The following is a 228,375-nucleotide window of genomic DNA, read 5'->3' on the forward strand; positions in this document are numbered from 1 at the left end:
AAAGAAGAAAAGACATTCCTGCAGCTGTGTTATGTATTTGTCTGCATATCGTCCACCTTCCTTGCTCAGCAATTCTCAACTGGGTCTCATAGGTTTTTGGCCAAGACTACTAGTTTATCCACCATTGCAGGCTTGAGACAAGAACGTTGGCACGTAACAATGTTCCCACCTGTACTAAAAAGCCTCTGATGGGAAGCTCGTAGCAGGAATGCATAGATACCTGCGTTTTAAATGGTCCCACATGTTCGACGGATTACTTCTTGTTGAGGCAACCACGGCGAGGCACTGTCGACAGGGCTGTTTTTTGTTCCTTATATTCTTGTCGATAGCCAAAATACTTCCAAAACTCCTTTTGGAGACAGTCTTCTAGAGCTGTCCCGACTAGTCGACATTGTCGACGTCATCGATGACGTAAATCCGTCGACGAGCGCAACATCCCGTCGACGGTTAATAAAGGGTTAAAAAAATATATGCGTGGAAAGTTCAGAATGTCGGACGCGCTCTGTATGCAAGCGGGGAAAGCGGCACAAAGCGAAAAAAAGCGCACCAGAGTGTCCAAAACATTGACTTATGTCAAAGAAACAAAGGAAGGTACAGTACACTCTTTCTGTCGTCTCTTCAATGCCAAGCTTGGCTGCACGTCGGCCGTGAATTAACACCTCAAGCGCCGTCGCCCAGTTTGTAAGTCCATCTAACTAACTAACGACATGTTTTATTGAAGATGCTAAGCCTGTCGCGATATGCAATGAGTCCATTTATCGCAAGGCAAATAAAAATGAGGGCGGTAATTTTCACGGCTGCTTTTTATCGCTGCGCGCGTGCGTGCGTGCATACATTGGTGTGTGCGTGCTGGTGGCATGTGAGACTCCTTTCTCTTATCAACACGCTGTAGAATTAAAGTTCAGACATATAAAATAAGAAAACACATCTATATTAAACACTGTAACGTTAGCATTGCTACACTGAGGTGAATGGGGGGAAAAAGGCAACCTACCGGTACTTTAGCCTGCTATGAAAAATTGGCAGTCGTCTCGTGAAAGCAAACTTGCGGTTAAAAGGTGACATTTCAAACATGAAAAATCGCTGGTTAACAGCATTTGCAAATGAAAAAAATGGCAAAAAAAATCTATTATTGACACATGCAATGACAAAAAGTGCTTTTTTTGCGGAGTGTAAAGCTGAAGTTAGCGGTTTAGCGAACGTACTTCCGGTGAACATTTCAAAATAAAAGCATCTCATGTTCGTCATATAAATAACGATTTCAGGAGTTAATCCCGCATACTTCAGAATTTAGATTCTACACTAAGAATACCTTTAAAATGACACCTTTATGAAAAACCTGATTGGCAATGAATAATTATTATAATTATTATAAAACTATTATATATAGTACTATATTATAATATTAAGGCTAAGTGTTTTTTTAAGAATTGTTTTGAATCATGTTGGAAAGGCGAAGTCAGTGTTCTGAATCTGTTTACATTCCATTGTTTAGCACTAGTTAATTCTACCAGCATTTGAACTCATTGTTTATTTGTGATTTATTATTGTTATTTACGTGTTTATTTGTACTTTAATAAATAATTTAAGTGTTCCAATATGTTTTTGTGAATTGATAAGCGTCCCCAAAAAATTTAATTGCTAAACTAGTAAAAAAAAAAAAAAAAACAATTTTTTTTTAATTTATTTTTTAAAAATAGATTAGTCGACTAATCGTAAAAATAGTCGGCTGACTAATCGGGAGAAAATTAGTCGTTTGGGACAGCCCTACAGTCTTCCCTAGCTTGCTTCAACGTGTTGCTTGCTTGCTTTCACTTTGAAAACGGCCCCTCCTCCCTCCGCTCTGCTGTTCGGCCCCTCCTCCCTCCACTCCGCTGTAGAAGGAGAGGGGGAGGAGCCGATGACTGCGAGCTGGAGGGAATGAGAGGCTGTGCGCTCTCCTTCCCGCTCCTTCCTCAAAACAAACGTTAGTGGATTAAAAAAAGTGAAATGAAAAAACTATCGCACCTCCTTGCGATGGGACTATTGCGCATGCGCACATCGCGATGGCGATGTTTAAACGATATATCGTTCAGCCCTAGTGTAAATGGTGTTATACTTATATAGCGCTTTTCCACCTTTTAAGCCGCTCAAAGCGCTTTACACTATTTCGCCAATCTTTGTTACTTGCAGGAATCAGAAAAAGTTCAACTCACCACGGTCAAGGTCCTCCGTCTGTCGAAACTCCCAAAACAAGTGTTGCATTCTTTCGACCTTGAATGAGAAGTGAATGATTTTTCAAAATATGTGCTGAACGCTTTTGAAGGGTTTTGGCCATTGGCCATTACAAGTCGCACCTGAGTAGAAGTCGCACCAGCCATAAAATGCCCAACGAAGAGAAAAAAAAAACATATACAAGTCGCACCGGAGTATAACCATAAGCGGAGTTTGCAGGGGGGCCGAGGGGGCCAGGCCCCCCTGGTGGCCGAAAAGTGTCAATGCATGTAATTGACATTCCAATATATGATTTTAGAATTTGAGTTTAAGTAAAAATTGTATATAAAAGTTGTAAAGCAATAAAAACAACAAAAATGAATTAAATGAACAAAAAAAGAATAATTAGTCAAAATTTGTATAAGCCATATACAGTGATACCTCAGCTCACGAACGCTTAAGCTCACGAACTTTTCGCCTCAAGAACATTAAAATCGTGAGCATATAGTCTCTGCTGACGAACTAGTTTTCGGCGGACGAACCAAACCACGCGGTCAAACAGCGCCACGAGAAGCTGACGCACGCTCACGGCGTCCCAGTTCGTCCCCTCCATTTCGTTGAGTGCGGACGTGGTTTGTGTTTGATAGACATTTTGGACCACATTGAGTGTACTTTTGCTATTATGGGACCGAAAAAGACCCCACCACAGGCTAGTGTTAAGCCCAAGAAGACATTAATTAAAGAAAATTACGATCGAGCAGAAGAAGATCATTGAAAAACACGAACGAGGTGTGCGTTCATGTGACTTAGCGTCCCAGTACCAGTACGCTAAGTCTACCATTGCTACCATCCACTACCATCACAAAGGTAAATAAAACGACTTTATTATACAGTACAGTTTATTTCTTTACTTACAATAGCACATTTATTATACATAAAATAAGGTATATTTTTGTGTAGTTTTAAGGCTTATTTAGTAGAAAATTATGTTTTATGGGGACCTGGGAACGGATTATTCTCATTTTAATGGTTTCTTATGGGAAATAAATGTTCAGAAGACGAACTTTTCGCCTTACACACACTTTCTGGGAACCAATTATGTTCGTGAGCTGAGGTATCACTGTACCTGATTTGTGTTGTTATTGTAATTTCACTCCTTGCCACAAGAGGCTGCCAAACGTTTCTTTCCACTGACCTGGGGTCAGCCCCGGTACAGTTAAAATGACAGCTAATGGGAAATGGTAAACAGTGTTATACTTGTATAGCGCTTTTCCACCTTTCATGACACAAGGTTTGGCAGTTAGGACGGCAAAACAGTTTTTGACCGTGGCTTAGTGCATTGTGCTCGAAAGCAGTGTACTCATTTTGTTTGTTCCGTTGTGATTACATTTTTGAGTCTTTTGGTTCGTTTTTATTCGGATAAAGAGCATTTGAGTTAAGTTACAAGACGCCGCCAAAATAAACTATTGGATAAGAGAAATGGACTCGCTGTGTATGCATCGCTTCTTCAGCTGCACTGGGCGCACATTTCACGAAATTATTTTTCGAACTGATAATGTAACTAGCACCTTAGACCAGAGGTTGCGCTAGACATTTTCGTTGTCTGTCATTTTGACTGACAGGGTCATAGAAATCCGGTCATAATCTATTTTTACCCGTCACTTAAATTTTTAAAATGATAATGATGACATATTCAATAGTATTTAGTTTTCATTCATTTTTAATTAATATTGTAACGCTTGCTTGGCGGCGAAAAATTAGACACGGAAGTCCCTCTTTTTACTCTGCTTACTGCCAACAACACCAACAAAACAAAAACTCCGCTCCCAAAGAAAAAGAGGCAACTATATAGACCCCAATCACCAACGTCACACAATGATCTTAATTGTGGTTGTCAGCCCAAAATCTTCTAAATATATATTAAATGCATCTTACCAGATATAAAATGACTACTACATAGTCTGTGGTGATCGTTTGGTGCCCAGATTTCTTGTCGAATTACAGCAGTCCATCTCGCTCTCATCTTCGTGTCTCTCAGAATACGGTAGAACTTCAAGTCTCTCCGTCTATCTTCTCTGTTACTGCAACCAACCGCCACACACGCCTTCACCATTTTGATTATTAATGTTAACGAGCAGAAAAACACGCTGTAATAGGAGGCATGTACGTAGCGGTAATGTGTAAACATGACTAGCTGACACACAATATGGCGGCTCCAGTCAGGGGGGCGGAGTTGTGACGTCATGTGATTGGGGTCTATACACAGGCGGCAATCTTGTCCACCAATTGGATGACGCGCTGGCACACCGGGTGCACCAATAAGAACCTCGCGTTGATGTGTCAATCACGGTGCCGCCGCCAGACCCCGGTGATGCTACAATATTCTGACAGAATAGCCAACGACGTCATGCATTAAGAGAGACAATAGCTAATTAATATGCTCACTCGTCACCCTGTGGTCTGGGGTGTGAATTGCAACCTGTCAAAATGATGGACGGACTTCAGTTTTTTCCGTCACCGTTTTAAAAAACCGGTTAACGACGGAAATTATCCGGTTAACGCGACTCCTGCCTTAGACGGTCATTTGCTTTGCCTAGCAAAAACCACACGAGGACCGAAGAGGCAACACGTTTTTTTTTTTTTTCAAACCTAAGCTTTCAAAAGCGACAACAACTATTGAGCAAGAACCAAGGATTGAAAATGTGGACCACAAACCGCCAGAGAGCACCGCCAAAACGGTGAGCGGAGTTTCAATTTGCCCCACTAAAGATTTTAATTGTACAACAGAGCAACCACCAGTTTCTTGGCACACACACACACACATTAGTTATGAGTTATGTCCACTTATAATTCAAGCCAGAAAAGAACCACAGTTATTGATTTTGGACATTGAAGTTTATTAAACTGGAGAAACTCCATACAGGACTTGAATTACAGTAGTAAAAGTTACAGTTCATCCTACGAGTAAAACAGTAAAACCTTGCCTTTTCTTTTTTACCTTTAGTGCTTATGTTATGTTATACAACAGAAGAAATTTTTTTTTTTTCTTTGATGGCTGGGCCATGTTTTAAAACCTTGTAGATACAGTTGTGGTCAAAAGTTTACATACACTGGTGAAGAACATAATGTCATGGCTCTCTTGAGTTTCCAGTTATTTCTACAACAGATTTTTCTCTGATAGAGTGATTGGACAGATACTTCTTTGACACAAAAAACATTCATGAAGTTTGGTTCTTTTATGACTTTATTATGGGTTAACAGAAAAAGTTCTTCCAATTTTCTAAAATGGCGACAATCAATTAAAAAAAAAGTTGACTGCAATGGCCGACGCTTCAAGGATAGGTGAATATTGGACTATTTCTTCAATAAAACACGCAACAACTGTGTCTAACTTATTTGGAAAGAGACAGTCGCTGTTTTCAAAGAGTTCGATGTGACGCGATAATGATATTACCGAACAAGACACGCTGACATGTACGACATTACAGGGAAGATACGCAGCGAGAAATTTAAGCAACTTAAAGCTAATTTAATTTCACAGCAGCAGTATTTCGCAAGAGCCTGAGTGTCGAAAGAGAACGCCACAAAGACAAGACTGTTGAAATTAAGAATTAAAAAACAATAATAAAGCTAATGTGACACATAGAAGGGCTTGCTAAAATTTGTTTAAATATTGTGCTACGTAAATCAGCCACGGTAGCTGTTGAGATAATTATCGGGGTTTGATTTATTAAATGTTTGCCTGATTGGTTGATTGAATATTTGCTTATGTTCATATATACCATAAATAGTACATACTGCCATATTCTTACTTCTAATTACTTTATCTAATTACTAATTACTGTAAATAATATATTGCCATATTCTTCTTACTTCTGATTACTTTATCTAATTACTAATTACTGTAAATAATATATTGCCATATTTTTCATATTATTCATATATAACCAGTAAATGATTATTGCTTGCTATACCAGATTGTAGTACAAAGTGTAGAGGGTCGGAGTGGCTTCATGGCCGCGCCGTTGCATAACTAGACCTTCCAGGCATCCTAGCACCTGGGGTTTTGGACTTTCGCCTAGCCCCTCGAGGACGACTTTTCCATCCGAGGACATCTTCCAGGGCCACAGCGGTGCGCAACTGGAAGTGTTTGGACTATTCTGCTGATTGTTTAACGTTGCATAACTAAAAGTGTCTGCATTATTTTGACTGCTTATATATTATTTTGACTGTTTATATGATTGTTTTGATTGTTTGCATAAGCTCTTGCTCCACACACGTGTATCACTTAAGTTCCACCTACATGCACACACATAGCCAATAAAAAACCACATGGGTGTCGCTAGCTTGCTCTCCCCTCCCTCAGGGCGGCGCCCCTTTGTTCAGGGAAAACCCCTAAATAAAATACCAAGGAGGGTTTTTTTCCTTTAGATCAATCTTGGTGACGTACGAGTCACATGTTTGACCTCCTTGGCCAAGAAAACTGAGTGTCTTCTCTCCTTATTTTTGGGTAATTTTACAATGTCTACCTAAGGATCTAATTTTGAACTTGACATTTTTTGGTCAATCGAGCCGGATTGCGACATACCTGACGTTTCCTGGAGCGGAGAGGATATCCATTCAAAGCGTGCACGTACTCGGTTTGCGAGGGGACTGGGCTCAACTCCGCTTCTGGAGGCGAAGGGTTGAAGCAAAACCGAAAGGATTGAAGACATCTCACGGTAGGATCAGCCAAATTGGATGATTGTATGGGTGTAACAATTTTTGCGGCTGGTAAATTTTAAGGGCGACGGTGTCCTGTACGTACTTAAACTCCGTGAAAAGTAGACGCACCTAGAAAGGAGGCGATACAATATTTCGCGTCCTTTTTGGGTGCACGTTCCGTGTCTGCTTTGAGTGGACGCACCCAGAAGAGGTGCGATACGAGATTTCGCATCTTTTCTGGGTGCACGTTCCGTGTCCACGTTGATAGACGCACCTAGGAAGGAAGTAATTTCATTATTTTGCATTGAACTTTGAAGCTAAATCTGGTGCTTGAGGCTTTTCCGTGTGAGGGAAGGGTCTCGTATCGCGTAGTCGTGATATACTGTGTAACGCAGCGTGCTATTGGTTGAAGGGTTAAATGTTTCATTCGCGTCTTTTTTGAATGCACGTTCCGTGTCTATTGTAGTAAAAGTAGACGCATTCAAAAAGGAGGTGACACGATATCTTACGTCTTTCCTGGGTGCACGTTCCGTGTCTATCTTGGTAAAATCTTGAGAATACTAGTCCCCCTCAAGTCAGGCAGGTGTCTGTAAATCGGTAACAGGACAACGGGTCCTACGCGCGTCTATTAGGGCAACGGGTCCTAATAATAGTGATATGAATAATAATAATGATATTAATGATACAGATAATATAGAGAAGTAAATAATATTGCGATCAAACTTGGTTATTTGTTGCAAATAAGACGAATAATTCAGGAAAACGCTGAAATCTAAATACGTTCATAATTAGTGTGAAACGCTACTAAAAGGGATTTTTGGAGGTTTAACAACTTCTAGGAGACGAATAGAACACTCTAGCTTGAGTAATAAAAATATCTGAATTTTGAAGTGCATGTGACACAAAAAATTGGAACTTGAGAAAACGCGAAAAAACAATCTAAATGTTTACTAGAAACCCGTGCACAGCAAATAAGATTCAATAAAGCACGGAAAAGAGTAAAATTTAGTGGGAAACTCAATTCTTGGGGAGGAAAAATTAAAATACCATCAAAAAACTGCTGAGAAAATAATTTTTTAGCGAAGTTTAGATCGTATTAAGGAGGATCTTGTGGGAATTTAAGGCGAAAAACAACGTTTTGAATTTTGAAGGGACCCTCGGTCTGAAAGATTTTTTATTATCAGAAAAAACTCAAAGGTGTCTACTAAGCCTGTGCACGGCAGTTAAACGAACGGATAAGAATAACACATAGGATAAAGCCAGTACTGGTGTGTGAATGAGGTTTGTGTGAATGTGTGCTTTTTACTAACATAATACAAGTGGGGACTGCAAGTGGCAACTCACTTTGGATGGATAGCAAGAGTGGTCCGCCTATCAGTAATACTGAGAGATAGAAGCCTGACCACTACCACTGTGAGAAATTAATTGTCACCCCACTTTCAACTGACAATCGGCCCATAGGAACACCAGGTTCAGGGCCTGATCCAAATTTACATCCAAATGGGGAAAACTAACAGCAAACTCGATGTGGGGAAAGATCCTAAATTAGATCTCGCGTGTAAAGACTGGAAATTCATCGAGAGTCGATGTCCAACTAAAATAAGATTTTTAAATCTTTGGATCACCAAGTACGGATTTAATGGCCAACTTGATACCCAAAAAATCGTACACCTGCAGGACCAAATTAAAGTGAAACGGGAAAAACAATGCGGAAAAAATGGCTAAAGACGGATATGAAGATACCAAATTTTGGATGGTAATGGCTCAATGTCGTCGGAGAGACGCGGGAAAGATTAAACAGAAGATAAAGAGTGGAAAAGAACCAGAAGTCTTATTCCATAGGAAGGAAGACGATGAGACAGGTCCGGTAGGGACAATAAAAGAGATAAAAGAGGAAGTGAAAGAATCATCTAAAGAATTAACTTCTACTATGCCAACCATAGTGATAATTGTTGAATTGCGCTGCTGAAAGTTTGAGTAAGTTGTAATGAGGGCAGAGGTAACCATAAGCCTAGGTAAATGGGTTGCGAATGTGTTCGGTTGTTTGGTGGACGTCTGAAGTGGGAAAAAAGGGAGCTGAGAAAGTTCTGGGAGTGGGAGAGGAGCGTTGATAAGCGAGGGAATTGTTTGTAAATAGCTGACCGTCTATTGCGTAAATAGCCGACCGTTTAATGAGCAAAATCAGGAAAAAGGAGGAGTTCTTCAACATGAGGAGTGCGGCCCTTCGGTGGCCCCTATTTGCAACATGGGGTCCTCGACGGCATCCGCTGGGTTTTTGCCCAAACTAATTATGAGGGAAGGTTGTGATTCCAGCTGGGAATATTCCAGCCTTTCCCTTGTACTATTTAGGATATGAATTTTTGAAATGGAATCTCATTAGAGATAAAAATAGACTATTGAGCTCAATTGGAACTTATAGAATACTCTTAAAAGAAAATAAGAGAATGGCTAAAAGAGAAAGAAAATAGTTAATGTTTTGAAAAAGGGAAAGATCAACTGTTGATAAATAGCTATTTGAGACGTAAATTTAACAGATTCATTTTAAGCAATTTTATTTAAGCAAAGAGCTAGTATGTTTGATAAAAGAAAATTAGTTTGTTAGAAATGTTCTTTATTCATGAATAGATATTGTTCATAATATTATTTGAAAGTAAATTATTCTGAATTCAGGTGAAAAATGACCAACTTTTAGATGTATCGGGCTAATAAGAACAAATAGTATTTACTCCAAGTAAGTAGAGTAATCTGACGTATTAATCGTCATTAATGGCCTTTAATCTTTGAATTAGTCTTTGACATTCAAATTAAGGTTGAGAAAATTATTCGGCTAGATTCCAGAGAGATGATGTTAGTGAGACGTTATAAAATTTACAATGAAGAAGGTGACTTAGAAATAGAAAAACGTACTCATTACTGGCAGATTTAAAGAGAAAAGGAATCACACATAATGACATAGTAAATAGATTGACTAAATTAGATTTTGAAGTACATGGCAAAATATACTCTTATAAAGGAGAGGTCCAAATGCTGATTAGCGAACTCCTGTTGAGGAGCAGTTTGGTATATGTCACAAGATAAATAACTACTAACAGCTGGTGGAAAAACCAGTTTTAGCAGACTTTAGAGCAATTTTAAACTTGCCACTTTCTGTGTGTGAATCTGTTCGTGAATAAATTATCAAATAAATGATTGTGCTGACAAATTATTTTAAAGGGGACAGTGAAAGTGATTAATCTTAGATACATTTTTGAGTGTATGGAAGTGGCGAATTAATAATATAGAATCACTGTCATGAGTTACTCTTAACATCATGAAAATTTGATTTAGATTTTTGGGGAATTGATAATGCTAAATATTGCTCAAGATAACTGGCTCACATGCTGATGGAATTTGGCTATCTTTGTTCAGCTGTGACCCAAATAGTTAAGACATTTTCATCAAATTCGGATTCTGGGATGAAAAGATAATTCTGAATTTTGTTGCTACGAAATTATAGTGGGAATAAGTGGCCGATTTTGTAGTGATAGGCCAAGGCAAAATTAGTTGATAAATTCCAAAAGACGGAACTGAAGAAGTTGGGGAGCGGAAGCATATATTGGCTTTTTGCCAAGTGGAGATAATTATGCTGGGAGAATTGTAATTTTAAAACCTTGGGTTAATTGCAAAGCATAACACTCTTTGATGCAATAATAATAATATGGGGTTTTGGGCATGGGTTGTTTACTTTTCATAACGCTCATTACAATTTTAATTTACAATGTATGATTACAATCCTCCCAATATAAGTCTAATTCTTTGTTTTGATTTGGAACTTTGAATGCATTACTTTTATGTTTGATATTTTTATTTTTAGCACTTTAATTGACCTGACCTTTGGTTTCTTTTGTGGTTATAATCGGGTAGGAGTTCATGTAAGTTTATTTAATTTAATTTGCTTCTATATATATATATTGTTTTGGGGAAAAGGGTGATGGTTCAGGCTGTTACATCGGATAATCTTATTTTAATTATGCAGCTTGAGATAAATTTAAAGACTAGGAACTCTGATTATAAACATACATTTGATGCATATGTTTTATAAATTTAATTAAAAGTTAAAACTGTGGGCGGAGAAAGTAAAATTCTTGGGGCATGATTTGAGCAAGGGTGGCAGGACGATCCTAAAAGACAGGGATACTGCCGTGTTGCAAGCCCCAAAACCGCTTACTAAGCGACAGATGATGTCCTTTATGGGCCTCACAAATTACTGTAGACCATGGATTCCTAATTACGCTGAAATTACAAACCCCCTTGCTAAAATCATGTATGACCCAGCATTAAAAATGTCTTCACCTTTGACATGGACAACAGAGGCAGAAAATGCTTTCTCTCAATTTAAACAAACTTTGTTATCTAGTACCGCTTTGGCTCTGCCTGATTATTCTAAACCTTTGGTCCAAATATTTGATTGCAAGGGTGAATACATGACCTTATGTCCGTTCGCGAATAAACTGCCAAAGGACACTTTCCTTATTGATATGTGACTGTAATGTCCAGTACAGGAACACACTTTATGGGTCAATCATGGAGCGACATTGCGCGGTGGGTCTATGTGTGCACGGAGGGGGGGGTCTCATGTCTTACCAGTGGGAATGGTTAGATTAGAAATGTGGTTTTCAAATGCATGGTCTGTGCTCAACCTAGTCCTCACGGCAATGTTCGCCCTAAACGGCACACACATTTAAATGGATTTTTCTTTCGTTTTAAATCGTTTTTTCTTGGAAAATGGGCACGCTGATATTTGGGATACTGTTATTTTTTGTTAATCAAATGGTAATTGGGCAGAAATATTTTAAAGTAAACAACGCATAACAATGTCGAGTATGTATTAATGGTAGCAAAAGGCATTGTGTAAAGACATCCCTAAGTGTGGCATACCTGAAACCATTTATAGCGATAATGGAACGCATTTTGTAAACAGAGTAATCGATAAGATTGGGAAATTGTTTTGCATTTCCTTAAAAAAAATCACTGTGAATGGCATCCTCAAAGCGCGGGTTTGGTTGAAAGAATGAACGGTACTATTAAAAATAGATTAAAGAAATGCATTGAGGAAACGAAAAGACCATGGACACAGTGTTTGGGTCTTGTAAAGTTACATATTAATATTAGTACGTCGGGATTAACACTTTTTGGGAGACTATATCGTTTACCGATTTTCTCCATTAAGTGGGAAATAGATGAAGAAGCTAATTTAGCCGATTATATGCGAAAGACATTGGAAGTGAGACAGGATTTGTGTTTGCCACAAGTTGTTTCTGACTCTTCCCAGCAGAATGACCTGGTGTTTACTGGAGAATGGCTCTTGATCCACAGCATCAAAAGGAAACACTGGCATTCGCCCAAGTGGGAAGGCCCATACCAGGTGCTCCTCACGACTCCTACAGCCGTGGAGGTCGCGGAGGGGAACCTGGATTCACCTTGCCCACTGCAAAAAGGTAATCTCAACCGAGTCCCAAGGTCGAGCAGCTATTTAACTGAAAGTCTGACTGAACGGTGGGGGTGGGCTTATAGTGCTCATAAATACTGCAGGTCAGTGAAGCCCAGGGCGCTCTTCCTGTTTAGGGGAACTCGGTCGACATGACACTGCCGAGGTGGTCAAGAAATCTCTTGATCACCTATGTAGTCATCTTTTCACGCTCGCGATGCACAAAGTTATGGTCAGAAATCTACTTGGTACATAACGGCTAGAAGGGGGGGCCTGGAGGGCGCTGGTGGCGGAGGACGGTCACAAATGGGCTGATTGGACCTCCGACACCTGTGCCACTTCCATTCGCCCTCAAATCAATTTAACTCGTTTAGAGCCGGAAATTCAAATACAAATTAGGTCCGGAAAATGGAATTGTGGTAATAAACCTTGTCTTTATTTTTTCCTCTCCCCATACGAAGGATGGACTGACCCAAGAGGAGATCCTTTTCATCTCCTAATCGTCTGTGTATCCTCCTTATTGGGAGACCCAGTGGAGGCCAGGCCCGTGAGTAAAAATGTAGAGACTAAGCCGTCTGGGTTGATAGTAAAGGCAACGAATAAAGTTACTGTCGATGATAGAATGGTAGCGGTTACTGGGGTTACACAACAAGCTAATAACTGGCTTTTGTTAGCGGAAGCTGCTGGAAGAATGGTTAATTCTAGCTGTGTTGTATGTATGGGTCCCAGACCCCTGTTGCGCGTAGTGCCAGCTCTCCTTCCGCCACATTGCCTTCTGGAAGTTATGACTAGAACCATATTGAGTAAGGCTTGCAAGAAATGGGATGGGGTGTATCCACTAACCAAAGCTGTGAAGGAAAAACCTATATTCCGACGAAGTTGCACTGGCTAACTTTTCCTGTATGGTGGTGGTGCGGTGGCAGCAGGCTCTACGACACCCTAAGGAACTCAGTGGGGGTATGTGCACTTGTGTCATTACTCTTACCGGTGTCTATTTATCCTGTTTCGGCTACAGATATCCTGGACGCAACATCAAAGTTTGACCCCTCTAAGTTGCATGTTAATAAACGTAGTGCCCAGTGGGCAGTTGAACCAACTTACATAGATGCGATCGGAGTTCCCCGTGGTGTGCCGAGTGAGTATAGGTTGGCTAACCCAATTGCCTCGGGTTTCGAATCTGTACTCCCTTGGATCACTGTTAATAAGAATGTTGAGAGGATCAACTACATCCATTTTAATCTCCAGAGACTTAATAACAATTCAGAGATTGCCTTTACAGCTTTAAAACACCAGCTGGATGCCACCTCTCTCATGGCGTTCCAAACCAGGGTGGCCGTGGACATGTTGCTAGCCGAAAAAGGCGGCGTTTGTGGTCACATCGGTGACGCTACCTCCTCTAATGAGGAGAACTTCCACAAGGCCCTCAGAGCAGTCAGCTCCCCTGGTAGAACGATGTAGGGTCACTCTGGGGAGTGGACCCCCGATGTGTCCAGTTGGTGGGAAGCAACGTTCGGTAAGTATAGGTCAAAGCTGTATACTATTCTAGTCTCTGTGACAGTGTTCCTGATGGCTCTGGGATTATGTGGTTGTTGTTGCATTCCCTGCATTCGTGTTGTACTTCACCGGTTTGTTTCCGCGGCTATAGATCCTCGTTTACAGGAATTATACCACCTTTTGGCCCTGGGAGAGGAGTATGACACAGGTGCCCATACGGAGTTTGTAGTTTGCGAAGTGGCTCTCAATGGTGACGATCTCCCTGACGACGGCGATGGCAATGATGGTTTCCCCATTCCGGAAACTTTCTTTCAGACCCCGCCACCGCCTCCAACTCCGGCTGGCGACAATATGCGTCGACATGTCTAATGATTCGATTGAATAAAGCCTTTTTTAGGAGGTTCTTTTTGATGATGTTTTTGTCGCAAATATTGAATAAACAGGCAGGAAATGTTGAGATAATTATCGGGGTTTGATTTATTAAATGTTTGCCTGATTGGTTGATTGAATATTTGCTTATGTTCATATATACCATAAATAGTACATACTGCCATATTCTTACTTCTAATTACTTTATCTAATTACTAATTACTGTAAATAATATATTGCCATATTCTTCTTACTTCTGATTACTTTATCTAATTACTAATTACTGTAAATAATATATTGCCATATTTTTCATATTATTCATATATAACCAGTAAATGATTATCTCTTGCTATACCAGATTGTAGTACAAAGTGTAGAGGGTCGGAGTGGCTTCATGGCCGCGCCGTTGCATAACTAGACCTTCCAGGCATCCTAGCACCTGGGGTTTTGGACTTTCGCCTAGCCCCTCGAGGACGACTTTTCCATCCGAGGACATCTTCCAGGGCCACAGCGGTGCGCAACTGGAAGTGTTTGGACTATTCTGCTGATTGTTTAACGTTGCATAACTAAAAGTGTCTGCATTATTTTGACTGCTTATATATTATTTTGACTGTTTATATGATTGTTTTGATTGTTTGCATAAGCTCTTGCTCCACACACGTGTATCACTTAAGTTCCACCTACACGCACACACATAGCCAATAAAAAACCACATGGGTGTCGCTAGCTTGCTCTCCCCTCCCTCAGGGCGGCGCCCCTTTGTTCAGGGAAAACCCCTAAATAAAATACCAAGGAGGGTTTTTTTCCTTTAGATCAATCTTGGTGACGTACGAGTCACATGTTTGACCTCCTTGGCCAAGAAAACTGAGTGTCTTCTCTCCTTATTTTTGGGTAATTTTACAATGTCTACCTAAGGATCTAATTTTGAACTTGACAGTAGCCCCCCGCATTTTTACCACACCAAATCTGGCCCCCTTTGCAAAAAGTTTGGACACCCCTGTTTGACTGATGATCCGTAGATGAGGCTAGCTTCTTTCACTTGGTACCAGCTAAATATTATTCAAAATGTAATGATGGTGGGACAAATAAGCATCTTGAATTTGAAACTGTATGTTGTCGGCGATTAGCCTCGCAATGATCTTAATTGTGGTTGTCAGCCCAAAACCCTCTAAATATATACCCCTGTGGCATGCAGGTACATATTATGTACATTTTCATGTGTTTTGTATTTTCAATCAAAGAGAAAGCATTGAAAAGTAAACACTTGGAAGCTCAAATTTCCCCCAGGTTGTGAAAACATGTGAATCTTCGAAATGGCATTGTGCGGTGATTTATATGTTATTGCATTTGGGAGCCACCCACGTACTTGACACAAAGCATGCAATGTACATTATTTGGACGCATAGTCATCCATTATAATTCATAATCTTTTATATATCATAAACCTGGTGTATTTCAATGCATTTGCCGGGATTTTGGTATCTGTCTCTTCAGTGCCGTGCAGTCTATTGTATGTGAAGTAAAAATTTTTGTTGAGTGCTTAGACCACTACAACAGCAGGTGGCACCAAAGCCCAAATAATAATTTTGCCTGTCAACGTGCACCGTACACTGGATGCGCATGCACGCGCGCGTAGACGCGCATGCACGTGTGCTACAATTGTTTTGCATTGCTTTGCAGAAACTTCTGCAATGAAAAACAATTGTCGCGCACGTACCTTGCTGTTGCAAAATCGAGTGTCGTGAACTTGCTTGTGTGCCTCTTGGCAAGGCCAAAGCACTTGTGGGCGTGTTCACCCGGGCGCTGCTTCAAAGGTAACGAACTGAATGAACGCCGTGGGAAAAGTAGGTGACTGACCACTGTCGGAAAGGCGGATAATTCAAATAAAAACTTGTTCGACTCTCAACTATTATTGGTCGGCTGTTTGAATTGTAAAATCCGATTGGATCTGATCGTGACCTCTTAGGCTAAATGAATATAAAGGGCCAACTACCCAGCAACCATTTCCTACCAACCCTGACCTGTGCACGATGGAAAGGAAATTCTCAGCCGATGAAGCACGGCGTTTAGTTATGGAGGAAATATCCGAACCGGAGGATTTTTTTTCCTCCGACACCTCGGAGTATTCCGATGACGATTTTGTCCCTGATTGCTCGGCAGAAGTGGGACAAACAGAAGAGGATTCTGACGACGATGAACCGGGTGACGATGTAGAGGAACAGGAAATGGAGGTGGAAGTGGGTGACGAGAATGTGGAATACGTGGGTGGACAAAACATCTGGCGATCTAAAAATAAAAAAATCACGTGGTCTAGATCACATGAAGTGGGCGGCCACTTTGTGCCTCCGGCACTACCCAACATCGGGCCAACTTCATAGCCATTGCCCGTATCAGTAGCCCCGTCGCCGCATTAAATTTATTTCTGACCGACGAAATTATTGACCACATAGTCGCAATGACTAATTTACAAGGGCAGAGAACAATTATGTGCTGGAATACGATCACCGCACAGCAACTGCGTGCATACTTAGGGCTTCTAATTTTAGCTGGAATGTTCAAATCCAAAGAAGAGTCTACAAAGAGCCTGTGGGACAAGGAACTGGGTCGTCCGATGTTCGCTGCAACGATGTCCGCCTTCAAGTTTGGCCTCATCAATAGAGCCCTGCGCTTTGATGACAAGTTGCACCGGCCACAACGTCATCATCGGAGCAAGCTCGCACCGATCGAGGATGTGTGGAGCAAGTGAAAAGCCGTTTGCCGATTATGTTTTACCCCGGCAGGGACATATGCGTGGATGAGCAGCTGGTCTTGTTCCGGGGCCGCTGCTCGTTCAAACAATACATCCCGAGCAAGCCTGCCAAGTACGGGCTGAAAGTGTGGGCAGCGTGTGATGTCGCTCCGACGCGCTGAACTTGGAGGTTTTTGAATTTGGGGTAAATAAATTAAAATCTACATATGTATGGATAGACCTGTTGCCACTGGACATTTTGAGTCACTGAAAGTAAAAAAAAATATTCATAAATGAATGAGTTATCACATTTCAAGTTCATGTCCAAATAATGTACACTTAACATGAATTATGTGAGGTTTTTGGGGAAAATGCTACCGTCAAAAAAATTGGCATGTATTTAAAAAAAAATTGTTACCACTTTTTGACTAATTCAAAGCTCTAATTAGGCCATATGAAATATTCACCTAGAAATTTTATGTATATGTATATACAGTTCAGTTAGTTTTCTTTATAGTCACTTTTAGGAACTGTACTGTCCTAAATGCCATGCGGAATAAATAAATAAATTTAAAACTATATATGTATGGATAGATCTAATGCCACCGAACATTTTGAATGCTTGGAAGTCAAAAAATATTAATAAATGGCTGAGTTATTACACTTCAAGTTCACGTCTAAATAATGTACACTGACATGAAATGTGCGAGGTTTTTGGGGAAACTGCTATTGTCAAAAAAAATGGCATGTATTAAAAAAAAAAATTGTAACCACTTTTTGACTAATTCAAAGCTCTGATTAGGCCATATGAAATATTCACCTAGAAATTCTATGTATATGTATATTCAGTTCGGTTAGTTTTCTTTATAGTCACTTTTAGGACTTCTACTGTCCTAAGGGGTGGGGAAAATAAATAAATTAATTAAAAACTATATATGTACGGATGGGTTGAATGCCACTGAACATTTTGAATGATTGGAAGTCAAAAAATATTCATAAATGGCTGAGTTATTACACTTCAAGTTCACGTCCAAATAATGTACATTGACATGAATTGTGCGAGGTTTTTGGGGAAACTGCTATTGTCAAAAAAATTGGCATGTATTGAAAAAAAAATTGTCATCACTTTTTGACTAATTCAAAGCTCTAATTAGGCCATATGAAATATTCACCTAGAAATTTTATGTATATGTATATACAGTTCAGTTAGTTTTCTTTATAGTCACTTTTAGGACTTGTACAGTCCTAATGGGTGGGAGGAATAAATAAATAAATTAAAAACTATATATGTATGGATAGGTCTAATGCCACTGAACATTTTGAATGCTTGGAAGTCAAAAAATATTCATAAATGGCTGAGTTATCACACTTTAAGTTCATGTCCAAATAATGTACACTGACATGCATTGTGTCACTTAAAAAAACGCATGCCACGAGGTTAATTAAATGCATCTTTCCAGATATAAAATGACTACTACATAATCTGTGGTAATCGTTTGGAGCCCAATTTTCTCGTCGAATTGCAGCAGTCCATCACACTCTCCTCTCCGGGTCTCTTGGAATACGGTAGAACTTCAAGTCTCTCCGTCTATCTTCCCTGTTATTGCAACCAACCGCCACACACGCCTTCACTATTTTGATGATTAATGTTAACGAGCAGAAAAACACGCCATAATAGGAGGAATTTACGTAGTGGTTATGCGTCAACACGACGAGCTGACGGACAATATGGCGCGGAGGCGTGATTGTGATGTCATGTGAGTAGGGTCTATAAAGACCTTCTAACTTCGACTCCACCGCCATTGACTTCAATGGTAAACAGGTGGAAACGGAAGTGGTAGGAAGACATAAGGAAGTAAACTGGAAGTGCCTCGGAAACTTGTCTATAAGTCGCATTTTTGGGGGAAATTTACCTGATAAAATCCAACACATAGAACAGACATGTCATCTTGAAAGGCAATTTAATATAAAAATATACAATAGAGAACAACATGCTGAATAAGTGTACTGTATGATGTTACATGATACATGAACAACGAAATAGGAATATACTGTCCTCACCAGGACGCTACGGCTCGGTCCTGGCTATTCAGCGGGCTAAACTCCCAAATGACGATGCTGGACGTCCGTATAATTTGCTGGATCAATTTCGTCCTCGATACCAAACAGGTTCGTATAGATGTAAATAAATGATAATTAGGTGCTTTTACAGCAATGACATGACAAAACGGTTAGCATGCGTTCGCTAGCATTAGCGCATCGTTCAAACAACCACACAACTGGCTCTAAGTGCCCGATCGCTGGTGGAAAACACACAACAACAACAGAAAAGATGCTCATACAGCCATTGCCTCTGTAGCGTTATTTTACAAGGATAAAAAATTACGTAGGTTCGCAGTCAAAGTACTTTTATTTTGAAATGACACATCAGAATTTTATCAGAGTACTTTAGTTCGAGTCTTGGGGTCGTCTAGTATACCTCAGAAGTGGAACCGTCCCGGGATATTTACTAGATTTTTTAAAATTAATATTTGAAATTAGGGTAATAGACAGAAATAACTAGAAATTTTCTAAGTAGTATTACTCTGAAATCCTAAATTATTTTCATATCATAATCAGGGTTTCCCCTAGGATTTTTTTAAGCTGCGGGGGTGGGCTGCATCGGAGTCGGACCGCCTCATTATGTCGTGCCACGGCAAAATTGCGTCATATCCAGAGGTTGCGCTAGACTTTTTCGTTGTCTGTCATTTTGACTGACAGGGTCATAAAAATCCGGTCATAATCTATTTTTACCTGTCACTTAAATTTTTAAAATGATAATAATGACATATTCACTAGTATTTAGTTTTCATTCATTTTTGAATAATATTCTGTCCGAACAAGCTTAACAGAGAATCCACACCGTGCCATCACACATCAAGCAGATGAATATGTAACTTTTTCTCCGCAGTGACAAAAACAGCTGACTGTGGCCCCAGTAGGTAGGCTAGGAGCCGACCTAAGCATAGCTTTAGCTTTTTTATCGACGCGACTGACAATGACATTCTCCTGTTTCAACAAGCTATCCTTTACCACCAGCCCTGTCTTTCTTATATATCCTCTGGTTGTGCTCTTACCGTTCTTCGGGGTAATTTAGTTAGCTTTGTGTAGCGATCGCAAATGCTACTCAGTGACAGCCAACGAACACTTGTAATTTTTTCATTGATAACATATATTAATCCTATAATTTTTTTACAATTCCCCCTTACTAAAGTTGTTTATATATATATTATATACATATATATATATATAACAGAAACGGTAACAGTGGCAGTCAAATACCATTGTAATCATTTTCAGAAGCAGTACGGCAAAACGTTACGCTAAAAAAATAAAGTAAAAATATAAAAATGGCTTACCTCTTTGTCCTCTGAAAGACCATGCCAACCCAACATAATGTTTACTGCATATGAAACGTGAATGGATTCGCCGAGCTGGTGTTAAAGTCCGCGCAAGTTGATTCGGTCTTCACATTTTTTCCTCCTTAGTTTTTGGTTCCAGAAACGTATGAAGAAAACATCCTTCATGTGTCGTAATGTCTAGAGTCGTTTCTACAAGTTCCAAAAAAGCAATGCGTGATCGGCATGTTCGTTTTTGAAAGATTACCGGAGAAAAGTAGCAATTTTTACGTTGGGTCTATGCGAGGGCGGGTCTATAATGTCCCACTCCGGCTTTACTTCCGCTTTACGATGCGATGTCACGGTCTAAAAATAGCCTGCGTGCGGTACGCCATTGCGTGCCTGCTTGTGCATAATTAAATGTCTCAAGTGGGATTGCTGCAGAGGCTGTCCTTCATCCTCCACTGCATCAGTCCCTCTTTTTTCACCTCTTTTATCAACACCATCGTCGTTTTGGGGCTTTTTGAAGAAACTTCGGACACTCGGTTGCCTTGACATTTTTCCGAGTAAGGACAACGACGTCATGCATCAAGAGAGACAATAGCTAATCAATATGCTCACTCGCCGCCCTGTGGTCTGGGGTGTGAATTGCAACCTGTCAAAATGACGGATGGACATCAGTTTTTTCCGTCACAGTTTTAAAAAACCGGTCAATGACGGAAAATATTCGGTTAACGCGACCCCTGGTCATATCATAACTTTTTTTTTTTTTCCTACATTTTGTTACCCAAGCAGAGCCATACCAAAGATCTATTTGAAATATTGCATTAGCCAGGCTAATGTCGTAGCTCACAGCTAGGGTACTTGTACGTAAAATGCGTAGCTGATTACAGCTACATTACCCTATGTTGTAATGACTTTTTTTTTATTATTCTCGTAGCAATACTACTACTTACATCTCGTTTAACACAACAATACTAGTTCTGTTAATGGACCAATGGCGGAAGTTTGCATTGGGGACGTTAGGAACATAACACTAGGAACTTTTCAGGATGCTCAAATTGTCCACACCAACTTAATGCAACCTTATTTGCATTATATAGTGAATTCACTTCTTTAAAGTGGTAATGTTTAAAACATTTGAAATCATTTTCCCCCTTGATTTTGGTGAAAAATGACCAACCTTTAGATGTATGGGCTTAATAAGAACAAATGGTAATATTTACCTAAAGTAAATTTAATAATCTGAACCATTAATCTGTTAAATAGTCCTTAACACAAGATGGAAAAAAATATTTGAATACATTTAAGAAAAATCCTCAGATTGAAACGTTCTAAATTTGCAGTGTGAAAGTTAGTACAAGTCAATACAGATTTATTTTTGCATTGATCATTTAGCCTATCAATTAATTTGGTTCATATTGGTGAGAAATTAAGCCCTGACCCCAGTTCACCTAATCAGTTTGGTTTTATTAATGTCGTGTTCCCAGTAAAAAGTGTACATGCAGGTTATGCTGTTATAGCGTCCCCACCTATATTGAGACCAAACCTACGTCCATGTAATAGAGCCATTTCAAGGTGTAGGGGGAAATTCTAACTGCCGTGTAAAGAGTTTTACTAGTTTCGGTGAGAAGTTTTTGTTGTTGTTGTTCGTGAACTACTTTTCCACACAAACGCACATCGAGGTACCATTTAGCTTAGCAAGAAGAGGTATGAGAGACATTTTTCGAGTGTCCCGGAGCTCGTGAAACGGGGGGAAAAAAGCTCATTTATCAATGTTTCGTCAGCCGTGATCGCATATATCCGTCCGCTGTAACAGCCATGCATTTTCTGCTATTGAATGCGTTGTTGACACATTAGCGCGGCGGCACTCTGACCTACCGCTCGGCGCAAATTCATTCAAACTTGCCTTTCCGTCCAAGACGGCCGTCGACCGCTCACTTTCGCCGAAAAGTCGGATCCAAAATACAGTCATGCCCAGGATGGGGGAAAGAAGGACAGGAGTCTGTATTAGCTTAGCCACTTTATTGTGGCAACAATAATAAAGGAAAAGAATAACAAAATAACGGCGTGCTTCCACAACATGCGACAGCTATCTCCTTCTCGCTTCCCTCTACGTCACAGCTTCCCGTCCAATCGTCACTTTTTAAGGTGGCTCCGTATAGTTACGGCCATTACAATACACAATGAATAGGTTGCCGCTGAACCCTTCACATTAGGCTGCCGTTAGTTTGAAACTGCCTTAAAAAAAATAAAAAAATAAAACAATTTTTTTTGCACGGCGTGGCGGCTTTTATTTTGTTGTGGCGGTGCGCCACAATACTTAATATGTAGGGGAAACCCTGATAATACTTTAGTTTGGGTCTAGGGGTGCTTGAGTGCCTCTCTCAAGTGGACCTGTTCTTGGACGGCTTCCCGTTTTTTATTTATTCATATTATTTTTTTCAATAAAGGGACTTGCGCTGTGAAGCCATCGCGTTCCATTATGAATCCAGCAAGTTGCACCATTAGGAAGCCAGCGCGTTGCGTTACCATAATGCACACAATGCAAACTATGATCCAAATGAGGGGCGGCAAGCTTGACTTCGTTTTAATGAGTGGAGGGTGGCTTGACCGCAGTACCAATACAATGTTGAGACCAAACCTACACCTTTGGTATCACGTAATCCAAATTTACATCCAAGTTAGTATAAACCCTACTCACATGACGTCACAACAACGCCTCTGCGCCATGTTGTCCGTCTACTTGTCGTGTATACGCATTACCGCTACGTGAATTCCTCCTATTATGGCGTGTTTTTCTGCTCGTTAACATTAATAATCATAATGGTGAAGGCGTGTGTGGCGGTTGGTTGCAGTAACAGAGAAGATAGACGGAGAGACTTGAAGTTTTACCGTATTCCGAGAGACCAGGAGAGGAGAGTGAGATGGACTGCTGCAATTCGACGAGAAAACTGGGCTCCAAACGATCACCACGGATTATGTAGTGGTCATGTTATATCTGGTAAGATGCATTTAATATATATTTAGAGGGTTTTGGGCTGACAACCACAATTAAGATCATTGCGAGGCTAATCGCTGACAACATAGTTTCAAATTCAAGATGCTTATTTCTTCCACCATCATTACATTTTGAATAATATTTAGCTGGTACCAAGTGAAAGAAGTCGTCGTCGTCTACGGATCATCAGTTAAACAGGGGTGTCCAAACCTTTTGCAAAGGGGGCCAGATTTGGTGTGGTAAAAATGAGGGGGGCTACCTTGGCTGACTTACATAGAACAATACATTTAAACAAATTTTAGCAAGCCCCTCTGTGTGTCACATTTACTTTATTTTTTTTTTCATTAATTCATCATTTCAACAATCTCGCCTTTGTGGCGTTCTCTTTCGACACTTGGGCTCTTGCGAAATACTGCTGCTGTGAAATTAAACTAGCTTCTAGTTGCTATAATTTCTCACTGCGTATCTTCCCTGTAATGTTGTACATGTCAGTGTGTCTTGTTCGGTAATATTATCGCGTCACATCAAACTCTTTGAAAATAGCGACTGTCTCTTTGCAAATGAGGCAGACACAGTTGTTGCATGTTTTATTGAAGAAATAGTCCAATATCCACCTATCCTTGAAGCGTCGGCCATCGCAGTCAACTTTTTTTTGTTATTGATTGTCGCCATTTTAGAAAATTGGAAGTAAAGAGTCACACGAGGTAATGTTGCTTAGAGTGCTGCTCTTAAAGTTTTTCAAACTTTTGTGAGACTAGGCTGATTTTGTGTGGACAACATAGTTGTAGATATCAGGGTAGCAGATGTCAGGCAGAGACGGCTAAGAGAGCGGGTCGAAAAGCAAGGAATTAGTCTTTTTTTTTTTTTATTCTAGTTACATCTGAGATGCAATTGTTGGCTTTTTTCAACAATATACATCAAAAATAAAGACATTGAATGACTGAAAATGATGAAATGTCTTGTTTTCTCATGTACAGGACTGTCTCAGATCATTAGAATATTGTGATAAAGTTCTTTACTTTCTGTAATGCAATTAAAAAAACAAAAATGTCATACATTCTGGATTCATGACACATCAACTGAACTATTTCAAGCCTTTTATTATTTTAATATTGCTGAATTTGGCTTACAGCTTAAGAAACCTCAAAAATCCTATATCAAAAAATTAGAATACTTCCTCAGACCAAGTAAAAAAATAATTTTATAACAGCAAAACTAAATCAAACATTTGAAAATGTCCATTGATGCACTCAGTACTTGGTTGGGAATCCTTTTGCACGGATTACTGCATCAATCCGGCGTGGCATGGAGGCAATCAGCCTGTGGCATTGCTGAGGTGTTATTGATGCCCAGGATGCTTCGATAGCGGCCTTCAGCTCATTTGCATTTGTAGGTCTGGTGTCTTTCATCTTCTTCTTAACTATACCCCACAAATTCTCGATGGAGTTCAGGTCAGGGGAATTAGCAGGCCAATCAAGGACAGTGATGCCATGGTCAGTGCACCAGTTACTGGTGGTTTTGGCACTGTGGGCAGGTGCCAGATCATGCTGGAAAATGAAATCCTCATCTCCATAGAGCTTTTCAGCAGATGGAAGCATGTAGTGCTCTAAAATCTCTTGGTACACAGTTGCATTTACTCTGGACTTGATGAAACACAGTGGACCAACACCAGCAGCTGACATGGCTCCCCAAACCATTGCTGACTGTGGGAACTTCACACTGGATTTCAAGCAACTTGGATTTTGCTCCTCTCCAGCCTTTCTCCAGACTCTGGCGCCTTGACTTCCAAATGAAATGCAAAACTTGCTTTCGTCTGAAAAGAGGACTTTGGACCACTCTGCAACTGTCCAGTGCTTCTTCTCCATAGCCCAAGTCAGACGCTTCTTCCGTTGTCTTGAGTTCAGAAGTGGCTTGACCATGGGAATACGGCTACAGGTATGGAGATGAGGATTTCATTTTCCAGCATGATCTGGCACCTGCCCACAGTGCCAAAACCACCAGTAACTGGTGCACTGACCATGGCATCACTGTCCTTGATTGGCCTGCTAATTCCCCTGACCTGAACCCCATCGAGAATTTGTGGGGTATAGTTAAGAAGAAGATGAAAGACACCAGACCTACAAATGCAAATGAGCTGAAGGCCGCTATCGAAGCATCCTGGGCATCAATAACACCTCAGCAATGCCACAGGCTGATTGCCTCCATGCCACGCCGGATTGATGCAGTAATCCGTGCAAAAGGATTCCCAACCAAGTACTGAGTGCATCAATGGACATTTTCAAATGTTTGATTTAGTTTTGCTGTTATAAAATTATTTTTTTACTTGGTCTGAGGAAGTATTCTAATTTTTTGATATAGGATTTTTGAGGTTTCTTAAGCTGTAAGCCAAATTCAGCAATATTAAAATAATAAAAGGCTTGAAATAGTTCAGTTGATGTGTAATGAATCCAGAATGTATGACATTTTTGTTTTTTTAATTGCATTACAGAAAGTAAAGAACTTTATCACAATATTCTAATTATCTGAGACAGTCCTGTATATTTATAATTGCTCTTCACCTAAAAATATATTTGTTTTATCCGATTACTCGATAGAATTTTCAGTCGAGTACTCGATTACCAAAATATTCGATAGCTGCAGCCCTATTTATGTATATATATATATATATATATATATATATGTATGTAGTGAGAGTGCTATCGCTAAACCATATAAACATTAAAAGCCCTAGCTCCATTGACCAATGACATGAAATACATTAGACTTGACAGTGGATGTTAGCAAGAACAAAAGATTTTGAATTGAATATTTCGTAACTCACCTTCCCGAGCACAATATAGATTCCTGCCGAATTTTCGTGGACGAGGACCTGTTTCACCCAACCAGCAACAAAGTATTTATAAGCCTCCAAGCTCTTAAAGGTTTTCAAACTTTCGTGTTACTTAGGCTGATTTTGTGTGGACAAGATAGTTGTAAATATCAGGGTAGCAGATGTCAGGCGGAGACGGCGAAGACAGCAGGTCGAAAAATATCGATTTAGGCATCAAATATGGATCTGGCGAATGGCTAGACTGAAGCTTTTCCACATAACGCCTTTTATGCAACACATCCAATGAGTTTACAGCGTCTGAAAGCACTGGGGCTTCCATGAATTGCTCTATAAACTGAACGACTAATTGAAACCATTGAGAATAGGGCTAAACAGAGACGGACAATATGGCAGCCGGATACAGCGACACGTCATTCTGTGATGTCGGTGAGTAAGGTCTATAAGTCAATACAGATTCATTGTGCTTTGATCATTTCGCCTATCAATTAATTAGGTTCAAAAACTGCACATGCTGGTTATGTTGATATATCGTCCCAACCAATGCCGAGACCAAACCTACGCCCTTGGTGTTGGTAAAAGGTGTTATACTTCTATAGCGCTTTTCCACTTTTCAAGGCGCTCAAAGCGCTTTACACTATCACGCCATCCACCTACTGGTGACACAGCACCAGGAGCAACATGAGGTTCAGTATCTTGCTCAAGGACACTTAGGCAAGTTCATCAGGGCGGAGAATTGAACCCACAACCTCTGGGTTGGAGGACAACTACTCTACCACTGAGCCACGCCACCCTTGATAGATATGGACGTAAAACAGTCTCGAGTCTTGGTTAAAAGAAAAAAAAAACGTGCAGGTTAGCTTTTATTCACGTAAATATGTCGAATGCGCGGCTCGTCTTTTAAGTTTACTGTGACACCGCCTTACCACAACAAAGAGCTTTTTACGTCAAAATTCTCGTGAATAAATGCTTAAATCCCTGAATTCTTTATAGATATGGATGTAAAACAGTCTCGATTCTTAGTTAAAAGCATAAAAACGTGCAGGTAGCATTTATTTTACGTCAATATTGCCCACCATGATGCCAATGCCTTAGCGGCTGATTTCTCCATTTTTTCCCACAATGTTTGAAAGTGCATGCATTGTACGGAAAAACAATAATTACCTTAAATCCTCGAACTAATGACACCTGAGACAATCCTTCCTGTTTTCATGTGGAACAGAAATTCGCCGTTAGTTCACTGCGGTCAAGCCAGCCTCCACTCGTAGTAGTTCGTTCGCTGCGTGCGTGTTTGTATCAGAGACAGTCGGACATCCGGAATAAATGACGTCACCAGCCACACAAAGGCTCCCCGTATTGAAATGGGGCAGCAAGAAATGTACAAATAAACATATAAGGGAATCATTCTATAGTAAAAGGAGAATTGTACCTCGTGGGAAATTCTTTTGAAATGCATAGTTTGATAATATAAAATGGAGGGAGGCGTGGCTTGTTCCTTTTAAATTGTTTGTTTCCAACAAAGTACGGGAATTGCACTTGAAAATTTTACATAATATATTGCACTTGAAAATTTTACATAATATATACCCGACTAACGTGTACTTGTCTCGTTTTAAGGATATGACAACAAATGTACATTTTGTATGACTGAACCTGAAAGCGTGACTCATTTGTTTTATGGTTGCCCCATTAGTAGAGTTTTGGACGGATCTTCAGAAATATATTTTATGTCATACTAAACAAAACATTGACTTGACAGGAAAAGCGATCATTACTGTATTTGAATCCAAAGATAAAAAAATATTTACTATATTAAATCTTTATATATTGCTAGGGGAATTTCATATTCATAAATCTAAATTTCAAAAAGTAAATCCGAAATTTAAGATTTTTTTGGGTTGAATTTGAATCATATTTCACATCACTTAATATGATACAATATAATAAATGCAAGTCTACTATAGAAGCTCATGCAAAATGGTTTAGTACTTAATTTCCTCTTGAGTTATTATTTTTAATTATTTACTCTTTTTTTTTGTATGTTTTATGATGTAAATATATTGAGATGGTTATATTCTATGTGAACTAGTTGTTTTGTATTATTTGTTATTTGTATGTTTTGTAGTGTTCAATAAAATAAAAAAATAAATAAAAATATTGAAATGGGGCATAAGACGAGTCACAAGCAGCTGCTCTGTCGTGCATTGTAATACAAACGCGTTGAACTTTCGTCTTATTTGCGGTCTTTTTTCCGTCAGAATGACAAATAGTTGCTGTGTTGCGGGTTGTCAAACAAGGACGAGTTCGGAGCCGCATTTGAAGTTCTCCATTCTTCCTCGTGAGAAGAAAAGGAGAAACAAATGGCTGAAAGCAATTAATCGAGGAACAGGAAAAGAAGACGGTTCCGTGGACTATGCTCGCCTGTGGGAACCAAAATCCAAGCACATTTACGTTTGCAGCCGACATTTTATTACTGGTGAGTAAACTTTAATCGAATTTTTTTTTTAATTTCCCCAATTAGCTGCTAGGATTCAATAGACTAGGCAGTGGCTATTATTACAGAGCTGCCAACTTTTAGAAAAACCTTGGAGTGAGATTTTGTTGCGGGTGACCAAAATTTTGCCCCGTGAGAAATTGGATGTGTGTGCGTGAGAAAACAGGCAATTGCGTGTGTCTCACGCTCATTTTGATAAAATGCTAATGATGGACTACGTTAGCCTATTTGGTTGACCAACGTTACTAACCGTTATGCACCTGACAAATTGGTGACTAATCTTACAACTTTCTATATAGCGTGCAATATGAAACAAAAATAAAACTCAATTTTTCAAATAATATGAATTTATTTATAATATTCTAACTAGGGTTGTTCCGATCATGTAATTTTTTGCTCCCGATCCGATCCCGATCGTTTTAGTTTGAGTATCTGCCGATCCTGATATTTCCCGATCCGATTGCTTTTTTTTTTGGTCCCGATTCAATTCCAATCATTCCCAATAATTTTTCCCGATCATATACATGTTGGCAATCCATTAAGAAAAAAAAATGAATAAAACTCAATTCAATTGCTCCAAGTATCTTTTTTTATTGTCCAACATGGCAATGCTGACAATGTTCCAAGTTTTTTTCGGTGCCACACTTTGTGAGTGCGACAATAAATGGCAGGGGAGGATGTTTGTTGTTATTATGAACCAATCTTTAAACCAAAACTAAAGACTCTGGATGAGTGTAAGACATTTTGTCTGTAACATTAAATACAATTAGAAAACGATTTGATTAAAAAAATATTTGGGGGGTCAAACGATTAAAACTTTTAATCGAGTTTATTACAACTTGAAAATTAATTAATCGTAATTAATCCCAATTCAAAACACCTATAAATATGCCATATTTTTCAGTAAATATCGATTTAGGCATCAAATATGGATCTGGCGAATGGATAGACTGAAGCTTTTCCACATAACGCCTTTTATGCAACGCATCCAATGAGTTTACAGCGTCTGAAAGCACCGGGGCTTCCATGAATTGCACTATAAATTGCACGACAAATTGAAACCATTGAGAATACGGATAAACAATGACGGACAATATGGGGCACTTACAGCGACACTTCATTCTGTGAAGTTGGTGAGTAGGGTCTATAGGCTTCAGCGCCCATTAGCATTGTGTAAGTAATTATTGACATCAACATCAACAATGGCGGGCTACTAGTTTATTTTTTGATTGGAAATTTTACAAATTTTATTAAAACGAAAACATTAAGAGGGGTTTTAATATAAAATTTCTATAACTTGTACTGACGTTTATCTTTTAAGAACTACAAGTCTTTCTATCCAGGGATCGCTTTAACAGAATGTTAATAATGTTAATGCCATCTTGTTGATTTATTGTTATAATAAACAAATACAGTACTTATGTACCGTATGTTGAATGTGTATATCCATCTTGTGTCTTATCTTTCCAACTGGATTAAAAATTTTAATCGTTTGACACCCCTAATATATATCCTACTGTGAAGTAAACTGCAAGACTGGTTACAATCTGCGTGGAGTCTGCCGGACCGAAAGTACTGTATATTGCCAACATGGCGGTGTATCCAAACAATGACGTAGTACGTTCCATTCCCTATACCAGTATTTTTCAACCTTTTCTGAGTCACAGCACTGTTTTACTTTGGAAAAAATCTCACGGCACATCACATACAAAAAAACATTCCAAAATTACCTTCTGTACAGTATATTTAATTGTAAAATAATTTCTTAATAGTTATACTTACTCAGTGTGAAACCCGAGCCTGTTTAGATGAACACAAAGCCGATATCCTGGCAGGAATCCTCGTCAACAGCGCTCAATTCTCTTTTTATTTTCATATAGCAGTTAGGCTTGAGAAGCTCAAAATTATCAGACAGGAGGACTTTAGCAATGTCTTTTACCTCATCATGGTCGAGCATCTTGCTGACAATGGGTTTGCGGGCAGCATAGGCGGGGTTTGACTTTTGGGGCAGGGGGGCACAACATCTTGATGAACCCGAAACGCAGTTTCAGCAATAAAATTAACTTCCAAGAATAAGTATAATAATAAGTTGAAAATAAGCGTTTTTTTGTTTTCCATCATTTTTGAGTGGAATTCTTAATCAGGCTACTTAGGACAGCTATGCTTTTTGCCAAGATCGCCATCCATTGAATATGGTACGCCCGCCGGTGTTAACAGGTGTTCTGTCAAATATCGCACACCATCAGAAATTGCAACTTTATGTTAAAAATGGACGCGAGTACAGCGGTTGCAAAGTAAACACTACAAAACTTCTTTAAACAAAAAACAAATATTTAGGTTTGATCATGGACGGACATGTAGAAAAGTTCTCCTCAGACACATATTGCCATGTTAGCTGCACACAACAACTGCACGCCGTTCTCTCACTGTTTACGTCTTCGCCGTGTCGTTAAGCATGAATTTACGCCATATTCGTGTGGAATATGTATGTTTTACGATGTTACTTGTTTATTTAACACCTGTGGATAACATTGAGAATCCAGTTGAATGTAAAAGAGGGCTTATTCACCGCCACAACAGCTTTGGGAACAAGATATTGTCAGGGTGCAAAATTTGTTGTACAATTAGCGTCTTTAGTGGTGCAAATTTTAAACTCCGCTCACCATTTAGGCAGTTCTCTCTGGCTTTTCATGGTCCACATTTTAAATCCTTGGTTCTTGCTCAGTAGTTGTTGTCGCTTTTGAAAGCCTAGGTTTGAAAAAATTACGAATAGCTATCCATCTTGCCTTTTCGTTCCTCAGGTGGTTTTGGCCAAGCAAAGTAAATGTCCGTCTAAGGTGCTAGTTGTGTTTCTTTGCATTTGTGGGTTTCTTCAATAAGACAACTTACTGAAAGGTTGATGTTTTTTACTGACAGATCTTTAGTTACAGAACAGAAGAGAGGCATCATCAACATTAACTGTCCACTGGCGGGCTTTTTATCAGCTGTCTTGAGCTCGCTGTGTATCTTTAACTTCCGTGTGCTGTGACGATCAGACATTACTAATCGAACATGCAGATATGATTTGCTCATATAATTACAATAGTCGCATGATCTGTTCGAAAAATCATTTTGACCCATTATAAAAAAAAAAAAAGTTAATTGTATTAATTTTTTTTGTTTGTTTTATTGCTATACAACTTTTATAGACAATATTTTACCAGAAAATTCTTTATTTTAAAATCATATACAGTGGTACCTCTACATACGATCACTTCGACACACGATCTTTTCGACATCCGACGTAAACTTTGAGCCGCCATTTGTTTCTACATCCGACGAGTTGCTCGAAATACGACGACATGACAGCACTGCAAACGAACGCACGGTGGATTTTCTTGTGTGAGAAATCAACACAGTTTTCAAAAAAAGTTGATACAGTTGGAGAAACAAGGAAAAAAGTGATGCTTACCTTTGAAATGAAGATGCAAGTTATAGAAAAATATGAGCTTGGGGTGCGCGTCCCTGAACTGGCTCAACAATACAGCTCCATGGTCCTCTTCCGACCACCGTTCGCCACTATTTATAAGTTAAGGTGACAATTATTATTGTGGTAACATTGCCAAGGAAATCGCCAGCTTCGTCACGTTTTTATCATTTATTTAAGAACTTATCCAACACAAAACGCCCATTGTCTTAAGCAGTTGACTGCTCTCAAGAAAACGAAAGTATTATCTCTACCGCACCGACCTATCTCACTGAGACGTCAGCTTCGCGGTGCGTTCAGGGACAGTAAAAAGTGTCCGCCATATTAGAATCCGATTCGTTACATTATTTTCAGGAATAATTATTAATTCTTCTTCTTCTTCTTATATTATTCTGAATTATTTATTTATAACTTATTTGTTTTTCTATGTTTAATTGCCATTTGTAACAGTGCCAGCAGTATTTATTAAGAATTTAGTGTATGTTTTTAGGCTTTGGAACGAATTAATGGAATTATAATGTATTCCTATGGGAAAATCCTGCTCGACATACGACCATTTCGACTTACAAACAAGGTCCTGGAACGAATTAAATTCGTATGTAGAGGTACCACTGTATAGGAAAGTCAATTACATGCAATGACTCTTTTCGCCCCCCCTTAAAATCCGCTTATGGCGGGCAGTTAGTATTAAGGTCTCTGCCACAGTGTGGGACTTTTTGGGTTTAGCAACAAGTTCAGTAACTGGTAACTTTGAGGGCTTTCTCATTTACCTTTCTAGTTTTTCTCTAAAAAGTTCCCCATTTCTCTCTGTTTACGCAAAGGCGAACAAAATAGTCCATTGAAACTTGTTTTGTTTTGAAGCGACGGGTGTTTCGTTCGGAGATAACGTTTAGCATAGCTGCTCGTCACGCGTTCAAGAACTGCTACGATTTCTAACTATCAGCCACCTTGCTGTCCTTGACAATGTGTTGGAATAAAACACGGGGGGATTGACGGTCATCATAAGGGGCACTGCCAGGGATTTTGGGCCCCATGAAAAGATATCACTTTGGGCCCCACCAAAAGTGCCGGGACACACACACACACATTTAGAGTATCAACTCCGTAATTTCCTGCATTCTGGTGAATCTTTACACACTAATCTGTGCATTTTCTGCATTAATTTAAGATGAAAATATATTTACCGTATTATTCGGACTATTAGTCGCAGTTTTTTTTCATAGTTTGGCTGGGGGTGCGACTTACAGTTGTGGTCAAAAGTTTACATACACTTGTGAAGAACATAATGTCATGGCTCTCTTGAGTTTCCAGTTATTTCTACAGCTCAGATTTTTCTCTGATAAAGTGATTGGAACAGATACTTCTTTGTCACAAAAAACATTCATGAAGTTTGGTTATTTTATGACTTTATTGTGGGTGAACAGAAAAAGTGATTAAATCTGCTGGGTCAAAAATATACATACAACAGCGCTAATATTTGGTAACATGTCCCTTGGCCATTTTCACTTCAATTAAGCGCTTTTGGTAGCCATCCACAAGCTTCTGGCAAGCTTCTGGTTGAATCTTTGACCACTCCTCTTGACAGAATTGGTGCAGTTCAGTTCAATTTGATGGCTTTCTGACATGAACTTGTCTCTTCAGCATTGTCCACAAGGGTTTGAGTCAGGAATTTGGGAGGGCCATTCAAAAACCTTAATTCTAGCCTGATTTAGCCATTCCACTACCACTTTGGATGTGTGTTTGGGGTCATTGTCCTGTTGGAACACCCAACTGCGCCCAAGACCCAATCTTCGGGCTGATGACGTTAGGTTATCTTGAAGAATTTGAAGGTAATCCTCCTTCTTCATTATCCCATTTACTCTCTGTAAAGCACCAGTTCCATTGGTAGCAAAACAGCCCCACAGCATAATACTACCACCACTGTGCTTGAAGTTAGGCATGGTGTACTTGGGGTTAAAGGCCTCACCTTTTCTCCTCCAAACATATTGCTGGGCATTGTGGCCAAACAGCTCGATTTTTGTTTCGTCTGACCACAGAACTTTCCTCCAGAAGGTCTTATCTTTGTCCATGTGATCAGCAGTAAACTTCAGTCGAGCCTTAAGGTGCCGCTTTTGGAGCAAGGGCTTCCTTCTTGCACGGCAGCCTCTCAGTCCATGGAGATGCAAAACACGCTTGACTTTGGACACTGACACCTGTGTTCCAGCAGCTTCTAATTCTTGGCAGATCTGCTTTTTGGTGATTCTCGGTTGAATCTTCACCCTCCTGACCAATTTTCTCTCAGCAGCAGGTGATAGCTTGCGTTTTCTTCCTGATCGTGGCAGTGGCAAAACAGTGCCATGCACTTTATACTTACAAACAATTGTTTGCACTGTTGCTCTTGGGACCTGCAGCTGCTTTGAAATGGCTCCAAGTGACTTTCCTGACTTTTTCAAGTCAATGATAGTTCAAGTCAATAATCACTCACAAGAAATTGCTAATTCGTGTTGCTGTATGTATATTTTTGACCCAGCAGATTTGATCACTTTTTCTGTTAACCCATAATAAAATCATAAAAGAACCAAACTTCATGAATGTTTTTTGTGACAAAGTATCTGTTCCAGTCACTATCGGAGAAAAATCAGAGTTGTAGAAATAACTGGAAACTCAAGAGAGCCATGACATTATGTTCTTCACAAGTGTATGTAAACTTTTGACCACAACTGTATACTCAGGAGCGACTTATTTGTGAAATTATTAACACCTTATGATATCATCTCGCCCTGCGATTGGATGGCAACCAGTTCAGGGTGTCCCCTGCCTACTGCCCGTAGTTAGCTGGGATGGGCTCCAGCACCTCCGCGACCCTCGTGAGGAAAAGCGGCATGGAAAATGAATGAATGAATGATATCATTTCACATGTTATTTTGGTGTTTTGGAGTGACATTGATGGTTTGGTAAACTTGTTAGCATGTTCTTTATGCTATAGTTATCGGAATAACTCTTAATAGCTATGGCCATGTTCGCGTTCTGTCTTTGGCAGTGTGTGTTCAATTGTATTTTTGACGTTTTTATATTGAAATGCATGCTTTGAGTTTGTGGCGCTTTCACGCCCACGTGGGGCGCACTCGCACGTGTTTACATGAAGAAGAGCGCTCACACGCCAGAAGAAGACTGACAGCTACGTAGCTCTGACTGAGTGAGTGGGCGAGTTAGCGAGAGAGAAAAACGGCTGCGAACCTACGTTCATTGTTTATGCTTTAAAATATCTCTACAGAGGCAACGCCTGTGTGTATCATCTTTTCAGTTGTTGTGTGTTTTCCACCCGCGATCAGACACTTAGAGCCAGTTGTGTGGTTGTTTGAACGATGTGCTAATGCTAGCGAACGCATGCTAACCGTATGTGTCATTGTTGTAAAAGCACCTAATTATCATTTATTTACATTGACGCGAACCTGTTTGGTATCGAGGACGGAATTGATTCAGCAAATTATACGGACGTCCAGCATCGTCATTTGGGAGTTTAGCCCGCTGAATTGCCAGAATCGAGCAGTAGCCGGACAGTATATTCGCATTTCGTTGTTCATGCACTGTACACTTATTCAGCATGTTGTTCTCTATTGTATTTTTATATTAAATTGCCTTTCAAGATGACATGTCTGTTCTATGTGTTGGATTTTATCAAGTAAATTTCCCTCAAAAATGCAACTTATACTCCGATGCGACTTATATGTTTTTTTTCTCTTCGTTGGGCATTTTATGGCTGGTGAGACTTATACTCAGGAGCGACTTGTAGTCCGAAAAATACGGTATGTAAACATACAGCGTATAGAGCAATAATGAATAGAGTGATATCAGAGTGATATAAGAAATGTACTGAAGGCCATCTTTTACAATCTAAATATATTTTTATTCGAAATATTCTCAAAGCAAATACCATAATGAATGACTTAGAATAAATGTTTTGTTTGAACTTAACTACTACAGTCAAGGGCGTAGGTTTGCTTAGGGATGGTTGGGACAAAACACTACCAACTTTTCAGGATGCTTAAATTGTCCCCACCAACTTTCAAGCAACCTTATTTGCATTATGTAATGACTTGAGCTATATAGGTTATTTATATTGTCTTCCCATATGTTTTAATTGTTGTAACTGACCCCACCATTATTAAGTGAATTATTTTTATTATGTTTGGATGTACACGTACATCTTTTCACTTGCTGAATGTGCCGGTCCATTTTTCCCCTCCTAAACGCACATTTGGTTGGCTGATGATTTAACCCTCACACACACCCACAATAGATATTAGAGCTATGAGAAGTTTTTTTTTTTCAGCCAGCAGCAGCCACTGTTAGAAATTAAAAAAAGACATCATTGTTTTGGAAGTGGGGAACACACCATTAATTTTGCTACTGTAGGTCCAACCTGCATCAGTGTCAGCATAACATTAAACTGTGTGAACTTGCTAACCTGCAAAACTCAAGTAGGAAGCTGCTTTGAGAGAAGGGTCCTGAACTGGGAAAAAACACTTGTACCTTTTTTATGACCTTTCTTGTGATCTTGTGACCTTTTTGTTTGTGACCCGAATTGATCCATATACACATATAAACATAACTGTTTTTAACTGCGTCACAACTGTCTTTGAGAAGAGTAACTAACTGTGTGCTCTAGGTGCACACATTCTTTTGGACTGATAATGCAACTTCTTATCAGGTTATGCTCGCCACTCTGACTCGAGTTTTAGCTCATTGCTATAGTAACCAAGATATATGATGCTGCTCAAAAGTGCAACGAGTGGACCAATCATATTTGGAGACGAGACTCATCTCCTTAAGAGGTTGAGCAAAACATGTTAAATTTACCATGTTTGGGCAGGCAATATGTCTCCTGAGGGCAGGGGTCAGCCCCCTCTGTTCTCACGTGGCATATGCCTATAAAGAGCGGACTTTTTCCGGGCCAAACCTAGGGTCGGTCAGAGGATTTTACGCGTCAGTCGCTCGGCCGGAGTTCCTTGATTGCTCAAACCAGGAACGTTGTGTGGCCCTCCGTTCATTGTCGACAGGTAAGAGCTTGATTCATTGTCATCAGGGAACTCATTGCACTTTGGTGTGGGGATATTTTAGCTTCGACAACTAATTATCTAGCGCCATTGTTATGTGTGTTTGTGTGTTTTTAACTGCATCGTGGGGTTTTTTGACAATTCAGACCTAGCGTTGTAGTTATTCTGAGTTATGTTTGTTATTCTGAGTTATGCTTGATTTTTGCTTGCTTTTGTGGGATTGTAATCAATTAAACTTCATTTATTCATTTATTTGCAATTTCTAATCAATAAACATTGTCTATTAAGCAAAAGTGTGCCTGTTGCTTACTCACTGCGAACCTTGAAAATTTCGTAAAACAGGTCCTTCTCTTTGTGTTTTCTACTGTTAACATTAAATAAACTGAGAAATGTAGTAACCTCTGCTAGTAACTATGGAACTAGAAAAACGTTAGCAAAAAGCTGCTTAGAGAGAGAGAGGGGTGCTGCATAACCTCGTACGTAGCTCACACAACATCCACACAACAATCATAATTGATTATGTACATTAAAAAAAAAAGGATTTTGGGGGGGGTGCCACGAGCTACCCACACTAGCTTTGTGACTGACTGGTCGATCGTGATCAACGTCATGAGCACCCCTGATTTAGTATATCAATTGATGAGGTTGATATTGTTGAGAAATATAGCCCTGACCTCCGTTCACCCAATCTGTTTGGTATTACTAATGTCCCATCCTGAGCAAAAAGTGTACATGCAGGTTATGCTGAAATATCATCCCTACCAATGTTGAGACCAAACCTACGCCCTTGACTACAGTATACATTACAGTATACAACTGTTTTAATATGAAGAAATTGCTAAGGATTTTCTCCAGTTAAATGTGGAGAAGACAGAGGTGATCATTTTTGGGCCAAAAAAGGAAAGGTCAAAGATAAGCAGCCAACTTAGTACAATGTCACTTACAGCTACAAATCAAGTCAGAAACCTTGGTGTAATTATTGACTCAGACCTAAAATTTGATAGCCATCTAAAGTCTGACACTAAATCCGCTTATTACCACCTAAAAAATATAACCAGAATTAAGGGGCTTCTGACTCAACAAGACATGGAAAAACTTATGCATGCATTCATTTTCAGCAGATTGGACTATTGCAATGGTATATTTACAGGTCTTGATAAAAAATCAGTCAGGAAGCTGCAGTTAGTACAGAATGCTGCAGCCAGAGTCCTCACAAATACAAGGAAGCTGGACCACATCACACCTGTTTTGAAATCGCTACACTGGCTTCCAGTGAGTCAAAGGATAGACTATGAAATACTACTGCTCGTCTACAAAACACTTAATGGCCTTGGACCAAAATACATGCTTGACTTGTTAGATTCCTATGAGACATCTAGACCCCTAAGGTCGTCTGGAACCGGTCTTCTGCATGTTCCAAGAACAAGAACCAAGCAGGGTGAGGCAGCATTTAGTTATTATGCTCCTCACCTCTGGAACAAGTTACCCGAACGTCTGAAGTATGCTCAAACTGTTAGCTCTTTTAAATCAGGGCTAAAAACGCTTTTGTTTAGCACTGCATATCCATAACTGTCTATAAATTTCAATCTACTTGCTTTCTATTCCTCTTGTGCTAATCTCCATTGCTGATTTCAATTATTATTATTAATAGTAGTTTTTGTTTTATTTTTATTTTTGTTTTATATTTATTTATTTATTTTTATTCTGTGATTAAATGCGATCTTTTGTCTTGGTTTTTACGTTGTGTTGATTTAAATGGGATTTTTATGATCTTCATGTGATGTAAATCACTTTGAATTGCCTTGTGTTGAATTGTGCTATATAAACAGGGGTGCACATAATTTTTTTGCCCAGGTTCTCAGAGGAGGACCTGGAGATGTGACTTGGTCCTCATTGAGCTTGAGAGCCGACCCGCCTGATGTGATAAATTTATGACAAGCTTTACTTAGAGCCAATTAACTTTAATTAATTATATTAACAATTAATGCTTGATTAACATCAACTGGCACAACAAAATTGCCATTACTTTGAAGTGAAATGTAAAGAAATAAACATAAAAGCACCAATTCAAAATAAAGGGCATTAAGCGGCTCCCACATTAACTCCAAGCCTTTTTAAAAGTGGGATGTCCTCCTCATAAGACCTCATTGAACGTGCATGTTTAGCTTTGTAAAATGCGAGCAAAAACACGTTTGTCAGTGCATGTCGCTGTTCATTACCTTTATTCCGTCACATGTCCATAGGGCGAGTGGGGTCCTGTTTGACATCGATAATTTGCTTAATTGCCACATGCTCTGTTTTTTTTCGTGCTTTTCAAAGTTTGGATGGCTGAAATTCTTTGACCCTACATAAAATGCGCTGCTCTTATCGGCGACATTGGGATTCTCACGGCACATTTTGTACCGCATTTCCGTGCGAGCATCATTTGCTTCTAGCCATGGTACCTCTGGAAGCCACTTTTCAGCAAAAGTCCTTTTTTTCGGTAGCTCCGGTGACGTCTCTGTCGTCTGTCTGTCTTTTGACGGGGGTGGGGGAACACGGAAGTAATTACTCAGTGTGGCCTGCCTCTTCGACATTTTTAGAAGTTATTTTCCCGTGTCCGCCGCAAATACAGTGGTCAGCCATCGGTACGCAAAAGCATATGGAAGCCGTTGAGGGCCAGCGCGTTTGTCTACGTCCAGTATGCATGCGGACCACTTATGTGCACCCCTGTATATAAATAAATTTGCCTTGCCTTGCCTTGCTGTACTGATTAAAAGTAAGCTCAAAGTGGAGCAAACACTAGCTTGCAAACAATTACAGTATTTCATTATGGAGTAGACTTAGCCTCATCTGGAAACTCGCGATCTCCACTATAGAGTACACACCAATTTTCAACATCTGTAGGATACCAAAAAATGTCGTCATGATTTGGAATTCATGTTTTTGAATAGGTGCATTGGCCCGGGAAAATCCCGTATTACTTACGGAGTGAGCTGGCACCTCACTTCGGAGCTAAGATAACAGGTTAATTTTCAGCACTACACTGACACAAGACACCAACCTTCCTTTGTGAAGTACTTTGTCACATCCTGTTGGCCTTTTCCACCCATCTCCTGTTTTGCTTTCTTTCCTCTTTTGAAAACACGATTTTTGTTTTGAAAACATTTCTGCACTAACGCGCTCTGCGCGCTTCGAGTCATTGACTGGTGTAAGTGCGCAGCGCACCGCTGCTCGCGTTCTAATTGAAGGAAGGGCGGACGAAACAATTTAATGAAAATACAGGGGTGGCTGGCAATACATATGCTCTCTGGGTGTTTACTTTTTGCCAAAAACAAAACAAGAAAACAAAACCCTTCGTTTATTACTATTAAAATTATAATGATGAATATTTAAATTTGCAAACGATTAACCAGTGTTCTAATTTTCTTTTTGGGCCCCCATCAGGGCATGGGCTCTTAGAATCGTCTCACTTTTCCCCCCTATACGGTGCCCTTGATCATCATATATGGATAAAATGGAAAGGACACTTTCGTGTATATTGACACTTGACGAGTGTGATCAAATGATATACAGTAGACGTGCTGGGGTCCACATTGTCGCGGACAGCAAGGTGGCTGACGGCTACAAATCCGAGCAGTTCTTGAAAGCGACGTGCAATACCACTACCTACTCCTTCTTTCCTACAGAAACTCCACCCGACAAAGTAAAAACAAAACCAAAAAAATGCGATCTTGGATATTTTCTCACGGCACACTAGTGTACCTCGGCACCAGAGGTTGCGCTAGACTTTTTCGTTGTCTGTCATTTTGACTGACAGTGTCATAAAAATCCGGTCATAATCTATTTTTACCCGTCACTTACATTTTTAAAATGATAATAATGACATATTCAATAGTATTTACTTTTCATTCATTTTTAATTGTGCACCAATCAGCGACAGGCAGAAGTGCCGTTAGCAAAGCGACGAGGGCAGGACGAGGGACTTGCGCGCAGAAGTAAACATACGAGGAGAACGGAGTTTATTCAACATGGCTAGCGCGAGACAGACTGTTGTCAATGCCTCGTGTCGATGTGTTTTAGCTCATTTAAAACTGAATTTACCGCGGATTGGAACATATTCTCGGCTCTCCCGCCATCCGTGTTGTTGTAGAGACGACTTTCGGCGCGCAAGAGTGACGTTGCCCGGGAAGAACACGTCACGCAAATAAACAAATCTGATTTGTCGATTGATTTTGAACCTACTCGAGAGGCTGTGTCCCAGACTTTTCTCTCAGTGTTTGAAAAATACAGGGAGAACAGTCTGGCCGTGCCAGGCAAACACTCAGTTGCCTTGACATTTTTCCGAGTAAGGCCAACGACGTCATGCATCAAGAGAGACAATAGCTAATTAATATGCTCACTCGCCACCCTGTGGTCTGGGGTGTGAATTGCAACCTGTCAAAATGACGGATGGACTTCAGTTTTTTCCGTCACCGTTTTAAAAAACCGGTCAACGACGGAAAATATTCGGTTGACGCGACCCCTACTCGGCACACCGGTTGAAAAACACTGCCCTATACGAACGTGGCAAACAAGTAGGAATTTGTTTATTAAAATATAATGTAGGGTTATTTGTGGTTTTCTTTTTAGAATGTTGCAAATGTGTAAGCCCATTTTTGTTTGTAAAATTGTATAAATGTGTTAATAAAAATAATAAAAAAATATATATATTCGTAGTCGTCCAAAAGAGAGTTGTATTTACATACCCACAAAAAAATCTGACGTCAGAATTTTGTGTTTACAGATACAAAGGCCTAATTATGAACACGAATCCGTAAATATGAATACGAATGTTTAAATAAGAACACAAATATTTTATACACGAACACGAATATGTAAATACGACAACAAATCTTTTTGTCCCATATCTCCCTCCATCATCTCATATCCCAGAGTTCCGCACAGCGTACGCTGCGCACACGATAAAGAAGACGACTGGCCCAGTGCTGCTGACTAGCTAGCCACACCACGGTTGCTCATCATGTCTGCCTCCAAGCCAATCGACCCGCAATCAGGCACCGGCGTCCCCCGTTGGCAGCTCGCTCTGCTGTTCGGCGCGCCCATAGTGCTCGGGGTGAGAGCCGTGTATCTATGGAACAGCATGGTAGGACTAAATGCTACACGTTTTGGCTGATTTTGAATGCCTTTGATGTTGCCTTTATATTTCAAAGAAAGAATTGTTCGCATTGGCCTGGTTTGGTTCCTTTTTTCAGGACACCTTGAACTTCATGTCCAAACTGTTGTTTTCTTCACTGACCAATTATAAATCAACATTTTGGGACCAAAAAGACGACAACAAAAAAAAATCCTAAATTTTTTTGTCAAAATTTGTAATATGATGTCCTATTGACAACCAAACATGGTCAACGAACTGTTTTGAACCTTTTTATTCAAATCAGATCTGCCAACTCTCACGCTTTGAGCGTGAGACACGCAATGGCGTACCGCAGGCAACACGTCACTTCCGCTCATTAATATTCATGGCATTAGCTACGGTTGCTAAGCTGGGACAAAGCTAGGACAAGCCACCGTTTGTCCCTAATAGGAAATGAATGGAAATCGTGTACGAAGGAGATGTTTACAGCGCTAAACCTACCAATTCTCTCTGAAAATGATGTGCCTGGTGCCAAATTGACTGGCATAGATGTGGAAGAACATAAAAATGTTCAGTTAACGAGATGGCTTTAGTGTCGAAGGCTGAATAAGACGAAAAAAAACGAGCCGACCTAAGCATAGCTTTACCTTTTTTATCGACGCGACTGACAATGACATTCTCCTGTTTCAACAAGCTATCCTTTACCATCAGCCCTGTCTTTCTTATATATCCTCTGGTTGTCCTACGTCTCTTACCATTCTTGGGGGTAATTTAGTTAGCTTTGTGTAGCGGTCGCAAATGCTACTCAGTGACAGCCAACGAACACTTTTAATTTTTTCATTGATAACACATCTTAATCCTATAATTTATTTACACTTCCCCCTTTCTAAAGTTGTTTTTTTTATATATATATACATATATATATAACAGAAACGGTAACAGTGGCAGTCAGATACCATTGTAATTCTTTTGAGGTCATTCATTGTCAGACAGAAGCAGTACGGCACAACGTTACTCTAAAAAAAGAAGTTAAAAATATAAAAATGGCTTACCTCTTTGTCCTCTGAAAGACCATGTCAACCCAACATAATGTTTACTGCATATGAAACGTGAATGGATTCGCTGAGCTGGTGTTAAAGTCCGCGCAAGTTGATTCGGTCTTCACATTTTTTCCTCCTGAGTTTTTGGTTTCCGGGAACGTATGAAGAAAACATTCTTCATGGTCGTAATGTCTAGAGTCGTTTCTACAAGTTCCCAAAAAGCAATGCGTGATCGGCATGTTTGTTTTTGAAAGATTACCGGAGAAAAGTAGCACTTTTTACGTTGAGTCTATACGAGGGCGGGTCTATAATGTCCCACTTCGGCTTTACCTCCGCTGTACGATGCGGCCGCACGGTCTAAAAATAGCCTTCGTGCGGTATGCCATTGCCTGTTTTGTCAAGCACACACGCCACACATCCAATTTCTCACCCAAAAAAACCAAAACAATCTGATTTTGTGCCGAGACTTGTTCGTTTCTTTTTCATACTCTCTGACAGTAGATGGCACTACTCGCCACTAGGGGTGTAACGGTACATAAAAATCTCGGTTCGGTACGTACCTCGGTTTTCACGTCACGGTTCGGTTCATTTTCTGTACACTAAGAAAACAAAATGCAAAATATAAATGTGCTAGTTGTTTATGACTTTTGTGCTTTCAACAATAGGAACATTAGCTTATACAAAGCGAGAATTCTGCTCAAAAATAGAAAATACAATATTCTGAAATGTTGATATTTTGAAAAACGAAATAAAAATAAATAACTTTAGCTAAGACTTTTTCTTTCAAAAAATATCTGATGTGCAAAATCGAACAGTTGCAACACTGAACAGTTTCAAGTTTCTCATATTAACTTTATGACCACAGCCTTGAAAAGTAAGGGTTATTTAGGGCTGTCAAACGATTACAATTTTTAATTGAGTTAATCACAGCTTAAAGATTAATTAATCGTAACTGATCGCAATTCAAACCATTTCTAAAATATGCCATATTTTTCTGTAAATTATTTTTGGAATGGAAAGAGACACAAGACGGCTATGTACATACTGTACATAAGTACTGTATTTGTTGATTATAACAATAAATCCACAAGATGGCATTAACATTAACATTCTTTCTGTTGAAGACATTTTTTTTTCTCTGCAAAAACAAACACACTACAGAGCCTTAGAACAGTTACTGAGACAGTATTTTTTATAATGTGTGCAAAGTGTGTGTAGTGTACACATAAATGTGGCCCTCTTTCCTACTCATCCTCTAGCCAATCGCTGAGGCAGACAAACTTATTTACATTTTCTGAGAGTTGTTCCATCTATATTCTTTTTTCATTTGAATTCCCCACCCAGAGGGCCAACCTGCTTCCATGTTTACATTTAACCGTTACCCACGCTGCTCACTGCACTTCTGAGTGGTGCGACGGCCCTGGCCGTTTAATTGTTATCTTTTTTGAGACTGTCAGTCATCTGATCGCCGCGTCCGCCAACTGGCTGCCTCCCCTCCCAAGGTGGCGTGCTCTGATTGACGCCGGACGGGCAGACGTCACAGCCGCTGATGGGCCACCCGAACTAGCCGCTGTCTGACAAGTATCCATTATGCAGCGCTTTGTTTACATTTACGGCAATAACGACACTTGATTTACAGCAGCTAATCCGAAACGCGGTTTTACTATTGGGCTGTTGTTTGTGCTTGCATACCCGCGTGTGTGTTGTATCGTGCCTGAGTCTTGTTAACCAAATAAAGGCAGCGTTAACAAAAGTCATTTGACCGCTCGTCATTTTAGAGTCAACATCCTGAGAGTTCGCAACTTCGCATTTGACAGCGTCCCTCGTTTTTCACGGTTAAAGGGGATGTTGCGGCAAAGGGGGTGTGAGACATCAATAGAACCGTTATGTGCAAAGATAACAAATATTGATAAAGTTAACAAAAAAATCAATCACATTAATGAGCAATTATCGAAAATAGATCGAAAATGACGAACATTACCGAAAGTGGTCCGGAAACAGCCGAATGGGGCGGCGACGTCACGACAAGTGATTGACAGTCGAGGCGGAGCCAGGTGCCATTGTTTTTTAACGACGAGAGAGTAGCGTTGGGGTTTGTTTGACGAAAACATCTCAAAAATGGTTAAAAACTGCTGTGCTATGTGGTGTACAAATAGTTATTTATCGGAATATAGTATCCATGAGTTCCCGAACGCGAAAAAAAAAAGCTGGACTACGCAGACGATGGGTAAAGTTCGTCCTGCAAAGAGGGCTAATTTTCTAGACACAGCCTCCGGCACGCTTTTCTGTGGTGCGCATTTTCCACCTGAAAGCTTCTCGAACTATGGACAAGTGAAATCGGATTTTGCTAAAAGATTGCTGCTCAAAGGAGATGCTGTGCCGACCATACACGCGCAGCGACCTAAATGTCCCGAGATATCAAGAAAAAGGATGATGACTAGCAAAGGAGGCTAAGGCTAAGGAAAGGAGGGGAGCAGCCAAGCTCGAAATGGCCAGAGTGAGTACTCTTTTATAATTAAAAAAATGTCACGCATTGAATACAGGACTGGACACATGTACACATTATCGTTCGTAAAATATATAGAACAAATCCTCTGATCCCATTCATATTCGTGTCTTTTGGCAGAGCGAAAAGCTATGATAGCGCAATAAATGATGATTATTCTATGCATTCCTTTATTTTGCAGTCACGGTGTATCAGCTTCACAAAAAGAAATGCAATAAAAATCATTGGTGTTTCCCACACGATCTGCTGCCGATGTTTCATCAGTGTCATTGCTCCCCTGAATGACCGTTTCATTAGCTGCATTGGCGTTGGTTTGGGCTCAAATTGGTCACCTAAAACATCGATTAAAGCTTCGTAACTCTCCTCGTCACTATTAGATGAACATTCGTTAAGTCCTTCTACGTCGGATTCGTCGCTGAAACTAGAAACGAAATTGTCTGCCATCATCGCCGCCATTCAGTATTAAAGCACTGAGCCTTTTTCTTGTTGAAGAAACAATTCTGAATTCTCTTTTATTGACAACGTGGGGTGTTTCTTCATGAGGGAACCTGGAATATGTGCAGGACGAACACAATGCATAAGCATAAACAGCTCAAAACACCCCTAATTCTCCCCTCACTAGAAGGAATTCTATTGATGCAGACAGGCGCTGCCCCCCTAGTGGTCGTGGGACTCTCTTCACTTGTCGTGACGTCACGCACACAATCTGCCAGATCTCGGGCGCCGGTCGTTTTAGCTTGACAATCGAGCTCATTTTCTTGTGTGTAATTACACGAAGTGGCATGATATGAATACAAAAGGCATGCGTTTATGGATAAATGATGGAATATTAAAATTTTCCCAGGGCACTACATCCCCTTTAATGGGGACCAGAACCCGCAGCGTTAAGTGAAAAACCACAAAGTTGCGCACCCCGCGCCCCAAATTTTATTTTTTTTGTGTGTGTGCTCAATGTATTTATTCAGATTTAGCATTGGAAAGAGATACATATAAGACATGTTTTTTTCTCACTTTTTACCCAAAGTATGATTTTAAAAAATGTGTATATACAGTGGGGAGAACAAGTATTTGATACACAGTCAATGGGAAAACCCATTGGCAGTGTATCAAATACTTGTTCTCCCCACTGTATATATATATATATATATATATATATATATATACATATATATACACATACGTATATATGTATATATATAATATATCAATGGATATAAATGGTTTTAAGCACTTCAGATATAATAATTATGATCAATTTTAAACATAACTGTCCAACCAAATCATTTTTGAACAAGAATAAAGTACTGTAGTAGAAAAATGCTTTGCTTTATTAAAGGGCAACTGAAGACCTTTCCGGATTTTGGTGTAATTTTATGAATATAAACTTTGGACGGGTTTGTCAAAACAACCATGACATTATCAGCACGTAATTGTAAGGATAATTTGCGTTTTTTTAGGGTTTTTTTCACTCCGTAAATGGTCCCTTCGCAAACCCGGAAGTGTGACATAGATTTCCCGACGCAACAGAGAAGACTATCCACAGCTAGCATAGCAGCAACAACGATGTCAGTGATATTTCCACCAAAGGTATCCATTCAGGATCGCTCTTTCGTGACGCTACCGATGGCAAAGGCTCCCAGGAAAGATGAACTACAATTAATCCCTACATGTTTGAACCTGAGGCATCAGATGATGGCGATTTACTTGACACAGCAGATGGCGTCATGACGCCATTTGACAGCTCGACACTTCACGAACGGGAGAGTGAGTGGTAAGCCTAAATCCAGCATCGTTATTTTTTTATTTGCGAGAATGCGATTACATGGTTGTATATTTTCCCATGCTCTCCACATAGCTAAAACTGGATATTAGGTAATGGGACAGCTCCTACTGATCTAAATATGGTAAAGCTAGCCCAAATGTGGCTAACTGAATGATAGGTTATTGATTTTTCAAAATAAATGACAAAACAATTTTATTTTCCAGGTGTTGCTGTAAACCGTCAAGTAATTACCCTTCCAAGAGTATGCCTGTGTCGTCAGGAGATCCCAGACGTGAGAGCCAAACTTGAGGAGGCTGAAGCACTGACAGGGGCATGAATTACATTAAAAAAATAAAACCATAAATTGTAAACAACATTGACACATTTTGTTGACTGTTTAATGCATTCTATTGGTATATAATATATTGTAATTATATTACATTCTGAAAAAATATTCAATAGGCCACAATAATAAATGATACCAGATTTAGTTGAATCAGCATCAGCTTTCGCTGTCAGATTGTGACACAACATTCATTCATTCATTCATTTTCCAACATATGAGCTAAGTTATACCAAGCACACAATGGCACACATCAAAGAACATAAATTTAGTAAGCAAAACAAAGTTAGGATAGCAACAGACTAGCGCAACATTGAAAAATGATAATGGCAGTGGGAAATATGTATTTATATGATAAATATGTATTATATATGAAGGTAACTAGATTTTTCTTTTAAAAAATGTGTACTGTATATATGACTGTGATTTCATGTCATCAAAATTTGCTACATTTATTTCTCCTAAGTAATCGTCATCTGATGTCGCAGACAGAAGAAATTCAGCATCTGGCAGGCCTCATAGGATCTCTTCAGTTGTCATCGCCGGACACCGCATCACTTGGGTCATTATATGACTCGACCCACTCTCTCTTGATTTTGGGAAACTGGGTGGCGACTTACTTGCAATGCTATTTTTCATCGTGTTGAGGGTTTCCGCCACTTAATTTTTTATGTTTGACTTCCTGGAGAAAAAAAAAATCACAGCAGCATGAAAATATTAGGTGAATCCTAATTTTAATTTAATAATTTCTTGGTGATCAAATAATAATGCCCCAGTCAAAGCAGCAACTATTTGATGCTATTGTTCCCTCTTCAAATAGGCAGACCTTGATGTTGAAGTATAACAAGTTATTGTTATATTGAGATGTATTTGATACATTAGGGCCTGACAGGTGGATTGTTTTGTTGTTATAGGCTTTATATCTACCCTGTGACAGGCCAAAAAACAACAAGCCAAGGACCTATTTAGTGCTGGGGACATTTGAATTTACATAATACCTATTGATATAGTAATAAAATCACATGAGTAGACGACATGTCAGCCAACCTATCTACTTATGACAGGCCAACAGCAACAACAACAAAATGTCGCACTTCAACAAACAGACAGTAGGAGTCCCCCTCGTTTATCAAAAAAGCCATTAATGTTCTACTTTCGTCTTTGTAAAACCAAGGTTGCATTGTTGTAGGTTTTCAAAGCTGTCGTGGCTGAAATGATGAAAACAATGAGCCGATTGTGGACCGGTATGCATGCAAACAAAAACGGTCCAAACCTTTGCAGGAGATGTTTTTTTTTGGACCACTCCTAGAGTCTCGAGTCTTCCTGTGAGTAATTTATCGATACACATCGAGGTGGCATGACGAATCCTGCGAGTAAAACCCAGAAAATGTTTTCAATATACGGCGAGGATAGAGTGGCTTCCTGGAAGTTACGTCATGAGGAAGCGGTCGGCAGGACGGCGCGTCCCTCGTTGCTATGGCCATAACTCAAAAACTACGCGGTCACTTATTATTATTTTTTTAAGTGACTTTTTGAGAGAGTGAATGATGCATTTAATACAATTCAACTGAGTAAAACACTTAAGAGCGAAATCTGAAAAGCTCTTCAGTTGCCCTTTAAATACCTCTGTTTATCTACCTTAGCTGTGGTGGACATGTAGAAAATACAAATTCCTCATGATCACTTCTGGCATTTAATTTATATGTCTCAAACGTCTACACACACACACACACACACACACACACACACGCCTACACACACACACACGTACACACACACACACACATTGATTTCAAAGTGGCTTCCTTGCAGAAACTGTTTAACAAGTTAAACGATGATTGACAGTTGCTGCGCTTTGATGTCCCCTTCTTTGACAAGATCAAAGATACCAGCATCGTTGACTTTAATAAGCAAGTGCGGCAGTGACTGTGAGGTTCAAAAAGCTTGGAGAGGGAGGGTGTGAGGATGTGCGCAGAGCAGAAAGCAGGGCGTATGTGGATTAAAAAAAAAAAACCTTCAAAACACTCCATGGCCTGGCCCCTCCCTACCTTTTCAATCTACTCCGTTTAAACAATCCAACCCGTCCACTTCGCCCTACCACTATTCTCCCCCTCTCCATCCCCCGTGTCCGCCTCTCCATCTTTGGTTCCAGAGCTTTTAGTCAGTTTGCCCCCCAGCTCTGGAACTCCCTACCCCCTGATCTCCGCAGCATATCTACCCTATCACTTTTCAAATCCAGACTGAAAACACACCTGTTCACTCTTTCTTATCCACCATAACCCCTAGCTCTGTTATATCTTTACTTCTCTTTATTGTGCTTTTAATCTTTTATCCTTTTAATACCTGTATATCGTACTGTGATTCCATGTCTTTTGTGAAGTGTCTTTGTGTGGTCTGAAAAGCGCTCTAGAAATAAAATGTATTATTATTATTAATATCTTATTAAAATCGTGGCGTCTTTAATTCTGCTCTCGCGTGCTCTCGCATCCAGTTAGGGTTTTGCTGTTAAAAAAATGTTTTTTTTTGTTTTGTTTTGCCCTCCTGTTCAAATTGTTTTCTTCCTCCAGAAAATTGATATTTCAAGCTTTCCAATGATGTATCACACATGCATAACGGACAATTTTGAAAGTTGGCCAAATTGGGGGTCTCAGAGCGGAACTTCAAGTCACCTGAGTGTTTTCCGCCATATTTATAATTGTCGCATTGTCTGCTTCCACTGTGACGTCAGAAGAGCTCCTTGGATATGTTTCGGTTTTGGAAAAGGACAAGAAATGATGGAAATATGGACATAAACAAACGATCAATGCAGCGTTTTAATGTTGATTTGAGTGGACAATAAAACTTAAATGGCATTATCTCACCTTTTACTTGGTCGATTGACTTCAAGTAAAAATAAGGGTGTCCAAAATTAGCGTGTTAACGGGCGGTCATTTTTTAAATTAATCACGTTAAAATATTTGACGCAATTAACGCATGTGCCCAGATTAAAATGACAGAACACTGTCATGGCCACTTGTTACTTGTGTTTTTTGTCTCCCTCTGCTGGCGCTTTGGTGCGACTGCTTTTATGGTGAGAATTGTGTAATTATTGACATCAACAATGGCAAGCTACTAGTTTCTTTTTTGATTGAAAATTTTACAAATTTTATTAAAACGAAAACATTAAGAGGGGTTTTAAAATAAAATTTCTATAATTTGTACTAACATTTATCTTTCAAGAACTACAAGTATTTCTATCCATGGATCGCTTTAACATAATGTTAATGCCATTTTGTTGATTTATTGTTATAATAAACAAATACAGTACTTATGTACAGTATGTTGAATGTATATGTCCGTCTTGTGTCTTATATTTCCATTCCAACAATAATTTACAGAAAAATATGGCATATTTTACAGATGGTTTGAATTGCGATTAAATACGATTAATTAATTTTTAAGCTGTGATTAACTCGACTAAAAATTTTAATCGTTTGACAGCCCTAGTAAAAACGAGCGTAAACCTCAACTTCCCCACTTTCAAACGAGACGACCAGAGCCGTATAAAATGTGCTGCAGCTGTTGCAAGCGTTACATCACCTGACAAAGACCGATTGGATAATTTCTCACGGCACACTTGACGATCTCTCACGGCACTGCCGCGGCACACAGGTTGAAAAACACTGGCCTAATAGACATCTTTCTCCCCTTTTAGAGTCGTTTGGATCGTGCCCGAGAGGCAAATAAAAAAGGCAACAGATACTTTAAGGCGGCCAAGTACGAGAGCGCCATCCAGTGTTACACAGAGGCCATTGAACTCTGCCCCACTGTACAGAAGAGCTACCTGTCGGTGTTCTATAACAACCGAGCGAATGCGTATAAGAAGCAGGTTGGCACTTACTCTCCTAAATTAGCAAAGAGCGCTTTCTTGTGACTCTGCTGCATATGGGAGACTTTTCTGTTACCAACGGTTGCCTTTTACCATAGATGAAATGGACTGAGGTGTCGCAAGACAGCTCACAGGTACTAATGCTCTACCCAGTGAACTTCACAGCTTTCAGCAATAAGTGGCAAGCTCATGGGAAACTGGACAATAAGAAAGAATGCCTGGAAGGTGAGTAAAACTAGTCAAACATTGATCGGGCCTGACACTAAATTAATGGCTTCAAAATGTCTCCCCTTTCGGCGAAATTCGCTGTTTTGAGGTCAAAAAGGGTGACCTACGTGAATTGTGTGTGTGTGTGTGGGGGGGTTAAATTATTATATTCTTATTATTATCATGTGATTCTCGGTGCGTAAACGGACCACTTCAGAAATCGGTCCTTTGAAAAAAGTTTCACTTGGACAGTCAGCAAATCCTTCTGGCTATTTTTCTGATCAGAACCAATCATCGGCCCATACCTGTCAAGTTGTATGGTTTCGGCGTAATTTGTACTAGTGAGCACTGATTTTTAAATGTGTACGCCGTACGTTCAAAATCTGGACGTTTTTCGTGCATTATGTTTTTTTCTCCGTTCGGATTTTGTCACCGTTTCTGCAACGAGACAATGAGCCTTACTATGCATTACTACGTTGGTTGGATGACGTGAGAAAAGTCAGAGACACTGAGAGAGAAGAGTGTTTGTTGTGACGCTGTAGCAAATGCGATGCTAGGCTAGATGACTCTAATATTTCCTGACTGTAGCCGACAGCCTACAAGCTACGCCTACATATCACATGCATATAGCACTACATGCGAAATGACAGACTCTGCGGCGTTAGTAAACAGCCAACATCTTAAAGCAGTAGACTTCTCAGAAAGGCTCTGTTGCAGTGAACTTTCCTAGCGAACCTAAGTAACTTTTTATCTCTCAGCTCCGGTTCTGTCCCAGCTGCCTTCAAACAGGCTGTAGTCAGACTCCTTCTTACGGAAAAAAAATGTTGACTCCTCTGTGCCGTCCAATTTTAGACCCGTCTCCCACTTGTGTTTCCTTTCTAAAGTTTTAGAAAAAGTTGTTTTAATTCAATTGCAAACATTTTTAGAGGCAAACTCCACCCTTGACAAGTTCCAATCAGGCTTCAGGTCCAGACATAGCACTGTTAAAAGTGCGCAACGACATTGCCCTTTCTGTAGATAATGGAAATCCAGCAATCCTTGTTTGACTAGACCTCACAGCAGCATTTGATACAGTTGACCACACAGTCCTTGTATCTCGTTTAGAACAATTTATAGGTATCTGTGGTAACGCACTACAGTGGTTTAAATTGTACTTGGAACATAGGACCTTCTCGGTAATGATTGGGAAATGTTCCTCCTCACAAACTTCTGTCTTGTGGGGTGCCACAAGGCTCTATTTTAGGGCCTGTTCTCTTTGCACTTTATCTCCTACCTTTAGGATCAGTTATAAAAAAAATTATATAATAAAAATTATCGCGTTAACGGTCGTTAATTAATTTTTTAAATTAATCATGTTAAAATATTTGACGCAATTAACGCAGATGCCGCTCAGACAGATTTAAATGATAGTACAGTGAAACGCTCACTTGTTAATTGTGTTTTATGGAGTTTTGCCGCCCTCTGCTGGCGCTTGGGTGCGACTAATTTTATAGGCTTCAGCGCCCATGAGCCTAAAGTAATTATTGACATCAACAATGGCGGGCTACTAGTTTATTTTTTGATTGAAAATTTTACAAATTTAATTAAAACGAAAACATGAAGAGGGGTTTTAATACAAAATTTCTATAAATCGTACTAACATTTTTCTTTTAAGAACGACAAGTCTTTCTATCCATGGATCGCTTTAACAGAATCTTAATAATGTTAATGCCATCTTGTTGATTTATTGTTATAATAAACAAATACAGTCCTTATGTACCATATGTTGAATGTATATATAGATATAGATCGGCGTTCGATCCGATCCAAATATCGGATCGGAGCAACTCTAATTCCAAACTTTTACTGTTTGTTTTTAAAGTGCTTGTGACACGAAAAAGCGTGTTTATTTCATTATACACGCGGTATTTTATGCTCCGGAATGAAATGGACTAGAGCTGTCCCGACTAGTCGACGTCATCGATGACGTAAATGCGTCGACGGGCAAAACATACCATCGACGGGTAATGACGGGTTAAAAAAAATTACATGCGGATAAAGTTTAGAATGGCAGGCGCTCGCGATACAAGCGGTTGTTACTGGCACCCCCAAGGGGCCCGCTGTTATTTTAACGTGACCGGCGTTGTCAGATTGAGCAAAGAGGAAGAAAGTGGGCGAGCGAGCGAGAGAGAGTGAGCGAGATCGGCGAGTTGAGTTGAGTGGCTTCATGCCCCATGTTTTTGTTTTGGTCAATAAAAGTATCCATAAAGAGCCATCCGACGCCTCTCGGCGTTTTTATGCACGCCGCCGCCTTCCTGTGGAGGAAATCGGACGAACCCAGACGAACTGACGACAACGAGCCAAGTGAATCGCCGGTGAGGAGTTGAAAACACCGCCAATTTCCAAAAAGGGCAGAGATGGTAACACGTGAAAGCGGCATAAAGCCAAAAAAGTGGACCAGAATAACCAGAGCATGGAATAATTTCAAGGAAAATATGGAGGGTGCCACTTTGTGTACTCTTTGCTAAGCTGAACTCGCATACCACAGTAGCACGTCGGCTATGAACGAACACTTGAAGCGCCGTCACACAAGTGTAATTTTCGAAGACAACAAGAAACAACAAGCTAGCGGATTGTAAGTCCATACAACTTTCTAACGATTTTTTAAAATGGAAGTTGCCTTTATGTGCGTCGTATCAACGTGCATTTTTATTTAATAAAATAATTAATATAATTATATATATTTTTAAATCATTATTAAATTTATTAGGATCATGGACGCTCCCATTTGGGCAAAATATATACATATATCCTAATACATAATATAATAAAAATATAAACTCACCGGCCACTTTATTAGGTACACCGTGCTAGTAATGGGTTGGACCCCCTTTTGCCTTCAGAACTACCTCAATTCTTTGTGGCATAGATTCAACAAGGTGCTGGAAGCATTCCTCAGACAGTTTGGTCCATATTGACATAATGGCATCACACAGTTGGTGCAGATTTGTCGGCTGCACATCCATGATGCGAATCTCCCGTTCCAACACATCCCAAAGATGCTCTATTGGATTGAGATCTGGTGACTTTGGAGGCCATTTGAGTACAGTGAACTCATTGTCATGTTCAAGAAACCAGTCTGAGATGATTCCAGCTTTATGGCATGGCGCATTATCCTGCTGAAAGTAGCCATCAGAAGTTGGGAACATTGTGGTCATAAAGGGATGGACATGGTCAGCAACAATATTCAGATAGGCTGTGGCGTTTCAACGATGCTCAATTGGTACCAATGGGTACATGATCAATGAACAATGGTACAATGATACAAACCAGGATGGATCCATGCTTTCATGTTGTTGACGCCAAATTCTGACCCTACCATCCGAATGTCACAGCAGAATTCAAGACTCATCAGACCAGGCGACATTTTTCCAATCTTCTATTGTCCCATTTCGATGAGCTTGTGCAAATTGTAGCCTCAGTTTCCTGTTCCTAGCTGAAAGGAGTGGCACCCGGCGTGGTCTTCTGCTGCTGTAGCCCATCTGCCTCAAAGTTCGACGTACTGTGCGTTCAGAGATGCTCTTCTGCCTACCTTGGTTGTAACGGGTGGTTATTTGAGTCACTGTTGCCTTTCTATCAGCTCGAACCATACTGGCCATTCTCCTCTGACCTCTGGCATCAACAAGGCATTTCCGCCCACAGAACTGCTGCTCCTGGATATTTTTTCTTTTTCGGACCATTCTCTGTTGGGCAACAAAAGGGCAAAATCAGGGTACCTGGGGGTTATTAAAAGTATTAAAAAAGCATTGAATTTAGTTTTCCATTATTAAAGGTATGAAAAGTATTAAATTAGCTGTTGTAAGTCTGGAATTTTTTCATCGTGGTTTTAATTTTCAAGAACATCTCAGTGCAACCTAAATTATATCCGTGACGAAGTTTTTTTTTTTTTTTTTTTTAATCCATAACGAAGATGACGCGTACAATTTTTACGATGCACTGCACCTCGTGCGTGCGCGCCGTTAGCATCATTAGCAGGGGTCGTGTTAACCGAATATTTTCCGTCGTTGACCGTTTTTTTAAAACGGTGATGGAAAAAACTGAAGTCCAGGTGTAGCAAACACGGAAACGTTAGGAAGCTTTGGAGAGCATCGTGTAAGGCTATGTTCATTCTACAGGTCTTTATGCACGAATCCAATTTTTTCGTGTTTTTCCGACTCGAGTCAGGCATTAACTTGACGGTCTGAACGGGACAAGTCGCATAGAAGTTGACCATTTCAAATCCGATCTGGGTCATTTTTGTATGTGGTTCAAATCCGATCTGGGCCACATTTTTCCAGACTGTCGCGGCGGTCTGTACCGTCCAGTGTCCCAAATCCGATTTCAGCTGTGCGTTATTAGCGCCTAGCTTGCAGTGAACACGGCTTTTGGGGAAGGGCCGGGCTTGACAACAGTCATAAAAAAATAAAAATGGGTTGAGGATAAGCATGAGAATGATCGGTTTTCTCTCTGCTCTATGTGAGCTATATTTCAACATTTCCTACACGGCCGAGAGTCGGGAGAGGGGTCTGGCTGCAGCCCATCTTGGAGAGTCGGGGCAAACTGCCCGTATGCGAATGTCACATGCACGGACAGTGCGTGCATGCTATCGATCCATATAAACTGTGAATATAAGCCTAAAGGGGTTATTTATGTCTGTTATTTGTCTCCTCCTTTTGAAAAGCAAAATATGATATCCCTGGAATGACGGATGACTTGTCATTTGTTATGATGCTTCTGCGCACCGGCGCGTGTCGGACTGCGAATTAGAGAGCATGCGTAATACTTGAATGGTCTCAATGGACAAAAGCAGTCTGAACGGGCACGCCAAAAAACCGGATATGACAAAAAAATCGGATTTGTGCATTAAGACCTGTAGTATGAACGTAGCCTAATTGAATGAGCAGGGACAAACAGCTTGGAGTCAGAAGTACGTGCGCTATTCTCAAACCTGAACGCACCCCGAGTCTTGGATGACAAATCAACAGAGCAGAGAGTAGACACAACATGGCTGGTAGTTTCTTCAATTTATTCAGAGTTGAGTAAGTAACGCACCGCTTTTGACCAACACTGCAATTGAATATGTCATTATTATCATTTAAAAAATTTAAGTGATGGGTAAAAATAGATTATGACCGGATTTTTATGACCCTGTCAGTCAAAATGACAGACAACGAAAAAGTCTAGCGCAACCTCTGATTATTAGCATCAACATCACAACAGCAGGCAATCGCACAGTACTGTGTGATAATGCAAGGAACTGCTCAGATGCCTGAGTTGTTATGTTCGACGAAAGCCTCAACAAGACAACCAAGTCCAAACAGTTGGACCAGCATGTGAGGTATTGGATCGGCGACCAAGTCGCATCCAGACACTTTGGGTCGCAGTATATGGGTCATGCAAAGGCAGTGAACCTGCTTAACATTTCAAAGTAAGTTGCCAATTTCTCCAATTAAAATGTGTTAGATGCAATAATGTATTTCTGCACGGTTTGCCTTTCGAATGAAAGTGAATTTCGCAGTTTTAACTCAAGAGTTAGCCATGTTCAATGGGGTATTGGCAGGTGCACTAGCCTTAGCATGGATAAACCGGAGTCGTAGATCCACCATCACCCTCAGATATACAAGCACGGTTGACACTATTATTGGAAAGAATGCAGGGTAACGTTGATCTGAATAACATGGCATGGTGATAGGCAAATTATAATGTAGGTGATATTAAAACACCTCCTGGTATATTTAAATGTTTTTCTTGATTGAATAAGAGTATGGATTTTCTTTATCTGATTAAAAGAAATGTCTTCAATTGCTAACAAAGGATAAACATGTGTTTTGTATACTTCTTGTAATGTGATTAGAAAAAAACGATTAATGGTCATGTGTAGCTTTTTTGTTTTGTGGTAATTAATGGTAAACTACTGCCATTTAGTGGCTGTTTTTTCAACTTTCACTGCCAATTGCAATCACTTTACAGTTAAGGTGACCAACTTGACAATCCCTTACCTACCACCTTGACTAGGTCCTCTTAAAAGGGAAACCTGTTGTATTGCAAATGTAATTTCTGAAGTTGCTTTACAATAATAGTGTAAAATCCATTTTATCCTGGGGGGAAAAAATTCTGAAAGATCTTATATTTAAATGTGTTTTAATTGTACCTTCAATAAATGTGCATTCTTTTGTCAAACACACTTAGTAATAGAGGTTAAATTTGATGTTCAGTGCTTTATTTTTTTAATATGATTCAATATTATCCAAATAATGGGTGCAAGAAAAGTATTAATTTTCAGTTGAAATGGCATTATAAAAGATCTTAAGTCTTGAATTTAGATTTATCAATCCTGGGGGGACCCTGAAAACAAAATCTCCGCTTTCGTCACTTTTCATTTTGCAGACTTCATCTATATGACCAATGTTGTTAATCTTACTTTTCAAAAGTAATTAATTACAGTTACAAATGACTTCTCCCAAAAAGTAATTGTTAGTAACTCAGTTACCTGAATGTAAGAGTAATTAGTTACTTGGCAAAGTAACTGGTGTTACGTTTCTTTTTTTTTTTTTTCTCATTTTTTCAAAAAACAAAAAACACAGTAACCTTTCCTATAGTTGGAAGTCTTTAATGTTGTGAATCAACTGTAAAAGTTGTTAAAATTGCTCCCGTTTTTGCATTAGTTCCCTTCTGTCTACTTTCGACATGTGAAAGTTTTAAAACTGTTTCATCATTTAAAGATAGATTCTAGTCAAGATTTTGCCGATTTAGGGGTATTTTAGATAAGAAGTTACTTAGGTTCGCTAGGAAGGTTCACTACAACAAAGCCTTCCTGAGAACTAACACCGCCGAGTCTGTCATTTCGCATGTAGGTCTATATGCATGTGATTTGTAGGCTGTCGGCTACAGTCAGGAACTATTGGAGCCATCTAGACTAGCATCGCGTTTGCTACAGTGTCACATCAAACACTCTACTCTCTCCGTGTCTCTGACTTTTCTCACGTCTTTCAACCAATGTAGTAACGCATAGTAACGCACATTGTCTCGCTGCCGAAACGGTGACAAAATCCGGAGGGAAAAAAAAACACGTAATGCAAGAAAAATGTACAGATTTTGAACGTACGGTGTACACATTTAAAAATCAGTGCTCACTTGTACAAATTACGCCGAAACCGTACAACTTGACAGGTATGTTAACGGTTGTTGCGTTACTTCTGTCAGATAGCATCGCTCAGTCTATCCCGGAGGACGAGCTGAACGAGGAGCGCATGAAGTTCCCTATGGGAAATAAGGTGTGTACTTTAGATATTAACGTCCACGTTGTTCTACAAAAACAAATAGTAAAACCTTTCTTTGGGTTCTAGAAACGAGGGTGGATGATGCCTTCTCCTCAGTACATCAAATCCTACTTTGGTTCTTTCACCGATGACATCATCTCGCAGCCGCTGCAGATGGGCAAGAAGAAAGATGAAGACAAGGACAATGAGGGCGAGGCCTCCGAGGTCACAGCTAGGTACTAGAGAACATTTTGCCACCATGGTGAATAGAGGTGGGAATCTTGGGGCACCTAACGATTCAATTATGATTCAGAGGCAAGAATTTGATTATAAATTGATTAATGATGCCCCCCCCCCCCGCAGCTATTTGATGCTTTTAATGTTTCGTACATTAGTTCCAAAATTGTACAAAAATTCTCTCAGGCTTATCAAACAAATTACTATTTAAGTATCATGTTAACAGTTCAAAACATTAATAAAAAAAATCTCAAGTACCCAGTCTGTATTGGCAGCTTTAAACTATTTAATGATGTGAATCAACTGTTAGTTTTTAAAATTGCTCCCGTTATTCCATAATTTCCCTATTGTCTACTTTCGACATGTGAAAGTTTTAAAACTGCTTTATCATTTAAGGATAGATTCAAGTCAAGATTTTGCCAATTTAGGAGTATTTTAGACAGAGCCTTCCAGAGAAGTTTATGAACGCCGGCAAATCTGTCATTTCGCATCTAGTTCTCTATACAGTGCCTTGCAAAAGTATTCGGCCCCCTTGAACCTTGCAACCTTTCGCCTCATTTCAGGCTTCAAACATAAAGATATAAAATTTTAATTTTTTTGTCAAGAATCAACAACAAGTGGGATACAATCGTGAAGTGGAACAAAATTTATTGCCTAATTTAAACTTTTTTAACAAATAAAAAACTGAAAAGTGGGGCGTGCAATATTATTCGGCCCCCATTGCGTTAATACTTTGCAGCGCCACCTTTTGCTCCAGTTACAGCTGCAAGTCGCTTGGGGTATGTTTCTATCAGTTTTGCACATCGAGAGACTGACATTCTTGCCCATTCTTCCTTGCAAAACAGCTCGAGCTCAGTGAGGTTGGATGGAGAGTGTTTGTGAACAGCAGTCTTCAGCTCTTTCCACAGATTCTCGATTGGATTCAGGTCTGGACTTTGACTTGGCCATTCTAACACCTGGATACGTTTATTTTTGAACCATTCCATTGTAGATTTGGCTTTATGTTTTGGATCATTGTCCTGTCGGAAGATAAATCTCCGTCCCAGTCTCAGGTCTTGTGCAGATATCAACAGGTTTTCTTCCAGAATGTTCCTGTATTTGGCTGCATCCATCTTCCCGTCAATTTTAACCATCTTCCCTGTCCTTGCTGAAGAAAAGCAGGCCCAAACCATGATGCTGCCACCACCATGTTTGACAGTGGGGATGGTGTGTTCAGGGTGATGAGCTGTGTTGCTTTTACGCCAAACATATCGTTTTGCATTGTGGCCAAAAAGTTCAATTTTGGTTTCATCTGACCAGAGCACCTTCTTCCACATGTTTGGTGTGTCTCCCAGGTGGCTTGTGGCAAACTTTAAACGAAACTTTTTATGGATATCTTTGAGAAATGGCTTTCTTCTTGCCACTCTTCCATAAAGGCCAGATTTGTGCAGTGTACGACTGATTGTTGTCCTATGGACACACTCTCCCACCTCAGCTGTAGATCTCTGCAGTTCATCCAGAGTGATCATGGGCCTCTTGGCTGCATCTCTGATCAGTTTTCTCCTTGTTTGAGAAGAAAGTTTGGAAGGACGGCCGGGTCTTGGTAGATTTGCAGTGATCTGATGCTCCTTCCATTTCAATATGATGGCTTGCACAGTGCTCCTTGAGATGTTTAAAGCTTGGGAAATCTTTTTGTATCCAAATCCGGCTTTAAACTTCTCCACAACAGTATCTCGGACCTGCCTGGTGTGTTCCTTGGTTTTCATAATGCTCTCTGCACTTTAAACAGAACCCTGAGACTATCACAGAGCAGGTGCATTTATACGGAGACTTGATTACACACAGGTGGATTCTATTTATCATCATCGGTCATTTAGGACAACATTGGATCATTCAGAGATCGTCACTGAACTTCTGGAGTGAGTTTGCTGCACTGAAAGTAAAGGGGCCGAATAATATTGCACGCCCCACTTTTCAGTTTTTTATTTGTTAAAAAAGTTTGAATTATCCAATAAATGTTGTTCCACTTCACAATTGTGTCCTACTTGTTGTTGATTCTTGACAAAAAAATTAAATTTCATATCTTTATGTTTGAAGCCTGAAATGTGGCGAAAGGTTGCAAGATTCAAGGGGGCCGAATACTTTTGCAAGGCACTGTAAATATGCTAATGCCGCCGAGTCTGTCATTTCGCATCTAGTTTTATATACAGTGGGGCAAATAAGTATTTAGTCAACCACCAATTGTGCAAGTTCTCCTACTTGAAAAGATTAGAGGCCTGTAATTGTCAACATGGGTAAACCTCAACCATGAGAGACAGAATATGGAAAAAATAAACAAGTAAATCACAATGTTTGATTTTTAAAGAATTTATTTGCAAATTAGAGTGGAAAATAAGTATATGGTCACCTACAAACAAGCAAGATTTCTGGCTGCCAAAGAGGTCTTTTTTCTAGTCTAACCTCAGTCAGTCACACTCCAAACTCCACTGTGGCCAAGACCAAAGAGCTGTCGAAGGACACCAGAAACAAAATTGTAGACCTGCAGCAAGCTGGGAAGACTGAATCTGCAATAGGTAAAACGCTTGGTGTTAAGAAATCAACTGTGGGAGCAGTTATTAGAAAATGGAAGACATACAAGACCACTGATAATCTCCCTCCATCTGGGGCTCCATGCAAGATCTCACCCCGTGGCGTCAAAATGATAACAAGAACTGTGAGCAAAAATCCCAGAACCACACGGGGGAACCTAGCGAATGACATACAGAGAGCTGGGACAACAGTAACAAAGGCTACTATCAGTAACACAATGCGCCGCCAGGGACTAAAATCCTGCACTGCCAGATGTGTCCCCCTGCTGAAGCCAGTAGACGTCCAGGCCCGTCTGCGGTTCGCTAGAGAGCATTTAGATGATCCAGAAGAGGACTGGTAGAATGTGTTATGGTCAGATGAAACCAAAATAGAACTTTTTGGTAGAAACACGGGTTCTCGTGTTTGGAGGAGAAAGAATACTGAATTGCATCCGAAGAACACCATACCCACTGTGAAGCATGGGGGTGGAAACATCATGCTTTGAGGCTGTTTTTCTGCAAAGGGACCAGGACGACTGATCTGTGTAAAGGAAGAATGAATGGGGCCATGTATCGCGAGATTTTGAGTGAAAATCTCCTTCCATCAGCAAGTGCATTGAAGATGAGACGTGGCTGGGTCTTTCAGCATGACAAATGATCCCAAACACACAGCCAGGATAACAAAGGAGTGGCTTCGTAAGAATTATTTCAAGGTCCTGGAGTGGCCTAGCCAGTCTCCAGATCTCAACCCGATAGAAAATCTGTGGAGGGAGTTGAAAGTCCGTGTTGCCCAACGACAGCCCCAAAACATCACTACTCTAGAAGAGATCTGCATGGAGGAATGGGCCAAAATACTAGCAACAGTGTGTGAAAAGCTTTTGAAGAGTTACAGAAAACGTTTGGCCTCTGTTATTGCCAACAAAGGGTAAATAACAAAGTATTGAGATGAACTTTTGGTATTGACCAAATATTTATTGTCCACCATGATTTGCAAATAAATTATTTTAAAAAATCAAACAATGTGATTTTCTGTTTTTTTTTCCCCACATTCTGTCCCTCATGGTTGAGGTTTACCCATGTTGACAATTACAGGCCTGTCTAATATTTTCAAGTAGGAGAACTTGCACAATTGGTGGTTGACTAAATACTTATTTGCCCCACTGTATGTATTCCATCGGTGATCCTGAATATCTGAGTAAGAACACTGCACGTATGCCGTGCGATTCCGAGTGGGGTATGGAAAGGCTTGAAGTTGATTGTTGAAAATGCTATTCAGAAACCTGTCTGCTTCGCTGAATGTAAACGAATGTGGAGCTTCGCTCTCATACAGGAAATATATTTTAGGGCTGTCAAAGTTATCACGTTAACAGGCAGTAATTCATTTTTTCAATTAATCACGGTAAAATATTTGACGCATTTGACGCACATGCCCCGCTCAGACAGATTCAAATGACAGCACAGTGTCATGTCCATTTGTTACTTGTGTTTAGGGTTAGGGTTAGGTGTTGAAACCCTTAAAATCAGTCGCCCTCTGTTGGCGCTTGGGTGCGACTGATTTTAAGGGTTTCAGCACCATGAGCATTGTGTAATTATTGACATCAACAATGGCGAGTTACTAGTTTATTTTTTTGTTTGAGAATTTTACTAATTTTATTAAAACGAAAACATTAAGAGGGGTTTTAATATAACATTTCTATAAATTGTACTCACATTTTTCTTTTCAGAACTACAAGTCTTTCTATCCATGGATCGCTTTAACAGAATGTTAATACTGTTAATGCCATCTTGTTGATTTATTGTTATAATAAACAAATACAGTCCTTATGTACCGTATGGTGAATGTATATATACTGGACTGTCTCAGAAAATTAGAATATTGTGTATTCTAATTTTATGAGACAGTCCTGTATATATATATATATATTAGGGTGACCAAATGTCCTCTTTTGCCCGGTCAAGTCCTACTTTCCCGTAGTATCCTCGTGGTCCGGGCGGCTTTTATAAATTCATAAAAATGTCCGTTTTTTATGATTTTTCACAGGACCAATTTGAAGAGAATCCCTCCGGCCGCTGGGTAGCAGCAGCTGTTGACATGGCTCCTACTAGAAGGGAGGGAAGGAGTAGTTCTTGTTTTTGTTGGCAGTTTACCTCTATCATGAGGCATTACCGCCATCTACTGGGTTGACGATTTGGCCACAACGGCTGCCCAGTTGTTAAGTTTTTTTTACGATAAATACGTATTTAATGGCAACTGTTGACTTCTGTTGGAGCTTAGACTGTAAAATCCCGTTTGGTGTCGCATCGTTGCACTGACGATGATTTTAAACTTTTATAGCAAAGTTTGATTTTTGCCTCAGCTAACTATGAGTAAGCTAAACCACGCTAGGCATTATGGGAAATGTAGTTTTGAACTGCTACGTTTGGGTAAATGCTGGTTGAATAGTTTGTCAGTTTTTTTGGGTTATTGTTTGAGTGCAATCTAGAACATTGAATGGGAATATCAATTGAATGGGAATAACAATTTGTCAAGGACAATTGTCGCTATAGTAATTTATAAAATGTTTAGTTGGCACATAGCCTACTGTGTGTATGTTCTTTGACTGGACTACATTTCCATGGGTCTGAATTTTATTTTACATATGGCGTAAAACACAGACAAGACTAAAAAAGCAGTGTCTGCTCTTGCACTCCTCTTTAAAAGAAACTGTTGTATTTTAAGCTAAAACAACTGTTGTGCTTGATAGAACAATATGTCTATATGCCGCCATAGCAGATTCATGGGACATTAAGCCCCCAAACTATTTTTATTTGTCCGTTTTACCCTGAAAACCCCCATTTACAGACGTCGCGCAACCGCTTTTGTTTCAACCCAGCCATAAAACAAAGGTGATTATATTTATTATTCAAAATGTCTGTCGTTTTTAGCTTTGAATCATTCATTGATGTCTCATATTTCGTTTAAAAAAAGAAAACGAGTTTAAAAAATTATTCACTCACATATTTTAACTTTTAAACAAATTGTCACAATGAAAAAAATGGCGTCTGTAAAAAAGTCATGGATATCTACCTCATAACTATCGCTTAATTGTATTTTTTTTTGTTATTGTCGCATTTTCTCCGATATGTTAGATGATAAATAATTGATCCAAACATTAAAAAGTTGAAAAAAAACGTTTAAAAGGGTAAATATATGAAAATGAAAATCTCGACCACTCCTTGATGTCTGCGATTTCTGCATCGCGACCCTTGTTATATCACCATGTTTCACCCATAAAATCCCTCAAAAATCCAGCTTTGGCCATTCACAGCTGTGTCTTGACACTCAGTGATACATGCTACATGCAGTTTTTGGATCGAAACAAAGTAGGTACGCAAGAATATCTTGTCAAAGTCATGGCGTCTGTAATCCTGTTCTCGCGTGCTCTCACCTCCAGATAGGGTTTTGCTGTTTAAAAAATATATTTTTTAAAAAAATGCCCTCCTGCTCAATTTTTTTTTCTCTCAGAAAATTGAGATTTTAAGCTTTCCAATGATGTATTACACATGCATATCGGACAATTTTGAAAGTTGGCTAAATTGGGGGTCTCAGAGCGGAACTTCAAGTCACCTGAGTGTTTTCCGCCATATATACTGGACTGTCTCAGGAAATTAGAATATTGTGTATTCCAATTTTATGAGCCAGTCCTGTATGTTGGTGCTATCGTCAACTGGATGTACAGTATATATATATGTATATAAATATATATATATATATATATATATATATATATATATATATATATATATATATATATATATATATTAAGAGTGTGACAATATCTCGATACAGCGATATATCGCGATATTTTGCAACCCGATGGGTTATCGATATGCTCCCGCCAAGAATCGATACTTTTATTTAACATATTGGCCATACAATGGAGTATGGATGCTGTAAACTGCTCAATGCTTGTTGAGCAATTCCTTGGCGGTCCACTAGGGGCGCTCGGGAGTGGCGGTGAGGGTAAAGTGCGCACAAGTTGTCTAGAGAAGAAGCTCCAAGTGGGTTGAAAAAATAAAAAAAGCTCCGTGAGAACGGTGGAGGAAAAAATGAGAAAAATATTGCTACAAATCACACATGGGGACACACTTTAGATTTTACACCAACAAGAAAGGAAGTAAGGTGAACAAGGACTTTGCTGTATGCAAGAATTGTCTAAGAAAAATAAGTTTCACTGGGAGCTGGTGACGTGGTAGACACCGGAGTTTGTGAGCTTCGCTTTCATCACTTGAGGTGAGAAAGTTTTGCAATGTAATTGACTTTTTAATTTACATGTATTATTTTGATGACATTTGGTGTTGAATGATATAAAATAAACCAGGACCCTAAACTGGATGAAAATGAATATCAAACAAGCCCACATGAATTTACCGATTTATTTGAGAACCAATTTCCATCTAGTTTACTACACTGTTATTACTGTCATTTTGATACAATAAGCTATAAAAATGGTTTGAATAGGTTCCAAGATATATAAAGTGATGTGCATGATAATTAATGTAGCCTACATATTAAAAATAGGTAATTATTGATGTAGCCTACATATTAAAAATAGGTAATTATTTAATTTTTCATTTCTATACATTCAATTCATATTTTTTTAAATTCAATACTTCCAACACAAAAAAAATCAGGATTTCAACTCAAACACTATGAAGTAGCTAATATTTAATATTTTGTTGTTTTTAAGGTGAGGAAGACTGACTGAGCAAGTCTGACATCTTAAATGCTGAAGCAGATAGCGGAAGTGCTCAAACCAAGCAACCAAGGTCATATACGAAGAAAAGACCCAACAATTTTATCATTGCCCCACTCCAAGCTCAACTGCTGACACCTACGGCACTTTTAATTTATTTATTTATTTATTTAAAGATTTAAAACTTTAAAGAAATTAAGGGTGCCATTCTTCATGATCTTTCCAAGCGATATCAGTGGTCGTGGTTGGTTTCCTCTATATGTGCAGGGGCACAATTTGCAGTAGATTTATATTTTACAGCAATGTTACACAGAAAAGGTGTCACTGTTTAATAAATGACTTAAACAGTATTTTTTCTATTTTTAAATACTTTTTTTTTTCTTTTTTCGTTTCAACAGTTGTATCGTAGAATGTCATGTATCCAATTTCTGACCAATATATAGATAATCGCTGTATCGTGATATAATCGTTATCGTGAGCCTTGTATCGCGAATCGTATCGTATCGTGAGGTGCCCTGAGGTTCCCACTCCTAATATATATATATATACTGGACTGTCTCAGAAAATTAGAATACACAATATTCTAATTTTCTGAGACAGTCCTGTACATTAATCCACCATTTAAAGCAGGGGTGTCCAAACTTTTTGCAAAGGGGACCAGATTTGGCGTGGTAAAAATGTGGGGGGCCGACCTTGGCTGACGTCCTTTACATAGAACAATATACAGGACTGTCTCAGAAAATTAGAATATTGTGTATTCTAATTTTCTGAGACAGTCCAGTATATATATATATATATATATATATATATATATATATATATATATATATATATATATATATATATATATATATATATATATATATATATATATATATATATATATATATACTGTACATCCAGTTGACGATAGCACCAACATACAGGACTGGCTCATAAAATTGGAATACACAATATTCTAATTTCCTGAGACAGTCCATATATATATATATATATATATATATTTGTCATTATTTATTTATTTTTTTTCAAAATGCATTTTTCCATCCAGAGTGAGGGGGCACACTTTAAATATATTAAAGTGATATAGGCGTCTTTGAGTGAACTTCGAGTACAATTCAAGTATCTTGAGGCCGGGCTGAGTGTCCTCTTTTTGGAAATCAAAATATGGTCACCCTAATACATATATATATTATATAGTCACTCATTCACTTTTATGAATTATTAGACGGCATTCTTGGGGACAAGAGCAGCATCCTCCCACTATTTGCGTTTGACAACGCAGCACCTCAGCGCGGTCTTCGGGACGCAACGAGGAATGGACCGAGAGTAAATATCATGTGCAGCTAATGCCGCTAGGTAAAAAAACCTAGTGATGGGACGAAATGGGCCGAGGTTCCGAGGCTTGTGTCGAGTAATGGGAGGGGCGTTTCCACGAAGCTTGCAGCGAGGCGCGCGTCATTTCGGCAAAACCTGGAAATGATGACGTGGGAAGCCTCCCCGGCCGGCTGAATCTTGTGAGCGCTTCGGAAGTGATCCGACGTTTGGCGCGCATTGCAAAAACGGTACAGACTAAGTAAAAATTGGTCGCAAAATGCAATGGCGACCGCCTGTTATTTCACATTTTGTGGATTTCGGGCTCCTGTACTTGTTCCATCTATGCGCAACAGCGCAACCAGTGCAAGCTTTTTTCGAGCCTTGTCCTTTGCTTGCGATGGAACCTGCACGTAAAAAAGCGATCATCCCCTGTATGGGAACATTTTGATTTGATTGCTTTCAATAAGGAAAACTACTTTAATATAAATGTGAGTGTGTGTGTGTACCAATCTGAACCAAACATCAACAGAATGAAAAATCCATTAGTGTACTGGGAGGCATAAAGAATACCCACCCAAATTTATATAAACTGGCACTCACATTTCTCTGCACCCCAGCTTCATCTGTGCCTTGTGAAAGAATATTTTCTAAAGCTGGTGAAATATTGTCCAAAAAAAGAAACCGTTGAAAGCCTGTGGAAAAGCTATTATTTCTCAACGAAAATGAATAACAAATTAGCCTTACCACTTGTTGTATTTTGTTCACACACTGAATTACTAACATAAGCACATTCATATCTTTGTCATAATCAAATAACCATTGAATTCTTAACAATGTTGACCTCTTGGGCTTCTAGACCACTTGATGGCGCCATAGAGTAAATGAAGCACCATGAAGCTTTGCTACATGTGCAAACCAATTGGCTGCAAAGCTCCATTGCTTCATGAGGCTTCATTTGGCCATCACTAAAAAAAACAATAATACCTGGCTGCGGCCGTCAGCCGCTACAAACAGTGTCAAGTTGCTAGTTGCTGCAAACATACGGCTATGGTAGAGATCACATATATTTAGACTAGATTTGAAATGACAGACTTTCCCACACTAGTAAACAGGCGCCATCTTAAAGCAGACTTCACTAGAAGGCTCTGTTGTAGAGAACCTAATTACTTTTTATTTAAAATACCCCTAAATCGGCAAAATCTTGACTTGAATCTATCTTTAAATGATGAAACGGTTTTAAAACTTTCACATGTCGAAAGTAGACATGAGGGAAATTATGGAATAACGGGCGCAATTTTAACAACTTTAACAGTTGATTCACAAAATTAAATTACCGTAATTGAATGTAGTTTAAAGCATTAATGTGAAGTAATTTCTTCACATGCCAAATAGGGTCACAAGTAAAGTAATTAAACATTGTCCAACAAATTAAGCATGAAAAAATAATTTATATGTTGTATATTTGACAAAATAATCGCGTTTCCGAAGTTCGAACCTGAAAGGGGACGAACCCGGAAGTGATACGTCACACCGGGAACGCGATGGCACCTCCATAGATACGGCCGCCATACAAAGCCCTTCAAACAATGATTCAAACAGCGATATAAGCGATAGATCAAGGGCAAGGGAGGAGATCCAAGTTTTTGAAGAGTTGGAGGAAGAAGAGGAGATTGGAATTTCATGTTATTAGCCAGACGCTAATCATGATACAAACAATGTGCCTAGACTTCCTGACATGGAATGGATACAAGACCCATCGAGATTACAACATTGGTAAGATATAGGCTGCTATTATTTTCCTTATTTGAAGATGCAGATATTTGCTCATAATTTTATGTTTTTGTCTATCTGATGACATTGTTAAAAAAATAATAATCAGACTTCAAGTTCATTTTGGCAGATCCGGCAGCTCTCGTGCATATAAAATAATAATATAAAAACGTTGGGGGGAAAGAATACAAAAACACATCTAAATGACATGCGTACACTCTACTGGTGAACTCCCATATTACAACTAAATAAAATCCACTATATCACAGTCGCCACTTTATTGTGGGAACAATAAGAAAACAAAGTGGCGTCTAATGGCGTGCGGAAACGTAGTTTTTTCACACAAGCGAACAGATTACATAGCACCACTTCAGTGTTGTCCCGAGACTACATTTCCCATGATTCACTGCGTGGCCTGGGCGCTCGCTGATTCGCTGCCAGACATTAAAAGCAACACTTGTCACCTGTCAGCGGCTCTCGCGAAGCATGCCATAAACTAGAAGGCTTCAAAACGATCACCGTGAAAGAAACGGCGGAACCGTACAAATGTAATGCAATGCTTGAAGCATGAAGGTGGATATACATAATACAAATACAGATATATAAAAAAATAAACAAACTCACCAGCGGTGTATGTCTCTTACTGCAACGTGACCGTGAATTACCGCGACACCGACCCGCTTGAGTGCACATCCACACCCCTTTCCCGATTGACAGTGGATTAACCCTTTTTGGACAAGATCGTAGATGACGCACAATTTAAACACGCTTAACCTAGCGAACGCAACAACAGCTATGATCGGGGATAGCCTCGGCTAACGTCGCTAGCTTATACTGTTCATTCCACAACAGTTGGCAGCTCTGCTTTGACAAAGTCATCAGTCATCTATCCAAAAATCACACTTTTTGGCAAATCCTTGATCAAAGGGAGACCGGTTAAGGAAGCAGGCATCTTCCAAGTGTTTGCAGCAGAGAACACTACTCGATGATGGCATGAAATTCATTCGCTTCGTGCGAACGAAAGATGTCCATTTACGTGCCCTGCTATCCTTTGGCCACTCATACAACTTTTCGTTTGAGTGAAAACAAAACATCACCACACACCGCCGTGGCATCTTACCGAGAAGCAATGCAACAAACAATACTTTTCTATGGTGGACTTCCCTGGCATGTCTAGGTGTGACGTAATTTCCGAAGATTGCCGAAGAAAAGCATTTTCGTTGTCAAGGGCGTTGCTATGGGTTAAACAAAGAATCTGGAAGGGTTGCGTTAAAAAAAATAATGAAAATATGCTTATGATTGTTTAGCCATTGATATTATTCAAAAACATGGTTGGCCAACCTTAGTTCACATTTGGCCTTTAAAGCTGCTGACACAGAATGGGGACTTGAGTATTTTATTTACTGTTTTGAACTGTTAACTTGATACTGAAATAGTCCTTTTTTTATTCAAGCCTGAGAGGATTTTTGTTCAATTTTTGAAATAAATACACAAAACATTTTTAAAAAAAGAATGTGGGGAGGGGCATCAATAATCGATTTAAATCGGAGTCCCGTAATCGTAATCAAATCGTTAGTTGCCCAAAGATTCCCACCTCTAGTGATCACACAAATCGCAACCACGCATCGCATTACAGCATTTCCTTCTTCTCATAAGACCTCGCAAATATAACATGAAATTGCGGGAGGGTTTAGGGCTTGGGCCTGCAAATCAAGTTAATTGACCGGCACGGATCGGGTCGGGCTGGATTTTTTTAAGTCCGATCTAACCTCTGCTCTGAAGATGTTCAAAGGACATACATATTCATACAGTCAATGGGACTAAACATACAATCATCCTCCTTCATGTGGTAATGCACAATAAATTATTTCTTACAGTTAACGTACCAAATCTTATTTTACTGTCCTGACAGCAGGCTTTATTTCTTTTCATGGACATGAGTAAACTGGCATATTGACGCATTCACAAATCACGCGATCTGTAATTCGCTGTCAACAGACCATGAGTCGCGCTCTACTCGCTGAAGCGGTGTCGGATTTCGCAGTGAGGGTGGATTTTAATCCCTCATAACTCCGCATGATTATCGCGCATTCCTCCTCCGTGACGTAAGGTGCCAGTGCCATCGTCACAAGTAGTGTTTGACTCTGGTCTCCGCCCCCTTTTATGTGAACGCGAAGTAACTCTGACTGGGTTGACATAGGTTCGACTAATCAACCTCATAATCGGCGTCGTAGCACCGATTGACCACAAACTAGATAACCAGATTTTGTCAACTCCGGTTACCCGCTGGTAAGCAGGATTACTTCTGGGCAGGTTGAACTCCGTTCGCAGTATAGGCCACAGACCTTTTTAATTGTTTTGGAGACCTGTGGCCTATACTACGAAGCCGGTTTTCTGGCTTAGCAGGGTAACTTTGAGAGTAACTTTATCACGTGCGACGTAAGTTCGCGGCTATGCGAGACTACGAAAGGTGGATATGTTGGAACGGAGAAGTGTTGCCGTGGCAACACAAGCCACACGCCAAACCTGGTCGTGTCAGAGTTAGATCTTGCTTAACATCAGGATTCCAATTAACCACGCTCTATTTAAACAGCACTCCTCCGCGGACGTGTCCTCCTGACAATGACAGTGTACTTGGACGACCCATACGACATTGGCGCGCGGATTGTGAGGGGCTCTCTCCGGAGGGCACGGGTATTTCGGGACCGCCAGAATCCGCTGGCGTACCCGGACGATGTACTCCACGAAAGATATAGATTTTCAGCTGAGGGACTACGTTACCTGTGCCAGCTGATCGAGTCGGACATAACTAATGTAACCCGCCGAAGTCAGGCCCTCACAACCGCGCAGATTGTGTGCCTGTCCGTGCGCTCTTTCGCCAGGGACAATATATGCATTCCATCGGTGATGCTGAATATCTATGTAAGAACACTGTATGCGGTGCGATTTGGAGTGGGGTATGGAAACGGTTCAAATTGATTGTTGAAATCGCTGAATGTAAACGAATGCGGAGCTTTGCTCTCATACAAGAAATATATTTAACGAATTTTTCCAGTGTTATTTCGTTGTGTAAATGCATTTATAATAATCATAGAAATATGTAGACTATTTAAACATTGAGAAAACTTGCGTTTTTTCTGCCAACTCGAAGAGATTAAAATGTCAAATCCACTGACAGGACAGACGCACAAATATAACAGATGTAAATGTTTATTGTATACAGGACTGTCTCAGATAATTAGAATATTGTGATAAAGTTATTTACTTTCTGTAATGCAATTAAAAAAACAAAAATGTCATACATTCTGGATTCATTACACATCAACTGAACTATTTCAAGCCTTTTATTATTTTAATATTGCTGATTTTGGCTTACAGCTTAAGAAAACTCAAAAATCCTATCTCAAAATATTAGAATATCATGAAAAAGTATACAAGTAGGCTATTCAACTAATCACCTGAATCATCTAATTAACTCGAAACACCTGCGAGGGTTTCTTGAGCCTTAAAAACACTCAGCTTGGTTCAGTAAACTAAATCACAAGTATGGGGAAGACTGCTGATCTGACTGCTGTCCAGAGGACCATCATTGATAACCTCCATCAGGAGGGTAAGACACAAAAAGAAATTTCTCAAAGAGCAGGCTGTTCACAGAGTGCAGTTTCAAAGCATATCCACAAAAAGTCTGTTGGAAGGGAAAAATGTGGCCGGAAACGCTGCACAACCAAGAGAGATGACCGCAGCCTTAACAAAGTTGTGAAGAAGAGCCGCTTCCAGAATTTGGGGGAGCTTCAAAGACAGTGGGCTGAAGCTGGAGTCCAGGTATCAAAAGCCACAGTTCACAGACGTGTCCGGGAAATGGGCTACAATAGCCGTATTCCCATGGTCAAGCCACTTCTGAACTCAAGACAACGGAAGAAGCGTCTGACTTGGGCTATGGAGAAGAAGCACTGGACAGTTGCAGAGTGGTCCAAAGTCCTCTTTTCAGACGAAAGCAAGTTTTGCATTTCATTTGGAAGTCAAGGCGCCAGAGTCTGGAGAAAGGCTGGAGAGGAGCAAAATCCAAGTTGCTTGAAATCCAGTGTGAAGTTCCCACAGTCAGCAATGGTTTGGGGAGCCATGTCAGCTGCTGGTGTTGGTCCACTGTGTTTCATCAAGTCCAGAGTAAATGCAACTGTGTACCAAGAGATTTTAGAGCACTACATGCTTCCATCTGCTGAAAAGCTCTATGGAGATGAGGATTTCATTTTCCAGCATGATCTGGCACCTGCCCACAGTGCCAAAACCACCAGTAACTGGTGCACTGACCATGGCATCACTGTCCTTGATTGGCCTGCTAATTCCCCTGACCTGAACCCCATCGAGAATTTGTGGGGTATAGTTAAGAAGAAGATGAAAGACAGCATACCTACAAATACAAATGAGCTGAAGGCCGCTATCGAAGCATCCTGGGCATCAATAACACCTCAGCAATGCCACAGGCTGATTGCCTCCATGCCACGCCGGATTGATGCAGTAATCCGTGCAAAAGGATTCCCAACCAAGTACTGAGTGCATCAATGGACATTTTCAAATGTTTGATTTAGTTTTGCTGTTATAAAATTATTTTTTTACTTGGTCTGAGGAAGTATTCTAATTTTTTGATATAAGATTTTTGAGGTTTCTTAAGCTGTAAGCCAAATTCAGCAATATTAAAATAATAAAAGGCTTGAAATAGTTCAGTTGATGTGTAATGAATCCAGAATGTATGACATTTTTGTTTTTTTAATTGCATTACAGAAAGTAAAGAACTTTATCACAATATTCTAATTATCTGAGACAGTCCTGTATGCATCTTACAGTCTTGTTTAACTGTGAAAATTCGTTACAAAAGACAGGCTTTAGTTTACGCAACAACGCATGGCATCCCCGCAGGCTCGGGCTTGCAAATCAAATTAATTGATCGGGCCGGGTCGGGCTGCATTTTTCTAGACCCAAACTAAAATAAAAAGGACATACATATTCATACAGTCAATGGGACTAAACATACTATCATCCTGCTTCATGTGGTGATGCGCGATAAATTATTTCTTACAGTTTACGTACCAAATCTTATTTTATTGTCCTGACTGCAGGCTTTATTTCTTTTCATGGACATAAGTAAACTGGCATATTGACGCATTCACAAATCACACGATCTGTAAATTCGTTGCCAACAGACCCGTTGCGCTCTACTCGCCGAAGCGGTGTTGGATTTCGCGGTGAGGGTGGATTTTAATTCCTCATAACTCCGCATGATTATCGCGCATTCCTCCTCCGTGAAGTAAGGTGCCCGTGCCATCGTTACTAGTAGTCTTTGACTCTGGTCTCCGCCCCCTTTTATGTGAACGCGCAGTAACTCTGACTGGGTTGACACAGGTTCGACTAATCAACCTCATAATCAGCGTCGTAGCACCGATTGACCACAAACTGGACAACCAGGTTTTGTCAACTCCGGTTACCCGCTGGTAAAGGCTGGATTACTTCTGGGGATGTTGAACTCCGTTCGTAGTATAGGCCACTGTTTAGTGTGCGTGTGCTCAACTACATCCAAGTGAACTGGTGAGTCTGAATTTTTTCCATCCGTTGTTAGCGGATTAGCCACCATGCTAACTTACACTACCTTATGGGTTCATGCGATTTTTGTCTGTTGGTGCTTTATTATTGTATTTTGTTATGTTAGCATGCTAATGCTAACAAGTGAATACTATTGCATTTTCATGTCTTGGTGCTTTGTTATTGTGTATTTCAATGTTAGCATGATAATGCTAAAATGCTAATGCTAACATGCTAATGCTAATATGTGAATAGTATTGCTTTTTTGTAACTGGGTTGGTTGGTTCATGCAGGCCAGGTGGTCCTACCCTGCCTTGGGACCACTGCAACATACGGATGGCGAGCTAGAACTTGAGCCAGGAGCCTGACGATCCTTTTTCCTTGTCTTCAACACAAGACAGGGTCTCGTAGGAGGCTCTGCAGCCCGTTTTTCTCTCCCCACGACTCAAGTCAAGCACTTCAAATACCCATTCAACTTGTGATGATTCAAGCAGCGCTAATGGACACCCACCTTGTATCTCCATAAAACTGAAGGCATTCGTTCATGCTGTTTGTCACTTACGAACGTCGGGGTGGGGAAAGCAAAGTTTTTTTTCCCTCTCTCTCCGTTGATCAACTTTAAATTGTGTACACAGTCAGATTTCGGAAATATGTCTCTGTATCACATTTCTTTAATAAACTTTTCATTCAATCAAAAAAAAATTGTGATTATTCATTGCCGCTGCCATCCAGTAGCCGAACAGGATCTTCCTGATATGCCCACTATTTTGTCACCTCAGTGGTGCTCTTAACAACACGGCTCATACTTGTTACAAAAACATTTCTCCCAACAGTCACCACCTGAGTTCGGGCTACCTGAAAGCCAAGCACTATATGGATGAGGAGAACTACGATAAAATCATCAGCGAATGCACTAAGGAGGTGGACTCAGAGGGCCGCTACATGGCTGAGGCGCTGCTCCTGCGCGCCACCTTTCACCTGTTGACTCGCGACAACGAGGCCGCTGAGGGCGACTTGAACCGCATCATCAATATGCAGGAAGCCAACGTCAAGGTACACTTGCTAATAGCACCGGATCCCATGGATGGATGAATGGTTGTAATATCAGGAAACTTAAGGATGTTGGCATGTACAGGGTTGGGAGTGAGCTGGGTTGCCGTCAGCTTTCACTATCGATGCCCTGATTACCGTAAATTCGGCACTACAGAGCGCACCTAGAGCTTCACTATCCAAAATTTGAGAAAAAAAAATTGCACTAAGTTATAAGCCGCAGGTCTCCGTGTTTTAATATGAGGTTTTCTGTGTAGAAATACTGTTCACTGAAAGATTTCAATGACCAAAAATCTCTAATTCAAATTAAATCATGTCAAGTGGCATCCTTCTCCTTAATATGCTATGTTCTTGTCATTCATATGCAGCCAATTGGTGTCGTACTGTTTTTGTCCATACTGTTTTTTTTTTGTTTTTTTTTTATAGCCAGCCTGAAACCATGCAAGGCAAATTTTATTTATATAGCACAATTCAACACAAGGCAATTCAAAGTGCTTTACATCACATGAAGATCATAAAAATCACATTTACAGTGCCTGTGACACAAAAAAAGCATGTTTATTTCATAATACACGCGGTTATTTTATGCTCCTGAATAGGGATGTCCCGATCCAGATTTTTGCACTTCCGATCCGATACTGATACTGGCTGATACCAATACCGGCCAATCTGAGCACATATTAAAGTTATTTAGCCTCCTTAAGTAGTTGTCAGACTCATGTTGAAAACTGTTTTAGTACTCTTGATAACAACTACCCAGCTGAATTAGGCGAGTTTGAATAACACACAATGGTTGGTAACAAGAAGCTGACCTTTTTATTCAGTGATAAACACAAAACATTATAAATAACAAACAGAAATGGCATATTCAGTCAGTAAAACGTGCAAATAATATTGTAAACTGTCTCAAAAACGCAAAACACAGAAACAACCTCAGTGGAAAATAAACTGTTAACTCAGCATCAGTTCTCTGCTCTTGAACAACTGTACCAAGGCTTTTAAAAAATCAGTGCAAATAATACCATTTTAAACCAAAAATGGCTTCTGCTCTCCAATCTTCTCCACACTTTGTTGCTCCATCTCCATCTATTCTTCACAGTCCCTTCAGCTGTTTGCCCTGGATGCAGTCCCAGCATGATGGGGAGATTTTTTTTTTGGACAAAGACAAGCATTTCAAGATGCTCAGGTGACAGCTGACATTTTTACCGGTTAACTTTAAATTAGCATTGCAGTCATAATGTAGGAGATGCCACGGAGGTAAATTGGGAGATGGTAATGCCTGTGTGCTGAAGGTGTGCCGTAAAATGCGGACCGGATTTTAGGGAAACCAAAGCAAAAAACTGGAATGGATTATGTAAATCGGTGCGCTGGGAAACCCGGACTGGAATTCACAAAAAAAACTGGATCAGGGGTCTGGATCGGAATATTTCCGTGTCGGCCGACCCGATACCGATGCGCATTTTTTTGCGCATATCGGCAGTCCATCCGAGCCAAATAACGGATCGAGACAACCCTAGTCCTGAATGAAATGGACCGCTTGGATGTGTGTGGAAGCGATCGCTATATTTATTTAGTTTTTTGAACCCCGCGCCACGAAAATGAGTGACTTCCGGCAACAGTCTCAAGTTGAGAAAGAGGGCGCTGTGACGTGTACGGTAGAAGGAGTCCTCTTCACTATACAGCCGTACTGTTGTATGAGAAGGACTAAGGATTCGGCTGATTTTGCGGATTAATACGTTTATTTTTCGCATCACGCCAGCCAAACGGCTGCAGAAAACTCTTGGTGTACGAGGGAGAAACGTGTGCGCCTTTTTGGGGTTTCAAAAGGTTCCCATTCATCGGTGGATATTGGCCAAAACAAGCCCTACTACTGTTGGACCATGGGACTTACAAGGAAGTGAGTAAAGATCGTTTTCTGTATTATGTCAAATACTGGGATCATTTTAATATGTAGGTGGCTTGCATTTTATCGGTTAGGCTATAGGCTACTCGGATTACTGCCCTCTTTATGTGCCCGGTGTTCTGTCAAATTTTCTGACCGATCAGAAATTGCAACTTTGTGTTAAAAATAGCCGCGAATACAAAGTAAACACTACAAACTTTCTTTAAATAAAGGACTACTTATGTTTGATCATTGCTAGGCATGTAAAAAGCTCTCCTCATGCACATTAGCTGCACGTTAGCCGCACAACAACTGCAGCCGCCCTCCTCCGGGGAACGAGCTTTAAATTGCTCTCCGCCGGGCGGTTGGCCGATCAGCGTTGACAATCGACATGCCAGTCGTCATGTCAAATGTTCCGGGCTAGTTATGTGTGATTTTCCACTTTGAAGACTTTGAAACATCACTCGGTTCGGGTTAGCATGTCGGCTAGCTGTCACGCCTGCCATTGTTTACATTCTCCGAAGCCGGGGAAGGGAAATGACAGAAGCACGATTTAGGTGTCATAAAATATCGTTCGGGAGGTGCGACAGTAAAGATGAAGTCGACAGTTTTGACCATTATGGAGTAATTTTGCCGTGTCGTCCTGAATAAGTGCATTTTTATTATTTCATATTCCATTTAGCACAAGACTGTTATTTGTCATGACCATGCCATTTATTTAGCAATTGGGGAAAAATACTTGGATAAAAAGAATATCCTGTAAAAATATTGAAGTAAAGAGACAGAAACAATGACATTTTGCAGCTCTCTTCGTCGAGTTTTCCTCGTTGTGAATAATTCCCCCTCAACGGGCTGACTGGTCCTTCTCAAGCCATTTATTTAGCTATTGGGGAAAAATAATTGGATAAAAAGAATATCCTGTAAAAATATTGAAGTAGAGTGACTGAAGCAATGACATTTTGCGGCTCTTCGTCGCGTTTTCCTCGTTCTGAATAATTGCCCCTCAATGGGCTTAATAGTAAAACCCATGAGCCCTTTCTCCCGCTGACGTCATCCACCTGTTGTGGACGTTAGAGCCCTATAATGGTAGGCGTGGCTAACCGGCAGATTAAAAGACTAATTTCTTGTCATCTGCGCTTTGCCAAATTGTTGTATATAGTCAAATCGTCTCAAAATACGATTCAAATTAACATAATAATCCTATTTAAGACTTTTTTTCTCGTGTCGTATGCACTTTAAATCAATAGAATGTAAAAACAAAGACAATTAAAATTATAAAAATTATACATAAAAATCGCATTTAATCACAAATAGAATAAAAATAAAACAAAAACTACTACTATTTTTCGGACTACGAGTCACACCTGTGTATAAGTCGCACCAGCCATAAAATGCCCAATGAAGAGGAAAAAAATGTATAATTCGACCCGGAGTACAAGTCGCATTTTTGTAGGAAATTTACTCGATAAAATCCAACACAAAGAACAGATATGTCATCTTGAAAGGCAATTTAGTATAAAAATACAATAGAGAACAACATGCTGAATAAATGAACAGTGTACAGTGCATAAACAACGAAATGCGAATATACTGTCCTCACCAGGAAGCTACGGCTCGGTCCTGGCTATACAGCGAACTCCCAAATGACGATGCTGGACGTCCGTATAATTTGCTGAATCAATGTGGTGCTCGATACCAAATAGGTTTGCGTCAACGTAAATAAATGATAATTAGGTGCTCTTACAGCAACCGTTAGCATGCGTTCGCTAGCACTAGCACATCGTTCAAACAACCACACCACTGGCTCTAAGTGTGCGGGTGGAAAACACAACAACAACAACAGAAAAGATGATACACACAGGCGTTGCCTCTGTAGAGATATTTTAAAAGCATAAATGATGAACGTAGGTTCGCAGCAGTGTTTCTCTCTCGCTAACTCGCCCACTCACTCAAAGCTACGTAGCTGTCAGTCTTCTTCTGGCGTGTGAGCGCTCTTCTTCACGTGAACAAGTGCGAGTGCGCCCCCACGTGGGCGTGAAAGTGCCACAAACTAAAAACATGCATTTCAATATAAAATAGTCAATAATAAAATTGAACACACATTGCCAAAGGCAGAACGCGAACGCGGCCATAGCTATTAAGAGTTATTCAGATAACTATAGCATAAAAAACTTACATGTGACATGTGAAATGATATCATAATGTGTTAATAATTTCACACATAAGTCGCTCCTGAGTATAAGTTGCACCCCCAGCCAAAATATGAAAAAAAACAAAAAAACTTATAGTCCGAAGAATACGGTACTAATAATTTAAATCAGTAATGGAGATAAGCACAAGAGGAATAGAAAGCAAGTAGATGGAAATATGTAGACAGTTATGGATATGCAGTGCTAAACAAAGCATTTTTAGCCCTGATTTAAAGGAGCTAACAGTTTGAGCATACTTCAGACCTTCAGGTAACTTTTTCCAGAGGTAAGAAGCATAATAACTAAATGCTTTCTCACTCTGCTTGGTTCTTGTTCTTGGAACATGCAGGAGACCGGTTCCAGACGACCTTAGAGTGTAACGATTTCAAAACCGGTGTAATGTGGTCCATTTTCCTTGTATTTGTGAGCATTCTATACTAGCTGCAGCTTCCTGACTGATTTTTTAAATTTCTTTTATCAAGACCGATAAATATACCGTTGCAATAGTCCAATCTGCTACAAAAGCACTTTTAAAAAAAACAACAACAAAAAAAACGGTTGCTACAAATATGAAGAAGACAAACTTTACCTTAACTCATTTGATTATAGCCATCAGTTGTCTGAAAGTGCGTATGACACCAAAAAGCATGTTTATTTCATACTTCACGTGGTGTTTTATGATTATGAATGAAATGGACTGCTAGGATGTGTGTGAAAGCGATCGAATATGTTCAATTTTTGAATCCCGCGCCATGAAAATGAGTTACTTCCGGCTCCAGTCTCGGGTTTAGGACGAATGCGAATGTGACGTCACTCGGGTCAGCATCTCACAATACAGCATTGCTTTACAGCATGCAGATGGACTGTGGATTCAGCTGATTTTGCAGTTTTTTTTATTTTTCGCATCACGCCAGCCAAATGGCTGCAGGCTTTTGTAACTACACCAGGGAGAGGTGTGTGAGCCTTTTTGGGTTTCAGAAAGTTCCCATACACCCCGAGATCAGCCAAAACAAATGTGCGACAACTGTGGGACCATTGGACTTACGAAGAAGTGAGTAAACATCGTGTTTTGTATTATGTCAAATACTGGGATCATGGCACACGTTTTAATACGGAGGTGGCTTGCATTTTGTGGCTGACATGCTCCTTGTCAACCGAGAATGGCACTCGGCCGACGACTGGTGGCTTGTCGCACCTCCCCCCGCCGGGAGAGCGCTACACTCGGCTTATTGCCCTCTTCGTGCGCCCTGTGTTTTGTCAAAATTTCCACCCGATCAGAAACTTTGTATGAATACAGCGATTACAAAGTAAACACTACAAACTTTCTTTAAATAAACTAATTACTTACGTTTGATCATGGATGGACATGTAGAAAGTTCTCCTCACAAACATCCTGCCATGTTAGCTGCACAACAACTGCTCTCTCACTGTTTACGTCTTCACCGTGTAGTTAAGCATTATTTTACGCCATATTCGTGTTGACAATATTGCAGCGACGCACTCCTCCGACATCGGCCGGTTTGTCCGGCAGAAATTGTCCAGCTGCTTCCCCGGCAAACATGCTCTCCTGCCCGCAGCAGGGGACAAGCTTTAACTTGCTCGCTGCCGGGCAGGTTGCCGATCGGCGAAGACAATCGACAACTCCGCCGCCGTGTAATATGATGCCGGGTAGTTTTGAGTGATTTTTTTTGCTTCGAAAGCCGAGAATAGACTTTGAAACATCACTCGGTTCGTGTTAGCATGTCGGCTAGCTGTCACGCCTCCTGGTTTGTATACGCTGTCCTAAGTCGGGGCAGGGAAATGACAAAAGCCGGACTACTTCCGGTGGCATAAAATATCGTTCGGGAGGTGCAACAGTAAAGGTGAAGTCGACAGTTTTGACCATGAATAATTTTGCCATGTCGTACTGAATAAATGCATTTTTAATATTTCATATTCCGTTTAGCACAAGACTGTTATTTGTCATGTCCATACCATTTATTTAGCCATTGGGGAAAAAATACTTGGATAAAAAGAATATCCTGTATAAATATTGAGGTAGAGAGACAGAAACAATGACGTTTCGCGACTCTCTTCGTCGCATTTTCCTCTTACTGAATAATTCCTCTTCTATGGGCTGAATTCTAAATCAGATGAAACCATGACCCCGCCGACGTCATTCTCTTGTTGTGGAAGCTAGAGCCCTTTAATGGTAGGCGTGGCTAAACGGCGGATTAAAAGACTTAATTCCTCGTCATTTGCGCTTTGCCAAGTTGTTGTATACAGTCGAATCGTCTCAAAATGATTCTAATTCACATAATAATGCTATTTAAAATTACTCCTGTTGTAGGCACTTTAAAATCTCCATACTAACTCGGAGTTAAAGGCTGTAAGTGCTAGCGCTACCATGGCAGCTTCGTTGTAACATAATGTGGATGTCCTTTCTTTTTAAATCTCTCAAACTACTCATGGCTAGCTTTAACTTGTTCTTCTGTCGTGGTAGAAATCATTAGTCTTCTTTAGCAATAAAATCCCGATAGTGCCTCACGAACACAGCAAGCAACTCGCTAGCATAGCAACTTCGTCAAAGCAAAATGTGGCTGTTTATTCATAACAAAAAAATGCTTGGCCTCAAAATTTTCTTCTGTATTATCATAAAACATCTTGTCAGCCTTTACTGGTGATTAGCTCGCCTTCTCACAAATGATGCCGTGGCAATGCTAGCACGATAATGGCAATCCATGATAAACGCGGACTGCTACACTTTATTCAAGAGTGTTGTTATATAGTAGCACACTTCTCCTAGTAGGCAGAGACACTAAATCTACCCAAAGCCAGAGGCGTAGCGTCCCATTAGGCATACGCAGGCAATTGCCTAGGGCCCCCAGTCAGGAGAGGCCCCCAGAGGATCAACAGATTTGGCACACAAAGATTTAGCACACTCAGCTTCACCACACTGTCGTAGCGACAAGTATTGGGAGTGATTCAATGCTATGGAATCATTTGGCAGATAACTAACAATTCTCTTATCAGTTCCAATGAGCATACATGTTTAACCCTTTAACACCTAAGCCTATTTTGGCCGAATTTGCATGAATTTGATGTTGCCTTTATATTTCAAAGAAACAATTGTTTACAATGGCCAAATTTGTGTCTTTTTTCAAGACACCTTGAACTTCATGTCTAAACTGTTGTTTTCTTCACTGACCAATTATAATCCACATTTTGGACCCAAAAAGACAAAAAAAATCCCAAAATCTTTTTTCAACATTTGTAATGTTGACGTCCCATTGACAACCAAACGTGCTCGACCAAACGTTTTGAAGTTTGATAATATTTATTCAACTTGTTAGGATAAACATTCAATAGAAAAACATAAGATTGAATTGTTTTATGTTTGACAATTCAACACAAACAGCAGGTATGGTAATAGGCGTTTTTGGCCTTTACACATACTATGGTCAAAACAGGTTATGTATTGTGCAAAATAGTGAGAAAAAAATGTATATATATCATTTAACACAAAAAGGGTTTGGAAGACATCTCTTTGTGAAGTTAGGTGTTGTACCCATCACCTCATCAAAAGTATATATGCAATCAAGCTTCTCGAACACACATCTACATTAAAATTGAAGATTATAGTGAAGAAAAAAAATATATAACATTGAAAAAAGGTTTTTCAAAAATATTGACAAGTAGTTCAATCCAAATTTTTCAGGCATGCCACCCAATAAAGTTTTTTTTTTTTTTTTTTTTGCGCACTCAATAAAGCTTCTTGAACAGGTCACGGAGCTGCGTCACACACCTCACACAGCCTACTCTTTCGCCGTTTGCGCACTGCTGTCACTTCTACTCACCGAGACGCCGACTCATCCAAAGAAAACAACGACAAATACGGCTCATCTTCTTCCTTGAGTTAATGAAATAATGCATTAGCTCGTGCTAAATGTAGTTTTAGATTCATTCTGCACATTTCAAAGTCGCTCGCAACCCGCCGTTGCTTGCTTCGCATGCCTCCCTTTCAATAGTTGGCGCCTCGCTCGAAAATTTATTAAAAATGATCACATTCGGTTCGTCCTTCTTGACATCACGACTCTTGGGATAAGTAGTCTTTTGTGCTGCTTTCGGTTTTGAAAAAGGACAAGAAATGTTGGAGATGGATACATGGTCCATGCAGCATTTTAATGCATATTTATGAGTACAATAAAAGTATAAAACTCAAATGACATTATCTCCCGTTTTTCTTGGCCGATTGACTTCAAATAAAAACTGGCTTGGACATCAACTTCCGCACTTTCAAACGAGACCAACCAGCGGCACGTGAGTATTGTATTTACAGCGTAACAAAGCTTCACGGACGATATGCGTAAATGCGTCGCTGACGACTCGTTCAGTGTTCAAGGATTAAGCAAGCCCAAATAGTTTAGCACTGCATGTACATGCTAGGAGTGATTCATTAAAAACATAAAGAAAAGTCCTTGCGATTGTATTATATGTTGGTTTTCACAGGCCACCTCATTATTCATGTGACTACTTAAAGAAATGGTGATTTTTCCGAGAAAGTCTATTAATGGGTCTATCGTATTCCTCGTTGAATACTAAATAAGAAAAATATAACATATATGCATCTAAAATAATCCTAAACGATTTTATTAGCAATTTTAATGCTCCTTTTAGCAAGGTTCCATGGGTATGCGGTATGCCACTGCGTACGTTCCCATAGCAACTAGTCCTGTTATTGTACTACGTCACAAGCGCTGCATATTCTGAGAACGAGAATAGGCGTAAGGTGCGCATTACGAGCAGAGGACGGCCACCCCACCTGGTAGAGGATTAATTTGTGCATCCATGAACGAATGTAAGTATTTCCTCTTCATGCCATAAAGTTCTTATGATAAGTTAGAGCCGTTATCAGCGCAACCGTTTTGTGTTTTTCCTGTTACGTCGGCTGGTTGATCCCACTCATTCTCGCTGCGTAGAGGAGAGCGTTCTTTATATTATACTCGCATTGCACATTTGCTTTAAGAGGGAAGGTGTTAGTTTAGCATCTTAAAATGATGTTGTACATCCATATGAGTGTAAAGTGCTTAGTTTTCGCCACTGTTATGGCCAAGATGACCTCACGCAGCGCGCACTCAACCACTACCACCTTCGTGTTCATTTTACTGCGCAAATATGTACGTACAGTGCTGCTCAAAAGTTTGTGAACCCCCTCAACATTTTGGAATTTTCTATTATTTCAACCTGATTTCCTAATTTAATCAGAACTGTTATTTTTTATATGAAATAACAGGTATAGCTTAATCAATTCAGTAGTTTTTTTTTGTTTTTTTCCAAAATTGTCCAAAATTGAACTGTTTGGTCACAACCAAAACCGCCATGTCTGGCGAAAAGTCAACACTGCATACCACCAAAAGAACCTTCTCCCAACAGTGAAGCATGGAGGTGGGAATGTCAAGATCTGGGCTTGCTTTTCATCCTCAGGACCTGGACAACTCCACATAGTCCAGGGAATCATGAATTCTGAGGGATATTGTCAAATCCTAGAACATAACCTGACGCCATCTGTTTTGAAGTTAAAGCTTGGCAGAAGGTGGATCATGCAACATGATAATGATCCAAAGCATTCCAGCAATACAACCAAGGAATGGCTGAAAAAGAAGAAGATTCGTGTTCTGGACTGGCCCAATCAAAGTCCTCACCTATATTCCATTGAAATGCTGTGGCGGGACCTGAAGCGAGCAGTTCATGCCAGACGCCCATCAAACCTCTCTCAACTGACTGCGTTCTGCAAGGAAGAATGGGCAAAAATCCCCCAAAGTAGATGTGAGAGGCTGATTAGTCACTACAGAAACCGTTTGGTTGAGGTAATCTCTGCAAAAGGAGGCGCAATATCCTATTAACTGAAGGGGTTCACATACTTTTGCACACATGATATCTGAGTTTTTCTTAAATCAACCACTTTTGTTAAATAAAGAATGACAATATAACTATTTCTTTTGTTTCAGTCCATTATTTGGAATGTCAGTATTGTGGATTTGGGTATAACTTAACATTTAATAAGGTTATTTTAGTTTTTTTTACAAAAAATCTGACCATCGCTGTGGGGTTCACAAACTTTCGAGCAGCACTGTATGTGTGTCATGTGACTCAGAGTGAGAGTGGGCGGCGATCGGGCCTTTTTTTAATTGGCAAAATCAAGAGAAGTTATCCGTCTGGGAATCGAAAAAAAGAAAAACTTTATATATACATTTTCATCTGGGAATTTTTTCAGAAAGTGTCAGTCTCCCTCAGGGCAGCTGTGGTTACAATAGAACGCTTACATCCACTGAGTGTGGAGTGAATGAATAATGCAATTGGGGGGGGGGGGGCACTTTGAGTGTCCTAAAAAGCGCTCTATGAGAGCGAGGCGTTATTAGACTTTTATTAAATATGCTATTGCTCCAGATCGATCGGGTCCGATCACGTCATTTTCAAAGTATCGGAATCGGCAAAAAAATATCGGCCATGCCTTTTTTTAATATATATATATATATATATTTTAATTAGATCGTTTTCTAATTGTATTTAAAGTTACAGACAAAATATGCTACACTCATACAGAGTCTTTAGATAAGGCTTAACGTAGGGTTATCATAAATATCCTGATGGCGGTGGTAAGTAATGAATTGATAAATGTGTCATGTTTCAATATTTAAAAGCTATTAATATTTGAGTTGCATGCCCCTTTCACTCATTGTCATACTCAATCTGTTGTGACGCCGTTTTACCTACATAGAGAGCCAAAGGCAGTGCTAAATGAGTAGAGTGAATTTTGGCAGCCTTTCATACCGTCCTTCATTTGACTATAACCTTACAAATCCTCTCCCTCTAAGTAGGATTGTCATGGGAAGCAATGTGGTAATAGATTTTGTCTAAACACTAGGGCTGTCAAAATTATCGCGTTAACGCGCGGTAATTAATTTTTTAGATTAATCACGTTAAAATATTTGACGCAATTAACGCACATGTCCCGCTCAGACAGTATTCTGCCTTTTGGTAAGTTTTACAGCAAGGCTTTTTGTGCTGCAGCACAACAGCGAACTCTTGTGGTCGCTTTGCGACATGGTATATTTTTTTCTTGCCAGTTCATATGGCTGCACGACGTCTCGGGCTGAAGCCTACGTTGTAATGTTGTGCTTATATGATCCTTGGACAAGATTTGACTGTAAGTATGGTTGTTGTAAAGAATGTACATATTATGTTAGTAACCGAAATGTTCTGTTTTTTGTATGAGATGTTTTTTGTTTATGTTTAGTGAACCTGGATAGCGTGCTAAGCTAACGTTGTTGCTAATGCAATGCTTGTGTACTTTTTTTTTTTTTTTGTAGTTTTATGACGGTCTAAAGAGGACAATGGTTTGAGGCTATTTTATTAATAAATCAGATGAAAAAGGAAGAAGTCTGATTATTAAGGCATCGTTCACTAGCTGTCTAGCTTTGGAAAAAGTAGACGCTTCGGAGTGAGGACAGCATAGACAGATTTAAATGACAGTAGAGTGAAATGCCCACTACAGTCCTTATGTACCGTATGTTGAATGTACAGTGGGGAGAACAAGTATTTGATATGCTGCCAATGGATTAAGTGTATCAAATACTTGTTCTCCCCACTTTATATATCGATCTTGTGTCTTATTTTTCCATTCCAACAATTTATTTTACAGAATATATACAATTTACAGAAAAATATGGCATATTTTATAGATGGTTTGAATTGCGATTAGTTGCGATTAAATACGATTAATTAATTTTTAAGTTGTAATTAACTCGTTTAAAAATTTTAATCGTTTGACAGCCCTACTACACACCTTAATTTTTTTCTCAACGCAGAGATGATATATGCATTGTCAGCACGACTCACAGTCATGGTTTTACTTCCCATCATGGTTCCACTTTCCCATCATGCCTTGGGGCATGCTGCAGTATAATTTACTGAAAGCTCAACAAATACACTAGATGTCAGTATTTAGTCACAATACACAAAGTCCCAAGTCTTTCTATCCGTGGAGCCCTCTCACAGAAAGAATGATAATAATGTAAATGCCATCTTGAGGATTTATTGCCATAATAAACAAATACAGTACTTATGTACTGTATGTTGAATGTATATATTCGTCCGAGTTTTATTCATTTTTTTCTTAATGCATTGCCAAAATGTATATGATCGGGAAAAATTATCGGGAATGATTGGAATTGAATCGGGAGCCAAAAAAAGCAATCGGATCGGGAAATATCGGGATCGTCAGATACCCAAACTAAAACGATCGGGATCGGATCGGGAGCAAAAAAACATGATCGGAACAACCCTAGCTCCAAGTCCAACTGTCCCCCTTACTTGCACATGCTCAAAGGGCCCCATGTTGCCTGGGGCCCCCGGGGACCCTTGCTACGCCTCTGCCCAAAGCCCCAACATCTAAGCATGGTGGCCTGCCAGCCTTATAAAGCACTGGGTCAAATCCTATTTGAAATGCTTCCTCATACACCTGCTGATTAATTTTCTTGTCCATGGTTGCCCGCAGCTGCGTGCCAACGCTCTCATCAAGCGTGGGATCCTGTACAGACAGGATATCCGACACTTGGCTGCCAAAAAGCACTTCAACATCGCAGCAGAGATCGACGCATGCAATCCCGATGTGTACCATCACAGCGGGCAGGTAGGAGTTACCATAGGGTGTCCATATTTTGATTTCCAAAAAAGAGGACACTCGGCCCGGCCTTGAAATACTTGAATTTTACTCGAAGATCACTCAAAGATGCCTATATCGCTTTATTGTATTTAAAGTGTGCCATAAAAAATACTGTATATGGCAGAAAACACAGACAAGGCTGAAAAAAAGCAGTTTCTGCTCTTGCACTCCTCTTTAAAAGAAACTGCTGTATTTTAAGCCAAAACAACTGTTGTTTGATAGAGCAATATGTCTATATGCTGCCATAGCAGATTCATGGCGCGAACTATTTTTAATTTGCCCGTTTTACCCTGGAAACCCCCGTTTAGACGTCGCGCAACCGTTTTTGTTTCAACCCAGCCATGACAACAAGGAAAGTATATTATTCAAAATGTCTGTCATTTTTAGCTTTGAATCATTCATTCATGTCTAATATTTTATTTACTCGCATATTTTAAACCTTTAAAGAAATTACAACACAGTGAAAAAAATGACGTCTGTATAAAAGTCAGGGATATCGACATCATAACTTTCGCTAAATTGTATTTTTTGTTTTTGTTTCGCATTTTCCCCGATATGTTAGATGATAAATAATCGATACAAATAAAGAACAATTGAGGGGGAAAAAAAGGTTTAAAAGGGTAAATATATGAAAATGAAAATCTCGATGTCTGCGATTTCTGCATCAAGACCCTTGTTATATTACCGTGTTTCACCCATAAGATCCAGCTGTGGCCATTCACAGCTGTGTCTTGACACTTAGTGATGTATGCGACATGGAGTTTTTGGATCGAAACAAGGTAAGTACACGATTATATCGCATTAAAGTCATAGGGTCTGTAATTCTGCTCTGGCGTGCTCTCACGTTCAGATAGGGTTTTGCTGTTTTAAAAAAAAAAAAAAGCCCTCCTGTCCAAAGTTTTTCTTCCTTTCCAATGATGCATCACACATGCATATCGGACAATTTTGAAATTTGGCCAAATTGGGGGTCTTGGAGAGAAACTTCAAGTCACCTGAGTCTTTTCCGCCTTAGTATATACAGTTGTGGTCAAAGGTTTACACACACTTGTGAAGAACATAATGTCATGGCTCTCTTGAGTTTCCAGTTATTTCTACAACTCTGATTTTTCTCCGATAGAGTGATTGGAACAGATACTACTTCTCACAAAAAACATTCATGAAGTTTGGTTCTTTTATGACTTTATTATGGGTTAACAGAAAAAGTGATCAAATCTGCTGGGTCAAAAATATACATACATGGATGTGAAAAAAAGAATCATTGACTTGAACAAGTCAGGAAAGTCACTTGGAGCCATTGCAAAGCAGCTGCAGGTCCCAAGAGCAACAGTGCAAACAGTTGTTTGTAAGTATAAAGTGCATGGCACTGTTTTGTCACTCCCACGATCAGGAAGAAAACGTGAGCTGTCACATGCTGCTGAGAGAAAATTGGTCAGGAGGGTGAAGATTCAACCGAGAATCACCAAAAAGCAGATCTGCCAAGAATTAGAAGCTGCTGGAACACAGGTGTCAATGTCCACAGTCAAGCGTGTTTTGCATCTCCATGGACTGAGAGGCTGCCGTGCAAGAAGGAAGCCCTTGCTCTAAAAGCCGCACCTTAAGGCTCGACTGAAGTTTGCTGCTGATCACATAAACAAAGATAAGACCTTCTGGAGGAAAGTTCTGTGGTCAGACGAAACAAAAATCGAGCTGTTTGGCCACAATGCCCAGCAATATGTTTGGAGGAGAAAAGGTGAGGCCTTTAACCCCAAGTACACCATGCCTACCGTCAAGCACGGTGGTGGTAGTATTATGCTGTGGGGCTGTTTTGCTTCCAATGGAACTGGTGCTTTACAGAGAGTAAATGGGCTAATGAAGAAGGAGGATTACTTTCAAATTCTTCAAGATAACCTAACGTCATCAGCCCGAAGATTGGGTCTTGGGCGCAGTTGGGTGTTCCAACAGGACACTGACCCCAAACACACATCAAAAGTGGTAATGGAATGGCTAAATCAGGCTAGAATGAAGGTTTTCGAATGGCCTTCCCAAAATCCCATTGAGAACTTGTGGACAATGCTGAAGAAACAAGTCCATGTCAGAAAGCCATCAAATTTAAGTGAACTGCACCAATTCTGTCAAGAGGAGTGGTCAAAGATTCAACCAGAAGCTTGTGGATGGCTACCAAAAGCGCCTAATTGAAGTGAAAATGGCCAAGGGACATGTTACCAAATATTAGCGCTGCTGTATGTATATTTTTGACCCAGCAGATTCGATCACTTTTTTCTGTTCACCCATAATAAAGTCATAAAAGAACCAAACGTTTTTTGTGACAAAGAAATATCTGTTCCAATCACTCTATCAGGGAAAAATCAGAGTTGTAGAAATAACTGGAAACTCAAGAGAGCCATGACATTATGTTCTTCACAAGTGTATGTAAACTTTTGACCACAACTGTATTGCCACATAGTATATATTATATACAGTGGGGCAAATAAGTATTTAGTCAACCACTAATTGTGCAAGTTCTCCTATTTGAAAAGGTTAGAGAGGCCTGTAATTGTCAACATGGGTAAACCTCAACCATGAGAGACAGAATGTGGAAAAAAAAAAACAATGTCACATTGTTGGATTTTTAAAGAATTTATTTCCTAATTGGAGTGGAAAATAAGTATTCGGTCACCTACAAACAAGCAAGATTTCTGGCTGTCAAATAGGTCTAACTTCTTCTAACGAGGCTCCACTCGTTTCCTGTATTAATGGCACCTGTTTTAACTCATAAATAAAAAAATAAAAAAAAATACACTCACCGGCCACTTTATTAGGTACACCTGTCCAACTGCTCGTTAACACTTAATTTCTAATCAGCCCATCACATGGCAGCAACTCAGTGCAGTGCAGTGCATTTAGGCATGTAGACATGGTTTAAGACAATCTCCTGCAGTTCAAACCAAGCACCAGTATAGGGAAGAACGGTGATTTGAGTGACTTTGAACGTGGCATGGTTGTTGGCGCCAGAAGGGCTGGTCTGAGTATTTCAGAAACTGCTGATCTACTGGGATTTTCACGCACAACCATCTCTAGGGTTTACTGAGAATGGTCCGAAAAAGAAAAAATATCCTGTGAGCGGCAGTTCTGTGGGCGGAAATGCCTTGTTGATGCCAGAGGTCAGAGGAGAATAGCCAGACTGGTTCGAGCTGATAGAAAGGCAACAGTGACTCAAATAAACACTGTTTAAATTCGAAAACAGGTTGACAATTTATTTTGACAATTTATTCGTCGACAAAGGTAAAAACAAGGCAAAAACAGACGACAGAGGGACAATTCTGGATCCAAAACAAGGCTACATGTTTCCGAGCTGAAGAAATCTGTCTTATCTCAGTGTCCAGTCTTTTTAAAGGGGATGTTGCGGCAAAGGGGGTGTGAGACATCAATAGAACCATTATGCGCCAAGATAACAAATATTGATAAAGTTAACAAAAAAATCAATCACATTAATGAGCAATTATCGAAAATAGATCGAAAATGACAAACATTACCGAAAGTGTTACGGAAACAGCCGAATGGGGCGGCGACGTCACGACAAGTGATTGAAAGTCGAGGCGGAGCTAGGTGCCATTGTTTTTTTAACGACGAGAGAGTAGCGTTGGGGTTTGTTTGACCAAAACATCACAACAATGGTTCAAAACTGCTGTGCTATGTGGTGTACAAATAGTTATTTATCGGAATATAGTATCCATGAGTTCCTGAACGCGAAAAAAAAGCTGGACTACACAGAAAATGGGTAAAGTTCGTCCGTGCAAAGAGGGCTAATTTTCTAGACACAGCCTCCGGCACACTTTTCTGTGGTGCACATTTTCCAACTGAAAGCTTCTCGAACTATGGACAAGAGAAATCGGGTTTTGCTAAAAGATTGCTGCTCAAAGGAGATGCGGTGCCGACCATACAGGCACAGCCGCCTAAATGTCCCCAGATATCAAGAGAGAGACGATGACTGCTAAATGAGGCTAAAGCTAAGCAAAGGAGGGAGCAGGCAAGCTCGAAATGGCCAGAGTGAGTACTCTTTTATAATAATAATAAATAAACAAATGTCACGCATTGGATACAGGACTCGACACATGTAAAAATTATCGTTCGTAAAATATATAGAACAAATCCTCTGATCCCGTTCATATGTGTGTCTGTTGGCAGAGCGAAAAGCTATGATAGCGCAATAAATGATAATTATTCTATGCATTCCTTTATTTTGCAGTCACGGTGTATCAGCTTCACAAAAAGAAATGCTAAACAAATCATTGGTGTTTCCCACACGATCTGCTGCCGATGTTTCATCAGTGTCATTGCTCCCCTCAATGACCGTTTCATTACGCTGCATTGGCGTTCGTTTGGGCTCAAATTGGTCACCTATAACACCGATTAAAGTTTTGTAACTCTCCTCGTCACCATTAGATGAACATTCGTTACATCCTTCTACGTCGGATTCGTCGCTGAAACTAGAAACGAAATTGTCTGCCATCATCGCCGCCATTCAGTATTAAAGCACTGAGCCTTTTTCTTGTTGAAGAAACACCCCTCACTGTCAATTCTGAATTCTTTTTTATTGACAACGAGGGGTGTTTCTTCATGAGGGAACCTGGAATATGTGCAGGACTAACACAATACATCAGCATAAACAGCTCAAAACACCCCTAATTCTCCCCACACTAGAAGGAATTATATTGATGCAGACAGGCGCTGCCCCTCTAGTGGACGGTGGCACTCTCTTCACTTGTCACTCGTGACGTCACGCACACAATCTGCCAGATCTCGGGCGCCGGTCGTTTTAGCTTGACAATCGAGCCAAATTTCTCTCATTTTCTTGTGTGTAATTACACGAAGTGGCATGATATGAATATAAAAGGCATGCGTTTATGGATAAATGATGGAATATCAAAATTTTCCCAGGGCACTACATCCCCTTTAAAGTCTTTGCTGACGCGGGTCATGTCGAAGGTGTGTCTGAAGGTGGGTCTGGGCGTTGCTTTTTGGTCTTCCCCTTGTTGGCCGGTTTGAGGCGGCTTAGGTTCGTGCGCGGATTGGGACGCCCGCTATCACTTTGCTGTCCGGGCTGGTTGTACTTGTTTTAGGACAAAGCGCTTTGTCCTTGGAGTTTGCTGGGAGAGCAGATTGCCAGAGTTGGTGCGTCACTCTTGTGATAAGACGGCATTGTGTATCTCTTCTATTTCTTCTCATTAAACTATGGTGTTCTATTTATTTTATATTAGTAGCGTAGTCCTACGGTAAATATGAAAATGATACTATTTCCTGATTAATTATATTACGTGTGTTAGAGTAATGCAAACAGTTAGATGGTGCCAACCTGTACCATATGTATGTGTTAGACTATATATGTGTTAGACTAATGCAGACAATTATATGGTGTGTACGATGATGATATCGTTTCTCCTTCAACACCCGTTACAACCAAGGTAGGCAGAAGAGCATCTCTGAACGCACAGTACGTCGAACTTTGAGGCAGATGGGCTACAGCAGCAGAAGACCACGCCGGGTGCCACTCCTTTCAGCTAAGAACAGGAAACTGAGGCTACAATTTGCACAAGCTCATCGAAATTGGACAATAGAAGATTGGAAAAACGTTGCCTGGTCTGATGAGTCTCGATTTCTGCTGCGATATTCGGATGGTAGGGTCAGAATTTGGTGTCAACAACATGAAAGCATGGATCCATCCTTTCTTGTATCAACGGTTCAGGTGTAATGATGTGTGGAATATTTTCTTGGCACTCTTTGGGCCCCTTGGTACCAATTGAGCATCATTGGAACACCACAGCCTACCTGAGTATTGTTGCTGACCATGTCCATCCCTTTATGACCACAATGTACCCAACTTCTGATGGCTACTTTCAGCAGGATAATGCGCCATGTCATAAAGCTGGAATCATTTCAGACCAGTTTCTTGAACATGACAATGTGATCACTGTACTCATATGGCCTCCACAGTCACCAGATCTCAATCCAATAGAGCATCTTTGGGATGTGGTGGAACGGGAGATTCGCATCATGGATGTGCAGCCGACAAAACTGCACCAACTGTGTGATGTCAATATGGACCAAACTCTGAGGAATGCTTCCAGCACCTTGTTGAATCTATGCCACGAAGAATTGAGGCAGTTCTGAAGGCAAAAGGGGGTCCAGCCCGTTGCTAGCATGGTGTACCTAATAAAGTGGCCGGTGAGTGTAATACATGTACCGTATTGGCCCGAATATAAGATGACCCTGATTATAAGACGACCCCCTCTTTTTCAAGACTCAAGTTTGAAAAAATACTTTTTGAACCCTAAATTATTTTTTATACAGAAAAAATAAAACGGTACATTCTAAACAAATTATTATAACAATATATTTGAGAGAAAAAGCATGTTATTTTGCTTCATTCAACTCTTAATATCTGAACATTTAAATATGTAAACTTAAGTGGAATCACATTTGTAAATGAATGACTTCGGGTTTTTGAAATGTAAATAAACAAATCTATTGTTATGAAACAACAAAATTGCAATAACTGCACTAACCATCAAAGTGAAATATAACTGTAATGGTAGTCTTGAAACAAATCTGAATAAGGAAAAACATAGCAATAAAGTAATGCCAACTGGTTAAACTTGAGATATCTGAGATGTCATGACAGAAAATCACTTCAATGATATCTGGCGCCATCTAGCGTCGTGAATGGGTAAAATGTCTAGACCGCTGAGATCATGACAGAACATCGCTTTATTGATATCTGGCGCCATCTAGCATCGTGAATGGATATAACGTCTAGACCGAGATTATAAAACGACCCAGCTTCTTCAATCTGATTTCAATGCAAAAAAAACACCGTTTTATGTTCGGGCCAATACGGTATATATATGGTGGAAAACACTCAGGTGACTTGAAGTTCTGCTCTGAGACCCCCAATTAAGCCAACTTTCAAAATTGTCCGATTTGCATGTGTGATACATCATTGGAAAGCTTAAAATCTCCATTGGCAGTGTATCAAATACTTGTTCTCCCCACTGTATAAGCCAATATAGACCAGACACATGATCGACATTAAGAGATAAACTTGAAAGGGTTTATGGAGCACTATAAACTAAGCTTGAGAACGATAAACCGATATGACCGGATATCCGGTTTTACAGGTGAGAGATACAGCTGTATCGATTGTAAAGTTACCATTCGACAGTAATTTGCCATTAAATATTCAACGAACCGATAGTAGAGCTATAATTTGGCTATCGCGAGCACAAGAATCGGCTTCTAATGCCTAATTCAATGCATTGCTTAATGGAATGATAATTTAGCTTTTACTTCACTTGCTGCGCTAGTGTCAGTCACCACACAGCGCGCTTAGATTGAGACCGCACGCAAGCTATAATACGGACAAGCACAACTCATGGTATGGTTGCCTCTACTTCCCATGCATTTCGGCAGAACCGCTACTAGTCGCCGTCATTGCCCGATCGTCACGGGCGTGTCACAACGCGAGAGCTAACAAAACCACTGTAACGCACGCAGCGTAGCGTTTTCTTCACAGCCCAAAACGAAAACGAAACCGGTAGTGGCAACGAAGCAACATGCTAAAACAATGGGCAGTTTGAGCACTGACGCCAGCGACGTGCAGCGATTGATTTTCAACGCACCCAGGAAATACAAAAGTCGGACTTTGAAGTGAGGAAGGCAGCCAGATCTGTTCCCATGAGACAGAGCTAGTGTGAAGTGAGGAGCGGTACAGGGATCGTGAGTTTTTAACCCTGGAAAAATAACCCACTACAATGGTGGAAAGGGCAGCATGCTCCTTTGGAGAGTTTTTTCCCACGAAACGCAGTCTACTTAAACATTAACATGTGGATTAGTTGATCTTCCTCAAGAAAAAATCTACCCTTCAAAAAAGATATGGACAGTGATGAGGAATAAAAAAAAATGTGTAAGCACAGGCATAAGTGAAAGACTCTGCTGTGTATAAGGTAAAAGTAATGATTATTGACCTGTCTGTCTAAAATGCCATGTTTTTATTCCCCCAATTATACCAGTGGTAAAGCATAATTTATTTATGATAACATTGCGGGTTTAATTCTTTTTTTTTTCTAGAGCTGCTGTATATAATTAATATTTTTTGTTGGTAAGATGTTTACGTTGAAAGTTGGCACTTAAATTGCTTACCTCTTGTGTTTGAAACACCAGGAAATACACTAATTGATTTACTGCACTTTATTGTTGTCTGTCACTGGAGTTTTATTTGATTATAAATCCCATCCAACAAAATGACGGTCATATAGTAAGCCTTATTTTTATTTTTTTCATAAAAAAATAAAACATAACATTGGTATGAAATTTTGTTGTTTAATTTTGCTATTAGAAATGTGGTCTTTTTTATATGTATTATATTATACAAATGTTTACTATCGTATTGTTTTCACTCTGTATCGAACCGTATCGTTCTTAAACCGTATCGAATCGGTCGGCCTTAAAAACGTATCGTTTTTTAATCGAATCGTAACCTGTGTATCTAGATACATATCGAATCGGCTTCATGCCAGAGATTCCCATCCCTACAATAAACTAGTGCTGTCAAAATTATCGAGTTAACAGGCGGTAATTAAAGTTTTTAATTAATCACGTTAAAATATTTGACGCATTTAACGCATGCGCAGAATGACCTGCTCATGCATTGCCTCAACCGCAATACAATGACGCTGTTTTTTGCGAGAGCTAAGAGGCAAAAAAAAAAAACCCAAAAGGCGAGTGGACACAGGCATTCATTGGACGGCGCCGTTTATTGGCATAAGCTTGGGCAACTCCTTCACAATAAACATAAGTATCATTTAGGGAAAGCACAACAAAAATAATATTCCCATCTCTCAAAAAAAATGTTCACAAAAAGAAAAGTGCTTCAATCTGTATTAATGAGGCCCTATTCTCACACAGTTAAACAAAAATGCAAAGAGAACTGGCATTCCCAATCAAAATAGCTATGCAAAATACTCATAAACCTTACTGGGACTTTGGTCAAACTCTATTCAAACATTTCGTTTAGCTCAACAAATACACTGGATGGCAATATTTTTTCACAATATACAAACTATCAGAGGTCTTGTTCGTTGTGAAGCCAGCACTCAAATGAATGTGAATCACAATAGACCCAGTCTAAAAAAAAAAAAAAAAAACGGCTACAACGTCAGTCAAGGGACAAAACACACACATTGGCCTGCTTTCTTAGTAATTTAAAACTCACCATTGACACCTTGTGGTGTATTTCAGTCTTGCGTAGTTAAAGGCACTATGGAAGAACGGCTGTGACGTCACCGCTCGGCGACGTCAACAATGGCGAGCTACTAGATTATTTTTTTGATTGAAAATTTTACAAATTTTATTAAAACAAAAACAGAAGGGTTTTTATATAACATTACTGTAACTTGTACTAACATTTATCTTTTAAGAACTACAAATCTTTCTATCCATGGGTCCCTTTAACAGAAAGAATGTTAATAAAGTTAATGCCATCTTGTGGATTTATTGTTAGAATAAACAAATGCAGTACTTATGTACAGGGTGTTAAATGTATATATCCGTCTTGTGTCTTATCTTTCCATTCCAACAATGATTTACAAAAAATCTGGCATATTTCAGAGATTGTTTGAATTTTAATTGTTTGATAGCCCTACTATGAACGTCACAGAACTACTCCTTATTGTGGTCTCTAACTGCCTGATCTCTCGCCAAACCGTCAACCCAGTAGATGGCGGTAATCCCCCATGATGCAAGGCGTAAACTGGCAGCAAAAAACAAGTTGAAGACTTACTCCTTCTCCCGCTAATACTCGTAGGAGCCACGTCAACGCAGGCAAGTGCTGCCCCCCAGCGGCCAAAGGGATTCTCTTCAAATTGGTCCCGTGAAAAATCATAAAAAACAGATTTTTTCATGAATTTATAAAACCCGGCTGGACGGTTAAAATAGGGTATCAAAAGAGGACTTGTCCGAGCAAAAGAGGACGTTTGGTCACCCAAAGCAAGCAGCTTTTCATACAGCTGGAAATCTCTCCAAAAGGTGACATACTGCGGTTCTATTTACTCTCAGCTTAAAATGGACCTGCGCCTGGTGGATGAAGCTGTAGAAGACTTTGACAAAAGCATCCTGCTCAGACCTGACTTTGCTCTCACCCAGGCGCAGAGGTCCTTCGCTCTGGTGAGTTTTCATGACCATCCATCACGTTTGTTGAATATTTTGGGTTAAAAGCGACAATTGTGGTCTTCAGTACAAACAAGCATACACCGAGCTCTGCCCATCCAAGACACACGTTCAGAAAGCCATGGATGGATTCGAGGACGTTATCAAAAGGTTTCCCACTTGTGCAGAGGGCTACGCACTATACGCTCAGGTAGCAATGTGTATTCATTCTTACTGTGACATCTAAACTTTAACATTCTTTCGTTGTCTTTCCCAGGCTTTAACCAAGGAGGGACGCTTCAGAAAGGCAGACAAGATGTACGACAAGTGTATTGAAGTGGAACCAGACAACGCCAACTATTATGTTCACAAAGGGTAAGGGCGACGCTCTTAAGCAGTTGCCCCCTGGTGGCTTAAAAGTGTCGTTGCATGTAATTGACTTTCCTATAGAGCCTACCCACGTACGGTATGGTGTATGGTTCCGCCCACTAGTCCGTCATTTTGACTCTGTATTAGCATTGTTTTCAATTGATGGCGGAATTTAAAATGCATTTCATGGAAGACCCGGTGCTTTCTGATGCCGCAAACTCACTGGATCTGTTGCATAAAAGGCGTTATGAGGAAAAGCTTCGTTCTATACAGTCGCCAGATCCATATTTGATGCCTAAATCGATGATTTTTGACCGGCTGCCTTCGCCGTCTCTGCCTGACCCTGATATTTACAACTATCTTGTCCACACAAAATCAGCCTATTCTCTCGAAAGTTTGAAAAACTTTAAGAGCTTGGAGGCTTATAAATGCTACGTTGCTGGGTGAAACAGGTCCTCGTACACGAAAATTCGGCAGGAATCTTGTGCTCGGAAGGTGAGTTACGAAATTTTCAATTCAAAATCTTTTGTTCTTGCTAACATCCACTGTCAAGTCTAATGTATTTCATGTCGTTTGTCAATGGAGTTAAGGCTTTTAATGTTTATATGGTTTAGCGATAGAGCTCTCACTACATACATACGTGTATGTTGTCGGCGATTAGCCTAGCAATGATCTTAATTGTGGTTATTTGTCAGCCCCGTAGACGAGGTCAGTTTCTGTCACTTGGTACCAGCTAAATATTATTCAAAAAATAACGATGGTGGAAGAAAGGGAAGTCACAAACATCTTGAATTTGAAACTATGTCGTACTACGTCGTATGTTGTCGGCGATTAGCCTAGCAATGATCTTAATTGTGGTTGTCAGGCCAAAACTCTAAATATATATTAAATGCATCTTGCCGGATATAAAATGACTACTACATAGTCTGTGGTGATTTTTTTGGTGTCCAGTTTTCACGTCGAATTGCAGCCGTCCATTTCGCTCTGCTCTTTGGATCCCTCGGAATACGGTAAAACTTCAAGTCTCTCCTTCCATCTTCTCTGTTAGTGCAACCAACAGCTACACACGCCTTCACCATTTTGATTATTAATGTTAGGGAGCAGAAAAACACGCCGTAAATAGGAGAAATGTACGTAGCCGTAACAGGTTAACACTATGTTTTGACGGACAAGTGGGCGGTACCACGTGAGTTGTGACGTCACGTGGGTAGGCTCTATATATGTGTACCGGTATATGAAAATGGCGGACAGCACAGACAAGACTAAAAAAGCAGTTTCTGCTCTTGCACTCCTCTTTAAAAGAAATTGCAGTATTTTAAGACTAAACAACTGTTGTGTTTGATAGAACAATATGTGTATATGCTGCCATAGCAGATTCATGGCGCTTTAAGCCCGCAAACTATTTTAAATTGGTCCATTTTACCCTGAAAACCCCCATTCACAGACATCACGCAACCGCTTTTGTTTCAACCTAGCCACAAAAAGGTAAGTAATTATTGTTATTATTCAAAATGTCTGTCAGTTTTAGCTCAGAATTATTAATTGATGTTTAATATTTAGTTCCAAAAAGAAAAATGATTTTTAAAAAATGAAAAAACAAACAAAAAAAACATAAAAAAAAAAAAAAACTCGCAAATTTTAAATTTTTAAACAAATTACATCACAATGAAAAATTTGGCGTCTGTAAAAAAGTCACGGATATCTACCTCATCACTATCACTAAATTATATTTTTTTGTTACTGTCACATTTTTCCCGATATGTTAGATGAAAAATAATTGATCCAAACAAAGAAAAATGGAAAAATAACGTTTAAAAGGGTAACTATATGAAAAAGGAAAATCTCGACCACTCCTTGTTGTCTGCAATTTCTGCATCGCGACCCATGTTATATCACCATGTTTCACCCATAAAATGTCCAAAAAATCCGGCTGTGGGCATTCACAGCTGTGTCTTGACACTTGGTGATACATGCTACATGGAGTTTTTGGATCGAAACAAGGTAGATACGCGATAATATCTCTAAATAATAATATCTTAAAATCGTGGCGTCTTTAATTCTGCTCTCGCCTCCAGATAGGGTTTCGCTGTTTAAAGAATATATTTTTTTTTAAAATGCCCTCCTGTTCAAAATTTTTCTTACCCCAGAAAATTGAGATTTTAAGCTTTCCAATGATGTATCCCACATGCAATTTTGAAAGTTGGCCAAATTGGGGGTCCCAGAGCGGAACTTCAAGTCACCTGAGTGTTTTCCGCCATATACTGTATAGAAATGTTGTAAAGCAAGAAAACAAAAAAAGATATTTTTCAAATGGGTCAAAATTATTTTTCGAACAGATCATGTGACTTGCACTTTAGACGGTCATTTCCTTTGCATATTATTAAAATAAATAAATAAATAGGGGAGGGCAATTTTATTTTTCAAATGATTTTTTTCTTTGATTGATTTTTTTTGGTGGGGGGGGGGCGGGGGGGGGGATTATTGACATGTCCTACCCATAATATGACCCAAACACAAAAGGGATTGCTCAAATCAGAACTTTTTTTAAATGAAAAATGAAGTGTTCAAATGCAAATTTTGGAGTCCCCAATATTTTTTTGCATTCAAAAACTTTTTCTTTTCTATGATTGAAATTTTTCTTATTTTGATTGAAGTGATTTTTCTTTCGAAAATACATATATTTTTTTGTAAGAAGCAACTAATTTTTAAATTCAATAATAAAGACACAAATGTCCAAGCCAAAATGTGGCCCAAACACAAAACATTACTTTCATTTAAAAAAATGCTCCGATCCCCCAAAATTTTTTTTGACTTAAATAAAAAAAAATAAAAAAAACTTCAACTAAAAAATAGCTTTCAAATGCATTTTTTTGAGTTTCAAATTTATTTTTGCATTCAAACATTTTTTGACTTTTTTTTTTTTATTGAAGATGTATATTTTGATTGATGATACTATTAAATTTTTTTTTTTTTGATCGAATAATGAAGACACAACTATACCTCCATATAGCTCCTTCCAGGAGATAACATTTTTGACTGAGGTAACAAGGCACCGTCTAACTGTTTGCATTACTCTAACACAGGGGTCCCCATCTGCCGGGCCGCGGACCGGTACCGGTCCGTGGCGCATTTGCGACCGGGCCGCAAAGAAAAAATAATTTAATAACGACCGCATTCTGGCCGAATTAACCCTGTGCCCCTGCTTAACACACCAATATCTCTGTCTACTCTAGATATAATACTACGGGATAGATTACAATGTTGTCATAGAAGTCCATTGATTGGACTGCTAGCAGTACATCTTGTTTGTGTATATAACATATCTATGTGCGCTTGTCCTCGATAATAGCGTATTACTAGGCCGCGGCGCAGCACATTTGTTCCCGGAAATAATTAGCCCCCACACGAGCGAAGATAACAGGAAAACAGACGTCTTTGGAAATATTTTTACGGGGAAAAGGATATTTTTACAGTGAAAAGGGCACCTGACGAGCCTACAACCTCGAAGACCCACGAACTGCGAAGGAGTGGATTCGAGACCTGTTTGTGAATAAACAGAGAGATCGCAAATGACGGCGTCATTCTGGAATATCCTGACATCGCGACAAGAGCGTTGAAAACCTTGCTACTAGGGTTGTTCCGATCATGTTTTTTTGCTCCCGATCTGATCCCGATCGTTATAGTTTGAGTATCTACCGGTCCCGATATTTCCCGATCCGATTGCTTTTTTTGGCTCCCGATTCAATTCCGATCATTCCCGATAATTTTTCCCGATCATATACATTTTGGCAATGCATTAAGAAAAAAATGAATAAAACTTGGACAAATATATACATTCAACATACAGTACATAAGTACTGTATTTGTTTATTATGACAATAAATCCTCAAGATGGCATTTACATTATTAACATTCTTTCTGTGAGAGGGATCCACGGATAGAAAGACTTGGGACTCTGTGTACTGTGACTAAATACTGCCATCTAGTGTATTTGTTGAGCTTTCAGTTCAGATACTGCAGCATGCCCCAAGGCATGATGGGAAAGTGGAACCATGATGGGAAAACCATGATTGTAAGTCATGTTAAGAATGGATATACCATCTCTGCTTTGGGGAATAAGTTATGGAGTTAAGACAGTGAATATTGTCACCTTGCTTCTCTACATTATTTCCCATGATTATTTGAGTCACAGAGAGATCGATTTAGAGATTTCAGTTAAAAGTGAAAAATTTCAAAAATTTTCATAAATCACTCTACTCAAGTAATGCTGTTATTCATCTCTTGATATAGCTAAAATAGCGTCGCAATCAATTGAGTGCGGCATCGAGTGAAAGGGCTATGCAGCGCAAGTATTAATAACTTAAATACTTCAACGTGACTCGTGTACCAGTCAAGTAAATGCCGCCGTTTTCGGGATATTTATGATAACCCTACGCTAAGCCCAAACTAAAGACACTGGATGAGTGTAACATATTATGTCTGTAACGTTAAATACAATTAGAAAACGATTTATTAAAATATATATATATTAAAAAAAGAAAGGCATGGCCGATCAATTTTCAGCCTATTCCGATACTTTGAAAATCACGTGATCGGCTCCCGATCGATCGGGACATCTCTGCTTGCTACAATTTCCAACATCGTATCTTTGTGAAGCGGGCTTCTTAATTAATGTTTAACGATAAGGTGAAGTCGTTAATGGTGAGTGCGGTGTGCAGCTGTTGTGTGAAGCTTACATGGCAGGATGAATCTGAGGAGAACTTTTCTACAAGTCCTTCCATGATCAAATGTAAGTTAATATTCCTTCGTCCTCCATCGTTGCAACTTTTGATGGGTTGCAAAATTTGTCAGAACACCGATCCGTGAAAAAAAAGACCCAAATAACACCGGTCCGTGGTGCAAAAAAGGTTGGGGACCCCTGCTCTAACACAGGTAATACAATCAATCAGGAAATAGTATCATTTCTCATAGGTACTGTAGGATTGTTTGTACTATTCTAAAACTCCTAACACATTCATTATAGTAAAGCATCTAACTATAGTTTAGGCAGACTTCACTCCATGCCCTTGGACACAGTAAAGTGAATCACCTTATCAGCCCTGAGGGCTCATGAGGGGGAAATGAAAAAGATGGTGCCGTTTCTCGTAGGCACAGTCTAACCGTTTGCAGTACTCTAACACACGTAATACAAACAATCAGGGAATAATATCATTTCTCATATGTACTGTAGGATTGTTTGTACTACTCTAAAACATCGAATAGATAATAAATAGCACACCATAGTTTAATGAAAAGAAGCAAAATAGATACAGTGCCTTGCAAAAGTATTCGGCCCCCTTGAACCTTGCAACCTTTCGCCTCATTTCAGGCTTCAAACATAAAGATATAAAATTTTAATTTTTTATCAAGAATCAACAACAAGTGGGATACAATCGTGAAGTGGAACAAAATTTATTGGCTAATTTAAACTTTTTTAACAAATAAAAAACTGAAAAGGGGCGTGCAATATTATTCGGCCCCCTTGCGTTAATACTTTGCAGCGCCACCTTTTGCTCCAATTACAGCTGCAAGTCGCTTGGGGTATGTTTCTATCAGTTTTGCACATCGAGAGACTGACATTCTTGCCCATTCTTCCTTGCAAAACAGCTCGAGCTCAGTGAGGTTGGATGGAGAGTGTTTGTGAACAGCAGTCTTCAGCTCTTTCCACAGATTCTCGATTGGATTCAGGTCTGGACTTGGACTTGGCCATTCTAACACCTGGATATGTTTATTTTTTAAGCATTCCATTGTAGATTTGGCTTTATGTTTTGGATCATTGTCCTGTCGGAAGATAAATCTCCGTCCCAGTCTCAGGTCTTGTGCAGATACCAACAGGTTTTCTTCCAGAATGTTCCTGTATTTGGCTGCATCCATCTTCCCGTCAATTTTAACCATCTTCCCTTTCCTTGCTGAAGAAAAGCAGGCCCAAACCATGATGCTGCCACCACCATGTTTGACAGTGGGGATGGTGTGTTCAGGGTGATGAGCTGTGTTGCTTTTACGCCAAACATATTGTTTTGCATTGTGGCCTAAAAGTTCAATTTTGGTTTCATCTGACCAGAGCACCTTCTTCCACATGTTTGGTGTGTCTCCCAGGTGGCTTGTGGCAAACTTTAAACGAGACTTTTTATGGATATCTTTGAGAAATTGCTTTCGTCTTGCCACTCTTCCATAAAGGCCAGATTTGTACAGTGTACGACTGATTGTTGTCCTATGGACAGACTCTCCCACCTCAGCTGTAGATCTCTGCAGTTCATCCAGAGTGATCATGGGCCTCTTGGCTGCATCTCTGATCAGTTTTCTCCTTGTTTGACAAGAAAGTTTGGAAGGACGGCCGGGTCTTGGTAGATTTGCAGTGGTCTGATGCTCCTTCAATTTCAATATGATGGCTTGCACAGTGCTCCTTGAGATGTTTAAAGCTTGGGAAATCTTTTTGTATCCAAATCCGGCTTTAAACTTCTCCACAACAGTATCTCGGACTTTCCTGGTGTGTTCCTTGGTTTTCATCATGCTCTCTGCACTTTAAACAGAACCCTGAGACTATCACAGAGCAGGTGCATTTATACGGAGACTTGATTACACACAAGTGGATTCTATTTATCATCATCGGTCATTTAGGACAACATTGGATCATTCAGAGATCCTCACTGAACTTCGGGAGTGAGTTTGCTGCACTGAAAGTAAAGGGGCCGAATAATATTGCACGCCCGTTTTCAGTTTTTTATTTGTTAAAAAAGTTTGAATTATCCAATAAATGTTGTTCCACTTCACGATTGTGTCCCACTTGTTGTTGATTCTTGACAAAAAAATTAAATTTCATATCTTTATGTTTGAAGCCTGAAATGTGGCGAGAGGTTGCAAGGTTCAAGGGGGCCGAATACTTTTGCAAGGCACTGTAGTTTAGGCAGACTTCACTCCATGCCCTTGGACACAGTAAAGTGAATCACCTTATCAGCCCTGTCGGGGCTCATGAGGGGGAAATGAAAAAGATGGTACCGTTTCTCGTAGGCACAGTCTAACCGTTTGCATTACTCTAACACACGTAATACAAACAATCAGGGAATAGTATCATTTCTTATATGTACTGTAGGATTGTTTGTACTACTCTAAAACATCGAATAGAAAAGAAATAGCACACCATAGTTTAATGAAGAGAAGCAGAATAGATACACAACGCCATCTTATCACAGAAGCCCAATGTGTGCGTCACGAGCAAGATTGACGCACCAACTATTGCAATCCGTTCTCCCGGCTACTCCAAGGACAAAGAGCAGGGCGCCCTGTCCTAAAATAAGTAGGGTCTCGCCCAGCCAGGATAACAAAGTTGATAGCGGGCGCTTGGGACGTCAAGACCAGCGTCGGTCGCTGTGGCAACCACGTCCCAGCCACGCACGAACCTAACCGGCCACAGAGGGATGATCCCAAGACAACACCCAGCCACACCTTCGGCCCGGCCCACTCCACAGCAGCTTTCAAAAAAGACTGGACACTGAGATAGCAAACGTTTCGGGATCATTGCTATGTAGCCGTTGTTTTGACGACCCTGGATCCAGAATTGTCCCTCTGTCGTCTGTTTTTGCCTTGTTTTTTGACCATCGTCGACGAATAAATTGTCAACTTGTTTTCGGTGAGCCTTCTTCAAACTTTTGGAACATGGAGTTAGTACAAAGGGTTAACATATTGGCCCCCACCGGTCTCTCTGGGGGCGGCGTCAGCAGAGCGCCACTTCGTTCGGCTGTCTCCGTTTCCGCGGCTTGGCGTTGGGGGCCGAATTCCTTCAGCACGACACCGGCGGGCGTACCATATTCAATGGATGATGGTCTTGGCTAAAAGTATAGCTGTTCTTCCAGCAGCCTGACTTAGAATTCCCCTTAAGAATGATGGGAAACACAAAAAACGCTCACTTTCAACTTACTATTATAACTATTCTTGTAAGTTAATTTTTTTTGCTGAATCAACCTGTTGTGCCCCCCTTTGCCCCAAAAGTCAAACTCCGCCTAGTCCACACATGGACATAAGGAGACCTTGTAATGCCAAGCAATATAACCTGAAAGGTGATTTTTTTTTTTGCCTTCTCTCTTACTTTGTAACTTGAATGTGTGAAGTGTCAGCTGAAAAGATGTTATGTGACTTTTAAAAGGGTGTTAAACGTATACGCTAATTCTCGATCCCTGTTTTACTGCAGATTATTACAGCTCCAGTGGAAACGAGGCATGGACTCAAGAAGCTTGTGTGGGTTGGCCCTGGACCTAATCAGAGAAGCCATCAAAATCGACAACAAATGTGCCTTTGCTCGCGAATCATTGAGATGTGTCAAACATCCATGGTGAGGACACAACTGACTTTCCTATATATATAAAAATTGTAAAGCAATAAAACAGGAACAAAAATGAATGAAATCAACCAAAAAAATGTTTATAATGGGTGAAAATTATGTTTTGAACAGATCATGTGACTAACACCTTAGACGGTTATATGCTTTGAATTTAATTGTCATTAAAAAAAAATATTAGGGGAGGGCAATTTTATTTTTCAAATGATTTTTTTTCTTTGATTGATTTTTTTTTTTTTTTTTTTTTACCGAAGCAACTTTAATTGCCTGGGTCAAATGATTGAGACACAAATGTCCTACCCTTAATATGGCCCAAATACAAAAAGGATTGCTTTAATCAAAACTTTTCCAATGAAAAATTAAGTGTTGAAATGCAAATTTTTCAATCTCAAATATCTTTCCGCATTCAAAAACTTTTTCTATGATTGAAAATTTTCTTTTTTGTATTGATTTTTCTTTTTAAACATATATTCTTTTTAAACAACTTACCTTATCGGCCCGAATATAAGACAGCCCTTATTATAACACGATCCCCTCTTTTTCAAGACTCAAGTTTAAAAAAAGACTTTTTGAACAGCAAATTCATTTTTATACAGAAAATAATTAACAGTACATCTGAAACTAACGATTATAACAATATATTTGAAAGAAAAAGCATGTTATTTTGCCTCATTCAAATCTTAATATCTGAATATTTAAATATGTAAACTATAAGTGCAATCACATTGGTAAATGAATGGCTTCTGGTTTTTGAAATGTAAATAAACCAATCTATTGTCAGGCATGAAAATCTCTCACCTTTCGGCGAAATTCGCCGTTTTGAAGTCAAAAAGGGCGACCTACGTGAATTGCGTAGATCCGAGGAGAAATTCTTTTTGGGGGGGGGGGGGGGTCGGGAGGTTTTATTTAATTATTATTATTATTATCATCATGTGATTAACTTAGTACGTAAACTGAGCACTTAAGAAATCGGTTCTTTAAAAAAGTGACACTTGGACAGTCAGCAAATCCTTCTAGATGCTTCGCTGACGAGAGCCAATCATCTGCCCAAGCTGCGTTCCATTATTCCAAACGCGCGCACACTCTTCACTAGGGATGGGAATTGATAGGATTTTTACGATTCCGATTCCATTATCGATATTGCTTAACGATTCGATTCTTTATCGATTCTCTTATCGATTCTAAATTGGGGGAAAAGAACAAACGTTTTGATTGGCATCGAGTTTGTTTAATCAGAAGTCACAACCCTACAAACTCACAATGAGATCAAAAGAGGCCCAAAGCCTCAATGTTAACTGTGGCAATAAGTGGCAAATACATAAGAATGTGTAACATTTTACTGAAACATTTATCTAATAGAAATAAAAAATATTGGTATATATAGGCAGATAGGTTTTTGTTCTGCCTTTGGCAATATGTGTTAAAGCAGGGGTCCCCAAACTTTTTCCTGTGAGGGCCACATAACTTTTCCCTTCTCTGATGAGGGGCCGGGGTCAGTTTGTTACAGAAAAAGGGTGACGATTGCAGAAGTGCATAAATGTAAAAAATTACTGTTTTTCAGAAAGCCACAATCAAATAACCCTTTCTGGATTCTTTATAATAATAATAATAATTAATAATAAAAACACTATTAATTAAATAGATAATAACCAAATAACCCTCTCTGAATTCTTCAAGGAAAAGGTCAGAAAATAAATAATACGATTGAGAAAAAAAAAAAAAAAAATTCAAAATGGCCGGACCAAATGTGGAGGCGGGCCGTATTTGGGCCGCTATTCTTAGTTTCACTCTTCAAGTGATGGTTGAATAAAGTCAGCAAATTATACCAACGTCTTCTGCATCGTCATTTGGGAGTTTAGCTAGCTGTATAGCCGGGACTTTTTTTTTTTTTTATAGCCAGGAATGAGCCTCTCTGTGAGGACAGCGCAATCGTATTCCCTCCCGATGCAGTTATCTCCACCTTGCAATGACTGCAAGTCGCTTTGTTGTAATTTTTCCTCGTGAAGTGAAGACACACTTTCGAGCGTTTGAACCTACGTGCTGTCATTGTTATGCTTATGGCTGCAATGCTTGTGCTTACCCGTCGTAACCTTTCATTTTCACACTCTTTCCTGGTGAAGTGTAGTCAAACTTTGGAGCGAGTGGTTCTTGGCGCCATGCTAGTTTGATGCGTCTGGACAACAACACACGCCACGACGCAATACGCGTCTTTGGGAATCGTTAAAGGGATCGTTAAGGCTTTTTCATTGTGATGTCGAGGCCTGGAAACACTCGGAACCGGTTCCGAATTGGAATCGGATTTCGATTCCCATCCCTACTCTTTACGTGTACTGTACATGGAGTGCTTGGAGAAGCTTTGGTTGCATTGCAAAGCGCAAAAACAAAAAACAGGCCTTTTCCACTCCGGGGCAGACCAGAGCGCAGCACACACACTTGCCTGCATTTGCCAGCAGACTGAATTTGGTGAGTAACGGTTTCAATCGTTTTCATTTTTTGCGATGTTATAAAGTTACCGCCCTTCGTTGCAGCTTGCGTTGAACACTGCCAGAGCTAGCGGAAATTCCCGTGAAAAAAGAGCTCCCGTTAGGTTAGCGTCAAGTTTGTGTAATTAGCGGTAATATAAAAGAAGAAACGCACTGTTGAGTCAAATTAAGCGGCATGCTCGGATGGAGGGGGGCGCCTCGCATCGATCCCTTCATCCGCCTGAGGCGCGTTATTTTCGGCTGGGACTTGAGCTGATGGCCGGCCCGGCGAGTTGTGGGAATCATTCTTGCTAATTAAAACTTTTCAGAAATCCCTCATTTTTCGCTGTTTATGGGGACCAGAACCCACCGCGATAAGTGAAAACCGCGAAGTGGTGCACCGCCCCCCCATTTTTTTGGTGCGTGTTCAACTTATTCAGCTTAGCATTGAAAAAAAGATACACATACAGTGGGGAAATAAGTATTTAGTCAACCACCAATTGTGCAAGTTCTCCTACTTGAAAATATTAGAGAGGCCTGTTATTGTCAATATGGGTAAACATCAACCATGAGAGACAGAATGTGGAAAAAAAATCACATTGTTTGATTTTTAAAGAATTTATTTCCAAAGTAGAGTAGAAAATAGGTATTTGGTCACCTACTAACAAGCAAGATTTCTGGCTGTCAAAGAGGTCTAACTTCTTCTAACGAGGCTCCACTCGTTACCTGTATTAATGGCACCTGTTTTAACTCATTATCGTTATAAAAGACACCTGTCCACAATCTCAGTCAGTCACACTCCAAATTCCACTATGGCCAAGACCAAAGAGCTGTCGGACAACACCAGAAACAAAATTGTAGACCTGCACCAGGCTGGAAAGACTGAATCTGCAATAGGTAAAACGCTTGGTGTAAAGAAATCAACTTTAGGAGCAATTATTAGAAAATGGAGAACATACAAGACCACTGATAATCTCCCTCGATCTGGTTCTCCTTGCAAGATCACACCACGTGGCGTCAAAATGATAACAAGAACGGTAAGCAAAAATCCCAGAATTACACGGTGGGATCTAGTGAATGACCTACAGAGAGCTGGGACTACAGCAACAAAGGCTACAATCAGTAACACAATGCGCCGCCAGGGACTCAAATCCTGAAAGTACACGTCCAGGGCCGGCCCAGGTCATTTGGAGGCCCTAAGCAAAATAATGCAAAAGGGCCCATATTTTTGGCCCACCATTTCGTCACAGTGTACTGTGAAACCCATAAATGCAATCCAACCCATACGTCCGTCCATATTTTGTATATTAATCAGATTTTGTTGCACTGCATACTTCAAACTTCTCACCCCAAATGATTGTCAATACTTACAGTAGATAGCGCCAAACCTTTTTCTAAAAGAGGAAAGAAAGAAGTTAAGGAAGAACTTTTATTTTTTTAAGCTTGTAATCAAGTATCAAAACTCACTAAAGTCAAATAAAGCAAACTGCAGTAAACAAAATAGAATTTAAATTAAACAATTGCCAGATTAGGGGCCCCCTAGTGTTCAGGGGCCCTAAGCAGCTGCATAGTCTGCGTATAGGCTGGTCCAGGCCCGTCTGCGGTTCGCTAGAGAGCATTTGGATGATCCAGAAGAGGACTGGGAGAATGTGTGATAGATGAAAGCAAAATAGATATTTTTGGTAGAAAGACAGGTTCTCGGGTTTGGAGGAGAAAGAATACTGAATTGCATCCGAAGAACACCATACTCACTGTGAAGTAGTGAGGGGTGGAAACATCATGCTTTGGGGCTGCTTTAGGGCTGTTTTTCTAAAAAGGGACCTGGACGACTGATCTGTGTAAAGCATGGGTCAGCAACCTTTTTGGTTTGGAGTGCCACTTTCAAATTTTCTTGTCAATCAGTGTGCCACACCAAGATTAATGACGCACATCCATTTTTTTTTTAATCTATCCAACATAGCTGTAATTTTACTCCGAAGAAAACAACATGGACATACACTGAAATAGTATAACTACCATTCCTCTTTTTCAATTAACTAAAAAATAAATGCATATTGGCGAAAAATATCAAAAATAAGTGCAACAGTAATTACAGCTGAACAGCATCATCAACTTATGTAAACATAACACACACGCACACACCCCCACTACTAGGGATGAGAATCGAAATCCGATTCCAATTCGGAACCGGTTCCTAGTGTTTGGAGGCCTCGACATCACAATCAAAAAGCCTTAACGATCCCTTTAACGATTCCTGAAGACGCATATTGCTCGTGACTTTCTTGTTGTCCAAACGCATCAAACTAGCATGGCGCTAAGAACCACCCGCTCCAAAGTTTGGCTACACTTCACCAGGAAAGAGGGTGAAAATGAAAGGTTACGATGGTTTAGCACGAGCATTGTAGCCGTAAACATAACAATGACAGCACGTAGGTTCAAACGCTCGAAAGTGTGTCTTCACTTCACGAGGAAAAATTACAACAAAACGTCTTGCAGTCATTGCAAGGTGGAGATAACTGCATCGGGAGGGAAAAGACTGCACTGTCCTCACCGAGACAGCTATACAGCTAGCTAAACTCCGAAATGACGATACAGAAGACGTTGGTATAATTTGCTGACTTTATTCAACCATCACTTGAAGAGTGGAACTGAAAATAGAAATGAAACAAATCAATTTCGTCCCCAATAACAAACAGGTTTGCATCAACGTAAATAAGCGATGATTAGCTGCTAATTCAGTAATAACAAAACAGTTAGCATGCGTTCGCTAGCATTAGCACATCGTTCAAACCACTACACAACTGGATTTAAGTGTCCGATCGCGAGTGGAAACACACAACACAAAAGATGATGCATACAGGTGTTGCCTCTGTAGATATTTTACAAGCATTAACAAAGAACATAGGGTCGTCGCAGTGCTTCCCTCTCACTAACTCGCTCACTCGCTTGGATGCGGCATTTCTTCTTCTTCGTGTGTAAGCGCGCTCTTCTTCACGTGAGCGCGTTCTTCTTCGCGTGAGGACGCGCAAGGGCGCCCCCACTTGAGCGTGAAAGCACCATAAAAACTCAAAGGCATGCATTTCAATATACTGGTAAATAATACACTTTAACAGGGGTCCCCAAACTACGGCCCGCGGGCCGAATACGGCCCGTCCCGACATTTGGTCCGGCCCCCTGAACAATACCAGAGAGCTTTTTTTTTTTTTTTTTTTTTTCCTAATAGTGTTATTTATTTTCTGGCCTTTTTCTGTGAAGAACTCAGAGAGGGTTATTTGGTTATTTGATTAATAGTGTTATTATTATTAAGTATTATTATATTATTATTTTTTAATTTACTTTTGTTCCGTGAAATATCCAGAAAGGGTTATTTGATTGTGGCTTTCTGAAAAACAACAATTTTTTACATTTAGGCACTCCTGTAATCGTCACACTTTTTCTGTTACATTTACTAGTTGGTTCATCTCAAGTGTGATCCTTGACTCACACGGAAACAAGCAAGTTTCTACAATATAGTTAAAATTAGATGCATAATACTTTTGGAAACATGATTTACTTTGAAAGACCGGATATCTATTTCCTGCTTGGTGCGTGCTAAACAGCAGAGCTTGATCCGGCTGCAGGTTGGCTGACAGGGTACCCGTGGGTTATTAAAAGTATTAAAAAGGCATTGAATTTAGTTTTTTCATTATTAAAGGTATTAAAAGTATTAAATTAGCTGTCGTAAGTCTGGAATTTTTCCACCGTGGTTTTAATTTTCAAGAACATCTCAGTGCAACTTAAATTATATCCGTGACGAAGTTTTTTTAATTTATTTATTTTAATCCATAACGAAGATGACGCATAGAATTTGTATGATGCACTGCACCTCGTGCGTGCGCGCCGTTATCATCATTAGCATCAACATCACAACAGCAGGCAATCGCGCAGTACCAGGCCCGAACTGGGACAGTTCCCGGTGGGCAGGCCTGACGTTTGGGCCGGTCGTAATATACATTTTTAACTAAGCTTTCAGTTAAACTATTTACTAACGGCATCACGCAACCCTGCTTTGCGCGATAAATTGTGGCCCTTCTAGCATTCCGTAGTTTGAAATTCGATACCCCGCAACAGGCTCCCTCTCATTCTCCAATGCCGCCAGCTCTGCCTCTGGGAAAGAGTATCATGATATCATCCTGTTGACTTGATTCTGGCAAAACCTAATTTTGGGTTTTAATGGCCGAAATGGGGCACGTTGAGGCAGCATGATGAGCGTGAACCCGTCTGGCTGTTGGCGCGACCCATTATCGTTGTTTTTGAGCATGTTTGGATAAAAGTATAGCGATAAACCGTAAATGAACACGCAGAATGAAATAATATTAATGAGAGCACCACTAAAACTTCCACCATGGAGGCTCCAGGCACTATTTTTGGGCACAAAGACAGAGGATTGGGGTGAAGTCCACGTTCTCGGGCAAAACATAAGTTGGGCATTTTAACCCAAAACACAAACCAAAAAAAAAAATGAATATGATGAAAAGCTGCAGTTTTGTACACACTTGCCACATGTGTAATTCAAAACACCTGCAAAAGGTTCCTCATTCTTTAAAAAGTCAGTCTAATATGAGATAAAATTATAGCCCGTACCCCAAAAATAAAATGGTAACTTCACACAGAACCTGCGCTTGAGCCCTTGATCTCAGAACTGTTAGTAGACATGCTCTTCCTCTGTACCTCCCTTTTTACAAGTTATTTGGGGGGAAATTCATATTTGATTCATCTTTTCAAGTGTAAAGGAAAACTCTTTTCTTGTTTCTAATGAGGCTTAAATTTGACGAACTCCTGTGCCAATAGGTGTATTTAAAAATTGAAATATATAATTTATGTATTTTAAAAAATTGCAAGTTTACTATTGACAGCATGCGATTAGTCACAATTTTAAAAAATTAATCGCTTGACAGCACGATTATTATTACAATATTTTAATAAGGTAGGTCTTGACATAAAGAGGGCCGTTCTTTGGCGCAAAACTTTTTGTTTTAATTGTATCTTCAATAAATGTGCATTCTTTTGTCAAACACACTTAGTAATTGAGGTTAAATTTGATGTTCAGTGCTTTATTTTTTTAATATGATTCAATATTATCTAAATAATGGGTGCGAGAAAAGTATTAATTTTCGGTTGAAATGGCATTAAAAAAGGTCTTAAAAGTCTTGAATTTAGATTTATCAATCCTGGGGGGACCCTGGACTGACCAGAAAATAGAGCTTGTACGTATTAGTTTTGACGGACCGGAGAGGCGGAGCCGGACAGATCATGTGGACCGCCTCGTATTGACTATAATACAAACGTATTTGTTGCGTCATTCGGTACAGAACTTAAAGTGCCTGTGACACGAAAAAGCATGTTTATTTCATAATACACGCGGTATTTTATGCTCCTGAATGATATGGACCGCTTGGATGTGTGTGGAAGCGATCGCTATATTTATTTAGTTTTTTGAATCCCGCGCCAGGAAAATGAGTGACTTCCGGCTTCGGTCTTGCATTGAGGAGGAGGGCGCTGTGACGTGTACGGTAGAAGACGTCCTCTTCATTATACAGCTTACTGTTGTGTATGAGGACGAAGGATTCAGCTGATTTTGCGGGTGAATAGGTTTATTTTCCGCATCACGCCAGCCAAACGGCTGCAGAAAAATATTTTTGTATGAGGGAGAGGCGTATGCGCCTTTTTGGAGTTTCAAAAGGTTCCCAATCACCGTGGATATTTACTGTGGGACCATTGGACTTAGGAGGAAGTGAGTAATCATCTTGTTTTGTATTATGTCAAATACGAATACAGCGATTACAAAGTAAACACTACAAACTTCCTTTAAATGAAGGACTACTTACGTTTGATCATTGATAGGCATGTAAAAAGCTCTCCTAATGCATTAGCAGCAGCACGTTAGCTACGTTAGCTCCAGCCACCCTCCTCCGGGGAACGAACTGTAAATTGCTCTCCGCCGGGTGGTTTGCCAATCCGCAACGACAATAGACAACCGGGTCGTCATGTCAAATAATCCAGGATAGCTATGTGTGATTTTCCGCTTTGAAGACTTTGAAACATCACTCGGTTCGGGTTAGCATGTCGGCTAGCTGTCATGCCTTCTGGTTCATTTACATTCTCCGAAGCCGGGGAAGGGAAATATGTCCGATTTAGGTGTCATAAAATATCGTTCGGGAGGTGCGACAGTAAAGGTGAAGTCGACAGTTTTGACCATTATGGAGTAATTTTGCCAGTAAATGCATTTTTATGATTTCATATTCCATTTAGCACAAGACTGTTATTTGTCATGACCATGCCATTTATTTAGCAATTGGGGAAAATACTTGGATAAAAAGAATATCCTGTAAAAATATTGAAGTAAAGAGACAGAAACAATGACATTTTGCAGCTCTCTTCCTCGCGTTTTCCTCGTTGTGAATAGTTCCCCCTCGACGGGCTGACTGGTCCTTCTCAAGCCATTTATATAGCTATTGGGGAAAAATACTTGGATAAAAAGAATATCCTGTAAAAATATTGTAGTAGAGAGACTGAAACACTGACATTTTGTGGCTCTCTTCGTCGCGTTTTCTTCGTTCTGAATAATTCCCCCTCAATGGGCTGAATAGTAAAACCGATGAGCATAGTCTACCGCTGACGTCATCCACCTGTTGGGGACGCTAAAGCCCAATAATGGTAGGCGTGGCTAACCAGCAGATTAAAAGACTAATTTCTCGTCATCTGTGCTTTGCTAAATTGTTGTATATAGTCGAATCGTCTCAAAATATGATTCTAATTCACATAATAATGCCATTTAAGACTTTTTTTCTCGAGTCATATGCTCTTTAACGTAGCGCGGCGGACTCTGTGTTTCGGGGTTAAATTTCAGGTGAATGGGCAAATTTTTATTTTATTTTATTTTTTTAATTTTGCCATGCGCTTGCGTGTCACTAGTTAACCCTTCGTGTGCCAGTGCTGACACGTGTGTCATAGGTTGTCGACCCCTGGTGTAAAGGGAAGAATGAGTGGGGCCATGTATCGAGAGATTTTGAGTGAAAATCTCCTTCCGTCAGCATGGGCGTTGAAGATGAGACGTGGCTGGGTCTTTCAGCATGACAATGATCCAAGGGCGTAGGTTTGCATAGGGACAGTAGGGACATATCACGACCAACTTTTCAGGATACTTAAATTGTACCCACCAACTTTTACGCAACCTTATTTGCATTATATAGTGACTTCAATTACATAGGTAATTTAAATTGTCTTCCCATGTTGTAAGGACAGAATTAACCCTACCATTATTACGTGAATTACTATACTTTCAATATGTTCAGACTTACATTGACCCCTCTTCACTTACTGAATGTGCTAGTCCAGTTTTCCCCCCTCAAATGCAAATTTGATTGGCTGATGACTTGACACCCCCCCCTACTTTCACACACGTGTTCACAGCCGGTGTTCTGTCAAATTTTTCACCCTGATACTATTTTGCTCCAGAAGCTTTTGTGGTGGTGAATAAGCACTCTTTTACATCAAAAGGTGCTAAAGAAACAACAGATTATTAATTAGATTATTGTTTTTTCCAGCGATGCCGAGAAGCTGTAATAGCTGTAGTAGTAGCAAGTACCTCTACCGATTTCACCAATGAGACGTCGCAAAAATAATCACATGACTCCATTATACTAATCAGACGCAAGCTTGCCGTTCTAGCTTCACGCCAGCCTGCTCAATCATGTGGTCTTTTGATATTGAGCGCTGCTCTCAACATGACTCGAAAGTGCGGATTTCAACCTCTATCTCAGTTTTTATTTGGCACTGATTGACCAAGGAAAACCAGATATATGCTCATTTCGATTTCCAAATTGTAATAATGAAGGAACGCTTCACTATGAAAACTAGAAAGTTTTCTCCACTAGAGAGCACTCATACTCTTTGGACGAATAATACCTCATTTATGTTTTTTCTCTCATTGGAATTCAATGATTTTTTGATTTTTTTTTTTTTTTTTTTTTCTTCTTTGGCTTAATGTGGTTATGTAATGTGTTATTATCCAGTATCATTATAACAACAATTCATATACCATTGTTTGAAAAAAAAAAAAAAAATCTAACAAAAATAAGCAGTTACTCAAAGTGTTAAGCTTACTTGAGTATTCTTTTCACTGTATACTTTTTTTTTTTTTATTTTTTACTTCAGTACGTTTTTTGGATGATTACGTTTACTCTTACTTAAGTAATATTATTTTGAGGTAACGGTACTCTTGAGTAAAAGTTTTGGCTACTCTACCCACCACTGCGTGTAGACATTGCAATTTAAATTTGCTTATAAAATCCAGACACTTATTCTGGAAGTTAAAAAAATTTGTATTGCTTTATTTTGCATTAATAATTTAGCCTATCAATTAATTTGGTTCACATTGGTGAGAAGTGTAGCCCTGATCACCGTTCACCCAATCTGCTTGGTCTTATTCATGTCCCGTCTCAAGCAAAAAGTGTACATGGAGGTTATGCTGTTATATCGTCCCTACCAATATTGTGACCAAACCTACGCCCTTGCAATGATCCCAAACATGCAAGAAAGGAGTGGCTTCGTAAGAAGCATTTCAAGGTCCTGGATCGAATTGTGACTTGTAAATCGTAACATGAATCGTATTGTCAAACTTGAGGCAATACACCCCGCAAATATAAGCAATAGAAATAAATGGTTTCGCAAAGGACACGCAACCAAAAAATTATAATTTTTTCAGATAGCTAGCTATATGTTAGTCTGCATTTTAACTCTTGACTGCTATTGACAGAATTAATTTGAACTGGGAGGATAGCGGTAAATGATCATGTTTCAGTGCCATTGAGTTGATAGATACCGATTTTTTTTTTTTTTTTAAATAAAAAAAAATGTATTGAAGGTTATGATTAAAAAATAAAATAATATATATATATATATATTTTTAATTGAACTTCGTTTTTCATTGAAAAAAACCTATTATTCACAGGCCTCCAAGTCCAAATGGATTGGATTTGTATTTATACTAGTCCTTCTCAAACAATTAGCATATTGTGATAAAGTTCATTATTTTCTGTAATGTACGGATAAACATTAGACTTTCATATATTTTAGATTCATTACACACAACTGAAGTAGTTCAAGCCTTTTATTGTTTTAATATTGATGATTCTGGCAAAAAAGTGATCTTGCATCACCCCGTGGCAGTTGCTCGGCATTCTCCTGCCTCCGCCTTCCCCTCTCTTCTCTGACTGGATATCCGCCCTGTGCTCTGTCGCGGTTCGCTGGCTGGGCGCCGGTGTATCAGCGGGGTGTTGCCTGCACCGGCGGGGGACCCTGCCCTGCCCTGGTGGACTGCTGGGGGGTCCCGTGGCGTGCTGTGCCGGTTGGGGGGCTGTGGCTGTGGCTTGTAGCCCGAGCGGGCGGGGGTGGAGGTAGGCGTGGGGTTGGTGCTGCATCCCCTCCTGCCATCTCTGAAGGCCGGTTGTTGGGTGCGCGGGTGGCCCAGGGGACAACCCTGAATCCCGGGGGGGACGATGGCTCCTTTGCTGGGCTGCGGGAGGAGGGATTGGCTGCGCTTGACCCCCCCGTCCGCCCTCCTTCCCTGGGCTTGCTGGGTGGGGGCCGTGGCCCTGGGTTGGCGCCCGCGTGGTGTCTCCGCTCGTCTGCGTGGCTGTCATGTGCCCGGTGTGGCTCGTATGCGGTTGGATGTGAAAGGGCACGCTCGGGTGGGGGGTCCCGGTGCCGGGATTGGCGATGGGGTGACGTAGGGCTGGTCACCAACGGGCTTACACTCACAAGGGATTCACACGATTACTGGGTTTTAGTTCATAGAGCTGATTTGTGTGCTGACACTCTATCCCTATAGCTTATAGACTCCCCCACCCTTGTCCCCCTCTTTCCCTGGTCAACAGGCCCCCCACATGGTGTCAACCGGAAATACATCTAGCTGACAATAGCACCAACGTATTAGTAATTGGTCTAGATGTTCAGTGTATTTCTTGTTGTAGTTTGTGTTTTTCTTTCTTTTCTCGTGTTTCTTTTCTTCTGTTCCCCCATGACCCCTTCCTGTTCGCTGCTTTGTCATAATAAACGAGGTATGTATTGTTGAATGATCAGGACGGGAGCATGTCAGACTCTCAATGTGAAACATTAAAACTGTTCAGACTATCCGGGCACTTAGACTTCTATTCTCCGTGTCAAACAGCTGAACAGGACAGGTTCAAAAAAATAAAAATAAAATAAAATAAAAGCTTCAGGAATCTTTCGCAGGGGTTTTGAGTTAATTCGTTGATTCAGATGATTAGGTTAGTAGCTTCTTTATAGAGTACCTTTTCATGATATGCAAATATTTTGAGATGGGGATTTTTGTTTTTTCTCGACTTTTTTTCCAAAATCATCAATATTGAAACAATAAAAGGCTTGAACTACTTCAGTTGTGTGTAATGAATCTAAAATATATGAAAGCCTAATGTTTATCAGTACATTGCAGAAAATAATGAACTTTATCACAATATGCTAATTTTTTGTGAAAGACTAGTATATGAAATAACATGAAAGCAATTAGAACAGTAGAAAGGTTGGTGATCTGTTTCCTTTTGAGCTTTGGAACTGGTAATATGTCAAAGTTACAATGTGGTCAATGTAAAAAGTAAATTTTGAGAGCAGATCTATTGTTGGGGATAGCCACTAGTGCACATTCATTTTCAAATGTTAACAGAATACAAATATAACAGCCATAACAGGCATGTTCATCCATAAACTGCCCGAACAGGTTGACTGTCTGGTCCTAGCGCTTATAAAATACAAGATGTCTTATGACCCACGTTATGTTGACATGAAATAACTAAGCATAAGTTCCTTTTCAGGAGTAACAAAATCAGAATGTCCACCGAGGATGAAACGGCGAATGACGTGTGCACTTATTACTTCCCGTTCAACCGTCACACAGAGCGCCACGAAGCGTACACCCACAGAGAGGTATTCAGGAAAGTACTGCATCAGGTAACTCCTCCGCCATACTGAGGGATGGTTATTCTCCAACCGTCACTGTGTTAAGCTTTGCATCCATTTGTTCAAGCAAGGAAAAAGAAATTCAGAGTTGTAATTTTTAAAAAAAAATAAGAGCCCTTCTGGAAATATATGGCGGAAAACGAAGCTTGCTCCCAAAAATGGATTATATTAAAGTCTTAATTCACCAAACCCCACCAGATATCCTCATTCACTTGAATTGATATCATTAAAATTTTGAGTAAAGGGAAGGCTTCCAAAAATGCTGGTGCAGACCATCTAGATCCATATCTTCTTCAATTAAGTGCTCATTTTATCAGTCCATATTTAGCTCATATTTTTAACCAAACCCTTCTTTCTGGCATCATACCAACCTCTTGGAAAACTGCTACTGTTCTCCTGCTACATAAAAATGGTGACATCTCTGACCTCAATAATTACCGTCCAATATCCAAGCTTTCGTTTTTATATAAAATTCTTGAATCTTTGATCAATTCTCAACTACGTTCTTTTATTGACTCATCTAACATACTTCAGCCGCAACAGTCTATTTTTCGCCCAGGTCACAGTTACACAATTACAGCTACAGTTTCTGTCTTAAATAACATTGTCTCCTTTCTTGATAATAACCTGTTCTGTGCTGCTCTTTTCATTGATCTTTCAAAAGCATTTGATACCGTTGATCATAAAATTCTTCTCCATAAACTGCAGGCCATTGGTTTAGATGTTAATGCTCTCAAGTGGTTTAAGTCCTACCTTACGGACAGAATACAAACTGTTGCTGCTGACTGTGTTCAATCAAGTCCACTTACTATTAAAAATGGGGTGCCGCAGGGGTCTGTCCTTGGACCACTCCTTTTTACGTTATACATTATTAATATTATTCTTCCTAATCAATGTTGTAATGTCCACTTTTTTGATGATTGCCGATGTTCCTCCTGTTTCTTCCACAGCTCTAGCTCTGACTCATTTATAGACTGCTTTTGATTAATGTTTTCAAATATCTCTTCATAACCACAGATTAGTTTTAAATGCTGAAAAAAACAAATACATGGTTTTCTCCACTTCCACCATTACCGACAATGACCTACCCGGAATCCCTAAATGGTACCCAAATTTCTCTCACTGATTCATACAAATACTTAGGAATTTGGATTGACAGTAACTTATCATTCAAAACTCATTTTCATCATCCAATCCGTAAACTTAAATTCAAACTTAGCTTCCTGTATAGAATCAAAGGCTGTCTGTCAAATTCGAACCGTGTGTTATCCAGAGGTTGCGCTAGACTTTTTCGTTGTCTGTCATTTTGACTGACAGGGTCATAAAAATCCGGTCATAATCTATTTTTACCCGTCACTTAAATTTTTTAAATGATAATAATGACATATTCAATAATATTTAGTTTTCATTCATCTTTAATTAATATTCTGTCCGAACAAGCTTAACAGAGAATCCACACCGCGCCATCACACATCAAGCAGTTGTGCGTTATTAGCACCTAGCTTGCCTTGAACACGGCTTTATAGGAAGGGTCGGACTTGACAAGTCATTAAAAAAAAAAAAAAAAAAAAAAGGGTTTGAGGATAAGCCTGAGAATGATCGGTTTTCTCTCTGCTCCATATAAGCAATATTTCACCATTGCTTACACGGCCGAGAGTCGGGGCAAACTGCTCGTATGTATGTGTGACATGCACGAACAGTGCGTGCATGCTATCGATCCATATACTTTGAATATAAGCCTATACAGGGATTATTTATGCCTGTTATTTGTGTCCTCTTTTTAATAAGCAAAATATGATATCCCTGGAATGACGGATGACAGCCAGCATGTGTGATTGTATGGTCATTTGTTTTGATGTTTCTACAGGCATATATAATCCCCGTTTAGGCTTATATTCAAAGTATATGGATCAATAGCATGCACGCACTGTTCGTGCATGTCACACACACATAAGGGCAGTTTGCCCTGACTCTCGGCCGTGTAAGCAATGTTGAAATATGGCTTATATGGAGCAGAGAGAAAACCGATCATTCTCAGGCTTATCCTCAAACCTATTTTAATTTTTTTATGACTGTTGTCATGTCTGACCCTTCCTAAAAAGCCGTGTTCAAGGCAAGCTAGGCACTAATAATGTACAGCTGCATTGCTACCATAGCTACCGTACCGTCTCTCGCTTTTTGATGACATAATTGCTGCATTAAATCCGATTTGCGGGACTGGACAGTACAGACCGCCGCGACAGTCTGGAAAAATGTGGCCCAGATCGGATTTAGTTCGGACACTCAGTTGCCTTGACATTTTTCCGAGTAAGGCCAACGACGTCATGCATCAAGAGAGACAATAGCTAATTAATATGCTCACTCGCCACCCTGTGGTCTGGGGTGTGAATTGCAACCTGTCAAAATGACAGATGGACTTGTTTTTTCCGTCACCGTTTTAAAAAACCAGTCATCGACGGAAAATATTCGGTTAACGCGACCCCTGGTGTTATCTTCTTTTGTTTCTGTTCTTGATTACGGGGACATCCTGTACTGTTGTGCAGCTCCATCAACTCTTCATCAGTTAAAGCCGGTCTATCACAGTGCACTACCTTTCATCACCAATGACAATTTCTGCACTCATCATTGTACCCTTTATCAAAACGTTAGTTGGTCTTCACTACAGTCAAGAAGAGATATCCACATCATGTTATTCATCTATAAGGCTTTTCTATGCAAACGTCCTTACTACCTCACATCTCTCCTGTCATTCAAATCCAGTAAATACAAAACACGATCAACTAACTACTTAACCCTAAGCATTCCACTCACACGCACTAATGTTGGCAGAACTGGCTTTAGCTATTATGCTACTCTTAAGTGGAACGAATTGCAATCTACTCTTAAACTACAGTCAATCATTCATCTTGGCGATTTGGAATCTCTTTTGTCCGATGTTTTTACTGATTATTGCAACTGTTTTCGTTAGTGTATTTTGTGAATGTTTCTTTGTGCTCAGGCCTCTCTTGTAAAAGAGATATTAATCTCAATGAGACTGCCTGATAAAATAAAGGTTAACTTAAATAGAAAATAAAAAAACACAGACAAGACTGAAAAAGCAGTTTCTGCTTTTGACCCCTCTTTAAAATAAAGTAGGGTTGCCAAACGATTAAATTTTTTAATCGAGTTAATTACAGCTTAAAAATGAATTAATTGTAATTAATCGCAATTCAAACCATCTATAAAATATGCCATATTTTTCTGTAAATTATTTTTGGAATGGAAAGATAAGACACAAGATGGATATATACATTCAACATACGGTACATAAGGACTGTATTTGTTTATTATAACAATAAATCAACAAGATGGCATTAACATTATTAACATTCTGTTAAAGCGATCCATGGATAGAATGACTTGTAGTTCTTTAAAAAAAAAAAATGTTAGTCCTAGTTGTAGAAATTTTATATTAAAACCCCTCATAATGTTTTCGTTTTTGAAATTTGTAAAATTTTCAATTAAAAAATAAACTAGTAGCCCGCCATTGTTGATGTCAATAATTACTTACACAATGCTTAGGGTGCAGAAGCCTATAAAATCTGTCGCACCCAACCGCCAGCAGAGGGCGGCAAAACTCCATAAAACAATTAACAAGTGTGCGTTTCACTGTACCGTTATTTAAATCTGTCAGAGCGGGGCATCTGCGTTAATTGCGTCAAGTATTTCAACGTGATTAATTTTAAAAAAAATTAATGCCCGTTAACGTGATAATTTTGACAGCCCTAAAATAAACTGCTGTATTTTAAGCCAAAAGAACTGTTTTGTTTGATAGAACAATATGTCTATATGCTGCAATAGCAGATTCGTGGCGCATTAAGCCCCAAACTATTTTTAATGTGCTTGCTTTATTTTCCTTGGAAACCCCCGTTTACTGATGTCGCGCAACCTCTTTTTTTTCAACCCAGCTATAAAAAGGTAAGTCATATCTTATTCAAAATGTCATTTTTAGCTGTGAATCATTAATTGATGTCTAATATTTTGTTTAAAAAAAATAAACAAGACTTTAAAAAAATGATTCGCATATTTTAAACATTAAAACATATTACGTCACAATGAAAAAACTGGTGTCTGTAAATAAGTCACGGATATCTACCTCATAACTATGGCTTAATTTTAGTTTTTTGTTACTGTCACATTTTCCCCAATATGTTAAATGATAATCGATCCAAACAAAGAAAATGTGAAAAAAAATAAAGAAAAAATTCTAAAAGGGGCAATATATGAAAAAGAACATCTCGACCACTCCTTGATGTCTGCGATTTCTGCATCGCGACCCTAGTAATAGTACCATGTTTCACCCCTGAAATCCCCCCCAAAATCCGGCTGTGGCCATTCGAATCTGTGTCTTGACACTCGATGACACATGCTACATGAAATTTTTGGATCGAAACAAGGTAAGTACACGATAATATCTCGTTAAAATCATGGCGTCTATAATTATGGTTTTGCTGTTTTTTGCTGTTTAATTTTTTTTTTTTTTTTAAATGCCCTCCTGTTCAAAAATGTTCTCATTAAAGTTAACGATGGCTTTGATCTGGCCAAAGAAGCCGGGCAGCAATCTGTCAATCATCGTTTAACTTGTTAAACAGTTTCTGCAAGGAAGCGCGGGTTGGAATGAATGTGTGTGTCTGTGGGGGGAGAATGTGGAGACTTCGAGACATTTAAATAAACGCCAGTAGTGATTATGAGGAGTTTGTAATTTCTACATGTCACTCCAAGAGTCACAGCCATGTTAGGTAAAAAGAAGCATTTAATCAAGCCAAACCTTTTTCTACTACAGTACTTTGTTCTTGTTTGAAAATGATTCAGTGGGACAGTTTAAAACGGATTATAATTATTAAATTTGAAGTGCTTAGAAAGCATTTATTAAAAACTATATATATACATTTTTCAAAATCATACTTTGGGGGAAAAAAGTGAGGAAAAAAATGTCTTATATGTATTAGGGTTGTTCCGATCATGTTTTTTGCTCCCGATCCGATCCCGATCGTTTTAGTTTGAGTATCTGCCGATCCCAATATTTCCCGATCAGATTGCTTTTTTTGCTCCTGATTCAATTCCAAACATTCCCGATAATTGTTCCCGATCATATACGTTTTGGCAATGCATTAAGAAAAAAAATGATTTAAACTTAATTCAATTGCTCCAAGTATCTTTTTTTTATTGTCCAACATGACAATGCTGACAATGTTCCTAGTTTTTTTTTTGGTGCCACACTTAGTGAGTGCGACAATAAATGGCAGGGGAGGATGTTTGTTGTTATTATGAACCAATCTGTAAACCAAAACTAAAGACTCTGGATGAGTGTAAGACATTTTGTCTGTAACATTAAATACAATTAGAAAACGATTTAATTAAAAAATATTAGGGGTGTCAAACGATTAAAATTTTTATCGAGTTAATTACAGCTTAAAAATGAATCATAATTAATCGCAATTCAAACCATCTATAAAATATGCCATATTTTTCTGTAAATTATTGTTGGAATGGAAAGATGAAGACTGATTTATACATTCAACATACTGTACATAAGTACCGTATTTGTTTATCATAACAATAAATCCACAAGATGGCATTAACATTATTAACATTCTTTCTGTGAAAGGGATCCACTGATAGAAAGACTTGTAATTCTTAAAGGATAAATGTGAGTTTGTATATTGTGACTAAATATTGCTATCTAGTGTATTTGTTGAACTAAACGAAGTGTTTGAATAGAATTTGCCCAAATGCATGATGGGAAGTGGCCATGACTGTGTGGAAGTGGTGCAACGATGACAGTGTGTGGTTGCAGCAAATGCTATATCTTCTCTGCGTTGGGTATATTGCATGGGTTAAGAAAATGATCAATCCTTGTCCAACTGCTCCAAAGTGACTCCCACAAAATACAGGATTGTCTCAGATAATTAGAATATTGTGATAAAGTTCTTTACTTTCTGTAATGCAATTAAAAAAACAAAAATGTCATACATTCTGGATTCATTACACATCAACTGAACTATTTCAAGCCTTTTATTATTTTAATATTGCTGAATTTGGCTTACAGCTTAAGAAACCTCAAAAATCCTATATCAAAAAATTAGAATACTTCCTCAGACCAAGTAAAAAAATAATTTTATAACAGCAAAACTAAATCAAACATTTGAAAATGTCCATTGATGCACTCAGTACTTGGTTGGGAATCCTTTTGCGCGGATTACTGCATCAATCCGGCGTGGCATGGAGGCAATCAGCCTGTGGCATTGCTGAGGTGTTATTGATGCCCAGGATGCTTCGATAGCGGCCTTCAGCTCATTTGCATTTGTAGGTCTGGTGTCTTTCATCTTCTTCTTAACTATACCCCACAAATTCTCGATGGGGTTCAGGTCAGGGGAATTAGCAGGCCAATCAAGGACAGTGATGCCATGGTCAGTGCACCAGTTACTGGTGGTTTTGGCACTGTGGGCAGGTGCCAGATCATGCTGGAAAATGAAATCCTCATCTCCATAGAGCTTTTCAGCAGATGGAAGCATGTAGTGCTCTAAAATTTCTTGGTACACAGTTGCATTTACTCTGGACTTGATGAAACACAGTGGACCAACACCAGCAGCTGACATGGCTCCCCAAACCATTGCTGACTGTGGGAACTTCACACTGGATTTCAAGCAACTTGGATTTTGCTCCTCTCCAGCCTTTCTCCAGACTCTGGCGCCTTGACTTCCAAATGAAATGCAAAACTTGCTTTCGTCTGAAAAGAGGACTTTGGACCACTCTGCAACTGTCCAGTGCTTCTTCTCCATAGCCCAAGTCAGACGCTTCTTCCGTTGTCTTGAGTTCAGAAGTGGCTTGACCATGGGAATACGGCTACAGGTATGGAGATGAGGATTTCATTTTCCAGCATGATCTGGCACCTGCCCACAGTGCCAAAACCACCAGTAACTGGTGCACTGACCATGGCATCACTGTCCTTGATTGGCCTGCTAATTCCCCTGACCTGAACCCCATCGAGAATTTGTGGGGTATAGTTAAGAAGAAGATGAAAGACACCAGACCTACAAATGCAAATGAGCTGAAGGCCGCTATCGAAGCATCCTGGGCATCAATAACACCTCAGCAATGCCACAGGCTGATTGCCTCCATGCCACGCCGGATTGATGCAGTAATCCGTGCAAAAGGATTCCCAACCAAGTACTGAGTGCATCAATGGACATTTTCAAATGTTTGATTTAGTTTTGCTGTTATAAAATTATTTTTTTACTTGGTCTGAGGAAGTATTCTAATTTTTTGATATAGGATTTTTGAGGTTTCTTAAGCTGTAAGCCAAATTCAGCAATATTAAAATAATAAAAGGCTTGAAATAGTTCAGTTGATGTGTAATGAATCCAGAATGTATGACATTTTTGTTTTTTTTAATTGCATTACAGAAAGTAAAGAACTTTATCACAATATTCTAATTATCTGAGACAGTCCTGTACATAGTCACTTTGGGAGTGTTGTAAAGCTTCTGCTCATTAATTGCACGGCTTTAGTGAATACTTGCACGTACTTCACTTGCTTGGCGTTGGCTTTTATCACTGTATCTAAGCAAAACAGCGATATTATAGGCTGTAACGGCAATGCGTGAATGGGTCGTGCTGCGCATGCGTTAATTGCGTTAAACTCCGATATTTTTTTTGCCGATTCCGATACTTTGAAAATGACGTGATCGATCGGGGCATCTTTAAAATGTATCTCTTTCCAGTGCCAGAGCTGAATAAATACATTGAGCACACACACACACACACACACACCAAAAAAAAAAGGGGGGGTATGCGCTACTACGCGGTTTTTCACTTATCGCGGCGGGTTCTGGTCCTTATTAACCGCGAAAAACGATGGAATACTGTACGATGATGAGTCATCCAAAGTCTTTCCAAACAGCTATTCAAGTCATCTAGTAAAAATTTCTTTAAAAAAAAAATATATATAATATATAACTATATTTTTTAATATCGCAATATAATATCGCAATATATTGCAAACCCCCCAAAAAATCGCAGCAATAGTTTTTCCAATATCGTTCAGGCCTACTTTCAAGTCCGTGTCCATATAGAGCATCGTATTTACGTTGTATTTCAAAAAGTGTTTGGAATGCTTAGTTCTTTTCACAATGTGTTACATGCACAGGAATGACACTGTAAGCTTGTTCAAATGACAATTACTATGATGAAAAGAGGACTTGTGGCTGTTTGTTGACGTTGACTGACAAAACTGTAAGAGCAAGTTCATGCATCAAGTACAGTTTCAATATTAGGGTTTGGCACTGAGCATCGATGGGAACCGGTTCTAACACTCCGATGCTCCCGGAGCCGTTCGAATTTTCAAATTTCGATTCCATGTTTCGATGCCCCGACCGAGCGGAAAAACATTGCTGCCGAAAACCACGAAGACGCCACATGAAGCGTGTTTGTGCATTGCACCTTGATCACAACAATGTACACGGTGCGGCGGCGGTGCTCAAAAGTTTGGGTCAACTTTCCAAAAAAAAAAAAAAATAGACCAGTCAGCTCAGTGCAACTACAGTGAGGCAAAAAAGACATGACGGAGGCCTGTAATTTTCTTCATCGGTGCACCTCAATGATGGGAGACAGAATGAGAAAAAAAATTCCAGAAAATAACGTCTTATTTTTAAAGAATTTATTTGCAAATTATGATGGAAAATAAGTATTTGGTCAAGAACAAAAGTTCATCTCAATGCTTTGTGATATTCCCTTAACTGATAATGACAGAGGTTTTCTGTAGGTCTTCAAAGGCTTTCACACACTGTTGCAGTTATTTTGGCTCATGCCTCCATGCTCCATCCTTTCAACTCCTCCCAAAGATTTTATGGGTGAGCTCTGGAGACCCGCTAGGCCACTCCAGGACCTTGAAATGCTTCTTACGAAGCTACTCTTTGTTTCCCGGGCAATAGGTTTGGGATCATTGTCATGCTGAAAGACTCAGACACGTTTCATCTTCAATGCCCTTGCTGACGGAAGGAGGTTTTCACTCAAAATCTCACAATACATGGCCCCATTTATCCTTTCCTTTACACGAATCAGGTGTCCTGGTCCCTTTGTAGGAAAAATGTGGTAAAGCATGATGTTTCCACTCCCATGCTTCACAGTAGGTATGGATACAATTCAGCATTCTTTCACCTTCAAACATGAGAAGTTGTGTTTCTACCAAAATTTTTTGTTTCATCTGACTAAATGACATTCTCCCAGTCCTCTTCTGGATCATCCAAATGCTCTCTAGCAATCTTCAGATGGGCCTGGACGTGTACTGGCTTAAGCAGGGGGACACATCTGGCACTACAGGATTTGAGTTCCTGGTGCCAGAGTGTGGTATTGATAGTAGCATTTATTACTTTGGTCCCAGCTCTCCCCAGGTCATTCACGAGCTCCCCCCGTGTGATTCTGTGATTTTTGCTCACTGTTCTTGGGATCCTTTTGAGCCCACAGGGTGACCAGATCAAGGCAGATGATCAGTGGTCTTGCATGTTTTCCATTTTCTAATAATTGCTCCGACAGTTGATTTCTTCACACCAAATTGCTTACCTATTGCAGATGAAGTCTTCCCAGCAAGATTCAGGTCTAGAATTTTGTTTCTTTTATGTCCTTTGACAGCTCTTTGGTCTTGGCCATAGAGGAGTTTGGAGTGGAGGTTGTGGACAGTTGTCTTTTGTACTGAGAATGAGTTCAAACACGTGCTATTAATAGAGGTAACGAGTGAAGGACAGAGGAGCCTCTTAAAGAAGTTACAGGTAACACTTTATAATAACTATCCGTTTTACTAGTTAACAAATTATTAGTAAACGTTTGATAAATGATTTATTGTTGATTTTGAAGTATTTGTTAACAGTTTTTTAAGCATTTACAGGGTGTTCCAATATGGTTGACCCCATTCTAAATGCCCATGCTAGTAGATGGATCTTAATAAAACTATATACACTTTATGTTGAAGGTCTTAAAGGGCAACTGAAGACCTTTCCGGATTTTGGTGTAATTTTATGAATATAGACTTTGGACGAGTTCGTCAAAACAACCATGACATTATCAACACGTAATTGTAAGGATAATTTGCGATTTTTTAGTTTTTTTGCACTCCGTTAATGGTCCCTTCGCAAACCCGGAAGTGTGACGTAGGCACCAGAAGACTACCCACAGCGAGCATAGCAGCAACAACGATGTCAGTGATATTTCCACCATGGGTAACCATTCAGGATTGCTCTTTCGTGACGCTACCGATGGCAAAGGCTCCCAGGAAAGATGAACTACAATTAATCCCTACATGTTTTAACCTGAGGCGTCAGATGACGGCGATTTATTGACACAGCAGATGGCGTCATGACGCCAATTGACAGCTCGACACTTCACGAACGGGAGAGTAAGTGGTAGGTCCAGCATCGGGATTTTTTTATTAGAATGCGATTACATGGTTGTATATTTTTCCATGCTCTACACATAGCTAAAACTGGATATTAGGTAATGGGACAGCTCCTACCGATCTAAATATGATAAAGCTAGCCCAAATGTGGCTAAATGAATGATGTGTTATTGATATTTCAAAATAAATGACAAAACCGTTTTATTTTCCAGGTGTTGCTGTAAACCGTCAAGTAATTACCCTTCCAAGAGTATGCCTGTGTCATCAGGAGATCCCAGACGTGAGAGCCAAACTTGAGGAGGCTGAAGCACTGACAGGGGCATGAATTACATTTAAAAAAAAAAAAAACATAAATTGTAAACAACATTGACACATTTTGTTGACTGTTTAATGTATTCTATTGGTATATAATATATTGTAATTATATTACATTCTGAAAAAATATTCAATAGGCCACAATAATAAATGATAGATTTATGTTGAATCAGCATTAGCTTTCGTTGTCAGATTGTGACACAACATGTTATACCAAGCACACAATGGCACACATCAAAGAGCATAATTTTAGTAAGGAACACAAAGTTAGGATAGCAACGGACTAGCGCAACATTTAAAAATGATAATGGCAGTGGGAAATATGTATTTACTCTTTTCTGTAGCATGAAGTGTTCTCTATACAAAGATAATGCATTATCATTAAAATATAAAGGTAACTAGATTTTTCTTTTAAAAAATGTGTACTGTATATATGACTAGTTTATGATTTCATGTCATCAAAATTTGCTACATTTATTTCTCCTAAATCATCGTCATCTGATGTCGCAGACGGAAGAAATTCAGCATCTGGCAGGCCTCATAGGATCTCTTCAGTCGTCATCGCTGGACACCGCATCACTTGGGTCATCATATGACTCGACCCACTCTCTCTTGATTTTGGGAAACTGGGTGGCAACTGACGTGCAACGCTTTTTTCATTGTGTTGAGGGTTTCCGCCACTTCATTTTTTATGTTTGGCTTCCTGGAGAAAAAAAAAAATCACAGCAGCATGAAAATATTGGATAAATCCAAATTTTAATTTAATAATAATTTCTTGGTGTTCAAATAATAATGCCCCAGTCATAGCAGCATCTATTTGATGCTATTGTTCCCTCTTCAAATAGGCAGACCACAGTTGAAGTATAAAAAACAACGAGCCAAGGACCTATTTGGTGCTGGGGACATTTGAATTTACATAACACCTATTGATATAGTAATAAAATCACATGAGTAGATGACATGTCAGCCAACCTATCTACTTATGACAGGCCAACAGCAAAAAAAAAAATTAAAATGTCACACTTCAACAAACAGGCAGTAGGAGTCCCCCTTCGTTTATATATATAAAAAAAAAAAAGCCATTAATGTTCTACTTACGTCTTTGTAAAACCAAGGTTGTATTGTAGGTTTTCAAAGCTGTCGTGGCTGAAATGATGAAAACAATGAGCCAATTGGGGACCTGTATGCATGCTAACAAAAACGGTCCAAACCTTTGCAGGAGACGTTTTTTTGGGACCACTCCTAGAGTCTCGAATCTTCCTGTGAGTAATTCATCGCTACACATCGAGATGGCATGACGAATCCCGAGTAAAACCCAGAAAATGTTTGCAATATTTGGCGAGGATAGCGTGGTGCTATATTTCCGCATTCAGAGTGGTGGCGAGGCTTCCTGGAAGTTACGTCATGAGGTAGGAGTCGGCAGGACGGCGCGTCCCTCGTTGCTATGGTGTTGCTATGGCCATAACTAAAAAACTACGCGGTCAATTATTATTATTTTTTTTTTTATGTGACTTTTTGAGAGAGCGAATGACGCATTTAATACAATTCAACTGAGTAAAACACTTAAGAGCGAAATCTGAAAAGCTCTTCAGTTCCCCTTTAAGTTTTATTGGTTAAATATACAAAGAAAAGTACAAATATTTGTTGGTTCTATGGCAGATTTTCATAAATGTGCAACATGAGCGCTGCCTGCAAAATGCCTTATCAAAATGTCTTTTCTTTTGAAGTGAACGCCATTTCTTAACCTGAAAAGATAGAAATGCCAAACGTTACACACGAAAACTTGAAACGTTTCTACACAAACTGTGTTTCAGGTTAAGGACACCCTGTAAATGCTTAACAAACTGTTAACAAATACTTCACAAATCAATAAATCATTTATCAATAGTTTACTAATGATCTATTAACTAGTAAAACGGATAGTTATTATAAAGTGTTACCAAGTTACAGCTCTGTATGAGCCAGAAATCTTGCTTGTTTGTAAGTGACCGAATAATTCTTTCCACTATAATTTGCAAATAAATTCTTTAAAAATCAGACAAAGTGATTTCCTGGATTTTTTTTCCTCATTTTGTCTCTCATCGTTGAGGTACACCTATGATGAAAATTACAGGCCTCTGTCATCTTTTGAAGTGGGAGAACTGACACAATTGGTGGCTGACTAAATACTTTTTTTGCCCCACTGTATATCATGCAAAGGTTGCTGCACAACCAATAGGATTAAACACCTCTGGCTTCATGGAATATAAGTGCCAAGTGCATAGCTGAGTACCGCGCATTTGACACACTGCACCGGTCCTCGTCCTCTAACCAGTAAGAACCAAGTAAGTAAAACTATAAATGCTAATGTAGCTATATAAGCAGCTACTGTACGTAGTGCGTTGCCGCCTCCGTTAAAATCAACAGTATTAAAAGCATCTTTTATTTTAGAATCTGTCGTGTTGCTTGTTTAGAAAGAAGTATTCCATTACTTTTTTTAATGTAAGCACATAGCAGAAACCACATAGCATCACATCACATAGCATCCTAGCCGGATGCTCTCATCGCTTTGTCTCCGCATTATACGTACACACGCCTACAGTGCCATTCACTGGCCTAACTAGTGTTGTTACAACATAAACATTGTATTTGTCTGTAAACACAACAGTATTGGTTTTACAAATAAGGAAACCTTATTATTTTGCCTCATTTACATCAAATTATAATCAATAGACAAACTTACAATGGGGCAATTAAGTATTTAGTCAACCACTAAAAGTTCTCCCACTTGAAAATATAGGAGAGGCCTGTAATTGTCAACATGGGTAAACCTCAACCATGAGAGACAGAATGTGTGTGTGTGTGTGTGTGTGTGTGGGGGGGGGGGGGGGGCAGAAAAACACATTGTTTGATTTTTAAAGAATTTATTTGCTATCATTGTGGAAAATAAGTATTTGGTCAACACCAAAAGTTCATCTCAATACTTTGTTATATACCCTTTGTTGGCAATAACGGAGGGCAAATGTTTTCTGTAACCCTTCACAAGCCTTTCACACACTGTTGCTGGTATTTTGGTCCATTCCTCCACGCAGATCTGATCTAGAGCAGTGATGTTTTGGGGCTGTCTTTGGGCAACACGGACTTTCAACTCCCTCTACAGATTTTCTACGGGGTTGAGATCTGGAGACTGGCTAGGCCACTCCAGGACCTTGAAATGCTTCTTACGAAGCCACTCCTTTGTTGCCCTAGCTGTGTGTTTGGGATCATTGTCATGCTGAAAGACCCAGCGATGTCTCATCTTCAATGCCCTTGCTGACGGAAAGAGATTTTCACTCAAAATCTCTCGATACATGGCCCCATTCATTATTTCCTTTACACAGATTAGTCATCCTGGTCCCTTTGCAGAAAAACAGCCCCAAAGCATGATGTTTCCACCCCCATGCTTCACATGATGTTTTCACCCCCATGCTTCACAGTGGGTATGGTGTTCTTCAGATGCTGTGTTTCGACCAAAAAATTCTATTTTGTTTTCATCTGACCATAACACTTTCTCCCAGTCCTCTTCTGGATCATCCAAATGCTCTCTCGCGAACCGCAGACAGGCCTGGACGTGTACTTTCTTCAGCAGAGAGACACATCTGGCAGTGCAGGATTTGAGTTCCTGGCGGCACATTGTGTTACTGACAGTAGCCTTTGTTACTGTGGTCCCAGCTCACTGTAGGTCATTCACTAGGTGCCCCCGTGTGGTTCTGGGATTTTTGCTCACCGTTCTTGTTATCATTTTGACGCCACGGGGTGAGATCTTTCATGGAGCCCCAGATCGAGGGAGACGATAAGTGGTCTTGTATGGCTTCCATTTTCTAATAATTGCTCCCCCAGTTGATTTCTTTACACCAAGCGTTTTACCTATTGCAGATTGTCTTCCCAGCCTGGTGCAGGTCTACAATTTTGTCTCTGGTGTCCTTCGACAGCTCATTGGTCTTGGCCATAGTGGAGTTTGGAGTGTGACTGACTGACATTGTGGACAGGTTTCTTTTATACCGATAATGACTTTAAACAGGTGTCATTAATGCAGGTAACGAGTGGAGCCTCGTTAGACCTCGTTAGAAGAAGTTCGACCTCTTTGACAGCCAGAAATCTTGCTTGTTTGTAGGTGACTAAATACTTATTTTCCACCCTAATTTGGAAATAAATTCTTTAAAAATCTAACAATGGGATTTTCTGGGGTTTTTTTCTACATTCTGTCTCTCATGGTTGAGGTTTACCCATCTTGACAATTACAGGCCTCTCTAATCTTTTCAAGTAGGAGAACTTGCACAATTGGTGGTTGACTAAATACTTATTTGCCCCACTGTATACTAATGCTTGGTCATAGCTCCCAGCTAAGGTGCATGTATGGCAAAAGAATATGTGTAAATGTTTTCTCTGAAAAATGAACACCTTTGTGAAAGTGCACTGTTGTGGAAAGAATCCTCATCACATTTAAGTTCACAGACTGATATTTATATACAAAAATAGCCCTATGAGAAGTTCATATAATTTAAAAAATCATCGAGAAGTAGAAGAACTTTAATATAAACTGTGCAATGTTTTTGACACTGCCTTTTTTTTTTTTTTTTTTTTTTGACTCCGCCTCTTAAAAGAATCGGAATCGTTCGGAACCGGAATCGAAAAGTGGAATCAGAATCGGAACCGTTCAATTCCAAAGGATGCACAACCCTATTCAATACGTACAGATATCTGTTCCAAATTGAAAATTAAAACCACAAAATGAAATGTGTAATGTCCGTGTTTGTAATAAGGGGGCTTGATTGATGGATAATAGGCCTGTATGTGAGAAGCAGCTAACTTTAAAAAAGAAAAAAAAAATTGTAAATATTGAACTACCCTTTTTTTCCCCATTTTTTTTGTGCAGCATGTACACTTTGTCATGTAAATCCAACGCCTGCGCTGTTTGAATAAGAGAAAAACCTTTGCTATCAGGTTGACCCAAACGCCTCCTTTTTAATGCTCATACATGACTAAAATCTCTAGCACAGTTCTATTTTCGTTTTTTTTGTTTCTAATTTTAAAATCATTCCCTGAGCCTGTCTTTTTTTCTCTCTCTCATTTGACAGACTGGCAGATAGGGTGTCATTTTAAGAATGGAAACGTTTCAAGACAGCCACTTCGATTTTGACTGGCAAATTCCTCTGATATTCTTCATCGATATATATGGTGATCAAAGTAAAATAGAACTTAAATCTGAATAAAGTTATGATTCCTGGAAAGAGATGTGGTGCTTTTTCTTTACTGTATCGGGGTTTTTTTTTCAGTGGAATGTACTTGATATAAAATGTTTTTTAAATACTGTGTGAAACAACTAGTGTGATGGTTCAAATTACTAAATAGTGTACTTTACCACTTCCAATTTAGTTCAGTTAAAAAGCACCTGTGGCTAAAGATTTAGTAAATAGATAAAAAATAGCTAACTTTTTGTCGTATTTAAATAGGAAACATGTTGGAATTCAAGGCAACAAAGGACATTTTGGTATATATAAAACAATTCCAAATGTATTTTGATACTTCTATGTTATAAATCTTTGGATTGCAATCGACTGGTGTTTAGTTCTCGCTGACCGAATCAAACACCCGCTCAGAGGTTGCGCTAGACTTTTTCGTTGTCTGTCATTTTGACTGACAGGGTCATAAAAATCCGGTCATAATCTATTTTTACCAGTCACTTAAATTTTTAAAATGATGATAATTACATTGTGGTGACCCTTTGTTTGGCATAATTCACCTTCCGTACTTGTGTGTCCATTTGGCCGAGCGCGTTACCGGCTACGACACAGTCACGTGATAGAGACATTTAAGAGCCGCGCGCGCGCGCTCCGGCGTGAATAGAGAGTTCACAGAGAGCAGCAGAGCTACAGCGGTTGGACACAGCAATTGGAGCTAACAAGACTCTTAACATTGCATACCGCTTCAACAGTATTTAGTAGTGATGGCCAAATGAAGCAATGAAGCTTTGCAGCCAATTGGTTTGCACATGTAGCAAAGCTTCATTGTGCTTCATTTACTCTAGGGCGCCATCAAGTGGTCTCCAATGACACAGATGAAATTAAACTAGCTTCAAGTTTATTCAATTTCTCGCTGCGTATCTTCCCTGTAATCATGTCGTACATGTCAGCATGTCTTGTTTGGTAATATCGCCTCACATTGAACCCTTTAAAAACAGCGACTATTTCTTTGCAAATGAGGCGGACACAATTGTTGCGTATTTTAGTGAAGAAATAGTCCAATGTCCACCTATCCTTGAAGCGTCGGCCGTCGCAGTCAACTTTTTGTTGTTGTTGTTGTTGATTGTTGCCATTTTAGAAAATTAGAAGTCAAGGGTCACATGGGGAAATGTTGCTTAAAGGGCTGCTGCCTTTTAGTGGGTAAATGAGGAGCAGCATTTAATGTGTAAGCTACTTCATATGCTGGTAGCAGTACTGCTGACCAATTTATTAAGTCTGGGTGCATGCCAGACGTTATTGATCTTATGACAGAGGCTGGGGGCCGGATAAAATTTGACCCCGGGCCACACTTTGGATATGTCTGCTTTACGATGTCGCCTTTCTACTCTCATTAGTCTGTTAAGAAAAATGTAGACATATTGCGACATCTCCCGTGTCCACGTGTGTTATTTTTGGGCGCTTGAGTAGCACATGATGGACGGATTGACATAATTTGTCAAACCAACACCCGACACGCTCTGACACGAAAAAAAAAACACTGGGAAAAAATTGGCATGTATTTAGTTTCATTGCAAATCAGTATTATGGTGATCATACTAAATATTTTTTTTCTGTGCACCTATGAGGTAATTATCGCTGCCATGAAGCCTCCATATAGTGAGTTTTCTGCCCCCTTCACTGCCGTCACGCGACCGCAGCTCAGCTTTTGCTTGCCTCATAGCTACCCGTGATTTAAATTACTGTAAATTTGATAGTATGTCGTCATAGGTCGTCCCGAGTCTGTTGAGAAAAGTAGTACACTAAACCATGCTCGCTAGATTTGCGTGGTGTTTTTGTCTGTTTGAGCAGCATTTGATAGACTCCACGTTGTGGACATATGAGGTAAACATCGCTGCCATGAAGCCTCCATATAGTGACAGTTCTCTGCCCCCTTCACTGCCGTCACGCGACCGCAGCTCAGTTTTTTTCTTGCCTCGTAGCTACCCGTGTTTTAAATTACTGTAAATTTGATAGTGTGTCGTCATGGGTAGTCCCGAGTCTGTTGAGAAAAGTAGTACACTAAACCATGCTCGCTAGATTTGTGTGGTGTTTTTGTCTGTTTGAGCAGCATTTGATAGGCTCCATGTTAACAAATATATGACAAAGTCATGTCCTTTCATTTTATGACTCGTTCACCGCATAGTCATTACTGGAAAGTCAAGTTAGCAGCAAGCTAGGTCAGGAACCGGAGGACCGAATCACTGAACGGGAAGTGACAAAACTCAGTCTTTCCCCCCTGCCTGCACGCTGGCTGCTAATTGGCCACACGTGGAAGTGAGTGACAGATGCCCTGATTCTGTTTCCGCTCGCTCCCCTGCCCGCGATGAGGCTGGCGTCTGATTGGTCGTGTGCGATGTCAGACGATGCTGCCGCTTGCTCAACGCCCTCCCACGCAGCGAACAAGCACAAACTTTATTGAACGAATCAGTGCAGATGGTGATTAGTTCGGTCTCGTTCGCCCAAACAATTCGTTCAAAAAGAACGAATCGTTCGCGACCGATACAACACTACAACATAGCACGTAAAATACAAATTGTTCCTTTACACGCTTTTTTTTGAAAAGCGCATCAGTTCTATGGAAAGCTTGCGGCTGGTAAGTCAGCTCAGCGCAGAGATAGAAGTCGGGAGACAAAAGCACAGAAAGGCATTTTTAGTTAAAGGGTTCATTCCGACTTACGCAGAAATTCGGGTTCCGTCGCCAACGTAGGAACGGAACTCATTCGTAATGTAAGACTCCCTGTATTTGAAACATAAATTTCCAACCCTGCCTACATACTGTGCTTCGAAGTTATACTCACAGTAAAGCCATTAGACAATACGGTGTATCACAAAAGTGAGTACACCCCTCGCATTTCTGCTGATATTTAAGATATCTTTTCATGGGACAACACTGACAAAATGACACTCTGACACAATGAAAAGCAGCTTATATAATAGAGTTAATTTATTTTCCCCTCAAAATAACTCAAAATATAGCCATTAATATTTAAAACCCCTGACAACAAAAGTGAGTAGACCCCTTAGAAACTACATCCCTAAATGTCCAAAATGAGTACTGCTTGTCAGTTTCACTTCAAAATGTCACGTGACTCGTTAGTGTTACTTGGTCCAGGTTTGCATAGGGAGCAGGTGTGTTCAAATTTGTAGTGCAGCTCTCACACTCTCTCTCTCATACTGGTCACTGAAAGTTCCAACATAGGCACCACATGGCAAAGAACTCTCTGAGGATCTTAAAAGACGTATTGTTGCGCTACATGAAGATGGCCAAGGCTACAAGAACATTGCCAACACGCTGAAACTGAGCTTCAGCACTGTGGCTAAGATCATCCTGCGTTTTAAAAGAGCAGGGTCCACTCAGAACAGGTCTGGGGTTGGTCAACCAAAGAAGCTGAGCGTCACATCCAAACGCTTTCTTTGAAAGATCGTCGCAGGAGGGCTGTCAGCATTGCTGCAGAGATTGAAGAGGTGGGGGGTTAGCCTGTTAGTGCCCAGACCATATGCCGCACTCTACATCAAATTGGTGTGCATGGCTGTCACCCCAGGAGGAAGCCTCTTCTGAAGATGGTACACAAGAAAGTCGCAAACAGTTTGCTGAAGACATATGAACAAAGCACAAGGATTACTGGAACCATGTCCTCTGGTCTGATGAGACAAAGATTAATTTGTTTGGTTGCTTCGGATAGTCTCAAGCATGTGTGGCAGCGACCAGGTGAGGAGTACAAAGATAAGTGTGTCATGCCTACGGTCAAGCATGGTGGTATGAATGTCATGGTTGGGGCTGCATAAGTGCTGCAGGTGTTGGAGAGTTACATTCCATTGAGGTAAACATGAACTCCCAACATGTACTGTGAAATACTGCAGCAGAGCATGACCCTCTTCCTCCACAAACTGAGTCGCAGGGCAGTGTTCCAGCATGACAATGACCCCAAACACACCTCCAAGATGACCATTGCTTTCCCAAAGAGGCTGAGGGTAAAGGTGATGGACTGGCCAAGCATGTCTCCAGACTTGAACCCAATAGAACATCTTTGGCGGATCCTCAAGCGGAAGGTGGAGGTGCGCAAAGTCTCAAATATCCGGCAGCCGCAACGTCGTCATGGAGAAGTGGAAGAGCATTCCAGTGGCAACCTGTAAAGCTCTGATCAACTCCATGCCCAGGAGAGTAAAGGCAGTTCTGGCTAATAGTGGTGGCCACACAAAATATTGACAGTTGACATGTTGTACTGTATGTTAATATTGACAACTTTCACTAAGGGGTGTACTCACTTTTGTTGCCAGGGATTTAGATATTAATGGCTATATTTTGAGTTATTTTGAGGGGAAAATACATTACCTCTATTATATAAGCTGCAAACATTACTTTTCATTGTGTTGTCCCATGAAAAGACATACTTAAATATCTGCAGAAATGCGAGGGGTGTACTAGTGACGGGATCTGTCGTTCACTTGAGTAAACGAATCCATTCCGGTTCGTTCAGTAAAACGATTCGTTCAAACGAATCGTTCAACGAATCGTTCGCCCCCCTCATCTCCCTCCCCACCCAAATGAATCGTTCGGTTAGTGAACGGGAAGTGACGTTGCCGAACGAATCACCAAAGACCGCTTCGCAGTATAACTGAACGGGAAGTGACATTGCTTGGTCCCTCCCTCTCTTGCACATTGACCACTCGTCGTAGTTTCAGAAATGAGTGACAGGCGATATCATTCTGCTCTCAGAGACAGCCTCGTCTCCCTCCCGCTGCTGCAAAAGCGAGGGAGGACTTCCGCGTCGTCTGTCCTAGTTCTATGGGCTCAAAGTCATGGCTCGTGCTTGCATTTCGAATTAGGACACGGTTAAACATTTTCCTTTTGAGGGGGAAGTCGGGGTTTGGGGTCGGGGGCGCACGGACTTTCTTTAGCATGATCTTGCTCACATATACAATGCTGCTGCTAACAGCCAACGCGGCATGCTTGCTGTCACGAAAATAAAAATAAATCGAAAGTTTAATTTCTAATTATGGAACGGCCAACACATCATATTAACCTCTCGCTCTGTTGTATTTTTGTTTTTTATTATTAAGATGATCGTTTTGAATTTTTGCACTGGTATTAATAAATAAAATAATCCGGTCAGCTCCCCTGTCGTCCCCGCATCTCAGATCGTCAAATGCTGACGAGAAATAATTGTTTGCTTTATGATTTCGCCTTTCTACTCTTATTAGTCTGTTAAGAAAAATGTAGACATATTGCGACATCTCCCGTGTCCGCGCGCTTTGTTTTTGGGGCGCTTGAGTAGCACATGATGGACGGATTGACATAATTTGTCAAACCAACCGACACCCTCTGACACGAAAAAAAAAAAAAAACACTCGGAAAAAATTGACATGTATATACAGTTTCATTGCAAATCAGTATTATGGTGATCATACTAAATATTATTTTTTTTTCTGTGCACATATGAGGTACATATCGCTGCCATGAAGCCTCCATATAGTGACAGTTCTCTGCCCGCTTCACTGCCGTCATGCGACCGCAGCTCAGGTTTTGCTTGCCTCGTAGCTACGTGTGTTTTAAATTACTGTAAATTTGATAGTATATCGTCATAGGCACAGTCCCGAGTCTGTTGAGAAAAGTAGAACACTAAACCATGCTCGCTAGATTTGTGTGGTGTTTTTGTCTTTTTGAGCAGCATTTGATAGGCTCCACGTTAACAAATATGTGACAAAGTCGTTTCCTTTCATTTTATGACTCGTTCACCGCATAGTCATTACTGGAAAGTCAAGTTAGCAGCAAGCTAGGTCAGGAACCGGAGGACCGAATCACTGAACGGGAAGTGACAAAACTCAGTCTTTCCCCCCTGCCTGCACGCTGGCTGCTTATTGGCCACACGTGGAAATGAGTGACATACGCCATGATTCTGTTTCCGCTCCCTCCCCTGCCCGCGATGAGGCTGGCGTCTGATTGGTCGTGTGCGATGTCAGAAGACGCTGCCGCTTGCTCAACGCCCTCCCACGCAGCGAACAAGCGCCACCAACTTCATAGAACGAATCAGTGCAGATGGTGATTAGTTCGGTCTCGTTCACCCAAACAATTCGTTCAAAAAGAACGAATCGTTCGCGACCGATACAACACTAGGGTGTACACACTTTTGTGATACAATAGGCGCTTTCGCACTGTAGGAATTTGAGTACTTGGCTCCTTTAACTATCGCGCCCTCCTGTAGTTAGAGGAGCTATCCTTCGCGAAGCAGTCGTGTTCGCACATGGGGTACTACGCCCAATTCGACATGCTGTGACGTTATAGTCTGCGCCAGTGATGCATTATTTACTCGCCAGTCGCCACACCAAGCAGCGGCGCATGAGCTAAACGGAAGACAACGAAATGGAGACCACTGAAGACACCGCAGCAATTCTTGCATGTTTGAAGGGAATCGTTTCCATCAGCGAGCAATCCCAGCGTCTAACGACGAGACTGGTGGCACACATTAAAAGACAACAGAGCCAAAGGCAAGCGATGTTTCTTCGTTTCATGGAGACTGAAAGGGTATAGCCGACGACCATAGAAGACAAAGGAGGCTACGGGTAAGTGTAAAACAATGTATTTGACGTGTTTACTAAGGATGTAAGTGTTCACGTGATGCGTGAAAAGTAAGGGGCGTATTTGCCGCTGATTTCAGCGAATCACCAAAGAGCTACGTAATATCGTTCCTGGGGCCCGTGGAAAGTACTCACTTCAGAGCCGGAGCTAAAATGTAGCTCGGAAGACGAGGTCCGCGTCCTAGGTTCCTACATATCTGAACACACAAAATGACGTCATCCACCCCCAAAAGGGTCGAGGAACTGCGTATAGTTACAACAGTGCGAAAGCGCCTAATGTAGATGACAATGTGCTGTTGAAGCTTGTCACTGAGGCTCCCAATGGCATCAAACTCAACATGAGCGCCACCTACTCTAAAATCTCCCATGAAATGATGGCTGGATGCCCACATCTTCACGTGGGAGGAGGCCCGGTCGCTGAAGTCGGAGCTCGGAGCGTGCAACTGTAGACTGTGGACGAGCGTAGACGGCGCGTGGCCGTTGGCCGAAACGTAGACCGCGGCCCGCCTCCTCCTTTTGCTGTAGAAAATCCCACGTCGCCGTTGGCCGAAATGTCGACCGCGGTTCGCCCCCTTTTTTCGGCAGCGGCCAATCGGCTCTCCTCGCCTACGACCATGGACGCCTGTGATTGGCTCCGCGAACGTAGACCGCGGCGGCCCGCCTCCTCCTTACGACGCGCTTGTGATTGGCTCAAAAGACCCAATCGGCGAAAAGACCACGCACTCAGTCGACAAGCTGAAAAGGTAAATATTGTGTATGAAATTCGCCAAAAATGATGCAAACCGAGTGTTGTTTTTCAATTACCAATTCGAGCTAACGCTAGCTAGGCTAGTTGGTGTGTAGATAAGTTGTGTTGTGCGCGTTGCGCCGCGCTAATAATAATTAGCCATGTGCAGGCACGCACGTAACCTTAACGTTCAATAACCCCGTGTGCTATACGTCTTGTATTACTTGTAACTAATCACAAATTCAACCAGTAACTCATTCATTTCACTTGTGTTCAATGCATTTTTGTTGTGACGTGATCCTCCCTATAGAGCCTACCCACGTACCACGTGTTCGCTGTAGGGTTCCGCCCACTTGTCCGTCAAAACGACTCTGTATTAGCATTGTTTTCAATTGATGGCGCAATTTAAAATGCATAGCATGATGCCCACACTGTAAATGCTCCCTATTTGGATTACAAAAAAACTTAAACAAAACAGAAATACTGTACTAAAGAGACGTCATCATTTTGTAAGTGGGCCAATTTTGCATTTCCCCCAATAACTTCGTTTTTATTTGGAATTTGGGAATTAGATGAACTCAAGACACCCCTCTCAACATTTTAACATCCCTGAACATCGTCATTTTTCTTTTTCTAATTGCCAGCTAGGATTCAAGGCATCCTCTTCACAACCAACAAAAACGCAATTTTATTATTACCATCGTCTAGAATTTTTCCTCCGTGTCATGTCCTGCTTTTGTGTTGACACTTGCCTTGGTGTTTCTCAGTGTACTTCAGAAGCGATGACCGGCCACCATGCTTTGCTGCCTAAACCACGCCTGAGAAGTACATGTACAAACAAGGTATTGTTCCTGATGCATACCTGTTAAGTTGTAGAAATTGCAAATAGGGAGATTTCTGTTTGCCAACCCCAATGACGCGCGCGCGCGCGCGCGACAATCGCTAAGACAAAATGCAACCATTTTTTTTCAAGTTCATTTTGGTCACAACACTTGTGTAAAAATTAACTACACTGTCAAAGAACCTCTTTTTTTGGTGGCATCAGAGATAGTCTTCAACTTGCTCCATGTATTGTCTGGCATCATGTGATACTGCTATGTTGCCTGTGTCATGCCAGTTCTCCTTGTTCCTGTAATCAACATCTAGGATATCCTCAGCTTTCCTGATCACATCCATTTGCACAAATTTGGACATCAGCTTCCTCAGCAGCCTCTTCATCTCATCAACCATCACTCCAATTAGGGTTTCATCAGACTAAATCAGCAACATTAAAAACATTAATTACATCATTTAGAAAATTAATCATATTTGTTTTTAAAAGTATCTTTGTCATGGCAGTTTTTTAATTGAATTGTAACCTAGAATTGAAACTGTATATTTTTTGTTTCAGCACAGTAATAATGATATAATGTAATAAAGTGTATAGTATACACTTTAGCTTTAGCATAATAGCGAATCTAAATGATTAAACTTCAAGTAAGTAACGATACCCTTTCTCACTTAAATTCATATATTGTGGGGGTAGGACCGCAGTGGTTTAATATTCCATGATGTTTGATCCACGAAAACACAGAGTAAAGCAGCGACTTCTTCCTCGTCATCGTTCTCCCATCATTAGCTCTAATGCTATTAGCATTAGGCTAGTTAGCTATCGCTGGCAGGTAAGACTTACGGCAATTACGTTGACGAACGTCGTTTTTCCCGAATACTGGAGGCCGACCAGGGTCAGCTCCATCTCTTCCTTCCAAAATAAAGACTTGAACCAGTCTAAAAGCCGGTTTATTAGTGCCAGCATCTTGGGAAGTGGGTGGTGCTTCGCCTCTTCCCTCCCTGTCAGATGTTTGTTTTTGGCTTTTCCAGCTCTGAAGGGGAGGGAGGGCAGGGAAGTCGGAGACGGCCAGGCTATTCGTTGTTGGTCACTTTCCGAATCGGGCCGAATGGTATCGTTACAAAACGGTGACAAACAAAAACGTAAAAAAAAAAAAAAATTGACATTTTTGGAAAATCGGGAGATTTGCCTTTCTAATCGTGAGGCGTGAGCATTGGGGTCAAAATCGGGAGTCTCCTGACCAAATCGTGAAACTTCACAGGTCTGCTGATGCCTTTTAAAAAAAAAACATCTCCTTCATTTAAAAAACGAATTGAGCTATATTATTACTTCTTGTCCTATGGTTTTTCTAACGCCTAACAGCTAGGAAAAACTGCCTTGCCGTACTTCTTGTCTGATGTTTTTTTTTTTACGCTTAACAGCTAGGAAAAACTGCCTTGCCGTCACCGCAGCTCCAACAAACCAGCAGATTCTCGGCCAGCTCACGGTAACCTTTGGGAAATACAAAGGCAAGACCTTCATGTGGCTTATGGAGGAAGATGTCGGCTATATAAAGTAGTGAGTATAAATAAGAAATTGATAATAGGCAGTGGATTGTGTGTCTTTGTCCCCCCCCAAAAAATCGGTTTAAACCAACTGTGCATGCTCTTTTAAAAGGTCTCCTCGATGGCCACGTAAAGGAGAGGCGACGACAGAAGGGAAGGTGCGACACCAAAACTGGGGAGTGGTGCCTGAAGGAGCAGCTTCTACGCTACGTGGATATATTCCCTCCGGTGTCATGCCACTTGGAGCAGAACATCGACCGGGCCATCTGCGGGCATGGCAGCTTCCGGTCCTTCACGTTCGAGGAGATGTGGCAGTTTTATGACCTCTCCAAACTCTTCCGTAACGATCTCCAGGCCGAAAGCGCAGAAGAATGGCAGATGGCCCAGGAAGCCTTCTGCTTTGTGCGTCAGTGGCTACTGATGGCAGAGTAGGACATCAATGTCACGTTAAGCCATTTCGACTGTACATCCTCACAAAGGAGTAGGAGGTCAGTAGGTCGATAAAAAAATAACATAATTTCCTTTGCAAGTGTTATAATCAGGGGTGCACATAAGTGGTCCGCATGCGCGCATGCGCACCGGACATAGACAAACGCGCTGGCCCTCAACGGCTTCCATACGCTTTTGCGTACCAATGGCTGACCATAAGCCTGTCGCAATATGCAATAATTCCATTTATCGCGTGATATATAAAAATGAAGGCGGTAATTTTTCCGCTGCGACTTATCGCCTCGCGTGCACGTGCGTGCGCACGTGCGGCACACGTGCTGTTAAAAGTTCGGATTCCTCGTTACCAACTGCGCAAAATGCATCTTCGTTCCAAGTCCGGCAAAAACTAGCGCCGGAGCCAATCGTTCCCATTATATCCTGTTGTTCAATGTATACCGGCCGCATAAGTGCTCCGGAGTGACTGTGGACCATCTACAGCGCGCCGGTGCCGGAGAACGTCACTGAAACCTGCCACAGTGGACGCAATTTTATTTCTCCACGACGACGACCAAAAAATATAACCAGTATAAGTTTAAGCCATAATATCCTGCTGTTCAAATCGCCATTTTTTGTCAGAGCCGGTCTAATTATTTCCCTTATTTCACAGTAATAAAGAGCAAGACATGAGGCGGGGGCCGCAAGTTGCCGACTGCAGTCAAGGCCCGCCCGCAATTTAAAGCTTTTATTTCATTTTTACTTTTTATTTTGGTATTGTTGTCGTTACAATAAAGAATGTTATTTCAAAGCATTTGTAGTTTTTTTTTTTTTTTTTTTGCTGCTGTTCCCTCTCCTTGTCAGAGAGGCGCGTCCATGTGAGAACAATATCCTACACACTCAGAAATATGTTTAACAAACTTTCCCAGCGTTATTTCGTTGTGTGAATGCTTTGATAATTCTCAAAAAAATATGTAGATTATTTAAACATTAAGAAAACTTGCGTTTCTTTCTGCCAACTCGAAGAAATGAAAATAAATTGCTGCTGCTGCGCTTTTTCCGCGTCACTCCAAAAAAAAAAAAAAAAAATCGGGTTTTTCGGGCTCGGGCCTGCAAATCTAGTTAAGTGATCGAGCTCGGGCCGGGTCGGGCCTCAATACCAGCGGGCCGTGTCGGGTCGGGCTGGATTTTTTAGGCTCGAACTAGGCTCTAATCCAGTGTGCCATTTCATGATATCTAGTGTGTGCGCGCATTAAAAAAGTTAACAAGCGCCGCTTAGGTCACGTCTGCTCATTACTTCAAAACACCAGCATATGACACAGCGCTCTTAATTTCATTCAGCTGTTTATTGTCAAAGCGAGGTTGTTCGTAGCAGCCTAGTCGGTAACAATGTTTTGGCGGACTTCGTTGTAAATATCCGGCGTTGTGCCGAAAAACAGCCACCCGCGTGAAATGTCACTCCTGACGGGAGCGCCTACACGTCGTACGTATCAATGTGTTTTATTTTACAAGGTCATTGACCGCCTCCTTAAAATTTACAAAGTTTTTCAAAAGATCTGCCAGAAAGTCCATTGGACATGGATGCCTTGACCGTGTAGGTCTATTTAAAAAAAAAAATTTTTTTAAAATATTTTTTGTGACCCTGTGCGGATTGGCCACAAAGCGCACAGGCGCGTAGTATTTGACATTGCCAGTCTTCATCATCACCTTGTGGTGGTGGTTATTGTTGTGCTGCTGCTGCATGCTGCTACTGCTGCTGATGATGGTGTATTTGCTACAGCAGGTCATGTTGATAATGCTGCTAATGCTGATGCACAAGCTGACGTGAAGGGCGTAGCTGGTGCAACTTTGCCTTAAACTTGCTACAGAACAAAAAATAAATACCATGGGTAAGCCCTGAAATGCATTATAACCAGGGGTGCACATATTTTTTTTGCCCAGGTTCTCAGAGGAGGACCTGGAGATGTGACTTGGTCCTCATTGAGCTTGAGAGCCGACCCGCCTGATGCGATAAAATTATGACAAGCTTTACTTAGAGCCAATTACCTTTAATTAATCATATAAACAATTAACGCTTGATGAACATCAACTGGCACAACAAAATTGCCATTACTTTGAAGTGAAATGTAAAGTAATAAACATAAAAGCACTAATTCAAAATAAAGGGCATTCATATGCGGCTCTCACATTAACTCCAAGCCTTTGTAAAAGTGGGATGTCCTCCTCATAAGAGCTCATTGAACGTGCATGTTTAGCTTTGTGACAGAGTAGCCTTCATTGGTTCCTTGTGGAAGCAAAATAGCGACGAGCGTCAATATGGATGGTGGTGGCAAAAAAAGAAAAGAGAAGGGTGGCGCTGAGAAGGTTAGGGAGAAAAACTTAAAGAAACTGGAGAGCGAAGCATTAAAATGTCTCAAGTTGACAAATATTTTCGCAAGCTGCAACGGCCACGTCGGGTAACAAGTCAACAGCCCAGCCCCCGGCGATGGTGAGTGTGGGAGCGGCAGCCGCTCTGGCGCTGACGTGCAACCGGTGCAGGGAGAGAGAAAAGAAGAGGGAGGTGGGCAATGATATGGAAGTTCCCCAGACAAACGCAGGGAAAGTAAGTAGGGATGAAGAGGGTTATTCGCTCGGTATACTGGCAGTTGTTATCCACCAGGTAGCTACATTTAAAATTAAATAAATGACAATTAAAGGGTTAGTGCCAGCTAGCCCATGTACCCGTTTGCAATTGTGTTCAAGTTACAGTATGCTAGTCCTACTATCACTCTCCTAAGAAAAATATTTTAGCTGTAAAACAACGCATGCACACGCAGCAGCAATATTAATTCAGAAGAAATATAACAAAATATTAATAAAATGAATGGCTTTACTTTAAAGTTTAGGTAGTATAATTAATCATTTATATATCGTTTTGTTTTCTGGTTAATACTTTCCAATGAAGGTTATGTACAGTGCCTTGCAAAAGTATTCGGCCCCCTTGAACCTTGCAACCTTTCGCCACATTTCAGGCTTCAAACATAAAGATATAAAATTTTAATTTTTTGTCAAGAATCAACAACAAGTGGGACACAATCGTGAAGTGGAACAAAATTTATTGGATAATTTAAACTTTTTCAACAAACAAAAATCTGAAAAGTGGGGCGTGCAATATTATTCGGCCCCCTTGCGTTAATACTTTGTAGCGCCACCTTTTGCTCCAATTACAGCTGCAAGTCGCTTGGGGTATGTTTCTATCAGTTTTGCACATCGAGAGACTGACATTCTTGCCCATTCTTCCTTGCAAAACAGCTCGAGCTCAGTGAGGTTGGATGGAGAGTGTTTGTGAACAGCAGTCTTCAGCTCTTTCCACAGATTCTCGATTGGATTCAGGTCTGAATTCTAACACCTGGATACGTTTATTTTTGAACCATTCCATTGTAGATTTGGCTTTATGTTTTGGATCATTGTCCTGTTGGAAGATAAATTTCCGTCCCAGTCTCAGGTCTTGTGCAGATACCAACAGGTTTTCTTCCAGAATGTTCCTGTATTTGGCTGCATCCATCTTCCCGTCAATTTTAACCATCTTCCCTGTCCCTGCTGAAGAAAAGCAGGCCCAAACCATGATGCTGCCACCACCATGTTTGACAGTGGGGATGGTGTGTTCAGGGTGATGAGCTGTGTTGCTTTTACGCCAAACATATCGTTTTGTATTGTGGCCAAAAAGTTCAATTTTGGTTTCATCTGACCAGAGCACCTTCTTCCACATGTTTGGTGTGTCTCCCAGGTGGCTTGTGGCAAACTTTAAACGAGACTTTTTATGGATATCTTTGAGAAATGGCTTACTTCTTGCCACTCTTCCATAAAGGCCAGATTTGTGCAGTGTACGACTGATTGTTGTCCTATGGACAGACTCTCCCACCTCAGCTGTAGATCTCTGCAGTTCATCCAGAGTGATCATGGGCCTCTTGGCTGCATCTCTGATCAGTTTTCTCCTTGTCTGAGAAGAAAGTTTGGTGGGACGGCCGGGTCTTGGTAGATTTGCAGTGGTCTGATGCTCCTTCCATTTCAATATGATGGCTTGCACAGTGCTCCTTGAGATGTTTAAAGCTTGGGAAATGTTTTTGTATCCAAATCCGGCTTTAAACTTCTCCACAACAGTATCTCGGACCTGCCTGGTGTGTTCCTTGGTTTTCATAATGCTCTCTGCACTTTAAACAGAACCCTGAGACTATCACAGAGCAGGTGCATTTATACGGAGACTTGATTACACACAGGTGGATTCTATTTATCATCATCGGTCATTTGGGACAACATTGGATCATTCAGAGATCCTCACTGAACTTCTGGAGTGAGTTTGCTGCACTGAAAGTAAAGGGGCCGAATAATATTGCACGCCCCACTTTTCAGTTTTTTATTTGTTAAAAAAGTTTAAATTATCCAATAAATGTTGTTCCACTTCACGATTGTGTCCCACTTGTTGTTGATTCTTGACAAAAAAAATAAATTTCACATCTTTATGTTTGAAGCCTGAAATGTGGCGAAAGGTTGCAAGATTCAAGGGGGCCAAATACTTTTGCAAGGCACTGTATACAGGATTTGTATTGAAATGTTTATTGTAGTTTCATTGAAATGTATTATTTGTATGGCAAGATTAATTATGGCAGGGGTCTCTAAACCGGTCCTCAAGGGCCGCTGTGGGGCCTGGTTTTTGTTTCAACCGATCGAGTACCGACAGTTTAACCAAAGAAGTTTCTGCTAAAACAAACAGCACCTGACTGCAATCAAAAGATTACTCTTGTAAGACACCAGATTGGTGGATAGGTGTTGTCTTGTTTTGTTGGAATGAAATCCTTCGCCCGCTGCGGCCTTATGTGTAATAGTTTGGAGACCACTGAATTATGGCATAAACAATGAAGTCATTTTATATATAGAGATATATTATAATCAACTGGATACATAAAACTTGCTTTGAAAAATAAATTCTTTCATTTGTTTATTCAGGTTGATCATAGAGCTAGTACAGAAAATGAATCCAACTCCAGTTCAGCCTTGCAGTACTTTGAGCGCCCCAAGTCAGACAGTCACAGTCTAGACACATTTTCTTCATTTTCTCTCAAAGTGCACGAAATTGATGCATTTTACAATAAAATGTAAAAAAAAAAAAAAAAATTATCCCCGGGACGGCATGCCCCCGGACCCCCCCTAGGGGGTCTGTGTTTCCCTTCATATAGCAATTCTTGTGGGCTGGGCTGAGTCAAAGTCCAGGGCTGCTTTTTAGTCCCAGTCTGCCCCTGCAAACAGCCGTATTCAACCGCCTGCAACTACCATAGAAAAGACAACACAGACAAATTGACCTAAAATATGAATGAATCAGCTCATCTGTGTATACGTATTTTATATATTCTGCGGGGAAAAGTTCACCGAACAAAGGCATTTAGGATTCTTTTACATTGGCCAAAAACACACCTCCTTAAAATAAATTCCTATATTTAATCTTTAAAAAGCTTTGAAATGTCATAAATATTCTTAATTCCAGAATAAATATGGTTCAAAACATTATCTGAAAGCAGGTTTTTCTTGATTTAGGTAAAAAATGACCAACTTTTAGATGCATGTGCTTGATAAGAACAAATGGCAATATTTACTGAAGTGGAATAATCTCACATTCATCTGTTAAATAGTCTTTAACGTGCAAAACAAGGTGGAGAAAATGATTTGACTAGACTATGTGGGCCTAAAGTGCAGTAAGCAACCGGAATTAGTGCTCATTGTTTAAATACACTTTCAACTCATTCATAAACTTGTTTTACAAAAAACTCAGAGCTGCCACCCTGGAGGGGATGTTCAATCGGAGTGGGTTCGGTCACAGATTGCAGACCGGAAAAACTGGCCAATCGGGCCAGGGTTGGGGTACCACCCCACAGTCTGGACTGATGATCCGACTGGACTGAATCAGAGAGAGCGTCTTTAACTGTAGGACAGAATGCTACAAATCAGTCAACTTTTCGCAATTTGAAGACAGAGGCCGCATCGCTCCTGACCTTTGACCCTTGACCCTAAAGTTTGCCCCACGGGGCCTCCTCCCATGTGAAGTGCAATCCAACTCTGGCGACACCTGCACGCAACGTTGACGTCCGGGGTCAAACTTTTTCAATTTTTGAAATCAGGCGAAATGACAGCAAAAATGGGCAATTTTCAAAGTACTTTTTATTTTGAAATGATACATCAAAATTTTATCACAGTACTTTACTTCGGTTAGGGCAGGGGTGTCCAAACTTTTTGCAAATGGGGCCAGATTTGGCGTGGTAAAAATGTGGGGGGCCGACCTTGGCTGACGTCCTTTACGTGGAACAATATATTTAAGCAAAATTTAGCTAGCCATTCAGTGTGTCACATTTGCTTTATTATTTTTTTAATGAATAACTTCAACAATCTCGCCACTAGCCTTTGTGGCGTTCTCTTTCGCCTCTCGGGCTCTTGCAAAATACTACTGCTGTGAAATCAAACTAGCTTCAAGTTGCTTCGATTTCTCGCTGCGGATCTTCCCTGTAATCTTGTTGTACATGTCGGCGTGTCTTGTTTGGTAATATCGCCTCACACTGAAATCTTTAAAAACAGCGACTGTCTCTTTACAAATGAGGCAAGACACAGTTGTTGCGTATTTTAGTGAAGAAATAGTCCAATTTCCACCTATCCTTGAAGCGTAGGCCGTCAAAGTCAACTTTCTTTTTTTTGTTGATTGTTTTTTGTTGATTGTCGCCATTTTAGAAAATGGAAGTAATGGGTCACACAGAGTAATGTTGCTTAGCCCTTAAATACTTGCAACATGAAGCAATTATCAGAGAATCCCAAAATTTGAAAGATAAGGTCCTAATGAAACGTTTTTTTTCAAATTTGTAAAAAGAAAAGTCAAAATGAATATGTGTAATAAGCACTCTAATATCTATAACCCATGCTAAATCATGTTTTTTTCCCTCATGGAACCTGCAGATGCATGTGTTGACTTGCATCCATCTTTTTTTTTTTTTTTTTTCCAAAAAACAAAAAAAGTCAAAATTCTAAATTAGTCTCAAAATCATTAAATTTTAAGTGTATCAAATGTGATACATTTGGCAATAAAGGGTTAAAGTGCTGCTGACGTTTAGTGGGTAAATGTGGAGCAGCATTTCATGTGTAAGCTACTTGAAATGCTGGTTGCAGAACTGCTGACCAATTTATTAAGTCGGTGTGTGGGCCAGACGTTATTGATTTTATGACAGAGGCCGGGGGCCGGATTAAATTTGACCACGGGCCGCATTTGGCCCCCGGGCCGGATTTTGGACATGTCTGGGTAAGGGTATTCTAGTATACCTTAGAAGTGGAACCGTCCCGGGACATCAACCAGATTTTTTTAAATACATTTTTGAAATCAGGCAAAATGACAGCAAAAATGTGCAATTTTCAAAGTACTTTTATTTTGAAATGATCCATCAGAATTTTATCACAGTACTTTAGTTCGAGTCTTGGGGTCGTCTAGTACAGGGATCCCCAACCTTTTTTGCACCACGGACAGGTGTTATTTGGGTCTTGTTTTAACGGACCGGTGTTTTGACAAATTTTGCAACCTATCAAAAATTGCAACGATGCGGCTCTGCGCATAACATTAAACATAGCCGCAAAATGCGCAAATGCAGCGATTCCAAAGTAAACACTACAAACTTTCTTGAAAGAAAGGAATATTAATTTACATTTGATCATGGAAGGACTTGTAGAAATGTTCTTCTCAGATACATCCTGCCATGTAAGCTGCACACAACAACTTCACACCGCTCTCACCATTAAAGTGCATGTGACACGAAAAAGCATGTTTATTTCATAATACACGCGGTATTTTATGCCCCTGAATGATATGGACCGCTTGGATGTGTGTGGAAGCGATCGCTATTTTTATTTAGTTTTTTGAATCCCGCGCCATGAAAATGAGTGACTTCCGGCTTCGGTCTTGCATTGAGGAGGAGGGCGCTGTGACGTGTACGGTAGAAGACGTCCTCTTCACTATACAGTGTACTGTTGTGTATGAGGACGAAGGATTCAGCTGATTTTGCGGATGAATACGTTTATTTTTCGCATCACGCCAGCCAAACGGCTGCAGAAAAATCATTCTGTATGAGGGAAAGGCGTACGCGCCTTTTTGGAGTTTCAAAAGGTTCCCATTCACCGTGGATATTTACTGGGGGACCATTGGACTTATGAGGAAGTGAGTAAACATCTTGTTTTGTATTTGGTCAAATACGAATACAGCGACTACAAAGTAAACACTACAAACTTCCTTTAAATAAAGGACTACTTACGTTTGATCATTGATAGGCATGTAAAAATTAATGCTCGTTAGCAGCAGCATGTTAGCTGCACAACAACTGCAGCTACCCTCCTCCGGGGAACAAACTGTAAATGGCGTACCGCACGCAGGCTATTTTTAGACCGTGACGTCGCATCGTAAAGCGGAAGTAAAGCCGAAGTGGGACATTATAGACCCGCCCTCGCATAGACTCAACGTAAAAAGTGCTACTTTTCGCCGGTAATCTTTCAAAAACCAACATGCCGATCATGCATTGCTTTTTTGGAACTTGTAGAAATGACTCTAGACATTACGACCATGAAGGATGCTTTCTTCATACGTTCCCGGAAAACAAAAACTCGGGAGGAAAAAATGTGAAGACCGAATCAACTTGCGCGGACTTTTTAACACCAGCTCGGCGAATCCATTCAAGTTTCATATGCAGTAAACATTATGTTGGGTTGGCATGGTCTTTCAGAGGACAAAGAGGTAAGCCATTTTATATTTTTAACTTATTTTTTTAGCGTAACGCTGTGCCGTACTGCTTCTGTCTGACAATGAATGACCTGAAAAGAATTATAATGGTATCTGACTGCCACTGTTACCGTTTCTGTTTTATATATATTAAAAAACAACTTTAGTAAGGGAGGAGTGTAAATAAATTATAGGATTAAGATGTGTTATCAATGAAAAAATTACAAGTGTTCGTTGGCTGTCACTGAGTAGCATTTGCGATCGCTACACAAAGCTAACTAAAGTACCCCCAAGAACGGTAAGAGACGTAGGACAACCAGAGGATATGTAAGAAAGACAGGGCTGATGGTAAAGGATAGCTTGTTGAAACGGGAGAATGTCATTGTCAGTCGCGTCGATAAAAAAGCTAAAGCTATGCTTAGGTCGGCTCGTTTTTTTTGTCTTTTTCAGCCTTCGACACTAAAGCCATCTCTTTAACTGAACATTTTTATGTTCTTCCACATCTATGCCAGTCAACTTGGCACCAGGCACATCATTTTCGGAGAGAATTGGTAGGTTTAGCGCTGTAAATGTCTCCTTCGTACACGATTTCCATTCATTTCCTATTAGGGACAAACGATGGCTTGTCCTTGGTTAGCAACGGTAGCTAATGTAATGAATATTAATGAGCGGAAGTGACGTGTTGCTTGCGGTACGCCATTGCTCTCCGCCAGGCGATTTGCCGATCCGCGAAGACAATCGACAACTGGGTCGTCATGTCAAATAATCCAGGCTAGTTATGTGTAATTTTCCGTTTTGTCTTTTTTTTCGTTTGCAAATGCTGTTAACCAGCGATTTTTCATGTTTGAAGTGTCACCTTTTAACCGCAAGTTTGCTTTCACGAGACGACTGCCAATGCTTTATAGCAGGCTAAAGTAAGGTGCCCTTTTCCCCCATTCACCTCAGAGTAGCAGTGCTAACGTTACAGTGTTTAATATAGATGTGTTTTCTTAGTTTGTATGTCTGAACTTTAATTTTACAGCGTGTTGATAAGAGAAAGGAAGTGGAGTCTCATATGCCAGCAGCAATATATGCACGCACGCATGCACGTGCGCAGCGATAAAAGGCAGCCGTGAAAATTACCGGCCTCATTTTTATTTGCCGTGCGATAAATGGACTCTTTGCATATCGTGACAGGCTTAGCAACTTCAACAAAACATGTCGTTAGTTAGATGGACTTACAAACTGGGTGACGGCGCTTTAGGTGTTTATTCACTGCCGACGTGCAGCCAAGCTTGGCATTGAAGAGACGTTTCTTTGAAATGAGTCAATGTTTTGGACACTCTGGTGCGCTTTTTTTTGGCTTTGTGCCGCTTTCCCCGCTTGCATACAGAGCATCCGACATTCAGAACTTTCCACGCCAGAGGTTGCGCTAGACTTTTTCGTTGTCTGTCATTTTGACTGACAGGGTCATAAAAATCCGGTCATAATCTATTTTTACCCGTCACTTAAATTTTTAAAATGATAATAATGACATATTCAATAGCAGTGTTGGTCAAAAGCAGTGCGTTACTTACTCTGAATAAATTGAAGAAACTACCAGCCATGTTGTGTCTACTCTCTGCTCTGTTGATTTGTCATCCAAGACTCGGGGTGCGTTCAGGTTTGCGAATAGCGCACGTACTTCTGACTCCAAGCTGTTTGTCCCTGCTCATTCAATTAGGCTACGTTCATACTACAGGTCTTAATGCACAAATCCGACTTTTTGGTCATATCCGTTTTTTTGGCGTGCCTGTTCAGACTGCTTTTGTCCATTGAGACCATTCAAGTATTACGCATGCGCTCTAATTCGTAGTCCGACACGCGCCGGTGCACAGAAGCATCAAAACAAATGACAAGTCATCCGTCATTCCAGGGATGTCATATTTTACTTTTCAAAAGGAGGAGACAAATAACAGACATAAATAATCCCTGTTTAGGCTTATATTCACAGTTTATATGGATCGATAGCATGCACGCACTGTCTGTGCATGTCACACACACACATACGGGCAGTTTGCCCCGACTCTCCAAGAAGGGCTGCAGCCAGACACCTCTCCCGACTCTCGGCCATGTAGGAAATGTTGAAATATAGCTCACATGGAGCAGAGAGAAAACTGATCATTCTCATGCTTATCCTCAAACCATTTTTACTTTTTTTATGACTGTTGTCAAGCCCGGCCCTTCCCCAAAAGCCGTGTTCACTGCAAGCTAGGTGCTAATAACGCACAGCTGAAATCGGATTTGGGACACTGGACGGTACAGACCGCCGCGACAGTCTGGAAAAATGTGGCCCAGATCGGATTTGAACCACATACAAAAATGACCCAGATCGGATTTGAAATGGTCCACTTCTATGCGACTTGTCCCGTTCAGACCGTCAAGTTAATGCCTGACTCAAGTCGGAAAAACACGAACAAATTGGATTCGTTCGACCTGTAGAATGAACGTAGCGTTAGACAATGCTCTCCAAAGCTTCCTAACGTTTCCGTGTTTGCTACACCTGAATGCTAGTTCGGACATTTTTCCGAGTAAGGCCAACGACGTCATGCATCAAGAGAGACAATGGCTAATTAATATGCTCACTCACCATCCTGTGGTCTGGGGTGTGATTGCAACCGGTCAACGACGGAAAATATTCGGTTAACGCGACCCCTGTTCCACGCATATATATTTTTTTAACCCTTCATTAACCGTCGACGGGATGTTTTGCTCGTCGACGGATTAACGTCATCGATGACGTCGACTGTGTTGGGACAGCTCTAGTTATTTGTGGTTTTCTTAAATGTGTAAGCCTATTTTTGTTTGTAAAATTGTATAAATGTGTTAATTTAAAAAAAAAAAATATTCACAGTCGTCGAAAAGAGAGTTGTATTTACATACCCACAAAAAATCTGACGTCAGAATTTTGTGTCTACAGATACAAAGGCCTAATTAGTTAATATGAGTTCGAAAATTTATTTAAAAATTTATATAAAACATAAATACTTTATATACGAACACGAATGTGTAAATACGACAACAAATCTTTTTGTCCCATATCTACCTCCATCATCTCATATCCCAGAGTTCCTCACGGCGCATGCGATAAAGAAGACGACTGGCTGGACCAGCTAGCCACACTAGGGTTGCTCATAATGGCTGCCTCCAGGCCAATCGAGCCGCAGTCAGGCACTGTCGTCCCCCGTTGGCAGCTCGCTCTGCTGGTCGGCGCACCCATCGTGCTCGGGGTGGGAGCCGTGTATCTATTGAACCGCATGGTAGGACTAATGCTACATGTTTTGTCTGATTTTGCATGCCTTTGATGTTGCCTTTATATTTCAAAGAAAGAATTGTTCGCAGTGGCCTGGTTTGGTTCCTTTTTTCAGGACACCTTGAACTTCATGTCCAAACTGTTCACTGACCAATTATAAATCAACATTTTGGGACCAAAAAGACAAAGAAAAAAAAAATTTGCAAAATTTTTTTGTCAAAATTTGTAATATTGATGTCCTATTGACAACCAAACATGCTCACCGAACTGTTTTGAACATATTTATTCAACATGTTATGATGAACATTCAACGCAAAAAAAAGTTTTATATTTGATAATTCAACATAAACAGCTGGTGTAGTCATAGGCGTTTTTGGCATTTATACATGCTCTGGTCAAAACAGGTTATGTACAGTAAACTGAAGTGCAAAACAGTGGAAAAAAATATATACCTTCTAACACAAAAGGGTTTGGAGGACATCTCTGTGTGTTTAGGTCTTGCACCGATCCCTTAATGAAAACGATGTACACAATGTACATCACGATGTATACACAAATTGAGGAGACTGACTGTGGGAGGAAAAATTAAAATATGTAGGCTGAGCCAATGGTGACCGACATCTGCCGCGCTAACTTCTCAAGCATCATCTGCGATGACAACCCATCCCTCTTCAATGCTGACCCCTTCTCCTCTTTCCAGTGGGGCAGTGAGTGTAGATCGCTCATTATCACTGCGCATGTACAGGACATGAGAAAAAATATGTAAGTATCCATTAAAATAACAGTATATATTCGGGTATAAATAACAGTAATAATAATGGAAATCTATATATATATAAAAAAGTCACTGAATATCTGCTACATCCCTAATCGTCATATAGAAAGAAGAACAGTAACTGGACTGTAACTGTAAATGCCTGCCTGAGATACACATACAATATACTAGACAAATGACTTTGAAGTAATGTCCACATTTTATTGTTACATCATATACAAACACACATACAGTTATATAGCATCATATAGACCCTACTCACCTACGTCACAAAATGACGTGTCGCTGTATCCGGCCGCCATATTGTCCGTATTTTTTAGACCTATTCTCATTGTTTTCAATTAGTCATGCAAGTTATAGAGCAATTCATGGACGCCCCGGTGTTATCTGACGCTGTAAACTCATTGGATGCGTTGCATAAAAGGCGTTATGTGGAAAAGCTTCAGTTTATCCATTCGCCAGATCCGTATTTGATGCCTAAATCGATGTTTTTCGCCCCGCTGTCTTCGCCATCTTTGCCTGACCCTGATATTTACAACTATCTTGTCCACACAAAATCAGCCTATTCTCACGAAAGTTTGAAAAACTTTAAGAGCTTGGAGGCTTATAAATGCTACGTTGCTGGTTGGGTGAAACAGGTCCTCGTACACGAAAATTCGGCAGGAATCTTGTGCTCGGAAGGTGAGTTACAAAATTTTCAATTCAAAATCTTTTGTTCTTGCTAACATCCACTGTCAAGTCTAATGTATTTCATGTCATTTGTCAATGGAGCTCGGGCTTTTAATGTTTACAGTGCTTTGTAAAAGTATTCAGCCCCTTTGAACCTTGCAACCTTTCGCCACATTTCAGGCTTCAAACATAAAGATATAAAATTTTAATTTTTTGTCAAGAATCAACAACAAGTGGGACACAATCGTGAAGTGGAACAAAATTTATTGGATAATTTAAACTTTTTTAACAAATCAAAAACTAAAAAGTGGGGCGTGCAATATTAATCGGCCCCCTTGCGTTAATACATTGTAGCGCCACCTTTTGCTCCAATTACAGCTGCAAGTCGCTTGGGGTATGTTTCTATCAGTTTTGCACATCGAGAGACTGACATTCTTGCCCATTCTTCCTTGCAAAACAGCTCGAGCTCAGTGAGGTTGGATGGAGAGTGTTTGTGAACAGCAGTCTTCAGCTCTTTCCACAGATTCTCGATTGGATTCAGGTCTGGACTTTGACTTGGCCATTCTAACACCTGGATACGTTTATTTTTTAACCATTCCATTGTAGATTTGGCTTTATGTTTTGGATCATTGTCCTGTTGGAAGATAAATCTCCGTCCCAGTCTCAGGTCTTGTGCAGATACCAATAGGTTTTCTTCCAGAATGTTCCTGTATTTGGCTGCATCCATCTTCCCGTCAATTTTAACCATCTTCCCTGTCCCTGCTGAAGAAAAGCAGGCCCAAACCATGATGCTGCCACCACCATGTTTGACAGTGGGGATGGTGTGTTCAGGGTGATGAGCTGTGTTGCTTTTACGCCAAACCTATCGTTTTGCATTGTGGCCAAAAAGTTCAATTTTGGTTTCATCTGACCAGAGCACCTTCTTCCACATGTTTGGTGTGTCTCCCAGGTGGCTTGTGGCAAACTTTAAACGAGACTTTTTATGGATATCTTTGAGAAATGGCTTACTTCTTGCCACTCTTCCATAAAGGCCAGATTTGTGCAGTGTGCGACTGATTGTTGTCCTATGGACAGACTCTCCCACCTCAGCTGTAGATCTCTGCAGTTCATCCAGAGTGATCATGGGCCTCTTGGCTGCATCTCTGATCAGTTTTCTCCTTGTCTGAGAAGAAAGTTTGGTGGGACGGCCGGGTCTTGGTAGATTTGCAGTGGTCTGATGCTCCTTCCATTTCAATATGATGGCTTGCACAGTGCTCCTTGAGATGTTTAAAGCTTGGGAAATGTTTTTGTATCCAAATCCGGCTTTAAACTTCTCCACAACAGTATCTCGGACCTGCCTGGTGTGTTCGTTGGTTTTCATAATGCTCTCTGCACTTTAAACAGAACCCTGAGACTATCACAGGGCAGGTGCATTTATACGGAGACTTGATTACACACAGGTGGATTCTATTTATCATCATCGGTCATTTAGGACAACATTGGATCATTCAGAGATCCTCACTGAACTTCTTGAGTGAGTTTGCTGCACTGAAAGTAAAGGGGCCGAATAATATTGCACGCCCCACTTTTCAGTTTTTTATTTTTTTAAAAAGTTTAAATTATCCAGTAAATGTTGTTCCACTTCACGATTGTGTCTCACTTGTTTTTGATTCTTGACAAAAAAAAATTAAATTTCATATCTTTATGTTTGAAGCCTGAAATGTGGCGAAAGGTTGCAAGATTCAAGGGGGCCGAATACTTTTGCAAGGCACTGTAACAGCATAACCTGCATGTAGGTACACTTTTTGCTGGGGACGGGACATTAATAAGACCAAACAGATTGGATGAAGGGGGCAAAGGGCCACATTTCTCATGTATATGAACCTAATTATTAATAGGCAAAATGATCAATGCAAAATAAATCCCCATCTACTGATAATAACTTTTACGTGCATTGGTTCAGATGATACACTGTTCGATTCAAACCTTTGTTTTCAAAAAATACTAAAGAAACATTTTGAAAACCTCCTGAATAAATGTCTGGTTTTTATTAGCAAACATAAACATAATGGAAAATAATTCACTTAATAATGGTAGGGTCAATTCTATCCTTACGACATATGGAACTATTGAAAGATCTAAATTCTCGATATAACTGAACATTATACGTGCAAAAAAGGTAAGGTTGCTTAAAAGTTGGTGGGGACAATTTTAGCATCCTGAAAAGTTGGTCGTGTTATTTCCCTACCGTCCCTATGCAAACCTACGCCCTTTTTGCATAAGTCCTCCTTATTTTCCTTTACTTTAAAAAATCTCTCCGCCTCAGTGGAGAGGATTGCTTCAATTAGATCGTTCCGTTCGTTCCGTTGACAAGCCAGAAAACACAGTGGATGTGTCCAAATGTCTAGCTAACCTTTCATCTTTCTCAGCAAAACCATGTAATCGTTCTACATATATGCCACGTTTAGAAGAGCTTACACGCTCATACGACGAAATGTTAACTCCTGTTTAGCTAGGATGCAGGTTGCATTAATGAGGTATTTCAAACTCTTTACCTTAGCATTCTGGATGCTACCGTTGAGCTTCCGCTGTTCGTCAAAGCCAAATCGATCCTTGAGCTTCCAAAAGTTTTTAAAGCAATCAGGCTTTAAATGTGAGTGGTCGAGCTCTCATGTTTGCTAAGGCTTCGTGGTAGTTTTTTAATGTCACAATATCTCGTGTTAGTCCAGACATTGGCACAAGTTGAGAAGAAAAGGCAGGGAAAGCAGCAAAGGCGATTTTTCGAAGGACAGCCACATAGCCAGTCTTTTCGGGTGTACCAGTCCGTTTGAAAAGCGCGAGTTCTCTTCTGTCCCGTAGTTTGCAAGCAAAGCAAACCTTTTAGCTCCGGTGTTGTTAACCGCGTCCGCTTTTGACGGAAAGTCCAGTTTCACGTACGCCCCCTTTCAGTGCGGCAGAGTACCATCTGCCGCAACCTGTGCCTTTTCACTGCGGTTTTATTTCCCATCAGCAAAACTAAATATGTCGCTAACAAACATTAAACTTTAAGGGTTAAAGACATTAGCCAGACTGTGGAAAATCAGGTCAAATAAACGTATCTGGAAACATTATAATGGCGACATGCAGATGTATGGCAACCAGCACGCTCCAATTTCATGTATCAACCCAGTTTGTTATGGATTGCGCAATCAGAGGTGAGGCTTTACTCGTTGCTGCCGCACCTCTCGTTTCATTTCGTTATTTGAACAGGAAATGGGCAAATTCAGCGATTATGACTATAAAATATGTTTGAGATGAGTCGTACATTAAGAGCAATGGACAAATATTAATATAAATTTGATGCTTTAATTATTTTTTTGTCATGATGACAGGCATACCTGATAAGTTGTAGAAATTGCAAATAGGGAGATTTATGTTTGCCAACCCTGATGACGCGCGCGCGCGCGACAGTCGCTAAGACAAAATGCAACCATTTTTTTTCAAGGTCATTTTGGTCACAACACTTGTGTAAAAATTAACTACACTGTCAAACAACCTCTTTTTGGTGGCATGAGAGATAATCTTCAACTTGCTCATGTATTGTCTGGCATCATGTGATACTGCTATGTTGCCTGTGTCATGCCAGTTCTCCTTGTTCCTGTAATCAACATCTAGGATATCCTCAGCTTTCCTGATCACATCCATTTGCACAAATTTGGACATCAGCTTCCTCAGCAGCCTCTTCATCTCATCAACCATCACTCCAATTAGGGTTTCGTCAGACTAAATCAGCAAGATTAAAAACATTAATTACATCATTTAGAAAATTAATCATATTTGTTTTTAAAAGTATCTTTGTCATGGCAGTTTTTTAATTGAATTGTAACCTAGAATTGAAACATTATATTTTTTGTTTCAGCACAGTAATAATGATATAATGTAATAAAGTGTATAGTATACACTTTAGCTTCAGCATAATAGCGAATCTAAATGATTAAACTTCAAGTAAGTAACAATACGCTTTCTCACTTAAATTCATATATTGTGGGGGTAGGATCGCAGTGGTTTAATATTCCATGATGTTTGATCCACGAAAACACAGAGTAAAGCGGCGACTTCTTCCTCGTTATCGTTCTCCCATCATTAGCTCTAATGCTATTAGCATTAGGCTAGTTAGCTATCGCTGGCAGGTAAGACTTACGGCAATTACGTTGACGAACGTCGTTTTTCCCGAATACTGGAGGCCGACCAGGGTCAGCTCCATCTCTTCCTTCCAAAATAAAGACTTGAACCAGTCTAAAAGCCAGTTTATTAGTGCCAGCATCTTGGGAAGTCGGTGGTGCTTCGCCTCTTCCCTCCCTGTCAGATGTTTGGTTGGGCTTTTCCGGCTCTGAAGGGGAGGGAGGGCAGGGAAGTCGGAGACGGCCAGGCTATTCGTTGTTGGTCACTTTCCGAATCGGGCCGAATGGTATCGGCCTGCCTCACCTGTCATCATGACCGCACGTCATTGGGTCAATGTAAGTCTGAACATATTGATTGTACTGTAATTCACTTAATAATGGTAGGGTTAATTCTATCCTTTCAACATGGGAAGACAATTTAAATTACCTATATAACTGAAGTCATTATATAATGCAAATAAGGTTGCGTAAAAGTTGGTACGGACAATTAAAGCATCCTGAAAAGTTGGTTGTGTTATGTCCCTACCGCCCCTATGCAAACCTACGCCCTTGGCTGCAGCTGTTGCAAGCGTTATGTCACCTGACAAAGACCGATTGGAAAATTTCTCACGGCACACCTGATGATCTCTCACCTCACTGCCGCGGCACACCGGTTGAAAAACACTGGCCTAATAGACATCTTTCTCCCCTTTTAGAGTCTTTTGGCTCGTGCCCGAGAGGCAAATCGAAAAGGCAACAAATACTTTAATGCGGCCAACTACTGGAACGCCATCCACTGTTTCACAGAGGCCATTGAACTCTGCCCCACTGAACGGAAGAGAGACCTGTCGGAGTTCTATCACAACCGAGCGGGGGCATATGAGCAGCTGGTTGGCACTTATTCTACTAAATTAGCAAAGAACACTTTAGTGCAGGGGTCCCCAACCTTTTTTGCACCACGGACCGCTGTGATTTGGGTCTTTTTTTCACGGACCGGTGTTCTGTCAAATTTCACACCCTTGTAAAATTTTGCTTTTGTTGCGGTGAAAAAAAAGCCCTCTTTTATATTCAGTTGGACTCTCAATGTTATCCAATGGGGCTAAAAAACTATTTACATCATAAACATACATGTGCAACACGGAAATGGCTTAAATTAATGCTTAACGACACGGCGAAGTCGTTAAGTGAGAGAGCTGCGTGCAGTTGTTGTGTGCACCTAACATGGCAAACTTAAGTTAATATTCCTGTCTTTGAAGAAAGTTTGTTGTATGTACTTTGAAACGTTTAACGTTATGCGCATGCCAAATTTGTCAGAACACCGACTATGTGCGGCAAAAAAAATACAGCAAATAGAAAATAACTAGGGCTGTCAAACGATTAAAATTTTTAATCGAGTTAATCACAGCTTAAAAATTAATTGCAATGAATCGCAATTCAAACCATCTCTAAAATATGCCATATTTTTCTGTAAATTATTCTTGGAACGGAACGATAAGACAAGGCGGAAATATACATTCAACATACTGTACATCAGTACTGTATTTGTTTATTATAAGAATAAATGCACAAGACGGCATTAACATTCTTTCTGTGAAAGGGGTCCACGGATAGAAAGACTTGTAATTCTTAAAAGATAAATGTGAGTTCAAGTTATAGTAATTTTGATAGTTTGTATATTGTGACTAAATATTGCCATCTAGTGTATTTGTTGAGCTAAACTTAATGTTTGAATAGAGTATTATTTTGCATAGCTATTTTGATTGGGAATGCCAGATGTCTTTGCATTGAGCGCTTTTCTTTTTGTGAACATTATTTTGTTTTTGAGGGATAGGAATATTATTTTTGTTGTGCTTTCACTAAATGATACTGTAGTGACTTAAATGTTCTTAACTGCCCAAATGCATGATGGGAATTTGAACAACCATGAGTCAAAATGGTGGCTGCAAATGGTATATCTTCTCTGCGTTGAGTACATTATAGGTTTAAAGTAAATGATCATCTTCAGTCATTCTTCTCAATGTCGGTTCGCCACAATAGTTCTAATTATTGTGGTAGAAATGCCACAGCTTATACCAATAAATAGCGCGGCTCTAATACAGTGCCTTGCAAAAGTATTCGGCCCTTTTGAATCTTGCAACCTTTCGCCACATTTCAGGCTTCAAACATAAAGATATGAAATGTAATTTTTTTGTCAAGAATCAACAAGTGGGACACAATCGTGAAGTGGAATAACATCTATTGGATAATTTAAACTTTTTTAACAAATAAAAAACTGAAAAGTGGGGCGTGCAATATTATTCGGCCCCTTTACTTTCAGTGCAGCAAACTCACTCCAGAAGTTCAGTGAGGATCTCTGAATGATCCAGTGTTGTCCTAAATGACCGATGATGATAAATAGAATCCACCTGTGTGTAATCAAGTCTCCGTATAAATGCACCTGCTCTGTGAGTCTCAGGGTTCTTTTTAAAGTGCAGAGAGCATTATGAAAACCAAGGAACACACCAGGCAGGTCCGAGATACTGTTGTGGAGAAGTTTAAAGCCGGATTTGGATACAAAAAGATTTCCCAAGCTTTAAACATCTCAAGGAGCACTCTGCAAGCCATCATATTGAAATGGAAGGAGCATCAGACCACTGCAAATCTACCAAGACCCGGCCGTCCATCCAAACTTTCTTCTCAAACAAGGAGAAAACTGATCAGAGATGCAGCCAAGAGGCCCATGATCACTCTGGATGAACTGCAGAGATCTACAGCTGAGGTGGGAGAGTCTGTCCATAGGACAACAATCAGTCGTACACTGCACAAATCTGGCCTTTATGGAAGAGTGGCAAGAAGAAAGCCATTTCTCAAAGATATCCATAAAAAGTCTCGTTTAAAGTTTGCCACAAGCCACCTGGGAGACACACCAAACATGTGGAAGAAGGTGCTCTGGTCAGATGAAACCAAAATTTTTGGCCACAATGCAAAACGATATGTTTGGCGTAAAAGCAACACAGCTCATCACCCTGAACACACCATCCCCACTGTCAAACATGGTGGTGGCAGCATCATGGTTTGGGCCTGCTTTTCTTCAGCAGGGAAAGGGAAGATGGTTAAAATTGACGGGAAGATGGATGCAGCCAAATACAGGAACATTCTGGAAGAAAACCTGTTGGTATCTGCACAAGACCTGAGACTGGGACGGAAATTTATCTTCCAACAGGACAATGATCCAAAACATAAAGCCAAATCTACAATGGAATGGTTCAAAAATAAACGTATCCAGGTGTTAGAATTCAGACCTGAATCCAATCGAGAATCTGTGGAAAGAGCTGAAGACTGCTGTTCACAAACACTCTCCATCCAACCTCACTGAGCTCCAGCTGTTTTGCAAGGAAGAATGGGCAAGAATGTCAGTCTCTCGATGTGAAACTGATAGAAACATACTCCAAGCGACTTGCAGCTGTAATTGGAGCAAAAGGTGGCGCTACAAAGTATTAACGCAACGGGGCCGAATAATATTGCACGCCCCACTTTTCAGTTTTTTATTTGTTAAAAAAGTTTAAATTATCCAATAAATTTTGTTCCACTTCACGATTGTGTCCCACTTGTTGTTGATTCTTGACAAAAAATTAAAATTTTATATCTTTATGTTTGAAGCCTGAAATGTGGCGAAAGGTTGCAAGGTTCAAGGGGGCCGAATACTTTTGCAAGGCACTGTATATCTAGAGTAAACAGGGCTATTGGTGTGTTAAGTGTCACAGGCCAAAGTCAATCGGCCAGAATGCAGTCGTTAATAAATTATTTATTATTTCTGCGCGGCCAGGTACCAAATGCGCCGCGGACCGGTACGGTCGTTGGGGACCCCTGCTTTAGTGTGTCTCTGCTGCATATGGGAGACTTTTCTGTTACTAACGGTTGCCTTTTACCATAGATGATTAAGATTGGCGTGGTGAGAGACTGCACACTGGCACTAATGCTCAACCCAACTTACACAAATGCTTTCTTGAAGAGGGCCAGAGCTCATGATGAACTGGACAATAAGAAAGAATGCCTGGAAGGTGAGTAAAACTAGTCAAACCTTGATCGGGCCTGACACTAAATTAATGACTTCAAAATGTCTCACCTTTAGGCGAAATTCGCCGTTTTGAAGTCAAAAAGGGTGACCTACGTGAATTGTGTAGATCCGAGGAGAATTTTTTTCGTGGGGGGGGTTAAATTATTATTTTTGTCATCATGTGATTAACTTAGTCCGTAAACTGACCACTTCAGAAATCGGTCCTTTAAAAAAAGTTTCACTTGGACAGTCAGAAAATCCTTCTGGCTGTTTCGCTGACGAGAACCAATCATAGGACCATACCTGTCAAGTTGTACGGTTTCAGCGTAATTTGTACAAGTGAGCACTGATTTTTAAATGTGTATGCGTACGTTCAAAATCTGGACGTTTATCGTGCATGACGTTTTTTTTCTCCGTTCGGAACGGATTTTGTCACTGTTCCGGCAACGAGACAATGTGAGTTACTATGCGTTACTACGTTGGTTGAATGACGTGAGAAATGTCAGAGACATGGAGAGAGAAGAGTGTTTGTTGTGACGCTGTAGCAAACGCGATGCTAGGCCAGATGACTCCAATATTTCCTGACTGTAGCCAACAGCCTACAATCTACGCCTACAGTGGGGCAAATAAGTATTTAGTCAACCACAAATTGTGCAAGTTCTCCCACTTGAAAATATTAGAGAGGCCTGTAATTGTCAACATGGGTCAACCTCAACCATGAGAAACAGAATGTCGAAAAAAATAAACAGGAAATCACATTGTTTGATTTTTTTAAAGAATTTATTTGCAAATTATGGTGGAAAATAAGTATTTGGTCAATACCAAAAGTTCATCTCAATACTTTATGTACCCTTTGTTGGCAATAACAGAGGCCAAAGGTTTTCTGTAACTCTTCACAAGCTTTTCACACACTGTTACTGGTATTTCGACCCATTCCTCCATGCAGATCTCCTCTAGAGAAGTGATGTTTTCGGGCTGTCGTTGGGCAATACGGACTTTCAACTTCCTACTCACCCAGTGGCGTCAAATAATAACAAGAACAGTGAGCAAAAATTCCAGAACCACACGGGGGGGGGGGGGGGGGTGTCTAGTGAATTACCTACAGAGAGCTTGGACCACAGTAATAAAGGCTACTATCAGTAAAACAATGCACCGCCAGGGACTCCAGAAAATCCTGCACTGCCAGGCGTGTCCCCCTGCTGAAGAAAGTACACATCCAGGCCCATCTGCAGTTCGCTAGAAAGCATTTGGATGATCCAGAAGAGGACTGGGAGAATGTGTTATGGCCTGGCCTTTACCCATGTTGACAATTACAGGCCTCTCAAATATTTTCAAGTGGAAGACCTTGCACAATTAGTGATTGACTAAATACTTATTTGCCCCCATGCATGCGCTTACAAATTGGTGACTAATCCAACAACGTTGTATATAAGCCTGTCGCAATATGCAATAATGCTATTTATCGCACGATAAATAAAAAAGAAGGCGGTGATTTTTCCGCTGCAGTTTATCGCCTCGCGTGCAGGTGCGTGCGAGCGTGCGGCAGACGTGCTGTTAAAAGTTCGGATTCCTTGTTACCAACTGCGCAAAATGCATCTTCGTTCCAGGTCTGGCAAAAACAAGCACCGGAGCCAATCGTTCCCATTATATCCTATTGTTCAACGTATACCGGCCGCGTCAGTGCTCCGGACTGACTGCGGACCATCTACGGCGCGCCGGTGTTGTTGACGTGTGGGCGCTCCCGTCAGGAGTGACATTTCACGCGGGGCGGCTATTTTTCGGCACAACACCGGATATTTACAAGGAAGTCTGCTAAATCATTGTTACCGACTTGGCTGCAAGGAACAACCTCGCTTTGACAACGAACAGCTGAATGAAATTAAGAGCGCTGTGCTTCAAACTCATCCTTTGTATGAAAGTCGATTGTCATATGCTGATGATGCGTAGTAATGAGCAGTGACTTCAGCCGCAGCGGCACTTGCTAACTTTTTTAATGCGCGCACACACTAGATATCATGAAATGGCAAACTAGATGTGCTACGTCCCATGCCATTGGCTACGTGAGCCTAGAGTAATTATGGGACATGTAGTCCATATACTACATCGATAAATTCTAAACTGTCATGACTGAATGGAAGTTAGGAAGGCCAAATCAATCTATACCAGTGACTATAGATAATGTTGCAAATATTGTTAATTCAGTACGTGACACAGATGGATTCGACCACAAATGGGATGTCTTGCTCATGTAGTAAACCTAGCTGCTGAGAGAGCTGTAGCAATCAACAGTGTGCCCCGCCTCACTTTACAAACAGTAAAGATTGTTCTCAGCACTTTTTTACAAAATGTTTTCAGATCAGTAAGAAGTAAGCACATAAATATTATGCACTAAAATGCATGTTTACATGATGGCGATTTAATTTTTGCTCGTTGGCAAAAAAACAACAACAACAACAACAAAAAAAACCAACGAAACAAAAAATATATATATTTTTTTTTTACAGAGCATTAAATGTATTGAATCGGATCGAAAATCATGTCCCCCGTATCAAAAATCGTACGAACCGTGACTTAACTGTATCGTTGCATCCCGATGGAACACCATTACAGAAGCTATGACGGGAAAGTTTTCATTTGCCTAAATGCTTAAGTTATTAAGTGCAATTTTTTTTTTTTTTTTTTAAACACATTATTCTGTGTTTCTGTGCGGTATCAATATTGTTGTCTTTTACTTAAGAGGCATGGTCTATTGTTTTTAGTTGTGATTTTTTTAAAAAGTATTTTTTAATTTAAGAGTAAATATTTTTCGCGTTCAAATGGATGTACTTGATCTATTAACCCTATAAGGTCTGGGCCTATTTTGTCTGATTTTGCATGCCTTTGAAGTTGCCTTTATATTTCAAAGAAAGAATTGTTTACGATGGCCTGGTTTGGTCCCTTTTTTTGTGACACCTTGAACTTCATGTCCAAACTGTTGTTTCCTTCACTGACCAATTATAAATCACCATTTTGGGCCAAAAAAGACCAAAAATTCCAAAATCGTTTTGTCAGAATTTTTAATATTGATGTCCAATTGACAACCAAACATGCGTAACTGTTAGAGTTGAAGCTAGGTTTATGTACACCTAGCTTGGCTAAAAAGAACACGCAGGAAGTCGATGTAGCTTTTATGGAGGTTGGTTGCTGCTCCCCCCAAGCTGCTGTGAAGCAGCCTTATTTATTCAGGGGAAAACAATAGGATGGGAGGGGTCAGGAAGGCATCATGGGACATTGAGTAGATCACATGAGGGCCACATGGCCCAGAACAAAGGAAAGGCTAACTAGACAGAGGTTATCCTATCTGGTACCTAACTATAAGGAAAGCATAAATGTTAACTCTATGCACAACAATTCCAACATTTCCCCCCTGTTTAACATTTAATGCGTAAGACATCATGTATAGTAACTTCTTCTGAATTTAATACTACACAGTCATAAGTAAGCATTTAGCACAAAATAGTTGGTGAGACTCTTGGAACACTTAAAGCATGAGTTAACATATAATTCAAAATCATTATATAAATCAGCAACATCAACACATATACCCTTCGTTTTGGTTGCAAGTTGAGAGGACTGTAAAATTAACGTATATATGTTTAATCTTGCTGTACTTTATTTTGAAATGGAAGGAATCAAGGAGGCAAACGAAATCGACCAGGACCTTCATCAAGAAACCAAGGAAAACACCATCTTTCTTCTCTTGAGTGGACCCATCTTTGTTTGGCAGCTGTTGGTCAGTTCTTGTATACAGTTCGTCATGGTCCACCCAGGAACCACATAGACAATGTTTCTCCATCTCACTGGCCACCAATCAGCTCCGCTAGCCACAGGTGAATCCTGCCAGCTCCATCACAGCAGTACAGGTTGGATGATGGCTGCCGTCATGGCTGCCGTAGCAACTGTTGCCGTGATGCCGGCCCACATCCTTCTCCGAGGCAGGGCTCTCTCAGGTCGCGCTGGTGGATGACATTGTCTGTGGGGATGAGCAGTATTTTGCGGTACCAGTGTTCGTACTGACCAAAGGTTTGAAGCAGGTGGTCCGGCAAAGAATGTGGGTCAACGCTTCCTTCTGCTTTCATTGATGAACTCCTGTCTGGATTTCTGTACCTCGATTCCTGTCCATTTCAAACTTCCCTAGCCGATGCTAGCTGCTAATTCAGGAACTGTCTCTGCATAGATCTGAACTTTTGCATTACAATCACATTTGCATGTTTTGTCTTTATTCATAATTGCAAAATTATAAATAAACCCCATTTGCAAAAGTTAAAATCACATGCATTTGGAATTTAACTCCCAAAATTCCCTTTAAAGTTGTTTAACAAACAAACAAATAAATAAACAAACAAAATTCATAAAGTTATCATTAACTATAAATCTTTTCCCCCCGCTTTAGCCTTGTGTATCTATTACAGAAACACAGGGCTAAATCAAGTCTTTGTTTCTGCACCATTTTTTTTTATTGTGCAGCAAACCACATGTACCTTTGTACATGCACATTAAATACCAAATCCAAATTATCCTTCCTCAAACTGTGAAGGCAAAACATTTTTAGCTGTTACCATGTCTGCAATTGGTTGCATTGCTTTATATTTTGCTACTTTGTCAGCAAATGCCTTCCCTCTTGCAATCTTGTCTGTGACGTTGGTGTGCACGTCACATTTGCATACAGCCAATTGTTGAGGTAATTTGATCGCGTCAAGTAGATTGACGAGCAAGTCCTTGTGTGTTACAGGTTTGCCAGTGGAAGTGATCACGCCTCTATTGTCCCAATATTCCGCAAAAGTATGAACAGAGGAAAAAGCGTCTTCACTATTCGTATAAATAGTGACTTTTTTACCTTTCATTAGTTTACTGGCTTCTGTTATCGCCACAAGCTCTGCAGCTTGAGCTGAATAGGAACTGGGAAGCGACCCAGCTTTCAGAATTTTATCCGAAGTCACGACCGCAAACCCTGTTTGAGTTTTACCTATGCAATCTGTTTTAGAGGACCCGTTGACAAACAACTCCACTCCTTCTGGCAAAGCTGTATCGGTCAGGTCTAATTGCGCTTCGGTGGATTGCTCGGCAACCTCCTGGCAATCGTGTGATTTTCCGTCACCTTCTGTGGGAAGAACAGTAGAAAAATTTAATGTCGTACATCTTTCCAAGGCCAAATTTGCTGTACAAGACAAATGTCTTGCTGGCGATGTTGTAGACACATGTAACTTAGTTTGCATATCCTCTTCAACAGTGACCATTTTGCCAATTAGGGTGTCACATTCACTGTTTTCTTCTTTGAGGGAAAACAAACTATTTGATGAACTAGAATGAACAAAATCATCACCATCTAGTAATTGTTGTCTCCGTTTGATCAACAATTGTCCATCTGGTGTGGGTACTAAAGCCAATTGTAATTTTGTCAATGCATCACGTCCTAGCAAATTTACTGGACATTCAGGATACAGCAAGACACTGAGAGAGCATGAAAGGCCTTTCGGGTCTTTCATATGTACGTGGTTTGAGACAGGGATGGGGGAAGAGAGACCATTTGCTGCTCTGACCATCACTGTCCCCCCACTCGGTTTCACACCTGGAATAGGGTCACAGCATGTGGTCCTGCAAGAACCTGAATCACAGAGAAACGTCATCGGGGTGCCATTTACACATAATGTAATTTCTGGCTTACTTGGCATGTCATTTAAAAACAAATCTTCACAATATTTGTCGGCTGGGCTATTTTCTTCCAATTTGAAGTCATCTTCCTCAGAAAATAGTTGCGGTGAAACTAGTTGCAGTTTCATCGAATCGGCTAGATTTGTCTCTATTAATTTGCATTCATCTTTGCCAGAAGCTAGTTGCGTTGAAGCTACTTGCAGTTCCATTGACTCTAGTCCTGCATTAGTCTTCTGGCGCTTTTTGCAATTTCTAGCCCAGTGCCCTTTTTGCCCACAAAACCAACACTCATCGTTAAATCCCCTTCTATGACCTTTGCCAAAATTTCTCTTATTTGTATCTCCTTTTTCTGGAAACCTCTTTCCCCTTGAGTTATGCCCTGTTTTGTGTGCTACTTGACAAAACATTTCAACACCACCTTCTTTTGCAAATAGGTATACACCTGCGTTTTCTTTTTTGCAATTTCTATCAGCATGGATTGCATGTGTTATATACTCTTGTAGAGTACTAGTTGGATAGCCAATCTGGTGTTTCGTGATCCAATCATGAATTCTCTTAGTGCTGTTTGCATGTAGAGCATTCTTTAATTGTTGTCTATACGGACCAGCATCGTCATTATCCTCCATTAAACCACTGTGCTGTTTAAAAACTTCCGTCATACGAACAACAAAATCCTCAAATGATTCATCATTTCTTTGTTTTGTTTGACCAATTACACTATAATCGGCTCTCAGTTTGAATTTGGTTCTCAAACGCTGATTTAATTCGGTAATTCTCCTTGCGAGCTCTCTGTCATCGTGCGCTAAAATATTCTCACCTCGTGTGGGAATATAATCACCTCGGACGTGTCCCCAATCTTTGCCTAGAAGTGTCATATACACTTGTTGAACCTCTACACCGTTCAAATGGTAAGATTCAATTAAGTGTTGCAAATCTTCAATACAATGGTTTACATTAATTTGAGGTTTTGTGACACCGTCTACCGCTTTTTTGACATCTTCAATTGTCCATGTACGATAAACTAACATTGTGGGTTTTCGTCCATCAATGCAATTGGGATTCGCAACTTCAATCATTGGAAATACATCGCTTACAATTGGATTTCCTCCCATTTCTGGTAAACTATGTTGCATTTGGCTATGCGTCATAGTGTTACATTGAATTGGTAACTCTGGATACAGTTTGGATATTGGAGGACAGACAGGGGTAGAGACGTTAGCACAGAGGGGTGCCTCTTGTGCATTAGGTGAGACCTCCTCATTTACAAATCCCCCCTTCCGCAGCGGAGATGCAGGACTTTGATTAGATCTCACAGTCTCATTGTCCCTTTCAAATTTATTGTATACTAAGATACTATTTGTCTTTGTCCGTTTCTTTGCTTCAGAGAGCCACCTATACGCCTCACATAAGCCAAGTTTTTTCTGTCTATCTCTATTGCCGCACGCTTCTGCTTTGATGCAATTTATGATAACTTCAATCTCTTCCAAGTTCAGTTTGCCATTAAAATTAAACTTTTCCCGCCATTTCATTATGTATTTGTCTGAACCTGGGTAATGTGACTTCATATATACCCAATCATTATTTTCAAACTTCGCCGTTTTATTCCCCATGTTATCGATTTGGTGACTGATTAAACTCCAGATGAGTTAACGTTACAGTTACTGAATCAACAAAGAAGAAGTAACACGCGAAGAAAAATTGTAAAACGGCGTAGAAAGAGAATCAAAGATGGTGGTGTTTGCCACAAGCTACGCTAGCGCTATGCTACAACGACTTAAAACAAGCACGTTTTCAGAAGAAACAATGGCTTTAAAATAGCGACTACAAGGAAGAGTAAAACGAGTTATAAAGACAGAGTTAGAAACACCTAGTGAACAGTGCTAGCTAAGATCGCTAGATAGCTAAGAACATAAAGCTACTGCACGTTAGCAATGGACTCTAACACCACGTGTCGCTACAAAACAATACAATCACGCTAGTTAAGCTAGCTTCAAAAACCATGTTAGACATGTTTTAATTCAGAACGAGCACCCTTGCAAACGTTTTAGCTAACGAAATACACAAAGGAATACAGGCTACGTTAGCAACTAAACATTACAAGAACACGTGTTAGCAGCAACCATGTGCTCAGCAACACACACACAGTGAAACAGTTTAAACCAACCAAACTTTTTCATACATACCCCCTATTAGACTAACCGTCGTTCGGGTATTTATTCAAGTTCTGAGAGAATCTTGAAAAGGCTTTTATACTCTTGCATAAAACCTAGTACTTTTTTGAGTAACTTCTCAAGGATAGAATACCAAACCCAACTAAACCCCCTATAAGACAAAAGTCCTTCAGGTATTCTTCCAAGCCTTAATGAGACCCTTGGAAAGGCTTTTATACATGCGTATAAAACCTAGTAATTTATGAGTAACTTCTCAAGGAATACCAAACCTAGTTTCTGAGAGTTACCGCTCTCAACGATTACACGAACCGTCCTAATTTTTACGAGTTACCGCTCGAAGGAAAGCGTTGCAAAACCTATTTGAGTACGCTTTTACGAGTTACCGCTCGAAGGAATTTAAACCTATTTTACACACACATTCATACAACAAAAACTAAACCTACATCCCGCTTGTTCTTTTGCTGTACTTCGGCAACGCGTCAATCCTTGGACGCCAACAAACCAGAAAAATCACCTCACCTCAGTAAAAAGTTGAAACTTGGTAGTGAACGTTCTTGTTGGCTGGCGTCGTCCAGATATGTTGCGTCCCGGCTCGAAAGGACCAAGAAAATGTTAGAGTTGAAGCTAGGTTTATGTACACCTAGCTTGGCTAAAAAGAACACGCAGGAAGTCGATGTAGCTTTTATGGAGGTTGGTTGCTGCTCCCCCCAAGCTGCTGTGAAGCAGCCTTATTTATTCAGGGGAAAACAATAGGATGGGAGGGGTCAGGAAGGCATCATGGGACATTGAGTAGATCACATGAGGGCCACATGGCCCAGAACAAAGGAAAGGCTAACTAGACAGAGGTTATCCTATCTGGTACCTAACTATAAGGAAAGCATAAATGTTAACTCTATGCACAACAATTCCAACAGTAACGAACCGTTTTGAAACTTTGTAATATTTATTCAACATGTTAGGATGAACATTCAACCAAATAAATTTATAATAAATAGTCTTATATTTGACAATTCAACATAAACAACAGGTATAGCCATAGGCGTTTTTTGCCTTAATACATGCTCTAGTCAAAACAGGTTATATACAGCAGACCAAACAGTGAAGAACAGTGAAAAAATATATACCATCTAACACAAAAAGTGTTCAGAGGCCATCTCTTTATGAGTTTAGGTATTGCGGCCCATCGCCTGATGAAAACTATGTACACACAATCAAGCTTCTTGAACACACATTTATATACACAAATTGAGAAGACTGATTGTGGGAAAAAATATATATATATAACATTGGGGAAAAAAGTATTTTCAAAAATATTTACAATAAACAAGTTAAATTTTTGTCAGGCTTGCCACTCGGAAAAGCAGTTTCGTCCTGGAATTAGACACAGGGCTACATCACACAGCTCACACTTCCATGGGGTGTCGGTCCTCTTTCCACTCTTCCATTTTCATTTCACTTTACTTTCATTGCCACTATAAATGTACATGAAAAAAAGTCAGTATTTATGAAAACAATAAAGTATAAAATAAAAATATATACAGCTATAAATAATAATGGAAATCTATATGTATGACAATAGAAAGAATACCATAGCTGAATATGTGCTACATCCCTAATCTTCATCTAGAAAGCCAACACCACAATTATAAATTCCTGCCTGGGACACACACACAGTGCACGTACGACTTTGATCTGATATGCGCATTTTATTATTATATACACAAACACACACTTATATTGCATCAAAATTAACTTTGTCTTGCAATATCAAAAGAAACTTTTTCAGCATAAAAAAAAAAAAAGTGAGTTGGCTTACCTCTGCTCGTCGATGGCGTCACCCACGTATTCAAATCCGTCACTATCTTCACTCGAGGACTCTTCCGAAGAAGACGATGATGACGAATTTGGACCATCCTCTTCCTCAAGTTGATCAAAAAGCACAATTGCTTGCGCTAAATTTAGTTTTCCGTTCATTCTCAAAGTCACACAAAGTCGTTGCTCGATCCAAACGGCCGTCGCTCGCCACCTCGCTGCTTCAGAACACTTCTCCCTCTCGTTCGGTGGAACCTCGCATGGCAGTTATATATATATTTTTTTTAAAAACGCATTTTGTGCTTCCACTGTGACTTCGAAAGGGTTCGTTTGATTTGTGTTTTTTTCATGGAGCTTCCGTTTTGAAAAAGGACAAGAAATGATGGAAGTATAGACATAAACAAATGATCCATGCAGCGTTTTAATGTTTTTTTGAGAGGACAATAAAACTATAAAACTTAAATGACAATATCTCACGTTTCAGTTGGTCGATTGACTTCAAATAATAACGAGAGTAAACAGCAACTTCCGCACTTTAAAACGAGACCAACCAACGGCATGTGGGTGACATAATTAAAACGTGAGGGCGCTTCAAAGACGACGTGCGCTGAGGACGCGCCGGCGCGTCCTTCGACTCTCAAGGGTTAATATATATATACTGTATTCTGATTGTGTTATTGTAAAATTGGTTTCCAAAAAAATGGGGGGGCGCAATAATATCACATATCACAATAATTTATGAGAATAATTATCGCACACTAAAATTTGTTATCGCGAAACGCCTAGTTGTATATAGCGTGCAATATGAAACTAAAATAAAACTCAATTTTTACAATAATATGACTAAATTGCTAATATTGTAACATATAACCTGGTACAATGAAAGGACAATCAATATCATCATGATTACTAAAATTGTGACTTTTGTTATAATTGTATGTAGCACTTTTGGTAATTTCTATCATGTCTTTTGATGGCTGCACTTCATGGCACTTCAGCTCGCAATTCAGTTTGACTTGAAGGTAGTTCGTTTGTGTGTCCAATTATAAATTAAAAAGGTCAATTGATAAAATTAACCAACCGATGCAATCTTTGAGTCAGGGAACATTTCTTTTGATAATTCTGAGAAGTGATCAGCAATAGTTGCAGGTAAATTGTGTTCGGCAACAAAATGGCAAAATAAAATCTCCGCTTTCGTCACTTTTCAGTCTGCGGACTTCATCTTTATGACCAGTGTTGTTAATCTTACTTTTAAAAAATAATTACAGTACAAATTACTTCTCCCAAAAAGTAATTGTTAGTAACCCAGTTACCTGAATGTAAGAGTAATTAGTTACTTGGCAAAGTAACTGGTGTCACCTTTCATTTCATTTTCATCGTAACCTTTGCAATGTTTGGAAGTCTTTAATGTTGTGAATCAATTGTAAAAGTTGTTAAAATTGCTCCTGTTTTTGCATTAGTTCCCTTCCGTCTATTTTCGACATGTTTTAAAACTTTCATCATTTAAAGATAGATTCAAGTCAAGATTTTGCCGATTTAGGAGTATTTTAGATAAAAAGTTACTTAGGTTCGCAAGGAAGGTTCACTACAACAGAGCCTTTCTGAGAAGTCTACTGCTTTAAGATGGCAGCTGTTTACTAACGCCGCCGAGTCTGTCATTTCGCATGTAGTTCTATATGCGTGTGATATGTAGGCGTAGATTGTAAGCTGTCGGCTACAGTCAGGAAATATTGGCGCCATCTAGCCTAGAATCGCGTTTGCTACAGCGTCACATCCAGTGTTGTTAATAACGGCGTTACAATATAACGGCGTTACTAACGGCGTTATTTTTTTCAGTAATGAGTAATCTAATTAATTACTTTTCTCATCTTGGCAACGCCGTTACTGTTACTGAGGCGGGAAAGGCGTGCGTTACTATGCGTTACTAAGTTGGTTGAATAAAAATAAGTCTGAGAGAAACGGACTCACGGGGACGAGAGCAGAGCAGGAGTGGGGAAGACGCCGTTCCAACCGCGATGCTAGGTGGCTCCAATAATACCTGACTGCAGCCATAGCCGACAAACTACGCCCACATGACACGGTAGATATCATATTATAGAACTAGATGCAAATGACAGACACTGCTGCACTGCCAACATATTTTAAGGACTACATGCGTTTGTAAACAGCCACCATCTTAAAGCAGTAGACCTCTCAGGAAGGCCCTGATGTAGAGATCCTTCCTAGCGAACCTAAGTAATTTTTTAAAATCTAAAATGCTCCTACATTGGCAAAATCTTAACTTAAATCTATCTTTAAATGATGAAACAGTTTTAAAACGTACACATGTTTAAAGTAGACAGAAGGCAACTAATGCAATAACGGGAGAAATTTTAACAACTTTAACGATTGATTCACAACTTTAAATGACTTCCACACATAGCAAAGGTTACTAGCTAGTTATCGCAATACCCTTGTGTCTAGTTAAGTGGAGGGTAAAGAATTGGGCTAGGGCCAATTGTCCCCCAAACACTTTAAGCTTCACATTGTGTGACCTGTTTTTTTTTTTTTTTTTTTTGAGGAAAAAAAAATATCACTAGTTACTTTGCCAAGTAACTAATTACTCTTACATTCAGGTAACTGAGTTACTAACGCAATTACTTTTTGGGAGAAGTAATTTGTAACTGTAATTAATTACTTTTTTAAAGTAAAATTAACAACACTGCATGGCACTAAATGCGTTAGTAGACAGCCGCCATCTTAAAGCAGTAGACTTTTTAGGACGGCTCTGTTGTAGAGAACCTTCCTAGCGAACCTAAGTAACTTTTTATCTAAAATACTTCTAAATTGGCAAAATCTTGACTTGAATCTATCTTTAAAAGATGAAACAGTTTTAAAACTTTCATATGTCGAAAGTCGAGAGAAGGGAAGAAATGCAATAATGGGAGCAATTTTAACAACTTTTAACAGTTGATCCAGGGTAAAGGGTAAATTAGGGTCAAGAATTGGGCTCGGGCCAATTGTACCAAAAACCTTCACAAAAAACTTCACATAGTGTGGCCAATGTTTTTTTTTTTTTTTTTTGAGGGGAAAAAAAAAAGTAATTATCACCAATTACTTTACCAAGTAACTAATTACTCTTACATTCAGGTAATTGAGTTACTAACGCAATTACTTTTTGGGAGAAGTAATTTGTAACTATAATTAATTACTTTTTTTCAGTAAGATTTACAACACTGGTCACATCAAACACTCTTCTCTCTCAGTGTCTCTGACTTTTCTCGCCTCATTCAACCAACGCGAAACGCATAGTAACCCACTTTGTCTTGTTGCCGAAACGGTGACAAAATCCGAACGGAGAAATAAAAGAGACGTACAGATTTGAACGTGCGGTGTGCACATTTAAAAATCAGTGCACACTTTTACAAATTACGCCGAAACCGTACAACTTGACAGGTATGTTAATGGTTGTTGCGTTACTTCTGTCAGATAGCATCGCTGTATCTATCTTGGAGGACTACCTGAACAAGGAGAGCAAGAGTCTGGTAGGAAAAATAATCCGCGAGATGGGAAATGAGGCCCTGGACGAATATGAGGTGTGTAGTTTTGATATTAACGTCTGCGTTGTTCTACAAAAAAAAAAAAAAGTAAAATCTTTCTTTGGGTTCTAGAACCGAGAGTGGACGATGCCTTCTCCTCAGTACATCAAATCCTACTTTGGTTCTTTCACCGATGACATCATCTCGCAGCCGCTGCAGAAGAAAGATGAAGATGAGGACAATGAGGGCGAGGCCTCCGAGGTCACAGCTAGGTAGGAGGGAACATTTTGCCACCATGGTTAATAGAGGTGGGAATCTTTGGGGAACCTAATGATTCGATTACGATTCAGAGGCAACAATTCGATTATAAATCGATTATTGATGCCCCCCATCCCCCTAAGAGCCCCACACTCCCCAGCTATTAGCTGCTTTTAATGTTTCGTACATTAGTTCCAAAATTGTACAAAAATTTTCTTGTGATGATTCAAGCAGCGCTAATGGTCACCCACCTTGTATCTCCATAAAACTGAAGGCATTCATTCATGCTGTTGACTGTTTGTTACTTAGGAACGTCAGGGTGGGGATCTCCCAGTTGATCAACTTTAAATTGTGTACACAGTCAGATTTTGGAAATATGTCTCTGTATCACATTTCTTTCATACACTTTTCATTCATTCTAACAAATTTGTCATTATTCATTGCCGCTGCCCTCCAGTAGCCGAACATGATATTCCTGATATGCCCACTATTTTGTCACCTCAGTGGTGCTCTTAACAACACGGCTCATACTTGTTACAAAAACATTTCTCCCAACAGTCACCACCTGAGTTCGGGTTACCTGAAAGCCAAGCACTACATGGATGAGGAGGACTACGATAAAATCATCAGCGAATGCACGAAGGAGGTGGACTCGGAGGGCCGTTACATGGCTGAGGCGCTGCTCCTGCGCGCCACCTTTCACCTGTTGACTGGCAACGTTATGGCCGCTGAGGCCGACTTGGACCGCATCATCAATATGCAGGAAGCCAACATCAAGGTACATTTGCTAATAGCACCGGATCCCATGGATGGATGAATGGATGTAACATCAGGAAACGTAAAGATGGTGGCATGTACAGGGTTGGGAATGGGCTGGGTTGCCATCAGCGTTCACTATCGATGCCCTGATTACCGTAAATTCGGCACTACAGAGCGCACCTAGAGCTTCACTATCCAAAATTTGAGAGTGACCGACCGATCAGAAATTGCAACTTTGTGTTAAAAATAGCCGCGAATACAGCGATTACAAAGTAAACACTACAAACTTTCTTTAAATAAAGGACTACTTACGTTTGATCATTGATAGGCATGTAAAAAGCTCTCCTCATGCACATTAGCTGCACGTTAGCTGCACAACAACTGCAGCTGCCTTCCTCCGGGGAACTAGCTGTAAATTGCTCTCCGCCGGGCGGTTGGCCGATCAGCGTTGATAATCGACAAGCCAGTCGTCATGTCAAATGTTCCGGGCTAGTTTTGTGTGATTTTCCACTTTGAAGACTTTGAGACATCCGACGGTTCGGGTTAGCATGTTGGCTAGCTGTCACGCCCCCCATTGTTTACATTCTCCAAAGCCGGGGAAGGGAAATGACAAAAGCACGATTTAGGTGTCATAAAATATCGTTCGGGAGGTTCGACAGTAAAGGTGAAGTCGAAAGTTTTGACCATTATGGAGTAATTTTGCCATGTTGTCCTGAATAAGTGCATTTTTATTATTTCATATTCATTTAGCACAAGGCTGTTATTTGTAATGACCATGCCATTTATTTAAAAATTGGGGAAAAATACTTGGATAAAAAGAATATCCTGTAAAAATATTGGAGTAGAGACACTGAAACAATGACATTTTGCGGCTCGCTTCGTCGCATTTTCCACTTTCTGAATAATTCCTCTTCTATGGGCTGATTTTCTAAATCAGATGAAACCATGATCCCGCCGACGTCATCCTCCTGTTGTGGACGCTAGAGCCCTTTAATGGTAGGCGTGGCTAAACTGCGGATTAAAAGACTTAATTCCTCGTCATTTGCGCTTCGCCAAATTGTTGTATATAGTCGAATCGTCTCAAAATGATTCTAATTCACATAATAATGCTAAAATTACTCCTGTCGTAGGCACTTTAAAATCTCCATACTAACTCGGAGTTAAAGGCTGTAAGTGCTAGCGCTACCATGGCAGCTTCGTTGTAACATAATGTGGATGTCCTTTCTTTTTAAATCTCTCAAACTACTCATTGCTAGCCTTAATTTGTTCTTCTGTCGTGGTAGAAATCATTAGTCCTCTTTAGCAATAAAATCCGATAGTGCCTCACGAACACAGCAAGCGGCTCGCTAGCATAGCAACTTCGTCGAAGCGAAATGTGGCTGTTTATTTATAACAAAGAAATGGTTAGCCTTAAATTCTTCTTCTGTATTATCATAAAACATATTTTCAGCCTATACTGGTGATTAGCTCGTCTTGCCGTGGGAATGCTAGCACTATGACGCTTTGACAGTCCACGATAAACGCGGACTGCTACACTATATAACTCAAGAGTGTTGTTATATAATGGCACACTTCTGATAGTAGGCAGAGACACTAAATCTACCCAAAGCCCCAAGATTTAAGCATGGTGGCCTACCAGCCTGATAAAGCACTGGGGAAAATCCTATTTAAAATGCTTCCTCATACACCTGGTCATTAATTTTCTTGTCCATGGTTGTCCGCAGCTGCGTGCCAACGCCCTCATCAAGCGTGGGAGCCTGTACAACCAGACTCACGAACGCTTGCTTTCCAGAAAGCACTTCAACATGGCAGCAGAGATCGACGCATGCAATCCCGATGTGTACCATCACAGGGGGCAGGTAGGAGTAACGATAGGGTGTCCATATTTTGATTTCCAAAAAAGAGGACACTCGGCCTGGCCTTGAGATACTTGAATTTTACTCGAAGATCACTCAAAGATGCCTATATCACTTTATTATATTTAAAGTGTGCCTCCTTCATCTGGATAGAAAAATTAAGTTGGTAACACTTTATAATAACTATCCGTTTTACAAGTTAATAGATCATTAGTAAACTGCTGATAAATGATTTATTGTTGATTTGTGAAGTATTTTTTAACAGTTTGTTAAGGATTTACAGGGTGTTCCAATATGGTTGACCCCATTCTAAATGCCCATGCTAGTTGATGGATCTTAATAAAACTATATACACTTTATGTTGAAGGTCATAAGTTTTATTTGTTAAATATACAAAGAAAAGTACAAATATTTGTTGGTTCTATGGCAGATTTTCATACATGTGCAACATAAGCGCTGCCTGCAAAATGCCTTATCAAAATGCCTTTTCTTTTGAAGTGAACGGCCTTTCTTAACCTGAAAAGATAGAAATGCCAAACGTTACACACAAAAACTTGAAACGTTTCTACACAAACTGTGTTTCAGGTTAAGAACACCCTGTAAATGCTTAACAAACTGTTAACAAATACTTCACAAATCAACAATAAATCATTTATCAACAGTTTACTAATGATCTATTAACTAGTAAACGGATAGTTATTATAAAGTGTTACCATTAAGTTTTATGAAAAAAAAAATATGGCAGAAAACACAGACAAGACTGAAAAAGCAGTTTCTGCTCTTGCACTTCTATTTAAAAGAAACTGCTGTATTTTAAGGCAAAACAACTGTTGTTTGATAAAACAATATGTCTATATGCTGCCATAACAGATTCACGGCGCATTAAGCCCCCGAACTATTTTTAATTTGCCCGTTTTACCCTGGAAACCCCCGTTTACAGACGTCGCGCAACCGTTTTTGTTTCAACCCAGCCATGAAAAACATGGTAAGTATATTATTCAAAATGTCATTTTTAGCTTAGAATCATTCATTGATGTCTAATATTTTATTTACTCGCATATTTTAAACCTTTAAAGAAATAACATCACAATGAAAAAAATGGCGTCTGTATAAAAGTCATGGATATCGACATCATATCGACTTTCTCTAAATTGTATTTTTTTTTGTTACTGTCGAATTTTCCCCGATATGTTAAATGATAAATAATCAATACAAATAAAGAAAAATTGAGAAAAAAAACAAGGTTTAAAAGGGTAAATACAGGACTGTCTCAGATAATTAGAATATTGTGATAAAGTTCTTTACTTTCTGTAATGCAATTAAAAAAACAAAAATGTCATACATTCTGGATTCATTACACATCAACTGAACTATTTCAAGCCTTTTATTATTTGAATATTGCTGAATTTGGCTTACAGCTTAAGAAAACTCAAAAATCCTATCTCAAAATATTAGAATATCATGAAAAAGTATACAAGTAGGCTATTCAACTAATCACCTGAATCATCTAATTAACTCGAAACACCAGCGAGGGTTTCCTGAGCCTTAAAAACACTCAGCTTGGTTCAGTAAACTAAATCACAAGTATGGGGAAGACTGCTGATCTGACTGCTGTCCAGAGGACCATCATTGATACCCTCCATCAGGAGGGTAAGACACAAAAAGAAATTTCTCAAAGAGCAGGCTGTTCACAGAGTGCAGTTTCAAAGCATATTCACAAAAAGTCTGTTGGAAGGGAAAAATGTGGCCGGAAACGCTGCACAACCAAGAGAGATGACCGCAGCCTTAACAAAATTGTGAAGAAGAGCCGCTTCCAGAATTTGGGGGAGCTTCAAAGATAGTGGGCTGAAGCTGGAGTCCAGGTATCAAAAGCCACAGTTCACAGACGTGTCCGGGAAATGGGCTACAATAGCCGTATTCCCATGGTCAAGCCACTTCTGAACTCAAGACAACGGAAGAAGCGTCTGACTTGGGCTATGGAGAAGAAGCACTGGACAGTTGCAGAGTGGTCCAAAGTCCTCTTTTCAGACGAAAGCAAGTTTTGCATTTCATTTGGAAGTCAAGGCGCCAGAGTCTGGAGAAAGGCTGGAGAGGAGCAAAATCCAAGTTGCTTGAAATCCAGTGTGAAGTTCCCACAGTCAGCAATGGTTTGGGGAGCCATGTCAGCTGCTGGTGTTGGTCCACTGTGTTTCATCAAGTCCAGAGTAAATGCAGCTGTGTACCAAGAGATTTTAGAGCACTACATGCTTCCATCTGCTGAAAAGCTCTATGGAGATGAGGATTTCATTTTCCAGCATGATCTGGCACCTGCCCACAGTGCCAAAACCACCAGTAACTGGTGCACTGACCATGGCATCACTGTCCTTGATTGGCCTGCTAATTCCCCTGACCTGAACCCCATTGAGAATTTGTGGGGTATAGTTAAGAAGAAGATGAAAGACACCAGACCTACAAATGCAAATGAGCTGAAGGCTGCTATCGAAGCATCCTGGGCATCAATAACACCTCAGCAATGCCACAGGCTGATTGCCTCCATGCCACGCCGGATTGATGCAGTAATCCGTGCAAAAGGATTCCCAACCAAGTACTGAGTGCATCAATGGACATTTTCAAATGTTTGATTTAGTTTTGCTGTTATAAAATTATTTTTTTACTTGGTCTGAGGAAGTATTCTAATTTTTTGATATAGGATTTTTGAGGTTTCTTAAGCTGTAAGCCAAAATCAGCAATATTAAAATAATAAAAGGCTTGAAATAGTTCAGTTGATGTGTAATGAATCCAGAATGTATGACATTTTTGTTTTTTTAATTGCATTACAGAAAGTAAAGAACTTTATCACAATATTCTAATTATCTGAGACAGTTCTGTATATGAAAATGAAAATCTCGACGACTCCTTGATATCTGCGATTTCTGCATCAAGACCCTTGTTATATTACCATGTTTCACCCATAAAATCCATCTGTGGCCATTCACAGCTGTGTCTTGATACTCAGTGATACATGCGACATGGAGTTTTTGAATCGAAACAAGGTAAGTACACGATTATATCTCATTAGTCATAGGGTCTGTAATTCTGCTCTGACGTGCTCTCACCTCCAGATAGGGTTTTGCTGTTTTGAAAAAAATGCCCTCCTGTCCAAAGTTTTTCTTCCCCCAGAAAATTGCGATTTTAAGCTTTCCAATGATGTATCACACATGCATATCGAACAAGTCTGAAATTTGGCCAAATTGGGGGTCTTAGAGCGAAACTTCAAGTCACCTGAGTCTTTTCCGCCATTTATATTGCCACATAGTTTATATTATATACAGTGGGACAAATAAGTATTTAGTCAACCATCAATTGTGCAAGTTCTACTGCTTGAAAAGATTAGAGAGTCCTGTCATTTTCAACATGGGTAAACCTCAACCATGAGAGACAGAATGTGGGGGAAAAAAAACAAAATCACATTGTTTGATTTTTAAAGAATTTATTTCCAAATTGGAGTAAAAAAAAAATTATTTGGTCACCTACAAACAAGCAAGATTTCTGGCTGTCAAAGAGGCACTCGTTACCTGTATTAATGGCACCTGTTTTAACTCATTATCGGTATAAAAGACACCTGTCCACAATCTCAGTCAGTCACACTCCAAACTCTACTATGGCCAAGACCAAAGAGCTGTCGAAGGACACCAGAGACAAAATTGTAGACCTGCACCAGGCTGGGAAGACTGAATCTGCAATAGGTAAAACGTGGCGTAAAGAAATCAACTGTGGGAGCAATTGGAAGACATACAAGACCGCTGATAATCTCCCTCGATCTGGGGCTCCATCCAAGATCTCACCCCGTGGTGTCAAAATGATAACAAGAACGGTGAGCAAAAATCCCAGAACCACACGGGGGGACCTAGTGAATGACCTACAGAGAGCTGGGACCACAGTAACAAAGGCTACTATGGTAAATGGACAGTATTTATATAGCGCATTTATCTGCATGGTTACCATGCCCAAAGCGCTTTACATTAGCACACATTTACCCATTCACACACCAATGGGGCTGCTGCCATGCAAGGCGCTGTCAACCCATTGGAGGCAAATCAGGGTTCAGTGCCTTGCCCAAGGGCTCATCGACAGTGGGCAGTCGTAGCCGGGAATCGAACAACTGACCCCTTGGTCTAAGGACAACTCCAGCTACCAACTGCACCACAGCCGCCCCTGTTACTATCAGTAGCACAATGCGCCGCCAGGGACTCAAATCCTACACTGCCAGACGTGTCCCCCTGCTGAAAAAAAGTACACATCCAGGCCCATCTGCGGTTCGCTAGAGAGCATTTGGATGATCCAGAAGAGGACTGGGGGAATGTGTTATGATCAGATGAAACCAAAACAGAACTTTATGGTAGAAACACAGGTTCTCGTTTTGGAGGCGAAAGAATACTGAATTGCATCCGAAGAACACCATACCCACTGTGAAGCATGGGGATGGAAACATCATGCTTTGAGGTTGTTTTTCTGCAAAGGGACCCGGACGACTGATCTGTGTAAAGGAAAGAATGAATGGGGCCATGTATTGAGAGATTTTGAGTGAAAATCTCCTTGAAGATGAGACGTGGCTGGGTCTTTCAGCATGACAATGATCCCAAACACAGCCAGGGCAACAAAGGAGTGGCTTCGTAAGAAGCATTTCAAGGTCCTGGAGTGGCCTAGCCAGTCTCCAGATCTCAACCCTATAGAAAATCTGTGGAGGGAGTGTTACGTTGGTGTTGCCCAACGACAGCCCCAAAACATCACTGCTCTAGAGGAGATCTGCATGGAGGAATGGGCCAAAATACCAGCAACAGTGTGTGAAAAACTTGTGAAGAGTTACAGAAAACGTTTGGATTACGTTATTGCCAACAAAGGCTACATAACAAAGTATTGAGATAACTTTTGGTAATGACCAAATATTTACTTTCCACCATGATTTGCAAATACATTATTATTAAAATCAAACAATGTGTTTTTTTTCCCACATTCTGTCTCTCATGGTTGAGGTTTACTCATGTTGACAATTACAGGCCTCTTTAATATTTTCAAGTGGGACAACTTGCACAATTAGTGGTTGACTAAATACTTATTTGCTCCACTGTACCAGGGGTCGGCAACCTATGACCTGCGAGCGCATGGCAAAATAGAAAAAATAAAAAATTCCGTCTTTTCACCTCAAATCGACCCCCGAAACACGCTCAGCTCTTTACCGGATGACGCAACAAATACATTTGTATTGTAGTCAGTACGGCTACGTTCATACTGCAGGTCTTAATGCACGAATCCGATTTTTTTTCCCCGTGTTTTTCCGACTTGGCATTAACTTGACGGTCTGAACGGGACAAGTTACATAGAAGTGGACCATTTCAAATCCGATCTGGGTCACTTTCGTGTGTGGTTTAAATCCGATCTGCGACACATTTTTCCAGAACGTCGCAGTGGTCTGAAGTTGAACTGGCAAGTCTCCCAAATCGGAATTCATGCAGCAATTAGGTCATCAAAGAGCGAGAGCGACGGCACGCTACGGTAGCGGTACAGCTGTCCGTTAGCGCCTAGCTTGCCTTGAACACGGCTTTTGGGGAAGGCTCGGGCTTGGCAACAGTCATTAAAAATTTTTTAAAAAGGGTTGAGGTTAAGCCTGAGAATGATCGGTTTTCTCTCTGCGCTTTATGAGCAATATTTCAAGATTGCTTACACGGCCGAGAGTTGGGGAAAACTGTATGTGTGTGTGACATGCACGGACAGTGCGTGCATGCTATCGATTCGTGATGGGTCCGTGAGACCTCATGAAGCGTGTTGGCACAGTGACCAGTGTTGGGAGTAACGCCGTAATAAATAACGCCGTTACGTAACGGCGTTATTTTTTCATTAACGGGGTAATCTAACTAATTGCTTATTCCGCCGTTACAACGCCGTTACCATTACTGACGGTCAAAAGCGGTGCGTTACTTACTCTGAATAAATTGAAGAAACTACCAGCCGTGTCGAGTCGACTCTTTGCTCTGTTGATTTGTCATCCAAGACTTGGGGTGCGTTCAGGTTCGAGAATAGAGCACGTACTTCTGACTCCAAGCTGTTTGTCCCTGCTCATTCAATTAGACAATGCTTTCCAAAGTTTGGTAACGTTTCTGTGTATGCTACAACTGATGCTAGCCTCGTTCCCATCTCCCACTCTCAGCCAGCAATAATTCTGCTTCCATCTTGAGGACGGCAGATGCTTTGAAGGTGACGTGAATTGTCGGGAAACTAGCCCACCTGAATGCAGCCCCTCGAGAGATGCGATGGAAGTGATTGTGATTGGCTGAGGGTTAGAGTCATGTGTCGTGGTTAGCCAATCAGAGCCGGTGATTTCACAAGTAAACCGGAACAGCGCGTGCGGCAAACACACACACGGAAAACAGAAGCACAGGGTCGTGATGGCAGGGCATTAAGAAGAAAAATTGTCCTTTAAGAGGTAGAGATATAGACACTATTTCGAGTTTGTCGAAATTAAAGGAAAGAACCTGCATGTAATGTGTAATTTATGTCCCGGGGCAAAGCTTTTGTCGACATCTGTGGTAAGCAATTCAAATCTGCTGCACCACCTAACAAGTTAACTACCTGTCTGTTCTTCTCTATTCCACTGACTCGAACACTGCTCAGAAAATTTCAAATTCTTTGACATACAACAAGTTCTTTTTAAAGTAACGGAAATAGTTACTTTCCCTGGTAACTAGTTACTTTTAATATAGAGTAATTCAGTTACTAACTCAGTTACTTTTTGGAAGAAGTGAAGTATGGGGGTGGGTCAGTGATGCTGTGGGGCTGTTTCGCTTCCAAAGGCCCTGGGAACCTTGTTAGGGTGCATGGAATCATGAATGCTTTGAAATACCAGGACATTTTAAATCAAAATCTGTTGCCCTCTGCCTGAAAGCTGAAGATGGGTCGTCACTGGGTCTTTCATTAAGACAATGACCCTAAACATATGGCCAAATCTACACAGAAAATGTTCACCAGACACAAAATCAAGCTCCTCTCATGGCCGCCTAAGTCCCCAGACCTTGTTTTGTTGGCAAAAGGGCGTTGTACAAAGTATTAACACCAGGGGTGCTTATAATTGTGACACACATTATTTGATTTCAAATATTTATTTTTTTATGTGGGATTTTTTTTCCCCCACTGAATGAATACAATTGTATTGAGGGTTGGATTTTTCTCTTTTTTTTTCATTAAGGTCCCATATTATTTGAATTTTAAAAAATTATTAGAAGCTAAAAAACACATCTTTACCAGGGGTGCCAATAATTATGGAGGGCACTATACCAATATTTTTTATTTCTATAAGAAAAATTATTCATTAAAATGCTACACATTATAGTGTATTTGCCACTTATTGCCACAGTTAACATTGAGGCTTTGGGCCTCTTTTGACCTCGTTGTGAGTTTGTAAGGTTGTTACTTCTGATTTAACAAACTCGATGCTAATCAAAACATTTGTTCTTCTTTTTACCCAAATTAGAATCGATAAGAGAATCGATAAAGAATCGACTCGTTAAGCAATATCGATAATGGAATCAGAATCGTAAAACTCGTATAAATTCCCATCCCTAGTTTCAGCAGGTTCATCGCGTTAACAGACGCGCTTTCTTTTAAACCAGTTTGCCGCGTCAGTGCTGAGTCGACGCAGTTCAATGAGTTCATATATCGGTCACGTGATTTTCTTGTAGCGACACGCGCACCGACGCAGGGGTTGCTCCATGAACTCGGCGTGCTCATTGGTGTCACCCCCCTCCCAATAAAAAAAAATTGTGTGTGTACAATGTATTTATTAAGATTTAGCATTGGAAAGAGATACATATAAGACATGTTTTTTCACTTTTTTCAAAAGTAGTATTTTAAAAATATATATATATTTATACTCGGGCTGTCAAAATTATGGCGTTAACGGGCGGTAATTAATTTTTTAAATTAATCACGTTAAAATATTTGACGCAATTAACGCGCATGCCCCGCTCAGACAGATTTAAATGACAGTACAATTAAATGCCCACTTGTTAATTGTGTTTTATGGAGTTTTGCCACCCTCTGCTGGCGCTTGGGTGCGATTGATTTTATAGGCTTCAGCACCCATGAGCATTGTGTAAAGTAATTATTGACATCAACAATGGCGGGCTACTAGTTTATGTTTTGATTGAAAATTTTACAAATGTTATTAAAACGAAAACATTAAGAGGTGTTTTAATATAAAATTTCTATAACTTGTACTAACGTTTATCTTTTAAGAACTACATGTCTTTCTGTCCATGGAGCGCAGAATGTTAATAATGTTGTTATAATAAACACAGTCCTTATGTACCGTATGTTGAATGTACTGTATATATCCAACTTGTGTCTTATCTTTCCATTCCAACAATAATTTACATAAAAATATGGCATATTTTAGAGATGGTTTGAATTGCGATTAATTGCGATTAATTATGATTAATTAATTTTTAAGCTGTAATTAACTCGATTAAAAATGTTAATCGTTTGACAGCCCTAATTTATACATACTGTCTTGAAATAAATGTTTGGTTTTTTTGTATACATATGCACATTCATTACAGCCGCCCACCCCAAATCACACAGGGCCAGCTGCCTCTAACCTCAACGCAAACACATATGAAAGCGCGCGCTTCCCTATCTCTCCCCACCCGCGTATGCACACAAAGATCAAACTTGTTAACATTTATTGGCAGTTAAACGATGATTGACATGTGCTGCGCAATCATCTGTCACCAATGTTTACTTCAATAAGCAACTCCAATGCACGCAGTGCTTGCCTGGGGAATCAGAGAGGAAAGAGAGAGGGAGGGAGCGACAGTGAAATGGGTCCGCGACAGACTGAAGGCACGAAGTTTGAAGCGCGAAGTAGCGAGGGATCACTGTACTAGTATGTGTGGTTCTGAAAGGAAATAAATTAGTGCTGATGCAATAAAGAAGGCAAATTGACTGTAAAGCAGTTAATAACACACATACAGTGCCTTGCAAAAGTATTCGGCCCCCTTGAATCTTGCAACCTTTCGCCACATTTCAGGCTTCAAACATAAAGATATGAAATAAATTTTTTTTGTCAAGAATCAACAACAAGTGGGACACAATCGTGAAGTGGAACAACATTTATTGGATAATTTAAACTTTTTTAACAAATAGAAAACTGAAAAGTGGGGCGTGCAATATTATTCGGCCCCTTTACTTTTAGTGCAGCAAACTCACTCCAGAAGTTCAGTGAGGATCTCTGAATGATCCAATGTTGTCCTAAATGACCGATGATGATAAATAGAATCCAAATGTGTGTAATCAAGTCTCCGTATAAATGCACCTGCTCTGTGATAGTCTCAGGGTTCTGTTTAAAGTGCAGAGAGCATTATGAAAACCAAGGAACACACCAGGCAGGTCCGAGATACTGTTGTGGAGAAGTTTAAAGCCGGATTTGGATACAAAAAGATTTCCCAAGCTTTAAACATCTCAAGGAGCACTGTGCAAGCCATCATATTGAAATGGAAGGAGCATCAGACCACTGCAAATCTACCAAGACCCGGCCGTCCATCCAAACTTTCTTCTCAAACAAGGAGAAAACTGATCAGAGATGCAGCCAAGAGGCCCATGATCACTCTGGATGAACTGCAGAGATCTACAGCTGAGGTGGGAGAGTCTGTCCATAGGACAACAATCAGTCGTACACTGCACAAATCTGGCCTTTATGGAAGAGTGGCAAGAAGAAAGCCATTTCTCAAAGATATCCATAAAAAGTCTCGTTTAAAGTTTGCCACAAGCCACCTGGGAGACACACCAAACATGTGGAAGAAGGTGCTCTGGTCAGATGAAACCAAAATTGAACTTTTTGGCCACAATGCAAAACGATATGTTTGGCGTAAAAGCAACACAGCTCATCACCCTGAACACACCATCCCCACTGTCAAACATGGTGGTGGCGCCATCATGGTTTGGGCCTGCTTTTCTTCAGCAGGGACAGGGAAGATGGTTAAAATTGACGGGAAGATGGATGCAGCTAAATACAGGAACATTCTGGAAGAAAACCTGTCGGTATCTGCACAAGACCTGAGACTGGGACGGAGATTTATCTTCCAACAGGACAATGATCCAAAACATAAAGCCAAATCTACAATGAACTGGTTCAAAAATAAACGTATCCAGGTGTTAGAATGGCCAAGTCAAAGTCCAGACCTAAATCCAATCGAGAATCTGTGGAAAGAGCTGAAGACTGCTGTTCACAAACACTCTCCATCCAACCTCACTGAGCTCGAGCTGTTTTGTAAGGAAGAATGGGCAAGAATGTCAGTCTCTCGATGTGCAGAACTGATAGAAACATACCCCAAGCGACTTGCAGCTGTAATTGGAGCAAAAGGTGGCGCTACAAAGTATTAACGCAAGGGGGCCGAATAATAATGCACGCCCCACTTTTCAGTTTTTTATTTGTTAAAAAAGTTTAAATTATCCAATAAATGTTGTTCCACTTCACGATTGTGTCCCACTTGTTGTTGATTCTTGACAAAAAAATTAAATATCATATCTTTGTTTGAAGCCTGAAATGTGGCGAAAGGTTGCAAGATTCAAGGGGGCCGAATACTTTTGCAAGGCACTGTACATGACTCGCAGTGTAACGAACACAAAGGGGGGGTATAAGCCGGAAGCACGCTGCGTGCACGTTCGGCAACAACACGAAACGGCCGCGCTAATAACGGCTCTAATTTATCATAAGAATTTTATGGCATGACGAGGAAATACTTTCATTCGTTCATGGATGCACAAAAATGAATAATTCCACTAACAGGTGGCTTTCTGCTCGAAATGCCACCCTACGCCTATTCTCGGTCCCAGAATACGCTGCGCATGACGTAGGACAATAACAGGAAACTGACTGGCTGCTCTTGGAACGAACGCATATTCATGAAATCTTTCCAACAGGAGTATTAAAATTGAAAATAAAATCGTTTAGGATTATTTTAGATGCATATATGTTATATTTTTCTTACAGAGTATTTGTCGACAATATGATAGACCTATTAATAGACTTTTTTGGGAAAAAAATCACCATTTCTTTAAGCCAGGGGTGTCCAAACTTTTTGCAAAGGGTGCCAGATTTGGCTGGAGGGCCGACCTCGGCCTTTACGTAGAACAATACATTTAAGCAAATTATAGCAAGCCATTCTGTGTGTCCCATTTGCTTTATTTTTTATTTCATTCTGTGTTTCACATTTGCTTCATTATTATTTTTTTATTATTAATTTAGGGCTTTCAAAATTATCGCGTTAACGGGCGGTAATTAATTTTTTTAATTAATCATGTTAAAATATTTGACACAATTAACACACATGCCCCGCTCAAAAAGATTAAAATGACAGCACAGTGTCATGTCCACTTGTTACTTGTGTTTTTTGGTGTTTTGTCGCCCTCTGCTGGCGCTTGGGTGCGACTAATTTTATGGGTTTCAGCACCATGAGCATTGTGTAATTATTGACATCAACAATGGTGTGCTACTAGTTTATTTTTTTGATTGAAAATTTTACAAATTTTATTACAACGAAAACATTAAGAGGGGTTTTAATATAAAATTTCTATAACTTGTACTAACATTTATCTTTTAAGAAATAAGTCTTTCTATCCATGGATCGCTTTAATAGAATGTTAATGTTAATGCCATCTTGTTGATTTATTGTTATAATAAACAAATACAGTACATACACTGCCAATGGGTTTTCCCATTGGCAGTGTATCAAATACTTGTTCTCCCCACTGTATGTACAGTATGTTGAATATATATATCCGTCTTGTCTTATCTTTCCATTCCAACAATAATTTACAGAAAAATATGGCATATTTTATAGATGGTTTGAATTGTGATTAATTACGATTAATTAATTTTTAAGCTTTGATTAACTCGATTAAAAATTTTAATCGGTTGACAGCCCTAAATTAATTATTTCAACAATCTCACAACTAGCCTTTGTGGTGCTGTCTTTCATCTCTCGGGCTCTTGCGAAATACTGCTGCTGTAAAATTAAACTAGCTTCAAGTTGCTTCGATTTCTCGCTACATATCTTACCTGTAATCTTGTCGTACATGTCAGCGTGTCTTGTTTGTTAGTATCGCCTCACATTGAACTCTTTAAAAACAACGACTGTCTCTTTGCAAATGACACAGACACAGTTGTTGCATATTTTAGAGAAGAAATACAGTAGTCCAATTTTCACCTATCCTTGAAGCGTCGGCCGTCACAGTCAACTTTCTTTTTTTTTGTTAATTGTCGCCATTTTAGAAACGGGGAATAAAGCGTAACGCGGGGTAATGTTGCTTAGAATGCTAATGCCTTTTAGTGGGTAAATGAGGAGCAGCATTTAGTGTGTAAGCTACTTCATATGCTGGTAGCAGTGCTGCTGACCAATTTATTAAGTCTGTGTGCGAGCCAGACGTTATTGATTTACTGACAGAGGCTGGGGGGCGGATGAAATTTGACCACGGGCCGTATTTGGCCCCCGGGCCGGACTTTGGACATGTCTGCTTAAAGCGGTCTCATGAATAATGACTTGGCCTGTGAATATCACTTTTTTAAAGCTCGACGGCGACACCTCCTGGTACCTTTGGTAGGTGGTTCCACTGTGAGCACTCACTTATGGTACTTGCTTGCTTATCGGTGAGTATCATGCGTCAATTCCGTGAATTTTTAGTACTGTTAGGAATCTATAAGAGAATGGTTAAAAAATCTGCCAAACGATTCCATGGAATTGATACATGCGAAATATAGAGAACCGGTTCTCGATTTGCATCCCTAAATATAATACTAACATTCAACAGAATACACTAACGCAGAACAAGTAATCCGAGACTAATGCAATATACTTCCATCTCTGCATCACATATAAGCCAATATAGACCAGACACAAACTTGAAAGGTGTATGGAGCACTATAAACTAGTGCTGTCAAAATTATCGAGTTAACGGGCGGTAATTAAAGTTTTTAATTAATCCCGTTAAAATATTTGACGCATTTAACACATGCGCGGAATGACACCCTCATGCATTGCCTCAAACGCATTACAATGACGCTGTTTTTTGCGAGAGCTAAGAGGCAAAAAAAACAACAACAACAAAAGGCGGGTGGACACAGGCATTCATTGGACCGCGCCGTTTATTGGCATAAGCCTCGGCAGCTCCTTCACAATAAACACAAGTATCATTTAGTGAAAGCACAACAAAAATAAGATTCCCATCTCTCAAAAAAAAAAAATTCACAAAAAGAAAAGCGCTTCAATCTGTATGAATGAGGCCCCATTATCACACAGTTAAACAAAAATGCAAAAAGAACTGGCCTTCCCAATCAAACACATAAAACTTACTCAGACTTTAGTCAAACTCTATTCAAACTTTTCGGTTAGCTCAACAAATACACTGAATGGCAATATTTTGTCACAGTATACAAACTATCAGAGGTCAGTTGTGAAGCCAGCACTCTAATGAATGTGAATCACAATAGACTCAGTCTAAAAAACAAACAAACAAACAAACATTTACAACGTCAGTCGAGGGACAAAACACACACATTGGCTTGCTTTCTAAGTAATTTAATACTCACCATTGACACCTCGTGGTGTATTTCAATCAGTACCTTATGTAAAGACACTGTGGAAGAACGGCTGTGACGTCACTGCTCGGCGACGCCAACAATGGCGAGCTACTAGATTATTTTTTGATTGAAAATTTTACAAATTTTATTAAAACGAAAACATACCGAAGGGTTTTAATATAACATTACTGTAACTTGTACTAACATTTATCATTTAAGAACTACAAGTCTTTCTATCCGTGGATTGCTTTAACGGAAAGAATTTTAATAATGTTAATGCTATCTTGTAGAGCTTTAGAATAAGCTTTAGAATAAACAAATACAGTACTTATGTACAGTGCGTTGAATGTATACAGTGGGGAGAACAAGTATTTGATACACTGCCGATTTTGCTGGTTTTCCCACTTGCAAGCCATGTAGAGGTCTATAATTTGTATCAAGTTCTCTTCAACTTTGGGGGACGGAATCTAATACAAAAATCCAGAAAATCATATTGTATAATTTTTCAATAATACATTTGTATTTAATTGCATGAAATACGTATTTCATACATTACCAACTAGTAAATACTTTGGCTCTTAGTTCTTTTTTAAGAACCCCTCCTGTTCTCCACTCATTACCGGATGTAACTGCACCTTTTTGAACTTGTTACCTGTATAAAAGACACCTGTTCACATGCTCAAACAAACAAACTCCAACCTCTCCACAATGGCCTAGACCAAAGAGCTGTGTAAGGACATCAGGGATAAAATAATAGACCAGCACAAGGCTGGGACGGGCTACAGGAAAATAAGCAAGCAGCTTGGTGAGAAGGTAACAACTGTTGGAGCGATTATTAGAAAATAGAACTTCAAGTTGATGGTCAATCTGCCTCGTTCTGGGGCTCCATGCAAGATCTCACCTCGTGGAGCATCACTGATCATGAGGAAGGTGAGGGATCAGCCCAGAACTACACGACAGGACCTGGTCAATCACCTGAAGAGAGCTGGAACCACAGTCTCGAAGAAAACCATCGGAAACACATTACGCCGTCATGGATTAAAATCTTACAGTGGACGCAAGGTCCCGCTGCTGAAGCCAGTGCATGTCCAGACACGTCTGAAGTTTGCCACTGACCATCTGGATGATCCAGAGGTGCAATCGGAGAAGGTCATGTGGTTGGATGAGACCAAAATTGAACTTTTTGGTCTAAACTCAGCTCGTCGTGTATGGAGGAAAAAGAAGGATGAGTACAACCCCAAGAACACCATCCCAACCGTGAAACATGGAGGAGGAACCATCATTTTTTTGGGGCTGCTTCTCTGCTAAGGGTACAGGACAACTGCACCATATTGAGGGGAGGATGGATGGGGCTATGTATCGCCAGATCTTGGCTGACAACCTCCTTCCTTCAGTGAGAGCCCTGAAGATGGGTCGTAGCTGGGTCTTCCAGCATGACAACAACCCAAGGCACACAGCCAAGGTAACTAAAGTGTGGCTCCGTAAGAAGCATCTTAAGGTCCTGAAGTGGCCTAGCCAGTCACCAGATCTGAACCCGATAGAAAATCTATGGAGGGAGCTGAAAGTCCGTGTTGCCCGGCAGCAGCCCTGAAACCTGAAGGCTCTGGAGAAGATCTGCATGGAGGAGTGGGCCAAAATCCCTGCTGCGGTGTGTGCAAACCTTGTCAAGGACTACAGGAAACGTTTGGTATCTGTAATAACAAAGATTTCTGTACCAAATATTAAGTTCGATTTTTGTGATGTATCGAATACTTATTTCATGCAATTAAATGCAAATTTATTATTTAAAAATCATACAACGTGATTTTCTGTTTTTTTTTAATTAGATTCTGTCCCTCACAGTTGAAGAGAACTTATGATACAAATTACAGACCTGTACATGATTTGCAAGTGGGAAAACCAGCAAAATCGGCAGTGTATCAAATACTTGTTCTCCCCACTGTATATCTGTCTTGTGTCTTATCTTTCCATTCCAACAATAATTTACAGAAAATATGGCATATTATAGAAATGGTTTGAATTGCAATGAATTACGATTCATTTTTAAGCTGTGAGTAACTCGATTAAAAATTTTAATCGTTTGACAGCCCTACTATGAACGTCTCTTAGAACTACTCCTTATTGTGGTCTCTAACTGCCTGATCTCTCGCCAAACCGTCAACCCAGTAGATGGCGGTAATGCCCCATGATGTCAGGGGTAAACTGGCAACAACAAAAAAGATGAAGACGTACTCCTTCTCCCGCTCCTGCTCGTAGGAGCAACGTCAACGCAGGCAAATGCTACCCCCCCGCGGCCGGAGGGATTCTCTTCAAATTGGTCCCGTGAAAAATCATAAAAACTGATTTTTTAATGAATTTATAAAACCTGGCCGGACGGTAAAAATAGGATATCAAAAGAGGACTTGTCTGAGCAAAAGAGGACGTTTGGTCACCCAAAGCAAGCAGCTTTTCATACAGCTGGAAATCTCTCCAAAAGGTGACATACTGTGGTTCTATTTACTCTCAGCTTAAGATGGTGCTGAACCAGTTGGAAGGAGCTGTAGAAGACTTTGACAAAAGCATCCTGCTCAGATCTGACTTTGCTCTCACCCAGGCGCAGCGGTCCTTCGCTCTGGTGAGTTTCAATGACCATCCATCACGTTTGTTGAATATTTTGGGTTAAAAGCGACAATTGTGGTTTTCAGTTCACACAAGCATACACCGAGCTCTTCCGATCCAAAACAGAAATTCAACAAGCCCTGGATGGATTCAAGGACGTTATCAAAAGGTTTCCCACTTGTGCAGAGGCTTACGCACTATACGCTCAGGTAGGAATGTGTATTCATTCTTACTGTGACATCTAAATTTTAACATTCTCAGTTGTCTTTCCCAGGCTTTAACCATGGTGAAACTGTTCGGACAGGCAGACGAGATGTACGACAAGTGTATTGAAGTGGAACCAGACAACGCCACCCATTATGTTTACAAAGGGTAAGGGTGACGCTCTTAAGCAGTTGCAAAGGCTTGTATTAAGTACCAAACATCATAAGCGGAGTTTAAGGGCCCCCCTGGTGGCTGAAAAGTGTCGTTGCATGTAATTGACTTTCCTATATATGTACTGTATACAGTGGGGAGAATAAGTATTTGATACCCTGCCAATGGGTTTTCCTATTGACTGTATCAAATACTTGTTCTCCCCACTGTATATGTGTGTATGTAAATGGCGGAAAACACAGACAAGACTAAAAAAGCAGTTTCTGCTCTTGCACTCCTCTTTAAAAGAAACTGCAGTATTTTAAGACAAAACGACTGTTGTGTTTGATAGAACAATATGTCTGTATGCTGCCATAGCATATTCATGGCACATTAAGCCCACAAACTATTTTAAACTTTTAAACAAATTACATCACAATGAAAAATTTAGCATCTGTAAAAAAGTCACGGATATCTACCTCATAACTATGGCTAAATTGTATTTTTTTTTTAACTGTCGCATTTTTCCCGATATGTTCTACGATAAATAATCGATCCAAACAATGAAAAATTGAAAAATAACGTTTAAAAGGGTAACTATATGAAAAGAAAATCTCGACCACTCCTTGTTGTCTGCAATTTCTGCATCGCGACCCATGTTATATCACCATGTTTCACCCATAAAATCTCAGAAAAATCCGGCTTTGGCCATTCACACCTGTGTCTTGACACTCGGTGATGCATGTTACATGGAGTTTTTGGATCGAAACAAGGTAAGTACGCGATAATATCTCATTAAAATCGTGGCGTCTTTAATTCTGCTGTGTTTTCCGCCATATACACTCACCGGCTACTTTATTAGATACACCATGCTAGTAACGGGTTGATCCCGTTTTGCCTTCAGAACTGCCTCAACTCTTCCTGGCATAGATTCAACAAGGTGCTGGAAGCATTCCTCAAGAGAGTTTGGTCCATATTGACATGATGGCATCACACAGTTGGTGATTTGAGTGACTTTGAACGTGGCATGGTTGTTGGTGCCAGAAGGGCTGGTCTGAGTATTTCTGAAACTGCTGATATACTGGGATTTTCACGTACAACCATGTCTAGAGTTTACAGAGTATGGTCCGAAAAAGAAAAAATATCCAGTGAGCGGCAGTTCTGTGGGTGGAAATACCTTGTTGATGCTAGAGGTCAGAGGAGAATGGCCAGACTGGTTCGAGCTGATAGAAAGGCAACAGTGACTCAAATAACCACCCGTTACAACCAAGGTAGGCAGAAGAGCATCTCTGAAGGCACAGTACGTCGAACTTTGAGGCAGATGGACTACAGCAGCAGAAGACCACGCCGGGTGCCACTCCTTTCAGCTAAGAACAGGAAACTGAGGCTACAATTTCCACAAGCTCATCGTCGATTTCGTTTCCTACAAAGCTAAAATTAGGAATGATCCTAGTTTCAACTTCAGGTGTCAAATAGAGACTCCTAAAGCAGTCGTGACTTCCAAACCATTCAGGCAGAGGGAAATCTCAGTCCACAAAACCAACATCTCCGCTGTGGAACCCAACACTGGAATTGAGAACTTGGAACGTTACTGCCCCATTCACAAAAGGCCCACTCATTACGGAAATGTTGTGCCTTCCGAGAGAAACCCATTGAGGAAATGAAAGCATTCCTCAAAGAGCATCACATCTGCTATAAATGTTGCATGTAATATACAGCCACATGCATCGAATGTGGGAGTGAGAAACATAACTCTGCTCTTCACCCTGGACCAGCAACGCAGATTGTGGAGCCACACCCCCCAACAGAGCATGGCGGGGAGCAACCTGCTACAGAATCATCCGAGGTCACAACAAGCTGCACCGAAGTCCGCGGTGACAATGACAGCGACAGGTCATGCTAAAAAATATGTCTAATCAAGATCTACCCTGTCAACCGTCGAGAGAAAGCGATGAGTCTATGCAATTATCGACGAACACAGCAACAGATCCTTAGCCCGTTCAGAATTCTTCAACAGTTTCAACATACAAGGACCCTGCTCTCCATACTCTCTCCGCACCTGCTCGGGAGTGACCGAAACCATGGGAAGAAGAGCTTCGGGTTACCAAATTGAATCTATGGACGGCAAGGTCAGTCTTCCGTTACCATGTCTCGTGGAATGCAACAACATCCCCAACAATAGATCGGAGATCCCAACTCCCAACGCTGCCTACAACCATCCCCACCTGAAATCAATCGCTCATCTCATCTCAAGTCTTGACACAAGACTTCATGCTTCTCCTTGGGCGGGACATCACAAGGTCCTCAAGCAGGTGAACGGCCCTCGAGATGCGCCCTATGCCCAGAAGCTCGACCTTGGATGGGTGATCGTCGGGAATGTTTGTTTGGGAAGTGTCCACAAACCAGAGACAGTAAATGCCCTGTATATGAGTACGTTGGAGAAAGAACGTTCCTCCATTTTCAAACCCTGCCCAAACATCTTTCGGGTGAAAGAGAGGTACAGTCAGCTCCAGAGCATCGCGCATCCTAAGCCACACTCTACAGAGAAATTCAACTATAGCAGTGAAGCTGAGCAGTTTGGCTCCACATTGTTCCAACAAACAAAAGATGATAACAAAATGGCTCCATCTATCAACGATCTATCGTTCCTGAAAATCATGGAGGAGAACTTAAAGAAGGATAAAAACAACAGCTGGGTGGCGCAGCTACTGTTTAAGTCACCAAGGCCTCGTCTCCCCGACAACAAGGTCCAGACTCTAAACCGACTCTTGTCGTTGAGACAAAGTCTAGAAAGAAAGCCGGTAGTGAAAGAGCATTACCTCGCCTTCATGGAAAAAGTGTTCCAGAACGAACATGCAGAAGTGGCACCTCTTCTGAGAGAAGGAGAAGAGCACTGGTACCTGCCGACCTTCGGGGTATACCACCCAAAGAAACCCAACCACATCCGTGTCGTCTTTGACTCTAGTGCACAGTATGGAGGAGTCTCCTTGAACAATGTCTTACTTACAGGGCCTGACCTCAATAACACCCTGATCGGAGTCCTCCTCAGGTTTCGGAAAGAAGCTGTGGCAGTGACAGTGGACATCAAACAAATGTTCCACTGTTTCCTTGTCAGAGAAGAGGACCGCAACTTTCTGAGGTTTCTGTGGTTCAGAGACAACGACCCGTCCAAAGACATCATCGATTACCGTATGAGGGTTCATGTCTTTGGAAACAGTCCCTCCCCTGCAGTGGCATTCTACTGCCTGCGGCAGAGCGTAAAACAGAGCGACCCGGATGTCAGACAGTTCATCAACCGCGACTTCTATGTAGACGATGGCTTGAAGTCCTTCTCTACAGTAGACGCAGCAGTGGACCTGCTCAAGAGGGCACAAGAAAGTCTTTCAGAATCAAACTTGCGACTGCATAAAATTGCCTCAAACAGAATAGAAGTACTGGAAGCCTTCCCATCGCAAGACCATGCAAAGGACTTCAAAGATCTCGACCTCTGCTCCGACATTCTTCCTATGCAGCGGAGTCTGGGCTTGAACTGGGACCTCATGTCTGACACCTTCAGATTCAAGTTATGCGATTTGGAGAAACCCTTCACACGACGAGTAGTCCTGTCGACTGTGAACAGCATCTACGATCCTCTTGGGTTCATTGCCCCAGTCACCATTCAGGGCAAGGCCATCCTCAGGCAGTTAACAAGCGATCACGGTGACTGGGACTGCCCCCTCCCACAAGAGATGGAAGAGAAGTGGAACACATGGCGATCGTCTTTGGACAGCCTCAGCGCTCTCCAGATACCTTGAACTTACACAAAGACATCTCTTTCAGAAATGCAGCGCAAAGAGTTGTGCGTGTTTTGTGACGCCTCAACCATGGCAATCGGTGCTGTGGCCTACCTTAGACTGTCAGATAAAGAGGGCAATATCCACGTGGGCTTCATTATGGGAAAAGCTAAACTCACCCCTCTTTCAGAACATACAGTGCCAAGACTAGATCTCTGTGCAGCTGTCCTTGCAGTGGAACTAGCAGAGATTGTCACTTCAGACATCGACATTCAACTTGACAACACTACCTTTTACACTGATAGCAAGGTAGTCCTAGAATATATCCAGAACTCTCGTTCGTATGACGTTTGTATGTCTACGTCAGCAACAGAGTCCTGCGGATAAGAAGTTCTTCTCGCCCCGAGCAGTGGCACTATGTTTCTACAGAACTGAACCCTGCAGACGTCGCCACAAGGTCAGTTACTGCTGCACATCTCACACAAACTAGCTGGCTGTGTAGCCCTATGTTTTTGAAACAACCCATAAAAACCTCACAAGTAAAAGACCAGACCATCAGATCCAGACGTCCGTCCTCTGGTATCTTCAATGAGTACAACCGTGGCGAACAAACAACTCGGATCACAGCGCTTCTCCAAGTTTTCTCGTTGGAAGTCGTTGATTCACGCTGTTGCTCGTCTAACTCACATCGCACGCCTCTTCAAGAAGAAGCCTCCAACTCAACCAAGTGACTGCAAGGGCTGGCTGTAAGGGAAAAATCTCCATCAGTGAACTCAGTGAATGAAGAAAAATCATTCAAGTTGCTCAAGAGGAGATCTATGCTCGCGAGTGCGCCTGCCTGCAAAAGGAACAGAATCTCCCAAGAGACAGCACTTTCAAAGCTCTGAACCCCTTCATCGATGTCAACGGCCTACTGAGAGTTGGAGGTCGCGTAAGAGAAGCACAACTCGAGCAAGAGGAGTAGCACCCCCTCATCATCCCTGGTGGACATCACATTGCAACACTCCTGGTGCGCCATTACCATGAGGAAACCCGACATCAAGGACGACTGTTCACTGAAGGTGCCATACGTGCTGCCGGTTTCTGGTTAGTGGGTGGCAAAAGGCGTGTGAGCAGCGTGATCTATGGATGTGTCACATGCCGTAGACTACGTGGCACTCCACAAATACAGGCTGATCTTCCGGCAGACCGCCTATCTACTGAACCCCCATTCACGAACGTTGGGATTGATGTCTTCGGTCCATGGACTGTGTCTTCACGCTGTACAAGAGGTGGCCTTGCCGTGAGTAAGCGGTGGGCGGTGTTGTTTACCTGCTTGAGTGTACGAGCTGTCCACATCGAGGTAATCGAATCCGTTAATACCTCGAGCTTCATCAATGCGGTCAGGCGTTTTTTTTGCTGTGAGGGGCCCTGTCAAACTCATCCGGTCAGATCGAGGAACCAACTTCATCAGCGCTTGTAAGGAGTTGATGATTCCCTCAAACATAGGAAATTTTCCAGTTGAGACCTTCCTCCAAGACCAAGGTTGCTCATGGGAGTTCAATGTCCCACATGCCTCTCACATGGGTGGATCATGGGAGAGGATGATCGGGATAGCACGCAGAATCCTGGATTCGATGCTGCTTCAACCAGGAGCTTCAAACCTCACCCATGAAATGCTCACCTGCCATCATCAACTCCAGACCTCTGGTTCCAGTGTCAACTGATCCGGACGATCCACTCATTCTCACGCCTGCAACTCTCCTCACCCAGAAAGTTGGACTTCCTTCAGTCCCAGAGGGAGACTGACACAAGGACCTTCATAAGTGTCAGTGGCGCCAAGTACAACACCTTGCTCAAGCATTCTGGAACAGATGGAGGAAGCAGTACCTGGCAACGCTTCAACCGCGGAGGAAGTGGCAAGTTCCGACACCGGACATTGAACCTGAAAGCATTGTCCTCATCAGAGATGGCCAGCTTGGAAGAAATGAGTGGCCCTTTGTCTGGTGACTCAAGTCTTTCCCAGCAAGGACGGTAAGACTCGAAAGATTGAAGTTAAAGTCTCCAGGAAAGATGGGACTAGACTCTACCACCGACCCATTACTGAGACAGTCCTCCTCCTCGCTCCTGACAAAAATGATAAGGTTGGGTAGTGACATTCAAGAATGCCAGGCGGGGAGTGTTCTGCCTTCACTGGCAAAGTAAATCTATTTGCATGCACGTGTTGTATATACAGTTGTGGTCAAAAGTTTACATACACTTGTGAAGAACATAATGTCATGGCTCTCTTGAGTTTCCAGTTATTTCTACAACACATGATTTTTCTCTGATAGAGTGATTGGAACAGATACTTCTTTGTCACAAAAAACATTCATGAAGTTTGGTTCTTTTATGACTTTATTATGGGTGAACAGAAAAAAGTGATCAAATCTGGTGGGTCAAAAATATACATACAGCAGCGCTAATATTTGGTAACATGTCCCTTGGCCATTTTCACTTCAATTAGGCACTTTTGGTAGCCATCCACAAACTTCTGGCAAGCTTCTGGTTGAATCTTTGACCACTCCTCTTGACAGAATTGGTGCAGTTCAGTTAAATTTGATGGCTTTCTGACATGGACTTGTTTCTTCAGCATTGTCCACAAGTTCTCAATGGGACTTTGGGAAGGCCATTCGAAAACCTTAATTCTAGCCTGATTTAGCCATTCCATTACCACTTTTGGCCTGTTGGAACACCCAACTGCGCCCAAGACCCAATCTTCGGGCTGATGATGTTAGGTTATCTTGAAGAATTTGAAGGTAATCCTCCTTCTTCATTATCCCATTTACTCTCTGTAAAGCACCAGTTCCACTGGAAGCAAAACAGCCCCACAACATAATACTACCACCACCGTGCTTGACGGTAGGCATGGTGTACTTGAGGTTAAAGGCCTCACATTTTCTCTTCCAAACATATTGCTGGGCATTGTGGCCAAACAGCTCGATCTTTGTTTCGTCTGACCACAGAACTTTCATCCAGAAGGTCTTATCTTTGTCCATGTGATCAGCAGCAAACTTCAGTCGAGCCTTAAGGTTCCCCTTTCGGAGCAAGGGCTTCCTTCTTGCACGGCAGCCTTTCAGTCCATGGAGATGCAAAACACGCATGACTGTGGACACTGACACCTGTGTTCCAGCAGCTTCTAATTCTTGGCAGATCTGCTTTTTGGTGATTCTCGGTTGAATCTTCACCCTCCTGACCAATTTTCTCTCAGCAGCAGATGATAGCTTGTGTTTTCTTCCTGATCGTGGCAGTCCCAAAACAGTGCTTTGCACTTTATACTTAACAATTGTTTGCACTGTTGCTCTTGGGACCTGCAGCTGCTTTGAAATGGCTCCAAGTGACTTTCCTGACTTGTTCAAGTCAATGATTCGCTTTTTCAGATCCATGTATGTATATTTTTGACCCAGCAGATTTGATCACTTTTTCTGTTAACCCATAATAAAGTCATAAAAGAGCCAAACTTCATGAATGTTCTTTGTGACAAAGAAGTATCTGTTCCAATCACTCTATTGGAGAAAAATCAGAGTTGTAGAAATAACTGGAAACTCAAGAGAGCCATGACATTATGTTCTTCACAAGTGTATGTAAACTTTTGACCGCAACTGTAGTTTGAGATTTAATATAACTTTATTGAAAATGCTCACGTTAAAGCATCCTGTTCCTTTAAGAGACTGCTTGCTTGAGACTGGTCACGTGATCTCACACCATAAGTGGTTAGAGTTAATAACATTCACCCGTGTCCTCCCACGCTCTGTGGACACGTAGCAATTATGTACATCCCATGCACATGCGGCATCGTCGGTATGTATCCTTTTATGTTTGTTAAAAGTATTAGTTTCAATATTTCTAAGCATTATTACAAAATGTGTATGTTGAGGAACGTAAGAATAATTGTTTACATCAGACACGTCCAAAGTCCGGCCCGGGGGCCAAATGCGGCCCGTGGTCAAATTTCATCCGGCCCACAGCCTCTGTCATAAAATCAATAACATCTGGCCCGCCCACAGACTTAATAAATTGGTCAGCAGTACTGCAACCAGCATATGAAGTAGCTTACACACGAAATGCTGCTCCTCATTTACCCACTAAAAGGCAGCAGCACTTTAACCCTATATTGCCAAATGTATCGCATTTGATACACCTAAAATTTCATGATTTTCAGACTAATTTAGAATTTTGACATTTGTTTTTGAAAAAAAAATGATGGATGCAAGTCGACACATGAATCTGCAGGTTCCATGAGAAAACAAAACATGATTTAGCATGGGTTATACGTAGATATTAGAGCGCTTATTACACATATTCATTTTGACTTCACAAATTTGAAAAGAAGGTTTCATTAGGACCTTATTTTTATAATTTGGGGATTCTCTGATAATTGCTTCATTTTGCAGGTATTTAAGGGCTAAGCAACATTAGTCATTGTTAACCTCTTTTTCCAATTTTCTATAATGGCGACAATCATCAAAAAAAAGTTGACTATGACGGCCGACACTTCAAGGATAGGTGGAAATTGGACTATTTCTTCACTAAAATACGCAACAACTGTGTCTTGCCTCATTTGCAAAGAGACAGTCGCTGTTTTTAAAAGATTTCAATGTGAGGCGATATTACCAAACAAGACACGCTGACATGTACGACAAGATTACAGGGCAGATGCGCAGCGAGAAATAGAAGCAACTTGAAGCTAGTTTAATTTCACAGCAGTAGTATTTCGCAAGAGCCCGAGAGTCGAAAGAGAACGCCGCAAAGGCTAGTTGCGAGATTGTTGAAATTATTAATTAAAGAAAATAATAAATTAAATGTGACACACTGAATGGCTTGCTAAATTTTGCTTAAATATATTGTTCTACGTAAAGGACGTCAGCCAAGGTCGGCCCCCCACATTTTTACCACTCCAAATCTGGCCCCCTTTGCAAAAAGTTTGGACACCCCGGGTTTACATTGTCTTAGCACTTGTTGCCTACTCTGTGTAATACGCGCCACTTTGTGGCCATATCGAGTTATTCATAGTCTAGTGATTCATTCTTCATTTCTTGTCAAATGCTGCCATCATGCGGTCATTTCATTTCACTTCAACCTGCAATTCAATGCATATCATTTGCAGTGTTGTTAATAACGGCGTTACAAAATAACGGCGTTACTAACGGCGTTATTTTTTTCAGTAGTGGGTAATCTAATTAATTACTTTTCTCATCTTGGCAACGCCGTTACCGTTACTGAGGACGGAAAGGCATGCGTTACTATGCGTTACTATATTGGTCGAAAAGTCTGAGGGGAGACGGACTCACCGAGACGACAGAGCAGAGCAGGAGTGGGGAGGAGTATGAGGAGGCAATAAAGTTGTGACGCCGAGCAAACGCGATGCTAGGTAGCTCCAATATTACATGTTGTAGCCGATAGCCTCCAAACTACGCCCGCATGTTATGGTAGATATGTTAGACATGGTAGATATCACATGTACTGTATATAGATGTAACTAGATGCAAAATGACTGACATGGCACTAAATGCGTTAGTAGACAGCCGCCATCTTGAAGCAGTAGACTTTTTAGGATGGCTCTGTTGTAGAGAACCTTCCTAGCGAACCTAAGTAACTTTTTATATAAAATACTTCTAAATCGGCAAAATCTTGACTTGAATCTATCTTTAAATGATGAAACAGTTTTAAAACTTTCATATGTCGAAAGTAGAGAGAAGGGAACTAATGCAATAATGGGAGCAATTCTAACAACTTTTAACAGTTGATTCAGGGTAAAGAGTAAATTAGGGTAAAGAATTGGGCTCGGGCCAATTGTACCAAAAACCTACACAAAAAACTTCACATAGTGTAGTCAATGTTTTTTTTTTTTTTTTTTTTTAATTGAGGGGGAAAAAAAAGTAATTATCACCAATTACTTTGCCAAGTAACTAATTACTCTTACATTCAGGTAATTGAGTTACTAACGCAATTATTTTTTGGGAGAAGTAATTTGTAACTATAATTAATTACTTTTTTTCAGTAAGATTAACAACACTGATCATTTGTAGCGTTTTTATTGAGAATATATTTGTTGTTTAGAGCGATACAACTACTTGACAGTAGTAATTTAGGAAGATAATCACATCTTTAATTAGACAATTATATATTATTTGTGTATGTATATGAGCATTTATTTCAATTTTTGCTGATTATAGAAATGTTTTTGTATTTCTGTCAGTTTCACCATTCCAATTATCATTAAACCTGGAGTCAACTGGTCAAACTGGTCTTCAGAGTCGTGATGAGCGGAAGGTGTTTAGCTTACTGTCTTCGTGTACAGCACGCACATAGGAGGGCAGGACAGCTCACTTTCAACTTATTATTATAAATATTCTTGTAAGTTAATTTTTTTTTGCTGACACTGCGTTTTAAGGTCATCAACATGTTGTGCCCCCCTTGCCCCAAAAGTCAAACTCCGCCTATGCCACACATGCACATAACGAGACCTTATAAAGCCAAGCAATATAACCTGAAAGGGGATTTTTTTGCCTTCTCTTTTACTTTGTAACTAGAATGTGTGAAGTGTCAGCTGAAAAGATGTTATGGAACTTTTAAAAGGGTGTTCAACGTATGCGCTAATTCTTGACTCCTGTTTTACTGCAGATTATTACAGCTCCGGTGGAAACGAGACCTGGACTGGACAAGCATGTCTGAGTTGGGCCTGGACCTCATCAGAAAAGCGATCGAAATCGACAACAAATGCGCCTTTGCTTACGAATCAATGGGATTTGTCGAACTTCTAAGGTGAGGACACAACTGTCTGGGTAGATTTTTACCTATGGAAAACATAAGCGGATCTTAAGGGTGGGGCCAGGCCCCGCCTGGTGGCCGAAAAGTGTCATTGCATGTAACTGACTTACCAATAGACCCTACTCACATGACGTCACAACCACGCCTCCGTGCCATATTGTCCATCTACTCGTCGTGATGACGCATTACCGCTACGTAAATTCCTCCTATTACAGCGTGTTTTCTGCTCGTTAACATTAATAATCAAAATGGTGAAGGCGTGTGTGGTGGTTGGTTGCAATAACAGAGAAGATAGACGGAAAAACTTGAAGTTCTACCGTATTCCGAGAGACCCGGAGAGGACAGCGAGATGGACTGCTGCAATTCGACGAGAAAACTGGGCTCCAAATGATTACCATAGATTATGTATTAGTCATTTTCTATCTGGTAAGATGCATTTAATATATATTTAGAGGATTTTGGGCAAACAACCACAATTAAGATCATTGCGAGGCTAATCGCCGACAACATACAGTTTCAAATTCAAGATGCTTATTTCTTCCACCATCATTACATTTTGAATAATATTTAGCTGGTACCAAGTGAAAGAAGCTGGCCTCGTCTACGGATCATCAGTTAAACAGGTGTGTCCAAACCTTTTGCAAAGGCGGCCAGATTTGGTGCGGTAAAAATGCGGGGGGCTACCTTGGCTGAGGTAAATGATAGCTGTCTCAAGCACCGGCGTCGACAAATAAACTACAAACAAGATTGGCAGAATATAACAAATGACAAAAACAAAGATATAAAGAGCTTTTGCAAGCGTTGATAAGCGTCTTGGTCATCCAAGGTTTGTTTTGCATTCTTTGTCTCGTGGGAGTCAACTTAATCAGTGGCCTATACTACGAAGCCGGTTTTCTGGCTTAGCAGGGTAACTTCGAGAGTAACTTTATCACGTGCAACGTAAGTTCGCGGCTATACGAGACTACGAAAGGTGGATATGTTGGAACCGAGAAGTGTTGCCGTGGCAACACATGCCACACGCCAAACCTGGTCGTGTCAGAGTTAGATCTTGCTTAACATCAGGATTCCAATTAACCACGCTCTATTTAAACAGCACTCCTCCGCGGACGTGTCCTCCTGACAATGACGGCGTACTTGGACGACCCATACGACATTGGCGCGCGGATTGTGAGGGGCTTTCTCTGGAGGGCACGGGTATTTCGGGACCGCCAGAATCCGCTGGCGTACCCGGAAGATGTTCTCCATGAAAGATATAGATTTTCAGCTGAGGGAATTCTTTACCTGTGCCAACTGATCTAGGCAGACGTCACTAATGTAACCCGCCGAGTCAGGCCCTCACAACCGCGCAGATTGTGTGTGCCTGTCCGTGCGCTCTTTCGCCAGGGACAATATATGTATTCCATCGGTGATGCTGAATATCTGCGTAAGAACACTGTATGCCGTGCGATTCGGAGTGGGGTATGGAAACGCTTCAAAAACGCTTCAAATTGATGCATTTATAATAATCATAGAAATATGTAGACTATTTAACCATTCTGCCAACTTGAGGAGATTAAATTAAATGTCAAATCCACTGATCGGACAGACGCACAAATATAAAAGATATAAATGTTTATTGAATATGCATCTTACAGTCTTGTTTAACTGTGAAAAATCGCTACAAAATACCGGCTTTTATTTACGCAACAATGCATGGCATCCCCGCATTTCCTTCTTCTCCTGAGTCCTCACAAATATAACATAATTTTTTTTTAATTTTTTTTTTTTGTCGGGCTCGGGCCTGCAAATCAAGTTTATTGATCGGACTCGGATTTTTTAGGCCCAAACTAAAAAAAAGAACATACGTATTCGTACAGTCAAGGGGACTAAACATACAATCATCCTGTTTCGTGTGGTGATGCATGACAGTTATTTCTTACTGTTAATGTACCAAATCTTATTTTATTGTCCTGACAGCAGGCTTTATTTCTTTTCATGGACATAAGTAAACTGGCATATTGATGCATTCACAAATCACACGATCTGTAAATCTGCTGTCAACAGACCCGTTGCGCTCTACTCGCCGAAGCGGTGTTGGATTTCGCGGTGAGGGTGGATTTTAATTCCTCATAATTCCGCATGATCATCGCGCATTCCTCCTCCGTGAAGTAAGGTGCCCGTGCCATCGTCACAAGTAGTGTTTGACTCTGGTCACCGCCCCCTTTTATGTGAACACGCAGTAACTCTAACTGGGTTGACACAGGTTCGACTAATCAACCTCATAATCAGCGTCGTAGCACCGATTGACCACAAACTAGACAACCAGGTTTTGTCAACTCCGGTTACCCGATGGTAAACTGGATTATTTCTGGGGAGGTTGAACTCGGTTCGTAGTATAGGCCACAGGCAGTGCTTATCGTGCTGAGTGTATTCATAAGCACCCATAAGCTGCATTCACATTGTTTGCATTGTAAACATCATTCCAGTCTTGAGTTTAGAGATGTTTTTTTCATGATTTCAATGTTTTGATCAATTCTGATTCTTTTGTACACTGTCGGATTTACGCAGTGGTTGCGTGGAGTGTAGTTAAGATAGGCAGATGATCGGTGATATAGCAATGTTGTATCCGTGCAAATTAAAGTCAGTTTCTTTGTTTTCCTTAAGCCGGTTTTCTGAGACGGCAATAACATCAAACTTGTTATTGAAGCCCTGTGTAGAACCAGCAAAATCGGCAGTGTATCAAATACTTGTTCTCCCACTGTATTAGTAATTTGTCTAGATGTTCAATGTATTTCTTGTTGTAGTTTGTGTTTTTCTTTCTTCTCTTGTGTTTCTTTTCTTCTGTTTCCCCATAACCCCTTTCTGTTCGCTGCTTTGTCATAATAAACGAGGAATGTATTATTGAATGATCACGATGGGCGCATGTCAGACTCTCAATGTGAAACATTAAAACTGTTCAGACTATCCGGTAGGGCTGGGCGATATGGCCTTAAGTACGTATCACGATAAATTGAGCAGATTTACCTCGATAACGATAAATGACGATAAATTCGCCCAAGCAGAGTGTTATATAATTTGAAAATTTGAATCAATGCATGGAATACAAATTAATCGTTTCTCGTTAAATTTATTCAACCAGCTTTCAGTTTAACAATTGCACATGCAGTCTAAACATTAAGTATTAAAAAAAAATCTTGTAAACAATAAGAATGCTTGTGTGAACATTTATAACAGCTTGTATGACTTGAAAAATGTACAACATTATAAAAATCAATATGACGACTGTGCAAACATGTCATTCAAACCCAAATGACTTGCAGTATTAACAGTACACTTCAGACAACTTATCGGTAATGGCTGCTGTGACATAATTATTCAACACAAGTGTTTACGTTAAGGTTTCAGTTTTGTTTTTTTGTTTTTTTTTCCCCGAAACATTTTTAATACATGCACCCCCCACACAGGCACAACCAGATTAAAGCTGTATTGCTCTGATGCCAATGAAACATTTAAGGTTTTATGATGGCAGAATAAAGCAAACACATACAGAAAAATAGCTGTGGCCATTAAACTGTCATATTATATAAAGGCTTCACTGTTGGATTATACTTTATGCAGAGTGCTTTACCATCATGAAAGCTTTCAGAGAAATCACAGAGATGCTAAAACCGCGACATGATGATTGCTACACGGAGGTCCGTGCCCAGTCCACTCATTAATTTCAGCCGTTTCGACAAGGTTAGAGCCGCTGTCCGACTCTTTCACGTTCATTTGTAGCCGTTGTTAGCCGCTGGCGTTAGCCTGTGGCTTGGCTACCAGAAGAAAGCACTGAAAGCATCCTCTCCTGATATCGTGAGAACCAGGGAGGACAGCGGGTGAATGCCCGTCTGGAACCCGCCAAGAGTTTACTTTATGTCGGGTGAAAGTTTGGCGAAGCTAACTTAAGCCCGACTCCATCACGTTTGCTTGTAGCGTTAGCAGCTAGCGTTAGCCTACCGGGCTTCTGTTTGATTGGCTTCCTGAAAACCACGTGACTCCAGACGTAAGCACGCTGTCTGCTTTCTTAAAGGGGAATGAACGTAGCCGAACAACACAGCGTCAAAGCGGGATAAAAAGACTATATTGTCTTGTTTTATTAAATTACCGAATTTACCGACATGGTCAAAATTACATCGGTCATCGTGAAGAATTTCGGTGACGGTGAATTTTCGGTTTACCGCCCTGCTCTACTATCCGGGCACTTAGACTTTTATTCTCCGTGTCAAATAGATGAACAGGACAGGTTAAAAAAATGAAATGAAATAAAAGCTTCAGGAATCTTTCGCAGGGGTTTTGAATTAATTCGTTGATTCTGATGATTAGGTTAGTAGCTTCTTTAGAGTACCTTTTCATGATATGCAGATATTATGAGATGGTGATTTTTGTTTTTTCTCGACTTTTTTTGCCAAAATCATCAATATTGAAACAATGAAAGGCTTGAACTACTTCAATTGTGTGTAATGAATCTAAAATATATGAAAGTCTAATGTTTATCAGTACACAACAGAAAATAATGAACTTTATCACAATATGCTAATTTTTTGTGAAGGACTAGGATATGAAATAACATTAAGGCAATTAGAACAGTAGAAAGGTTGGTGATATGTTTCCTTTGAGTTTTGGAACTGGTAATATGTCAAAGTTACAATGTGGTCAATGTAAAAAGTTCATTTTTAGAGCAGATCTATTGTTGGGGATAGACACAGCCACTAGTGTACATCCATTTTCAAATGTTAACGGAATACAAATATAACAGGTAAAGATGCCGATCGATCGGGTCCGATCACATCATTTTCAAAGTATCGGAATCGGCAAAAAAATATCGGACATGCCTTTTTTTAATTAAAAAAAACTGGCATGTCCGATACAGTATATATATAGTATATATATATTTTTTACTGTCAAAGTTAACGCGTTACGCGGCACGACCCATTCACGCATTGCCGTTACAGCCTATAATATCGCTATTTTGGATATATACAGCGATAAGAGCCAACGCCAAGCAAGTGAAGTACATGCAAGTATTCATTAAAGCCGTGCAATTTATGAGCAGAAGCGTTACAACACTCCGAAAGTGACTATGTATGTTGTGGAAGTCGCTTTGGAGTAGTTGGACAAGGATTGAGCATTTATCTTAACGCCGTGCAATATGCCCAACGCAGAGAAGATATAGCATTTGCAGCCACCACACACTGTGATGATAGCATTTGCAGTCACCACACACTGTCATGGTTGCACCATTTCCACATGGTCATGGCCACTTCCTATCATGCATTTGGGCACAACACTTCAGTGTCATTTACTGAAAGCTCAACAAATACACTAGATGGCAATATTTAGTCACAATATGCAAACTCACATTTATCCTACAAGAATTAAGTCTTTCTATCAGTGGATCCCTTTCACAGAAAGAATGTTAATAATGTTAATGCCATCTTGTGGATTTATTGTTATGATAAACGAATACGGTACTTATGTACAGTTTGTTGAATGTATAAATCCGTCTTCATCTTTCCATTCCAACAATAATTTACAGAAAAATATGGCATATTTTATAGATGGTTTGAATTGTGATTAATTGCGATTGATTACGATTCATTAATTTTTATGGTGTAACTAACTCGATTAAAAATTTTAATCGTTTGACACCCCTAATATTTTTTAATCAAATTCTTTTCTAATTGTATTTAATGTTACAGGCAAAATGTCTTACACTCATCCAGAGTCTTTTGGTTTAAAGATTGGTTCATAATAACAACAAACATCCTCCCCTGCCATTTATTGTCGCACTCACAAAGTGTGGCACCGAAAAAAACTTGGAACATTGTCAGCATTGTCATGTTGGACAATAAAAAAACCATACTTGGAGCAATTGAATTGAGTTTTATTCATTTTTTTTTTCTTAATGCATTGCCAAAATGTAAACGATCAGGAAAAATTATCGGGAATGATTGGAATTGAATCGGGAGCAAAACAAAAAAGCAATGGAATCGGGAAATATCGGGATCGGCAGATACTCAAACTAAAACGATCGGGATCGGATCGGGAGCAAAAAAACATGATCAGAACTGTTGTGGTTCTGATTGAGCAGGGGACCCAAGCGCAGAGATGACAGGCAAAACTGGCAGTGACAACACTTTATTGGCAGGTTTGGCAGAAGGTGTTGAAATAGTCAGGTGAGTCTTTGCGATAGATGAGCAGACGGGCAAGCAGGTGTTCAGGCAGGCAAGTATGGCAGGATCTAGGGAATAAAAGAAAAATTAGCTTAATAGTATTTTTCAGGTCTTTTGACTGAGTCTGGAGTCACCAACTCTTTGAGCTGAGTTGTTGATCTGGCGATGAGGTGAGGCCAGGCACTGGTTTAAGTAGGCTGTTAACGACGATCACCTGCACCTGGTCCCAGGCTCACCCATCTGTCCAAACCTGCAATCAAGACACGCACACACACACACACACACACACACACACACACACACACGCACACACACACACACACACACACACACACACGCACACACACACACACACACACACACAAGGAGGAGCAGGGCTCAGGAGGCAGGATTCCTAACAAGAACAACCCTAATACAGGCAGTGGCGGACTTGGCAATTTTGGAGCCTAAGGCGAACATATACAGGGGCCCGCTTCATGGGTCGGGGGTTAAAAAGGTGAGAAGGGTGCGGAGGAAATATGTTCCGGTCTGCTAGGGCTGTCCTAAACGACATATTTTCTCCTGATTAGTCAGCCGACTAGTTTTACGATTGGTCGACTAATCTAATTATTTTCTTTTTTTTACTTATTTAGCAATTTAATTTTTGTTGACGCTTATTCATAAAACCTGTTTGGAACACTTAAATTCTTTGTTAAAGTACAAATAATCATGTAAAAAACAAGAATTAATCACAAATAAACAACGAGGTTAAATGCTGATAGCATTTACTAGTGCAGAAGAATGGAAAGTAAAGAAATTCAAAACCCTGACTTTGCCTTTCCAACATTATTCAAAACAATTCTTTAAAAAAAAAATCTAGCATTATTATTATAGTATACTACTATATATAATAGTAGTATGATAATTATAATAATTATTCATTGCCAATCATATTTGTCATAAAGACTGTCATTTGAAAGCTATTCTTAGTATAGAATCTGTAGTATTCACTCAACATATAATAATATTAATTTTAAAGTATGTGGGATTAACTCCGGAAATCGTTATTTATATGACGAACATAACGTGCTTTTATTTTGAAATGTTCACCGGAGGTACGTTCGCTAAACTGCTAACCGAAAGCTTTACACTCCGTGAAAAAAAAACATTCTTCGTCATTGCTTGTGGTGTCACTAATAGATTTTTTTTTTTTTCATTAGCAAATGCTGTTAACCAGCTGTTCACTGTTATTGTATGACTGATTGGAACTGTACTGCATTTTTTCGCCACAGCATATGCTGTCAGGTATTTTATGTTCGGTGTGGAAAAGAGGAAGAAAGTTAAAAGAGGCATTAGCGGCCTGTTCTCAATTTCTCCCTCACTGCACTTTGGCTCTCATGGTGAGCACGTTCGCTCATATGTTCGAAATAAACGATAGCCGACGTGCAAAGTAGCAAGTGAGCTGTAAAAATAGCGAGCTTAGTGGCGTGAAAAACGCGGGAGAGCTAAGTGAAGCTAACGAACATCTAAGCGAAGCTAAGCGATGCTAAACGGAGCTAAGCGAAGGTAAACGGCGCTAAATGAAGCTAAGGGACTGATACTCAGTCCGTCGTCTTGGAACAATCCATTGTAGTGTGTTTGTAGGGGGGAGAGATAATATACATGCAGCATTCAAATGGCTTTCTTTTTTGTTTTGTTATTTGTTTATTTGGTATGCTGACATAATTATACATGGCGAATAGTTGGGGGTGCTGCTGGCTCCGGTGGCCCAAGCTTTTACTCGTTGGGGCAAGGGCAGCTTGTTGGGGGCCTAAGGCAATCGCCTACTTCGCCTGAATCGTAGATCCACCTATTAGAGCCTTGTTCGGGCCTAAAAATCCAGCCCGCGTGTATTAAAAGCCCGACCCGGCCCAAGCAATTAACTTGCAGGCCCGAGCCCGAAAAAACCCGAAATTGAATGTTTTATTTGTATGCCCAAGCCCGAAAATGCCCCCAAAATTTTACGTTTTATTTGTAGGCTTGAGCCCGAAACCCCCCCGAAAATGTAAATTTCATTTGTAGGCCCGAGCCCGTTTTATTAGTGAGGACTCAGGAGGAGGAGCAAATGTGGGGATGCGATTCGTGGTTGCGTTTTGTGTGATCACATTTGTGACGATGCCTATGTGCATAATAACAAATTAAAACCAGTCTTTTGTAACAAATTCTCCCAGGTAAACAAGACTGTAAGATGCATATTCAATAAACATTTATATTTGTGTGTCCGTTCTACCAGGTGGATAGTTCATGCATCATTTCATTTATTTTAATTTCTTTGAGATGGCAGAAAAAACGCAAGTTTTCTTAATGTTTAAATAGTCTACATATTTTTATGATCATTATAAATGCACGTACACAACGAAATAACGCTGGAAAGGTTTGTTAAATACATTTCTGTTTGGGATTTTGTGCTCACATGGACGCGCCTCTTTGACAAGGAGAGGAACAGCAGCATATACTAAAATAAACTAAAAAACTTTTAAATAACATTCTTTATTTTAATGACTCGCATCAGAACACACAAAAGAACAACCTGCCTTAAGGAGTACTGAAACAAAATAAATAATAACATTTTAAGGAACACCATGCACGAACTCCATGATGTCCTGCTTAGCACAAAGAGGTGCAGCCTTCGAAACAGATGATAATAACGATGTTTGACTAATATCTTTTAGGCCAATACAGTTTTTAAAATGCCTGCTCAGCGTCAAAGTGCCAGTCTTTCTGCTCTCGTACGAGAGCAAAGCGCCACATTTGTTGGATTCGGCAAGGCCGACACAGTTTTCTGTAGCATCTTCCACCAGAAATTTAAATGCTTTCCACACACCACTCGTAGATTCTTGCCTTTTCAACCCCCCCGTCTTTAGTTTGCTTTTCACTTCTTGGTGCTGTATATTGAAATTCGGAAAGGAAATACCAGGATGCAGAGTTGCTCGACTTGCGGAGAGCGAGGGGAAAATTAAAAGGAGGGCGGGGCCACGGCGTTCATGTGCGCAAAGAATGCACTGGCTCTGCTGCGGCTCATGTTTGGGATTACCAAAGCGCTTTCTCTGTTTTATCCATAGGGATGGGAATTGATAGGATTTTTACGATTCCGATTCCATTATCGATATTGCTTAACGATTCGATTCTTTATCGATTCTCTTATCGATTCTAATTTGGGGGGAAAAAAGAACAAACATTTAGATTGGCATTGAGTTTGTTTAATCAGAAGTCACAACCTTAAAATCTCACAACAAGGTCAAAAGAGGCCCAAAGCCTCAATATTAACTGTGGCAAAAAGTGGCAAATGCACAAGAATGTTTAACATTTTACTGAAACATTTTTATATATTGGTATATATTAGCATATAGGTAGTTGGTCTGCCGTTAGCAATATGTGTTAAACTTGCAGGGGTCCCCAAACTTTTTCCAGTGAGGGCTGCATAACTTTTCCCTTCTCTGAGGGGCCGGGGTCAGTTTGTAACAGAAAAAGTGTGACGATTGCAGGAGTGCCTGAATGTAAAAAAAAAATATTGTTTTTCAGAAAGCCACAATCAAATAACCCTTTCTGGATATTTCACGGAACAAAAGTAAATAAAATAAAAATAATAATATAATATAATAATAATTAATAATAATAATAGCACTATTAATCAAATAGATAATAACCAAATAACCCTCTCTGAGTTCTTCACAGAAAAAGGCCAGAAAATAAATAACACTATTGAGAAAAAAAAAAAAAAAAAATCAAAATGCTCTCTGGTATTGTTCAGGGGGCCGGACTGAATGTTGGGGCGGGCCGTAGTTTGGGGACCCCTGTTAGAGTATTATTATTTACCAGTATATTGAAGTGCATGCCTTTTAGTTTTTATGGTGCTTTCACGCTCAAGTGGGGGTGCCCTTGCGCTTCCTCACGTGAAGAAGAACGCGAGAGAAAGCGTGAGAGAGTTAGTGAGAGAGGGAAGCACTGCTACGACCCTATGTTCTTTGTTGATGCTTGTAAAATATCTACAGAGGCAACGCCTGTATGTATCATCTTTTGTGTTGTTGTTGTGTGTTTCCACTCGCGATCGGACACTTAAATCCAGTTGTGTAGTGGTTTGAACGATGTGCTAATGCTAGCGAACGCATGCTAACTGTTTTGTTATTACAGCTAATCATCGCTGATTTACGTTGATGCAAACCTGTTTGTTACTGGGGACGAAATTATTTGTTTCATTTCTATTTTTATTTTCACTCTTCAAGTGATGGTTGAATAAAGTCAGCAAATTATACAAACGTCTTCTGTATTGTCATTTCGGAGTTTAGCTTGCTGTATAGGTGTCTCGGTGAGGACAGTGCTGTCTATTCCCTCCCGACAGTCTATTCCCTCCCGATGCAGTTATCTCTACCTTCCCTCCCGATGTAGTTATCTCCACCTTGCAATGATTGCAAGTCGTTTTGTTGTAATTTTTCCTCGTGAATTGAAGACACACTTTCGATCGTTTGAATCTACGTGCTGTCATTGTTATGTTTACGGCTGCAATGCTCGTGCTAAACCATCGTAACCTTTCATTTTCACCCTCTTTCCTGGTGAAGTTTAGCCAAACTTTGGAGCGGGTGGTTGTTGGTGCCATGCTAGTTTGATGTGTTTGGACAACAAGACAGTCACGACGCAATATGCGTCTTCAGGACTCGTTAAAGGGATCGTTAAGGCTATTTCATTATGATGTCGAGGCCTCGAAACACTCGGAACCGGTTCCGAATTGGAATCGGATTTCGATTCCCATCCCTATTTATCCAATTTATTTATTTTATAACAAGTATTCCTTAGTTTAACATCCATACATCGTCTTAGTATAAAAATATATATCTATTTAAAAAAAAGTTAGCGAGAGAAGTCCAGCCCGACCCGACCCGAATGTAAATGATTGACATTTTGGGCCCGACCAGTCGGATTCGGGCTTAAGATCTAGGCTCTACCGCCTATGATAACAGGCATGTTCATCCATAAACTGCCCGAACGGGTTGACTGTCTGATCCTAGCGCACATAAAATACAAGTTGTCTTATGACCCACGTTATTTTGACATGAAATAACTAAGCATAACTTCCTTTTCAGAGGTAATTACGATAAGGCAATCGAGATGTCCACCAAGGCTATCGACTTGGCTAAAACGGCGAATGACGTGGGCACCCATTACACAAAGCGCGAAGCAGCGTACGCCCACAGAGAGGTATTCAGGAAGTACGGCATCAGGTAACTCCTCCGCCACACTGAGGGATGGTTATTCTCCAGTCGTCACTGTGTTAAGCTTTGCATCCATGTGTTCAAGCAAGGGAAAAAAATTCAGAGTTGTAATTTAAAAAAGATAAGAGACCATCTGGAAATATATGGCGGAAAACGAAGCTTGCTCCCAAAAATGGATTATATTAAAGTCTTAATTCACCAAACCTCACCAGATATCCTCATTCACTTGAATTGATATCATTAAAATTTTGAGTAAAGGGAAGGCTTCCAAAAATGCTGGTGCAGACCATCTAGATCCATATCTTCCTCAATTAAGTGCTCATTTTATCAGTCCATATTTAGCTCATATTTTTAACCAAACCCTTCTTTCTGGCATCATACCAACCTCATGGAAAACTGCTACTTTTCTCCCGCTACATAATAAAGGTGACATCTATGATCTCAATAATTACCGTCCAATATCCAAGCTTCTGTTTTTATCCAAAATTCTTGAGTCTTTGATCCAATTCTCAACTACGTTCTTTTATTGACTCATCTAACATACTTCAGCCGCAACAGTCTGGTTTTCGCCCAGGTCACAGTACAATTACAGCTACAGTTTCTGTCTTAAATAACATTGTCTCCTTTCTTAATAATAACCAATTCTGTGCTGTTCTTTTCATTGATCTTTCAAAAGCATTTGATACCGTTGATCATAAAATTCTTCTACATAAACTTCAGGCCATTGGTTTAGATGTTAATGCTCTCAAGTGGTTTAAGTCCTACCTTACGGACAGAATACAAACTGTTGCTGCTGACGGTGTTCAATCAAGTCCACTTATTATTAAAAATGGGGTGCCGCAGGGGTCTGTCCTTGGACCACTCCTTTTTACATTATACATTAACTCATTTGCTCCCGGAACCGTATAAATACGTTTTATTTTTAAATGCCCAATTGTCCCACAACCGTATTTATACGTCTTTTGCGTTTTTTTTTAATAAGAAGCATATATAGCTTCCGCTGTATCTGAGAAACAAAGAAAAACGCTCCAAACCAATTTTAAAGCAATAAAACTGGCCACTGGAGGGCAGTAGCGCATTTTGGAAGACTAGACAAGCCGATTCAACAGCAGTGAACGGCGGCCAGCATTGTCAAAACGCTGGCGGATTGAGCCCAGGCGGCGCTCCGACCGGACAAAACAACGAGAGGACGCCTGGGACACCAGGCGCTGGACGATTGTGCAAAACGAGTGAAACCCCCCGTGGATCGGCTCGCCTAGCAGACCCCGCAGAAATGCAAAAATAATCCATCTTTGTGAGACAGAAAACGATGAGGGAAAAGTTTACACAGCTGACGTGGCGACAACGGCGTCATCTCGGCGACAAACCGTCATCTCTCAGTCGTTGTGTGTGAATAAATTGTTACTATTCTATCTAAAGCTCTATTTGTCTGGTTGTTCATAGTATTTTGTAAAAGGAAAACATTATTCAGATGTTTGGGATGTAACTAATGCAAAAAATAGCTTTGTTAAAGTCAAAGTTATGTTTGAAATGTATGCGTTTACAAAAAGCTCATTTTCTCCGTTTTTTCATCAGAAATTGGAAAATTGCTCAAACTAAGCTATTTTCTAATGCTGATTTCTAAAGAATGGAAAAAGATACGAACTTACTTTTTTTTTCTACTGAAAGAAGAAAGTCCAATCTTTCTTTTGGTGGGTTCAAGGTTTATATAGCAATAGAACAGAATTTTCTGTGGGCCTTGCAAAATCAGTCAAAATCCAGAAAAAACGGCCGGGAGCGAATGGCCTTGCTCTGGTGAAAATGGCTGGGAGTGAAAGAGTTAATAATATTATTCTTCTTAATCAATATTGTAATGTCCACTTTTTTGCTGATGATTGCTGATTTTGCTCGAAACGAATTTGAGCTGGGACCACAGTAACAAAGGCTACTATCAGTAACAAAATGCGCCTGCACTGCCAGACATGGCCCCCGGCTGAAGAAAGTACACGTCCAGGCCCGTCTGCTGTTCGCTAGAGAGCATTTGGATGATCCAGAAAAGGACTGGGAGAATGTGTTATGGTCAGATGAAACCAAAATAGAACTTTTTAGTATACAGGTTATCGTGTTTGGAGGAGAAAGAATACTGAATTGCATCCGAAGAACACCATACCCACTGTGAAGCATGGGGGTGGAAACATCATGCTTTGAGGCTGTTTTTCTGCAAAGGGACCAGGACGACTGATCTGTGTAAAGGAAAGAATGACTGGGGCCATGTATCGAGAGATTTTGAGTGAAAATCTCCTTCCATCAGCAAGGCATTGAAGATGAGACGTGGCTGGGTGTTTCAGCATGACAATGATCCCAAACACACAGCCAGGGCAACAAAGGAGTGGCTTCATAAGAAGCATTTCAAGGTCCTGGAGTGGCTTAGCCATTCTCCAGATCTCAAGCCCATAGAAAATCTGTGGAGGGAGTTGAAAGTCCGTGTTGCCCAACGAGAGCCCCAAAACATCACTGCTCTAGAGGAGATCCGCATGGAGGAATGGGCCAAAATACCAGCAACAGTGTGTGAAAAGCTTGTGAAGAGTTACAGAAAACGTTTGGCCTCCGTTATTGCCAACAAAGGGTACATAACAAAGTATTGAGATGAACTTTTGGGTTTTGACCAAATACTTATTTTCCTCCGTGATTTGCAAATAAATTCTATAAAAATCAAACAATGTGATTTTCTGTTGTATTTTTCCACATTCCGTCGGTCGTGGTTGAGGTTTACCCATGTTGACAATTACCTCTCTAATCTTTTCAAGTGGGAGAACTTGCACAATTAGTGGTTGATTAAATACTTATTAGCCCCACTGTACAAAAATAGCCCTGTGAGAAGTTCATATAATTAAAAAAATCACAGAGGAGTAGAAGAACTTTAATATAACGAGGCAATTTTTTTCACCCTGCCTCTTTTTTTTTTTTTTTTTTGAACGCCGCCTCTTAAAAGAATCGTAATCATTCGGAACCGGAATCAAAACGTGGAATCAGAATCGGAACCGTTCAATTCCAAACGATGGGCAACCCTATTCAATATGTACAGACATCGGTTCCAAATTGAAAATTAAAACCACGAAACCAAATGTGTAATGTCTGTGTTTGTAATAAGGGGGCTTGATTGATGGATAATAGGCCTGTATGTGAGAAGCAGCTAACTTAAAAAAATAAATAAAAATTTGTAAATATTGAATTACCCTTTTTTTCCCATTTTTTTTTTTTGTGGTCAGCATGTACACTTTGACATGTAAATCCAACACCTGTGCTGTTTGAATAAGAGAAAAACCTTTGCTATCAGGCTGACCCAAACGCCTCCTTTTTATAGCTCATAAATGATAAAATCTCTGGTACAGTTGTATTTTCATTTTTTAGTTTCTAATTTTAAAATCATTCCCTGAGCCTGTCTTTTTTTCTCTCTCTCATTTGACAGACTGGCAGATAAGGTGTCATTTTAAGAATGGAAACGTTTCAAGACAGCCACTTCGATTTTGACTGACAAATTCCTCTGATATTCTTCATCGATACATATGGTGACCAAAGTAAAATAGAACTTAAATCTGAATAAAGTTATGATTCCTGGAAAGACATGTGGTGCTTTTCTTTTCTTTACTGTATCAGTCAGTGTTGCCCAACGACAGCCCCAAAACATCACTGCTCTAGAGGAGATCTGCATGAAGGAATGGGTCAAAATACCAGCAACAGTGTGTGAAAAGCTTGTGAAGGGTTACAGAAAACGTTTGGCCAAGGGTACATACAGTTGTGGTCAAAAGTTTACATACAATTGTGAAGAACATAATGTCATGGCTCTCTTGAGTTTCCAGTTATTTCTACAACTCTTTTTCTCTGATAGAGTGATTGGAACAGATACTTCTTTGTCCCAAAAAACATTCATGAAGTTTGGTTCTTTTATGACTTTATTATGGGTGAACAGAAAAAAGTGATCAAATCTGCTGGGTCAAAAATATACATACAGCAGCGCTAATATTTGGTAACATGTCCCTTGGCCATTTTCACTTCAATTAGGCGCTTTTGGAAGCCATCCACAAGCTTCTGGTTGAATCTTTGACCACTCCTCTTTACAGAATTGGTGCAGTTCACTTAAATTTGATGGCTTTCTGACATGGACTTGTTTCTTCAGCATTGTCCACAAGTTCTCAATGGAGTTTTGGGAAGGCCATTCGAAAACCCTAATTCTAGCCTGATTTAGCCATTCCATTACCACTTTTGATGTGTGTGTGGGGTCATTGTCCTGTTGGAACACCCAACTGCGCCCAAGACCCAATCTTCTTTAAAGTGCCTGTGACACAAAAAAGCATGTTTATTTCATAATACACGTGGTATTTTATGCCCCT

General features: G+C 40.3%; 2 protein-coding genes and 1 long non-coding RNA gene across 9 annotated transcripts; 2 read left to right on the forward strand and 1 right to left on the reverse strand.

Annotated features, from left to right (window-relative positions):
- The first annotated feature begins 28,511 nt into the window (after positions 1 to 28,511).
- On the forward strand, positions 28,512 to 147,593 carry LOC130913996 (mitochondrial import receptor subunit TOM70-like). Of its 6 annotated transcripts, none has more exons than XM_057833016.1 (17): positions 28,512 to 28,636; positions 42,071 to 42,281; positions 51,618 to 51,791; positions 51,890 to 52,016; positions 59,220 to 59,290; positions 59,363 to 59,511; positions 69,837 to 69,884; positions 76,289 to 76,508; positions 89,113 to 89,247; positions 99,370 to 99,477; positions 99,548 to 99,670; positions 99,737 to 99,834; positions 108,053 to 108,193; positions 121,533 to 121,668; positions 145,731 to 145,805; positions 147,214 to 147,349; positions 147,449 to 147,593. In XM_057833016.1, exons 2-16 carry the CDS (start codon positions 42,159 to 42,161, stop codon positions 147,280 to 147,282), a joined length of 1,797 nt encoding a protein of 598 aa, XP_057688999.1. In that variant the 5' UTR covers positions 28,512 to 28,636; positions 42,071 to 42,158; the 3' UTR covers positions 147,283 to 147,349; positions 147,449 to 147,593. The 6 variants fall into 6 exon arrangements, with proteins under 6 accessions (XP_057688999.1, XP_057689002.1, XP_057689001.1 ...); XM_057833017.1 differs by lacking the exon at positions 28,512 to 28,636 and adding an exon at positions 37,069 to 37,159; XM_057833019.1 differs by lacking the exons at positions 145,731 to 145,805; positions 147,214 to 147,349; positions 147,449 to 147,593 and adding exons at positions 134,620 to 134,744; positions 137,517 to 139,087 and having other exon boundaries at positions 28,513 to 28,636.
- Positions 132,484 to 133,760, reverse strand: LOC130913998 (uncharacterized). The gene is made up of 3 exons (XR_009062835.1): positions 133,632 to 133,760; positions 133,519 to 133,566; positions 132,484 to 133,123 (listed from the first exon to the last, which is right to left on the reverse strand). It is a non-coding gene; the product is annotated as an uncharacterized LOC130913998 (long non-coding RNA).
- A 12,024-nt stretch (positions 147,594 to 159,617) lies between the features above and the next one.
- Positions 159,618 to 227,625, forward strand: LOC130913997 (mitochondrial import receptor subunit TOM70-like). 2 transcript variants are annotated; one of them, XM_057833023.1, is made up of 13 exons: positions 159,618 to 159,810; positions 166,082 to 166,255; positions 169,279 to 169,405; positions 182,544 to 182,650; positions 182,726 to 182,865; positions 183,410 to 183,629; positions 185,335 to 185,469; positions 201,582 to 201,689; positions 201,760 to 201,882; positions 201,948 to 202,045; positions 212,443 to 212,583; positions 223,877 to 224,014; positions 227,454 to 227,624. In XM_057833023.1, the coding sequence occupies exons 1-13, from the start codon at positions 159,688 to 159,690 to the stop codon at positions 227,476 to 227,478; spliced, it is 1,659 nt and encodes a 552-aa protein (XP_057689006.1). In that variant the 5' UTR covers positions 159,618 to 159,687; the 3' UTR covers positions 227,479 to 227,624. The 2 variants fall into 2 exon arrangements, with proteins under 2 accessions (XP_057689006.1, XP_057689007.1); XM_057833024.1 differs by lacking the exon at positions 166,082 to 166,255 and having other exon boundaries at positions 227,454 to 227,625.
- The last annotated feature ends 750 nt before the right edge of the window (positions 227,626 to 228,375 follow it).

The sequence above is a fragment of the Corythoichthys intestinalis genome, chromosome 3 (assembly GCF_030265065.1).
Source record: "Corythoichthys intestinalis isolate RoL2023-P3 chromosome 3, ASM3026506v1, whole genome shotgun sequence".
Lineage (NCBI taxonomy): Eukaryota > Metazoa > Chordata > Actinopteri > Syngnathiformes > Syngnathidae > Corythoichthys > Corythoichthys intestinalis.

Coding starts and splice junctions, on each gene's coding strand:
- LOC130913996 (XM_057833016.1), top strand. CDS start 42,159: ATGTCTGCCTCCAAGCCAATCGACCCGCAATCAGGCACCGGCGTCCCC. Junction 99,671..99,736: donor GCTACGCACTATACGCTCAG/GTAGCAATGTGT, acceptor TGTCTTTCCCAG/GCTTTAACCAAGGAGGGACG. Junction 99,835..108,052: donor AACTATTATGTTCACAAAGG/GTAAGGGCGACG, acceptor GTTTTACTGCAG/ATTATTACAGCTCCAGTGGA.
- LOC130913997 (XM_057833023.1), top strand. CDS start 159,688: ATGGCTGCCTCCAGGCCAATCGAGCCGCAGTCAGGCACTGTCGTCCCC. Junction 201,690..201,759: donor CGCAGCGGTCCTTCGCTCTG/GTGAGTTTCAAT, acceptor TGTGGTTTTCAG/TTCACACAAGCATACACCGA. Junction 201,883..201,947: donor CTTACGCACTATACGCTCAG/GTAGGAATGTGT, acceptor TGTCTTTCCCAG/GCTTTAACCATGGTGAAACT.